The sequence below is a fragment of the Rhinopithecus roxellana genome, chromosome 17, assembly GCF_007565055.1.
Source record: "Rhinopithecus roxellana isolate Shanxi Qingling chromosome 17, ASM756505v1, whole genome shotgun sequence".
NCBI classification, from domain to species: Eukaryota; Metazoa; Chordata; class Mammalia; order Primates; family Cercopithecidae; genus Rhinopithecus; species Rhinopithecus roxellana.
This window is the reverse complement of record NC_044565.1, coordinates 16,075,672-16,364,029: the sequence shown is the minus strand read 5'-3', so window position 1 is coordinate 16,364,029 and position 288,358 is coordinate 16,075,672. Positions and strand designations below refer to the sequence as shown.

Below are 288,358 nucleotides of genomic sequence, written 5' to 3'. Positions count from 1 at the left end.
GCCTATTAGACATTCAATTGTAGATTTCAAATACGCAGCTATCTAAATTTGCTGGGTAAACTGGCCCTGATAATTAAAATTTTGCCATGATTAGTCAATATTTAAAATAATTAGCCTTAAAAGCAGGCTATGATATTTCAATCTGCTACAAACAACCAAATGGAAAGGGTAGGAGCAACTCTAATTATATTTAACAGAATTACATTGTATTTTCATAAATTGATTTTTAAAAATCTAATATTTTTCAGATGTATATGTATTCTTCTCATCACATTGCTATTATTAAATAGTAGAAAGTAATTACTATGTGTCAGGCAATGTTCTAAAATGTAAATGTATATATAATATTGTGTGCCTATATATGAATGTATATATTTTAAACCTATCTATATACAGATATGAAATATCACATATAAGTGCATATATACATGTTAGATATATATATTACATACACAATTCATAATGTTACATACATAAATATATATATATATATATTTTTTTTTTTTGAGACGGAGTCTTGCTCTGTCACCCAGGCTGGAGTACAGTGGCTGGATCTCCGCTCACTGCAAGCTCCGCCTCCCGGGTTTACGCCATTCTCCTGCCTCAGCCTCCCGAGTAGCTGGGACTACAGGCGCCCACCACCTCGCCCGGCTAGTTTTTTGTATTTTTTAGTAGAGACGGGGTTTCACCGGGTTAGCCAGGATGGTCTCGATCTCCCGACCTTGTGATCCGCCCGTCTCGGCCTCCCAAAGTGCTGGGATTACAGGCTTGAGCCACCGCGCCCGGCCCATAAATATATTTTTAAATAGCAAGTAATAATAGTAGCAAACACATGCCAGGCAATGATCTAAGATATATATAATGTTTATGTATATAATATTTTGTGCCTATATCTATATAGTGTTACTATTCAATTATTTACTATGTGCCAGAAAATGAAGATTTTATATATATAATGTAAATACATATATATCTACATACAAATGTACACATGTATGCATATATACATATATACATATATGTGTGTACACATGTATATATTTATATGTAGATATATATGTCTATGATATATAGACAAAATAATACATACATGCACACATACATAAACTTGTAAATCCTCATGCCAATATTACACCTTCCATTGTAGATGATAAATTTAAGCCAGAAAGAAGTAAATTAATTCACTCAAATTAACACAGCTATTAACTCTCCACATGGAATTTGAAGTCAGAGAGTTGAGCTGCAGAGAAGACATTCTTATTCACTATGCTGTACTGACTTACTAATACTAAATAAGAAAGGAAGCCATTGTATTGATGTCTATTTATGTGTTTAGTGAAATATTTAAAATCCTTAAAATATTAATCTAAAATTATTTTTATTAATCTAAATTCATATTTATTCACAAAGAAATAACCATATAGATACTGATGAGATTATTAATAGGCCATTTCATAAAAACAGTCTAGTAGATTTTTAATTTATAAAACTGAAAAATAATACGCACTTAACCTCATTAAAGTCATATATTTATGGAATAGGTTGTCACTATTATTTGGTACTGAGCAGTGACTATGTATGTAAGAAAATAAAACCATTTTACCAATATTCCTGTTACCTGTCTACTAAAAATTCCCATATTTTCTTTCCCCTCACTTCTTTCTTTGATCATGAATTCGTGCAGACTCATAGTGCCACCTCTCAGACTGTGGGTACAACTTCTAGTTCATTTCAGGGCTACCCTCTAGGACAGATGTGGTTTTTCCAAAAACCACACTTCACGGACAGAGCTGTGAGAATTTTCCTTTTAACTACTTTGAAAATAGCTTCTGAAAACCACCTTAAACCTCCAACTAATGAAAAGTTGATCTTTTCTATGAAAGTTGTAGGTGAGTGAATTAGAAAGGTCCTGACTGCAGTAACACGACATATTTTCTTGTTCCATGGGGTGACTGTTTTCTCCTCTTGCACTGAAATATGCCTGTCAAGGACAGCATCCATGTTCCATGCTTTTTTGTATCCTAGACATGATACTCAATGGATGAATATATAGATACTTGACATATGTTTGAACTTAATTCTACAAAGAACTGTTATATTCTTTCACTTATATTATTTTTCTTTTGCTTAGATTTGAAATCATAGGTTATTACCAGCTCCTTTCTATTGTCATAATCATGGTTACCTAAATAATTGTATCTATTATCATTTACAAATTACTTCCTGAACCAACTAGTGCTGAAGCTAAAAGTCACCTCAATGATGACTGCAAGCAAATTCATAAACAACTGAGATGATGCTTCAGTGGTTGTTTCTGCAATGAGGTTCTCAGAATCATATAAAAACCAAGCTGGTATTTTTTTAATTGAAACATTGTAATTGTGCATATTTATGGAATATACTTTGATGTTTTAATACATAATACATATATTGTATAATGATCAGAGTATTTTTCATACTCATCTCTTCATACATTTATCACTTTTTTCAATGAGAACATTCAAAAACCTCCGTTCTAGCTATTTTGTAATATATAAAACACCTTACCTTTAATTAGCATCATGCTTCTGTGCAACAGAACACCAGATTTATTGTTCCTATCTAATTGTAACTTTGTACCCACTGATCAACGTCACCCTATCCTCCTCTTTCCCTCTCCTCCCCACATTCCTGGACTCTTAATTTCTGGTAATCACTGTTCTTTCTATTCTCTGGATGTCAACTCCATTTTTTCAATTCCATACAAGTGAGATCACGAAGTATTTGTATTTCTGTGTCTGGCTTATTTCACTTAACATTATGTCCTTCAGGTCCATGCATGTTTTTGCAAATGAAAGGACTTCATCCATTTTATGGCTTAACAGCATTCCATTGTGTGTACTTACTATGTTTTCTTTATCCATTCATCTGTTGTTGGACACAAATTTATTCTACATCTTGGCTACTATAAATAATGCTGCAATAAACATGGGAGTGGAGACATTTTTGACATAATGATTTCATATTTTTAATATCTACTCAGCATTGGGATTGCAGATTCATATGGTATTTTATTTTTAATTTTTTGAGGAACTGCAGTTATTGTTTAAAACCAACATTTAAAATGAAACTATTACAAATAATCTTTCTAAGAAATCTGACAAATATTTTGGAAGGTAGTCAGAAAGTCCTTCCACCTGCAGGTAAGAAGAATTGTTCGAAAGGCATTAACACAATACATATGAGCAACCATTATTTCTCACATGGAACAGCACTATATGCAATCCAAACAATGATCAGGAGTTCTAGCCATAAAATCAAAACTGGTCTTTTAATTTAAAACTTCAGTTCTATTTTTCTAGAAATTCAGAAAAGATCATAGAGATTGGTAAGGCTGAATAGAAGGGCACATTTGTTAGGAAAAAAGTGACATATAGGCAAGTAAAAAAGTGAACAATGATGATCATAATGTAATTCTGCTTAACAAATAATTTGATGGTACCAACTGTATATAAAACAATGTGTTAAATGTTGCAAACAGAAAAATACATACAAATAACACCTGGTCTCAAAATACTACGGCCTACTAGCAGCATAAATATTAATATAACTAACTGTAGTACAGAGCAGAGTGCTAAATAGCCATAGCAGTGACTGACTTATAAATAATTCATAATACAACAACATTGATTCATCATTTAGGTAACATATTTAAGCAATAAATATATAATGGAAAAAAGATTCAAATAATTCTTGCTTAGCATCCTAATTCCCTTTGCCTCATAGACATAGAGAAGAATATGGGATTAATTCTGGGATTGAGAGAGTCAGGAGGGCTTCATTTTACAGAATTTATGCAAGAATTCCAATATTAGAGGACTTAAGCAAATTCTTATTTTTTCTAACATTTTATTATGAAAATATTGAAACATATGGAAAAGTTGAAATAATTGTACAGTGAGTACATGTCTACCCATACATCCATCTTGCTATCATCCATCTTATTCCTTGATACAGTCCAAAGTAAGTTGCAAATATAAGCAAACTTTGTCCCTATATATGTGGTTTGTATAATATTAAGTAGAGTTAAATATTTGCTTTTTTTTTTCTTTAGGTAACATTTGCCTACTGAATTAGTCTGTTCCTATGCTGCTAATAAAGACATACCTGAGACTGGGTAATTTATAAAAGAAAGAAAGTTAATGGACTCACACTTATAATTATAAAATTATAAATGAGACTTATTCACTACCAGAAGAACAGTATGGGGGAAATAGCCCCGATGATTCAATTATCTCCACCTGGTCCTGTCCTTGACACATGGGGATTATTACAATTCAAGGTGAGATTTGGGTGGGGACACAGCCAAACCATATCATTCCACTCCTGGCCCCTCCCAAATCTTGTGTCCTCACATTTCAAAACCAATCATGACCTTCCCAAAGTCTTAATTCATTTTAGCATTAACTCAAAAGTCCACAGTCCAAAGTCTCATTTGAGTCAAGGCAAATGAGCCTTTTTGCCTATGAGCCTGTAAAATAAGAAGCAAGTTAATTACTTCCTAGATACAATGGAGGTACAGGCATTGGGTAAATACACCCATTCTAAATGGGACAAATTGGTCAAAACAAAGGGTCTACAGGCTCCCTGCTAGTCCGAAATTCAACAAGGCTGCCAAATCTTAAAACTCCAAAACGATTTTCTTTGACTCCATGTCTCACATCCAGGTCTTGCTGATGCAAGAGGTGGGCCCCCATGGCCTTGGGCAGCTCTACCCCTGTGTCTTTGCAGGGTAGAGCTCCCCTCTCAGCTGCTTTCATGGGCTCATGTTGAGTGTCTGCAACTTTTCAAGGTGCCTGGTAAAAGTTGTCTGTGGATCTACCATTCTGGGATCTGGAGGATGGTAACCCTCTTCTCACAGCTCCACTAGGCAATGCCCCAGTGGGAACTCTGTGGGGGGGGGGGGGGCTGCGACCCCACATTTTGCTTCTGCACTGCCCTAGTAGATGTTCTCCATGAGGGCTCCACCCCTGTAACACACTTCTGCCTGGATATCCAGGTATTTCCTTTCATCCTCTGAAATCTAGGTGGAGGTTCCCAAACCTGAATTCTTGCGTTCTGCACACCTGCAGGACCAATGCCATGTGGAAGCTGCCAAGACTGGGGGCTCTGAGTCCTGCCAAGAAAACCATTTTTTTTCCTCCTAGGCTCAGGACCTGTAATGGGAAGGGCTGCTGTGAAGGTCTCTGACATGCCCTGGAGATATTTTCCCCATTGCCTTGGTGATTAGCATTTGGCTCTCCATTACTCAGGCAAATTTTTGCTGTGGGCATGAATTTCTCCCCAGAAAATGGGTTTTTCTTTTCTATTGCATCATTAGGCTGCAAATTTTTCAAACTTTTATGCCCTGCTTCCTCTTGCACGCTTTGCCACTTTCTTCTGCCAGATAACCTAAATCATCTCTCTCAAGTTCAGTGTTCCACATGTCTCTAGGGCAGGGGCAGACGCTGCCAGTCTCTTTGCATAACAAACCTTTCCTTCAGTTCCCAACAAGTTCCTCATCACCATCTAAGACCACCTCAGCCTATACTTTACTGTCCATATCTCTATCAGCATTTTGCTCAAAGCCATTCAGCAAATCTCTAGGAGGTTCCAAACTTTCTCATACTTTCCTATCTTATTCTGAGCCCTCCAAGTCTCTGGGAAGTTCCAAACTTTCCCATATTTTGCTATCTTCTTCTGAGCCCTCCAAACTGCTCCAACTTCTGCCTGTTGTTACCCAGGTCGAAAGTCACTTCCACATTTTCTGACATCTTTACAGCAGCACCTCACTACCAAATACCAACTGTATCAGTCTGTTCTCATGCTGCTAGTAAAGAATACCTGAGACTGGGTAATTTATAAAGGAAAGAGGTTTAATGTATTCACAGTTGCACATGGCTGGGGAGGCCTCACAATCATGGTGGAAGGAAAAGGAGAAGCAAAGTCATGTCTTACATGGTGGCAGGTAAGAGAAAATGTGCAAGAGAATTCTCTTCTATAAAACTATCAGATGTTCTGAGAATTATTCACTACCAGAAGAATAGTATGGGTGACATGGCCCCCATGATTCAATTATCTCCAGCTGGCCCTGCTCTTGACACATCAGCATTATAACAATTCAAGGTGAGATGTGTATGGCGACACAGCAAAACCATGTCACCTACAACGAAATTCACAAGTTTTAAGTATACCATTTGAGGAATTTTGACAAGCATACACAACAATGTAACAAAAACAACTGTAGAGATAGAGAATATTATCTTTATTCTAGAGTCTGAGATAGACCTTAAGTTCTTTCTCCATCAATCCTCTCATTCAACCTTCCATAGAAATCACTGTTCTGACCATTTTTATGATAGATTAATATAGCCTGTTCTAGAACTTAATGGACATGTAATCACATTGTTCGCAATATTTTGGGTCAGGCTACTTGCTTTCAACATAATGTTTTTAATATTTATCTTTTTATACTGATGGTTCATTCCTTTTTATATTGTGTAGTATTCCATTGTATAAATATTCCAGTATGTTTGTCCATTCTCCTGGGCTCTTTCCAGTTTTCAGCTCTGATAAATAAAACTTCTATGAACATTATTTCATATATCTTTTTGTAATCACATGACTACATATATATTTAGCAAGCACCTACAAGTAGATTGCCGAATCATAGGATATGGTAGATTTGATTTTATAAGAAACTGTCAGAACAGTTTTCTAAATGTACCATTTTACATTGCTACTAACAATGTATGAGGGTTTTGTTATACCATAGCCTACCAATATTTTGGTGTTGTCTGTGTTATTGTCTTTTCAATTCACCATTATGGTGGTGTGCAATGGTATCTCATTGTGACTTTAATTTACATTTCCTTGGTGACTAATGGTGTTGAGCACACTTTGATTGCATATTAATCACTTACATGTCTCCCTTCATAGAATATGCTTAATTCATACTATATTAACATAATATCTGATTAAACTTATTACCTGAAGAAATATATAAACCCTGTGAAAGCAGTCCTTATTTCAGAGTACTTGTCACTACTAAGCATTTCATGAAAACTTGTGGTATAAAAATTAAAAGGACTTTTTTTCACATTGAAAGTTCAAGTGGATAGTCATATTTTTATTTCATTACTTTTCTCAAAAACTAGAGATTCCCAAGTTACCTATTTTTGTAGGTTTAAATTCCTTCTCTGGATTGAAGGTGGCTGGAAAATTCATGGGTTGAGAGTTAGTCCTGGGTTTCAGCATCTCAATTCTGTTTTGGAGACTTACTATGTGAGGATAAGCAAGTCATTTACATTATATGAAGTTCCATTATTTTCTCCTTTGAAAAAAATTGAGAAATAATGCCTGTGTCTCAGAGTATATTTTAGGATTAAAATGCAAAATTTAAAAATGTTCTTTTATTGAAGTCTTAACACAATGGCTAGCACATTGCATTGAGCCAAAACATCTTGATCTTTATTTATCATATAATCAAATGTTACCTAAAAGTGTTGATATATTAGCCACTAGAATTTCCATCAAAATCTTAATAAAATTGCACAGATATTGTTTACAAAATGTACTATGTGTTCTACTGAAGTTCTCAAAACATGGATTATATCCATTACATCTGTCACCTTAAATCCAATGCTAAACACAGTGCCTGTGAAGAATAAGGAACAAATAAAAATTTATAGGCTGAAAAAGAAGAAAGCACAGGCTTTTCTTCCAAATTCCTAACCAATATCTCAGAATGTAGACCCACATTAATTTATGGTCAATCACTTCCTTTGGGGATATGCCTTTATCAAACAAGCATTTATTGAGTACCAACTGTCCCATGCACTATTCCAGCAACTTCAAAAAGATAGAATAGATCCTTACACTCATGAAGTTTACATTAATGGAGCCAGAAATACAATAAGCCCTTTAACAAATAAATTTGAAAAACAGTAACTGCAAGTGATGTAAAAGAAATAAAATAATAGAGCTCTGTTAAGGAGGAGTAATGTGTATTAACATTTCTTCTTTATGATTTGAAGAAAGTAAAAGTAAAAATCCCAATGCCTTGACACTTAAATATTAGAAAATGTATTTTAACCAAAAGAAATAAAGCAGGCATTCTGCAAGAGGCATTGCGAAGGCCTAGCTGATGGTTTGAAAGACCATCAGGGTCTACAAGATCACAGTCTCTTTTGTTTTTGTGGGGAAATTAGCATAGAACTGGCAGCTGGCACTCAGAATACAGTTTAAAAAGGGAAACCAAGGAAAAGTGTTCTGCTAATGAGATGAAATGTCGAAGTTTACTCCTTGAGCTAGAGTCTTTCTTAGTTTGTGATTATTCAGAACTTTTGCAGAATGAGAAGTTTGCCACTCAAAATGGCTTCTACTCACAGAATCTATATTCAGAATATAGATTACCATTGTTCCTTTAATCATTAGTGACCAAAGCTCTTGGCTGGATATCAGGCCAAAGGGAAAATCTAGCTTGCTTGCATCACTGAAATGCTGGTCATCATTTTTTTTTTTTTTTGTAAGAATCAGAGATATCAAGAAATTGTATTTATATAATGAGAGAGTAGTTAATGCAGTTACAAGTATACTGCAGTCTTGGCAGCATTTGATTTCTGGTGCTGAAATTCTCTGCTGTGTGATCATGAAGTAGTTACTTGTCTTATGTCAAATTTCCTAGGAAACAGATTCTCAGACAGTTTAACATGCATGAGGATTTTTGGATTGTGCTCTCAGGAACAACTTCTGTAAGACAGTGAGCAAACTGCATAGAATAGAAGGAGACGTTGAACTGGGAAGCCTCTGAAACAGAGGCTTTGGCCACTGATCCATAGGGAGCTCTGGAAGTGGGAGACCACTTTAGCAAATCTAAGAGCGGCACAGTTGACTGCATGGGTGGGACAATTGAAGATGTAGGTGCAGGCAATAGAACTTGGTCCAACACAACAGGCTTTGGATAATGACTATTTTATCACTGACACTGATTAGAATTGCTGGTGCATGAAGATAAAAGAAGAGCAAACTGACTTTCAGTAAGTTTTCATGTACCCCTTTACTGCCTATACCTGGGATGAACTATTTCCACTATGCTACTTTTGGTACACCATGGCATAGTTCCTAGATTCACTGGAGGTAGCTCAGCTACATATAACTAATCGTCATTGCAGTGATGATAAAACCGAGGTAAAAAGGAGTTAAATAACTTGCTTAGAATTCACACCTAGTAAATGGTAGTGCCTGGGTCTGAACACAGTTAACATGTATTTTCTGTGGCTCAAGCTATAATGTCTCATCTCTTACAGAGTTGTCATGAAGGTTAAAAGCAATGGCTACATGTAAAGCATCTGATAGTTTATAATAATGCTTCCTATATATTTTAGTATCAGGACTTCTTTCACTAGTAAAAATTCAGGGCACCATTGAAATTTTTTTTTTTTTTTTTTTTGAGACGGAGTCTCGCTCTGTCGCCCGGGCTGGAGTGCAGGGGCACTATCTCGGCTCATCGTAACCTCCACCTTCTGGGTTCAAGCAATTCTCTTGCCTCAGCCTCCCAAGTAGCTGGAATTACAGGCATGCACCACCATGTCCAGCTAATTTTTGTATTTTCAGTAGAGATGGGGTTTCACCAGGTTAGCCAGCTTGGTTTCGAACTGCTGACATCTAGTGATCCACCCGCCTCGACCTCCCAAAGTGCTGGGATTACAGGCGTGAGCCACCACACCCAGCCATCACTGAGCTTTTGTTTTCAATGTTTACTGTATTTGCAATTGAAATTGAAAGTTTGTGAATTAATTACAAATAACATTAATAAACTAATTACATGTTTTCATAGAATAAGTATATTTTCAAAACATAGCATTTTGTGGAAACAGTGGCATTGCTTTAAATTATTTCAAGTCTCAATATCTATATTGATAGACAAATTCTTTTTTCTGCTTCTGCACTCAATCTGCTATAATGTATTGTTTTGGTTGACGTAAATGAAGAAATACACATATATCTGTATGTGTATGTGCATATATACTCACACATGCACATATAGACATATTATAGACACTGTCATAAACGTTACTTTATATATACATACATATAACGACCTTTCCAAAAAATTACTTTGTGTATTCTATGATACACTATTGCTATTACCAAAAAGAGTGTGGAAATTTCCTGTTTGTCTTCTTGTTCACAAGGTCACATAGTAAAGTGAAAAGATACGTAAATTAGAATTCAAAAGACTTAATATTTTGGTGCAGCTTCACCATATACTTAGCTGTCTGTCCTTTTATAAATAATGTCATTTCTCTCACTCTTTGTTGACTGTTCTAAAATATTGGGATAATAACGTTTGGCTCAAAGCTCTTACAGAATTGTTGTGAGAATTAAACAGAAATATGTAAAAAGCTATTTAAAATGTTATAAATTATGTAAATGCAAGGTATTTTGACAATGCTATTATAATTATAGTTAGTATTAGAAATTAATTCTTCTAAAAATACTGCCATTATTAATAATATCATCCTGTTTGGAATTCCTAAAGACAAGGAATGTAGAGCAAGCTTTTCTACCGAGCATTTATATACACTGTCCTGCTGGCACCTCTGACACTACATGGCTAAAACTGAACTCAGCATTTTCCCTTCCGTATTTTTGCTTCCTTTGTATTTTTTAGGTTTATTATGTCTCATTTTCTCATCTTTCTAGTAACCAAGGCTAAATGACTTATTTTCATCTTTAAGTGAATCCTTTCACTCTTACCATCCATCCAATGGTTTGCCATTGTCTTAGAATCTCTACTCTTATTGTCTGATACAGTCACCTTTTCTTCATATTCTTAACTATAGGCCCTTAAATGAAGCCCTCAGCATCTCTTTTCTAAACCATTGGTAGTCTCCTAGATGGTCAATTCCCCTGCATACCGCCCAAGGTTATGTTTCTAAACAGAAAGAGGACTGGGTCACTCTTCTATTTGAAAAAAAAAAAAAAATGTTTTCCCACTGCCTAAAGAACATCTGAAGTCTTGCAGAAGAAACAATCCAATATCAAATAACTTCTACCTATCATTAAGTCCACATTTCCCAATATATACTGATCCATACCTAGTCCCAGTAGGCTATTTGGCATTCTTGAAATATACAATTGATTTGTAACACTTTTATCATTTACATTTTTATGCTTTAAATGTCCTTTAAAAAGTTTCCAAACCCATCTCCCAGTGATAAGATATTCAATTGTCAAGGTCATACTAATCTAAACTCAGTTCGAGCACCCATAATCTTTGATCCTTCAGGCAAAATTAATTGCCCCCTACTGTTCTTCCTAGAACAATTTATTTCCACCTTATTTTTCTATTTATAAATACTTTAGACAATCTACTAAATGCAAGCCGCATGTTATACTTCTTAAATGATCATATATGAAATCTAAGTTGAGTGCCTCACCAAGTAATACTATTTTGCTCTATCTTGTATATTGAATTTAGATTGTGGTAGCAAAGCTATGTGGTAGCAAAGGCTGAAGCTCAGCTATAGAATTTTTTTACTACTATACCTAGCATTATACTTTGCATAGATATCAATGATTCCAAACAAATATTGATTTTATTTGAATTTAGAAAGAGGCAGGGGTTGAGGAACTTCACAAAGCCACTGGGCCTTTGGTGTTTCCTTTTAGCAAGAAGAAAATTGTTGTGTAAATCTATATACCTCCTGACAAGGTTTTCTAACATTCTATTACAATTTCTTTTCCTTTCATTGAAAGAAGATTTAGTATACAATATTCTCTTCTATATTTTATTCTATGACAAATTAAAAAAATCACTGAAATGTGGTTATTCAAACAAGGCGATTTTACTTGAGTCATATTCTTCCTGTTTTCACTTCATTTACAACTAAAATTTCTAACCTAAGAAACATGCATACAGCTATATATTCAACAATTCATGAATGACAAGATTATGTGTATATATATAGTATCTATTATAATACCAAAATTATATATATAATATACATATATATATGTCTGAAATGTATGAGGTCATGGTTTTCACCATTGGGTATGCTATTTTAAGAATCCATTTCATATGACTCTATCTGAAGAAAGTGGTAAGTCAGTGACAGATTATGTTGTCTGAGATGTCTTATTTTTCTCACATAATTAAAAAACCCAGAGGTAGATAGGAACAGGTATGGTGATTTCATGATGCTATCAGGCATCAGGCAGTTTCTGCTCAGCCACTTGGTGTATGCTTATCACTTTCCAGTAAAAAGAGGACTATTCCACCTGCAGGTATCATGTCTATATGTGAACCACAAAAGTGAGGAAGAGAATAGATTAAAAGGCACATGCTGAGTCAGTCCCTTTTGAAGATCACTCAACAATGCCTTGTCTGAAAGGGACACATGGAAATACAATTTTTTGGTGGCAACACTGGTGATTTTTACCTTAAAAATCTTTCAGGTAGACAAGGCAAGCTAGAAAGTGATTAGCATGGATACTGTCAACCAAACCAAATCATTGCCAAAGGTAGTCAGAAAAACAATCTCTCAAAAAATCTATTTGTTCTAAGAAAATCACCTATGTTTTCATTTTTATGTAGTCTTTACAATAGTCAAATTCATAGAATCGAAAAGTAGAATGGTAGCTGCCGAAGGTTAGGGGGATAGGAAAATAGAAAGTTGTTTAATGAGATTAGAATTTCACTTTTGCTAGTTGAAAATAATTCCCAAGATTGATTGCACAAGATTGTAAATGTACTTAATACTACTGAACTGTACACTTAAAAATAGCTAAGATACTAAACTTTATGTTTGTATGTATTTTACCACAGTTAAAAAAACTGAATTTGTTCTATTTCTCAATGAAAATGACATTACCAAAAAAATCGGTTAATTGATACATTCACTTCTTTTATTAGACATAAAAATCCCTTTGGTTTCTGGAAAGAAAGATGCATATTTTAAAAAAATTAGTAGCTAAATTTTATGTTATATAATTAAGCCAAATTGATCACATGCCTTCAGATCTTTGCTATAATCTCAAACATGGTAATTACATTTTGGATTTATAGCTGTATTTATTTTTTTCTAAACACTTTTGGCTGAAAGAAATTTTATACTTGATTTGGAAGATATGCAACGTAAAGCCACATGTTTTCAACATAAGTGATTATGACTAGCTGTGGTTTATATTTTGATCCCAATGCTATTAGCAATCTACTAAAAGCAGTTTAATGTTATTAAAGTTATTAATCATTCAGCATTTTATGGGCATAAACTTAATTGCAGATTTTGTCATTACAAACCTCAGAAAAATAAGAAAAATTTTCTCCAAGACTCGAAGCACAAGAAGAGTTTCCTTAGAAGATACTAATGTGTTTTTTTCCAGCAAATACTGAAAATTACAAGTGAAAATCAGTATAGTGCAATGAAGACATACTACTTCTCTACGACAAAGAAAGATCAATTGGTTGATAGCTTAGCAAGCATTTATTGACCACCTGTTATTTACTCAGTTGTTTATTATGTGGATTAAAAAATGAATGAAATGCAATACTTACTCATGAAGTATATAGTCTTGTTTGAGAGACTCAACAAAATACAAACTAAGAAAGACCTTGACCATATTTATATTCAAATGCTAAATTTGAATCATAGCATTTTCCAAATGGAAAAGGGTAGAGAGATAAACTAATCTATTCCTACAAATTAACCTAAGTGGTTCATGCTGGCTCCTGTAGCAACCAACCACAAAATGCAGTGCCTGATAAAATACAAATGTATATGACTTATTACAAAGACTGATGTAGTTGGAGGGTGGGTAGTGGGATTTGTTCTATGAAGTTATACAGGGATCTAGATGCTCATTTATCCCTTAGGGCCACAGAGTATCTTATCAATGACTTTGCTTCTAGATGGTCAAACAATAAGTGCAGAGGATTAGGTCTGCCTGGAAAGGGTGTATATCACTGTACACCCAATGCATTGACTATTTGTGCAGTCCCATCTGTTTCCTTTGCCTAAAAATCTTTTGCATCCCCTTGTGGCCTAGTTAACTTCATCTCATTTTCAAGATCTCAGGTCAACCTTTCCTTACTCAGGAAACCCTACCCTCACAACTCTAAGTAGGACAAATATCTCTGTTTTAGACACTCATAACAAAGAATACACTTTTTTTGTAGCACTGTCCCATATATAATTTTAGAATTTATAGTTTGATTATCTGATTAATGCCTGTATCCCTTACCTTATTCTAAAATAATTTGAATAAGGATACGAATGTTTTAACATATTTTCTCCAGAGCCTAACACCACACCTGGTCCAGGTAAGGTATTTGATAAGTATTTGCTGAGTGAATATGGACATGCATGCATGAATACACATATGAAGTCAATTGCATTTGTGTACATGTTTATCAAAGAGTAAAACTAGAGTCCTGTAATACTCAGTTTCAGTTTAGTTCTCTTTCCATTTTTCCATATGCTTTTATTGGGTTCTGCTTATAGACTGAAATCTACCTTCATGGCCTTATGAACTTTAAGGGTGATGAGTCATTGAACCCATATAGATATTAATTTACATATTACATAGTTAAACTGTGTGACTGCATTGAGTGGATGGTTGGTTACATGTCTTGCAACTACCACTATTATAGAAGATAATTATATATATACATATATATATATGAATGATAGAAATGATTTAGTACCTTAAGTAATGATATTATGTTAAATCTATCTTTGGTCAGGGCTGAGCTATAGATGTTGAGTTAGGTAAAAAACAGTAAGTAATTGCATACATCAATTTATAAGAGCATGAATTTTTTGGAAGAACTGGGGAAAGAGATGGTAGCAAATGTTGAACAAAATCATTCTTGGGATCCGAACTTTTATGAGTTGTCTGGTGAATGAGAAAAAGTCTGAATGAGAAAAAAACAGATATTGATGAGGGCCTCGATTATCCTATGGAGTGCATTAATCACAAGAAAAGAGTCTAATCCAAAACAAGTCTCAATCAGCACAAGGCAAGAGAAAGTAGCAATGCTGGATATAGGTCACAACCACTACTTTTATTTCTAAGTTTTATTGAGGTATAACTGACACAGAATAAAACTTTAATTTTACAGTACAAAATTTGGTTAATTTTGAATTATATATATACCCATGAAATCATTACCAAATCAAAATAATAAACACACATATCACACTGCAAAACTTCCTTATGCCCCTTTGTTGTTTTTCCCTCTCATAAACCCAAGCAACCATAAGCAACAGGTAACCACGGTCTTCTATCACTATACATTGGTTTGCATTCCCTAGACTTTTATATAAGGAGAATCATATAGTCCACACTCTTTCTCTTTTTTTCTGGTGGGGAGGGAGGATATGGCTTAACTGACAATAATTGTTTTAAGATCCATCCATGATGTTGCATTAATTAATAACTTTTTCCTTTTTAGTTTTTGAATAGTATTTCATGGTATGAATATATCAAAATATGGGTATATATTTACTTGTTGTGGGACACTGGAGTTCACTGCTATTTTTTTTGCTATTAGAATAAAGCTGCTGTGGACATTAGTTTACAGATCTTTGTATCTTCGAGTAAAATGTCTGGATCATATAGTAAGTGGATATTTAAGTTTTAAGAAAAGCCCAAATTGATTTCCAAAGCACTCACACTATTTTGCATGTATGTGAGTTACATTCTTCTTAACACTGGGTATAGTCAGGCTTTAATTTTAGTCATTTTAGTAGATATGTAGTGGTATCTCATAGTTTTAATAGGCACTTCTCTAATGACTAATGATGTTAGCATCTTTGTCTATCAGTGTGCCTACTATACTCAGCAGTGCAACTTGTTTGATGAAATGTTTAAATCTTTTGCCCAATTTTAAAATATTTCTGTATTATTGAGTCTTGAGAGCATTTAAAATATGTTCTAGATACACAGTCTTTATGAGATACATGATTTGCAAATATTTTCTCTCAGTTTTTTTAAAAAAACTTTATTCTTTTAAGATCAGAAGTTTTTGATTTTGATGAAGTCCAGTCTATGAATTTTCTCTTTTGTGAACTGCACTTTTGGAATTTTATCTAATAAATCTTTGCCTAACATGAGGTCACAAAGGTTACCTCCATAAGTCTGACAGTTTTATAGTTTTAGATTTTAGATAGTTATATAGAGTTTTAGATTTTACATTAAGGTTTATGATCGATTTTGAGTTGATTTTTGTATATAATGAAAGTATGGATAACAATTCTAATGTTCATATGGATATACTGAAGACTTAGAATACCTAAACAACTTTGAGAAATTTTGAAATCGGGTACTGATGGTCCTCTAACTCTGTCCTTTTCCAAAGCTGTTTTACACAGTTTAGATCTTTTGCCTATCAATATGTATTTTAGAATCAGTATTCCATTTTCTACAAAAAAGAATGTTGGGATTTTACTTGACTATTTTATCCTCTTTGGTACTGTCTGCATTTTTAACAGTGTGTTTAGACCATTTATTTCTAATCTGATTATTAATATGGTTAGGTTGAAATGTACCATTTATTTGTTTTATATTAGCCCTATCTGTTTTTTGTTCTCTTGTTCATCTCTCTGCCTTATTTTCCTCAACTGAGTGTGTTTTACTTTTTAAATCTCCTTTGTTGGTTTATTTCTGTATCTGTGTGTTTTGTTATTTTATGGTGGCTTTAGGATTTATAATATAAATACTTATAATAGCCTACCTTCGAGTATTATTATACCATTCCACGTATTCTGTAAGAACCTTGCAACAGTATACATTCATTTCATACTACACTGTTAATCTTTTGCATATAAATTCAATTATTTTCAAACTATCTTTAAATAATAAGAAAAAGGGCTTAATTTCCATTTTCAGTGTTCTTCATATCTTGGTATAGATTCACATTTCCATCTTGTGTCATTCTTTTCTTCCTGAAGAGTTTCTTTTGACATTTCTGCAAGTGTGAGTCTGCTGGTGATAAATTTTTTTCAGACTTAAATGTCTTTAAAAGTCTTAATTTTATCTTCATTTTTGAAAGATCTTTTACTGGATATGTGTCTAGGTAGACACTTGCATTTTCTTTACTTTAAAAGTGTTGATCTATCTCTACCAGTTGCATTTTTTTTTTTAACAAATGTTATGATCCTGATCTTTGGTACTCTCTACACAACCTGACTCGTTTCTTGACTGCCTTTAAGATTTTCTCTTTATTGCTAGCTTTCAGAAATGTGGTTATGATGCATCTTGATACAGTTTTCTTTAAATATCTTGAGGCATCTCAGATTTATTATGTAATCTTGTTCATCACATTTGGAGACATTTAGCTATTATATCTTCAAATATTTTATCTCTCCCCTTACCTTCTAGAACACCAACTACATTTATATTAAGCTACCTGAATTTATTCTGCAGCTCACTTCTAAGTGAGAGACAAAGAATGAATTCTATATCCATTCTGGTAGAATAAAAAAGTAATCTCTGTATTTTTGGAGCTACGTGGAGTTTAAGTAGTAGCCAAAAGATACACAGTAATGGGCATCTTAATCATCGCAGGTGAGATACTCTGGGCTCCCAAGGATATTAAAGAAAAAAGAAATTTGGGAATGGGACTGAGAGCTCATTTTTTATCTTTTGGAAAGAGCTATTGAACTACTGAAATTCACATTTACAAATTAAACTGAGGTAGCTGGTACGAACAGAATGGCAATGCCTGGGATATAATGTGTTTTTACAATACAGCAGATAATTACAGCTATAAAGAATATCAAGTATTCTTCTCTAATTAAATATAATATTTAACAGTGCTAAATTCAGACAGTAGCATAGTCTCCCCTCAACTTTCCAGTATCTGTTGCATCGTTTAATATTGTATAATACTATAAATGTCTTACTAGTAGGGACCAGGTCTTCAATATCTATTGTGTGTGGCGGGGGAGGGGAGGTGGGTGTCTGTGTATGTTTGTGTGTGTGTAAGAATCTACACACAGTGAGTAGATGCCTAATTATAGTGCCTTTGGCTGCTTGACTAAACATAAATGTGCAAAAGTGAATTTATACAAAGAATTATAGTATTAAAACATAGCTCAAAAATAAGGCAGAATTCAAAATTATATACACAGTTTGAATTTAACTGTGAAAGAAAAGTATCCAAAATCCAATGCACAGAATAAAATAATAAAACAGTTTTACTTTTACGGAAGAGTTTATAGAGAAGGCAACATTCTTTTCCCCTTTACCAAAGGGTCTCTCAGCCCACTGGTTGTAACTGCAATTAGTCAATCATAGCTGCAGTTTCAAATCATGTATTTAACAATAATTAGATTTCTAAAAACCTTTAAAATTTTGAGCTTTTAAAATTCAAAATATTGTATGGCTAATAGCTCTTCTGAAGAAAGACTAGAGTATGATTTTTTTAAATCAAACTTTTAATATGAAAGTATACAGTTAGGACTGATAATGTTCATGATAAAACTGTTGCTTTTTACCAAATTGGAATTTCAAGAATGTCATAATGGTATACATTTTTGGATTAGAACATCTGGAAAGGCTTTCCCCCAACTTTGTTACGATTTGTAGTCAGATGCCTTCTTTTCACTAGCCTTAGGAAAGGGGATTGCTTACATCAACATGCTATGTAAGTAATATAGCACTCACATTACTGAGAACTAAACAACTCTATTTTTTGAGTCAGGAAAAATGTAATAAGATAAATTAAATGCTCTGATTTGTAGTAGGAAGGTAGAAAAAAACCCAAATATTCCCTAAATCTCAAAGTAAAGTGTAGGTTCACAAAATGTATTTTGAAAACAAGATATCTAAGGGGAATGAAATTATACAGCAAACATTTTTCCAACCAATTTTCCAACCTAACCTAATAACTCAGGGAGTCAGACATTAAACAAAAATGTTCTGTGAACAACAAATTATATTGAACTGATATGATTTCTTTTTATGTCAGAATGTTAATCTTTGTATTAAGGCAAAATCAAGCAATGCCATCTATCCTAATTTACATTAGATTTCCATGTTTTTTTCACATGACATGATAGTTTATGACTAGCTTGGAATATGTACTATCTTGAGATGAGTGAACACCTGACTAATGAAATATCAACATTAATCACCAGGGGCTATGTACAAGCTTAACTAGATAGAGGTTGAGCTGGGTTCTGTATGAATAGAATTGATGCAGCGCAACTTCTCATCCTCTCAGCCTTGCTCTAACATTCATACAGCAACCAATTCCATACAGACTTGGAAAGCTTTGTACAGCTGGAACCTGGAAGTTCATCAACCATATCCCTTCTCTACGTGCATCCCGCATTGCCTTTTCATGTCAATGATCACCTTGTTAGAACTTTCTCATGAGCAACCTGGAAGTGCAGAGTTAATGCCTGCAGAGCCAACCTTGGTCTATGGGGGTCAATAGTAAATGATTAAAGGCTGTGCCTTTTGTTCCTAGGCTGGACAAGTTTGAGCTACACCTCTTAATACTTTATTTGAAAAGTAGAATGTGAAACCAGTCATTATTGCAGTGAAAAAACTGATAATTTTCCACCATTTCTGCTTGTATTAGTCAGGGTTCTCCAGAGGGACAGTACCAATAGGATATGTGTATATATAAAAGGTAGTTTATTAGGGAGAATTAGCTCACATGATTACACAGTAAAGTCCCACAATAGGCTGTCTGCAAGCTCGGGAAGACAGAAGTCAATAGTGACTCAGTGCAAGTCTGAAAGCCTCAAAACCTGGGAAGCCAGCAGTGCAGCTCTCAGTCTGTGGCCAAAGGCCTGAGAGCCCGTGGGAGGCCACTGGTACTAGTCCCAGAGTTCAAAGACTGATGAACCTAGAGTCTGAGGCCCAAGGGCAGGAAAGGAGGAAGTAAGCATGGGTCATGGAAAGAAAGAGACTGCCAGAAGCCTCAGCAAGCAAACTTACCTCCTTCTTCTGTCTACTTTGTTCCAGCCACACTGGCAGCTGATTTGATCGCACCCACTCATATTGTGGGTGACTCTTCCTCTCCTAGTCCACTGACTGAAATGTCAATCTCTTCTGGCAACACCCTCACAGACAAACACAGAAACAATACTTCACCAGTCGTCTAGACATCGCTCAGTCAAGCTGATCTCTAATATTAACCATCGCAAGTTCATCCTTTGTCACCTCAGCACCCGTACACATCTCCTTAAATCATACTTAATCTCCAAATAAAAACAATAATAAAGTCACAATTTCACCTCACACAACACAAGTATCCTTCATGCAACCAAAAGTACAATAATCCCTAACCTAATAAATACTGTTACATAAAATTAATGCTCAAATGCTGCCATGAAGTCAGTAAATGTTATGTTACATGATAAAGGAATAATAAAGGAAATAAAACAGAGATATTTTCTTAGTACAGGTGTATATATGCACAAACATATACTTTAAAAAATGAAGAAATACTCATAACAATTGCAGTCCTTGTTTCTGTAACTGGTCCTGTGGTCATAGCTGATACTGATAACTACCTTTTTCTACTACCGATTCTGTATCTCCTTTGCTTTCAACAAGCACTTCAGTTGGTCATGGATTTTTATTTGATACAATTCCTGAAGGGTCTGGGCCATTTGTAGTCAGGGCAAGATAACACAAAGTAAGAGATCACCCATATCCAGATATACTCTTCTTTACTTCCCTTGTGGAGTAGTAGTCTGATTTCATCTTGATAGTTCAGATAAATCATTCCAGCCAACACTGTGACTCCCTTCTTAGCCTGTTGACATAGAGGCAGGAGGAGCCCAAAGTGGCCAAGTGGCAATCATAACTTCCAGTTCAATAGAATCATTATTGTGTCTCCTGGTGGCAGCATTCTTCCCTTTGGAACAAAGATCTCTAGGCCAGCAGAACAGAATGTCATGGGAGCAGGAACCAAAGTTTTGCTAGTAGGTCACTAGGGGTGATGATGAGTGGTGCCACTTCTACTTCCATCCCTTGATTCTTGGACTCATGAATATTGGCTATGGGAGAAACAGCACCATATATTGGCTGCTGATTCATAGCATATGGAGCCTTCTGGAGAACTTTGCCCCAGCCTGCAAAGTATTGTCACCTAGTTGGAATTGCAGCTGTAACTTCAAAAGGCCATTTCACCCTTCTATAAAGCCAACTGCTTTGTAATTTTTTGGCTGTGAGGTGAGTTTCTTGATCAGAAGTAATGCTATGTGGAATACTATGGGGGAAGACAAGGCATTTTTTGAGTCCATAGATGGTAGTCTTGGTAGAAGCATAGCATGCAGGAAAGGTTACTTACTCCAAATCTGGAGTAAGTAAGTATCTATTCCAGTAAGGCCAAACCACTACCCCTTCCGAGAAGGAGGTGGTCCAGTGTAATCAACCTGACACTAGGTAGCTGACTGATTAATCCAGAAATGATGTCATATTGAGAACTCAGTGTTGGTCTCTGCTGCTGGCAGATTGGACACTGAACCATAGCCATAATCAGGTCAGCCTTGGTGAATGGAAGTCCATGTTGCTGAGCCCATGCATAACCTTCATCCCTGCCACCATGTTTACTTTATTCATAAGCTCATTGGGTGATGACGGGATGGCTGGGGAAAGAGGCTGAATGGTATCCACAGGTCATCCTATACACTTATTAAAATCCTCCTCTGCTGAGGTCACTCTTTGGTGAGCATTCACGTGGGACACAAATATCTTCACATTTTTTGACAACTCAGAGATGTCACCATACTCTCTCATATATAATAATGAAGTTAGCTAGGTGGGAACAAATTTATTAGAGAAGGGTCTAGGCAGCTAATGAAAAAGTAGTGAACTTAATTAGGAAAAGTGATTTATAAACTATTCTGTTCCATCCTAAAATTATCTTTCTAAAATATCCATTTTTGAAACAATATTTGTCATTATAACGATTTTTATTATTTATAATCATCAATTTGTAGAATACTTAGTATAAATCTTTACTCTTAATTTTTATGGTCACTCTTATTATTCCAATTTTTCCGATGTAGAATATGAGGCTTAGAGAGGTTGAACAAATACTTTAAATAAATTGCTTAAGTTCACAAATTAATATGTAAATTTGAACCCAGATCTGACTGACATTAAATATTTTCCTCATATGCAAATCAGGATCTAATAAGGAAATCAATTGGTCAACAGGTGACCATAATACAGAAGGATATATAGCATGAGTGCGAGGCACGGGCAAAGCAGTAGCCCTAAGTAGTGGTGGCAAGGTGAGGGACTCCCAGGAGAGCACCTGAACCAGTTGTGGTGGTTTATGACCCCATCCTTGGATGCTCAACATTCTCTTGAGACAAGATATGAAAACAAGTATTTTCTCATTTTGGCTTTTTGGCTGAGTTCTTCAGAATCTTCCAAATATGCTCATCCAGTTCTGGCTCAGTGATGCCCACAGATTCCCTGGCTTGCCTTTTTGTCTGTTTTAGCACTTGGCCACTCCAAGCCCTCAGACAGACAGTCTATCACCAACACAGCAGGGAAACTCAGGCAGGTGAGTAATGGACACTGACGCTCTCCATTCACTGACAAGAGCTTATTTCCCTGTTTTCTGTGGTCAGGTAAATGGAAAAGTGGTGCTTTGTGTTCTACTCCTGTGAATGATTGGTGAATGGCCAAGATTTGCTTTGCTGAGCTGTTGGTCAGGCCCCATTGAACAGCTAGCTGGATTGAGAGGGAAGGCAGCATCTGTGGGAAAGAAACCCTGGGATCTTCTTTATGTCTCACATCTTTCTATCCAATTTCTCCAGATCATGAAACGGCCACTGTAAATGAATCAGACAGGAATGACTGTATTCTTTGCAATTCCAGCAGATAAACTTCTTGTTCCCCTCTGCACCCTGAGGCAGGTTAAGCATCCTGAAGTCTTAGCCCTGAGGCCCTGGCCATAGTGTCCTCTGCATCCTTATTACTTCACCTCCTCTTCACTGTTTTGCCTTTATCCAGGACTTTGACCCATGCTTCGGTACCTTCCTCCAAGCCCCACCTTCAGCATGGTGAGATCAGCCAAACAGCCATCCAGTATCCTAGGGATCAGAGACCAAGCAGGTCTAGGAAGTTCAGAATTCTTGCCATCATATGGGAATGAGTGAGTGTGGCATCACAGGTGAAGAGTCTATAATTTGTATAAGATGATCAAAGTGTTACAAGATGTCTACCTTTCCTAAAAATGAATGACTCACTGCTCTAGGCCCTCAGTCCCAATGACCTTCCTTTTCTTCAGTGACATTCACCTCTACTTGACCTTCATCATGGACTTTAGTGTCATCATCCCCATCTACCCCTGAAATGATCGTGTCTGAATTCCCCAAAGACAAACTTTAGTGCAAATTTCTTTCTTTTTTTTCTAAATGTTTTATTGTACCATAACATTTAACATGAGATCTATCCTCTAAATACATTTTTAAATGTACTATATTGTTAGCTGTAGGTACAGTGTTATACAGATCTCTAGAACTTAGTTTTCTTCCATATTTGAAACTTTATGCCCACTGATTAGCAATTTTCTACTTTCTCTTTCCCCACTGCCAGTCTCTGACAATCACCAGTCTACTTGCTGATTCTACGAGTTTGGCTATTTTAGAAATATCATATAAGTAAGTGGAATCCGGTAGTAGTTATCCTTTTGTGAGTGGTTTATTTTGCTTAGTATAATGTTCTCCAGGTTCATTCATGTTGTTGCATATTGCAGGATTTCCTTCTTTTCTAAGGCAGAATAATGTACCACTATATGTATATATCACATTTTCCTTAACCATTCATACATTGATGGACATTTATGTTGTTTTTACATCTGGGCTATTCTGAATAGTGCTTCATTGAATATAACAGTGCTAAACTCTTCAAGATCCTCATTTCAGTTCTTTTGATAAATACCCAGAAGTGAGAATCCTGGGTCTTATGCTAAAGGTCTGACTGACTTTAAATCCATGCTTCTTTCTCTGTAGAAAACAGAAATACTGAAAAGGAATCAGAGAAAATTGTATAAGAAATTTTCAGTCTTTTATTAAGAAGTACAAATGGCTTCTGTATTCCCAAGAGTGTGTGGATAAGGCTAAGTTGGGAAGAGTGGTTAATTTACAGAATTACAATGTATGGATTAATATATGGAATTATTATATGGAATATATCTTATTAATATACGGAATCTTATTAAATGTTGGACACTGTTCGGGGTAAGGCACATGGTTCAGTCATTCTACAAATACTTATTAAGCAGATAATATGACAGGTACATATTAATACTATGCCTGGCAGTTTCAGCAGCAAAACAAATGAAAAAGATCTTTGCTGTCACAGAGTTTTCATGGATGTATATATGGTAACAATAAGTAAGTCAATAGGAAACATTAGGTAATGATAAGTCCCATTAAGACTGTAAAACATGTTGATACGTAGAAAGTAACAAGGGGCACCTTAAACTGGGTGTTAAGGGAAAGTTTGTATTAAAAAGTGACATTTAAGGCTGGGCGCAGTGGCTCATGCCTGTAATCCCAGCACTTTGGGAGGCCGAGGCGGGTGGATCGCAAGGTCAGGAGATCAAGACCATCCTGACTAACACGATGAAACCCCATCTCTACTGAAAATACAAAAATTAGCCAGCCGTGGGGGTGGGGGCCTATAGTCCCAGCTACTTGGGAGGCTGAGGCAGGAGAATGGCATGAACCCGGGAGGCAGAGCTTGCAGTGAGCCAAGATGGCACCACTGCACTCCGGCCTGGGCGACAGAGCGAGACTCTCATCTCAAAAAAAAAAAAAAAGTGACATTTAAACTGAGATACAAATGACAGGAAGGAACTAGACTTTATGTAAATGCCAATAATAATAATAATAGTAGTAAGAACAATCATAAAAATAGTGACAGCTATCACTTATCAAATTGTTAATATGTGTTGGTTACTGTTCCAAGTATATTATACATAGTCATCAAATTACCCTCCCCCAAGCCCAGTAATCCTATGAAGTAGGAATTACTTACAGAAAAATTTAAAGCTTAAGTAGATTCAATAAACTGCCAAGTTATGGTAAAAAGTGAGTAGCTGAGGCAGGATACGAACACAGATTCCCTGCCTCAATAACACATGCTCTTGTCTACCACACACTTTTGCCTCTTAAGGCCAAAGGGAAGAGAACCCCAGTGCAGAATCCCTAAAGCAAGAATGTGAGTAGCGTGACCGAGGAAAAAAAAGGCAATTATGTGAATTACCATGAACAATTTGGCAGAGTGGTAATGGGATGAGGTGAAAGAAGTAGGCATGGATCTACCAATCATATAGGGCCTTATCAGCTAGGGTAAGGCATATGACTTTTATATTGAATGAGACCAAAGACATGGGGTGAGATGGGGTTGAACAGAATGGGGAAATGTTTTAGAACTTACGTTTATGTGTATTTTAGTGGAAAGTGAAAATGGGTTGAAAAACCTGAGGAATTACAATGCCTTTTAGTGTTTTGAAGAGACTGGCCACCTAATATCAACCAATCTTGGAAATAAAAGAGAAAAACAGACTCTCAATGGAATATGGAAAATGGAGATTCCTCTTTGTTTAGACCAGCATAAATCCCATGATTTACTTGACTTAATTAGAAATCATGGCAGAGTATATGCCATTTTAGTTCCCAGAACTATTTCAGAATCACAACCCTATTTCCATGAGTACATTCATAATTGACTCTAGAGAAAGCTGACTCTGGAGAAAGCTTCACCTATCTCTTGATCTTTTATCTCTTAACCCTTAACAACTCTCAAAATACTTAGGAGTCCCTAAAATGAGGAGGCTTTTTCTAACATTTACATAGTTACAGATTTTTTTTTTTTTTTTTTTTTTTTTTTTTTTACTACAACACATCTTTTCCAAATACCAACCCCTGAGGTCACTTTACCCAACATTTCCTATAGCTAATATTGATCTGTATTAATCCCTATGTATGAGCAAACTAGTTAATAATATATATTTTGTTGTTGTTGTTGTTTTGAGACAGGATTGCCCTTTGTTGAACAGGGTGCTTTTGAACTTCTAGGCTCAAGCAATCCTCATTCGTCAGCCTCCCAAGCAGCTGGGATTACAGGTGTGCACCACCATGTGCAGATCAATAGTAACCTCAGATTTTAAACTTTGTACTATGAGATGTGTTTTCTGATTACAACGTCTTATCCTAAAAAGGAAGTATAATAATAAGAATTCTCAGACTTTTGCAGAAATATGTTGAGGTTAACAACTGACCCTCAAACTGTCATACATTTTTCTTCCACAGCAAAATATTTTTGAAGTCCTATTTGGAACTTATATTTTATCACTGTCACCTTTAGCTTTCATATTCTCCTATGATTTTTTGACAATATGATAATATAAAATATACATACAAAATTCTTAAATCTCATGACAACAAGAGTTAATGTTGAACCCAGAAAATCTCCAGAAGAAATCACAGGTGTTGTGCAGCCCTGGGGTGCTACCAGGGAATCCAATTCATAGTATTTCCTGACAGATCATTGAAATCCAACAATAAATCTGTGCAAAGACTAAAACTAATTGAAGAAAACCTCAAAAAGTTCTTCTGATATTCTATAATGTACAGGCACATTACAAACATCCCTCTGTGTCTTTCGTAAGTTTTGTAAAGGTAAATGCATGGTTTAGAAGGATACTAGCTAAGAATTCGGACTGTGGGATTTTTATTATGAGACTTTGGACAGACAATTCTTCCCAGATTTCAACTTTTACTCATGTGTAAAATCAAAAGTATAATACATAAATGTTCAGCAAAGGTCAGTTTAATTGAAGTGTTTGAAATAACCTTAAAAATCGCTTTTAGATCAAAACATTTCTGTTTAAAAATCAGTAGTGATATTCTGGCGTGCCCAAAAGCTGGGATGCTTAACTTCTTGAATCATTCTGCTTGGCTGGAAATAGGTTGAGATGAATCTGATCTGTGTTTGGCTTAGTAAAACTCCATTTCACTTAGAATGTCTTTAAAATTAATACTCTAGATCCCTTTGCATACTTTAGAACTGAAGTTAATTGGAAAGAAAGGGATGGTGTCAGAAACTTCCTGAACTCCCTACTGACCTTTAAGGCTTGATAAGCATTAGGAGAGAAACACCCAGATTTCTTTGTATTAACATATGATCTGTGCACTGCCGTTTTCAGACAATAGGCTAATTTACATTCAGCTGAGCACTTCTAGATGCAATTGCCTCTAAGGGCTCAGTCAGTTGAAGCTGAAGTTAGCTGATGCAATCACAGGTGTGAAAATTAATAATTATAATAATAGTAAAACCAGCATGGGAGGAGCCTTTTATTAAATTCGGTGATAGCAGACCTCTTCTTGTCTATTAAAATCAAATATGACTCCAAAAGGAATGATTAATCAATGCTTACAATTTCATTAATGTTAACTGTTTATTTTTCCAGTGCCCGTGCAGATGTGCTAACGGATAATTGCTTTGTAGATTTCATTATGGAAGAGTTTATAAAACGTTGGATAATTTTGTGTAATTCTCACAACTGAGTTCCTCCCACCCAATGAGGTGACAAAGACTTTCACTGCCATAAGATAGATAGATATTAATTACTCCAGATGACACCTCTGTTATATTGATGCCCCTGGGTCTCACAAAAGAGCTGTCTAAAATATTTAGCAGACATTATCTGAAGAGTTTGTACTTTATAGTACCTGGACCAGTTGTACAGGGTATATAGGCTAAAAGTACACCTTGGAAACATACAAATTACAAGCCAAAAACCTATAACAAAGTTTTTTTTTTCTTGAAGTTTAACTCAGGTATATTATAGGCTACTATATTAAATCACCTTATAATAAATTTTTAAAATTATTTATCATAATATATAGGTGCACACAGTGCAATTTATTAGCACAGAAAAGGTTAGTCTATAGTATGTTTTCCTGAACACATAAATGACTATATTAATTAGAATATTGTGAGGCTATATAAAATGGTAGGCATAATCTCACAAAAGTAAGGAGAAAGTTCAGATACTATGTGGTATGCTTGTGACCAAATACATTCTATTTATCTTATCAAAACTGAGTTGTATTTTTCAGTTGTAGTATCTAAGGCTCAGATATAACATTAATAAAAATCATTCAGGATCTTTCCTAATAATTCAAAGTCCTAGGTCTAACTTCCTAAAACTCTGATTTGGGATCTTTGTGTTGTGACTCAGGAATATTTTTTAAAGATCACTAAGCTATTATATTGCAGGCAGCCTAGTAATACACACTTAATAAATACTGCTTAAAGATTTCAATAAAAATAATAGCTACTATGTATGAAGCCTATTCCAGGCACTGATTAAGGGCTTCATATATTATAATTTATGCTAATATCCAATTGCACAGTATTATATTCTCCTTTTTATCCAAGAAAACCAATGTTCAAACCTAACAAAGGACTAAACCTCCATGACTTCAATGTTGATTTTCTATTACCTAATTTAAACAAAAGTTGCCTTCATCAACATTTGTTATGCTATCCCAATCCATTATTACTGTACTACTTGAGTAATCTCTATCAAAATCGTATAGCATCATTTTACATTACATTTCACAAGTCATGACCCCTATAAATGACTAAAAATCCCTGCATCTTTTTTATGTGAAACAGTAACCCTTAAATTGAGTCTCGATGATTCACATGAAAATTAGACAGTAGTGCTTACTTACTTGTGATTTTTTATACTTATAATTATTCTTATAATTATTTTTAAATAATCATTTTCTCAAACTTGTGCAGAAACTCAGAATAGTGCTTAGTTTTACTAAACTGAAACCGTTTAGTCTTACCAACTTCTCCTTTGATTCAATTAATAAGTAGCAATTAGAAAACTGGAAAGAACGAATCAACCACAAGGGTAAAAACAGAAAAAATGGTTGAGAAACTATGATAAAAGTCTAATTTAGTAAATGTTAACTGTTGCCAAGTTGCAGAAATTTACTATTTTTCTATCAAATATAGTTCAGTTATTGAATACTGAAGAGGATTGGGAAGTAGAATCAGCACCAGCTTTTCTTGGGCAATTTAAATAAAGTCAGCCTGGAGGGAGGATAGAGTGAACACACATTTGATGTCTTGCATGCCCCATGCAGTTTTCCATGTTTGTTCTACCCTCTTGCCACTGAGCTAAGCTATGCTGTGAGATTTTGAGTCTGAAAATGATCTTGTGTGTTAAAGCAGAAGGCTAAATGGACTTGAACTGCAAGTTCTGCCCAAACTAGATGTCCTCTAGGTGTTCTCCAAATCAAAATTTTAGGATTCTAGGTAGAATCTATTGTGAATAATATATAACATAGACAGTTAATTGAGAAGTTATGGGGTGGCCTGACATTTTTCAGAAATGAATTGTTCAACTGGTCTAAATTAGCATCATCAAGACAGTATTATCAGTTGTGGGTACAGTGCCATTTTAGAATTGCATATTTTAGAGAAAAATTAATGTTAAATATAGATTTTTCAGGTAATATTAAAGATAAATATGTATAGTTTAGTGTCAAGTGAATTATGTTGAAAGGATTTATGAAACAAAGAGCTTTTAAAAGATACCAACATTAAAAAAAAAACAGAAGTACAAATATCTTTTTGGTTCATAGCTTTTCACTTAGGTCTCATTTATTTTATTTTCTCTGTTTACTCCATGAATATTTAGTGGGCATTTATTATATGCATTATACTGGGCACCAGAGGATTTAAACATAAAATGTTCAATTATACTAAAAAAGGCTATGCTAGAGGTACGCAGAAATTGCCAGTAGATTATATAGAGAAGTGATGTATAACTTAACCTAGTGAGATCACATAAGGCTTCCTGAAAAAGATAATGTGAATTTGTGAGGGAGAGCAGGAGTTAAGCAAAAGAAGACCAGAGAGAAGAAGGTGTTATATGCTAGAAACAATGTTTTTGAAGCCCTGAAGGAAAAAGAGGCTTCGAGTATTTGAGAATCTGAAAGCAATTAGCCATGGCCTGAGAATAATTGGCAAACAGATTGGTAAGGATGAGACTGGAGAATTAGGCAGGGGCTAGAAGATTAATAGCCTTGTAGACCACTCAGAAGACTAGCCATCTTCAACTACAAGTAATTCAGAGGGCATAACCTACAAAATGTGAAATTGATGCAGTACCCAGCACAAGGGACTAAACATTTAATTAAAGCTTTTTCATGCTAATGATTGTTCTGAATTAGCAATACTAAGCAATATTCACGAAGACTTCAAAGGAAGCCAGCTTCCCTAGCAGCATGTTTTGCCCTGTCTTTTTGTTCCATTTCTTTTTGCCCTAACCAAATCTAAGCTTCCTTGATTCTTCCATCCCTTTAAGTGACTTTAAAAATTCACTTTATAAATAATTGAGGAAAATGGACTGGAACAATTCTATCAACTATTGCTTAGTGAAATGTTCATTTACTTTACTAAAGGAAATGCTTAAAAAGGGAGATTTCAGTACTAAAATATATAGACATGAAACCTAGAAATATGCAGTTAATAAGCTGTGTTAGGAATATGCGTAACAGTAATAATTGAAAGGGTTCCTTAATTCAACATGCAGCTGGTCTTGAGGCTGAGCTAGTCAGTCACTTCTCACTGATGGAAATAGTCTGAGCCAGAATGAACAAGGTTTCCTGTACCTTAAAATGATGACATCACTATAACTTCTAATGAAATATTATTGTCATAAATTTTTTAAAATCTTCTTTTCTGCAAGTTATTGGTAAATGATTCTTTAAATGACTGTGGCCTTTATATGAAGCTGTATTTTTATAAGCAATGATGACTTTTGTGAGGCAATAAAATGTAGTAAGTGGGCTTGAGTTTACGATTTTTGTCTTAAAATTTTATATAATGCTGTTGGTTAATGTTTATTTTTCTTTCTAGATATATCTATGCCCATTAAATTACAAGTAATGTCTGTTCCCTCTGGTGTATTACTACTCCCATATGACCCTAGAATTTAAAGAGAAAAAATCTTCATGTATTGAAAAGATACTTACGTTTATTAAGCTGGAAGGTCCTATACTTTATTTTCCCCTTTTGCCTTCTCATCTTTCTTTCAAATTTGAAAAAGCATACTTTTCTCCTAAAACAACCTCTTCAGGAATGCCACAAATACTGGTCAAAGATTTGTATTTGCAAACTAAATTCAGCAAAGGTAATCCCCTGTTTCCCAAAGGGATGGAATCTCCTATCGTATTGAAATGTAGCGCATAAAGATCCTCCCTTCTGCTCTGATGACTGCATATACACAACAAAAGTCCAGTCTATACTATTGTTTTTTACTTATCTTTTAGTTTATTTATATTTATTTTATAGTTATAGAGTCATGTTGCTTCCCTGTAAGTTTGGTAAAAATTGCCCTCCAATGAAATTTGTAACACAGACATAAGGAAGTGTTTAATGTGAATATCCCTTGTCAGAAAAAGAGCCTCCCAAGACTCTACGTGCTTTGATCTTTGCTCATCAGGGTCTGTAGATGAGTGTTTCAGCTACCCTGACCTTTGCTGGGGAACTCAAACACTCTGCCCATCTTATTCCTGCCACCAGACCCTTTGACTTGCTTTTTCCTTCTCCCCACTTCTTCCCTGTTCAACATAGGCTCATCCTTCAGATTTTAGCTTAAATGCACTTGCTTAGTTTTCTCTGCTCCCTTGGATGAAATGTCCCCCTGTTTTACGTTCTTCTGGATTATCATACATTTCCTTTAAAGCATGTACCACAATTTATAATCATAAAGTTATATTCATTTTTCATTAATAGGAATAGTTTTAATTACAAGTGGCAGAAATCTAATTAAAATGAAATTATACAGCATGAGTATTGCACAATATCTATGCATATTCCAAAATCTAAATAGACAATATAGAAACCAGGTCACCTCCTGGGGCTTTGAGTTCTGGAAGCAAGGATAAACCTAGTAGAATTTCATTTCTCTCGTTACCATTTGTAGTTCATTTATGCCTGCCTCTGCTTGGCTTTATTTTCTCTTAATCAAATTAAATGAACTTTCTTTATCTGGTGAGCATCATGAGGGCTAGAAGATTCTATGTTCTTTCCCAGTCCACATAGAAAAGTTCAGAGGAAGGATTCTTTTTGGGCCAGTTAGAATCACATGCCAGACCTTGGACCAACCACTGAAGCTAGAGAAATGGAGTACTGTGCTATAACTGACTCAGTCAGAGACATGGCCACTCACCTAGGCGCCTGTTACCAGAAAAAGGTACATGTGTGTGACAAGGACACAACCTAGAGGTATGCTGTACAGACAAAATAATGGTTACCTTTGCGTAATTATTTGTCTAATAACCTCATCTGCTACTAGATAGTAAGTTTTACAACAAGCTTGAAACTACACAGAATGTGTCTATTTTCCTCTTTAGTTTTAACCTATCATACCACCTGAAGCATCAAAAAATTCAGTAATTGTTTACTGATTGAATGAATGGCTGCATACAAAGAAAACTGTTGTGGTGAGTAAGAGGAAAGGTTAAATGGGGAGGCAGTAAATCCTGTCAGATAGTGAAAATTTTCCTGTATAATGTTAAAAGGTAGCAAAAGGTAGGGATATAATATCAGCATTCTGTGTGTTTGTCCGTGTGCATGTGTGTGTGACTGTGTGTGTGTGTGTGTGTGCACACGTACATGTAGGGGCTCATTTTTGTGTTCACTTGCTTGAAAATGTGAAGTCTTACTTCAAGCAAACCAGGCAATGAGACTTACATAGGGAGAAGAGCATTAGGTGAACAGATGTTATACTTCCAATGAGCTTGTCCTGCTGAGATCAAATGAGTTCTATATCCCTGCATTAAACCCTATAAGCCTCGTTGAGGAGATTTTAAGATAATTCTAACCCTAAATATTCTCCATCTCTTTGGGGATGGCAACTTCACATTTCCCATTTAGAATAGCCACAGTCACTTCCCTCTTGCAGAAAATGACCTTCACTCTATGTTTGCACCAAGTGTGGGTAACACTGACCCAGCCAGTATAAGCACGGGAATCAAGATCCTCCTGAGGATTCTCGACTGCCTGCCAGCAAGTCATTATCTCTGGATTGGTTTTAAGGCATTCCTGGTAGTCTAAGTTTTGTGAAAGTTTTACTTCCCATACTACCATGCGAGGTTGTTCATGAGTCTTAAACACTTTTTAAGTTTAACCCTCAGGTCACTGTTGAATTTAACAATAGTATTCAAGATGCAACCAGGTAAAAAGAAAGGGCAAAGAGACAGCCAGGAAAGAAGAGATGGAGTCTGCCAAAAATAAGAGGAATAACTTGACACTTTGCATCTACAAAGAAAAAAAGGAAAGCAATAGAGGTGGAGGGCAGAGAAGAGGTGAGATGGAGCAATTAACGGTTATTGAGCACCTACCATCTTCCAGGGTCTGCTAGATATTTTACATATGGTGAATTCTCTAATTATCCTTTCAAACCAGTGAATCCCCTCTTATCTCAGAATGGCAGATAAGAAAATGGAATTTCAGAGATGCTAAATAAGTTGCCCTAGATCACACTGAGTCCCAATTTTTTTGTTTTGGTTGCTTCTTACAAAATAAAATGAAGAAAAAGTAGACATAAAGGGATAAAAGAAACTGAAGGATAGTTAAGAAGGCACCAAAGAGCTGTATAGACATAAATGTTTCCAAGTTAAACACATTTAATTTGGATTCTCTAGTTCCATCATGAAACACCCAAAAGTGCACAGTTTTGTGAAAGCAATTTAACTCAAAAGAGGCAATATATTAGAAAGGATTTGGTTACTTGAAATGGTTATTATATAAGAAAGCGCTTAACTCATCACTTATACTTGAGACATTTTTCTCCCTGGGGAAAAAAAAAATCTAAAAGATTAAATCATTCAAACAAAATAGAAGACTCTAAATTCATTCCCTTTGGGTGTCCCAGCAGCTCTTAGATCTCTAATAAAAGAGAATGTGCATGCACCTCTTAAGGTACTGCTAATCGCAAATATGGAATAAAAACTCATGAATGGAACAGGCCCAATCTGCAAAACAGAGTGATATTCCTGTTGATATAATAAGATGTTGTTATTCAGTGAATCTAGTCTCTATAGGGTCTGTTGTAATAAAATAGTCTAATATTACACAGAATAATTACTGGGCCAACATTTAATGCATGCTCCTTATCCACCCACAACTAGAGAGTTCTTCCACTGTTTTAAAATTAAATGTTCTCCAGCTCCCAGCATTAGCAACACAGAAGACGGGTGATTTCTGCATTTCCAACTGAGGTACTGGGTTCATCTCACTGGGGTGTGTCAGACAGCGGGTGCAGGACAGTAGGTGCAGCCCACCGAGCGAGAGCAGAAGCAGGGCAAGGCATCCCCTCACCCGGGAAGCACAAGGGGGAAGGGAATTCCCTTTCCTAGCCAAAGGGAACCTTGACACACAGCATCTGGAAATTCGGGTCACTCCCACCCTAATACTGCACTTTACCAAGGGTCTTAGCAAATGGCACACCAGGAGATTATATTCTGTGCCTGGCTGGGAGAGTCCCACGCCCACGGAGCCTCCCCCACTGCTAGCACAGCAGTCTGAGATCTAACTGCAGGCTGCAGTGAGGCTGGGGAAGGGGTGCCCACCATTGCTGAGGCTTGAGTAGGTTAACAAGGCAGCCTGGAAGCTCGAACTGGGTGGAGCCAACTGCAGCTCAAGGAGGCCTGCCTGCCTCTGTAGACTCCACCTCTGGGGACAGGGCATAGCCAAACAAAAGGCAGCAGAAACCTCTGCAGATTTAAATGTCCCTGTCCGACAGCTTGGAAGAGAGTAGTTTTTTTGGTACCAACCAAAAAAAGTCCAGGACCAGACGGATTCACAGCTGAATTCTACCAGAGGTGCAAGGAGGAGCTGGTATCATTCCTTCTGAAACTATTCCAATCAATAGAAAAAGACGGAATCCTCCCTAACTCATTTCATGAGGCCAACATTATCCTGATACCAAAGCCTGGCAAAGACACAACAAAAAAAGAGAATCTTAGACCAATATCCCTGATGAACATCGATGCAAAAATCCTCAATAAAATCCTGGCAAACCAAATCCAGCAGCACATCAAAAAGCTTATCCACCATGATCAAGTTGCTTCATCTCTGGGATGCAAGGCTGGTTCAATATATGCAAATCAATAAACGTAATCCAGCATATAAACAGAACCAAAGACAAAAACCACATGATTATCTCAATAGATGCAGAAAAGGCCTTTGACAAAATTCAACAGCCCTTCATGCTAAAAACTCTCAATAAATTTGGTATTGATGGAATGTATCTCAAAAGAATAAGAGCTATTTATGACAAACCCACAGCCAATATCATACTGAATCGGCAAAAACTGGAAGTATTCCCCTTAATAACTGGCCCAAGACAGGGATGACCTCTCTCACCTCTCCTATTCAACATAGTGTTGGAAGTTCTGGCCAGGGCAATCAGGCAAGAAAAAGAAATAAAGGGTATTCAATTAGGAAAAGAGGAAGTCTAATTGTCCCTGTTTATAGATGACACGATTGTATATTTAGAAAACCCCATTGTCTCAGCCCAAAATCTCCTTAAGCTGAGAAGCAACTTCAGCAAAGTCTCAGGATACAAAATAAATGTGCAAAAATCACAAGCATTCTTATACACAAGTAACAAACAAACAGAGAGCCAAATCATGAATGAACTCCCATTCACAATAGCTTCAAAGAGAATAAAATACCTAGGAATCCAACTTACAAGGGATGTAAGGACCTCTTCAAGGAGAACTACAAACCACTGCTCAAAGAAATAAAAGAGGACATAAGCAAATGGAAGAACATTCCATACTCATGGATAGGAAGAATCAATATCATGAAAATGGCCATACTGCCCAGGGTAATTTATAGATTCAATGTCATCCCCAAGTCAAGCTACCAATGACTTTCTTCACAGAATTGGAAAAAATTACTTTAACGTTCATATGGAACCAAAAAAGAGCCTGCATTGCCAAGACAATCCTAAGCCAAAAGAACAAAGCTGGAGGCATCACCTACCTGACTTCAAACTATACTACAAGGCTACAGTAACCAAAACAGCATGGTACTGGTACCAAAACAGAGATATAGACCAATGGAACAGAACAGAGGCCTCAGAAATAATACCACATGTCTACAACCATCTGATCTTTGACAAACCTGACAAAAACAAGGAATGGGGAAGGATTCCCTATTTAATAAATGGTGCTGGGAAAACTGGCTAGCTATAAGTAGAAAGCTGAAAGTGGATCCCTTCCTTACACTTTATACAAAAATTAATTCAAGATGGATTAGAGACTTAAATGTTAGACCTAATACCATAAAAACCCTACCATCAGAGTGAACAGGCAACCTACAGAATGGGAGAACATTTTTGCAATCTACTCATCTGACAAAGGGCTAATATCCAGAACCTACAAAGAACTCAAACAAATTTATAAGAAAAAATCAAACAACCCCATCAAAATGTGGGCAAAGGATATGAACAGACACTTCTCAAAAGAAGACATTTATGCAGCCAACAGACATTTGAAAAACTGCTCATCATCACTAGCCATCAGAGAAATGCAAATCAAAACCACAATGAGATACCATCTCACACCAGTTAGAATGGCGATCATTAAAAAGTCAGGAAACAACAGGTGCTAGAGAGGATGTGGAGAAATAGGAACACTTTTACACTGTTGGTGGGACTGTAAACTAGTTCAACCATTGTGGAAGACAGTGTGGCAATTCCTCAAGGATCTAGAACTAGCATTACCATTTGACCCAGCCATCCCATTACTGGGTATATACCCAAAGGATTAAAAATCATGCTGCTATAAAGACACATGCACACATATGTTTATTGCGGCACTATTCACAATACAAAGACTTGGAACCAACCCAAATGTCCATCAGTGACAGACTTGATTAAGAAAATGTGGCACATATACACCATGGAATACTATGCAGCCATACAAAAGGATGAGTTCGTGTCCTTTGTAGGGACATGGATGCAGCTGGAAACCATTGTTCTCAGCAAACTATTGCAAGAACAGAAAACCAAACACTGCATGTTCTCACTCATAGATGGGAATTGAATAATGAGAACACCTGGACACAGGGTGGGGAACATCACACACCGGGTCCTGTTGAGGGTTGTGGGGGGAAGGATAGCATTAGGAGATACACCTAATGTAAATAACGAGTTAATGGGTGCAGCACACCAACATGGCACATGTATACATATGCAACAAACCTGCATGTTGTGCACATGTACCCTAGAACATAAAGTCTAACAAAAAAAAAATTAAATGTTATCATTCTTTTATTCTAACCAGCGGTTCTTCGAGCCTTTTAATTTTATGATCCCTTTCAACCATCTCATTTAAATAGAGAATCATTCTTTTGTTTGCTTTCCTTTTGCCTCCGCGCATTCTTTATTACTTTAAAAATAAAGGTTTTTAAAGTTGCATGCTGGTTAAATGACAGATCCATACCTACTTTTAACTAGGTTAGAAAGTATATCCAGAGAATATTTGGCTCAGACTCAGTGTTCAAACCTTGTCTCCTGCCAGGAAACAGAGGCTACAGTTTTAGTTTCAGACATAGCTCTAAGTGTGGCAGATACTGCTATTTCCCTCCCCAACAGCTACTATCCTTCTTCCCTTACTAAAGCATTCCAGTTTTGTTCAAGAAGAGAATATCCTTAGCTCAAGTCATAAGAGATTATTAATATATCTTGATAATTAAAGTGAAAAAATACCTAAAATCCAACTTGTACAGGTAGCTGCAAATATAGGTTAATTGTGCTCCTTTGAATTGTGAATAGCACAGCTCACACACCACTGTACTCAATAGCCCTTTAGCCAGGACAAGGTTCTATGATTCTTGAAATATGAGGCTTTAACTTTGTCTTCTGAAGCGTTTGTTCTTTTATTCTTTTCCAATAGTTCCCATGGGTGATAGCCATCACTCAAACATCTGCCAAGCATGTTCTTATTCCTATTCCACAACAATATACTATGTAGAGTAAAGGAGAATTCATTGTCTTCTACTTTGGAAGAAAAGTAAGGTATTAAATGTATTGTGTTGTTCTTTAACCTTTGAAACAGTCTTTTTGTGTCATATTTCCTTTTAATGTTTTCTAACCTAAATCAGGTTGGTAGCACCACTGTGGCCTCTCTTCTCACTCCTTTATGGTGATTTTCTTTAGAGAAGATGCGGTATGAGTTATATGCACCCGAATAGGACTCTATCTCAATCAATCAAAGTATCACTGAAAGTTTACTATGTGCCATGGTTTTGGAAATGTAGAGCTTTTCTGTGCGAGACTGATCTTCTCAGGAGAAAGCACCAGTTTTCCAGCTCACATTAGAAACAACTGAGGTTGAGTGGCCCTTGGCCCAAAAGTCCAGCATTTCGAGAGATGCACTTCCCCCAAAAGCTTTTAGGTAACCGATTCTCTGATGCACTTATTTCTCTTGAGAAGAATTCATGCTATCACCACTAAAGAACTGAATAGACAGACTGGTGAAAATCACCCAAATTTGCAAAGGTTCAGTTTCCTCATCTGATATTGGGGCCTGCTCCCAGAGGCTGTACAGCAATTATATGTGAATGAATTTAGTAGAAAACTTTGAAACTATGAACTACCCAGAAGGTGCCAGGGGTGATTATTATATGAGTGCCACACTTATGTATAACTTTTGTGAGAGAGTTCCTAACAATCCACCGGACTAAGATAATTATAATTATAATAGCTTAGATTTGTTGAATCCTTAGTAGGTATCCAGCCCTTTTATTACTCTTACTGTTCCATTTTAGAGGTACAAAAACTAAGACTTAGGGAATTGAATAAATTGCTTAAGATTTTGTATCTGGAAAATAACGAAGCTGGAGTTTAAACCCAGAAGTTTATTCAAAAGCTGTATCTGATATAAGTACTTGCTCAGAAGTGCAGTTTGTCCATATATACTTGAAAATTTAAGTGTTTGTATATTTTCTTTGTATTTAATTCATCAAAACCTTATATTCAAAAAAGATGTGAAACACATACACACTAAGCTAGATGGTTGGGTGTGGTAGTTCATTCCTGTAACTCAGCACTTTGGGAGGCTGAGGTGGCCAGATCAGTTGAAGTCAGGAGTTCAAGACCAACCTGACCATCATGGTGAAACCCAACTCTCCTAAAAAGACAAAAATTAGGCAGGTGTGGTGGTGCACACCTGTAATCCCAGCTACTCAGGAGGCTGAGGCACAAGAATCACTTGATCTTGGGAGATGGAGGTTTCAATAAGCCGAGATGGTGCCACTGCACTCCAGCCTGGGAGACAGAGCAAGACTATGTCTCAAAACAAAAAGAGTTAGGTAACTTGTAGTAGTGTTTCCCTTGTGGAAACTAAAACATTCTTATTGGGATAAAATCAGTAGTGGAATTGCAGGTATTCTCCAGGGGTTAGACAGGCATTACAAAGCCATTGCAGCCTTGCTGGAGGCTTTTAAATGACCTTATACATGGTCACTAGTTACCTGAAAGGGAGTCCTCATATACAAACTGTTGTATCTTTCAAGGTTTTTTCTTTTACAGAGTCTAGGAAAAATAATTCTGTCAACATAAATTTAAGTTTGTTCTAGGAAACAAAAGGATAGATTGGTGAATTAGCAACTGTTAATTTTTATCTGAAAATAAAGGAACTTTATTAGATAATTATAAGATTTATATTTTTTCCTCTCTTGAATCTGTACAAATTGCATATCTGACAATTCTTTCATCTTTTGAAGAAGAATATGTGTTAATTTTCAGTTAAAATGGTAAAATGATAGTAAAGATGTGCTAAGTCTTCTACCAGAGGTTAAAAGATACTCTAGATCAGGGGTTAGCAAATTAGAATCCATGGCAAAATCCTGCCCACTGCCTGATATTATTAAAAAAAAAGTTCCACTGGAACTCAACCATACACATTTGTTTTCATATTGCCTATGGTGCTTTCCTGTAACAACCTGAATTGAGTAGTTGCCACAGAGATGTTATGGTCCATACATTTGAAAATATTTGCTATCTGCCTGCCACTGCCTTTGATAAAATGAGAATTGTATCAGTATTACAGGTGTGACAGAAAAACACAAGAGAAGGAAGTTTGAGGGTAATTTTGAGAGAAAGGTTAGCCAAGAGGGTCAACAATGGAAGCCTGGGTGGGGCAAACCAGAAAGGCAGTGGGGATGTCGTTGACACAGTCAGGAGTGGGCTAAGAAAAGAGTGTGGTTGCTAGTGGAGTGCAGTGAGCAATGGGGTGTGTTCCTGGAGCAGGAACCAGAGGAGGATAATTACAGAGTAGAGTATGGTCAGGGAGCAGGGTGCAGTCAGGAGAGGGCTGTAGTCAGGGACAAGGGGGATAGTCAGGGATCAAAGAGCCATCAGGGAACTGGAACTGGTTGCACTCAGGAAGCTGGGTGTAGACAGAGGAAAGGAACAATGTATAGTTAGGAAGTAGAATGTGATCAGGGTGCAGTGCCATCAGGGAGGCAGTTTTACTCCAGAAGCGGAAAGCAGCCAGGTTATGACTGTAGTCATGGAGTGGAGTGCAGTCAGGGAGCAGGGTGCAGGAGTCATCAGGGGGCATCCTGTGGCTGCAGAGTATAGTCGGCCAGCAGGGATTGAGTGTCCTCAGACAAGAGGGTTTTGCCAGGGAGCAGGGTGTAGTCTGGGCAGAGAATGTAGTCCTGGCGCCAGTTGCAGTCAGGCAGTCAGAAAGCTATCACAGCCTCGGAGAGCCCAGAAAGCTGGTGTTGGTGAGATTGAGGCAGCAACTTTTGAGTTGTTGTTGTTTTTGTTTGATTGTTTTAGAGACAGGGTATCACTCTGTCAGCCAGGCTGAAGTACAGAGGCATGATCTTGGCTCACTGGAGCCTTGAACTCCTGGGCTAAAGAGATCTTCCCACCTCACAAGTAGCTGGGACTACAGGCAGGTGCCACCACTCCCGGGTACTTTTTTTTTTTTGTAGAGACAGGGTCTGTCTGTTTTGCCCAGTCTGGTCTGGAACTCCTGGGCTCAAGCTGTCTTCCTGCCTCCATCTCTCAAAGTGCTGGGATTACAGGCATGAGCCACACACCCAGCCTGAGTTTTAATTCTAGGTCAGAGTCTGTTTATCCACCGATTCTCTCACCTTAGCCCTATACAGAAAGTACCTATTTTGAGCCAGGCATTCTGCTAAGTGTTCTTCCACCTGCTGGCTGTGCAATTGTGTTGACCAATAACAAGTGTTATTATGGCCTAAAGGAAATCAGAGCTAGAAAGGTGGAAACTGGTTTCTGAATGATGTCAAGGCACTGGGATCATGTGAAAGCCTGAGTCCATGTGGCTGTGTTCTGTGTGTATGCAGACAATAATGAGAATAATTATAAAACTCCATACACCTGTGCCTGCCAGCCTTCATCACTGTGCACAATGTTAGTTCAAACTCATTGTGTATCAAGAAAAGAATAGAGTTTTATGTAATGAAATATAATGACTTATTCAAAATGATTTGTCAGCTTCAGAGAATAGCAATAATGTTGTACTATAAATTAAAACTTGAGTGGTTGGAGGATTTTTTCCTCCTTACCGCCAGCTGTTAGTACAGTTTGACAATATACCTAATCAAAATCACATAGCTTAATTGCCTTTGATGCATTCATAATTATATTTACCAGGACTTTAATATGCAACCCAGAACACACACATGCACCTTGATACATAACACACAGAATCCTCCCACATTTGAGGAACTGAAAAATAATTTAGAGAGGTGGTTATTAGAAGGGAAGTGCTGCAGTGAGTTTTCCAAAAATCATTTTCATGTTACATTTTTTAATTTTTAATGTGCATTTTTAAATTTTTCCAATATATTGTATACTTAGTAATAAATAGTTCATCTAAAACATGCTAAGTAAATTCAGCTACTAGGAAACAGTTATTGCCTCATAAAGTGAAAACTGAATGAAGCTGTCAAATGGAAGAACAATTAAATTACTTGACTAGGGCGTTAGAAACAATAGCATTTTTTAGGAAACCATGGACTTACCAGAGATTATGATTTTGAGGTAAGAATTCATGAATGCACCTACCTCCTATACATGATCCAAATGCAAAAATTTTTTTGAACAGACTGAGAAAAGAAGAGAGGTTCAACCTGTTCTGGTCAATGACGGAGATCTGAGTTTGCTTTTGGAGCAGCTTTATTTTTGTTAGTCTAGAAATATTACCCAGAATCTGTAATACTGAGGTGAGTAGCAAAGAAATCTTTCAGGAAGCACCTCATCCATTTTCCTGGCCTGTTACTTAGTTCACCAATATAATAAATATAGTGGCTTCCTTTAGAGAGATCACTGCTCTGTAGGTTTGTTTACCAAGCTATATTTTTACCTGTATATTTCTTACAGCTTTCAAAGGGTATTTTAAGTCATTCAATGCCTTGTTCTCCTTACAAACCTACTTATTCTACCCAAACTAGTGTGGGCACTAACCCATACATACTTAATAATCTCACCTCTAGCAGTTTCTCTTTGCTAGAAAAGTTTCACTCATTACAATTACACTTACTCCTGAGGACTCAGCTAAAAACAGGCTTGTTCTCTAAAACCTTCCTGAATACTCCAGCCTAAAATGAGCTTTCCTATGAGCATTTGTTTTACATCTTGTGTGCACCTTTGATGCAAATGGCTTCTCTAAGCTAGCCACGTTTAAGAACAGCATACTTCAATTCTGCAGCATGCAGACATGTTTATTAACAGATTTGGTCATTCATTCTACACATTTATAAACTGTGATCTTTGTGAACAAAAAAATGGTATTAAGCAAATGGTCTCCAGGAATTTCCCCTCTTGAGATATAGGTGGCTGGGTTGCACAACTGAAGCAGGAGAGAAAGGGTTGAGCAAGAGGTTAGTCAGAATAACAGATCTAGATTCATTGTCATTCTGAGAGGTTGAGAGTCAAGTCAACTCCAGCAGTAATAGCCTGGAACTCGATAAGCCTTCCACCAGTTCCCATCTGCATGAACGGGCCTCTTTTTCACTGACTTACCTCCCCAAGGTTGTTATGATAAAGCAGGGATTTTTTTTCTCTCATTGTCTTCTTCTCTCATTAGACTCAGTATGAACAAAATGAACTTTTACTGGTTCAATTTATTTCTCTTGTTCAGGGAAATCAAGTATCATCAAACGTGAAAAATCAAAACATTATTCCTTCTGGGTCATATTCCTTAGAGCAGAATTATCTCTAATTTGTCTATATTTTAAACAAAATCTTGTTACCAAGCCCTGGCATAGTCTGTACGACTTCTCTTTTTAAGGGACTAATAGAAAATAAGGTTATGTAGGAAACACTAACACATTGATTCCTCTCTCTTTCTTTTTCTGACAGAGTAAAAAGGTCATAATAGAACGTAAATGTCCTATGGAGTAACTCATTTGCCATTAAGTATTACTGAATTGTATTGACAGTTTGCACCTTCAGAGAACTTATACTTCTTAGACACAGGGACTCAAATATTACTTTAGCGTTTGTATCTGATTTTTCCTCAGCACCTTCTAGCATCAAGCACATCACTTCACTCATGTCCTTTTTTATCTAAACAACAATCATCATGGGCTTCTTATAGACCTGGAACTGGTATATAAGTTCCAGGTATGTAAGAAGGTGCTGGAGACACAGAGATGCATAGTATCAGGCATTTGCAGTGAAGGAACTCACCTTCAAGTTATGGAGACAAATGCACATAAATGGTTACAACTCACTGGAGCAAATGCTAGAAGAAAAGTATGTTTCAGGTGCTGTGTGAATACTAAGAAAGGAGTGACTAACTTCCCTATTCAAAGAAGATCAGTCATTTATTATAGCAGAAACCAGATGAGAGCAAATGAGTGAGAAAGCAGATCATAAAGAATCCTTTAATCATAATAAGAAATTTATCATGGTTATATATGATGGAGAACTAGGGGGTGGAATTTTCAATAGGCATTAGAAAGCTAAATATGTGTACCCATCTAAGCACTCAGTGGATGTTTTCTGATAATGATTGATCAAAATGAGTGAAGTCAATTCAAAGAAGCTACACAGGAGAACTTTTAGTGTGAAGGAATTGTTCTATCTGATTCTGGAGTGATAAATGTGTGACTGGAACACACAGAACGATACACCAAAAACAGTAAACTTTATACAAACTAAAATAAAAGAAAAAGAAGAATGACCTAAGTAATGCAGAAAAAGATGTTCTGACTGGAAAGTATAAAACAACAGACAAAAAGAATTGTATACAAACACTCTAGTTGGCAAAATTGTTTCTCTCAGGAATACAGGTTAACATTTCTGGAACCACTGTTCATGTACACTGAGGATGAAGAAATAAGTAAATGCATGGCAGGTGGTGGGTGGAAGCCAGGTTTCTCACTGTTGGAGAGGAAAGTTATAAACAAGTAAGGCTAGAATAAACTCTGTGCAATGGAATTAGTAAGAGACATCAGTGTGATATTATGTTTAACTTAATATGTATAAAGAGTGATACAGAAAAAATTGTAGATATGTGTAGACACAGGGGTTATGATTCATAAATATATTGCCTATTTTGTATGCTGAGAGTGCTTAGAAGTAATGAAACCCTAGGAGCAATGAGCATATTGTTTTGTTTGGTTGAGACCATGGCTAGAGTCACCCCAAAAGTAGTGGCAGGGAAGCTCCCACAAAGGACTGCCCCACACCATCCCAAGATGAGGCCAGCTGGAATTCCAAACAAACAAACAAAAAAACTAAATGCTAGGGTAAGCAGTCCAAAGCATGGCCTCAGGGAACTTCCATATACTGGGCTATAGAATCCTTGAGAGAGACCGTGAGAAATATGTTCTCTTAGGCATGGCCGTCAGGAGAGGGTTGGGTTGTAAAGTTTATATTAGGGTTTAAAGAATCTAACTAAGATCTGGGCTAGTTTCTACTTGTTTGATCTTCTAGTGTTTCAGGCATCAAACTAAACAACTTTACCAGAACCTTAGAATATTTCCTGTTATTTTCCAGGCCCAGACTTGGGTCCAAGTCTGCTGGGGAAAACATACAACTGAATCAGTTACAGATAATTCAAGGCACTCTATGTTTCTAGGTCAGGACAAAGAAAGAAATTGAGGGCAACTGAGGGACCCTGAAATCCATATGTCTGACCAGTTCTTACAATCTTACATGCCATATTTTCTGTGATGATCTGAGTCAGTAGGAAAGGGCAGGATTGCCTGCAATATATTTTATTTTAACTTTATGAAGCACTTCTAACAAAACTCACATCAACAGTAACTATAGGTGTATATCATAAAACCTATTATCACAATTTTTAACAAACTTACTAGCAGAGTTTCCCAACAAGAACCCCATTTCAAAAAACATGATTTTATTATAGACCACCAAGAGTCATTCCCCCATGTGGTCAATTAACTGTAATTGTTTTTGTAAATGAAACAGGGATTGAGTAACTTCAGCTTTTTGGTCTGTAATATACAACAATCAGTTTACACAAAGAAACAGAAGGCTCTCCTTTGCACAGCTATCACCACGGCTAAAGCCACTTGGCTCTGTAGAACCATTTTCCTAATGGTGGCTGTTTCAATACTGAAGGCCTCCAAACCATGCTCAATGTCCACCATCCAGGCCACCATGGGGAAAATCAGGGCTAGAAGTTAGTACTACAGAACCACTGAGTGTCATTCTGGGTGATCCCGTATATTCCTAGCCTAAAAGACCAGTCTGTGGCGAACCAATCCTTGTCCTTAAGTATAATAGTGTGCTGGAATCAGGCAGTTGGAAGGAACCTTAGGTACCTGATATTGTTTACCTGAATGTCTTTAGAGTGGTTATATTTTTTTCAAAGAGATATCCACAACGCAGGAGAGCATCCGTGCCACAGCAATGGGCCACACAAAGCCCCTCCCCTCCAACATTGGCTGCCAGAACATGGCACTTGAAGAGGCAGTTCTTGCTTTAGCAGTTGCTTTCCTGAAGAACATTTTCATGGGTAAACTTACGATGGGTCCAGCGTTGCACAATGTCACATCCCAGTCACCCAAGTTTGCATGCGTGATGTCAGCAGTACTCACCTCCATATGTTGTTTAGTTATGGAAGTATGCAAAGAGATTGTCTTCTCTCTGTAGCTCAGTCCACCATGAGTACCATGGAGTACCTGCAAGGCTACTCAGGGGCGTAAGATGCCATGAGAAGCAGCTCGATGGGCCTTTCAAAGAGACTTTGTGGACAGGCTAGGAAGACATTCTCTATGGACAGGCAAGTGCTAGTGGGGATGATACAATAGCAAAGGAGAAAGCAGCTCGAACTAACAGCAGATAGACAAAAATTATTAGGAACACATAAAATGGCCTCTGGCCCCTCTTATAGTATTAGATCACCCCTGCCAAAATAGTCTCAGTCACCATCAGAATCTTCCTAGGAGGGCGATACCAGACCTTTTATCTCAGCATGGGAGAAGTTGTGGACTACGCAGTTATAGGGCTGAGTGAAATCCACTGCATTAGGGGCACTGCTTGACCACTGTCAATATCTCCTCGGGCCCTTTATTGAAAAGGAAAGTAAGGGCTCAGGCTTAAGGCAGTGGCAGCCTCCTGTCTTAGGGAAAGAAGGACACCAATCCAGCTCAAGAGCACTCTTCCTTCCAGATCCCATCTCCCATCTCCTATCTCAGGGATTCCTGTCCACACATTGTGGGACAAGGTGAGTGCAAAATTAGGGTGTTCCATGTGGAAATGAACTCTGGGCTTAAGGTAGTGTCTGATTTCCTCCATACCCAGATGGCTTTTGTTGGTTTCTTTTTATCTACCAGATGATCATAAGGCATTTTTGTTCCCATAATGGGGCCTCATTAAAAGCACATATAGCTTCTATTAAAACTATAGCCCAATTTCTCTATGAGGGAAGTTCTATCAAGAGTTTAATTTGTTCCTTTAAAGGTCATTTTTCCTCATCATAACTCCCACTCTCTGTGGGTTGCAGGGCAGATAAAATTGTCAGATGATGCCCTCTTATTGTGCCCAATTTGGGATTAGGAAGCTTGTGAAATATGTTTCTTGATGATTTGGGCAATAGTTCTTGGGATACCATATATTGGCTACAAGTGTTGCAGACCTCGTATAGTCAGGATCTGATTTATTTTATATTTTATTTTTGACAGGGAAAAGCTTGGGAGAAGCTATTCATACTTATGATATGCATGTGAATGAATATCAGTATTTCTTACTCTTTAGAGAGTGGGCCAGAAAAATTCATTTTCCACATGTCAATCACTCTTTCTCCTCTCTTTATATTTGCAGTAATTCCTGGTACTTGCCAAGGACAGGCCTAGCAATAGATGGGGCAATTTTGTATTGCTTCCTCTGTTTCTTGTTTGGACACTGATGAGCCAGCTTGCAGGGACCAGATTTCAAGTGATATGCAGCTTCCTATGACCTTCCTTCTAATGTACCCTGTGTGTTAGCTGCATCATCTTTTTCAGAGATGAGTACTGACCAGGCTATGGCCAGGATATCTGCTTTTATATTTCTACTAGGGGATGTTTGTTGGTGAGCTGCTATGTGGAAGACTGTTACATCAGCCTTTGATTTTTGTAATTGGTCCCAAAATCTGTCTATAGCTCTGACTCCCATAGCAATCTCCCATTTATAAATCATTGATCATTTCCCTTTTAATTATTGACAGCGTCACCCCTCTGATGACCATGAAGGAATCAGTACACAAAGTTGCTAGGTGTAGCTCCTTCATAATTACTAAACAGGCAGCTCATATCATCAGCCCATTGGCTGTTAGACCCCATTCCTGATTTCACCCATATGGTATCTGTAGTCAACTGAATAGCCACAACAATCCATTTCGGTGGTTGGCTTACACTGGAGCCATCTGTACACCATGCATCCTCTGGTATGCTACCATCTCATTTTATTCAATAGGGTTTCTCTGAGGCAGTGTCAGGATGGATTTTAAATCTATGGTACAGTTGACCTTTAAACAATGTGGGTTTGAACTGCACAAGTCAACGTATATGTGGATTCTTTTCAATAAAAATTTGAAAAGTTGCACTGAGTGCCTGCCTCCCTTTCTACCTCCTCCACTTCTTCCTCCTCTGTCACCCCTGAGACAGTAAGACCAATCCCTCCTCTCCCTTTTCCTCCTTAGTTTACCAATGTGAAGATGACAAGAAAGAAGACATTCATGATGATCTACTTTCACTTAACAAATAGTAAATATATTTTTGCTTCCTTATAATTTTTAAATAATATTTTATTTTCTCTAACTCACTTTGTTGTGAGAATATAGTATACAATACAAATAACATACAAAGTATGTGTTAATCGACTGTTTATGTTATAAATAAGACTTCTAGTCAACAGTAAGCTATTAGTAATTAAGTTTTTGGGGAATGAAGTTATAAATCAATTTTTGACAGTAAGGGGGTGAGAGGGGCAGCATCTCTAACCCCTGTTTTGTTCAAGGGTCAACTGTATATTGCACAGGTCCCAAAGGGGTCTATAGTTTTATCAACAGAGGACTGGATATTAGGTACCTTCTCTGTTGGAAATATGTATGCCACTTAGCCAAAGTATTATTTTGTGTTACTGCTGATGTGGATTTGGCCAACAGGCTATCAATCTGACGCTTAATAGGGTAAGCCATTTGTACTTCCACCAGCGTATCTCCTGCTAGAGGCTTGGTTTGCAAGAGGGCCTGCTAAACTGCAAGGAAATGTTTATCTAACACAGTATAGCATTGCTCAACACCCTTGCACAATTGTAACTAGAATCCAATGGGTATTCATTGTTTATCCTCCCTTTGCCAGGGGGCCCAGTCCATTCCTTCCTCAGTCACATAAACATCCAATTTAAATGATATCCTGGGGATGAAATAGTTTGTAGGGCTTGTGCTTGTGTCACTAAGGCTTTCTCACCTTTTGTGCCTCCTTATTTATCAGGCAGTATAATGGCCTGAGACATTAGGCCAAGTATAGAATTAAAGTCTTCCAAAAACCTAGCATACCTATAAAAACTTGTATTTTAAAATGTTCAAGGCCATAGGTATGTCTGTACTTGGTTGATCATGGCTGAGACAAAACCCAGGTCTTACTCTATTGACCACACCCAGGAATTTCATGGTGCCTTTGGTCCCTAGATATTCTGTGGGTTGCTGGCTCATCCTCTGGATTGTGGTTGCTCTAGGACTTTCTAGGTAGCCCTCTGCAAAAGACTTAAATCCATGAAGTTTAGCAGAATATCACGCACATAATGCTTCCAGTGAATGCTGGACTTGTCACCCATAATGGCAAGGTCTCTTGCCCCTAAACCACAGCAAATCATGGTGCTAGGTAAGTGTCCCTGTGGAGCACCTGAGCACCTGCGAGGGCCATTGTTGGCCCTCCCGGGTAAAGGCAATCAGGTCCTGGGACACTGGTCTAAGAGCATGCTAAATAAAGTATTTGCTAAATCCAAGACAGTATCTTATGCACTAAACACTAGTCAGTGTGACTAAAAACTAGTCAGACTTTCCAGGCTTTGAGCCACATTTGGGAGAGTAGTATGCATGGCTGGAGTCACCTTATTTAGTTCTCAGTAATCAACTGTCATTCTTCAGATGCTTTCAGGTTTTCACATGGGCCATATCTGGCTGTTGAATGGGCTCTGTGCAAGAGGCACAAGTCTCACCCTCTCTAGTTTCTGAATAATAGCTATTATATCTTAGTTCCCTTGTGGGACATGATATTGTGAAGGCCCCACAAAAAGACCTAAGATGGGGAGCAGTGTCCTTCCAACGTGGTGGAACAGCCTTTAGGATCTCGTTGTGAATTCCAGCTGTGAAAGGGCATAATCAGGTCCCTGGAAAGCAAGGACACAGAAGGTCACCCTCACTGCCAGCTCACAACACAAAGCCTGCACCTCTTTGATTGTCTTCCAAGATTCAGGATACCCAGGCCTATCTCCCTCTGATGGCCAGCCTTCCCTATAGGCTAGTATGGTCCGGTCCATCAAGGGATGATTCTCTGCAATAGCAGGGAGACCATGTGGCTGTTGCCTGATGGAGGGATGTGCTGTACCATTGCTAATCTTTTTTCCTCATTTCCAGATAGAACCACCCCATCAGCACTACCATACCATAATTTCACAGCCAAGCAGCTAAGGACTGCTTTTGGGTTCTACTGAAAAGAGGACAGACAGATCAATCAACTTCACTGGAGGACATGTGCACAAGAAATAAGTTTGATTGGCAGGTGGTGGGGGTCTTTGCATGCCTGCCTAGTGGCTTTGTTTCAATTCAGTCTGAGGGATCAAGCACTCACATGTGCCCCTTAGTCCTTTTTTCTGAATCCATGATTTCTATCCAGTTCTCAGATTCACCTTCACTTTCTAATGGATTTTATTTTTTATTATTCCAGCAAGGACTCTGGACAACGGCACGAACGCACACATTTCTCATCGCGAGAAGTTAAGCATAGTAGCATGCCAGTGTGTGTAGCCAAGCCTTCCCTTCTTCCATTTTACCCTCCATGTCTATAAACAACAGAGTGTAATGCATGTCCCTTTCTGGTTATAATTCCTCCTCTAACATGCACACCTTGATTTTGGCCACCAGCTGAGCCTGAATAGTCCAGATGGACTGCCTACAGCAGAGGCCACACTATCCCTGCTGCTAAGAGCCAGGCTTCCTTGTTGACCATGTATAATTTCAAACCCTCCATTAGGCTACTCAAACCTGTTGGAGCTTTTGGAGCAACTCCCAGTGCAGCCCAGTATCCAGCAGGTGGGAAAGAGGGTCCCACATACACCTTTGCCACTATGCCAGGATCTTTCTGGTTTATTCCTCTTTTCTCCATCCCATTTCTTTGGAATCCTGTATACTACTTTAATTGTTCTGTCCAGCAGACTTATGGCAGGAGTCACCCCAAAAGTGGTGACAGGGGAGCTCCTGCAAGAGATTGCCTCAAACCATCCCAAGATGAGGCCAGTTGGAATCCCAAACAAAGAAGCACTAAACACCAGGGTAAGCAGTCCACAGCATTTATTAGGGGAACTTGTACATATAGGGCTGCAGTGTCCTTGAGATGGACAGTGAGAAAGCAGACGTTCGGCCCAGGTATGTACATGAGGAAAGAGTAAGATGTGGGAGTTAATAAAATGGCTTAAAGAATTTGACTCAGGCCTGGGATCAGTTTCTAGGAACATGTTTGACCTTTCAATATTTCAGGCAACAACTTAAACAATTTTATCATTACCTCAGAATGTTCCTTGGTGCCTTCCAGGCCCCAACTTGGGTCCAGGCCTGCTGGAGAAAAATATATAAATGGCCAGGTCACAGAGAGCTCAAGGCACCAGTCAGGACAAAGAAAGGCAGTGTATGTGGGGGAGGGTGGGGAGGTAACTGAGGGACCCTGTATGTACCCAGCACCCAGATCTTGGTTTCCGAATATCATTCTCTAATAAACTTAACCAGGTGTCTTAGAGAAATGGCTGAATATAGGATGAGGGCGGGGAAAATGAAACATGAGTCTGGAACATCTTAGCATTTTGGAAAGAAAGGAAATATTCAACAACCAAAGGGATGGGTGGTGTCAAAGGGACACAGGAATCAACTTGAGAAAGCTATCATTAGTCAAAGCTGGAATGCAATGAAATTAATGATAGAGTATTATTATAAACCAAAGTAGAAAATAAATACTTAAGAGTCCATACTGATATAAATATTGAGTAAATTTTAAAACAGCAGAAATAAACAAAAGAAACTTGACAATATATTGTCAAGGTGTGAAGGGATATATTTTGTATTTGTCTTCTCTCTGTCCCAATGATATCTTTTGAGGACTTAAAAATCAATACAAACTTTGAGAAGTCAGTTAATATCTCAACACCATATTACAAAGTATACTTCACCACTTAACTCAATCATTTCTTATTCATACTGCACTTTTTGCCTATAATGTTTTTGCTAATCCCTTATTCACTCATACTTAATCCATTTGTCATGGCTGATTCAAGTGTCATTTTTGTTCTCAAATCTCATGAAAGGTCAGTGTGGTGCAAAAGAAAAAAAAGCACTTAATAAATTTTGCTGATTTGAGTTGTTCAAGCTCTGACCATATTTTCTTTTTTATTATAACTAATAGAACTAAACAATTTAGCACATGTATATTTTAATTTTGTTAATTTCATCTCCCCAGCTAAACTGTGAAGTCTGTGAGAGTAGGGGATTTGTTGTATATTGATTTTGTACATCCAGTAATACCTAAAACAGTGCATAAACTATATATTCAAAAATGTTTTTGACTATTGGATTAAGACTTACTATCTCCAGGAAAGAAAACAATGAAGACAAAAACAACAAAGCTTCCTCTGCCACCATTTTAATCCTTTCCCATTCAGAAAGTGCCAATGCAGAAACTGCTAAGTGCAGTAAGAGAGGAAGAAAGGAAAATAACACTATACATTTTCACCATTATGTTGGGAAAACAAAACCTAGCATTAAATTTTTTCTATGTCAGAAAATATTAGAGCAAATATTTGGTGGGCTCTATGGTTACACAGATGATCTGAATTGTAATTAAGCAGTGCCAACAGTATATGGTCTTTTCTATGGATGTTTCTTTCCTGGCAAACCGATGGATGGCAGCATTCTGTGGCCCTCTCAGTCACTGCTTTTGAAAGGTAAAAGTTACTTTTTACTGCTGTTTAGTTGGCAGGCACTTCAGAAACTATCTTTTACTTTTCAATGGATGACAATCCTAGAATAATGCAAGCAGATAAAGCATGTCCTCTGGGGGACATTTTTTTTTTTTTTAAGTAATGGCCCTGAAAACGTACACTTCTTGTGGGTTCTTTTTTAGCCATCAAAAACATATTTCTGATAAACAAACAGAAACTACATAACTCTCCTAGATTTGTTTATCTTTTATCATTTTTCTTAGAACACAGGGATGTTGGTGAAACTGAATATAAGCAGGTGTGGGAAGGAGGTCGCTTGATTATAAACACACATTACATACTAAAGAAGAATGAAGCTTTACTTCTGATGCTACTTCAATAAATAAATAGCCTGGATGCAGTGGCCAATACCTCCAATATTAGCACTCTGGGAGGTCAAGGCAGGAGGCTCACTTGAGGCCAATAGTTTGAAACCAGGGTGATCAACATAGTGAGATCCCATCCCCACAAAAAGAAAAGAAAACATAAGTATCTAAATAAAGTAGAAAATAAAGCATACCAGGAATGATAATAGAACCACATCAGCCTGACACAAACTTTGTGGAGTTACAAAGTGCTGTGAATCTACACTATAGCTTACATGAGTCTGAGTCCAACACAGAAAAGAAAATCACTATAAGTATTTGAAACAAGAGGAAATTCATGCAGGTAATTAATTGCACACATGGCAGAAAAGAGAAAAAGCCAACCAGGAGATGGTGAGCCAACTCAGAAATAAGCAAAACAAGATATGACCATTCTTGTGGCTATTGAGACATAGCGAGAAAGAAGGTGTTAACAGATCTCAGATGCCAGGGTGATGGGAGAAAAGTATCATCATAGTGAGAACCACTGAAGGATATTTTACTCCATATTCTCAGGCCCTCTTTTCCCCTCTCTCTTCAATCTCCTGTCAGTATGTCCTAGTAGCAAGCCTACCTCAGAGCCAGTGGGCAAAAAGAAGCCTCAGAAATGTAGCTGAAGAGTCAGCCCCTGCAGCACAGAACAGAGCAGGAAAAGTGTGGAGAATGGATCTGAAATCCAATGAACGACCTAACAGAACCCCTCTTTCTTAACATACTTTATGTAAGATGTGGGCAGGAATCCAGGTTTCCCTGTCAAGGGAGAAGATCCTACTGAGAATAGATGATCCATTTTCAGGCATATTATAGAGGCATTTTATACTTGCAGCTATGAGGGTGAAAAATCTAAAGGTAATATATCTTTGAACACTAAAAATCATGAAACAGAACATATCAGATAAAATGATGAGGAGAAAATTCAAATATATTAATTTTATATCAAGTAACAGGTCATTTCTTGAGAACCTGTTATGTGGTTTTATATTATCTGTCTTGAGGCATTCCAAACAAGTACAACTAGGGATGACACCTGTTCTCAAAAAGCCTGAAGACTGGTTGTGGGGGTTAACACTAAAACATGAGACAGTTAAGAAAAAAACAGTGCAAAATTGTAGAAAATGACATGTTAAATTTCAGGATGCAAGCATAAAGTATATTAGATTTTCTTAACTTAGCCAGTCACTCCAAAATATTTAGGCCTTTAAGCATGCTTCCAAACAGGGTGCAACCTAAATTAGTGACCAAGAAAAAGGGCTTGGTGCATGCTGTCTGAGTTCAAATACTGACTCCCCGAATAACTTGTCCTGAAATTTTGAAAAAAAAATTATGTGAACTTCCTGTGCCTCTGTTTTCCCTTTTATAAAATGGGAGTACAATAATAGTTACTATCTCAGAGCATGGTCACAAAGAGAAAATTAGTTAACGTCTGAAGAGTACTTAGGTCAACTTCTGCCACAGGGCAAGTGCTCAACGATATTAGCCATTTCTCATGAAATGTTTGCAGCATTTCAGTATAAAGGCAATGATATTTTGAGTTTAGTAGGGAGTAGTACTCAGGAAAAAACTATTTACTTGGCTATTTTTCCATGTTGTTGAATTTTATTTTTAACTGACCTTGGCTTTCAATGGATAGGAATATGCACGTTTATGTACACATATAAACACACAAATGCATGTCCACACACATGTACATATACATATCCACATATGTGACCTCTGAGCCTGTAAGCAACAGAGAATATGTATGCTTGCCTGGTATTACTGCTGCCCAACTCCCTAGCTGCACTTGATACCCTTCTTTTCTTATTGAAAGAGGGGGGGGGAAATGTCAATAAATTATTCATTACATCAATCTGATGATTGCTCAGCAAATAAGAAGGGCAATGGGACACTCTAAAAGAAAAAATATTAAAACAATAAAATTTGTTACACATAACCTATTCACACTTTATTTTCCCAAGTAATATTTTTTGACAAATTTATCTCTCTTGGCCAGTTTGGCATTTATAATATTAATCTACAAAGGAGTGCATTTTCTACAGTATTTTTGCCTAAGCATCATATTGATTTTTACAGTGGAAGTAGTGTTCCCAGATACTAGCTGCTCTAATTGTTGACATTTAAGACATTTAAGCACATTGACTCAAAAGTGATTTGAGAGAGATATATATATGTGTGTGTGTGTGTGTGTGTGTGTGTGTGTGTGTGTGTGTGTGTATACCCACACACAGAACATTGAAATAGTATTCTAGCTTTTAGGGGGAATCAAAGGAGGTTTGCTTAATTTAAAAAAATATTGCTCAAAAAAGAGTCTTTGACAATAACTTGGATACTACAAGTGCAACTTTTTTCAACTAATTCACATACTGCTCATTTTCTGTATGATATAAATTGTCAAGGTAGGGTGACATGGAGTTAAAGAGTTATTAATTCATGAGGGTATGAACACTATTTCCATGCATGTTTATGTGATTATTTCTTGCCATTATAAAGGAAAGAGACCACAGCCTTTGTCTCAAGCATCCTAAAGCCGTGGTAAACACAACTGCTAATAGCATTGCAACATGCCACATAATTACACATAGAGACTGCCTTCTAAAAGCATTCTATTAAAGAAAGTGTTGTGTGGTACCGCAATGAGAATCACTAACTACAGGCCTTAAATGAAGTCTTTTGACTATTTGCCTTCTGAGAAATTTCACTAATATCCTACTGTTTTTCAAGCAATTAAAATGCAAATAAACACTTAAGGGCACTAGATTGGGAGCCCAGATTTGAAAAAAAAATCACTGTATATTCACTAAAGCTACTTAGTTTCTCTTAATTGAAAGCTTCCTTGTACATGCACCTTCTGATTAATACTATTCACTTCAGACAGTCTTCTCATTGGCAGATAGAACTTTTGTTTCAGTACTTTTCTTGCTAAAATCCGAATCTTCCCTCTATTCTGGTCGATGAGAAGTGTTCATCAAAAAAAAAAAAAAAAAAAAAAAAAGTAGAAATAAACTATGCTATACACAAACATCTTCACGGAGGTGGACATTTACAATCCTAATATTAGGTTTAAGTATCTCTCCTGTATGCACTAAAGAAAGAGGTGTTGATGTTTGCTTACAGATAAAGAAATAACAGCAAGTTACTGTGGCATTGTTTTCATCAGCTAACTCTTCACCCGTGAATAAATGTATGATGAAGTACATTAATTTGTGAAAAAGGACTTCTTAAGAAAGAGATACCCAGATGGTGCTATGGTAATCTAAATGCTCCTAATGGAATTATGCAATGCTTCTACAATTAGTGTCAAGGTATTTCATCTCGTCTTGTCTGCAGATAGGCTGGTATTATCTCAGACTATAATTATAAAAGTTACATAATTGATCAAAGAATTGATAAAGATAAAATTCCTATCATAACTCTCAAAACTGGTAAAAGAGAAACTTGGATTTCATGATTATCATTAAATGATATTGCAGGTCAAGTACAATTAACTAAACTAGTTTCATTTCATCTTTACCTTTCCATTCAGTCATACACACAACAGACATACATACTATCAAACAGGATGTTTCGTATTGAAATGCTCTCCCTATTTTTCTCATTCTCTTCTCCATAGAATTTTTTTCTTTTTTTTTTTTTTTTTTTTGAGACGGAGTCTCGCTCTGTTGCCCAGGCTGGAGTGCAGTGGCACGATCTCGGCTCACTGCAAGCTCCGCCTCCTAGGTTCATGCCATTCTCCTGCCTCAGCCTCCTGAGTAGCTGAGACTACAGGTGCCTGCCACCACGCCTGGCTATTTTTTTTTTTTTTTTGTATTTTTAGTAGAGACGGGGTTTCACCATATTAGCCAGGATGGTCTCGATCTCCTGACCTCGTGATCCACCCACGTCAGCCTCCCAAAGTGCTGGGGTTACAGGTGTGAGACACTGCGCCCGGCCAGAAATCTCTTTCTAACACCTCTATCATTCACCAATTAGAAGTAAACATGTGATTATGAGATTTATCAATAAATTGAGAGGTCAGAAGTGGTAAATCAAGACTTGTCTTAGGCAAATTTTCATGATACTTGAAAAGAGCCATTGGATCTGAAATTAGTTCCTCTATATTTGAATCAGCAAAGGAGACAAGTTTGATAGAGCTTAGCTAGCGTTATGGATATGCTGGGGAAGGAGAAATAATAGGGAAAGAGTTCACCTTTTGTTCAAATCAATGATTGGCTTTGTTTATACATAAGCCGTAATTAGATATTCATGGCTATGAAGGGATTAGAATATGTCACTCCAAAATATGCCATTTTAGTATAAAGATTATTTTGAGTTGAAGGCAATTGAGAATCAACAGGTCCAGGAAGAGTTCTCTGCCTTTCCCTTAACTGCCTAAAAGCAGAACATAAATTTCCATTTGTAAAGGTGTCCCCTGTATATGGAAGAGGAGGGCACTCTTGTTGTAGCAAGACGAGCCAAAGATGAAACCCCTCAGACACTTAGTTGTAGAAGGAAGGGCTTTATTCAGCCAGCAGCATTGGCAGACTCATGTCTCCAAAAACCAAGCTCCCCGAGTGAGCAATTCCTGTCCCTTTTAAGGGCTTACAACTCTAAGGGGTCCACGTGAAAGGGTCGTGAGCAAGCAGGGAGTACGTGACTGGGGGCTGCATGCACCAGTAATCAGAACTGAACAGAAGAGGACAGGGATTTTCACAATGCTTTACATACAATGTCTGGAATCTATAGATAACATAACCGGTTAGGTCAGGGGCTTATCTTTAACCAGGCCCAGTGTGTGGTGCCGGGCTGTCTGCCTATGGATTTTATTTCTCCCTATAAGATAGGTTTTACTTCTTCTATCTGTGGAGGCAGAAATTGGGCATAAGACAATACGAAGGGTGGTCTCCTCCCTTATTCTTACTAGAAATGGAACAAACACAGATTAGCTTCCATAAATATATTTACTATCCTTATCTTCCATTACTTCTCCCATACATTTCCTAGTCACTTTCCATGATTCATCATCACTTGAAGCCTAAATCTCCTTTCCTTTGACAAAATGGTGTAAGAGCCCCTGAGTCAAACCACCTGTGAGTCACTTCTTTTCTGTCATCTTCTGTGCATGTAAAATATTAATACGAATTATATGTCTTTGTCTCTTGTTAATCTGTCCCTGGTCAGTACAGATCTCCACGTAAAAAACCCAAGAGTAGTATCTTCAAATTCACCACTCATAATTCACTGCCTCCAATCCACTGCTCCACTCAACACAGCCAATTTAATCACTGATTTCCTGCCATTCATTGCCTGCTGGTTGGATAGCATGTACATTCTAATTCCTCTAGTTTTTTACCCATGCTTTTTCCTTTGTCTGGCATGCCCTCAATCTGAATCTTTCAAATGTTAATTTAAGTCCAGGAGATTTTCCCTACCTCCTCCATATAGAATGACTCAGTTCTCTGAATATCAAGAAGAGTTTTGGTCACTTTCACTCTTTTACACAAGGCATGTGTTCCCTTGTAGTAGTATTTTTTCACATATGCCTCCTCATTGTATATTCCTGGAAACCAACAACTTTGCTTTACAGTTCTGTATGCCCAGTGATTGTAGAGAATCAAAAGCTCAGATGGTATTCAGTAAAAATTAAGTAAGAGTAAATACTAGTTATTTGCCACATGAGGCCCATTAGGTTAAAAACTGAATGGCCGTGACTTCGAAAAGTTGTTACTCAGATACTTTTTGAAAAGACAGAGATTTTAGCATTATGATAGGTCTAAAATGTTACACTGATAGAGTAGAATATAGCATATTAGCTAAACTGATGGATGATGTGGGATTAGTTCATAGGATATAATTATGTGCCTGAGTCCTTTAGCCATCTGTTGATAGAATTATAATGTATAAGAAGTTTGTAATATGGGAATCAACACCATGAAGTGCTCTGATGGATGCTTTTCATTCATTTATTCATTTGTTTATTCATTTGAAAAATAAGCATTTATTGGGCGCTATACCTGGGTCTGGGAGTATAAGGATATAATAGAGTCTACCCCCTGCCCCTTTCTTTTCAAAAATGGGATTTTGCTAGTTGCCCAGGATAGAGTACAGTGGATCTTCACAGGTACAGTCAGAGCACTGCAGCCTCAAACTCCTAGCCTCAAGCAATCCTCCCACCTGAGTTTCCTGAGTACTTGGAACTACAGGCATTCACCACCATGCCGAGCTCTGAGCTCTAGGTCCTGACTTTGAGGAACGCAGAGTCTGAGTTAGTCTGGAGTCATGATAAACTTTTATTTTTTGTGCATCAGTGCAAATATACTTAGAAATGATGTTGAGGTGGAGCTGCAGGGAGATTATAAATTTAAATAAAAAAGTAAGAGAAAACCCATTTGATTGGGACAAGGATTATGAAAATGCCATCAGCAAATCCCAGAGAAAATCCTTCTCCAAAACAAATGATTATAATGATTGCACAAGTTGGTACCAAAAGGAAAATCATTTACTTATTCAGGCTTATCGAATGCCTGTAAAGAAAGGCACTGTATCAGCTAATAGGTGGGAATGCATCAGGTTTCTGTCTGGATGGAATTAATATCCTAGTGGTAAATACATAAATAAATATACTATTATTTCATAACATTTATGAAAAGTGTTATGCAATAAATGCATTGGTTATTATGAATTCATATAAAATGAGAGTGTTTGTTGGCTAGAGAGTTGTGCTTAAATTAAGGCCTGAAAGAAAAGAGTAAGGGTATGTGAAAGTTTGAAGATGACAAAAGCATTCCAACCCAAAGGAAGAGTATGTGCCTGAGGAAGGAAGGAAATTGGCCTGTTCTACGTTAACTGGATTCTGTCACTTGTGCCAGTTACATTTTCATTCTAGAGATCACCAGATGGGTAAGAAGTTTGCTGAAGCAAATCACTATGAGGTTTCTGTCTCAGGAGGCAATTCCAGAGAATAACGTTTTTGAAATGAATAAAAATAAAAGTTGAACATAGGCATTTGCTTTATTGCCTTAATTCACAACCTGGCTGAGTCACACTTGCTTTGGGAACCATAATTTTGAATTTCTGGATTTGAATGAATTTTAAAAATTCTCTTCACAAATGGAAGGTGGGAAAAAGAAATGTGATAGATGTAAAAGCTAGACACACAAATAGCTGCTCAAGAGGGAGTATGACTTAGTGTCACTGAGGGAACTAAACTCAATTCTCAGAATCATGTTTAAAATATCAGCTGTGACACAATGTTAGGCTAACCTAGAAGAAAAAGTACTGGGTTCTTCCGCTGTCTGGAGCATATATTGGCCCAAAGCATCCCTTTTTGCCACAATTCTTTTTAAGACTTCATTCTTAGAGGCAGGGAAAAAAACTAACTATAATTAGAAAACTGGAATAAATTTTAAAAACATATAAAGTAATTATACTCCATTTATAAAAAGAACCTGTAAATTTAGACTAGCCTATGTGAAAAGCAAAATCATGGAGAGAAATCTTTCATAATGACATCTGATTTCACCTGATGTTCATTCAAGTAATAAATCAAATTAGATTCATTTGAACAACAGTTTAGCTTATAATATTAACATAATATTATTAATCATAATATTAACAGCCTGTAACAATTGTCTAAATATTTTTTTGGGGCCACATCTAATTAATATAATCACTACTAATACTATTAACATGTTTTAGGTTTTATTTGTATTCCATTAAAATATTTCATAATAAAATTATAAATAGAATATGGTCTTATCAAATTATTACAGCCTCCATTTCTCTGTAGTCATATAAAAATTACATTTATTTTTTCAAATTTAAAATATATAGTTACTTTTGAACTCATTTTGCTCAAATTCTGCAATACAGTGGTTTTATAACATTTGAAATATTTACACAGTTAAAAATCTATAGATGACATCAAGCTTTAATCAGAACATTGGGCTAAACATAGAATATCTTTATAGTCATTAAATAATAAACAATAAGTATTTTTATTATTAAAAAATTTTATACATTATTCAAAATTTAAATTTCAAACAGTAAAATTGTTTTAAACATTATTTTATAAATCGAAATAGCAAAATGCCTCATTCATCTATTCTTTTGACAAACGTCTATGAAGTACATACTCTGGATGTTGGGAATATAGACACGTAGTGATGTATTTCATGTCACCAAAGTTTTTAGATTTCGTAAGGAGACAAGCAGGTCTACTTGAGAATGCATAGATTATTGCCATGGTGACCTAATACAAAATCTATTGGAAGAGGTAAATGCACTCTACAATTCCCTGGCACTCAGGGAAGGCTTTCTAAAGGTGGAAGAAGTGTTTTAACATTAAATTGAAGATGAGAATTAGCAAAAGTTTACCAAGTGGATTAAGAAAGAAAGGCTACACCATGCAGAGGGACTGGACTCTGAAAAATCAAGGAGGTTTGAGAGAACTCCATGTAAACTCAAGAGGCTCAATGTGTTGGAATGTGTAGGGGCTTTGAAGACATAAGGCGGGAAAGTTGGTACAGAAAAAAAGACAGGAATATACAGACTGAAGTTCATACCATGCGCTTTGAGTTCCTCCAGAAATAGTTATTAAACAAAAGATGGAAGTGCAGTTAGTTTATTTTATAGGTAACCCAGAAAATACTTTCCAGAGAGTGAGGAAGGAAAGCAGACAATGAGGTGTGTATTATCAACCATGTTAATATTTGATCCCCTTAATCCTACTGAGGATTAAGGAAACTCAGTAGCCAGTGTAAAATACACGCCTGAGAAAGGAAACATTTAAACAGGAAAATAGGGATGCAGTATTGTTTGTACACCAACTTCCTTTGTTCATTGGTTGAGAGACAGTGTTAATTCACTGGTATTTCCAACCTACCTCACAGGGAGCAAAGCAGTCTCTAAGGGATAAATAAAGCTTTCAGGCAAAGAAATGTAAGCACTGGGAATTCAAAGTTCATCCATGTTCGCTAAATCATTAAGGTCAAGGTGTATGGCACCAACAGCTTCATGCAATTACACTTATATTTCAGTTTGTAGATCACACGGTGCTTATGAAAGGCATCATGCAGAAGAGGTTTACAGAAGCTTGCAGAAGTCCAACAGCCTGAGTCTGAGTCCTGACTCTCTCATTCATTCATCTGTTCATTCTGTGTGATATTGAGAAAGTTGCTTCACTTCTGTATGCCTTTACTTTAGTCATCTGGAAAATGCAGATAACTATGTCATGGGGCTGAGGTTAACATAAATTGAATAAATTCACAAAGAACAGTGAGAATAGTGCAGCATATAGTAAATGCTCAGGAAATGAGAATTACTACTAATCAAGAGATTTTTAGCATAAGGAGCCATAGTCATATTTTATGTTCAAAGGATCATACTAAGGTTACAGTGTAGAAAATGGTGATGCTAGAGGGCAGAATTTAGGCAATTCCATTGTGAGGGAGAGAAAAGAATAAACTAACAGACTGTTTTAAGAAAGCCATTTGATTGGTTAGAGTGGGGGTTTTTGGCAAGAGATTGGAGGTAACAGGTTTGGAGGAAGGAACAGATTTGGAGGAAGCTGATGAGTACATGTATAAACAAAGTTGATTCTGCCACTTCACAAAAATATCATAAAACATCTGTCAATATAGAAATCAAAGATACGTTAATATTTTAGGACATATGGATATTCTTCAAAACATTTTATGAGCAATGATACTCAAAGAGGAAAAAAAAAAAAAAAAAAAAAAAAAAAAAAAAAAAAAAAACTCTGTTTCCTCACTGAGGACCCAGGAAATAAGCCCTTATTTCAAGTTATGGCATAAAAAGGCACATTACTTGAAAAAAACAGTGGTGTAAAATATGTAATAGCTAAAGGTATTACATGCCTTATAATATATATATTTCAAATATATTATTTCTGTAAAATTCTGAACTATCTTCTGACAATATGCAGAAATCATTTCCAGTCTGTATTATATACAAATCTCTCAAATTCTTTATTTTCCCTCTCAATTTTACTCAATATTAATCTTTCTTCCTCCCTCCCTCCCTCCTTCCCTCCCTCTCTCCCTCTCTTGTTTCTTCCTCCCTCCCTCCCTCCCTTCCTTCCTTTTCTTTTGCTTGCTTAAATTTGTAGCTAATGAACTCGAGAACATCAGATATATACAAATTACAAAGTTGGAATGCCATTTACATTTCTGAAAATCTCTTTAGATGTGGGGTAAAGTTATGACAGTGTAGTTTTTTTTTTTCTTTTCACTGTATTTCTTGGTTATGTTTTGTTTAATGTTATATATTCGGTGAAGGAGACACCAGAATAAAGAAAGAGCATGGTAGTAGAAAGTTAGCCCTTTGTTATTTTGTTAACAAGAGTATTCTTTTACTTAAAACAAGGGAGCTAAGCTGGATAATCTCCTTCATTTGCAAAAAAAGTTAAGGAATCTAAAGGATCTAATGAAAAAGGAAGAGATAAACTGGATTTAAACTTTGGCTCCACTTTTTTTACTCTCTATTCTTTTTTTGTTGAGACGAAGTCTCGCTCTGTCGCTGTGGCTTGATCTCGGCTCACTGCAAACTCCACCTCCTGGATTCATGCCATTCTCCTGCCTCAGCCTCCCAAGTAGCTGTGACTACAGGCGCCCACCACCACCCTGAGCTAATTTTTTTGTATTTTTAGTAGAGACGGGTTTTCACCGTGTTAGCTGGGATGGTCTCGATCTCCTGACCTCATGATTTGCCCACCTCAGCCTCCCAAAGTGTTGGGATTACAGGTGTGAGCCACCACGCCCTGTCTATTATCCTTAAATAGTTTTTTTTATTTGAATGTTCCTTGATACATTTGAATGTCCTTGAATGTTCAATGATACATTTAAGGTGAACTAGGATTTAAACAAAAGCAACTTGTGGAAACAATGAATCAAAGGTGTGTCTTGTAAACAATGTCTTGTAATGATTCACAAGACATAGTCAAGTTTTATATCACAGTCAAAATCATTATGCTTATAGAATGAGTGCTAAAATCTGTTGTTTTCTTTGGCATTAATTTATCCATTGAAAACAAAAGTACTATTTGCCCTGTAAATAATACTGACGCAGGGAAGACTGAATACCCTACTTAATATTTTTATGATATTGATCTTTCTCACAGTCCTTGGAAGATGAACTTGAGGTTGGGAGGATTGAAAATAGGAAGAAACTTAATATTTTAAAACATGCAAATACGTTTCAGTTTAATGTAGTTAAGTTATCCCTGTTGAACTTTTGATGAATTGAACAACATATGTAGGAAGGTTTGGTATAGAATATGTAATTTTCTTTCATATTTAATGCATTCTGTCAATGAAGAAAAATGACCGAGACAAATCTCAATCATTTTAGGAGGGTTATTTGCCAATATTAAGGACACGTGCGGGTGAGACAGCCTCAGGAAGTCCTGAGGACATGGGCCAAAGGTGGTTGGAGCACAGCTTGGTTTTATAGATTTTAGGGAGACTTGAGACATCAATCAAAATATGTGAGATGTACAATGTTTCTATCTATCTGGAAAGGCGGGACAATTTGAAGCAGGGAGAGGGCTTCCAGGTTATAGGTAGGTAAGGGAAAATCGGTTGCATTCTTTTGAATTTCTGATTAGCTTTTTCCAAAGGAAGCAATCAATTAGATATTCATATATCTCACTGAGCAAAGGCATGACTGAGCTCTGTCTGTACTTTGTCCATATGGAAATTCCTTGTGGTATGCAGCTTTATTATCTTAGTTACTATCTTTGTTTGAAATACAATGGGAGGCAGGTTTGCCCTAAGCAGTGCCCAGCTTGACTTTTCCCTTTGGTTTAGTGATTTTGGGGTCCCAACATTTATTTCGCTTTCTCATTTCTACCCTTTCCTATGAACACATTTCACCCAGTCATGCTTTTCTACACCATGAAATTTACCAAGTACATAGGAAACTTCTACACCTAATGTGAGGCATTCTTTCATTAATTTGCATATATCCAGCTGTACCTACTTTGCCAAGATAATAATTTATATCAATATATTATCAAGAAAATAAAGTAGCATATATAAAGTCCTGGCATGCTATTGCATTTTCATACATATCTATATTCTAAAGCAATAGTTTTCAAATTTTCAATCGTATATAAGCCACAATATAGAAAATATAATAAATATTTTTATTACAAATATCTATAAGCTCAAATTATTCTAAAATCAGTCATTAAAAAGTATCAAAGCAACTTAAAGACTGAAATTCTTTATTGTGGTGTTTATGGTTCACACTCTTGCTTCAGCCTCAATATCCTTTTACTTTCTTTCTTTATTCTTTGGTTGTCAAATACAGCAAAAATGTTGGTTCATGAGGTGAAGTTGTTACAAATACAAAGTGTTTTTTTTCTTTAGACAAAGTCTTGCTCTTGCCCCCCAGGCTGGAGTGTGATGGCACAATCTTGGCTCACTGCACCTCTGCCTCCTGGGTTCAAGGGATTCTCCTGCCTCAGCCCCCTCTCTGAGTAGCTGTGATTACAGGTGTGCACCACCACATCTGGCTAATTTTTGTATATTTAATAGAGACGGGGTTTCACCATATTGCCCAGGTTGGTCTTGAACTCCTGACCTCAGGTGATCCTCCTGCCTCGGCCTTCCAAAGAGCTGGGATTACAGGTGTGAGCCACCATGCCTGGCTACAAATATAAACTTAAAATAAATTTGTGATCTTACAATCTCAAGAACTCTCTTCTGATAGCAGAGAAAAAAATTAATCCAGTTATCCAAATGAATGCATTAATGGCCTTCAATGTGCTCATTTGTGTTATACAATCCTTGTGGGAATGTATGTTTTATAAAAGTGTGTACCAGCCAGGCACGGTGGCTCACACCTGTAATACCAAGTTTTTGGGAAGCTGAGGCGGGCAGATCACCTGAGGTCAGGAGTTCGAGACCAGCCTGGCCAACATAGCAAAACTCTGTCTCGATTAAAAATACAAAAACTAGCTGGGATTGGTGGCGGGTGCCTGCAGTCCCATCTACTCCAGAGGCTGAGGCAGAATTGCTTGAACCCAGGAGGCGGTGGCTGCAGTGAGCCGAGGTCATGCCACTACATTCCAACCTGGGTGACAATGGCAAAACTCCATCCCATACACACACACACACACACACACACACACACACACACACACACACACACAGTGTGTATCCTTTTTTACAGGTTTTCATTACAGTTTTTTAGTATGCATTTAAATCTTAAGAAATTTGGAATAAAATATCTGGGAAATCCCTGAAACATTTGCAAGAGCCCTTATTTACATTTTCTCTTATATTCCATAACAGAATGTAGAAATGAATAGTCTGATTAGAATAATTTTAATAAAAATTAAAAGCTCTATCCAGAAAACTTTTAGCTCTCCACCTAACACCAAATCTGCATTTATAGCATCATGCACCTTGTTGTTTACCTCCAAATTTTATCTGACAGTGGTCTTTCTCATTCTCAGGCTAATCCTTTCACCTCTGATCTGTCCCACCCCATTTTCTTTCCCATAAGACCACCATGGTAATTTTTCCTTCATTCCCTTGATTCTTCAACTCTCTCTATTTACTTGTTTGTTCTCAGTTAACAAATAACTTCACGGTTGTGTTATCGGAAAGGGGTCCCGATCTAGACTCCAAGAGAGGGTTCTTGGATCTCACACAAGGAAGAATTCAGGGTGAGTCCACAGAGTAAAGTGAAAAAAAGTTTATTAAGAAAGTACAGGAATAAAAGAATGACTACTCCATAGAGCAGCCCCAAGGGTTTCTGGTTGCCCACTTTGATGGCTATTTCTTCATTATATGCTAAACAAGGGGAGGATTATTCATACCTCTCCCTTTCAGACCATATAGGGCAACTTCCTGACATTCACACCTCTCCCTTTTAGACTATATAGGGCAACTTCCTGGCTTTTGTAAACTGTCATGGCACTGATGGGAGTGTAGCAATGAGGAAGACCAGAGGTTACTCTTGGCGGCATCTTGGTTTTGGTGGGTTTTAGCTGGCTTCTTTATTGTAACCTGTTTTATCTTCAAGGTCTTTATGACCTGTATCTTATGCTGACCTCCTACCTCATTCTATGACTTAGAATGCCTAACCATCTGATAATGCAGCCCAGTAGGTTTCAGTCTTATTTTACCTAGCTCCTATTAAAGATGGAGTTGCTGTGGTTCACATGCCTCTGACAGTTACCCTCGTAAAAGAATGACAGATGGCTCATGCCTGTAATCCCAGCACTTTGGGAGGCTGAGACGGGCGGATCACAAGGTCAGGATATCGAGACTATCCTGGCTAACACGGTGAAATCCCATCTCCACTAAAAATACAAAAACATTAGCTGAGCGTGGTGGCAGGTACCTATAATCCCAGCTACTAGGGAGGCTGAGGCAGGAGAATGGCGTGAACCCAGGAAGCGGAGCTTGCAGTGAGCCGAGATCACGCCACTGCACTCCAGCCTGGGCGACAGAGCAAGACTCCATCTCAAAAAAAAAAAAAAAAAAAAAAAAAAAAAGAATGACAGAAACCCTTTTATAACTCCTTATACTCACCTAATTACTGTGTTGTGGCTTTGCTTCTTGTTACATCTAAATGCTTGAAAGTGTATTCTACATTGAGCTTTACAATTTGTTCTTGTATTTACTGCTCAAATCATAGCTGTAGAGTTTCTGTGCATATTACTGTATAGAAAATCTCTTCTCAATAAAACCATCAGTAAAATTCTAAGTTAGTTTTCTAGTAGATTCTTCAGTTTGATTGATTTCTTTTCAAACCCTCAAACTTGATTGCACTCATTAACTTATTTCTACTTTGGATATCTGTAGACCCATTAGTTTGTGAATCTCTGACCTTTCTACCAGCTTTCACTGATACCTTCAAATGTTGTTCATTTCCCCTTTCAGAAATAAGTTCTTCAGAGATTTATCCCCTGGCTTCTTTGCTTATTCTCATATGTTTCCTGGAAGATATCTTCTATAGTCACAGTTTCAAAACCTCCCTACAAACAACACCCCTATCCTTATCTCAAGACTTGATCTTTTTTTTTTCTGCACTAAGACAAGTGTCATGGAACACATTTCCTGGCATTTTTCACCAGAACTATACAATTAAAATGTCTAGCATGTGCTTTATTAATGTCCCTACTGACTCTGTCTCTTGTGTTTTCCCCATTTGGTTATTTGTACCCACAGCTTTCTAGTTGCCCAGATCAGAAACCTGAGCATTATCTCCTCAACTTCTCCTTTCTCCTCAGTTTCCACATCCAACCAGTTCTCAATTCTACTGATTCTACACCAAAAAGTTTCCGTAATTAACCTTCTCTATTATTTTTCCACTACTATGGTTTTAGTTCTTGCCTGTTTAGACCACTGCAATAGACTCCTGGACGGTTTCCGTACCTCCAATTTCTGCACACTTTTCACTCTTCACACCAGTACTAGAGTTATCTTTAAAAACTTCCTGTCCCTTTCTGTCTGAATAGAAAAACATTTTTTGGCCTGCTAGACTATAGAATGAAATACAAACTTTTAGCACAGCATTTAAAACACATTATCATCCAGTTCCAAGTTACTTATTTGCTACAGGGTGTACTGACTTGCTATGGACCCTATGGAACAGTCAGATAAAGTCACCATGATTCATGAAAAAATGAACAAATGCTGGAGATGTGTTGTATAGCATGGTGAATATGTGTCATAATAACGTATTGCATACTTGACAATTGCTAACAGAGTAGATCTTAAATGTTGTCACCCACACACACAAAAAAAGGAGTGTGAAAGGAAAATAAATTTTGGGGCCCCCAAATTACTAAAAACTAAGATATGCTTTCTTAAAGCCTTGGGAACTGAGGCTAGACATCTTAAACTTCAGAAGAAAATAATAGCAACCTATTTACATACCTAAGCTATATAAAGCCACTTTTATACCTGCCTACTGATGTATGGACTTCCAAGTAATGTGGCCTGTATCAATTTTCCAGAGTTGTTCCATTTGTTATTTTTCTCCCTTCTTCCTCCTATTTTCTCTCCATAGGATATAAGACTTCATAACCTGCTAAAAACGAGCCTTCCTAATAACTTGGGACTTACCCGTCTAGGAATAAACCATCCTAGCCATGAAAAATCAGACGAAACCTGAGACTAAAGACTCATTTTCTTCTGAAATGCTTTTTCCAAAAGATTTTTAAAAAAGAAAAGCTGGGGGCGGGGGGTGGAATGTGAAAGGAATACAAATCTTAGGGTCCCAGGCCGGGTGCGGTGGCTCTGGCCTGTAATCCCAGCACTTTGGGAGGCCGAGGCAGGCGGATCACGAGGTCAGGAGATCGAGACCATCCTGGCTAACACGGTGAAATCCCGTCTCTACTAAAAATACAAATAAATTAGTTGGGCATGGTGGCGGGTGCTCGTAGTCCCAGCTACTCGGGAGGCTGAGGCAGGAGAATGGCGAGAACCTGGGAGGTCGAGCTTTCAGTGAGCTGAGATTGCGCCACTGCACTCCAGCCTGGGCGACAGAGCAAGGCTCCGTCTCAAAAAATAAATAAAAAATCAATCAATCAACCAATCAATCAATCAATCAATCAATCTTGAGGACCCCAAACCACTAAGCTAAATGGGAAAGTCAAGCTGGGAGCTGCTTAGGGCAAACCTGCCTCCCATTCTATTCAAAGCCACCCCTGTGCTCACTGAGATAAATGCATGCCTGATTGCCTCCTTTGGAGATGCTAATCAGAAACTCAAAATAATGCAACAACTTGTCTCTTATCTACTTAAGACCTGGAAAGCTCCATCCCACTTCGAGTTGTCCTGCCTTTCTGGACTGAACCAGTGTTCATCTTACATATGCTGATTGATGTCTCATTTCTGCCTAAAATGTATAAAACCAAACTGTGCTCTGATCACCTTGAGCACATGCCATCAGGACCTCCTGAGGCTGTGTCACAGGCGTGCATCCTCAACCTTGGCAAAATAAACTTTCTAAATTAACTGACACCTGTCTCAGATATTCGGGGTTCACATGAGCAACAGATATGTGAACTGCCTTCGTTGTCATGATCGTTTCAAAATACCATGTGTACAGTGTAAACACATACAATATTTATTTTTCAATTATGCCCCCCAAAAGCTGGAGGAAAATGATGAAATAAAAATATCACTTTCAGAGATATTTAAATGTGAAAATTAAAATCATTTAAATATGTTATTGTCTTTCCTCAATTGAGCCAACTAATTTCCTTATCTCATTATAGCCATATTCTTCACCCTCTACTTGGTTGGTATTCGCTCTTATTTAGTCTGAGAATACCCTTTAATTCTCAAGACCCAGTTCCAGTGACATTTCCATTTTGAAGATTTGACTCTCCTTTTCCAACAGTTACACTCTTTGTAAATATGTCCTGGAAAGCTTGACTGCAACAACATTCACACTTCTTCTGGTTTATATATTCTGCCCTCTGATTATTAGATAGTTATCATCCAATTAGATTGGTATTATCATGTAGTTATATTTTTATCTAATTTGGTAATTTAAATTATATAATTGGATATATACTCTATTAATCACTAATTCAATTAAGTTTAAATAATTGATTCTCTTATTTATTAAACAAATACCTATTTAGCTCTATATTAGCTCTCTGCTAGACACATAATTAGTACAAATCTAGAATTATTTGGTTGACTTAATGTTAGCTAGCACACTTTTTGTTAGTACTACAGATAGAACAACCATAATATTGATTATACAAATCCAGATAGTTTAGAGTATAAAAGAAGGTCCTATTTTTTAAGCATGCCATTTACATTCATAATTAGTAAACCAGGATATAAGGCCTCTGTCTTAGCTGTTTTTTCCAGAAAAAAGCTTTAGGCAAAGGTGACATGCTTTTACTTAGTAGATTATCCCAGGGAGTAAGAATGAGAAGTGGGCTAAAGGAAGGGAAGGGCAAAAGAGACAACTAGAATGTACATTATCTAACTGGTTACTCAGAATTAAGTATGCCAGACTGCTCAGTTCCGTGTGACTGTCTTCTAAAGGAGTGAATTTCTGGAACTTCAAATCTCCAAATCAATAGAGAAGCATCTGTACAGAGATGAAAAAAGGTAAAGCAGGCATTATGCAAGACAATGTCAGGTTGTCCTGTGTAGAGTTACTAAGTCTTCTTGGTATTGGTTACCAAGTAATTGAGGCTGAAACAAGTTTCCGAGATCCCTAGGGATAAATGAGACTAGAAGGATGTGATCTATACATAAGAAGCATCTGCGACAGTAAACATAACTAAAAAGAGCAAAATGAGCAAGATGATCCTTGAGTCTCAGATATGTTTAACTGTCTCCAGTATGATCTTGCTCAAATTTCTGAAACATCAATGTATAATGAAAACTCAAGTAATACCTGCATGTTTCTATGATTGACATAATTGACTGTTATGACTATCCTTTACACATATCAAAACAGTACACATAGTTGCATTAAAATATATATATATCAGTGGAAAAATAATTGTTTTAAACTCTCTGTTTTTCACAATAGCTATAACCTATCAAAGATAGAAAAAAATTCCTAAAAACAAATTTTCTAAAAACATTAAATGCGAATTATTTAGCAGTCAATTTTATAATGGAGATTAAAATTAAATCAATATAACTACTGTGTTGCTCAAAATATGTGGATATCTGAAAAAATTAGTATCTATTGACCTCTTTTATACCCACAACTAAACCAATCGGCAGTGGGAATAAGCACCATCATAATTTGTGAGCCACAACCCAATATTAAAGCTGCAGTATTTTGGCTTAAGTTGAAAATTTGGATTGTTAGGGACAACCAAAGCCCCTTTTTAAGAAGCTGTGATGATATTGTTGAATACTGTATAGATCAACAACACTGATTTCTACTAAAAAGTTTCACATTCTAGGTAAAGTTGATTAAAATGAAAACAATTGGGTACAGTGGCTCACACCTGTAATCCCAGTGCTTTGGGAGGCCAAGGCAGGATGAGTGTTTGAAGCCAGGAGTTCGAGACCAGCCTAGGCAAACCAGTGAGACTCCATCTCTACGAAAAAAAAATAAATAAATAAAACAATTGTCAGGCATGCTGGTGCATGCCTGTCATCCCAGCTTCATGAGTGGCTGAGGCGGAAGATCATTTGAGTTCAGGAGTTTGAGGCTGCAGTGAGCTATGATCACACCACAGCACTCCAGCCTGAGTGAAAGAGTGAGATCCTATCTCTAAAAAATAAAAATAAAATGAAATGAAACAGCTTGCTACTTTGTTGCTGTTGTTAAAAAATGCATAACTGCTTTAATGACTCAATTTATTTTGATAGAGGGAACACTAGTATTTTATTGAAAATAATAAGCTTATCAAGTAAGAAGTGACAGATATTTACCAACATTAGTAACGCAAAATCTGCCAATATTTGTTTTAGCTCAGTTATTAACTAGTTGTGCAAACTTAAGTGAGTCTTTTATTTTTTCTGAGCTTCAGACTCCCTGTTCATCAAATGGAAATCGTAAACATTTTTATAAACACTTACATATTTAATTTTTTCTATAACTCTATTGCTTTCTAAATATAAGATACTCCATTTGAAAAACAACATTGTGTTATATAGAAATATAATTGTCCAATTCAATGATATACAGTGTCTGTCTTGTTTTCTGCCAGGCATTTAATCAATTTATTTTTGTAGAGGTGTGAAGCTGAAGTGAGTGCAAATAACATCCCATGCAGAAGAACTTCTACAAGAAGAACTCCAAAGATTCACTAGGCACAATCAATTTTCGAATCAATTAAACTCGAGGTATTGTAAGCTTTACCACATTTAATATATTTAATCATCAGTTTAATTCCAGGATATATGGCATAGTTTTAAATATAGTTATCATTCTAACATGGAAAGTACTAAATTGTCAATTATATCCAAGTTAACTTTGATCTCTAGGCCATACATATTGTTTTCTCTGAAAACAAGATGTGACTCATAATTTGAAAACATTTGACAACAATTTTCATTAGCATTTTTTTCCTCATGTGTGAATGTCTCTAATATCAGCATTTATCTCATAATTAATGGTTCTTAAATTCAGTGAAATATGGGTACATATCATTTGAAATAGGCTTTTGACACCATTTTTACCACCAATAACTTTTTTTTGTAAAATATAATAATGTTTGTTCTTCTTTCATACTTTAAAAGATTTTGCTCACCAAATACATTAAATTTATGTAGTAATAATTAACATGTTTTCCTTTAAGATAATAAAAAGATTGTAAGCCAATCAAATTTTTGGATTAGTGTAAGATAGCCAGTGTTGCTACACTAAGTTGTACAATTTCTGCCGTTTTGGCACTTTGCTTTGTTGTAGATAAATATATGATTTATATTCAGCTTCTCAAAATACTGAAAATAGCTCAAAGGCTGTCATTACTATTTCATGGACCCCTAGGAGACCAAAGGCACCATGTTGGGAATCACTGTACTAGAAAAATATACATTTCTGAATCATAATAAGCTCTTGTGTGGTTTCACAAGTTAAATTCTGTGCAGGCCTGTGACACAGAACGTCTTTATTTTCATTTAAGTTGCATTGTTATACTAATAAGGAAATGTGAATACTCTGCAAATCATTTATATTTAGAATGCATTTTATACCGTGTAGAATGTGTAGGAGTATAAAATTCTAAGAACTCAAAGAACTTCAATAGAAATGGTTAAATTATATTGCAAAGATTAGATTGACGCTACATAATATTGTATCATATGCTTATTTTAAAAGCTCATATTTGAAGTTTGTATTGCTCACGAGATAATAGTAAGTGAAAAAAGCCAACTAGCAACTATATACAGTACATAACTTTTTTGTTTTAAAGAAATATTTAATATATATGGATGTGTGTACATGCATATGATTATGTATACATATATACATATAAATAAGTAATTACTGGAAGAAAATATAACAAAATCGCAATAGTAAGTGGTGGATTTACACACAAATGTTTAGTTTTTCTTTATTCTTAATATTTACATGATTATAGACAGGAAGCATATTTACTTTTATATTTCGAATATAATAAGCATTATTAAAAGAATAAACTACAGGGAAAAAAAGTGTTCACTCTGACATCCCATCAGGAAGTGCTCACAACTTCCCCCCTGTCAAATGATATAACATACTTCCTTAAGGCAGAACTTACTTTTCTTCCTAAATGGCAAGTTCTTTTTCATGGGCAGAAGGGTTTATAATATGGCTTGAAAGACATATTTTCTGGTTTCTATTAATGACGTCAAACTAATTTAGACAGGAAGCATAGTTGATGATGTGAAATAGGATTTAACAGAAACATAAGTTCCTTGAGCTAATAAAATACAGTTAATCCATCTCTATATATCTATGTTTGGTGCATGTTATGTGTATTTAATACTAATTCTTCACAAGTACTTGAAAAAATTTTGGTGGTTATGATATGCCATTTCAGATTTATGAACTTTATCTTCTATTTTTTACATTTTAATTTTATGAAATACATTATATTTTTTATGAGGGTTTATAAACAATTTTACAACCTTTAAAAAATAAAACTACAAGCTGGAATTAATACCTAGGTGATGGAATGATCTGTGCAGCAAACCACCATGGCACATGTTTACCTATGTAGCAAACCTGCACATCCTGCACATGTATCCCTGAACTTTAAAAAAGTAGAAATCAAAAATAAAAATAAAAATAAGAGAAGTTAACTATCTTGATTACATCCACATAACCTAATTCTTCATAGACTATCATATAACTTATAAACTCATTTCCTCAATAACTTTATGAAATGACTATATATAGTCTCTCTAGGTAATTTAAGATATGATATACCTGAAATTTGGTATGAAGTGTTGGTTAAGCACATGTGCCCTGGGGTTAGATTGGCTATGTTTGAATCCTGGATTCCACTCATTAGCTAGGTAGCATCCACTTAACCTCTCCGTACTTGTTTCTTCATTTATAAAGGAGATGTCATAGAATTTACTATGTAAGTTTTTATGCAAGTTAGTTGTTAATAAAGCATTTAAAATGATGAGTAATACATAGTATCAATTAAACAATGTTCACTTGATTTATAACAAAGGTGCCAGGGATGTTTAATACAGAGAATATGGCCTTTTCTACAAAAGGTGCTGTAGCAACTGGATATCAATGGGGAAAAACAATCTTGATCCTCTATCTCATACCATAACAAAAAGGAAATTTGAGATGGGTTATATATTTAAATATAAAACATAAAACTATGTAGCTTCTAGAAGAGAATAAAGGAAAAAATTGTTATGATCTTGCTGTAGATATAAATCTCTTAAACCAGATATAGTAGGTAAACCATGAAGAAAAACATTGATAAGATTTAACTGAAATTTATAACTCCTGGTCATCAAAAATACACACCACTAAGAAAATAAATTAGCATACAACAGATGGAATAAGATACTGATGTGTTAAGACAAATGATGACAAACAAGGGATTCATGTCCGGAATATATGAATTGGTAAGAAAAATAATACAGTATAATTCAATAAATGGACAAAACACTTAAGTACTTCACAAGAGACATCAGCAAAGTGGGCAATAAGCACTTTGAAAAAAAAAATTCAAGATAAATCCAACCTTTACTCATCAGAAAACACAAAATAAAGGTACAATGAGATTCCACTACAAGTCCACCCGTATGGCTAAAATTAGAAAGACCAAAAATACTAAATGTTGGTGAGGCTATGGAGCAACTAATATTTTCCTATATTCCAGTATGGAATGTGCGGTAGCCAGCTGAATGTGTCTCATAAACTTCTAACTACAGGTATCTTCATTAATAAGAGGGCCTCAGCAAGCTCTGCTCTGAAATCCTTTGCTGCATTTTTGCTGAAACTATGCTTCTCAAGGGCTGCTTCCAGCCAATGACTCAGCGTGGCTACGGTCTAAGGCAGGCCTATTCTTGGGGAACCAAGGACTCCTCCGATGGCCACCTTGGGCTGGAGGACTCCCTGATAGCCCTGCCAAAACATCTAGACTGCACGGTAGTCAAGGATTCCACCATCCAATGTCCCTTCTCCCTATCAATACTTCAGTAGGCATTCAGGATTATACAGTCCCTCACCAGCTCTCTCAGCCTTCCCCAGTTTCTCCCCACAAGTGCTTTCCCTAATAAAATTTTTGTATATTACTTCCATTTTAATGTCTGCCTCTTAGAGGATCCAAAAGAAATGACTGTATATTTTCTTCAAAACAATAAGGAGTTTATAATAGTTATATTGATATAACTCCAAAGTGGAAGCAATTCATTTGTTCTTTGTCAGGAGAATGAATAAATTGTGATAAATTTATAAAATGAAATACAATGTGACAACAACAAATAAAGTTCCGGTGCACTCAACAACATACCTGAGTCTCAAAGATATATTGCTGAAAGAAATAAACTAGACACAAAAGAATATGTAGTGTGTGATTCTATTTATATGAAGTTCAATAACAGACAAAACTAACATACAATGGCAAATTCATAAATGTTCTTTATCTGGTTGGTGGTTACACAGGTATATGCCTATAAAAATTATGTCAAAATTGTGTAAAAATTATTGAACCAAATATTCAAGATTATGTCACTGCGTTTACTTTCAGTCTTTATCTTTCAACTAAAACATCAACATTAAAATAGTAATACACTTATTATTATATAATCTAGTTTTCCTGTTAACTCTGTTTCTATAAGTTGTTTGCCACTATAACAATTTTATTTTCTGAATTGTTATTCATCTCTTAAAATTCTCCTTCTTTATGTCCATTGAAACACACATGAAAAGGAAAGGAATGAATTTATGAAATACAGGTAAAGAAACTGCCCTGGGAAAAAGGTTTTGTGTAAGGAGTTTCTCCAGAGCCATTATGCCAAGCAGGAAAGCCCACAATTTGTTCTAGCAGGCAACTCCAGTAGAGAATATTTTTGGCACAGCACTCATCTCTAGCTACAGGGAATTGCACCTCATTCAAGTATGAAGCTTCTGTATGACGTACAATGACAGTCATTGAAGTAGTAGTGGAAATGCCATTCTGTCTTTCAGCTGCTATAATTGGGTAGCTGTATTTTGCGGGAGAAAATGTATTTAACTTCCTTCCTTATGGCTACTGTCATTTTTTTTTCTTAAAAGCTAGAGATGTTTCTGTGCTTGAAATGATTCTAGGATTTTTATTTTTTAACTAGACATAGGGATTAAGTTTCTTTATTTCTTTCTGTAGCACTGCTGCTGAAGAGAGGTTCTTAATTTTAGGTAAGAATTTTATACAATATTTATACATGCCTTATTAGTGTGAGCAATTTTTCTACTTAATACTGGTAAAATGTCAGGAGTGACAGTAAAAAAATCATTTCTATGAGTACACCTTCAGAGAAAAGATCATTGTGGTTATTAAATAAACTTGCCATAAAGAGGTCTTTTTTATTTGGATATTGAATTTAAAATCTTGCAAGGCTTATGAATTGTTCTTATGAATTGTTTATAATTTATTAGTTTTCTTTGAAAAATATGGAACTTGCAACGAGTATGCAAAGACTCGATTTTCATCATACCTCTGCCTCAACATATTAAGTACATTTTAACAATTTCTATAAATGAAGCAATAATGCCTAGGAGAATATGGGCTACCTACTCATGCCAAGTATGATGCATTCCTCAGAGTCATAAGAAAGAGAAAGTTGGGATTGTAGGAAGCCTTAAGGCACTGGTTCTAAAAATCTTGACCTTTTTCTTAATCACTTGAGTTTATCACCTTAAAATTCAAGTTTCTGCTCTCCCCTTCTCACTACCACCCCCCACCCCAGCGCGAATAAAACTTATGGGCATAAAGCCTGGAAATCCGCATTTTGAACTTGCTACCCAGGTGATTCTTAATTCCAGTTTTTTGGGTGTTTTACCTTTTATAACCAATGATGAGTGTGATGGTTACTGTCATAAAACTAATGGTCACTATGCCTACTAAAATCTTTCACCCTATCCCCACAAAATAAACTAGCACCCAAAAGGCAGAGAAAGCAAACAATGAAGACACAAAGTCTCGTATAATGTTTGTTATTCAGAATGCATTTTAAATAAACCCTGCCTATTTGTTAGCATTGTGTCACTCTAGTAAGCAGCTAGATTTTGTACTCGGACAAGAACTTTGCTCTACTTCTATCATTTGTTGATATCCATGAAGGGCTCAGAGATATTACAGAATTAGAAGTTAATTTTTGCATGTCTTTTGTATCTTATAATGAAAAACAGTGATTTTTAAATTTTTAAATTTTTAAAATTATATAAATGAACAAACCACCATACAATTTCTTGTTCCTTTATTATTTATCTAAATATGTTAACAAATGCAAAGGATTTTTTTAGAATGTCTTCCTTGATCAGTCTTTTTTTAAAAGGACCAGTGAAAATACGAGAGTCTGAAACTTTTAGCTTTTTTTTTTCCTGTAGACATAATTCAGTTTCATGCCGGAATCTGGAAATTCTTAACAAACTGAGGACACATTTTAAAATCCAACATGAATGTGATAAATTAAGGCAAACATTTCATTGTGGAATGATATTTCCTTTAGAGTTTGAGGAGGGTACAAGTGAAGCTGTTAAATTTTACCAATTTAAGATGTGCGAGACTTGTCTGTTATAAAGATGCCAGTTCACCTTTCACAGGCGATTGGGGAGACAGCCAGTTTCCTTTTACTTCCTGAATGAGGGACAGCATAAGCTGGAGAAGGGATTCAAAATTCAGTGTCCTCACCCTTTTTAGGTGCTGACTTGATTATATAATCTGAGCCATATTGTTTTTTATACTTTGACTAACTCAATGATAAAATGGAAATAATACAGCTGGCTTACCTTCTAACATTAAAATAGAAACTGCAGCTCTGATATGAACAAAAACATCAAGACAGGGTAAACAGCCAGATCTGTTTGTTTAATATTGCCAACATAATGAATCCTTAGTATTTTATTATTGTAATTATTATTAAAAGACACATTAAGGAAAAAATACTCTTGTCTCTCTTCTCTTCCTACTGTCCATGCAGAGGTAATAAATAACATCCTGGCTTCATCCACAGAAAATATTATATGGTTTTCCTATGAATTTTTATGGAGGGTTCAATTTTTATAAGACAAATTAATAAAACATGAAAAAAACCTTTATACTTTTTTAAAGGGTGCTTTGTGAGGTGGAGTAAAGATTATGTTTCTGAGGAAGTCCACACCAGGGTATTGATATGAGAAGCCATGAGCTCATGGATATGAAAGTACTTGACATTTATACAAATATTGGCTCTAAAATATGATTATATAATATCATATATTTTATGTGTATACACTCCTACATACAGTACATTATATTAAATATATTCATTTACAGAGTATTGCATATATACAAAATTATAAGGCTAAATCTCTCTATCTACCCATAGATATAAGACAAACACTCCCTTCTTTGGGAATAAAGAAGTCTTGGAAAAGTCTGCCACTAGCTCTGGAATCACTCCTACGCCTCTAACTTTTATCATCTATGTCCAGGCTGCCTCAGATCTAGGATAACTCAGTGAAATTTACAAACAGTTCATAGTCTCAATTGTACTGCAATTATACTTCAAGTTGTGTAAAAATCGGACTTTTCCGTAGAAAACCAACTACATGAAGAAAACCCTGACCAGCCCTGTGTTTCTCCCTTCTCGACATCCCTATTTTTCAGAACTGTAAGAATCTGTTTTGACTTCCAGCTCCCTCAGGTAGATAAACCATCTACCTGGGAATCAAATAGGCATTCTTAACCATTTCTCAATTTAGACATTCAGCTGTTAATGCTGTCTTAATTTACCTTCTCTTCTGACTTAAGGCCTGAAGGAAACGTAGAAACAACCTCATGAAATACGCACAGTGCAACCCAAATAGAATTTTTGTGGCTAAATGATATTTCATACTATTTGCAAGGCTGGTAATTTTAGAGTATATGCTGGAGGTCAACAAGCTCTTTTAAAGGAAAGGAATAATTGTTCCTATACCATTGATTACAGAGATCTGTTCAAAGGGAAAATAAAGCATTTCTAGTTGATTTGTCAGACATGAAAACAATTTTGGTTTCAGAGCTAAAAATATCATTTCGGCATCAGATTGACTAAGCCTGAGTCCTGGTTCTATCATTGACAGTTGAGTGGGCCCTGGGTAAGTGACGCAGCCAGCCCCTTGAAATGTCAGCAGCATCCTCTGTAAAAAGGGAATAATCCATTCAAAACTTACTCAACCAATATGTACTCTGCTGAAGATCTGCCAAGCACATGGTGATAGTATCTACTTCATAATATTGCTGCAAGGACTCTAAGAGATGACTGAAAGTGAGTTTTTAGAAAATAGGGTTTGTTACCTAAAAAGGAACTCAATAGATGGTCACTAAAGATACTCTATTGACTACTCTCTTCATTTTAGGTAACTTTCCTTTCTTTCTTTCTTTTTTTTTTTTTGGTGGAATCACAATCATTAAATACAAAGTTTCATACAGCCAATTCCCTAATAGTTAAAAGTAAGTAGACTGGTTGGAGTGAATAATTAAGGAAAAACCTGTCTATGGCTATCCGTGATGGAGGTAATGGTATGTTCTGTCACTATGTTGCAGGTTAGGTTGTCTTGTTATGTAGGCATCTTTCAGTCTCACCAAATGTAAAACCCATGTTATTTCAGAATGGAGTCAAGCAAACTGCATATTTTGCTTTTTCTTTTGGTTCTTTAGTTGGCTTTGTTTTGAGAGCTTTCTTGTTTCTACTCCCTTTTTTGGGAATAAAAATCTTTTTTCAATTCACATTTTTTAAAAGTTTCCTCTAAAAGACTAAGTTTACTTTCCAACAGCATGATATTACAAAAATAGTAAATTTAACATGTATTTTATAAATTTATAAAAATATGGCATGCATCCTAATGTAAATCTATGCAAAAAAATCTTTAAAAAATCTAGCATCCAGCCTTAAACAAATTTGTTCAAAAGTAACTAAAATATAGCTAGCAACATTAGTAAAATTATCCTCTTGATTTCCATACTAAAGGGGAATCACAATGTAAAAATCTGGTCCAAATGAAGATTTATTTTTTAATGTTGCCTGAAATGAGGTTTATGGGCTCAACAAAGTTCTAGGGTTCTGAAAACATTTCAGAGAATAAAGGACCCCTTAGCAGTGTACAGCAGTGAAGGACAAAAACAATCTGAATCTGCTTACATCAAACAATACGGAACAATCTCTAAATTCTTTTACTTTGAGATTTCATTAGTCAAGTTACATTCTGATTTTTATAGTTAGAAATAAAGAGCAGGTTTTCAACAGCTACAGACAAACGTGACACAGAAGCAGAGGTAAACACATACATATACAAACTATTTTTCTCACCAGATTGTAAATTTTTCTCTATATATTCTGTATATTATGACCCTCCACAGCTCCAGGACAAACATAGGTCCTCCAAAATAATAATAATAAAAAAATTAGAGGTGACCAAGGGAACAGAACCCTTCATTCTTATTCATCTGCTAAAAAATTTACAGGCATCAAATTATCCACATATTTTTAGAAGCATAAGAAAATCAATTGGAAACTATTGGATACATGGATAAGCAAACATTTTAAAATAATTTATTGAGGTAAAATTTATATAACATAAAATTAACCACTTTAAAGTGAATGATTCAAGTGCATTTAGTATACTTACAATGCTGTGAAATCCAGCTATTATATAACATTTCCATCTCTCTAAAATAAAACTCCTTACCCATTAAGCAATTTCTCCTCATTCATGCCTTCCCCTCCTGACAAGCACCCCACCCCTCTGACAAGCACCAGTCTGCATTCTGTCCCTACAGAGTTTTTTATTTAGATATTTTATATAAACGAAATAATATGTCATATATTGTACCCGACTTCTTAGCATAAGGTTTTGGAGGTTCATTCATTTGTCACATATGTTAGTATTTTATTTCTAAATTATTATTTATTTATTCATTCATCCATTGATGGATATTTGAATTGTTCTTATCTTTTAGCTTTTGTGAATACTGCTACCTTGAACCTATGTATACATATTCTTGTTTGGGTACTTGATTTTAATTCTTTTCAGCATCTAATTAAAGTAGAATTGTGGTGGCTTATGGTAATTCTATGTTTAAATCTTTGGGGAGCTGCCAAATTGTTTCCCACAGTGGCTGTAATATATAAAGACTTCAATTTTTCCACATCCTCAACAGCTGTCATCATTTTCCTTTTTTTAAAAAAAATATTATACCCATCCTACTGAGTGTGAAGTGGTATTTCACTATGGTTTTGATTTGCATTTTCACAATGCTTAATAATGTTTAGCATCTTTCATGATTTCCTTGGTCATTTGTCCATCTTTTCTAGAGAAATAGCTATTTAAGGTTTTCTTCTTTTTAAAATGAGGTGGTTGGTCCTTTTGACTTAGAGTTGTAAGAATTTTTTTAATATATTCTGGATAATAGGCCCTTATGATATATATGATTCAAAACATTTTCTTTCATTCTCTAGATTTTCTTTTCATGTTCCTGATAACATCCTTTGATGCATAAGAGTTTTTCATTTTGATGAAGCCCTATCTAACATTTTTTTTCTTTTGTTGTTCATACTTTTCGTTTCACATCTAAGAATCCATCACCAGATTGAAGGTCATGAAAAATAATATTTTTTCTAATAGTTTCAGAATTTTAACACTTATATTTAGGTCATTAATCCATTTTGAGTTAATTTTTGCATATGGCATGAGGTAGGGGTTTTATTTCATTCCTTTGCATGTTAATATCCAGCTGTTTTTGTACCATTTGTTGAAGACACTGCTCTGTCCTTCATTGCATGGTGTTAACACTCTCACAAAAAAATTAATTAGGCATAAATATATGGGTTTATTTCTAGACTTTCAATTCTAATCCATTGGTCTATATGTCTGTCTTCATGCTAGTATCACAATATTTTGATTACAGTAGGTTTTTAGTAAGTTTTGAAATCAGGAAGTGTAATTCTTTTAACATTTTTATTTTCAAGATTGTTTTCACTATTCATGGTCTCTTGCAACTCCAGATGAATTTAAGAATTGACTTTTCCATCTGTGCAAAACAGTCTTGGAATTTTGGTAGGCTTGCATTAAATTTATAGTTTGCTTTGGGTAATATTGGCATTTTAGAAATACTAAGTCTTCTAATCCACGGATATGGGATGTCTTATAAATTTACTTATTCATTCATTCATTCAGTCAGTCAGTCATTCACTCATTCATTCACTCATTAATTCGAGACAGGGTCTCACTCTGTTGTCCAAACTGGAGTACAGTAGCATAATCTCAGCTCACTGCAATCTCTGCCTCTTCAGCTCAACGGATCCTCCCATCTCAATCCCTGCATGTAGCACAGGCTCATGCTACCACACCTGGCTAATTTTTGTAAGTTTTTGTAGAAATGAGGTTTTCCCATGTTGCTCAGGCTGGTCTTGAACTCCTGAGCTCAAGGGATCCACTTGCCTCCACCTCCCAAACTGCTGGGATTACAGCTGTGAGCCTCCATATCCAGCCACTTATTTAGATCTTCTTTAATTTCTTTCAGCAATGTTTTATAGTTTTCAGTGTACAAGTCTTTCATCTTCTCAGTTAAATATTTTGCCAGGTGTTTGGTTCTTTTGGATGCTAGTATTTTTTTTTAATTGGAAGTTATTATAGGTAGAATTATTAATTTCTTTTTAAAATTGTTCACTGCTGGTGTACAGTAAAACAACTGACTTTTGAGTATCAATCTTGTACCCTGCAACTTTGCTGAATTCATTTATTAGCTCTAGGAGCTCTTTTGAATTGGAGGGGGTGGGACTTTCCACCTATGGGATTGTGTCATCTACAATAGGGATAGTTGTACTTCTTCCTTTCTGACTTGGATACCATTTATCCATCCATCCATCCATCTATCTATCTATCTATCTATCTATCTATCTATCTATCTATCTATCTATCTATCCATCCATCAAATGTATGTATGTATGTATGTATGTATGTATGTATGTATGTATCCAGCTATCTATCTATCTATCTATCTATCTATCTATCTATCTATCTATCTATCTATCTATCTCATTGTGTCTAATTTCTCTGGCTAGAACTTCCAGCAATGTTGAATAGCAGTGGTGAAGGCAGGCATCCTGTTTTTGTCCATTATCATAAGAGAAATGCTTTCCGTCATTCATTATTGAGTATGATGTTAGTTGTGAATTATTCCTAAATGTCCTTTTTTTGTTGAGAAAGTTGTCTTGTGCTCCTACTTTTTCTGGTACTTTTATTAAAAAGATTGCTGATTTAATCAAGTGCTTTTTATCTGCTCACTTAGGATGATCATGGGTTTTCTCTTTTTGTCCTATTAATGTGATATATAACATTGATGGATTTTCTTATGTTGAGCTACTCTTGTATTCCTTGGATAAATCTCACTTGGTCATGGCTGTTTAATCTTTTCATTGTGCTGTTGTATTCAGTTTTCTAGTATTTTGTTGAATATTTTTGTGTCTGTATTTATAAGAGATATTGGTCTGTAATAATCTTTTCTTATGATGTTTTTATCTGGCTTGGTAACAGGATACTACTGATCTCATTAAATGAGTTAGAAAGTATTCTCTTTCATGTTTGTTATTGTTATTTGTTATTTGTTTTGTTTTAAAGAGTTAAGAAGGATTGGTGTTAATTCTTCTTTAAATGTTTGGAAAAATTCACCATTGAAGCCATCTTGTCCTGGCCTTTTTTTTTTTGGGTTTTTTTTTTTTTTTTTTTTTAAATTACTGATTTAGTTTCTACTCAGCATAGGTTTGTTCAGATTTTCTATTTCTTCTTGAGTCAATTTTTGTAATTTGTGTGTTTCTGGGAATTTGTCTCTTTCATTGAAATGATTGTTCATGACATTTCTTATAATCCTTTTTACTTCCGTAAGGTCAACAGCAATGTCTCACTTTAATTTCTGATTTTAGTTATTTGCATTTTCTCTCTTTGTTCGTTGTAGTCTAGATACAGATTTGTCAATTTTGTTGATTTTTTTCAAAGAAACAACTTCTGTTTTCATTCTATTATTTTTTACTACTCTATTTTATTTACCTCTATTTGAATCTTTATTTCATTTCTTCTGCTAGCTTTGAGCTTAGTTTGCTTTTCTTTTTCTAGGTCTTTAAAGTATAAAGTTATAGATTTAAGAGTTATCTTCTTTTTTAACATAAAGTTTTACTGCTATAAATTTTCTTCTGAGCACTGACTTTGCTGCATCCTATGTGTTTTGTAACATTGTGCTCTTATTTTCATTCCTAAGTATTTTCCAATTGTTCCTGTGATTTATTCTGACTCATTGACCATTTAAGAGTGTGTTGTTTAAATTTTACATTCATGTATTTTTAAATTTTTCTTGTTACTGATTTTTAGCTTTGTTCTATTGTTGTTAGAGAAAAAGTTTTGTATAATTACAATCTTTTTAAATTTATCCAGATTTATTTTGTGGCTTAACGTATGGTTTATTGTGCAGAATATTTCATATGCATTTGAAAAGAATGTGCATTCTGTGGTTTTGGGTGAAGTTCTCTATATATGTCTGTTTAGGTATAGCTGGATTAAGGTGTTGTTCAAATTCTCTATTTCCTTATTTATCTTTTATCTAGATCTTCTATCTATTATTGAAAGTGAGCAATTGAAGTCTCCAACCCTTATTGTCGAATTATATCTTCCTTCAAACATGTCAATATTTACTTCATATGTTATACGAGCTCTGTTCTTGAATGTGTGTGCTTATTATTGTTATTATCTTCTTGATGAATTTATTCTTTTATCAATATTTACTGCCTTTCTCTGTAAGAGATTTTCACTTGAAGTCTATTTCTCTGATGTTAGTTTAACTATCCAGTTTTCATTTTGTATGCTGTTTGCGTAGAATATATTTTCCAATATCTCCTTTTATAATTCCAAATACAGAGTGTTAAATGTAATCAAACTTTTCATGTATTTATGCATTCATTAATTTTTTTCATTCAACACTAGTTGATTACCTACTATCAATAAATTGTAGATACTGCCCTCAAGTAACCTTCATTTTATTCTGATATTTCATTGACACAAAAATTATGTTTTCAGTGTGGACTCTCAAATTAAAAAAGAACATTTTTATTCAAATGTTTTAATCAACTTAATTAAAATACATTTACAGCATACTGCACTCATCTTAAGTGCATTGTTTGAAAATATTTAAAATGTATACATTCATGCAAACTTACTACAATCAAGATACAGAGAAACTTCTATGCTTTTAAAATGTCCTCACAATCCCCTCAACCCTAGACCCAAACAACAATTTCTCTGCTTTTTCTCACTAGGCATTACATTATCTTTCTACAATTTCATAAAATGCCGTACCTATTCTTTTATATCTATGTTCTTTTGCTTATCAAAATGTATTTGGAATTCAACATACAGTGTATGTCTACAGCTCATTCCTTTAAATTACTATGCAGTTTTCCACTATATGAATATATAATTTATTTATTCATTCATCTTCTTATTAACACTTAGGTTTTCTCCAGTTTAGGATTATATGAATAAAGGTACAACGTATATTTGCATATATTATTTTTGTGAATAAACATTTTTATTTATCTTGAGTAAATGCCTAGAAATGCAATTATGACTCATATGCTATGTGTATGTTTAACCATTTAAGAAGCTCCATCAGTTTTCTGAAGGGATTGTACCAATTGGCACTCCCACCAGCAGTGCATGAGCATTCCAGTTGCACCACATCCTCTTCAACACTTGGTATTGTAGCCATTATCATGAAAGTACTCTGGTATCTCATTTTGTTTAAACTGTCATTTCCTTGATGATTAACGATGTTAATCATATTTCCATCTGCTTACTGGTCATACATGTTTCTTCTTTTAGGAACAATCTATTCAAGCCTTTTTGCTCATGTTTTAATTGGGTTATTTGTTTTCTTATCATTAAGTTGTAAACATGTTCAATATATTCTAAGTAGAAGTCCTTGTAGGATAAATACATTATCAATAGTTTCTGCCTATGGCTAATAGTTTTGATTTTTTAATGTTGTCTTCCAAAGAGCAGAGTATTTTTATTTTAAAAAAGTTCAATTTATAAATTTTCTTATATGTTTTGTGTGTCACTTCCTGAAAAATATTTGTTAGACAAAGGATGGAAAGATTTTCTCCTTTGTTTTCTTCTAGAAGGTTTATATTTTAGCTTTTCAATTTAAGTATATGATACTTGTCAAATAACATTAACTTATTTTAAGAAAAGAAGCTTTTCTATAATTCAAGAAGCTTGAGAATGTCATTGCCTCTTTGCTAGAGAATATAGCAATGCCACTGGGAAAAACATAACACATTTTTTAGACAAGTCCATTGAAAGGAATGTGTCATGGCTTTGTGAATTTAAATCAGATACTATGTTTACTATAAAATGTATAACAGCCTCAGTTTTTAAGATTTAAATCTTGATAATGTTAAACAGATGCCACCTAAGCAGTACTACATTTATTTTTATGAACTTTTCTTTACTTCAAATGTGTCATTCTCAGCTCTCAACTCTACTGCTGTGATTCAACAGTGGGTACGTCAGGTAGGGAGGTAAAACCAGTACAATCTTAACACAGGGAATAGAGTAATATTTAGCAAAATTACCCATGCATTTGCCTTGAACCTGAAACACAACTTCTAGGATTACACCCTAAAGATGAGTTGGCAAAAGTACAAAAAAGATCTCTGCAGAGGACCATTTATTCCAGCACTATTGTAATAGCAAGACTGGAAGTAACCCAAATATCATCATTTAAAGATTTGTTAAATAAACTATGGTTTATACGCATGTAGAGTACTATGCAGCTGTTAAAGAAGTGGGAAATACATTTACATATCGTTAATGGTCTCCAAAACATATTGTTAAGTGAAAAACAAAACTATCATGGAGAAAAGTGTGTACGTGTCTTTAGTTAAAATAAGTGAACAACATATCAATACAAATTATATTTAATGAAGATATATAGTGATATACTTTTGGAAATGAAGAATAACCCAAAATATAAAAAAATAAAATAAAAGTTACATTAGCTGGAGGAAGAGGTTGGAGGAATCAGGAATAGAAACCAGACTTTACAGAAAACAGTTTCTTGTATGTATTTTATTTAGAACTGTATAAATATTTCACATAATTAGAAGAAAAAATGAAATGTAAAAGCAGCTTCTAAGAAACAAAGGCAAAATGAAGAGAAAATAATGAATCTAGCAATGTATCAATATAATGAAAAATTATTATAAATGACCATTAAAGGTAGTCATATAACTTTATATTCCCAGTGTTTTGCATAAAACAAAAAACTCTAAAAAATAAATCTCAAAGTATTTTTAGTAACCATATTTTAGTAGTAATAGAAGTATTGCTCTAAAGCCATAATACATAAGGTATAATTAAAACCTTCTAATAATAGTTTTAATATTTTAATTTGAAATATCAGTGTAAACTCAAGGTGGCATATTTTCTGTTTAAAAAAAATGCCAGTCTGTCTAATAAATCCACATAGATTCTGATCAACATAGTACCAACAGTCCCTGTCCCTAGTCCCTAGAACTAGATTGTAAGCTTTCAGTAACATTTCCCAATAAAAGGAAGCAGGGCTTCTGGGAGAAATGGGTGACTCCAGGCCTGGGACAGGGAATGTACAAATGAGCCTGGAAGATTTAGTTACACCAAAAAGCAATAAAATTATCAAATACTATTAAAGTTAGAACAAAATAACTCAGGAGGCCATTTGAAGAGACCCCTACTGCATGAAAGCAAGACACTGAATAATATTTTAATAATGAAACAAATGTATTGAAATACAGTAAACCTCTTAAGATCCATCATCTCAGAATAATACAAAACCCCCAGTGATCACTGTATACATCACCTATTACAAATAATCCATGAAAACCATTTCAAAACACAGTGACTTAAGCAAAAATCATTAATTTTTGCTCATGTGTCTGGGTTTTCTAGAGGTAAGCAAACTAGATTGGGCTTGCCTGTGCTTAACTCTAATCAGCAAATGAGATTCAGACCACATTTTTGTTATCCTCCTTTGACAAACAGCATATTGATGGGACATGCTTTTCTTCGTGGTAAAGACAGAAGTACAGGTGTGCATGTACAAGTACAAAGCTCAACCACACAAGCAAATTTCAAGCCCCTTATTATTCCATTAATCTAACATCCTGTTAAACAAAGTAAGTCTCAAGACTGAGCCCAAAGTCTACAAAGGTAAGAAAGTCTCAAGACGGAGCCCAAAGGTAAGAATGCTCTGCTTCTACTAAAATGAACTACAAATTAACATTGTAAAGGATAGAGACACAGGTAGGATGAAGAATTGCAGGCAATGATGCAATCTCGCATAGTCAACTATGGAACCTTTTCTAGAAAGCCAGCTGATATTCTGAAAACTCAATAAATAAAAAGATATTTAAAAAAATATTTATCGTGTCTCTCCAATAAAAACTATATATCAGAATAAGGAATTGATGGGGAATGTATGTATTTAACTAATAAATGAAGAAAGAGTGACAGAATTAAAGTCACCATTCTAGAATGTTCCAGAATTAGAATATCAGTATTCACCACCTAGAATGATATATTAGTCCATTATATCACTGTTTAATAAAACATAAGTGAAACAGTGAAAAACTTGTGGAACAAGAATGCCAACAAAATAACACCAGGGTTGTTAGGAAACAATTGAGAACCAACCTAAAAATAACCTAAATAACCAAAGATGAGAATATTTGAGTATCAATAAGCATAACAAAAACAATGAATCAAAGTCAATTACAATATTTAAATACATGATTCAGAGACATATTGAACACAAAATTCAAACAAGAAAAAATAAAACATTGATGATATTTGGATAATGAAAAGAACCCAACTCATTATTTCATATAAAGGAAAATAAAGAAAAACAGTCAAGGCATTTGCCCAGTTCTCCCTCTATGAGCTGTAACTCAAGGGAACCAAATAGTTGATAAGTTAAACTTTCTCTTTATGCAAACATTTCAGTGAATACACTAAGAAGGATTAAAAGCATTAGAACATCACTATTTTACAAACTCTAGTCCAGTAATAGGCAATGATCATCAATTGCTAACATAACCAAAAGAAAGATAAGTGGATATTATATGTCTCTGTAGCAAAATGAAAAGTGCTACCTATAAGGCAATATTCTCAAAACATCCTGAATTCAATCTAATCAAGATCGCATATCCAATTTATATGACATGGAGGGAAGACAGAAACATGTTATACTCCCTCTTGGGATGCAATTTGCCAAACTCGGAGTTTGGGAAACTACAAACACAGAAACTGCTCAGAACAAATAAGATACATTGTATATGAATTAGTAATCCTTGAAGTTGGGTGATAGAACATGGAGATTTTCTATTCTAGTTAAAAGTGTTAAAAAGTGAACAAGTCAGGTTCACCGAATTTTGAAAACATATTTTGAAAGTGTAGTTTAAACAGAAATAACAAGTCTTATTTTGGGGGTAGATAGTCCAAGTTATTTTTTAAGCTGCCTGGCTAGAGATTCAGAGTGACAGTTGCTAGTGTACATTTCTGAGTCCCTGAGCTTCCCTCTCAATAATATTCAGAGTGTCATCAAATATCCACGAAATTCAGAAATTAATGACAAAATAGAATGTGTGCTAGTTCCTAAGATTCAGAAGTTAATGTCTCATGCTTAGCAGTAACTAAAATTCCTGAAATAGAAGAATGAATACTTTTTTTCACAAGATCACCCATGTGGCCCTATTCTTAAGTTAGGCTAACTGTATTATCTACATGTCTGATGATCAAATATCTTATTTATAAATGACTTATGATAGTGTGTCCTCATGAACAATTATATATTTTTCTTAAGAAGAAACTCTTACTGATGAGAGATAGTCAAGGGGTTGCTATCAGTACGTAAATTAAGGAATTGAAGTGGGGAAATGGTGACTACTTTTTGCTGTCATTTACATTTCCTCAGTATTCATGAAGGACTGACATTAATTAACATCATTATTTTGGGCCACAAGGCTCTTGTAGGCCAGAGCTAGCCTCTTATTGCTTTTATGTTCTTAAGCCTCTTCAAGGGAGTAATCTGGTAAGAGTTTTAGTGCAAAGATAATGTGGCTGCAAATAAAAATGTGCAAAGGTTTCTATTAAAAAGTATTTTATACAATTCAAAAAGTTAAAATAGAAGATTTTGAATATTCCCAATATTAAAAAATGGTAAATGTTTGAGATAAAGAACACCCTAATTACCCTCATTTGATCATTAGACATGTGAGGTTTGGGCATTAGTATGTTAAATGTGTTGAATTATATGTTAGGTAGATTAGTAAAACAGAAATCATCCATTTGGAAGAGACAGAGATTGCAAGCATGGTCAAAGTTTAGAAAAATCATTAGGGAGATGGACGGATGAATACATAGAGACAGACAGACAGAGATGGGGGGTAACGAGAGATGACATAGAGCATATAAATAAATACATGATGGATGACAGTGTGCTTATAAAACCTGTATTGAAGAAGATCGGCAAAATTTAAATACTGTTAGATTTAGGAAGAAAATAAGTAAGTAACTGATGCTAATACTCTAAGAATTAATAGCATGTCCTTCCTGTATCTTCTGTTAGGTTCATTCCCAGGAAAAGAGTGAGCCAGATAGATTATTGTTTTGGCTCTATGTGACAGCTCTCATGCTGATATGGTATACTATGGCTGTAAAGGTACAATATAAGCCACAAATTTAGAAAAAGCATCAGAGAAAAACTCAAATTATAATTTTTACACAGTAATGACTCTTGTTATCAATCATGCTTGTTCTATTATGTTGCTATTTATGAAACAGATAAGAGCAGTTATATATTCCTCTGTATTTGGAGGTCAAGTGGGAAATGGACAGAGATCCTTGGGAGACTGAATTATCTCACCAAATTATTAAACTGAAAGCATATGGACTATATATATACATCAAACACAAACAGAAGGATTAACCTCCAATGGTACTCAAGGTTTATCAGAGTTTCATAGGGATACTGGTTAAAAACACAGATTCTCAGGCTCTATCTACCTTTAGAAAATTCCAAACCAATAGGTACTGGAATAAGCTCAGTAATCATATTTCTGTGAACACCCTAGGTGATTTCAACATATATAGTTCCTGTAAGATGATTATTATAAACACTGAGAAGCTGATACAATATGAAAAGAGGTAGAAATTTTAAAACCTACATTTACCCATTATGAAACTTTAAGAAAATGTTAGCACTCTCATTATAATAATTTGTAGGTATATTTAGGAGCATATACATCTATATTATATAATTTCAAGCAATATATTCTTAAATCAATTAATAATTTTTAAAAATGGCCAAATAGGTAAAATAGTAAATTTCCTACAAGGTAACTAGAAATAAAATACAGATAAATTAAGTGGAGTATTTACCAATTATTATCATTTTCAATTTCCAAACTGCACAATTTAAAGCCACATAGCTGTGAAAGTCCCATGGAAACCTAGAGTCATTAAAAATGCCAAAGCTTTTTTATTGTTTACTTTTGGAAGAGTTTTGAATGCAAAGATGTACAGTCTCTGGCAATTTTTTTTTTTTTTTTTTTTTTTTTTATCTTTTATGAAATAGTTACCTTTAAGAACACTGTCCTCTGTCAGGAGAGATACAAGCAACTGTGAACAGCTGTTAGAGTCTAGCCAACTGTTTCTTTAAGCATGATTCCAGGACAACCTGCAACAGAATAAATTTGCATTTATAATAAAATACAGATTCAGAGATCCTCCCTTACAGATATTAAATAAGAATATGGTGGGTGTGGGTGGTTGTGTGTGGGTGATGGAAAGGATTATGGATATCCATAAGTAATAATTTCTAGTTTTAGAGTTTATGATCTACTACACATTGTCAAATCCTCTTCTTGAGATAACAGAGAAGTGAAAAAATGAGTATCTGGTTTGAACTTTCACTGTATAACCTGAAATGTTTACTTTTTGCTATAGTGACAAAGAAAAGCCTTTAATGCAGAGCCAGGACTAGCGGAAGATGGGTAAGACACTTACCTTGAGTACAAAAATTGGGGGGGGTTGGCCAGGTATGGTGACTCATAACTGTAATCCTAGCACGTTGGGAGGCCCAGGTGGGAACATCACTTGAGCCTGGGCAACACAGTGAGATCCCATTTCTACAGATAGTTTTTGAAAAATAAAAATTAGCTGAACCTAGTGGCATGAATCTGTAGTCCTAGCTACACAAGAGGCCAGGGCAAGAGGATTGTTTGAACCCAGGAAGTCGAAGCTGCAGTGAGCCATGATCATACCACTGTACTCTAGCCTGTGTGATAAAGTGAGAACCTGTCATTAAAATAAAAAATAAATAATAAGAATGATGATTTAAAAAGTGAAATATAAAGTAGTGGCAGGATAAAATGCTCTGTCAAATCATATTAAAGTCTGAAGTAGGCCGGGCGCGGTGGCTCAAGCCTGTAATCCCAGCACTTTGGGAGGCCGAGACGGGCGGATCACGAGGTCAGGAGATCGAGACCATCCTGGCTAACACGGTGAAACCCCGTCTCTACTAAAAATACAAAAACTAGCCGGGCGAGGTGGCGGGTGCCTGTAGTCCCAGCTACTAGGGAGGCTGAGGCAGGAGAATGGCGTAAACCCGGAAGGCGGAGCTTGCAGTGAGCTGAGATCTGGCCACTGCACTCCAGTCCGGGCGACAGAGCGAGACTCTGCCTCAAAAAAAAAAAAAAAAAAAAAAAAGTCTGAAGTAAATTAACTAATAAGTAACACTGGACTTTAAACAAATAAGTTATATTGTTTTTATTGAAAATGTTATTTTTTCATTCATCATGAATATTTTTGCAAACATTTTATCTTTTCCTAGATTACAATATTGTTTAATTCTTGAGTAACCCCTTAATTTTTACAACAAAGGTATATGCCTCCTCAGCCTCACCCTAGTTCTAGCCCGCCACCTATGAACTGTGCAGTAAAGAATAGCTACAGTTGTTTAAAATCATGGTTAACATCCAAGCATGATAAGTTGTGGCCCTTCAATAGCATCTCCTGGATAAATATGTTTCTACCTAAACTATGCTCCAAATGTTTAATCAAATTTTTTATGTAAAGCAGCCAATGGAACTTTTGTTTCCCTAGTCTGAGATTGAAGTGGGAGTGCCCTTAAGTATACTTGGTACTTAGTTTGGTTAATAATATTTTTTCAATTTAACCAATGAATGTAATAAGAAATAAAGAAGGTGAGGAAGAGTGTGTAGAAAGAAAAAAATCATAATAAACTGTATCTAGGTTTTAATGTTAAGTAAAACATCGACTTTATAAAATAATAGTTCTCATCAACAAATAACAATGTCTTCAAAGGTTCTATTTTATTGTTACTATTATACGTTGAATGGGAGAATTTTTCTGAAGAAAATGCTTTTGAAGTCCTATAACCAAGAAGAAACTAAAGCCATACTTGACTGCCTACAAAGCAATTTTTGTGATATATACTCACAGAAGCAGATTTTGTCATACTGTTTATTTCAGTATTATCTTTTTGTGTGTTTTTTTTTTTTTTTCTTTTTTAGACAAGATCTCACTCTGTCACCCAGGCTGGAGTGGAGTGGTATGATCTCAGATCACTGCAACCTCTGCCTTCCAGGCTCAAGCAATCTGCCCCCTCAGTCTCCCAAGTAGCTGGGACTACAAGCTTGTGCCACCATAGCCAGCTAATAATTGTATTCTTAGTAGATACAGGGTTTTACCATGTTGCCTAGCCTGGTCTTGAACTCCTGGGCTCAAGTGATCTGCTTACTTTGGCCTCCCAAAGTGCTGGGATTACAGACATGAGCCACTGCACCCAGACACGATTGTCTTTATTAGATGAAAACAGCTTGCTTAAAATCTCCGTATGGCGGGGCTCTTTTGAAAATTGTTTGTTTAAATATGGCGTAGACTTGCAGAATAAAAAATGTGGAGAAAGCTGAAACATACACTCAAAGTTAACCTTTGGAGAGCAGTTAAAGGAGAGAGTGTTTGGTTAAAGGGACTTATGACAAAGCTGCATGATAGTGACAATTTCTTAAAAACGTACAAAGGAAAAACAGCAAGAGTAGGTGCGTAGACATTGTACGAGGTCATCATTAACCTGATGCCAAACCGGAGAAAGATAAAACAAAGAGAGAACTACTTGCCAATATCTCTGATAAACATAGATGCAAAAATTCTCAACAATATACTAGCCAACTGAGTGCAGCAACACATTAAAAAGATCATTTACTATTATCAAGTGAGATCAAGGATGGTTTAACACATGCAGATCAATAAGTGTAATATACAACATTACACAAAGAAAAAAAAAACATATGATCCTTTCAATAGATATAGAAATAGCATGTGTTGCAATTCAACACCTGGTCATAATAAAAATGCTCAACACATTAGGTAGAGAAGATATGTACATCAGCACAATAAAAGCCATATCTGATAAACATATTGCTAACATCCTACTGAATGGATAAAATCTGAAAGCTGTTTCTCTAAGATCAAGGAAAACAAAATGATACTCACTTTAACCACTTCTATTCAACATGGAATTGAAGTCCTAGCCAGAACAATTAGGCTAGAGACAGAAATAAAAGACATCCAAACTGGAAAGGAGGGAGTCAAATTGTCCCTGTTTGCAGATGACATAATCATATATAAAAGATCCTACAGACTCCACCAAAAAATTGTTATAACTAAAAAACAAATTTATTACACTTGCAGGATACAAAATCAACATCTGCAAATCAGTAGCATTTTTACATGGCAACAGTGAACTACCCGAACAATAAATCAAAAAGTTATAAAAAATAACATACTTGGGAATAAACTTAATCAGGAAGGTGAAAGATTTACCTCTACACATAAAACTTTGATGAAAGAAATGGAGGAGATCATGAACAAATGGAAAAATGTCTCATGTTCATGGATTGGAAGAATTAACATTGTTAAAATGGCCAACTTACCCAAAGTGTTCTACAGACCTAATGCAATCTCTATCAAAATATCAATGACATTCTTCACATAAATAGAAAAAACAATTGTAACATTCATATGGAACCACAAAATACCCAGAACAGCCAAATGAGTCCTGAGCACAAAGAACAAAGCTAGGGGCATCACATTATCTGACTCAAAAATATGCTACAAAGCTATAGTAACCAAAACAACATGGTGCTGGAACAGAAACACATACATAGATTAATGAAACAGAATAGAGTGTCCAGAAATAAATTCAAACAAGTACAGTCAATTGATTTTCAACAAAGGTGCCAAGAACACATGTTGGGGGAAAGATAGTCTCTTAAATAAACGGTGCTGGGAGAACTGCATATCCACATGCAGAAGAATAAGACTAAGCCCATACTTCTCTTCATATAGAAAAATTGACTCAAAATAGATTAAAGACAAGACTTAAGTGTAAAACCCATAACAATTAAACTACTAAAAGAAAACACAGGAAAAATTCTTCACATTGGGCTAGGCAAGAATTTTTAAAATAAGACCCCAAAAGCGCAGAGTACAAAGCAAATAAATAAATGAAATTGCATCAAACTAAAAGCTTTTTGCACAGCAAAGGAAACAATTAATAAAATGAAAAGAAAGTCTACAGCAGAAGTGTCCAAGCTTTTGTCTTCCCTGAGCTACGTTGGAAGAATTGTCCTGGGCCACACATAAAATATACTAACACTAATGAGAGCTAATGAGCTTAAAAAAATCTCTTTGCATAAATCTTACAATGTTTTAAGAAAGTTTACAAATTTGTGTTGGGCTGCATTCAAAGGTGTCCTGGGCCACATGCAGCCTGTGGGCTGCGAGTTGGACAAGCTTGGTCTATAGAATAGGAGAAATTAACTACAAATTATATATCTGCCAAGGGCTTGATATCCAGAATATATAAGTAAGTTAAACATCTCCTCAAAATAAAAAAAAATAAACAGGCCGGGCGCGGTGGCTCAAGCCTTTTAATCCCAGCACTTTGGGAGGCCGAGACGGGCGGATCACGAGGTCAGGAGAGCGAGACCATCGTGGCTAACACAGTGAAACCCCGTCTCTACTAAAAAATACAAAAAACTAGCCGGGCGAGGTGGCGGGCGCCTGTAGTCCCAGCTACTTGGGAGGCTGAGGCAGGAGAATGGCGTGAACCTGGGAGGCGGAGCTTGCAGTGAGCCGAGATCACGCCACTGCACTCCAGCCTGGGCGACAGAGCGAGACTCTGTCTCAACAAAAAAAAAAAGAAAAAAATAAAAATAAACAAATAAAAAGACATAAACCTGATTTAAAACTGGGCAAAAAACCTGAATAGACATTTCTCAAAAGGACATATAGAAATGGCCAAAAGGTATGCTTTAAAATGCTCAATTTACCTTATCAACAGGGAAGTGTAAACCAAAACCACAATGAGATACCACCTCATTCCTGTTGGAATAGTTATTATCAAAAAGACAAAAGAAAACAAGTGTTGGCAAGGATGTGAAGAAAACGAAACACACATTGCTTTGGGGATTGTAAACTAGTAAAGCAATGGTAGAAAAAAAGTATGGCCATTTCTCAAAAAACTAAAAATGATGCTACCATATAATCCAGCAATCTAACTATAGGGCATAGGTCCAGAGGAAATGAAATCAGTATGTCAAAGAAACATATGCACTCTCATGTTTATTATAGCACTATTTGCAATAGCCAAAAATGAAATTAACCTAAAAGTGTTCAACAACAAATAAATGGATAAAGAACACATGGTATGTATATACAATGGAATACTATGCAGTTACAAAAAATTATGAAATTCTGTCATTTGCAACAACATGGATGAACCCAGAGGACACCATGTTAAGTGAAATAAGCCAGAGTCAGAAAGACAAATATTGCATGATCTCACATATATTTGGATTTGGAACTATTTTTACAAAGTTCAATACTGGCCAGTCATGGTGACTCACACCTATAATCCCGGTATTTTGGGAGGCTGAGGCAGGCGGATCATTTCAGAACAGGAGTTTGAAACCAGCCTAGCCAATATGGCAAAACCCCATCTCCACTAAAAATACAAGAAATTAGCTGGGCGTGGTGTCGCACGCCTGTAATCCCAGCCACTCAGGTGGCTGAGGCATGAGAATCACTTGAACCTATGAGGCTGAGGTTGCAGTGAGATGGTGCCACTGCACTCTAGCCTGTGCAACAGACCAAAACTGTCTCAATTTTAAAAAAGTCAATATTATAGAAGCACTGAGTAGAATAACACTTATTAAAGACTGGGGAGGGGAAGAAGGAGAAGAGAATGGGGACAGGTTGATCAACGGGCACCAAGTGACTATTAAACAGGATGAATAAATTCTGGTGTTCTATTATACAGTAAAGTGACATTGGTTAAGGGTAAAATATTTTATATTACAAAGTGGCTAGAAGAGAAGTTTTCAAAGGTTCTTACCATGAAGTGATGATAAATTCATGAGGTGATAGATATACTCACTATCCCGATGGGATCATTACACAACATAGATATGAATCAAAATATCAAATTATACCCCATAAATATGTACAATGTGTCAATTTAAATAAATAAATACTCCAAAAAATTGATCAAAGTATCAGGAGAGAAAGATAGGCATTTGAAATGTCCCCATGTGATAAAAGTATGCAATCAAAATTGAGATGCCATGATGAGTGTTACACTGGCTAACTCATCTTTATTTCTGGGTATACTTGTGAATGGTCTTGTTGCTTATGTGGCCTAGGTTAATAAACTGATAATTTTGGGTAAGTGAGAGAATAGTCTTTAAATATACATAATAATATAATATGCAAAAAGATACTTTTGATTATTTTAAGGAATAACACCTCATCAGTCTTTTTCTTGAGGGCTCAATCAATATTAATTCACATCCCCAATTAAGTGCAGCTTATATATATTCTTATAAGATGGTTAGTGACAAAAATAAATCATAATAGATTTATTTTTTCTAGAGATTTACACTTACAAACATATCTGAAATGCTTGTTGACAAATAAACATGGCTATAATCACTTTGAAACTATCTCAATGCTAAAACCATGTTTTACAATGACTGACAATTGAGTAAAATTAACCATGTTCCTAATGAAAAGGCTCCTCCTAGTTTATCTTTAGCTTAATAATTTAAATAACAAAAAAATGAGTGGGTGAGTATAATTACCAATGAAGATGTTCATCATCACATTGATAGAGATTACCTCTAGAAATCTGATCTGAGTGCTTTTAATATCTTGTAAAATACGTGTTGTTTGATTTTTCTATTATCAGATTATTTTGACTTTCAAAACATATAAAATACTATAATAGTTGTTAATATCAAAAATATTAATATCTTAATGCCAGCAGAAAGATTTTTGGGTTGAAACCTAAGGGAAAATGTTTTGCTTTATAAGGATTACAATGCCCTGGATTGCATTAATTTTATATAATAAAGGATCTCCCCTTTTCAGAAACGTTAAAAATTAAAATGGACACTTCTATATTAAGTATTTATGGTATTGTCCTACGCAGTGCTGGAAAAATGCACAGAACGTCTACTGTAGGTAATTTCAATCTTCATAATTCTATTATTTCAAATGATTTCTCAAAAAGTAAAAGTATTACAGAAAGTTCTCAGTAGTTTTACTGGTTCCATTATGAATTTCTATGACATATAAAACATTAGAAACACTAAACAAACTCATCCTAATTTCTAAAAGTAGACATATTATATCAACAAACACAGTTCATTTCAGCAAAAGAAATAACAAAGTTCTAGAAATCCCGTATTATTTGAGGATATGAGATTCTTACTTTTGCCTCATGTCTTTTCAGTAATTTAGTAAGAAAAAATGGACTCTGATTTATGTACTATTTTTACTCACATTTGGTCAAACCCTTAATAAGTATTAGTCTACATTTTAAGCATTATCTAGAAATTCTGCTTTTTGTACATTCGTTAAACAACTATTGAGTGCATACTTACCACGTGGTTGGCACAGTGTGAGATTCTGATGAAACAGGCAAACAAGCTACACATAGTGACTTTTCTCAAGAAGCAAACAGTTTTTCCCCAGTTGCCTTAAAAGAAACCACCAGCAACTAGAACATTTCACAATATCGTGTCCACAACTCTGAACATGATTATTCTAGAATCCATCTATCCTGGAGATAGTATTTACAGAAGAATTTCAGTTTTTATGGTGAGAATCCCCTGGATTACTCTGGGGAGTAAAGTAATGGAAAATAGGAAAAGGCATGCTCACTCTTACTCAACTGATGATGAATGGTTTTAAAACAAAAGCCAGTGCTTACAAATACGATAGTGTCATAATCTAACTCTGCTTTTATGTTGAAGTCAAATGTATTCACAGTTTATAGTTTAGAGGAAATAGTTCTATGTACCTTAACCTAGGTACACATTAATAATTTACATATTGGGCAGCAACGCTTGATTTGCACATTTTAAAAATGATTGAAAATTTACAAAAGAAAAAGAACAACTGTTTGCACATGGATTAATTTGCTGTTAGAAGAAGAAAATCTGCACAAAGCTACCTAAGACGTGAGGAAAACATTCTAACTTCTGTTAGAATAAAAGGCCTTTATAGGTCGTGCTCTTTATTTAGTAGTTACAGAAGGTAGAATATAGAGCAAGGCCTTCAAAGGCCTTAATGTCTTCCAAAAGTCATTTACAAATCCATTCCCTGACATGTCATGAACTTTTTTTAATAGTATAAAGAACAGATACGATTTGAATCTCTATTTCGAGTGAAGACAGAATGGCTTATGTAGACCAATTCCCTGATCAAGAACAACTAGAATAATCCTGAGAAAAAAAAAAAAAAAAAAAAAAAAAAAAAAAAAAAAAAAAAAAAAAAAAAAACTTTACCAGCCCCTAATCTTAAATAATCTTAAAATCTTAGAAAAATCTTAAAATATTTTACAGTTTAGTTGCTCAGAGAGCAACTATGATAACCAAGAGGCAAAGAAGATATCTACAATACATTGTGATTAGCCTAAAAGCCTGCTATGCTGTTATGCTCATGACATTTACCTTAGGTTAAAGGTCAAGAACTCAAAACAAAAAGGTGGCATTCAATAAATGATTACCAGGTATTTGACACATAAAACCAAATGACTGAGAAAAGAAAAGTTTTAAAAAAGGAGGCAAAAATAAAATAAGTGATTCAGACCTTGCAGTTATCAGATATAAAATACCAAATAATTATAATTAATATGTTAAAAAATAGACAATATAAGGAAAAATATTATCAAATAACTAGACTGGAATCATTAAAACTAATCAAATAGAAATCCTGTAACTGGAAAAACACAACTATTAGTTTAAACAACTTAACAACTTGACTAGGTTAGAATCAATGGAAAAAAAAATTAGTAGCCTAGATAAAGGGTCAACAGAAAATATCAAGACTGAAGCAAAAAAAAAAAAAAAAAAAAAAACAAAACAAAAGAAAGAAAATAAGAAGAAAAAGCATGTGTACTTGAGACATATAGAATGTGGTGAAGTTATCCAGCATATGTGCAACTGTAGTCCAAACAAAAAGAGGAGAGAACTAGTTGGGATTAAGCAATATACAACTAGATACTGGCTATAAATTTTCCAAAACCAAAGAAAATTATCAGCTTAAATTTTCAGAAAGACTATAAGCAGGAAAAACCCAAAGAAAACCATCACCTAAATGCTCCTAGCAAAAATGCCTAAAATTACGGTCTAAAAAACCACCATGGGGTTGGGAGAGGAGGGCCTGGGAAAAGGCCTTGAAAACACACATTACTTTAAAGGAGCAATGATGAAACTGCAGAGCTGACATTTCAACATAATAAGTGGAAGCCAGAAAATATTTGGATATTTTTTAAATGCTGAAAGAAATAATGTCCAAACTAGAATATTCTACACAGTAAAATTCTCTTTTCAAAATGAATGCCAAAATAAGTGTGTTGTAAAATACACTCCACAGGTACACAAACTAAATGAAACAGTAAGGGAATTTTTCATACAGAAGAAAAATAAGTTCAAAGAAAGCAAGTAAGTAAAAGAAGGAATGCAGAGAAAAGGAAAAGATAGATATATAAATAATTATAAATAAATATTGACCTATGAAATAATAATTGTAATGTGCTATGAATTATAACGCAGAAAGATAATAAAAACAACAATAGCACAAAAATCAGAAAAGGGCAAAAGAATTTAAAAAATTTAAAGATTCTGGCATTGTCCTGGAAATATTAATTTATGTTTGACTCTGATAAATCAATCACTCATGCTATACTATTAGGAAACCACTAAACACTCCTACAGGAGAAAATATTAAGTAACACAAATCATTGACGAATTAAATGTAATACAAGAAAGGAAATGACAAGAACATAAATAGTAAGACGCTAGATACATACTGAAATGTTTCAGTAGTGACTTTAAATGTAAATAGACAAAGAACTCCAAGTAAAAGACAAAGATTTTCATATGGAATTTAAAAAGTCAACCAAATGCAATTTATAAAAGAAGTATAATAAATTAAAACATACAGAAAGATGAAGGCAAAACATAAAAAAGATATACCTTATGGAAACTAACCAAAATAAATCTGGGTTACCAATACTAATATCTGATAAAATGAACTTTAAGGCAAGCAATATCACTACAGATGAAAAGGGATACAACAGAATGTTTAAAACATTCATCTACCAGGAAGATATAATAATCAAGTATTTCATTAAACAAATTACACAAATATATAAAGAAAAAATATACATGAAGGATATTTATTTATAACAAAATGCATAAAGAAAGTTTTACAGAACATAAAGCATTTAGAATATATAAAGTATATGGTAAATACACCTGATCTGGCAGACATAAAACATTTGCTCCTTAAAATGTAAAGTGTAACATCTAAAAAAATTAACAAATACAAGGCCTTAAGTAAGTTTTAACTTTCAAAGGGTTGATATCACAAGGAATATGAATTATGCATGGGTAGTATGATGGAAAAAAATCACTCATTATTTGAAAGTTAGTTCATATATCTACAGATCACAAAAGATTCCTACTTAAGTGTCAGTATCAACGGATGAAAAATAAATCACATCTAGCAATGAAAAATAATTTACCTAAATAATAATGAAATAATAGATAGCTGAACTGTTGGGGTACAGCTAAAGTCATACTAAGAAGGAAATGTACAATCTTTGATGAAGAGATTAGAAAAGAAGAAAGTGTATACCCAGTAGTGGGATGGCTGGGTCATATGGTACATCTAGTTCTCGATCCTTGAGGAATCGCCATACTGTTTTCCATAATGGTTGAACTAGTTTACAATCCCACCAACAGTGTAAAACTGTTCCTATTTCTCCACATCCTCTCCAACACCTGTTGTTTCCTGATTTTTTAATGATTGCCATTCTAACTGGTGTGAGATGGTATCTCATTGTGGTTTTGATTTGCATTTCTCTGATGGCGAGTGATGATGAGCATTTTTTCATGTGTCTGTTGGCTGTATGTCTTCTTTTGAGAAATGTCTGTTCATATCCTTTGCCCACTTTTTGATGGGGTTGTTTGTTTTTTTCTTGTAAATTTGTTTGAGTTCTTTGTAGATTCTGGATATTAGCCCTTTGTCAGATGAGTAGGTTGCAAAAATTTCTCCCATTCTGTAGGTTGCCTGTTCACTCTGATGGTAGTTTCTTTTGCTGTGCAGAAGCTCTTTAGTTTAATTAGATCCTATTTGTCAATATTGGCTTTTGTTGCCATTGCTTTTGGTGTTTTAGACATGAAGTCCTTGCCCATGCCTATGGCCTGAATGGTACTACCTAGGTTTTCTTCTAGGGTTTTTATGGTATTAGGTCTAACATTTAAGTCTCTAATCCATCTTGAATTAATTTTCATATAAGGAGTAAGGAAAGGATCCAGTTTCAGCTTTCTACTTATGGCTAGCCAATTTTCCCAGCATCATTTGTTAAATAAGGAATCCTTTCCCCATTTCTTGTTTCTCTCAGGTTTGTCAAAGATCAGATGGCTGTAGTTGTGTGGTATTATTTCTGAGGACTCTGTTCTGTTCCATTGGTCTATATCTCTGTTTTGGTACCAGTACCATGCTGTTTTGGTTACTGTAGCCTTGTAGTATCGTTTGAAGTCAGGTAGCGTGATGCCTCCAGCTTTGTTCTTTTGACTTAGGATTGTCTTGGCAATGCGGGCTCTTTTTTGGTTCCATATGAACTGTAAAGCAGTTTTTTCCAATTCTGTGAAGAAACTCATTGGTAGCTTGATGGGGATGGCATTGAATCTATAAATAACCTTGGGGAGTATGGCCATTTTCACGATATTGATTCTTCCTATCCATGAGCATGGTATGTTCTTCCATTTGTTTGAGTCCTCTTTTATTTCACTGAGCAGTGGTTTGTAGTTCTCCTTGAAGAGGTCCTTGACATTCCTTGTAAGTTGGATTCCTAGGTATTTTATTCTCTTTGAAGCAATTGTGAATGGAAGTTCATTCATGGTTTGGCTCTCTGTTTGTCTGTTACTGGTGTATAAGAATGCTTGTGATTTTTGCACATTAATTTTGTATCCGGAGACTTTGCTGAAGTTGCTTATCAGCTTAAGGAGATTTTGGGCTGAGACGATGGGGTTTTCTAAATATACAATCATGTCATCTGCAAACAGGGACAATTTGATTTCTTCTTTTCCTAACTGAATACCCTTTATTTCTTTCTCTTGCCTGATTGCCCTAGCCAGAACTTCCAACACTATGTTGAATAGGAGCGGTGAGAGAGGGCATCCCTGTCTTGTGCCAGTTTTCAAAGGGAATTTTTCCAGTTTTTGCCCATTCAGTATGATATTGGCTGTGGGTTTGTCATAAATAGCTCTTATTATTTTGAGGTACGTTCCATCAATACCGAATTTATTGAGCGTTTTTAGCATGAAGCGCTGTTGAATTTTGTCAAAGGCCTTTTCTGCATCTATTGAGATAATCATGTGGTTCTTGTCTTTGGTTCTGTTTATATGCTGGATTACATTTATTGATTTGCGAATGTTGAACCAGCCTTGCATCCCAGGGATGAAGCCCACTTGATCATGGTGGATAAGCTTTTTGATGTGCTGCTGAATCCGGTTTGCCAGTATTTTATTGAGGATTTTTGCATCAATGTTCATCAGGGATATTGGTCTAAAATTCTCTTTTTTTGTTGTGTCTCTGCCAGGCTTTGGTATCAGGATGATGTTGGCCTCATAAAATGAGTTAGGGAGGATTCCCTCTTTTTCTATTGATGGGAATATTTTCAGAAGGAATGGTACCAGCTCCTCCTTGTACCTCTGGTAGAATTCAGCTGTGAATCCATGTGGTCCTGGACTTTTTTTGGTTGGTAGGCTATTAATTATTGCCTCAATTTCAGAGCCTGCTATTGGTCTATTCAGGGATTCAACTTCTTCCTGGTTTAGTCTTGGAAGAGTGTAAGTGTCCAGGAAATTATCCATTTCTTCTAGATTTTCTAGTTGATTTGCGTAGAGGTGTTTATAGTATTCTCTGATGGTAGTTGTATTTCTGTGGGGTCGTATCCCCTTTATCATTTTTTATTGTGTCTATTTGATTCTTCTCTCTTTTCTTCTTTATTAGTCTTGCTAGCGGTCTGTCAATTTTGTTGATCTTTTCAAAAAACCAACTCCTGGATTCATTGATTTTTTGGAGGATTTTTTGTGTCTCTATCTCCTTCAGTTCTGCTCTGATCTTAGTTATTTCTTGCCTTCTGCTAGCTTTTGAATGTGTTTGCTCTTGCCTCTCTAGTTCTTTTAATTGTGATGTTAGAGTGTCAATTTTAGATCTTTCCAGCTTTCTCTTGTGGGAATTTAGTGCTATAAATTTCCCTCTACACACTGCTTTAAATGTGTCCCAGAGATTCTGGTATGTTGTATCTTTGTTCTCATTGGTTTCAAAGAACATCTTTATTTCTGCCTTCATTTCGTTATGTACTCAGCAGTCATTCAGGAGCAGGTTGTTCAGTTTCCATGTAGTTGAGCAGTTTTGATTGAGTTTCTTAGTCCTGAGTTCTAGTTTGATTGCACTGTGGTCTGAGAGAAAGTTTCTTATAATTTCTGTTCTTTTACATTTGCTGAGGAGTGCTTTACTTCCAATTATGTGGTCAATTTTGGAATAAGTGCAGTGTGGTGCTGAGAAGAATGTATATTCTGTTGATTTGGGGTGGAGAGTTCTATAGATGTCTATTAGGTCCGCTTGGTGCAGAGATGAGTTCAATTCCTGGATATCCTTGTTAACTTTCTGTCTCGTTGATCTGTCTAATGTTGACAGTGGAGTGTTGAAGTCTCCCATTATTATTGTATGGGAGTCTAAGTCTCTTTGTAAGTCTCTAAGGACTTGCTTTATGAATCTGGGTGCTCCTGTATTGGGTGCATATATATTTAGGATAGTTAGCTCTTCCTGTTGAATTGATCCCTTTACCATTATGTAATGACCTTCTTTGTCTCTTTTGATCTTTGATGGTTTAAAGTCTGCTTTATCAGAGACTAGGATTGCAACCCCTGCTTTTCTTTGTTCTCCATTTGCTTGGTAGATCTTCCTCCATCCCTTTATTTTGAGCCTATGTATGTCTCTGCATGTGAGATGGGTCTCCTGAATACAGCAGACTGATGGGTCTTGACTCTTTATCCAGTTTGCCAGTCTGTGTCTTTTAATTGGAGAATTTAGTCCATTTACATTTAAGGTTAATGGATTATAAATCATGCTGCTATAAAGACACATGCACACGTATGTTTATTGCGGCACTATTCACAATAGCAAAGACTTGGAATCAACCCAAATGTCCATCAGTGACAGACTGGATTAAGAAAATGTGGCACATATACACCATGGAATACTATGCAGCCATAAAAAAGGATGAGTTTGCATCCTTTGTAGGGACATGGATGCAGCTGGAAACCATCATTCTTAGCAAACTATCACAAGAACAGAAAACCAAACACCGCATGTTCTCACTCATAGGTGGGAACTGAACAATGAGATCACTTGGACTCGGGAAGGGGAACATCACACACTGGGGCCTATCATGGGGCGGGGGGGGGGGGGGGAGGGATTGCATTGGGAGTTATACCTGATATAAATGACGAATTGATGGGTGCTGACGAGTTGATGGGTGAAGCACACCAACATGGCACAAGTATACATATGTAACAAACCTGCACGTTATCCACATGTACCCTAGAACTTAAAGTATAAAAAAAAAAAAAGAAGAAAGTGAAAATTAAAGTTCTAACTATATGCCTCAAGAACTGAGTAAGAAATTAGAAGAATATATTAAACCCAAAGGAAACAGAAGAAAAATAACTAAAGTAGCTGAAATCAATTATATAGAAACAAAAATACAGTAAAAAGTAAACAATCATTGATTCCTAGGAAACATAATTAAAATTAATAACTCCCTAGTAAGATTTATAAAGGTAAAAAGAGAGAATAAAAAAATTACTTAATACCAGGAGAAATGGAGCATCTCTAGAAATCCTCTATGAATAGAGAAAAATAAAATCTTAGCTTAGGTGATCTCGCTAGTGCATATTCTACTAAGAATTTGATGAGAAAAACAATAACACTATTATGTAAACTCTTCGAGAGAATAGAAAAGAAATTCACAATACTTTCCATCCTGTTTTACAAGGATAGTGTAAACTTGCTCCCAAATTGTAGGCTACTCTCTTTCTGGATTTAGGCAGAAATCGTATATACAATATTACCAAAGAAAATTTATAAAAGAGTAATATATGATGAACAAGAAAGCCATACGCCAGGAATTTAAGAATGGTTAACATTTCAAAAATAACTAGTATAATTCATCACATTAACAAAAGAAGACAAATTATATGATTATTTCAATAAACGTTGGAATAGTATTTGATGGATTTCACCAATATTAGCAGATTGGAATTAGAAAGGAATTTACTTAATCTAATAAAATATATATATATATATAAACTATAATAAGCATGCATAATGCTGAATTATTAAAAGCTACAAAGTATGATTCATTATAAAAGCTCATTGAGACAAAAAGATAAATAATGATATAAAATAGATATAAAATATAAAATCTATCAACTAGATTTTGATAAAGTTGGCACTGTAGAATAATGAATACATTATAGCCTTTTCAATATATAATTCTGGATTAATTGGATATTCCTATGGGTAAAAACATAATTCCTGAGGGAATATTAATCTAAGTGAGAAGGATTAAAATTAAAAAGTTTTTGCAATGTAATTTTATATATCAAGATAGGAAGATTTTCTTAGGACACGTGCAACAATAAGTACAAAGGAAAATATTAATAAATTGAATTACATTAACATTTAAATTTTCTGTTTATCAAAAAAATGAAGAAAGAACACAGGTTAATTACAGAGTAGGGGAAAATATTTTAATACATATAACTGCAAGAGCAATCATACCTGGAAAATGTAAACAGTCCCTACAAGTGATTTTAAAAGACAGGTAATCAACTTATTTAAAAATGGGCAAAAGACTTGAATAGGCCCCCTTTTAAAAGAGGATATCCCAATGGCCTATAAATATATGAATAGGTACCTAACATAATCAGTCATCTGGAAATTAAAAAATAAAATGTTAATGAGAAACCAGTCAAATCAACTAGAATATCTAAAATTAAAATGATTGATAAATTTTTGTTGGCCAGAAAGAGAGAAACTCTCACACACTGTTTTTCAGTGTACCAATAATGACAACTTTGGAAATCTGTTTGTCAACAACTACTAAAATTAACCCATGACCCAGCAATTCCACTCCTAGGCATGAACCCAGAGGAATTGTGCATATATTTGCAATAAATAACATGTACAATATTTATAAGACATTATTTGTAATAGTTCAATACTGAAAACAATGCAAATGTTTATCAACAATTGACTAGATAAATAAATATTGGTAAATTTATACAACTGAATTCAACATTGACAAAGAACAAAATCACTGCTGCATGCAACATGGATGGATTTCACAAACATAAAGTTGAACAAAAGAAGGCAGACACAGAGCAGAAGAACATACTGAATTATGCCACTTATATAGATGGCAAAAATAGGCAAAATTAGTTTTGGGAGTTTGAAATCACATTATTAATTAAATTTATGGAGGAGAGAATAGGAAATGACTAGAAGGAATAGGAATTTAATATTCTAATATTTTATCTTGGCAAAAGTCACCTCTTGAAATTCATCAAGATCAAGACTTACATTTTCTGTCTTGTATTATGTCATTTTATAATAAATAAGTTTATTTAAACATACTGCCAGTATTAAATCACTAGAAATCCAGAATATTCCTTTTTCTTATCCTAACATCCTGTTTGGAAAGCAAGTTCACTTTGCACTGGTTACCAACTTGTCTGAATTTGATGAGACCAAGCACACTCATAAGCAACAAGTTACATGGTGGAGATTTATTATTTACAAATTGGAAGCAAGGTACAACAGATGCCTGGGATCCATTGGAAACATGTCCCCCAACGCCCAAGAAAACTGCCTAGAATGGATGGAGCCTTGGCTATGAGTGGCCCACTTGCCCCACAGCTGACAGACCTTAAAAGGCAGTCTGCCCTGGGTTATACATCTAAAGGACCATGAAACTCACTGGGCAAAGATCTGAAGGACATCCCACTTCCAGGAGAGAGAGGAACAAAGCCTGGGTTGTCCCAGGCAGTTAATCCGTAACTGAAGATGTTATATTTCCTAGGAGAAACAGGAGCAAGGTCTGGGCTATTTCGTGCATTCCTCTCTATCTCAAGACATTGCATTCTCAGCAAATTGTCATTAATCTTGATAACTAGAAGCAAAAAAGCAGGGGAAACTGAGTCCATTAAAAGCTTCCTGGAGAATTGTCCTGCACTATCCAAGATTTATTTCAACCTAAAATGTATTGAGATGTAACCATTTAGGGTGACATATTCTTGCTCTCTCTATTGTGATTTCTCTTCTTATATTCAATTTCTCAAAAAGTAGACTGTAGAATAATGTCTTCACATTTATAGTTTTCTCCATTTGAAAAGTACCATAATAGAATGGTATAGTGAAAAAGAATATGGACTTTAGTTTCAGAAAGATTTGGTCCTCATTCTATCAGGAGCGGTCTACAAGTTTGAAGGCAAGATGGTTAGCATCTCCAAGCCACAGCTTGTTGAAAGACAAAGAGAATGAAAGTGAGAGCAAGTGTGTGTGTGTGTGTGTGTGTGCGCAACAGAGAGAGAAATAGAGAGAGAGAGAAAGACAGAGAGAGAGAGAGAATGTTTATTTTTCAAGGTTGTAATGGATAAAGTAATATACATGTAAAATCATCTGCCAAATGGCCTCTTATAATAGTATTACTCATAAGTGTATTTTTTCATCCTCTCTATCACACATCCCGTACTAATTTCCCAGGTTTATCATAAACGATTACAAATTGGGTGGTTTAAAATATAACTGGGTGGTTTTTATAACAATAAAACATTTATTCTCTAAGAATTCTGGAGGCTAGAAGGCTAAAATCAAGGTGTTGGCCAGGTTGGTTCTCTCCTAAGGAAAAATCTGTTCCATGCCTCTCTTTGAGCAATCTGCTGGTTGCCGGCATTACCTGGTATTTCTTGGCTTGTAGTTTTATCACTGCAATTTGTCTTTGTCTTCATGATTCTCTATCTTGTATCTCTTCTGTGTTTTCAAATGTGTCTCTCCTTTTAAAGATGCCTGTCACTGGATTTAGGGCCCACCCTAATCCAGTATGACCTTATCTTAATTTGACTACATCTGGAAAGACCCTATTTTCAAATGGTCACATTCACAGATAAGGTTAAGACTTCAACATATCTTTTAGGGGGACAATTCAACTCGAAACATATACCACGTAGGTACCACTATAGGAGAAGCTAAGAGAAGCTTTGTATGGTGCCATACAAAGCAAGTAACAAAGCTGCAGCTAGAAACATATATAACTCAGAATTCAGTGCTTCTTGTAACATACCAAACTACTTAAAATAATTATTTTCATGTTCTAAAGGTAAACTTTTAATAGCAACTGTACTGTTTTATCTATCCTATGTGCTTGGCTGAATTTAGAACATGTAAATAAATCTTTTGAAATGTTTACTAGAGAGAATAACCACCCATGATTATGAGTTTGCACATGTATGTGTATACAAAACTGAGAAGGGAACAAACTGGTAGCCTGTGTGCCATTTCCAACCACCAACCAGCAGAGAAGTCTACTTTGTCCTGCACAGTACTGTAGTGGTAGTGGTGATTATTTTTTAATGAGCCAAGATTTTTTTTTTTTTTTTTTTTTTGACACGGAGTCTCGCTCTGTCGCCCGGGCTGGAGTGCAGTGGCCGGATCTCAGCTCACTGCAAGCTCCGCCTGCTGGGTTTACACCATTCTCCTGCCTCAGCCTCCCGAGTAGCTGGGACTACAGGTGCTCACCACCTCGCCTGGCTAGTTTTTTTTTGTATTGTTTTAGTAGAGATGGGGTTTCACCGTGTTAGCCAGGATGGTCTCGATCTCCTGACCTCGTGATCCACCTGTCTCGGCCTCCCAAAGTGCTGGGATTACAGGCTTGAGCCACCGCGCCCGGCCAAGCCAAGATTTTTAAAATCAGAAGATTTTACATAAAATTTCAGATTTCCAGCTACTCTTGTAAAATCATAGGATCTGGCAACACCAGACTCATATAGCCACAAGCTGTTGGGGCTGTGGAGTGAATGCCATTTTTAGAGAAGTATGAACATTTTAGGTGTCCACACTGTCCGCCAATCCTCATTTTTTTCCCAGTTTGCCTACCTCACTCATGTATGTCAAACACCAGACACTCTTAATCACTTCGGTCTGCTCTCCTTGTTCTAGAGAAAATTAAAGTGCCTATACTGTACTATAACTTCATTCAATAGGATGTGTACATCAAGCATATACTTAAGGGTGTATTTTATTCCTATTTCACTGATCTTCTTTCCTCAGCAAGAGAAAAACTTTCATCAAATAAAACTCTTCCCTATTCTGCTTCATGAGTCTCTTCAAAAACCTAAGATCTTTATTTACATAAAAAGTGGGTACTATTGCTTTAATTTCTGAAGTTACAATAAAATATCTACAACTTTCTGTATTCTTAAGATATCTAGCTCTGTGTGTGTTTATAGTATTAAAAGAAAAAAAAAGCAGGAAAAATGGATGAGAAAGGCAAACATAAAAATGAGAAGAAAACCCTTAAAAAAATGAGGTTTAAAGCTATATTAAATAGGAGGAGGGCAGTAGTTGGAAAACTGATAAGAATTGAGTATTTTTAAAAATCCATAAGCCCAACATAAAATCAAATAGGATGTGTTTTAAAAGCTAACCACAAAATGTTTCCAAATGCCATCACAGAAAATTGATTCCACAGACTTCTAGGGGGCAGAAATAGGCTAAAAAGAAGCAAAGATATAATAAGACTCTGAATTTCACTGACATCCATAACTTATCACAAATCCCTTGCTCTTTTCTTAAAAGTCACAGTAAGGAATATTAAAGAGGACTGTCTAAGTTAAACAAATTAACTAGTTGCAGGCACCCAATAAAAATAAATTTGAAGCCACATTGTGATGAATGAGATAATTCCTTTTCTGGAGCCTAGCAGTTGAGAATGGCAGGCTCGAGTGTAGAGCTGGTTATGGGGAAGGGCCTTAAAGAAAGTTCTGTTCATAGGAAGAGAAATAAGTCGTTAGAGGGTATAATAATGACAGGCTGAAGTGAGCAACTAAATCACTGAGAAAGGAAAAACAAACCCTCTGGCAGGGACTTTTTACAGACCTCATCTAGTGACAGCCATTCTTCCTCAGAAAGACTTTTCCTCACTGTGGGAGAAGGAAGGGGGGAAGTAAACAAGGAGGAACACACCCAGGTGTAAGCGCTGCCCTAGATTTAAAAATACTGTCCATCAAACGCACTGCAGGGTTTCCACACCGAAGCCTTTCTAGCAGGTGCATCGTTCGAAACTTAACTACTGTTTTCAAGGACCTATCTATGTGCTTAATAATTATCATTACATTAATGATTTGCAGCCATTTTAAATCACATTCTACCTTCTGATTACAGAAAAATTACATACTCATAGAAAAGTAGCCTAATTTTACTATGCTTAAGATTTTTTCAAGTAGTAAGAAAGTATTTAACTTACTGAGTTTGCTTATTTCTCCTGAAAGTTACTTAGTAAGCTTAATAGGAAATTATGTGTCTTTTTGTATATGTAAATCCTAGTCTGTTTATTCCATTTTATAGCTGAGTCTCAAACCCTAGACTTGATTACATTTCCTTGCATTTTTAAATTCCTCTAGCTGTAAAATAAATTTTATATGGCAGCATGTTCAATATGTATTCATAAACTTTTGTAACTAGAAAACTCTAATTGGTTCATATAAAAGAAACTAGAGACATTTAACTGCAAACAAAAAATAGGGTTTTATTTATTATTAAAATAAAGTCATGAGCTAAACAATAGAATTCCAATTGTGCAGCACTGATAATGTAATTGGTTAAAGAAACTCAATAGCAATCTGAAATTTAGTTGAATTAGCATGTAATATTTTCCTGATACTGTGATTATTTTAGTAAGAGAAAGTGGCTTCATTTTGATCATCTATAGGACAGTAAATAGAAAATCCCCTCAGAGTGATAAATCTTACTGTTCTTTTGAGTTGTTTCTCATCTTAAGTGAAAATGCATTTAATGTATATCAACTGATATTTTTCCTCATTGTTACCATGTTTTTCTTCTTCTACCCCTTACATCAGTAAAGATAAAGCACCATTCAAAACTGATACCAATATTGGAATTGATAGGTATCTCAAAGCTTCCATTTACCTTAATGTTAATTGACAAAGTAGGTGTTTACACCAATTTCCTAATGTTAAAGCACAGGGTCTGACTGCAGCAATAAGCACAGTGTGTCTCTGTTGCATTAGTTTCTCAGTCAAAAAAAATCTTACCACTTAGTTTCATTCATTTATAGTGTCGTGTTAGTCTCCATGTTAGAATTCTCATTAATATTAATAACTTAAGCTTTTGGTGAGCATGCATTTCCATTGTCATTGTTGTAAAATGTTTACCAGTTTATAGCATGAGATATTATTTATATTTCCATATTTGGGTTGCCACAGATTCTCCCAATCAGACATAATCACAAACAAGCAACTTGATTTCACAGTTATCTCATTTGTTTTGAGTGGTAGCTAGGGACAGGAGTTGAAATCCTTAACATATTTCTGTAGCCTAAAATTAGTAGATTCCCTAAGGTGATTTAGGAGAAATTAATCCTACTCACCACCTTCTAGAAAAATACTAGATTGTTCTTGCAAATGTTAGATTGCTTCAAATTCACATCTACAGGAATTACCTCACATCTTGCCCACAAACAAAAAAAAAGGTAGTAACATTGAAGATACATCACCTATTATATGTAACAAAGTACATGAATATCATATATTTCATACAGTATTAGTCATTAAGGAATGTTATGGCAAAATTCTGGAGTTGACGGTTTAGTTTCCTAGACTCCTCTTGATGAAAGTCTTAGAAAGGAAAAGGAACGAACAATTGCAGGCATCTGCATTCTGCCAAGCACTGTACTAGGTATATCTGATGATCTGTTTTAAGTCAGGGTAGCAAAGTGGTTAAGACTACAGAATTGAGTTTGGATTTTTCCTCACACTGTTGCTTACTAGACTGACTATCTGGGCTAATCTCTCTATGTTTCACTTTTTCTCATTGGTAAAATGAGTGAAATCCTAGAACCTACCTCTTAGAGTTGCTGTGAGGATAGAATAAGTTAATGTAAGTAAAGCACTTAGAGTACTGTTTGGCCAGGAGTAGGCAGAAAATTAACATTCAATGTTGACATTATCTTCACCAAGTCTTATAAATGGAGATGTCCTTATCTTTAGTTTACTGATGAAAAAACTGGCACTTAGAGACTTGAAGTAATTTATGGAGAAACAACAGAAAAACTCATACTTTAAATTAACAGCTTTTTTTTTTTTTTTTTTTTTTTTGAGACTGAGTCTCGCTCTGTCACCCAGGCTGGAGTGCTGGGGCCGGATCTCAGCTCACTGCAAGCTCCGCCTCCCGGGTTTACACCATTCTCCTGCCTCTGCCTCCCGGGTAGCTGGGACTACAGGCGCCGCCACCTCGCCCGGCTAGTTTTTTGTAGTTTTTAGTAGAGACCCGGGTTTCACCGTGTTAGCCAGGATGGTCTCGATCTCCTGACCTTGTGATCCGCCCGTCTCGGCCTCCCAAAGTGCTGGGATTACAGGCTTGAGCCACCGCGCCCGGCCTAAATTAACAGCTTTTATCATTAAATTATGTTGATATTTCCATTCTAAGCTACATACTGATAGTTTTCTCTCTGCATATTTACCGAAAAAAACAAAGATCCTGTGGCTGTCCACTTCTTTGGACTACATATGGTAAGTACCTTAAACCTCACTGCAAAGGGGATTACTCCAATACATAATTTATTCCTTCCATTTATATAGTTGGTGTGTGTGTGTGTGTGTGTGTGTGTCATCGAGGGAGTGGTGAAGAGATGTGGGAACACTGGACTTTTTAATCTTAAAATTTACACATGTAGCATAAGAATGTTAACTTTTTTTTTTTTTTAATCAAAACGCCACAGAAGACATCTCAAGGAAAATGGAAACACTGTGTAGCCCAACTGAAGATAAAACAAAATTTCACAAAGACCAAACAAAATAAAGTAGGAAATTGTTCAGATCATATGCACTGGTGATAAATAATGAGTTTTTACGAACCCAGGTAAAAGGCAGTGCTTTGACTCTTAAGAGTGCCTCCAGCACTACCATAATGTTCACACCAGATCTTAAGAGCATCATGGAACCAAGTTAGACTTGATTTTTGAAAGTGGGCTGTCCATTTCACTTACTTTTGCAATAAGCTTTAGCTCTATACTAAACATATGGGGGTGTACCTTCTGTGCTATTTGTTCTATAACCTAATGATAGGAAAAATTGAAAAAGGCCCTGAATTAACTAGAGTATTTTTTGTTTAAGGTTCACTGAATGACTGAATAATTTAGATAAGTCATTTTCTGAGCCTTAGTTTTATATTATTTAAAATTAAATTTTTGTTTTAAAAATCATGTTAACAGCTATTATTTCATGACATTCCCAAAGCAATCTTATGGAATAAGCTGACAATGACTAATACCTCCATCTTATAGTCAAAGAATACGGGTTTCAGAGAAATTCTTTCCATTGAGTCAAACAGAGCACAGAGTGGGTTGTAGTTGATAAATACAGCCAATATTTCACTCAGTCCACAATTCCAAATATTTTATTTATTCATTTCATCTTCACAACATCAAACACATGAGCTATTATTATATGCATTTTACAGATGACGTGGCTGAGGCAGCATAAGGTTAAGTATCTTGCTGAGGTTACAACTAATAAATGGCAGAGACTGAATTGAAGCTCAGATATCTATTTCCCAAACATGTAACCACTTGACAAAACTGCCTCTCTAAGGGCAATAAAAATATTAAAACCTGTAATACCTGCCTTATTTAGACCCTTTTACCAAAGTAGTGAAAGCATAAATCAGCTTATCAAAGGAATGAGTTCTAGTTTTTTGGAAGAACATACATATTGTAATTGGAATGTATATTATTTTAGTGTTCCCAAATTTATCTAGTTCTTAAATTCTTGCCCTATAGGGCCTGGAGGCCAAAAATAGTCTTGCCTTATAGTATTTGAGGTTCGGACTATTAGGTTTGTGGCACTGCAATAAAATTGTTTCTGCTCCAAAACTAACCCAGGCTAGGAATATACAGGAATAGGAATTTAAATGCCCATAGGGTGCAAACCATAATTTAAAGCCGCAGACACCGGACTCCTCTACCACCTAATCTGTAAGCTCCCTTATTTAACCCTTTTCTCACCAAATCCAGCAATGCCTATTGGGCATGCCCAGTTGTATGGTTAGAGCCTCACACGGAGTTTTACTTTCTCCAGGTTTTACCAGCTGCAAAAGGGAGGAGGAGACAGAGGAAAGAGTTAAACAGGTAGAAAACTTGGTTCAAGATAGAGCAAGGAAGGCTGGAGAATGACGAGAGGCTACAGTAAAAAGCACTTTGTCAGACACAGTTCATCTTCGTCTGCAAGTTCGCATCTTACCCTGGTGGGTTCCTTTTGCATCTTTTTGGCACAGCCTAGGCAAGTCACGAAGATTTGTTGTGATTACTCAAGGCAGAGCCACAGTAAGGGGTGGGGCAAGGGACATCGGATCTAGGAGAATGCCAGTGCCTGTGTGAGTCCTGCTTGCCCCTGCATTCCTCGAAAAGCTGCAGCTTCTTTTCAAGGGTTCCAAGCAGGAGACCAAGGTACACAAGTAAAGCCAGAGCTCATCATAATCACCGACTCCTTGGCCCCTTCTCTTTGACTGCTGGGCTCTTTCCTGGCACCCTCTCAGGTATCCCCGCCCAATCACTACTAAACCCCGGAGAAGTGGAATCTCCATACAGCTTTCCATGGGTCTAGCAGGGGCCTGGGCATGCTCAGTAGGCTACGTGGTTCTCTGGTTCGTGTTTGTTCGTTCTCGTTCTCTCGTTTTCTCTCTCTCTCTCTCTCTCTCTGTCCCTCTCCCTCCCTCCCTCTCTCTCTCTCTCTCTTTTCTTTCTTTCTGATGGGGGAGGGTGGGTGGTGACAAGTTAGAAACGCCTGCGGCAGGTCCCCGCCCCCAGGATCAGGCTCCCCCTGCAAGGGGACGATGCAAAGGTAAAAGCACCTTGCTCCGCAGCATCCAGACCTGGAGGGGCTGCGACCACGGGCCGAGCCCACCCATTCCCCAGCCGAAGGACAGGCCCGGCGCTCTCCATGGTACTGCGGAGAGCTCAGCTCCGCCCTTCTCTTTCAGAAGGACAGCACCCGGCGTCACGTAACCCAGCCTTCTCAGGCTCCACCACCGCCTTTTCCTTCCCAGCTCTTTCCCTCTCCTCCCCCTCCTCCTCCTTCTCCTCCTCCTCCTCCTGCTCCCCTCCGTTGCCTGTTCTCCCCTCCCGCACTCCTGGAGATAGACGCTCAAGCCTGACGCCTCTGAAAAGGCAGCAGCAGCAGTCGCCTTATCCATAGACCTCAGGAAATTCGCTTTGACCGATGCATGCTTCAGGCTCTGGCTCAAGCTAAGGGGAATAACCGGGCAGGTAAAGAACCTCAATTTGGGTTGGGGGGAGGGGATGGGGCGAGGCAAGCTGAAGAAGGATATCTTTCCCCATTGTAACTGAGCCAGGATCTGCCACAAATACACAGGGAAAGATGGGTGGTGGGAGGGTGGAGGAGTGTAGATCTTGGTTGTTTTGCATGAAGCCTTTTAAATAGATGGCAGGAAGAAGAGATGGTGGAACTGGGGTAGTAACTTAAAGGCTGAATGCAGTGATTTATTAGCAAAAGAAAGAAAATAACAGACAGGCTAGATATCGAAGCAACAAAATCTCTCTCTATATATTTCTTTTCCTACTTCATCAGCCCCACACTATGCCTATCCTTAATCTGTGCAGTAGACTCCGAGCTCCAAGAAACTGCACTGGTATTAGAGATGGAGCTTAGAGACTGGGCGGGAAAGCCAGAGAGAATTTTGGGTGTGCATTGGTATTGAGGGACTTTGCAAATAAGCAAAGCACTTCAAAAATTTCTCTGAGATTTCATGTTCTTTATGAGGATATATGTATCGAAGGGTGCATGGACAGGTATAGGGGTGTGTGTGTGTGTGTATGTGTGTGTGATATCAGAAACATTAAAATATGCAACTGCAGCCGATGAGTGTACTGTATTGATCCTCCTAGTGACTTGGGATGAATTTGATTCTAGAAATGAAAGAAAGGATTAATGATGCTGTTAGTCTGCTTTTGAATTAGAGCGCTTCTTCTTTTGGCTGCAGTAAGGTTGTTTTTCAGATCCCTTTATTTCATCCTCTAATTCGTGAACTCGCCAGGTCTTTCCGGCACCTAGAGAGAATCTTCTTTTCTCCATATAAATACAGATACTCACTCACATACAATGAGCTTCCTCCAAGAACTAGGAAAACCAGTTAACCTCCCTGTGGTAGGAATGTATATATATCTATATGTACATATATATTTCTCTAGGGTTTTTCTCTCTTTCACCATCCCTTAAAATTGTCAAGGTGTGCATTTGTGGAGGAGGGCAGAAGGGACAGGAGAAAAAAGGTTATGTGATCAATGTAACATTAATACAATAATTGGCTCCAACAGAGTTACACACACAAGCAAAAAAAAGGTTTTCTAACACATGAGCTTGAGAGTGTGTTCAAAGCACTACTCTTGATCATGACATTCCAGATTTATTTTGCAAATGACTGAAAATTTAGCAGATTCCTGAGTCCACTTAAAATACGAAAGTATACTGAATACTATGCTATTTCAGATGACCTGACGAGCCCCTTTCTTTGGGTTTGATACAGGAGAAGACAAGATATGACTGGTGATTGCTGATGGTGTGGAATGTATCAGCCATAATAAATAAGCAACTGAGATTTTTATTTCCTTTTGCTAGTGGGCAGTGTGTATGCGCGCACACTCGCACAATGTGTGTGTGTGTGTGTGTTGAAAGAGAGAACCAGTCATCAATTTCATCTGGGAGGAACTTGAAGTGGGATCCCCTAGCTTGGTGGCTCTCAGCTGACACCTGTAGGGATTGCTCTGTACTGAAGAGAAATGCTCTCAGCTCCCTCCATGGAGAATCAGCAGCACAATGCGGTGCCATAAATTACTGCTAGTTTCAGCTTGTAGGGGTGTTAATTGATAGTCAGCTTCCACGTCCAGACAATAAATTTGGGGTGTGTATTTGTGTGTGTGTGTGCATGTGTGTATGATGTGTGTATATTGTAGTGTGTGTGTGTTTGCAAGCGGGGGGGTTGTAAGAAATAGAAAAATAATGCACTTCCTTGACATGAACAGATTATACATTTGTAATTTTTTTTCAAAAGGTAAGAATAATTTTTTGGTTAAAAAATGACTTAGAAAAAAACAGTGTTTATGATTTCTGTACTATTTCAAGAACCTCTCAGATGAAAGTTGAATAAAGAGAAGTGATTTAATAGTATAGTGAGTGATTCAAAGGTATGGTTTTAAATTCTAGCATCCTGGAGCCATTGCAGCTGAGATGACATACATGCCAACTGCTGTTCTGATCACACAAATTGTGAGGGCTGACAGCCAGATACAGACTTCACGAGGAGTTAGATCTACACTATTAGGCAAAATATTAAGTACTTTATGCACCTTTAGATAAGTTAATATTAGGGCAATTGAGACAATGCCAAAAACATAAACCTGGCTCCAATTAGTGGTTTTCTTTTACAACAGATTATTCCTTTAATATAAAGGAGAACTATATTGTGTGAAATTTTGCAAGAGATTACCAAGAAACCATCAATATTCCTTCTAAGAAAAATAAAATGGCAGGAATGCTATACAAGTCTAAGCTGGCAGCTTCCTGCCAACAGTTTAATCTAATTTGCCAATTGTAAAATCTATTAACTGAGATTTGAATAGGCTGTATTTTTACTGTCTACAGAACAAGCACACAACATAGGTAGAAATCCTTAAAAACATTTTTTTCTCTACTCACATATTTTAAAAATTAGACTATCTTACAAAAAGAAAAGGATAACAGTAATCAAATTTCTCTTTAAAACTTCGGGTTACCAACTAACAGTTATAATGGGTGTCATGGCTGACTGTCAAATTGTGATATTAACTATTAGAAAATATTAGGACTTACTTGTAGTGAGGATTAAAAAAAAGCTCCATACAAGAAAGTTAACTCTTTGGCATACTAATAGGACCAGGTCTACACCTGTGTTATGAGCTGAATAAGGATTTATATAATACTATATTGACTTTAGACCTTAATTTTGACTTTAATTCTCTGCAGATATCTGGGTCCTTAAAAAAGACAAGATACAAGCAAAGTGCATCACCAACACACAACCAATTGATGTGCTGTCATCTTAGTTTGGCCCTGCAGAGGCGGAGAGAAAAGAAGAGGAGCTGTTGCGATTTCCACATCTAACAGCTTCTGGCTATTTCGCAATTGCTGGGTTTGAGTCCTACTGTTGCTGTGGCTGAAAAGAAAAGTAAAATCTAACTTGTGAGACCATGCACAAGGAAGTAGGCTTGGCTGCAGCGGTGCTGAAGCCCATGCTATGACAAAAGAAGCTGGCCTTTGAAGCTATCCTCGGATTAGGAAGTGGTGCCCAAAGAGGCAAGTATCCCTTTCTCCGTTCTGCTTTAAGACACCACATCTGAAGGAGACACACTTGAGGCACTCACAAGCATCCAAGGATACTGGCTCACTGCTGGTTTCCTGCACTTTCTAGAGAAAAGTGTTTGCTTTCTATTGACTCTCACTGCTTCCTTTTGGCCTGGTACCACTGGTGGAACCTGGCAGATAATGGGATTTGAGGAGTTAAGTATCTGTTGACACCACAGATGCTCTTAAATTAGTTAATCAGACTCAAATGGGTCAGTGCTTTCCCTTGATCTTTTGTTGAAGCTTTTTCCAGAACGTTGCCTCCAAAGTGCATCCTCCCTTTGGTCTGGAAGTTCTGTGGCTACCCTGTACCACTGGGGTCAACGTTTTCCAGTTGGAAGAGGACTACAGGGAGAGAGGGAGGGGTTATTGGAAGAAGAAGAAGAAAAAAAGAACTAAATAAAGGCGGACACATCCGTCCCACTCCCGCCTTTCCCCTTACCTTTCTGTGTCTCGGGACCCTTATTTCTTCGTCACGGTGTCCAGGACCATTTTGACCCTGTCGGCCCCGGCACCCCCCCGCCGCACCCCAGCCCCGAGCATGGGGACGGCGCTGCTTCAGCGCGGGGGCTGCTTTCTTCTGTGCCTCTCGCTGCTGCTCCTGGGCTGCTGGGCGGAGCTGGGCAGCGGGCTGGAGTTTCCGGGCGCCGAGGGCCAATGGACGCGCTTCCCCAAGTGGAACGCCTGCTGCGAGAGCGAGATGAGCTTCCAGCTCAAGACGCGTAGCGCCCGCGGCCTCGTGCTCTATTTCGACGACGAGGGCTTCTGCGACTTCCTAGAGCTGATCCTGACGCGCGGCGGCCGCCTGCAGCTCAGCTTCTCCATCTTCTGCGCTGAGCCTGCAACGCTCCTGGCCGACACGCCGGTTAACGACGGCGCCTGGCACAGCGTCCGCATCCGCCGCCAGTTCCGCAACACCACGCTCTTCATCGACCAGGTGGAGGCCAAGTGGGTGGAGGTCAAGTCCAAGCGCAGGGACATGACGGTGTTCAGCGGCCTTTTCGTCGGGGGGCTGCCGCCGGAACTGCGCGCCGCTGCACTCAAGCTCACCCTGGCCTCCGTGAGGGAGCGGGAGCCCTTCAAGGGGTGGATTCGTGACGTGAGGGTCAACTCCTCACAGGTCCTGCCGGTGGACAGCGGCGAGGTGAAGCTGGATGACGAGCCGCCCAACAGCGGCGGGGGAAGCCCATGCGAGGCGGGCGAGGAGGGCGAGGGCGGGGTGTGCCTCAACGGAGGCGTGTGCTCCGTGGTGGACGACCAGGCCGTGTGCGACTGCTCGCGAACCGGCTTCCGCGGCAAGGACTGCAGCCAAGGTAAGGCCCGACGCCCGACCCGGGGGGGCCGGGGCCTGGGCATGGCGCGGGGAGGAAGGGGGCCGGGCTGGTGCATGGGGTCTTCCTAATCTGGCCAAACGTGTGGCAGTGCGCTTCGAGGGAAAAGCCTTGTTTCTGGGGGCCTCTCTACCTTACCCCCCTCCACAGCTTCTCCCTTGACATCCTCGTAAGGATTGGGCAGCCCCCACTTCCAAGTTTTCGTTCCTCCTGGAGTCTTTTCTACCAACACTACTCCCTTCCAAGTGTCAAATACAGTGGCCTCTTCTCATTCCTCGGGTTCTTTGGCAGGTTGGGCCCTATATTTATTGGATCGCGACCCACCTATATGACCGCTGTACTTGTCTTTACCACTTCTACAGCTGTAACACACAGACTTTGCCCTTAAGATGCAAACAAGCATCTAGAAGATTGGGCATCCGTTTGATGAGAAGTAAAGCACAGGAGTCGTTTGCCACGGCCGTGGTTGAGAATCCCCACGTGGGTGTGATCACTCGTGGTAAAGGAGGAGACAGACAGGGTTCACAGGCAGTGCTATGCCTTTTGCAGATAGAGCGGTAAAAACCTGCTTTTGGTGGTGGAAAAAGGGGAAGAGAGGATGTGAAGAGTTTCTTCATTAGCAGGAGGCTTTTTGGAATAATACTGGTTTCCACGGTTATATCCAAGTCCAACATTTGTCAAATTTAAGTAAAATTTTGTCATTTCTGTGGTTTCTTGAAGTGTGAGACAGGTCAGCTGACGTTTAAATATGTTAGAGATTAAATAACATTTCTTAGTTAACAAATGCCTTATAAAGAGAAATAGAGTGGTAGAGAAATTTAGATGTTGCTGAATTGGGAAGCTGCTGCAGACTAATAAACAGGGATGCGTGTAAGGGATTGCAAGAGATTTTCTAAGGATATTCGGCTAATGACATTTATCTGGGTAGTGGAGGCCAAGTTGTAATTTCTGTGGTTCTTGGGGCTTAAAATAGTGTGGCATTAAACAACAAAAATCATACCTAAGTTCTGTTTTCTCCCCTTTAGAAATAAAATTCAGTCTTCAGTGTGTTTTGTCGGTGTTGTTACATGACAATGACCAAGGAAAATATTGTTGTATAAATACAGCAAAGCCTCTGAGCAGAAAGTGAGTGAGTGATGTGAAAAAGATGAATCAGTGGCTAAGCAGGAGATGTCAGGATTTAAAGTAGATAGCTTAAGGGTCAAAGCAAGGCAATCAACATATGGATAAGTGGCATTTGTGGCTGAAATGGGTGAAAAAAAGGTGAATTATTAAATCTGATTTTGAAAGCTATAGGGACAAAAGCTCTATGTGTGGCTGCGTTTTATTGTATAATGTCTTTGTTTTTTGCTGACACTGCTAAGGGGAACTAGCCTTTGTAAATCTTATTAGAGTTGACAGTTCTCTCTCACTTGACTTTAAGAGAAATAAAGACTTGATAAGATTAGTAATTGTTTAAATAGCAAGGAGAGTTAGTTAGGAAGAAAAAAATACTGGTCTTTAGGAGACTTCTGTAGCCTTCACAGGATTAGGAGGAGGGGAAGAAGGAAAAGGCTATTTTATTGCGCTCTGTCTTCATGTGGGTTTTTGTTTCTCATTGTATTTTAGCTTAGGTAATTATAGAAAACTGTATTCCATGGCCTATACAGCACTTCAGCTTTAACAGTACATTTCTATGGTTATAAGAGCAGGCTTTACAGTTATGTTTTACAAAATAAAAAAGATCATTTTTTCCTTCTAGCAAATCTAATTGTGAATCATGAATAAGATACTGGGTAGATATGATAATTTCCATACTATTATTTGGAGTTACATACTTTTGCACTGATTAATAAAAACAAATTTAAAAATGAACATTATTTTATGGGAAAATTGCCCTAAGTATCCTAATGCCACTTTAAAATACAAATAAGGCAATTTAATGAAGGACACATGAAATGTAGCTTCCTTCCTTAAATTAGGAAACAAATATGACACAATGACAGCTTGTACTGTGTGGGAAGGTGTTTTAAATGAAAATTTTTATTTTTCTGTGCATTTTTAATGTAGGGATTCAGAGATCATGCATAATCAGGAACAGTTAAGAGTGGAAAAAGTAATTTGTTAAAGAGAAGCAGAATTTGATATATCTGAAATGCATTTTATTTTGCAAACGGATAGCTCTTTCTATAAGATAAAGAACTTGGAATTACCAAGATGCATAATTGAACATAGGATAATTCAACTCAGAATAGCAAATCCGTTACGATTCTTCTGAAGCATTGAGTCATTTTGAAAATTTGAACTGAAAACGGAGTGCAAAAGATCACCACTAAACGTAGAAGGAAAACAAAAGGTTGGATTATTTTGAGTAGCACAGAATTGGGAGATGGAGTGATAAAGGCAGAGTCAGTCTTCCTAGAAGGATTGGCTCCATTTTGCTTATTTTCCCTATTTCATGTGTGTCAAGTGACTTGAATAATTAATTGAGAAGGGATGCCTCTCCCAACACAGATCATGTGTTAATGGCGAGTGATAGATGATTTCTGTTCAGATGAAATATGAACAAAGCTCTGCCTGTAGCCAGTATTTACACTGTTTGTCATGTTCTCATAAAAACTAATTTTAAAACAAATAAGTTCACATTCATTAAGAGAAAATTTAGGGAAAAAAACAGACAAGTAAATATTAAACATAAACTCAGCTTATCTCTGGTCCCAACTATAATTCTTTTAAAACTTGAACACCATTTAACTGCCTTCATATTTAAAATACAATAAGAACTACTAACAATTAATACTATTATAAGATAGTAAAAATATTCTCTGCCCCCCAACCTCCAGCCAAGAGTGCCTTGAAACAACTTATGCACCTGTGAATTTCCAGAATATTTTTATTATATGAGCTCAATTTCATCCTGGCTTTGTGTTCGAGCCTAGCAAGTTTTATTTATTTATGTATTGATAGAGAATCCAGTAAAGGTTATGTGTCATGACCAGGTTAGTGGCAGAACCTGGGTAAGAGCATAAACACTTTTATTTGTTCCCAAGCCCTTTTTCATCATGTCTGGCAAATAAGATTTCCAGTTCATTCGGGTTGAGATTATTTTTCAGGTTCAGGTGTTATTCAAGGGGGAAAAAAAAAATATCAAAATGGCTGATAGAACAAAACTAATTTATGCATCACTTATGTTCTTTGACCCTGAGCGTCAGCCTCAGAACTCAACTAAGCAAAAATGTCACCTTTCCTGAATAATGAATGCTTCTAGGGTACATAGCTTTTTCATATTCATTTCATCTAAGTGCCTGGACCATTTATGATCTCATCTAAATGACCTTGAACATTATTTCTACTTAAGAGCACTCATAGATCCCTAGCAACTTGAAAGAATTAGTGAATTTCATAGCTATCCAGTTTAAAAACAAGAATAACAAGGACAATCAATAAGAAATTAAGTTATATTTCTCATGATTTCCAGATCCCCAGGTCTCGTGCATTTTAGAGTCATGTGTATTAAAATCCCACATTGGACTGTTTCACTTTTTTGCATGTTCTCTATTTAAATGGCCATAGACACATATGGCTTCTGCTTATTGTTTAATATTACTGAACATGTCAGTATGATAGATGTGACTTAAGAAAGCTCCTGCTTTCCATTACTTTCCTAATGTGACCGGATAGGCAACCACCTTTACTCATTCATTCATTTGTTTATTCATTCATTTGTTTATAAATTTCTTTATTCAACAAGTACTGATTAAGTGTTTTGTGTACCAGAGTACTAGGCTTATGCAATAAAATGGTAGCGCAGAAATAATTATTACTTTCATAGGCCTCATATTCTAGTGAGAAGGCATAGTGACTTTAAAAAAAAATGAAGCTTAAAATTGTGGTATGTGTTTTGAAGGATGGGTGCATGGTACTGTGAAAACTTAAAATAGTGTGAGCTGACCTAATAAAAAGTGATTATTAAACTGAAATCTGAAAACGTAAGAAAGAATTAACCAAATTAAGGCAGAGGAAAAGTATTAATCAGGTAAAGCCCAGAGGAACAGAATTATGATGCAGGAGATGGCACAACATGTTCAAGCCACTGAGAGAATGCTTTAAGCATGTAGCTCTAACTCCATACTTGAGAGGAGTGGGGTCAGGCAGTGCACAGCCTTCTGGACCATGTCAAGTATTTTCGTCTTTACTGTAAAAGTGATAAAATAGTAATGGAAAGAATGTAATGTGAAGAAGAATGTAATAGTAATGGAAGTAATGGAAGAAGAATGTAATAGTAATGGAAAGAATGTAATGGTAGGGAGGAAGATGGCATTATCACGTTTATATTTCCAAAATGCCACTCTGGCTACAATGTAGAGAACAGATTGAAAGGGGGCCAGGGAAAAAGAGAAAACATTATTTTTTGTTTGTCAGTCAACATCATTTGTTAAGCACCCACAGTAAGCTGTAGATTAAACTAGGGGAAAAAATACAGTTCTTTCTTGAAGGAAGTTAAAGTCATCATGGGTTTGGTTAGGTATAGAAATAAGTGTAAGGCTGTTGATTGTTCAGAACACTTTGGTTCTTCCTGTGAAAAGCATTACCTGAACCCTTTATGTGGGTTGTAATGTGGTTTCCTGTAGATAAACCCATTGAATCTGTGGGTCTTTGGAACCCGATGGCAGTGCCACACTTTATAGTATGCCCCCAAGTACTTTGCTCAACATGTTTTAGTGACAAAATGTATTTGTTGTTTGAATCAACATTGTAACTACTACAATAAAGGACAATATTTTGTAGCTGCTTGTAATCTTTGTAAGATTGTTTTCATTTAAATAGTTATTATATAAGTAGATACTGGACAAAAATGATTCAGAGATTTTGCCACAGTTTTGTTTGAAGTCTGCCATTGTAGGAAAAGGTGGTGTGTTGAGAAAGCTCTGAGTCACAGAAACTCATCAGTAGTTTCTAGAGGAAACATTCTGAGAAACTCTTAAAGTATGACAGTGAAAGGCATCTGTTTATTAAAAAGTTTATTTTGACTATGAGGTAATAATCAAAACTGAGTTACTATTCTAAAATGCCACAAATAAAGTCAAATGTATTATTTTGAGATTTTGTTTTCCTATTCTGAGATGCAGTTGTAGTGTAGAGGTTAAATTATACAGACTCTTGGGCAAGACTGCCTGGTTTCAAGTGGCATACTCAAACTTTCTATTCCTCAATTGTGTTATCTGTGAAATTGGGATGAGAATACTACTTCTTAGTACTCTTAAGAAAATGAAGCAGGTGACTTCATGTGAATCTCTTAGATCAGTGCCTGGCCCTTAGTAAGCATTTTGTAAGTGTCCATGTGTTATTTTTGTTACTATTACCTCACCCACTATTTCCACCGACACCATTTTCTTTAGGGGTAATTTCAAGCAAAATTTAAATATATAGAACTTCTTTTTACTCCTCTAAAATGAATTTTAGTATAATAATAATCCATTACCTGCCCAAAGTTTCAGTTTGTGAAGACAATGAGCCTCTGTTTCTGTTGTATGCAGCTGTGTTCTAATGTTACCCATGTCTAGGTGTTATTCAAAATATATTAAAAAAACACATTCTGAGAATTTTGTAATTTAGCAAGCAATCAGCACAAAAGTATATGTAGAAACTATACTTTCACTTTCCACATAAACTAGTACCTGTATTCCATCCCAATTTTACATTTAAGCAGTGATTTTTACTATATTAATAGCTTATTGAAGATACCATTTACTTTTATGTTTATACTGTTGTTATCTATCAAATAGGAAAAGTTTTAATAACTTTAGTTTAAAGAAAGGTTTATTCAATTTATAACTTGTCTTTGAGACTCTCTTATACATTAAAGTTATTTACACATATGCTGCAGATAAGATAGGTAACATATTTGGCTTTAAAATTTCAAGCAAGCTGTTCTTTTAGTTATGATATGCAGATTATATTTTTTCATCATAAAATTATGTATATATATGTATACATGTCACTGATACCATGTTCAATTTTGGATATCATTAAATTAAATGTGAATTAAATTGATTATTAAAGGTATAGTTATCCTGATGGACTATTGAAAGAACTGGCACTGTATAATATTTCTGTCATTCTTAGCTGCATTGTGAGAATCAGGACTCAGACACATTAGTACCTGAAAATAGTCATTGACACATTCTATACTCCTTCCTCAGCTACACTGGTTGCAGAGTTAACTCCTGTAAATATGTACTAAAAATTAGGTCTTACAGTAGATATTTAGGTTTTGTTTTATTAGGGGATTAATAAACCTACTATTACAAGTTGCTGTGCAAACTATGCTTTCACAAAGTATATAAACATATTTGATGTAATTCAGAATAAATTGGTTTTACATTTTTTAAAGTTTTTGGTTTATTATAAAACAGTATGCAAATCTTAAACTTTTTTGTTGTATACTTCTCTATAATTTTGTGGCCCAGTCCTTTTCTATTATTCATAAGTATAGGAATAGGTAATTTTGCATGGTCTTTGCTGCATATATGTCTTAAAATGTTCTAATTAGCTTTGGAAAACAAAATTTTGGCCAGTTGCTTTAGATTAGAGCATCTTCAGAAAATTGCAAGGCTTTTGGTTTTCTCTCCTGAGCATGGATTCCATGTAGTTCTACTTGAATATTGGGATGGGTACCATGCACTCTCAGATTCCATTCTTGCCACGTGATTATTTATATTTTTGTGTGTAAACAGAACATGGTTTGGAATCTGAAGAACTAAATTCCAGGTGGGACTTTACATCTTAATAGATGTTAAAAGTAATATAACAACATCAATGTTCTGTTTTATTTTCTAAGGTTGCAAATTGGGAAACCACCTAATCAGACTACTAATATACTATAAAGTAATGCCAGCCTACTTCACAGATTGTTTGCAAGTAGATAATATATATAAACTCTATCGAAGCTTAAAAATTTGAAGGAGATATTAAATGGCAGCAGATAGATTGCTGTAGGATGTTGTGAATGCTAATAGTGTTATAAAAATGTGTATCATGTTTCTTTAAATCTACTTGGGTTCATTTTAAATGTATTTTAGACCATTTATGCCCAAAAGTATGCATCAGATTTGGTAGAGTTCTCTTATTATTATGCTTTAAAATATGGATATTATGACAAGCCATGTAAAGAGGACATTGTTTCCCTTATTCCTCTTGGGTAAAATTTAAACAAATAAAATAAGTGCTTTAAGGCAGCAATTATATGAGTGCTTACTATGTAATTCTGTTTATATGAAATTTAAAACAGATACAACTAATCCGTGATGCTAGAGGTCAGAATAAAGGTACCTTTTAGTGGTCTTGACTAGAAGAAGACAAAACAATGGAGCATTGGGCATGATATGGGTGGTGGTTACCTGGATATGTACATTTATAAAGATTCACTGAACTATATATGTAAAATGTATATGCTTTACTGTATGTAAACTCTCCCTCAACTTTAAAAAAATCTTTCAAATTGAAAAAGAAATGCTGTTCAGTGAATACCAATGCACTGAATATATATAAAAGCTAATTTACAAAGTAATCCTTAATGGAAATCTATATTGAAACATGTTGAGCATAAAAGTCAAACATTTGTAACATATATCCAAAGACTATTCCAGAGAGCAAGCCTATTTATAAATAATTTTAAAAGTAAGCAGAGAAAATACTCTGTTTTAAACACTGTATACAATGTTTGAATTTGAATCATTTTCCACTTTCATGTTCTTTATAATGTTTAGAAGTAAAACATGGGTTCTTATTTTACACTTGCGTCCATGGAGGACAAATCCTACCAACATAATCAGGCAACGTAAGTTGTCCAGTTAGAACAACTCACCTGCTGGAATTGTTAACTAATTGAATGATGAGTATTTTGTAAGAGCTCAGTAAATACTTGAATGAGTAAATGGATATTGGAAAAGGCATTACCAGTTAGTTCAACCACAACTCTCAAAGTACTTTCTAAATCTGCAAATATACATGATTTCCCCAAAAACAGTATACATTAAGTTATTTCAGAAAATGGACTAGATGCCTCTCCTTAAAGGTAAGGTCATAAGCACCTCTTGAATTTGAGAATAATTTAAAATCATTCTGTTAAGAGTCATGGTAGTTGTTATTAAAATTACCATTTAGGGTTTTTTGAGTGAAAGGCATTATGCAGTGTGCTTTGTCTATCTTATCTTACATAGTCTTACCATAGTCCTACTTGATAATTTTACAAAATTTCTATTTTATCAGTGAGAAAACTGTGAGTTAGAAGAGATCACTTGCTAAAAATTCAGTAGCTACTAAATGGCAGAGCTGGGATTTGAGTCCAAGTATGCCCAATACCTTAGCAGATAGCCCTGTCCATTATATGACACAGCTTGTATATTTTGCTTATCAAATGGATGCTGGGTGTTTGTTCACTAGTTTTCAGGTTGGTACTATTTTAAATGGGCTGATTTATAATAAAGCATTCAGATTTTAGGGTTGTGACAGACCTTTAAATTTAGTGCTGCTTCCTAATGTCATGGTGATAAAGAAAATGAAATAGCTTGTCAGAATTCATCACTCTTTGTTTTCATAACGCTTTTTTATTTGCTTCCTTTGTTGACCTTCTTTTCATACTCTATAGGTTGATTCTACTCTATCATAACCAGCAGTAAAGCCCCAAAATATTGCATCTAAATAATATTACAACTATTTTTTGTCCTTTTGGTGAAAAAAATTTATTATTTTGCAAAACAAGCAACACAAAATTTTCATCTCTTTCAGAGTTTGGATGATAAAATTATTGAAAATATCAACATCCGTGGTGGGTCAGCACGAATATAAAGACCCAGCTCAGTCACACAAAGAGATAGTGAGAGTTGCTGAGTTAGAATATAGTTCTGCTAAAAATCTAGATGATGGTACAGTGGACACTTAATTGAAATGTCATAATGAGAAGATAGTGCCTCTTTTTGGCTAAGCGAGTTTGGCTTCCCAACACATTACCTGAAATTGAACTTAGGAGTGGTTCTTAGAAAGATGAATGCTCTGTGCTGTTTCAGGTATATATGAGAAACTATTATTGGAAAGAAGTGGGAGGAAAATAAGTCTGACCTGGCAAGCCGAAGTGCTGACCTATCCTCTTGTCTAGTTACTTGCGCTCAAAACTATCTGGGCTGTAATTAGAAATGCACTGACACCACACTGCAGGAGCAACTGCTACTTCAAATAGTACTTTCTTAGGTTGGTTCCCAGGAGGGATCTGGCAGTCCAAAAGTTAAAAGAGGAGCTGCCAAGACGAACAGTTGCTTCACTAATATCCTGACATCAGAAGGGCTTTCTTCATTTAATTGTAGACATAATGAATTCTGTGTGGATTCTAATCCATGATGGAAACAGAACTGATGAGAGCTTAGGAGTTACTGTTGTTTGGGACCTCACAACACCTGGCCCGTGTATGGAAACAGCTAGGCTTAAGTGTGACTCAGACTTTGCCAGATTCAGCAGAATCTACAGCCCCATACAGCAGACAGAAGGAAATTAAAGACTCATGTTTTTCTTCTAAGTAATGATGTTCCTCTATAATTAAGCATGCCTGGACTCTCCTTAGGGAAATAACTGGCATGGCAGCATATGACTATAGTTGTTGTATGGAAGAAACCACTGTACAGCTTAAGATCTTTAACTTTAGTGAAAAACGGATTTATTTTCCAGCAAATAATTAATTTTTTAAAAAAATTTTACGTGATGCTACAAATATTAAATATTTAATTTACTGAATTGAAAGCATTATACATATAGGAAGTTACTTAATGTATTTCACTACTCAAAAGCACAATAAAATGTGTAAGAGTATACATTTATGAATGTCTATTTTAAAAGTTGGGCCGACTTTATATGAAAGAAGGTAATCACAGTGATTTGGGAGTCCAAGGAGGGTCACTTGAGTCCAGGAGTACTAGACCAGCTGGGACAACAAAGCGAGACCTCATCTCTATTAAAAAAAAAAAAAAAAAGCCAGATATGATGGCCACACCTATAGTCCCAGCTACTCAGGAGGCTGAGGTGTGAAGATTGCTTGATCCCAGGAGTTCTAGGAGGCAGTGGGCTATGATTGTACCACTGCACTCCAGCCTGGGCAACCAAGCAGGAACCTATTTCTTAAAAAAAAAAAAAAAAGAATCCCAGAAACTTCTTTTATCAGAAAAGTTAGGGAACTGATACACATATTTGCATTTGATATTTATTTATTATACTTTGTTCTGGGATACATGTGCAGAGCGTGCAGGTTTGTTACATAGATATACATGTGCCATGGTGGTTTGCTGCACCCATCAACCCGTCATCTACATTAGGTATTTCTCCTAATACCATCCCTCCCTAGACCCCCACTCCCAGAGAGACCCCGGTGTATGCTGTTCCCCTCCCTGTGTCTATGTGTTCTTATTGTTAAACTCCCACTTATTAGTGAGAACATGCGGTGTTTGGTTTTCTGTTCCTGTGTTATTTTGCTGAGTATGATGGTTTCCAGCTTCATCCATGTCCCTGCAGAGGACATGAACTCATCCTTTTTTATGGCTGCATAGTATTTCATAGTATATATGTGCCACATTTTCTTTATTCAGTCTATCATTGATGGACATTTGGGTTGGTTTCAAGTCTTTGCTATTGTGAATAGTGCTGCAGTAAACATACGTGTGCATGTGTCTTTTTTTTTTTTTTTTTTTTTTTTGTTGAGACAGAGTCTCGCTCTGTCGCCCAGGCTGGAGTGCAGTGGCTGGATCTCAGCTCACTGCAAGGTGCATGTATCTTTATAGTAGAATGATTTATAGTCCTTTGGGTATATACCCAGTAATGGGATTGGGGGGTCAAATGATATTTCTGGTTCTAGATCCTTGAGAAATCACCACACTGTCTTTCACAATGACTGAACTAATTTATACTTCCACCAAAGGTGTAAAAGTGTTTCTTTTTCTCCACATCCTCTCCAGCATCTGTTGTTTCCTGACTTTTTAATGATCGCCATTCTAACTGGTGTGAGATGGTGTCTCATTGTGGTTTTGATTTGCATTTCTCCCATTATCAGTGGTGATGAGATTTTTTTCACATATTTGTTAGCCGCATATATGTCTTCTTTTGAAAAGTGTCTGTTCATATCCTTCACCTACTTTTTGATGGGGTTGTTTGTTTTGTTCTTGTAAGTTTGTTTAAGTTCCTTATAGTTTCTGGATATTAGCCCTTTGTCAGATGGGTAGATTGCAAAAAATTTCTCCCATTCTGTAGGTTGTCTGTTCACTGTGATGATAGTTTCTTTTGCTGTGCAGAAGCTGTTTAGTTTAAGTAGACCCCGTATGTCAATTTTGGCTTTTGTTCCCATTGCTTTTGGTGTTTTAGTCATGAAATCTTTGCCCATGCCTGTGTCCTGAGTGATATTGTCTAGGTTTTCTTCAAGGATCTTTATGGTTTATTAAATAGGGAACCCTTTCCCCATTGCTTGTTTTTGTTGGGTTTGTCAAAGATCAGATTGTTGTAGATGTGTGACGTTATTTCTGAGGTCTCGGTTCTGTTCCATTGGTCTATATATATATCTGTTTTGGTACCAGTACCATCCTGTTTTGTTTACTGGCTTTGTAGTATAGTTTGAAGTCAGGTAGCATGATATCTCCAGCTTTGTTCTTTTTGCTTACGATTGTCTTGGCTGTACGGGCTCTTTTGTAGTTTCATATGAAATTTAAAGTAGTTTTTCTTAAATGGTAACATAAGTTTCAAAACATGCTCCATTTTTCAGCAAATATCATTACATATATTTTGTAATATGTTAGACATTGATTTTCTTTTCCTCTATCCTCTTCAACCTTTATTTAAATTAAAAATGGTTGGATTAAAATATGTCTTTCTTCTATCACAATGTATTTTTTCTTCAGTGACAATTCTTCAAATGACATTTAAAGAATTTTTTCACTTGAAGTTTATCGATTGTTATTGTATGACTCTATATATTGATTTCCTTCACAAAAGTACAGACATATGTAGAGCTTCAGGAATTAGAATAAATCTTCTGGGAATGGTGCTCCTCTTCAGCTGTTAGCTGGGAGCTGTTCATGTTCCCAGAGGTTGTTGGCAATAAAGAAGAATGATGGGCACCTTCCTTCTCCTCCACCCAAGACATTATCCATCCTGGACACAATTCTTATTTGTATCCTAAACAGAGACAATAACAATTTGGATTGGAGCCAAATACACAATTCTGAGTGTCTTCTACCCACAGGAGGTGGAGGATGGAAAGATGCTCAAGCCTCAGGGAAGCTGGGAAGCTTGAGCTGTTTGATAGTTTAGAAAATGAGACAGAAGACCAGAAGAGAGGAACAGGAGCTAGGAGAAAAGACTGATGAGACAGAAAAAGAGTATTTGTGATTAAGGTAAATTGAGAAAGAGAGACAGAGAGGGACAGATGGACAGAGAGAAGAATTAATAGAATTTGAAACAATGAGGACATTGAGAACTTTAAAAAAATCACACATCTGGTTAGTGAAAGGCAGAGTAGGAACATACATTGCTTGACTTCTAGCCCTGGGCTTAAGCCAAAAAGGGAAATAAGAAGAAAAAGACAAGAATAAATACATAAACATCTACAATAAACCTACAGAAAGTGTAATCATTCTTTGTCTCTACATCTGATTTCTGGCAGTGTATCATTGGAATTTTTCCTGCCATCTAACAACATCAACAACAGCAAAATCTTAAGTGGCTCTCACAGTGTGTCAGGCACTATTTTCAGCTCTTTGCACATATTAATTCATTTGGTCTACTCTACAACCCTATAAAGTAGGTGACGTTTTTCTCATTTGATAGGTGAAAAAATTAAGGCCCAGAAAGATTTTTAAAATTTTCTCCAATTCACACACTAGAAATTTACAAACCTGATATTTGAATCATAGCTGCATAACTCCTGAGGCCAGACCCTTCACTTGTAATTCCTTCTTTTTTATTTATAAAATAATAACTAACTCTATATCCTCCACACCCTTTCACATAGGATCTGTGTTTCAAAGTAATCTGTATTAGCTAATGCAATGTCATTTTTTTTTCTCTTTTTTTCAAAATTCCGTTTAACTGTTTGGTAACTTCTCCTGAGCAGAAAATTTCCTCCTTAAGTTTAATGAAAATCCTTTCTCTGCTGACATAAACTGCTCTATGTCTTCAGTAGAAATAAAATCCATGTGGTTAGTATTGTCTTCAATTATTTTTATCTGCCTAAGAGAAAGAGTGCTGTCTTCACTGAGCTAAAAATGTTCCAATCCTCTTTCTTTGCAACTGGTCTGACATTCAGCCTCCTTCCTCAAATAGCCCCTCTACTCTGTTTATTTTACCCACTGTCACTTCAGCTGGCTAATGCTCTTCCAAAGGCTAGTTCCAAAAAGGTATTACAGTCATCCTGGTCTGTTCATCCCGGCAGCAGCATCACTGCACTTTCAGTGACCCCCTCACCTTCCCTGTTGCCTTTGTCTGACTTGCTAATTTCCATCATACCTTGGAAAGTGCATGTACAAGAACTTCATAAAATTCTTGGTAGGTTTTTGTTGTTATCTAGTGGCTTAAAAAATGTCTCTCACTAGTGTCTGTAGATTAGGCAGTCCAGAATTGTGTAAAGGGAAAAATCTTGATAGCATTGCATTTGTAAGCGGGAAAAGTAGGCCAAAAAAATATGAGCTGACAAACAGAAAAAAGAATTTGGAGTAAGGAAAACTGGCAGTGGTAGTCTGGTCCACAGAGGACTAAACAATGGAAATGGATTTGAACAAGATTGTGTTGATTTAGGCTAAAGGAAAGAGAAAACATCATTCACTTGTAATTCTAGTATAAATGTGAGAACAGGTCGGCAGAAGTAGTGGGTGAATCTGTATCACTAGAGATCCTTAGTAGCTTAAATAGACAACTGCTAGTTTCAAATTGCTTAAGGTTCCTCTTTTTCTGGTCAGCGGCCTGGACTAAGTAACATTTGAATTATATTTTCAGTTCTGTAGTTATGTAAATAATTAGACTTTTCTGAAAGCCTTTTAACATGCAAATCTCTGAAGTCCTGAGTTGGAAACAGCCCCAAACAAATACGCTGCCCTCCCCCTACAAAACCTAATTTCTGCCAAAAACAAAAACAAAAAAAAAAACACAACTCTATTTCAAGAGTGTCTGAAGTTATAATTCACATACATTTGCATAAAATATGTCACCAACTGTTACAGAACACTTGGCCCATGAATTACTTCCCCCAGTGCCTTAACTTGCTGTTGTTGCACATTGGTGTCCCTGGAACACACTCTGGGCAGGCTCTCTACCCACATGCTTATGTTTGCCCTGAGCCAGCTGCCCTTGTCCTCTTTACACAGTGGGTTGCCCCGGTTTCACGTTTCCTTGAACGTGGTTGAGCTGGTTGAGCTCGAGTTACAGCTGCTGCCTATATTGCAGACTCACCTTGCACTTCCTCTTGTTTGCTTTGCCATCTCCAGGGTATCCTCTCAATACCGACTCTGCCTCCACCAGGTGTGATGTTCTTGTCCTGCTGCATAACTACAGCACATTTTAATGGTGTCTCTTACATCTCAATCCCTTTATATCCTGTGTAATTGTTCTTCCTCTGTGAAATATAGCTTTGGGTGAAAGGGTATTTGGTAGTACTGGAATGAATTGTTCCTGGAGGAGGATGAGATTAGAGGGCAGAAAAATAGTTTTGGGTTAAAAACAAAACAAAGAAAACAAAAACCAGAGAAAAAAATTAAAGTACTCACAAAATGAAAAACACTTATTTCTGGGTATTCTGCCATGTTTTTGGTTTCCCAGGAAAACCAGTTATACAAACCAGAAATCTAGCCTCATCTTTGACCTCTCTGTTTTTTTCTCCATTCATAATTCCTAAACCACATATTAAGAAGCCATCACACAGGAAGAGGTGAGATATTAGCTCTTAGACAGTGTTCACCTCTGTGCTCTCAAGCCCTTGAGGACTAAACGTTTGACAGCACAAATAAAGGACTTGAAATCTAAATACAAGTCTAAACAATTCAGGCATCCAAATATGAATAAAACTCACAATTATAGTATATGAAGATCTATAACACATGTGTGCTACTCATGATATTGTTAATGATATCCTCAGTTGCAGCAAAAATTAGCAGATTTACTTTTTGAAAATGCAAGTCCAATGGTATACCTAAAAGAGTGAAAAATGTTTGGCTCCTTTTACAAATTATAGTTAATGGATTGCTTCACACTCTTAATTAAGTCACCGTCATTTCAAATTACTCTAATCACTGGATTCTTCCATATCAAAATAAAACAGTTTGCAGTAAGCCATTAGAGGGTTATAGAGACTAGGTTTAAAAAAAACAAACAAACAAACAAAAAACTTTAGATTAACAAATACTGAGTTTGTTTCAGCATAAAATGTGAACATGAGGAAAGTGACGAAACCTGAAAGTTTACTTTTTGGTGCAACAATGTTTTGGTCAACTGCAGGTCTAAAAGTTGGAAAGCGTCACATTTTAGTGGGGTGGGCTGGTAGACAACATGCATGATTTCATTACAATGCAGTAGATGCTACCACAGAGGTGAATATCCAGTGCGACTAGTTGTAGAAAGATGAAAGGATTAATCACATGCTTTCTGTGACCAAGTTCTCTTGATTCTATTGATATGATGCTATTTTAGGCGCACATACTCCCTCATCAGGATTGCTGCTATAATCTACTTACCACTTTCCCAATCTCAGGCATTGCTCCTCTTGTCCGCATTCAAAGCCATTTCCCTCTACTACTGGAGTGATCCTTTATAAATAGTATTACTCCTTTGGATAAAAGATAAAACAAAAATTCTCAAGAATGGCAGGCAAGCGCTTGTATATAAATTGGTCTCTTTATCCAGACTCATTTCTTACCATTTTCTTTCAATAGAAACTTTGTGATCTAAGCAAGTCATTATATTCTGGATAATAATTGTGTTCACATGTCTTGGGGTTCTTTCTAGTGTTACTCTCTCTGGACCTAGTGCCTTCCATTCAATCAATTTCACCCATCATTTAAGACCCATCTGTAAGGTCTCTTTCTCTGTGAAATCATCCCTGCTACCCTCTTCCTGCTCACCCCTAGTTCTCCAGCAGGACCAATGCTGGCTTTGTGTAGACCCTTATTCTTATGCTGAACACATTTTATTATAGTAATTTATCATCCCATCTGATTTATTCACTTGATTCTAAGTCCCCAGGGGAGCATTTACACCTTTTATATACAGAAGAACTACCAGAGTCTGGCCCATGGTAGGAGCTTAATAAATGTTACTGGATCTCACTGCAAGATACTAAGAAGAGGATATTGTTGGTAATGGTCAAACCAAACAAATAGGCAAATTCTTAAAAGAGAATATCAAATAGCCAGTAAATATATAAAAAGAAGCTTGACCTCAGAAAGTAAAGACATGTGAATTAAAATGCAGTATGTTATTTCTTGTTTAGCTGGTTGAAAACATTAAAAAGCACCATCAAGCTGGGCAGGCTGGCTCATTCCTGTAATCTCAGCACTTTGGGAGGCTGAAGTGAGAGAATTGTTTGAGACCACGAGTTTGAGACCAGCCCAGGCAAAAAGTGAGATAGAAAAAATTTTTTAAAGCTTAGCCAGATGTGGTGGCATACATGTATAGTTCTAGCTATTTGTGAGACTGAGGTAGATTGCTTGAGGCTGGGAGTTGGAGGTTCAGTGAACTATGATTGTGCCACTGCCCTCCAGCCTGGGTAGCAAAGCAAGACCAAATAATAATAATAATAATAATAATAATAATAATAATAATGCACAAAAAAGACCATAATATCCAGTTTTGTCTGAAAGATGTGGCAACATATAACACTCTTATGCTCTTGCGCATCTTTGGATGGAGTGTGTATTATTACAGTTCTTTTGAGAGGCAATTTAACAGTAACTATGAAAATGTAAATGTGTATGTCCTTTAACCCAGTTTCATATCTAGGAACTTTTGTTTTAAACAGAAATACCTAAATGAGCCTCACAAATATATTAGCACTGTTACTCATTGCGTATTGTCTGTAATAGTGAAAACAAGTAAATTGAATCAATCCAAATGTTAATTAACATGGATTTGATCTACATAAATTATGGTAGAGCTATGTACAGTGACTCACACTATAACATGAGTGAGGTATGCTTTTGTAAACTGGTATGAAAATTTGTTAAAAATACGTTTAGGAAATATAAATAAATGTCAATACCTGCACCTATATGCAAAATAGAATTGTTTATATATTTATGTATAAAAGGGCACATAACCTGGAAAGACCAGGTGTTTCACTGTTTTCAGTGAAGAGGGTAAAGAAAAAAATCTAAATTGTTGCAGGATAAATATTTATAAGTGCGAGAACAGATTATCAAAGGAAGTTGGTGACTCTCCATCTTGAGGGATTACCTATGAGATTTTTGAAATGTCAAACCAATAGTCCATTTCAGAAGATGAGACCCACTGTATAACTTTCCAAGGATTTATATTATCCTAGGTTGAACATTCTGTCTTAAACATAGTATAATGTTCGTATTGTCAGAACAGAATACCACACTAACCTTGCAGAATATATTCTGAACACACGTTGTAAAAGAGAGAATCATAGGATTTAAAGCTTATATAATTCTAAGGATTATTATTATTTTTTTACTTGGACACGTTTATCAGATTGAATAATTCTCCTGGTAATGAAGTAATGAATGAAGGGGTCCAGCAAGATGCAAGGTCCAGAACCAGGTGTAATGTTTCTCCTCAGCAGAGTGATTTGTGTTACTGTTTTATTTACACTTTTTCCTGTTGTTATCCATCTCTGTTACCATAGAAGAGATATGGCTGAATAGGCCAGTGTTGTGTCTCAAATTGATTTCATAGTAAGGTATATTATCATTCTTTCAATGGCTCCTTTCGCTAATGAAAATCCTAGAAACATCTGAGAAGTTCCAAATGACTGACAACTTTCCTGCTTTACTTCATACACATGTATGTTATCAATAATTACTTAGTAGACTCTTTAATTTGTCTAAATTTGTGCAGGCATAATGGAACCTGACAATGCAATTTTCCATTGCAAATGGATGACTAAGCTGAGCAATTTGCCTCCTTCCCATTCCTTTTGTCCCAATATATTATGCTACACTAGGATGCCTACACTTTGAAAATAGCCCATCTATATTCATTCATCAATGCATATAAATTGATTTACATGCTCATTTTGCAGTTTCCAAATATGCGTTTGTTGCATAAAATTTTTCATATCTAACCCCAAATGCTTATTTTACCCCTTCTTCAAAAACATAGCTGGTGTGAACCAACTGCACATAAAATCCAGGTGCTTCACAACTGAATTTCTATAGAAAAATGCAAAAAGCATGGAGATGAAAGGCTTAAATCTTGCCATGGGTCGTAACTCCCAGCTCAGATCTTCCCCTTCTGGATCAGCTCTTTGAAATTAATCAGGGCAATATTGGAGTTAAGAGTTTATTCAGACTATCCATGTTAGATGCCAACTCATGATTTATGTGGAAACTAAAGATATTTAGTAGAATAGTACATTGCTGGGTTCTAATTTTTGCCTTTCCACCAAATAGCTATGCTTTGGTTTCATTGACTCTACAACTCAGATTTTGGTTTCATTTACTGTATGTCTCAGATTTTTCCAGTTGAAGAAAAAATTGCCTAAAACTAAAACAAAAATGTGATTTGTCCTAGTGAATAACCTTAATATTATCATAAAATTAAAAGCAGTCTATAAACAAATAGAAGTATATAAGTTTTATGAAAACATTCCAACAAAATGTTTGTGGCTATATAATTTATAAATTATAAATTTGTATTTGTATATATTTTCAAAGAGTTAAAATGTTTTAAGTTAGGAAATTATTATATTGATGCTTTTAGTATCTTTGAGTATATTTTATACACAATTAAAATTATATATTATAATAAAAATTAATGAATACATTTCAAGATGCCCTGTATAGATAGTAATGGGCAAGAGGGGAAAGGAATTTATATATACTGATTGTATGCCATGCACTGCAGTGATAAACTTCTTTATAACCAAATTTAATTATTTTCATTTTGTATTTAGGAAAACTAGTTCCTGGAAGTTTCTAAATAGCAAGGAAAAAATTTGAACCCAGGCTTTATTTGTCTCTACACGTCATACTTTCCCATCTGCCTTCACCATCCCCTCTCGCAGCTTCAGAATAGCTCAGGCAGGCAGGTTCTATGGAGTCATATATACAAAGGATCAAAAGTAAACCCCCTCTTTTTAGATAGTATAATAGCATTTGAGCTACTCTCTGACTATCATCTTTGTTTGATTTGAGCACTGCTTGGTTTTAATTGATTTGACTTTTGTATTTTTCTTTATAACTGATCTCTTTTATTATGTGTGAATGTATTTCCCAACCGCATGATACATTGCCAGCAACAACCAAAGAGCAACCTCTAGATACAGTTTCCAGATATTTTGTAGGAAGACTGTAGGCAAATCTCAGCATACAAAACAGGTTTATTGTTTTCTACTATTTCTTTATTTTATTATTTGTGTGCTTCTGGTTTATTTTCCTTCTACTCTGTGCAAGATTAATTTTTCTTTCCACTGTTATTTCCTTTCTTAGGATTATTATCACTTTATGACTTTTTCATCATATTTTGGCTTATTTTTGATAATAAAATATTCAAACAGTATACCTAAGATGAAGACTTTTGAAATGAAGGGAATATTCCTGATAATTCTTTGCTGTTGTCTACGGACTGTTACTCTATGTATTTGTCCACATTTTAGCTAAATATCTTTGGTGATAATATTTTATCTCAGGATTTACTCACTTTAAGAAATAAACATTCATGTAAAAGTACATCCCATAAAAATGTTTATTTAACCAGTCTGAGTCTTTTGTCCTTTATCAGAAATTATCCAATCAATGATTTCTCAAATCTGCTTCATTTAAAACTAGAAAAATAATATATAAAACACACACATACAAAAGGTGAAAGTACATTTTGATGTGTATAATGGTTATATACTTATTATGTGCAATTTTCGTAAACCCCTAACACTTCCAGGTAACTTACGTTAACATTGTTTTCATAAGTAACTCATAAGGAAAGTATGTAAATAGTTTGCATATTGTATCACTAAAATGCTGTAAGTAATTCAGAAATTGTCATAAGGCACACATATTTTTAACCCTCTTAGATTTCAGGAGTTCCAAATAAGTATTGTATCACTTTTTCTTTGGACAATAATTTTTTTGAATACCTTTTCTGTATTTCAGAAATATTTCAGAAAATGCTTATTAATCTTCTGATAATTATCTGAAAAATATGTCCAATTGCATATTGAAACAAAGTAATCTGTTACAAAATGGAATTTTGAAATAAAAAGAGACGGAGAGTTATAGCTCGTTATAGTATCTGAAGTTGTAATTGATGCACTAGAGAAAAATGTTTAAGATTTATGAATGTTAAGTAATATGTAGAGTCATTGAGCTTAGGCACTAGGGTTATGTTTGTCATCAGATAGACACGTCACTGCTCTATTGATGTTCATAGTTTATTGACATTTAGAAGGTCAGCCACAATACAGAGTAATCAACAGTAATGACAGGGCACAAGCAACTCAGATTTGGGAGGTAGAGGAGGCTTCCTAGAGGATAAGACAGCTAAGGTGAAACTTGAATATGAATAGTAGTTAGAACTAAGGGAGAATAGGGAGAAGAGGGTAGAGCATGCAAAAAGGCACTTACTCATTTGAAGAACTAAGAATAGCTTAGAATTTGTAGTGCACAGAGGCAAGATGGTGACAAGTGGTTAAATGCAGGCTGGAAACTAAGCTTTGTAAACCCTGTAACTATATTAAGGGGCAAGGAACTTACCTTTTGAGTATGTGGTGTAGTTAGAAAAATAGAGAGTAACACAAGATTATTATAAGACTATAGTTGCTAAAATGGTAGGTCTTAGATGGAAAGAAAATCGGAAATAAATAGCTGTGGACCCACATAAGACAACGACAAAGGCTCTTATAAGAAATGTCAATGACTGGCAATAGATTTATACGTGTTTTGAAGATTGCTAGCTTCTATCATACTGAGAAATCCAAGAAAAAATGTAGATTTGTCTCTTTTTACAGCTTTTGACCTAAAGTCTGTTTTGTCTGGTATAAGTATGACTGCCCCTGCTTGCTTTTGGTTTTTATTTGCCTGAAATATCTTTTGTCTTCTCTTCACTTTCAGGCTATGTGCGTATTTACAGATAAGATGAGTTTCTTGTAGGCAGCATATATTTGGGTCTTTTTTGTTTTAATCCACTCAGCCAGTCTGTATCTTTTCAAGGGGGAATTACATCCATTTAGATTTAAGGTTACTACTGAAAGGTGGAGATTTATTCCTGTCATTTTACTGAATGTTTTATGGTTATTTTGTATTTCCTTTGTTCTTTACTTCCTCTCTTATGATTTATTTTTGCAGTTGGGAGATTCTCTATAGTGATAAGATTTTATTCATTTTTCTTTCTCCTTTGTGTATCGACTCTACCAGTGAGTTTTATAGTTCTGCATGTTTTCATGTTGGTAGTTACTGTCTTTTCACTTCCATATGTGAGACTTTCTTAAACATTTCTCGCAAGCCATTCTTGTGGTAATGAATCCCCTTATTTCTTGCTTGTCTGTTAAATATTTTATTTATTTATTTATTTATTTTCATTTTTGAAGGATAGCTTTTCTGTGTGTAATACTGAATGTTCCCAGCACAAAGAAATGATAAGGTTTGAACTGATGGATATGCTGATTACATTGAGCTCATCATTGTACATAATACATATCTAAACATCAGTATATAGCTCATAAGTATTTACAATTATTATATGTCAATTCAAAAATTAGATTAAAAATGTGTAGATATTTTTCTTGGGAAGTAAGAGTAGGCATAGAACTGAGTAATCAGGGTAAAGGCAAACTAATTGTCAACTTGGAATAAAGAAGATGAGGAATAAAAGAGGGAGCGGTACCAGAGAAACATCCAGAGAAAGATGTAGGTTATAGATCCAGTTAAAAGAGTAATCAGAGGAAATCAAGAGTTGTAGAAACAAAAAAATCACAATAAATATTTGACTACTTTTAAAAATAACTAGATACAGGTATGTAACTATATGTAGTAGATAAGTATGTAGATATAGGCATGCATATTTTAGTGACTTTCCAGTATGTTCCATCTTACAGGGTAGGGTTCATTCATTAAGTTTTACTATAGTCTAAAATTAATATTTCTTAGGACTTTTTTCGTTGCTTTGATCTATTTCAGGGCTTACTGAGCACACTTTTCTTTCTATTTCAAACTTACCAGTAATCTTAGTACAAGGAAATGCTCCTCTAGATGGAGAAGTGGTCTCCCAGTAATGGACATTCACCTCCTTGAAAAATAATACATTTGCATAACATTTATAGGTGATGGGGATATACCAGAGTCATACCCCCAAGTCCCTTTTGAGCAAATGTTTGTTTGTTTGTTTATTTATTTATTTTTGAGATGGAGTCTCACCATGTCACCCAGGCTGGACTGCAGTGGCACGATCTCAGCTCACTGCATCCTCTGCCTCCTGGGTTCAAGTGATTCTCCTGTCTCAGCCTCCCACAAATGTTTATTTATAAAACTGTGTACTTTATAGTAACTTTCATAAAGCCTAGTTTTCTAAAATGTCATAACTTTTAAATTGTTCAAATTTTTCTGTGTAATAAAATTTCAACTAGGTTGATGACTTATCCAAACAAAATGCTGTCGAAAGGGAGAAATAAGGGAATGAGAAATAACCAAAAACAGAAATGGCACTTAGTGAAAGCAAATACTTTATGTATTGGCTGCTATAACTATTTTAGGCTCTGCATATTTTATTTTCTCACCCAGAATCTGTTTATCCAGGTTGCCCTTTGTCATGAATTTAAAATTTTATTCATGGCAAGTGTGTGAGCAGTAGTTTGCCTAGTGTCTGTCCAGCATCTGTGAAAGGGTTGACTAGTCCCCAAACTTGGAGTTGTTACTTCAACTCTGGAAACCTGGATATATGGCTCAGTGTCTTGGAAGTTTTTTTTTTTTTTTTTTTTTTTTAAACCACCACCACATAAACAAACAACAACAACAAACAGCAAGTGAGGATACATCCAGTATAAAGAGTAAAGGCATTCTGGGAGGAAAGGGATTGCTAACATTGGTTTTCTGCAGGTCTAGGAAAAGAAAGCCTTAATGTGCTAAAAAGATGGCAGTTGAAATGGGAAGTAAAAAAGAATAAATATCAGCAATGGCAACTTTATTCACAAGCTGAAATTTCAGAGTAGTGGTGATTCATTTATGTAGCTTACTTCTTGTTTGGTAACAGTTTAAAATGCAATTAGTCAACTTTTCCTTCCTCCCCCTCTCCTTTGCTTCCTTCTTTGTCCTTCCCTGTGATAGAAATATGTTACTATTTTGTCTACAAGCAGGACATATTGTCACATGTGGCAGGAGTCAGAGGCAAATAAGCTATATATATGCAGTGCATCTAGTTTATCTGATTATCTTTTGCTCAGTCTGCCTTTTTTAAGTTAGAATTTCTTTCATGTCTTACATAGTTACTCCAAATTCTGTGTGGAAGTAGACTACAACTAAATAAATCAAATTTTAAGATAGGGTATTTTGATGATTAAATGTGATATTATTTTTTGGAAAGGAGTTTTCAATAAAAGGTTTAATAGTCACCATAATTTATCTCTAGTCATTTCTTCTCATCCTGAAATATTTAGTAATCAGAATCATATGTGAAAATGACACGAAACAATGCTCTCAATGTTGTATATGCCTTATGTTCATTTATAATATGCTACAGGTTAAATAAGTGAATGTATTTCAGTTGGAAATCTCACATTACTTTAGTGGTGCCCTAACTGGTCCACTGGTTGATACCAATAATTTTACTTTGATAAATCGTTATTATTTAGGATTCCGTAGTTCCTCCAAGACTCTCCATGCTTACTTATTTTTGCTACCTTGTGAGGGCTGCATAGAAGATGCTCAAATGAGTAGCGTTTTAGGATACTCCTGCATAGTAATAAGTAAAGTATTTCCTCCTATTTCTCCTCCTTTTTCTTCTGAAGATCATTAAATTCAGCAGTTCTTTCAGTTGGAAGAGTCTGTCTATAAATGCTTGAACATAGAATTAATTTGTCATAAGCTCAGGAAGAATTTATGAAGAAATGAAATTATCTTTGAAAATGTTTAAATTACTTAATCCATAGAATTTTAGAGGTAGAAGAAATGTTGAAGAGTATCTACTACAGTCACTCCTTATTAGAAATGAACAGAGGAAGAAAAAATTTGAAAAAGTCACCCTATTAGTTTCATAGCCAGAAAAAGAACAGCCACCATACAATTTCCATCATTCTATTTTTAAGTAGTAAAGAAAATAACACTTCAAAAATTGTATTCTGTCATCTTACATGTATGATGTAATATTTCTGATGATGTGTTTCCTTTTGTTTTCTTTCGGTTACATTTATAGATAATTTTTTCCCTTGCCTGTCCTGACTGGGGAACTTCCTTCCTAGGTACACAGAAGAGACTTTAAGACTCATAACTAAGCTCTTTATATGCACTGGAAAATAAATGTATGTTTCTTATGGAAAGTCATTTTAACAAATTCATTATTATATGAATCTCTTTGTGTTTTGGAACACAGAAGCAATGGTACACTATAGCGAATAAATCAAAACTCTCACAATATGGAATAAGATTCTATTTTCTAGGAAAGCATGTCATTTGATGAAGAGAGCACTTTCCTAGAAACAACATTTTATTAGTACTTCTCATTGTGTCATAAAGTAGTTTTCAGTGTATTGTGTCAGACAGCACTTAGAAAATATCTTTATAGGAGAGGAAAAATATATTTTCCTCACCCATTCTGGGTTCATGGTTTAAGTTCCTATAACAAAAAAGCTGATAAACAAGAGAAAAGCATACAAAGGTATTTCATATAAGTTTTACCTGACATGGAGACTTTTGTAACAAGTGAAGACCCGAAAAAATAGTTAAACCTGTGTGTTTTGTGCTAGATTTGATGAAGAGTGGACAGTTGTTCAAAAGTATGAACAGACAGGTTTGGTATGATTTAATTGTAATAAATTAGGGAAACTTATCAAGGTGTTTGTTTAGATTCTTCCCTGTGACCCTTCTTCAGAGGTAAGGATATTCCTTTCCTCCCAGTATAGGCAGGGTATCTTTCACCTGAGCATCTCATGATCTGCTTCAGGAGAAGGTCAGAAAATCTTTCCTGTGTTTTATGACATGCTTCAGGAGTGAAAGGCACAAGAGGGTGAGAGTGACCTTCCTGCTTCTACAGTTTTCAGCATGCCAAACTGTCATATTTTGGAGATATTATATCCTCAACCCCTTCATCAAATCTAAAATTTTATTTTTCCTACCAAGAATGCAATGAGACAGTTGCTGATATTTTTTTAAAAAGTGTGAATGGTGGGAATTTTATTTTTTATAATGTTTACTGTGCCTACATTTTAATAAAATGAAGTTCAGATGCTCTGAGAGTATTATTTTAAAAGATGGAAAATGTATGCTTAATTGATCTCCCTTTAGGGGAGCTCAGTAAAACTGGTGTAGGAGATCAAAGCCTAAGTGATTCATTCATTATAATTTTAATAAATGTGTGGATCTGTTTTTTTTTTTTACTTTAAGTACAGTATAGTGCAATAATGAAATTAACTTTGCAGATAAAAGACTTGCAGATGCACTTTTATCAAATTGCTGTTTTGGAAAGGCACCAACAAAATGATGTTCTGAGTATGATTTTTTTTGCTCTGGCTTGCATTTGAACTCTTGCTCATTAAAGTTCTAGAAGTACAATTGCCTTTTCTAGGAAAATGACTTGTCCTCCCCCCACAAGCCCCTCCAATGAATCTACCATTGTACATATGTGGTTGGAACCATATGGAGGCAGTAAACTTGATTTGAGCTTTACTCTGTTTACTACACAAAGCATTCATTCAGCCCTGAAGATATGCTAAAACAAAACGCAAAATCTATTCATTCACCAAATAGAGAAGGCATTCTAATTCTCTTTAGCCTTCACCACACTTTCCTATGTTTTTTTGTTGGAAGTTCTTACATCCTTACAAGTCTCAACTCCAGGGCTTTATGCCCTACTTTCAAATTATAATTTGTTCCTGGTCTCACAAGGGTCAGAAACCAGGCATGTGTCTGACATGGAAGCGAAAAGTGGAGGAGTAGTTAAGTAGTGTTCACTCTATATTTTCTGTGTCATTTCTCATATTTTATAAATGATCTTTGTGTATAGGTTTTAATTTTTATTGAAAATTAACAAAGCAGATTATTAATTATAAAAAATTTACAGAATTAAGGTACATTGTTTCCCAAAATATTTCATTTGTAATAATAAAATTAAAGAAGTTGAGAAATTAAAAAAAAATCAAAACATCTGTCTCTGTTATTTCTACTTCTTCACTTTTTAAATCCTCCACTAGTCATCTAGTCCTCAATCATGACCCTGGTTTCCTAAATTATTTTATCTCTTTCCAAAAATTATTTCATTATTTTTACCTTTGTTTGGTAATAGTAATAATATTAGCAATTTTATATAAGAATCAAGTGAAATAATTCATTATTTCAAAAAATGTGTTCTTGGATTTTGCTACATGGTTAGTACTGTTATAGCTGCTGAGGATAGAGCCTTGTAAAGTAGAAGCCCTGCTTTTGTGGTATGTTCAGGTGGGAAGGCAGATAATAAAGAAATCTATAGGGGTATTATGTATAATATAATTGATGTTCAGAAAATGGCAAGCTCTATAAAGAAAATTTAAGCAAGATAAGGACATGCAGAATGGGTAAGGGCCGTTACTATTTCAGTGAGGGTGAACACATGCAGTCTTCTGAGAAGCTGACATTTGAGCAAACACAACAAAGAAACTTGCAGTTCTGAGCAAGAATACTCCTTGTGAGTGAAATAGACCTGAAGTGGAGGTGTGCTTGTAAACTCCAGTGGGAGCCTGGAGTAGTTGAACACACTGAGCAAAGCAGAGATTGAGAGATAGGTGGGCATGGTAATTCAGTCATCATAGAGAGAATAGCTTACAGATGCACAAGAGAGGCAGTAGAGGAACCTTTGTATGACCAGATGTGATGATGGGCTAGGGTGGCAGTGGAGGAAATGGGAACACTGATTAATGTTAGCATATACTTTGGATGCAAAGCTGACAGGATTTAATGATGGTTTTACTGTAGAGTGGAAATGGAAGAAAAGGGTCAGAGATGACTCCAAAATGTTTGACCTGTGTGACTGGGTGGCTGTAGAGGTTATTCCCTGAAAAGAGGAACTATGGAGGAGCACCTGAAATTGTGCTTGTCACATAGAAGATGTGCAAGAAGTGTTGCTCCTTTTCCCTTTTACTCCTCCCTAGTCTTTCAGCCCCATATAGACACCTTCATTCCTGATTATTTGCCTTTCTAAACTAAGCTGGGAGAAGGGAATGGCCGTACCTGTTAAGCATACTGTGGAATGTCCACCTTGTGCAGTACCTAACAGGAACTTAGGAAATATTTATTGAATAAATAAATGGATAAGTGAGAGTCACTACAGTGGGCCAAAAAACGATAAAATAACATGGATTAATGAATTATCTAGCTAAAGTGGTATCTGTCTTTCTTCGTCAACTATTGGGTACCATGTTAACGAATTGCATAGATGATTAATACTAGTTATGGATAGGCATGCTGAAGAAATGCTTAATCTTCTTCAGGTAAAAGCACTTGGAAGTATACTATGTTATAAAAACTAAGCCAGTCTTTAACAAGATATGAAGTATCTTGGTTTTAGTTTTAATTTTACACAAAGACCTTGCTATAATTGGCAGTTCAAACACATTTTTGTATCCACTTGTTGAATACTTAATGTATTTCAACAACTGTGTCTAACATTGGGCTAACTGAATCTCATTCATCCATTTCTATATTAATTTTTAAAATTGTTTATCAAGTTTATACTGTACTATATGTGCAAAACAAGAATTTGAAAGGATTCACATTATTGTGGTGGGTGTATGTACTGTACCAAAATTTATAAAATACTTTGAAATATCAATAATTTACTGACAAGAGATTAAAATGTTTCTGTCATCAATACCATTTTACTGTAGATTTATATTTTTATCCTAACATTAATAGTTTTTTTTAATGGAACACTTACATATGTGTCATATTCTAGACACTCTACATGCATACCTTCATGAAATCATATGCTTAATAGGATTTCTGTATGTTGTGTCCAGCCAGAGTTCCTTTTTGAAAACCTAATAGAATCAGAAAAGATAAGGGATGAGTGTGATCCGTTATCTTTGAAATATTAAAACGATATGATTTGCAAATATACAAATGCAAATCATTTTGGCACTTCCATTAATGTAAAAGGCAGTTTGAATGTGAAAGACTTTCCTTGGGTGCTACACAAGAAATGGCTTCTGTATTTCAATATCCTATATGCAGTGATATTCTGCTTAGTATAGAAGGTTTTAATTGTGGACACAGTTGCAAAATATGTGATATTACTATATTCTGTATGCGTGTGTTTTGGTGAGTAATTTTTTTTAACATACCAGTATTGTCTCTGATAAACGTATTGAAGTTTTGGATTTGTATAGCTGAGTTAAAATGTCAGTACTGTATTGTAGTTAGTGACTGGGATTGGAAGATATGAAGTAACACAAAACTTGTCAGAAAACCTGGAAAGACTCTGGTGTAAACAGCCATTGGTATGTCGTCACCTGGCTACTGTTGACGTTGACCCTATTTCTATTTCCCAGACTAAATTTGGCTTCTCTGGAGAGTACATTTCCTCTGGTCCTCTCTTTTTATTTCTTCTTATCTAAAAATTCAGAACTCATCATGGCACTTCAGAATATAAATACCTACCAGTGTGTAATCAATCCACATTATATTTAAGGAAGTGTGTTTATTATGTGTTGGCCTTCAGAAGCATTGCTCAAATTTTTCCAAATTAAATTGTCTAAATGAAAATGTGGCTGATGTGATGGCTCACTCTTATAATCCCAGCATTTTGGGAAGTGGAGGCAGGAGGATTGCTAAAGGCCCAGAGTTCCAGACCAGCTGGGCAACATAGCAAAAACCATCTCCAGAGAATTTTGTTTTTTAAATTACCTGGGTGTAGTAGTGTGCACCTGTAGTCATAGCTAATCAGGAAACTGAGGCAGGAGGATGGCTTGAGCCCAGGAATATGAGATTATCATGCTCTATGATCATGCCACTGTGCTCCAGCATGGGGGACAGAGTGAGAGCCTGTCTATAAAATAAATAAAAATAAAATAAAATAAAATGTTTTCCCTTCAAATATTTAAAACTTGGAGCTATTTCCTTTGGAAAATTTTGGTCAAAATTTTTAAAAAACCTGCATATTTAAAGAAATTGTGTTTAATTTCTATGCAGAGTATCTTTTTTTGTTTGTTTGTTTTCAAATATGGTCTTCCTCTGTTGCCCAGACTGGAGTGTAATGACAGCTGGGACTACAGGTGCATACCACCACACTTGGCTAATTTTTCTATTTTTTCTGGAGATGGGGTTTTGCTGTGTTGCCCAGGCTGGTCTCAAACTCCTGGGCTCAAGTGGAGCAATGCTTCTGAAAGCCAACACATAACAAACACACTTCTTTAAATATAATGTGGATTGATTACACACTGGTAGCCCCCAGCTCAGCCTCCCAAAGTGCTGGGATTACAGGCATGAGCCACTGTGCCTGGACCCAAACTTAATCATCAATTCCAGTGCCTCCTTGCAGTTTTTTGATCTCCAGGATCCATTGAAAAAAAAAAGGAAAAATTGTCATTGACTCATTTTTCTCCTTACGTGAAACCTATGGCATCAAATAATAACAAAGAGGGATTCCACCACTGTGTGAGCCCACTTGTGTGGGCTGTGGAATGATTACTTCCCCCTCACGAGTTTGATGAAACCTAGGCCTTGTGAAGAATCCTAATATAAAGGGAACTGGTGAAAGATGGTTTTTAACTTTCCATCTTCTGTAATAGTAGAAGATGATATAGAAGGAGGTTAGAGTGGCTGTTGATTGAGTCCTAGCTCAGCCAATTTTCTAGTTTTCTGCATTTGAATAAGTCTAACCTACTTATCTCCCCCATTTATGTAATAAGGAGGTTGCCCTGGAGGAAGTCTAAGCTTTTCTTCTTGTAACTGTAGAATCCTGAAGCTATTGACTTGGTGAAGGGCAGAAGCCAGGTACATGCAGATCTGGGATGTCAACTCAAGATTTCTGGGTTTCATTCCAGGGCTCCTTTCTATTATCACTGCTGTCTTTGACACTAATTAAATATGTGAGAAATAAATATGTAGTTCTATGGAAATATAAATACATACATATAAAAGTTAAACTGGTTTAAACTGGCCTTGTGCTTACTCTAAATGATAAAGCTTATTTGACAAGGGAAGTTAAACCCATCGTTTCTTACCTTACCCCAGCACCAGTTTCTATCTGAGCTATTCCTGGAAGCAGATATGAGATGATAATCTCATTCAAGTGAATATACTTTAAGCACAATACATACATGCTTGTGGCATTGTGCCTTAACAATATGGATTAAAATAATTACCACCTCCCTTCTCACTTCCCAAACCCAGCAAACTGCCCATTTAACATCTTTTGAGAGATTCTGAGATTGATTTATTTACTGTCTTAATTTTAGTCATGGAAGCTCAGTATTTTCCAGCACATCTCCTCGCAGAACATGTTCACTATTCATTATCACAGTCATATATATTCCACACAGGCAAGACTTTTCCCCTCTATAGTATCCTCATATACCAACATTTGGACTTTGAAAATGGTAACCTATATAAATACTTAGCCACTAAAATCATCTGAACTTTTTACAAAGCTAAAAGTTGTTACCTTTAAGATCCCTCCCTGCCCTGAGAGAGTACACCAGAAAGACAGCTGGAGATTAAAGCATGCAGGGATTTAAAGCAGTGGAGGCCTTTGCTTAGTGACACAAGAATTATTGCTGTGAATCTCTGAGCTGCCTTGTTCCATATGAAGCCAAGACTTGTCTGCAGTTGCATTTATCTTTGAAAGATAAACTACTAGATGGAATACTATTTTATTTAAAGTTCATTGATACCTTCCAAGATTGTCCCATCTTCAAATACAGTACCCTGAGGTCTAGGACTCTCGAAGCAATTTTTTTGTTTGTTTGTTTTGACAGAGTGTTGCTCTGTCTCCCAGACTGGAATACAGTGGCACACTCTTGGCTCACTGCAACCTCTGCCTCCCAGGTTCGTGCAATTTTCCTGCCTCAGGCTCCACAGTAGTTGGGACTACAGGTGTGCACCACCACACCTAGATAATTTTTTGTATTTGTAGTGGAGATGTATTTGTATTGTTTTGTCCTGTTGGGCAGGCTGGTCTCAAACTCCTGAACTGGGTGATCTGCCCACCTCAGCCTCACAAAGTGCTGGGTTTACAGGCATGAGCCACCGCATTTGACCCTCTGAGCTCCTGTCTCTTCTTTGCCACTAATTTGTGGTTTGACCTTGGGTCGTCCGAACTACTCTCTGTGTCTCAGTGTCCTCATCTGGAGAACTATAAGGTGTAACTTAATGACCTCTAATATCCTTTTCAGCTTGGCAGTTCATTATTTCTCAGTTTAGGCCCCTTCTCAACCCCTAAAGCAATGCAGTTCTCTCTCAAATTAATAATAAGCAACATATTGGTTGATAATTTAGGCCTCAGTGTAAATACATTAATATGTATTTCTTTTCTAAAATGATCTTTTATATTCAGTGTTATTACCCTACATTTCTCTTACACTGAGAACAGACACTTTAAGCTTCAGTGATTTTAATATTTAAAACTGAAAATCATGTTGAGAATGAATTTTGAAGAAAATAATTTTTTAAAAAAAACAGTGTAATTGCATCACAGTTTGTGTTTACTAAGTAAGGTTCAGGTTATTTTGTATCCTGTGCCTACTGTACCTTTCAGGAAGTTAATTTTGCAGTTGTTGTTCCTATATATAATTTAAAATCGTATTTTGAATTTATGCTTTTTAAAAGCTCAGATATGTGTATTACATGTGTAATTTATATTATCTAGAACTTTAGTAATTATCTGTTAATATTTATAGAACATTTTCTGGATGCATTACACAGAACTAATGCATTCTTTGCTAGTGAACTGAATTTAAATTAGAAATTCTCCTTATAGAAGAGGAAGTTTAAAAATCAATTCTCTGAATATGATGAGGTTTTCTGTAGGCTAGATATAAGCCTAGATTCTTGGCATACATATTCTGTTCTGCCTCTCTGGTTATGTTGTTCTCTTGTGAAAAGAAAAGTCTTGATAATATAGGGAATTCTGCAAACCCGAATGCTTTTGACTAGGTGATTAAGTATAATTGGAAAACTTGAGGATAAGTTATCTCCCTATTTAAGTCTATATTTTTTCTTTTAATAAGTGTATTCCTTGAAAAATGCAAGGTGAAATATAATGGAAATTTAGCCTTGATGGAGGTTATTAAATTTAGAGAGAGAGAGAGAGAGAGAGAGAGTGAGTGTGTGTGTGTGTGTGATTGTTTATTAATGAAACTTAGTACTTAATTGTACAGACTCTTAAGACCAGACCACCTGGGATCAACTCTACAAGAGTGATTGGATTATTTAAATTCTCTAAGGCTCAGTATTCGCTCCCTATCTTGAAAGAATGTGGTGAATGATAAATATGGAAGATTTAGAACCATGTCTGACACAGAGAACATGGTAAACAAAATCTAAAATCTTAGGTTTTTTTGGTGTGTATTTTGGGAATGGAAGCGAGTGTTCTGGAAAGATGAATTAGAATAGTTAATACAGGAAAATAGAAAGTAGTTGAAGGTTAAAATACATGCCGGTTAAAGAACATACATTTGCAAAGTGCTCGGGGTTCCCCTTTTTAGCACAGTCATCAGCCTTTCCTCTTACCAAGGAATAGTTTGGATAAAGAACAGAGAAAGGATGTTCCCCATATAATTTTTGTAGTGAAGAATCCTTTGTAAATAGTGTGTGGAGAAGCTTTCTGTGGATAGCAAGATGGTCTGCTATATGGATTATATTTATTATATGGAATCTAAAATTTTACTAGAATTCCACTTACAAGGCATTTTACCAGAAACGAAAAATATTTTAGCATGAGCTGTTGATGTCCTGGCAACTTTTAAAGTGGGGCTGACAAAGAATTTGGATGATATTCTGAGAATTAAAAAGAAACATAGCAAGTTGGAGAATTATACCCTAATTAATTGAATAAAGGTAGATTGCAGCCAAGTTTCAGGCAGTGACTAAAGAAGGGAAAGGGTGAATGGCTGAGTTAATAGAAACATAAAATAAAATTATCTAAGAATCAAAGGGAACCTAGAACAGAAGATAAATTAAAAAGTACTATAATTTTCAGTTCATGAAAATTCTTTGGGGCAGTATGGCGCACTGAGACGAGCCCTAGGTTAACTATATAAATGTGCATACAGTATAAATTACTTCAGCTTCCATTCTCATTTAGTAAAATGAAAGACTTAGATTATCCTGTATTAATGGTATCTTCCAATATAAATATTCAGTGATTGCTTTCTCTCATAGACAATATATAATTGTTTTCTCCTATAACAATCATGTACCTTTCTCTCATGTAATAGAACTTATTCCTAATACATGTATGCGTCAAATAATTCCCTGTTGATATCTTTTTTTATTCTACTCTTTGTATGTCCTTGTATTTAAATTTCTTGCATATGTTATTTCACAAGTCACTGGAGATGGCTTAGTTCATCTCTTTTGGTGATTAAAAAAATTTAGTCATTCTGCAAATTTATGCACTTGGTAAAATCTGCTTTATATTGCTGTACCTATAGACTTGTCAGTAACTTCCAAAGATATAATTGCATTGAACATCGTATGTTTTATTGACCCATCAGTCTCTACCAAAACCGCATCCTTTTTATTATTGTCTGCATAACCTATTCTCTCCCCATGTATCACTAAAGAAACATGAATCGTTTCCAGGCCATGTGAAAAAAAGAGTGACAGTGAGAAAACAAACGGAGTTGCTCCTAGATGAGTACACCAAACACAAAAGGAATTCGAGAGGCAAAGTATATTGAATTTCTTTCTCATTAAACCAGCTTCCTGATTTTCATTATACCTTCTTAATCCTCAAGAGGCCCTCCCTGGTTTCTTTCAGGTCCTGCCAACAGCTTATTCTCATAATAGGTAGTGTTCTGTCTACAAAGAACTGTGCTTTTTATAAGCACTAAACCTATTTTGGAGCCCTCAAATTCACTGATCTAGCAGCTGATAATTTCTATTATATGCCTACTGTGTGCTAATGATGAAGGTGTTAGCCTTTCAAATTTCTGTCTTGCTTAATTAAATAAAAGGTTTGAGGGTAGAATATTTACATTCAGATATTTTCTGCTGTTTGCTACCTGTATGACCTTGGACAAGGTTATTTAACTTCTATAATCCTCAGTTTGTCTTCTATAAAATGTGGCTAATACTCGTATTTTACTAGTTAAAGAAATAAAAGAGACCACATGCAAATTTTGCACTAAATAAACTCATATTATTGCTAGTTGTGTTAGCTAGTTAGAACTGACTAGCTTTTGGAGGAGACCTTTATGAATAGAAGACCGCCAGGTTTCTTCTTCTCTCTCTCTTTCTGTCTCAACTTATTTCGTGGCAGATTGGATGGTAACTGGGTGGCTTCTGAAGTTTTATCTTATCCCCTCTCGGATTGAGTCTTAGGCTTTTAGACCCAAAGATTCACATGTACACATTCTTGATCCAGACCTTTCTTTTAGAGCTCTGTGATAAACATAGATAAAATGCTTAGAAAATAATGGTGGAAATTCCAGAGCAGTTGCCACATGGGGAAGCATTTCTAATGGAATCCTTTATTGAAACTGAAGTTATGAGAATGGAGTTAACAATAAAAAGCTTGTATTGCATCGTTGCCTTTTAATAGCTTGTATTGTAAAAGCTGTTTTTTATCTCAGAAGAATGTGATCCTTGAATCACATTCCCAAGATATTAGATAATCTGTTTTCTGGAAATTTAGTACATGATGTCAAACGGTTTTCTGGTTCTATTTTCCACATTTTTATCCTTCAAGTGCAAAGACCTCATTGACAAGTGCAAAGTATGCGTACAATGAGGATAGATGGGTGAATGACAACTATAGAGACTAGTCAAAGCACTAGTATAGGAGTGAAAATATTTGGAAAGGCAACCTGAGCTGTTGAGCGTTTATTCAGAAGCTATTGCAGTAGGACTCTAGTTGAGTAGATTATCAGGATTATATATTAGAAAGCTGGCTTGCTTCTTGTTAAAAACCAGCTCTCCATCATCACAAGCATCCGTTTTGATGAGGTACTACCGCAGCTAGACCTTTCTTTTCCACCTTAGGTATAATTTATTTAGGAGGTCACCTTTGCAGAAAAATGGGGGGAGGGAAGACCACAAAGAATATCACATCCACCTTATTTTTTAAAAATGTGGATATTTTCGGTGTGTCTTATTTGATTATAACATTCAGTAGATGTGTGAGCTAAGAAATGCTTTCTCCATTTCAAAACAGACAAATGAAACACAAAAAAGCTTAACAGCTTATTCAGTACTACAAGTTACCTGCCATTTTTTTGAGGGGAAAAGCTAAGTCTGTCTCATTTGCTACTATATTCCTAGTTCCTAGCATGGCACACAGAGCAGATGCTGAAGGAGTTATTTGCTGTATGAATGAATGAATGAATACATTAAAGAAAGAGTAAATAAACAAATGAATAGTGTCAGATCCAGAACATAGACCCAAGTCTATTGGATGCCTCCAAAGTGCTTGTTTTCCTTTTATTCTTTGCTCTGTCTGTTGTTACTTATCCCACAGAGGAAGGCTAAGATTTGAGAAATGGTGAGGTCTCCACCTGGGGAAGCTTTTTTAGTACAGCACTATGATACTATGACACTTCAGCACCTTGGCCACCATGTGAGCCATGAATCTGGGAAACAGCTGGTGGGAGAAAGGGAAACTCAGCAAGACATTGTCTTGTTGAGTTGGGAGAGCAAAAATCACACTCCTGTTTAATAGGACTCAAGGATGAATATAGGCCCAAATCCAAACTGGAAAAGTTTTAAGAATGGAGAGAAGAGAGAAGAGAAACTAAAGTTTATGTCTACACCTGATGACAGAACCAAAAACTGTGTCACTAAGGTCCTACTCTGTACTCTTCAGAGCAACACATTTATGGGTTTCTTCCCTAGAGAATAAGATATGTGGCAAAGAAATTTAAAAGAGCATTTGAACTGTTAACTATGCATAGTCTTCTTTTTTGGAAAGTGTATCAGAAAAGTGTAATGAGCTAAAAGCTTTGAAATCCATATGACCATAATTTTTCATTGACATTTATAAAGGTAAAAATAATGTGAAGTAGTAATTTAAATAAGTTTTTACCTTCTTAAAATAATTTTTTAGCATTGTACTTCAAAGGTGCGTTTGAGAAATAAAAGGAAATCTCAAGAGGTAGAAGAAAATATTTGAAGATTTATATTGAATAATACATTTGTATCCTAAATGCATAAACACCCTTACAACTCAATAATAAGAAGATAAAGAACACAATGTAAAAATGATCAAAATATTTTAGCAGACAGTTCCCTACAGAAGGTATTTGGAAGGCAAAAGATGCTCAACATCATTAGTCATTAGTAAACATAAATTAAAGTCAATGAGCTACCACAACACCTTTTTTAGAATGCCTAATTTTTTTAAAAAAATGACAATATCAAGTACTGGCAAATATGTAGAGCAAGCAACTAAAACTCTCATGCATCGCTGTTGGGAATGAGAAATGATAAAGTTGTTTTGGGAAAACCATTTGACAGTTTCTGATAAAGTCTAACATTCTACCAAGCAATGCTACTCCTACGTATTAGCAAAGACATGTGGAAACATAAGTCCCCTTCTCTGCATTCACACCAGAAATCAAAACCTGTACTTAATGTTTAGAGTGTTTTTATTTACAATTGCTATATTTTAGAAACCACCCAAATTCCCATCAGTTGCCTAATGGATAGATGGACTGGGGTATATCCATGCAATTTATGTATTCAACAGTAAAAACAAAATACGAATACAGGCAACAACATGGATGAATCTCACATGCTTTTCGCTAAGGGAAAGAAGCCAACTCAGAAGTCTACATGCTATATCATTCTATTATTATGATATTCTGGAAAACACAAAACTATAGGGACAGAAAACAATTGCTGGTTGCTAAATACCTGGGGTGTTAGGGTAAGGGTGAGCAGAGTTGGAAATTATTTTTACCTTGATTGTATTGGTGGTTACCTGACTATGTTTGTCAGGATTCATATAACTACCCACTTATAAGGGTAATTTTTTGCTCTATGTAAATTATATCTCATAAATAACTTTAGCAATTGTATTCTCAAATATTGAATGTAGTCATAGTAATGAGATGAACACATGTATTTCATTCTTATGTAAGAACAAAATCTGCTTATTTTACTGTCAGTAAATTCTTGGAGACATTAAAACAAAACCTTCATAAATTTCAAAATATTCTGCTACTACATTGTTTATTTCTCACTGATTATCCCTCCAATTGGGATAAATTGGCCAATTTGTAGTATCTAAAAATAGTGAATCAAAGAAAAAGAAGAATGTCTCTCAGGACCCAAGTTCCTGGATTTTAAAAAAAAAAGAAAAATAGGGGAAAATATGGGGGGAAAGGTGGGAAAGGCAGAAAATAAATAAATTGAAGGACAAGGAGGACAGAAGGTGTCATAAAGCAGAGGTAAAGGCAGGAGTCCCTGATCTCACTTGATCCCCCAACACCATAGTAGAGTAGATACTGTTGTTACTCCTATTTTGCAGAAAGGAAAACTGAAGTTTTAGGCAGGGTGCATAATTTAGGCACCCTCATACAGCTAATAAACTGGGGAAAAACTGTTTGAAGCTTAGGTACAGCAGCTGCTAATGCCTGTGTTCTTTGCATGGAGCATTAGGGTAAAATACTCTGCTATGTCAACGAGTTATCACAGTTGTTTTATCTCAGTTGTTTTATCTCAGTTATCTTAAAGAATTATATCTCAGTACAAGGCATGGTTGCATTGATTTAGATACCATAAGGGTAATAAGGGTAATAAGAATTTAAACAGGAGAGGGGATTTAGAGCTGTTAACCTCTTCCTTGTTTGGTCTAGGGCTAGTCCACCTTGACAGTAATTTCCAGATGGATCATCTCCTTGGTGAGAACCTTTTGACAGCGATCTCGTTTGATTTTCCAAACAAAATTGGCATTCTTATTTGTCCAAACAAAACTGTCTAGTTTGTCATAGTAGTAAAAGCCATGAAGCCATACTGTTCACTTAATCACAAGTCCCTTTTTGGGGAAAAAATAAATGTAAATGGTTTGCATCAAAAGTCTGTATTATTTCAAGGTGAGTACTTTACCAGATGAGTTAATAAATGGTGACTAAGACCATAAAAAGAGAGTGATCTGGTTTATGCAACAGGAATAGTCACTGATTTTGCAGGCTAAACTGCAAGGAGCACAAACAATACTTATGTGGTAAATTAGGCCTGACTTATTTTTGTCAGCTGAATATTGGAGTTATCACGGACCCTTATGGAAGAATCTGTATCTTATTAAAGCACTGTTGCATCAGAACTATCCCAGTTCCCTGAATAGACCTGAGTAGCGTGTGAACATTTCAGTAGCCGCTATCTGGATTTAGACTTATGGATTTTCTGAATTGAATAGAATGTAGTGAACTTGGCCTGAAAAATTAATCCATTTTTATTTTTTCCCAAAGATACTTGCTGAGGATCATTGGAATAACGTCCAAAAAAGTAATTCTGTGTTTTGTAGTGTTCCTTCTCTGCAGCTGCCACCAACTGGACAGGGACCAACTGGGGTTAATGGTCTCTGGTGTGAATAGCTCTACTTAGCTATCCATTAATCTCCAAAGGAATGTCCAGATTCCAAGTTATTATTGATTCATAGATAAACTCTTTCAACCTAACAGGCAGTATATGTTCCAAAATAACACAGAACATATGCATCCTTTATGAGAAGCTGCCTTAAGTGTATTCATACAAAGTGAATGTAGAGTGGGAGGGTATTATACTTCAGTGATCATGAAGACCTGATTTGAGGCCTTTTTCTTGGTAAGATTCTTACTTCCTAAATAAACTTTAGATATTCACAGATGTAATAACCCATTTATTATTTTGTTCTAAGTTTGTAACAGGATCTTCTGGGAGCATTAATTGTTCAAAATATGTCACCACAAATTCCAATTCTAGAATGTGGGAAAAAGAGCATACATTTCCCAAGTCATATGTTAACCTGACCTGACTCCATGTAATAGCAGAGTGAATATTTCGAAGAAGAAAACGAGAACCATGACTTCAACATCATCCAGATTTGTGGGGTGCAATCTTTATTTTATTGTTAATACTTTTAAATTTTATATTGAATTATTGTACTAACTTAAATAGAAAATCTTTAAAATTGGATAGTAACTTGTTTATTTACTAATAGTCAACATATGAAGAACTATTAAAACCTCATATTAAGACAAATACAGTGAATGTTAAGAGTGACAGTAAAAAAAAGACAATTTTTATTTTTTAAAAGTTTTCTTCTCTTGTTTAATCTCTGTGACTGAATGCTTTAGTTGTAGAAGTCACATAAGTGCATTTTTATTGTAAAAGATTAATAGCATATAGAAATGTATTGTGAAATGGAAAAGAGCCTTCCATTCCTACTGCTTTCTCATTATCCTCTACAAAGTAAAGCACTATTAAGATTTCAGGGTGCTTTTTTTCAATTTTACTTTCTGTACATTTGTGCATATATACATATATCTAGGTCAATTGCATTTGTTTTAAACAAATAGAATTATATAATAAGCATTTTTTTCTGTGGGTTGCTTTTTTCCATTTTTATGTTTCGGAAATCATAGCACTATCTCGATTTTTTGGGAAAAAATCTGAATATTGGCAATTATATTTATAAAAAGGCTTATATGCTAGTAAGAAGTTTAAAAAAAGACCTAGATATTCTTACAGATATGTAGTTTGCATAAGAGCAGAATGGATATATGAGTGGAAGGAGAAATGGAAAATATAAATGAAAAACTATTCTTAAAATTTATTATTTTTATCACTATGTTAATGTTTAGTATTCACAATGTAACAACACATTAAATATTCATTATTCTCAGAAAATATCTGCACCATATTTTCTAGCATTGAACATGATGTATTTACTGATTACTTGTTGGTAAATATTTAGGTTGTTTCAGTGTTTTTACTGTAAAAAATAATGTTGCAGTGGACATTCTGTATATGTTTGTCCATATTTAACTCACACATGGATACATTTATTCATCTGTGAATATTTTTTATTTATAATAATGAAATTCCCAAGAGTAAACTACTGCCAATTTACTTTAGAAGAGACTCTCCTAATTTACATTTGCATTACCAGTATATAAAGCGTCTGTTTTAATTCTCCTCACCACGACTTAATATTATCATGTTTTGCTTGCCCCAATCTCATGGAGAGGGAAGTATGTTGCTGTTTTAATTTCCATTATGGAAATTAAAGTTAACTCTATATTAAGTTAGCTCTATATTAACTCTATTAATATAGAGTTACTGGGGAGCTGGGAAGTCATTAAATATATTTATTGGTCACTTTTGCTCTTTTTCTCTGTATTTTCTCTCTAGTGTTTTTCTGTTTATATCCTTGCTCATTTTTTCTTTGAGAGTTTTATAATCTTTTTATATGATCTAGCTATTGACATTTTGTAAGTCATATATGGGACAAATATGTTTATCAGCCATTATATAGACTGTTTAAACATTTTTGTCTTTCCTCTTGAAGTTTTGTTTTCATTTCATTTTTTAAATATGGATAAATATATCAATCTTTTCCTTTATGTCTGTGGACTGTATTTCTTGCTTGGCACAGCCTCCAATATCTCAAATCTCCTATATTTTCAATTAGCATTTTTGATTTGTTTATCTTTTTATTTGACTGTTTCTCATTCTCCATTATCTTCTTCCTTGGATCAGTTTTTCCTTATTATTTTAGTACATTTCAGTTAATTGTTTCAGAGTGGTTTCATTGATATTAATATTTCTGAATTATTGTAGATCTTAAAACATTGTATTTTTCATTCTGCTTGATGTTGGATTGCTTGAGTAAAACTTTCTAGATTCAAAATTATCTGCTTGAAGCCATCTCTCCATACTCTTCTGTTAGCCCATCTTGAGGATAAGCCTGATGCCGGTATGGTTTTTCTTCTAATATAGGTAATTTTTAATCCCCTCTCTCAATAAGTTTTTTGGATTTTCATCAGAAAGTTTCAAAATTGTTTCACTTTTTGAAGTATTTTGTTAATTCTTCCAACTGTTCTAAAATTTTACTGAGCTATCTAAATCTGAGCCCTAAGTTATCAGCATTTGATAAATCTCTAAACGAAATATGTGCCATCAGTTTGGAGAATTTTATTTTGTCTTATTTATTTTGTTATTCATTTACTTTGTCTGCTCTACCTGAAAATTCAATTGAATGAATTTGACAATTTCCTGAACTGACCTCCACGTTTCTTAAATTTTTCTCCATTCACACTTTTTATCTCCTCAGTCTTTTATTGCTTCCAGTGAGTAATTCTCAGCTTTATCTTCCAGTTTACTCATTTGAGTTATAACTCTATCTAGTCTATTAATATAGTGTTTTCATTTAAAAAGTCATTAAATTATTTTCCAATATCTCCAGTTTTTTTTTTTTTTTCTTTTCAATGAGAGGACGTCGTATTTGATTTCTTTAAATTTATACTTATGATTATTTTCTATATTTATTTTTAAATCTTCTGCTTCTTTTTTTTTTTTTTTTTTTGAGACGGAGTCTTGCTCTGTCGCCCAGGCTGGAGTGCAGTGGCCGGATCTCAGCTCACTGCAAGCTCCACCTCCCGGGTTTACGTCAGTTTCCTGCCTCAGCCTCCCGAGTAGCTGGGACTTCAGGCGCCCGCCACCTCTCCCGGCTAGTTTTTTTGTATTTTTTTTAGTAGAGACGGGGTTTCACCGTGTTAGCCAGGATGGTCTCGATCTCCTGACCTCGTGATCCACCCGTCTCAGCCTCCCAAAGTGCTGGGATTACAGGCTTGAGCCACCGCGCCCGGCCATCTTCTGCTTTTTCCAGTGTAAATTCTTCTTTTAGTTGAAATTGGCGTAGCTCTTCTAAAGTGGTGATCCTTTTAAATGCACAGTAATCATTAGTTTTTTGCTTAACCTTGTTTGAGAATACCTATCATGGATGTTGATGATATTTATTATTATACTACCAAACCTACAGCATTTTTGTCCCTGTGAATTTTAGTCTGTGGTAATCTGTGGATTTACTTCACACAGTTTTTTTTTTCTGTATGTTTTTAAGAATGCCCTCAAAATTTGTCATTTGTTTTCTAGCACTCTTCTGGATCTTTTAAAAGTGTATTTTCTGTCCTTTCATGGAATTCGAGCAGAAAGGAAAACTGACAAATGTTGAATCTGCAATTTTGGTCCAATCTCCCAGTAACTATTTGGTGAAATTTAACTCACAGTGTTATGTAACTGAAAGAGTTCTAGATCTGTAAAGTATTTGCAGATACAATTTTTTTTTAAAGATCTAAATAAAATTTGGGGTAAATACAGACTAATTACTCTTTAAGTGGTTTCTCTGTTCACATTCCCTTTGTCACTGAGTTGATTAAAGAAGCCTCTTTCCGCATAACTACATTTTGGCTACAAAAGGGCACAACTCTGGTGCCTTTATCCATATTAAAGATACAGGCCAATATACTTTTCACTTTTATTTATTTATTTTTAATTTTTCATTTATTTATTTTTGAGACAGAGTCTCGCTGTCTCCCAGGCTGGAGTGCAGTGGCGCGATTTCGGCTCACTGCAAGCTACGCCTCCCGGATTTACGCCATTCTCCTGCCTCAGCCTCCAGAGTAGCTGGGACTACAGGCGCCCGCCACCTCGCCCGGCTAATTTTTTTGTATTTTTGGTAGAGACGGGGTTTCACCGTGTTAGCCAGGATAGTCTTGATCTCCTGACCTCGTGATCCACCCACCTCGGCCTCCCAAAGTGCTGGGATTACGGGCGTGAGCCACTGCGCCCGTCCACTTTTCACTTTTAATATAGACTGTTTGGTTCAGATTTGGTGAAAAGGAAAACACATTTTAAGTATTTTGGAAATATTAATCCCTTTCTATCCCAGTTATAGCCTTCAGCCTATCTGACTCAGGAAGAAAAGTCAAAATTGTTTCTTTGTATAGTTCCCTTCTCTGAAAATCTAATACTCTGTATATAGTAAGCACATATATTAGGCAAAGGGTATGTACTGTAAAATGGAGACTGGCAAACTTTTTCAGCAGTGGGTCACATAAATATTTTAGGCTTTGCTGACCTCACACACTCTTTGTTATATCTTCTTCTTTTTGTTTTATTTATTAAAAAGAAAAACCTTTTTTTTTTTTTATTCTTAGCTAGAGAGTCATACAAAACAGGACTGGGCGGGCTAATATAGAGGATACTCTTCTGTGTTTCCAGCAAGCTTCTCTGCATTAGGGATCTTACCAGATTTCTCTATTAGTCAACCAACCTTGATAGTAGGACCTTTGGATGTGGTAAAGACTAAGACAATTATTCAATAAAACTTTACCTAAGCATGAGCAATAACAGTGATATATTTTTCTGTATACTTATCATTGAATTCAAACATTGTATGTTTTTCAAATGTCTTAAGAAAGTTATATTATAAAACCTTTATTTATTTCCGCCTGTCAGCAGTCTGTACATACTAATTATCTTTGCCCATTTTATAATATAAATTATTTATTATTAATTCTAGTTTTTAAAATAAATATTCTGATTTTCTTTATAGTTTTATTTTCATTCCTAATCTTCAGAGTTGTCATTTTGGAAATAATTTCTTTAAAAAATGCTTTGAGGTTGAACATGGTAGCTCATGGCTGTAATCCCAGCAATTTGGGAGGCTGAGGTGGGTGGATCACCTGAGTCAGGAGTTTGAGATCAGCCTGGCCAACATGGTGAAACCCCATCTGTACTGAAAAAAAAAAAAAAAAAATTAGCCAGGTGTGTCGGTGAGCGCCTGTACTCCCAGCTACTTGGGAGGCTGAGAAGGGAGGATTGCTTGAACCCAGGAGGTGGAGGTTGCAGGGAGTCAAGGTCGTGCTACTGCACTCCAGCCTGGGCAACCGAGTAAGACTCCGTCTCAAAAAAATAGATTAATTAAAAAATAAAAATAAAAAATGCTTCGAATGTTTGTTCTAGCTCTTTGCCAATAAATATTTGTTAGTAACTAATGTCTATCCACTGTACTATGTACAGAGTTTTGTATAGAAGAGATATATTCATTGCCTTTAATATACTTCCTAGTAAGTATCTTGAAGAAGGTGAAAGTCACTATAAAATTTGTTTACATGGACAAGATCCATCCTGGCACATTAGGGGATGTAATGCATTTCATTAACATGAACAGTTTTTTTATTTTATATTTTTCTTTTTTTACATTTGCTTTTTACAAAAATTTTCACTATTATATCTATATAAGAAAAGATCCCTAATATATGTATGAGGGCAAATAAATGTGAAGCCTTTCCCTGGAAGGGTGTGTTTGCAAATAGTTACTGATGATTTGTTAATTGTCCTGTTTGAAGAGATCCCTCATAGGGGAAAAAATTAGGAATAGCGATGTTGTTTTATAGTAAGAAAAGACTAAGGCAGGTACCACTGGTTGGGGACTTAATGTAACTACTTTTTAACAAGTACCTAAAGAAAATGTTGATTTTGGTGTCCCTTGAAATAGGGATGAAACAGTCTCTCTTTCAGCCTGGAGCTGGAAAAGTATCTCGTAGTGGCCGTAGAAAAAGAAATAAATTGATTTGTCTATCGAGGAAAAAGTGATAAGGATTCCTCATACCCCTAAAGGCAAAGAGTATCTTTCCATCCTCTCTGATTTGGGAGGTAAACTTAGAGATATACAATTAAGAGCATTTAATTAGATTTAATTAAATGGCAAAAAGTGGAAGCCAAAATATTTGTACTATATCTAGACTAATAATCAGTAAATGTTCTGTGATTTGGAAATGTGAACTTCTAATGTAACAAATTTAGAGTAAATTTTGATTGGTAAAGATGGCTTTAGTAATTTGGTGAATTAATATAAATATATAAGGAAAACTCCTTGACCAACAGATTTTTAAGTAGAAATAATGAATAAATGAATAAATAAATGAATAAATTGGGAAGGGTACAAGTGGTTCATGACTCTCAGGCAGCTTCAGGAATTTGTCAGGTGTGTGAACTATTTAAAAACAGTTATTAGATGGAATGGAAAGGAAATAATACATTTATGAGTTTGGATCATTTTATTAAGTTTATGGTTTAAAATTAGATAATATCAGTGCACATTAAAATGGTCAAATAGACATGAAAACTACTGAGGCATTGTTTTTATATTTTTATATTTTCAACATCTTTGTAGTCAACAGCAAGCTTTGTAAGGTGAAATATGAAAGGAAAAACTTAGGTGCTCTGCCAAATGGTGCCTTAATGATAACTTTGGGTTAAAATGCTTCTAGTTGTATCTGAAAGATGAAGTTCATGTAAACTTTAATCATTGTTCATTACTCCCTATCGATGAAAAACCATCTATATGTAATATGCTCTGTTAGTGTTAATGGTATTACAGGGCTTTTTTGATGTCTGGTTAGCATCATCCCTTAGACAGGCCATATTCAGAGCAGATATTCAGTGGACATTCTGTTGTGAAGTCGAAATTAACTATTGATGAAGTTAAAAAACAAACTAGTGTCAATGCCTGACTTGATTCTTTAAGACAGGCTTTTCATTAATAAAACTAAGAATAAAAGAATTGCCTAAAATAATTTATATCAGGTGCTAAATAGTGTTGATTTGTTCTTCAGAAAGTCTTACAATGGAATCACTATAAAGTAATGTTTTTAGCTAATCATTGTTAGGAAACATACCCGAACTGTCAAGGTGGAAATTGGCAGGCTAAATTTTAAGATAAATCTGTAAGCTTTTTCTCCATAGCTAAGTTTGTTATTTCAAGTTTTATATAGCTTATTCTTTCATCTGTGATGAAATTGGAGTTGACTCTATAAACTATTAAGATAAATGACGGAAGCTCAGATGCTCTTTGGGATATCAGGATAAAAATAGTCTTCATGAATTATTTTCAGAGCTCCTCTTTCCCTCTCTTTTTTAAGATATCTGGATTTATTCCTATTAATACCATTGAACCATTGTTAAAAATTTTTGATCAATTTTCTGTGTAGATTACACAAGCACGCACACACACACACACATTCTTTATTCAAACAATTATTAGGCTCTGTGCTTACAAAAGTGCCTGTCACTGGGAGAAAATCCATACTCAGCTGCGGAATCCCTTTGTTGGTGGTTATCATTTCATTTTCTAATTTCTGAGCCAAAAGCTGTCAAAAATATTGTAATGGAAAGGATTTTCTTTTAGCAGACTGTTCTTTTGGTTAAAAACTTTCGAATAAACAGCTCATTATTAATAGATGTATGACAAAAGTAGAAACCATAATAGAAAAAAAAATAACAGGTAATAAAAATGGCTGAAGAGACAATCTTGCACAATGAATAAGTTGGGTGTGTTTCTGTGTTTAGTTTCATTCTTTTTTTTTTTTTTTTTTTTTGAGGTAGAGTTTTGATATGTCACCCAGGCTGAAGTGCAGTGGTGCGATGATCTTGGCTTACTACAACCTCTGCCTTCTGGGTCAAGTGACTCTCCTGCCTCAGCCTCCTGAGTAGTCGGGATTACAGGTGCCTGCCACCACACCTGGCTAATTTTTGTTATTTTTTTGTAGAAAAGGAGTTTCACCATGTTGGCCAGGCTGGTCTCAAACTCTTGGCCTCAAGTGATCCACCCACCTCAGCCTCCCTAAGTACTGAGATTATGATTGTGAGCCACTGCACCCATACAGGTATGTTTCTTATAATATTGGGAACGAAGCATTTTATTTCAGAATCAATTTTTATCTTTCTGGTATTTCCTGCCTCTAAAGAAGGACTTGGACCTTACATTATAGGTGATCACAGAAGAGATATCTGTAATTACTTTTTAAAATGTAATGTGGTGCTGCATACATGTATTTTAATGCCACAGTAGGTCTCTGTGTCTAGAAGAACTAGCAAGTGTTTAGGGCAATTTGTTAATCTGCACAGCAGGGTATACTGAGATTTATTATAAAGATTATTTTACCATAGATAATCTTTCTGGAAGCAAACCTAGGGAACAAATGTGAAGAAAATATGGCCTCAGTTAAATACATTTATAACAGAAGGCAGGAAAACTCTCTGGAATGGTAGGTTTAATAAATATCACTTTATCATATAGCAACTTTAGTTTTCAATAGTGTTGTGGCATTTTAACAAATTACATTAGCATCTATGGATATTTTTGATTGAAGAGATAAAATGCATTATTGTGTGCATGTATTTACTCACCTTTTCTAAATTTGCTTCATAATAGAAATTAGCTTAATTAAATGATTAACATCTTACAATGATGGTTATTACCTTTATAAACTATCACTACTATTCCTAATTAATTAATATTTGTCACTTAACAGATGAAAAGCAGAGAAAAAAAGTTCTACAGATTATATTAGTTGGTTATTTTATTTTCTAATTTCTAAATCAAAAGCTTTGAAAATATCGTAATGCAATGGCTTTTCTTTTAGCAGGCTGTTCTTTTGGTTAAAAACTTCTGAATGAACAGCTCATTATTAATATATATGACAAAAGTAGAAACCATTAATATATTAATTACTGCAAAAGTAATTGCGGTTTTTGGCATTACTTTCTTCAGGCACATGTAGTGGGGTGGACCATGTAGTCCCAGCAACTCAAGAGGTTGAGGCAGAGAATTGCTTGAACCCAGGAGGTGGAGGTTGCAGTGAGCCAAGAAAAAGCAGAACTTAGACAGCAACATTTCAAAATTTTAAAGGGACATCTCCTGATGTAAAGAAATTTAGCTCTAGTAAAACCATTCCAACCATAGCAAAACTAAGAGAATAATATGCAAATCTAGGTTAAACAAGGTTTGTGGTTTATTTATATTGTTGACTACCTCCTATTTTTCCTGCTAGTCGTAGCAATTTCATCATATTATTTATAGAAAACAAATGGGATATTACTCCAAATAGTTGGCTTCTAATCATGGGACAACTTTTGTTAACATTAGAACAAACAGATGTTTGAAACCATTATGTGTGCTTCAGCTCTCTTTCAGGAAAATAAGATATTAAAAGTTGACAGTGAAGAAACTTAGGGAAATAAAAATGAACATATTGAATGCTGTTTGTTGTTTACTGAGTAGCCTCTGATGTTATACGTAGAATCCTTTTCTTCTGAGAAGGTGCAGTGTGTTCAGTGAGAATCCATGGGGTTTTACAGGTTGACCAAGGTTCATTGCCAGATTTAACTGAGACAAGAGAAAGCCCTGCATGATCTGGTACATGATTTTGTGCATAGTAGGCATATCCTTTTTAAAAATTCAGGTGAACTTTTATAAATTCTGTCAGTCTATGAAATAATTTATAATTGAAAATATTAATTATATCCTCCATTGTTATGATAAGGGAATCAAAATTAAAATAATTATTACTCTTATATTTGCACATCTGACTTCTTGTCCTGGTTTCAGGTTCTGAATAACTGACTAGTATCCCAAGATGGAAATACCTGAAAACTGGCAAGTTTCCAAGGTATTTGTTAAACAAGGAGGAAACTGTGCTGAGAATAGGGGTGGAATTGCTGTCATACTGTCCATGGGTGAGGAAGTTCTCCCTTCCAGCTGATGTAAATATTGCATCTATTTATCTCAACTGGAGAATGAGCTGTGTAGTCTTCTCATATCAGAGAGGAAATCGCTTACTTTTTGTAATTAAATTACATATGATGACCATAAAAGTTATGTGTTTTAGCTATATCAAGGTTTTAAATATTCTCAGTTGTGAGTAACTTAATGTCAGACATAAATACTCATTAACTGCTTGTTAAATCAAATTTAGAAAATCCTAGAGGAGAGTTGGGACATACGAGTTATGCTGAAATTATTTTTCCTTTGTAATTCTGTGTAGTTTATGCAAGAAAAATGAATGGAAAATTACAGCATCCTATAAAGTTTATATTTAGAAACAATTATTTTTTTTCTTTATCAGAACATTTGTTGAGTACATTATCTCACACAGAGTGTTACTTATAGTCCCACAAGTTCACACATATTAAGGAAGCATCCAAGGATGAAAGTCATTTAACCATTATGCATGTTTTCTTGTTATCATAATTCATGGGGAAAAGCCCAAAGAAATATGAAGTGATTTGACTCAAAATCTGAATATCAAATAGACATGCTCCTTTAAGTGATATTTTAAAAACCCACATTTGTTACTTTGTTCATCCATCCAATCCTTAGTGCAACAATTTTTTATTGATACCCTGCATTAGCCAAGCATTGTATGCAAAACACTAAGAAAGTTGCACACATAGTAATCAGATATTTATTCCAACTTTTTTTTTACAGTATCAGAAGTTGCAAGGAAAGGGATTAGATGTCTGGTAAGAGATTTTTAACTGAATTATGGTGTGGTCATTGAAAATATATTGTGCAGCCGTTAACAATATTGATGCAGATTATGCAAATACATATTGTTGACCTGAAAATATATTTGTTGTTATTATGAATTGAATAGAGCATACTATGGAAAAGTATAATTCCATTTAAAAACAAATCTATAATATATATATATTATATATATATATATATGTATAATATCCATATTCAGGGTATGGTCTCTAGAAGAATATGTACCAAAGTTTTAATAGCATTTTCCTCTGGGCAGTGGACTTACAGGTAATGTCATTTTCTTATCTGTTTCTTTTTCCTATTTTGTTTACAATATATCTTTTGGAACAGTTAAAGAATACTTAAAATGTATAGATTACTGTAGTACCAGAAGGGCAATATTTTGGCCACTGATGGCCAACTTTTTTTTTCTTTTTTTTTTTTTTTTTTTTTTGAGACGGAGTCTCGCTCTGTCGCTCAGGCTGGAGTGCAGTGGAGCAATCTCGGCTCACTGTAAGCTCCGCCTCCCGGGTTTACACCATTCTCCTGCCTCAGCCTCCCGAGTAGCTGGGACTACAGGCGCCCGCCATCTCGCCCGACTAGTTTTTTGTATTTTTTAGTAGAGACGGGGTTTCACCGTGTAGGCCAGGATGGTCTCGATCTCCTGACCTCGTGATCTACCCGTCTCGGCCTCCCAAAGTGCTGGGATTACAGGGTTGAGCCACCGCGCCCGGCCAGATGGCCAACTTTTAGTTGAGAAAATAGCCTGGTAACTTTAGTAAAGCCATCACCATGCTGCAATAGTCAGAATAATCCTAAGAGGAAAAGGTGTATAGCTGTTCCTTTCTTAGATGTTTTACTTCTTGTTTCAGATTGCTATCACATTAACCCTTTAAAAAAAATAGATGCAATGCCCTATTTTTAGTGATTTTTAACATTTTTTGAAAGAGGCAGTATGTGCTTTGCATGCTTATTTATGGTATGACTTTTTTTTTTTTTTTAAAGAAAACATTTATGAAGTGATGTGAGTTAAGGAAGCATTATAAATGCATACTGCTTTTGGTTTTCAGAAAGATAAGAGGATTGAAGTGACTTAGATTCCATAGTATGACTTAGATTCTAGAAAATAGGTCAAAAGAGGGTAGGAGTGTGTTCAATGTGGTGAACCCACTTATATTACTTTCAACTATGTAACGTTTTTGTTAAATAGAGAAATTATTCTGCAATAACTGTTTCTCTTATTTCATTTAAACTTGTAGTGTTTCCTGAATAAGAGTTTAAATAATTTTATACTTCTTCTTACTGAGGCATATGTGGTCTTGGTATATGTAGTTGTGTTTTTTAAAAACCAACTTAAATGATTCATTAAAAAGTATATATAATGCAAAAATTCTACCAGTCATATATAAAATTATGTATATAATATGTATCATGTATGAAATATGCTCATATTGAAATGTGACTGAATAAAAATGAGATTTTCTTTCCCTATGAAATATTGAGCAAAATTATTATCTCTGATCCCCAAATATGATTATAATTGCATTTGTAAAATAAATCAAAATTATATAATAAATGTGCTCTAAATTTTCTCTTTCCTTTTCTTTTTATATGTGGTATTTTAAATGGTAATGAACTATCGTATAATAATTAGCAGACCAAGAGGTATTGAGCTTCACAAATTACTATGTATGTCATTTTAACTAAAGATTTTTCTCCCCCTCTATAATTCTATTATGCTGTTTGGTTAATTAAGAAGTGCTAATTCTGAGAACATTAAGCTATGCCTTGAAAATTTCAAATGATCTGTTGAACAATAAAATTTAGCATAAAAAGGCATGTTTGACCTTTGATTAGCGTTGTTTTCAATTTCTGAAGGAGGTAATGGAATCATGAATTCTTTTGGCTATAACTTAATATGAATCCCAGGCATGCATAACAAAGTCTGCTTGCTGAGGACATTTGGAATGTTATTTAATTGATTACTTTTTTTGGTATGCTGAATTTTCATCTTACTGAAATGTATGCAAGGTTACATTTCCCGAGTACTTCCTTCTTCTGTTTGTGATATGCTCAATTTTCGTCTCACTGAAATGTACACATGGCTACAGTTGCCGAGTACTTCTGTCTTCTAACATTACAGAGATGGTGTATTCAGTTTTCCTTTGCAAGTATAGACATTAACTACTTGGTCCCCTAATATTAAATTTACATTAAATAGCATGGAAATTATCTACATTTCATGCGTTCAAGTTGTGTGCCTTTTCAAATAAAAAAGGGATAACATTTGGGGTGGTGGAAGGATAACATTCTCCTCAAAACGTAAGTGAAGAAAAACTGTTCATGACACAGCAATTAAAGAAGATATAAGGAAACTGTCAAGATAACACAGCATTAATTTGTCAATCATTTTCAAGGGAAAAAAATTTCAAGTAAATGGCTTCCAAAAATATATTAAAAATTAGAATTCTTTTAGAGTTTTAGGAAATACAAGAAATAATCCCCACTTAGTTGCAGAGGCAGAATTGTTCCTTTGTGCACCTGTTGAGTTTCTAAGAAAGAAAAAATAATAACATAAAATAATTGATTGCAAAGTAAGTTAATAGAGTGTCTTAAAGGGAATGGAGAGGGCTTTGAAAGCAGTACAAGTCCTCATCAGAAAATAGGGACTGTACAGGGCACACAGGCATTATTGGGAGCAGCCCCAAAGGACAGACATACGTAGTTCTCTAGTCACAGGGACACTGGGACAAAATTTAAAATATATATATAAACAGAATTGTGCCACAGTGTCCCTAAGCCATTGCTTAATAAGGCTGGCCTTCTCCTTGCCTTCCTAACAGTGAGCAATCTTAGAGAAGAGAGCATGATTTCTTCTTCCCCTAACATTGATGTATGTCCCTCGACAGCCCTTGAGTTAGCCCTTCCCATGTAATCTGCACACTAGTACCAAAGGTATGAGGTACTTTGATTGACTGGTATGAAACCTCAGGCCTGTGAAAGGTTAGGACCACATAATTTGCATTCCCATATGAATTCAGGGAATCCTGAAGGGTCAATTCCAAAAAAGAAAGGACACAGGGGAAGCAAAGAAATTGCAGATGTCCACAAAGTTAGATAGGACTCATGTTAGCAGAAAATAGGGTTAAATATATTTCAAGAGTAGAATATAAAATGAGACTCAAAGACAGAGGTGACCATGACATAGTTAGGGGACTTAGAGTTTCCTAGTAAAGAGCAGAGAATAGTAGGAAATAATAGAATCACAGCTAATTTGTTGGAAGACATTTGGTGCTAGTTTGCATTTTGCCTTGCAGGGAATAGAAAAGTATGGAAAGAGATTTGTATGTGTGTATGTATGCAGTGATTCCATTTAAGTCACTGTTTTTCAAATGGAAGCTTCCTTTAGATTAGCAGTTCTCAAATTTTTTGGACTCTTGATCCCTTTAAGTTCTTAAATATTATTGAAAAAACCTAAGAGTATTTATATTGTTGTGTTTATTAATATTTACTGTATTAGAAATTAAAGTTGAGAAAATTATTAAAGAAAAGAATATATAAGAATACTTTCCATTATCTCTCAGAGTGATGACACCATCAATTCATGTAGCTTCTGGAAAACACTACGCTCGTGAGATGTTGAGAGTGAATGAGACAAATGACATGTTAGCAGTTTTATGAAAAGAACCTTGTAGATTCCCTGGAAGAGTCTTGGGTGTTCCAAGGTGCCCTGGAACCACATTTTGGGAAGCTCTATTTTAGAGGATCATAAAATTAAATCAGTGGCTCATGGTTGGCATTTATGGAGTGGAATGAAATGAAATGAAATACACCGGAAGGGAATGAAAAATACAAGTACATTTTATATAGACAGGGAACAAATTTTACATGAAATTTAAGTATGAGTTGTGGGAGTGTGTGTGTGTGTGTGAGCACGTATATTTTGTCACAATGCAAATTATTATCCTCATTAGGCACTATAGTTTTTAAGAGCTTGAAATTTACATTCTCAAATTGCAATTATGCTAGATTTATTTCATATTGGTATGAAGTTTAGATTTTAAATGGAAAAAAAACAGATAGGGATAAAAGTTACCCAGGAATTACATAGAGGGCTTGAGTAAGATAATGCCACAAATATAAAGAGCCTACTTGTTCAAAAAAAGAAATCTTGGGTATCTATGATGAGACTAAAAGTCTGAATGCTTAGAATGAAGAAAAAGCTCCACTACCAGACAAGATGGTCAGCAATTTTAGGTCAGCCTTTCGTCAAGTATATCTGTCTCGTATTCTGATAAATATGTTATTCTTTGCAGTTACTTTAGCACAAATCATGACCTCTTTTCTTCATATCCTGCTGTGTAAGCTTGAAAAGTCACAGTCCCCAGGTACTGGTTTCTTTCTGCCTTTCAGGCCTAAAGATATGTTGGGTGTTTGTCCTATAGATATAAGTGAATTGTGGCCAAAATGAGAATAACATGGAATAGAAGCTCATTTATGATCCCTGGTCTGGCATTTTGTACAAAAAGTCTTTATTAATAATCACCATAACTTTTTACTGAAATAGTAAAACTGTTCACATGATGAGAAAAAAAATGGCAGTTTGAATAATTTAGTGAATTTTAGTTACGGAGCTTTGAACGATTCTTCCCCATGGATCTCTGTTTGGGAAACTTGGATCACTTAGAGCAGAATGCACTTCTTAGGCTGCTCTGTAATGTGTAAATAATTTCATGATTGGTAGTATTTTATTTTTACCTCAGATGTATTATGAGTGCAAGGACTGCATATTTTATTCTTTCTGTACTCTCACATTACATGTCATAGTTTTTAGTATGCAGGGCTCAATAATGTTAATTGATTTGGTCACTACAAAAGCCAGAAATCTCCTATAACCATGATGTTTATTCTTTAAATCCACCAATAATGACTCAGATAAATAAAAAATATGAAGCTACAATTATAAAAATTAACATGTGGTACAGATTTGGTTTAACACAAATTTTCTGCCTGCTAGGAATGAATAAATACAATTTTCTTATATTGCCCCTAGGATGTTTGATAATATTTAAAGCCTGTAAATCAGCAAAGCACCATTGTTTATATTTGTCGCTTGAGTGTCAATTCTATACTTAACGTCATTTTTGTTGCATTAGCACAACTTAAAGTGATATTGGAGGAGGTAATGATTCTGTTCCACTCTGGGTTAGTGTCACTTCATACAGAATATTACATTCTGCTTGTTCTTAGTACTCTTTTGTGACATATAATTAATGAATGAAGAAAGACGAAATGTTGGATTTAAAGAATGACTCCTGATCAAACAATAACTCTTTTTAAGAGCTAGAAGGTCTGTGTACTTAGTAGGCATTCTTTTCCTGTTGCACATATAGAGGATTAATCTGAGATATCTTTAAGACAAATGAGAATCATATATAGATACCGTAATTAGAAAATCATTAGCCCTTGAATGACTGTCTTACCTAGTAAGAATTGTGCAGGAGTAGTTCATGTATATCTCTGCACCTCTCTGAACATTTGCTCTGGCCAGTGTTTGCCACTGCCTTTGAGAGAGTCAGTCTGATTAGTTTACCTAATAATGGTTCTGTATGTGGGACAGATGATTGCATCCCTGGCCACTTTAAAGTTGCAAGTCAGCCTCTAGATGCAATGCATTTGGATTAAGTCATTGCTCCTGGTATAATATATTCTATAGCTAACTCTGTGCAAAGGATCTCTGAATAGGAGATCATAGTTAGTTGTTTTTTTTTTTTTAATTGAAAAAGGAAATCAGACACAGAAGACACCATGACAAAGATACCCAATACAGATTGTCATGTGGAAATAGTCCTAGATCCAAAGGACAGGGCCACTGAGTTAATTTGCACAGTTTGTGCCCTGCACAAGGGCATTTAGCTAAAAAGGCAGATGACAGTGGATTTTCTGCTAGTGATCAGTTTATCAAGTCTTGCCTGTAAGTCAGGGGTTCCCAACCCCCAGGGAACCAGGTATTTACAGCTGCTCCCCATTGCTCACATTACTGCCTGAACTCCACCTCCTGTGAGATCAGTGGCACCCTTAGATTCTCGTAAGAGCGCAAACCCTATGATGAGCTGTGCATGTGAGGGATCTACAATGTGATCTTCTTATGAGAATCTGATACCTGATGATTTGTCACTGTCTCCCATCACCCCTAGATAAGACCATCTAGTTGCATGAAAACAAGCTAAGGTCTCCCACTGATTCTATATTATGGTGAGTTAGATGTATAATTATTTCATTCGATATTGCAACATAATAATAATAGAAATAAAGTACACAATATATGGAATGTGTTTGAATGATCCTGAAACTACCCCTATCCCCAGTCTATGGATTTTCTTCCACAAAACCAGTCCCTGGTGCCAAAAAGGTTTGGGATCGCTACTCTAAGTCTCTGTGTCTCTATGTGGAGGTGTCTCATATTCCAGTTCCCACAAAAGTGGCATATAGATTGGTGGCAGCCCTGGGTAAAAGTAGATCAAAGCCACAATGAAGCATGTTTCAGGCAAACATAAAGCAATAATATTAACATGTATTTATTCATGGCCTCTTTATTATTTAGCAACATGAGTATTGAGAATCTTTTTAAGTAGGAACCTTTCCAAATGGGAATATAGAAATGTACACACATTTAGCCATCAATTTTAGGTTTTTCATAATATACTTGTTAGGAATTCCTAATAAGAATTCTTTGTTTCACAGCAAAGAATTATTTTTTGTGAATAAAATAAATTATCAGAGACTTAGCTGGTTACAATTAATAATGATATTTTGAGTCTCCATTATATCTCTTCTTCCCTGTTACTGAAATTCTCTGTGAAGGAAGTGGTGAATACTAAGATTCTCTTTGGGAAAATAAAATGCATGTAGTTTCCACCAAAGGATCCATTCTAGCAAACTCATAGGGTAAGCAATGGGCAGGGACACTGCTATTTCAAGGTAAAGAAGAGAGGAATAATTGTCCTGTAAGTGAGTAAATCTGTGTTTATGTTATGTTGAGAAATAATTTTTAATGAGGAAAATTTTTAAACACTGTGTAATGTTTACAGAACACAAAGAGGACTCCAGGACTATTTTCAAAAGTGTGTGTGTGTGTGTGTGTGTGTGTGTGTGTTGTGTGTTGGAGAGAATTAAGGGCAACAAGTGGGATCAGAAAGGTGTAAATGTCATAAACAGAATGTGAAGGTCTGTAAAAATATAAAGAGGAAGAAATGGAGTGTTTTTCAAGGAAAACTTAATTATTTCCTAAAATTATTTATTTATTTTATTTTATTTTATTTTATTTTATTTTATTTTATTTTATTTTATTTTGAGTTGGAGTCTTGCTCTTGTCACCCAGGATGGAGTGCAGTGGCACAATCTTGGCTCATTGCAGATGAGTTCCTGGGTTCAGATTCTCGTGCCTCAACCTCCCGAGTAGCTGGGATTACAGGCACCTACTACCACGCCAGGCTAATTTTTGTATTTTTAGTAGAAAGAGCGTTTCGCCATGTTGACCAGGCTGATCTCAAACTCTTGACCTCGTGATCCACCCGCCTCAGCCTCCCAAAGTGCTGGGATTACAGGTGTGAGCCACCATGCCCGGCCTATTATTTTTTTAAACCCAGAAATTGGAATCATCGAATTTCCATCACTTGACAATGACAAGCATTATATTTGTTACTCATTCTGCAGATATTTATTAGCTGTTTACTATGCACTAATTTGGGGGGTGAATATTGAAATAGAAAACAATTGGTCCTATTTTGAGGAAATTTCTTTCAAGCAATAGAAAATTATATTTTCAAAGATGTTAGGCCAATAAAGAAATTTGTAGACAGACCCTTTTAAGTCAACACAAATCTTGATTAGGGCAACAAAAGTTGCCACAATAAAGTCAGCTTTTCTTGCAGGATAAAGAAAAAAATCCTAAAAAATATTGTGATTTTCAAATATTTTTGCTTGTGTTAGAAAGAAAATATAAGAGATATAAAAGAAAAGTTTAGAAGAATTTCCAGAAGAAATTTCTGGAAACAAAGGTAATGGATAATGTGGTCAAATTGTTCTTTTTAGACTCGTGGAAAGATTTAGATCATTAAAAGAGCTCTATTGTATCTAGTAGCAAAAAATGCAAAGATTAAAAGTGTATTATTCAATAATAGGGCCCCACAACATGTTTTAAATATAAACCCTCAGTTTAACTTTCTAAAAATCTGTAACAGTAGTGAACTTTAAAGATTTCATTATTTGCTTTCCTTCAGCTGATCTTATTTTTTTTTTCTCAAAAATATGATTAACATTCACAGTTGGAATCAATAATAATTTTTTGTAAGGTCCTTTGAGTGTTTGGTTATCCTGGGGTTTCTATCTTATGGTTCACCTTAAGATAAATTAATTCTTCTTTATTATTGGTGTTAATATGTTTTGCTGTACTTGGAACTCCAAAGTCTGTAGTAATCTATTTGAAATGTGGGGTGCCAGATGCTTTGATTTTAGTGAAGTATGTCCTGATAATACAAAACATACGGTTGCGGGCTTTTGGTACTGTTGGGGTTCAGAAAACAATATCACCAAATAAAGGCCTCAGCAGCAGCCGCAGGAGCTAAAGTTTTTCTCTGACCTTCTCCTGCCCTCTTTTCTCTCAGTTCCATTCTCCTTAAGGCTAGTCATAGAAACTATAATCCCTCTTCCCCAAAGCAGGTCACAGAAACCAGAATCCTTTTTCTCCAAAGCCAGCCATAAAAACCTACAAATATTACTCTTTCTTTCCACCTTTCTTTATAAAAACTGGCCCATAAATAAATTACTTGATATACATTGTTTGACTGTAAGTACTAAAACTCTCATTCCAGAAGGGGTCATGTCCTATACCCAGAAGGAAGGAATGCAGGCTTAGAGAGGCCAAGAGTCTAGACAGATAGACCTTCCTGGGTTTCGCCACTCAGTCTATCAGCATTAGTTCTTACCCTTTTTTATGCACTGCTGTACATAGTTCGTTGAACATAAGCGTAAAAATGGACAATTTCCCCTTTATCTTTGGGTCTTCATTCTGAAGGCTCACGTATATACATATTAAATAAATGTGTATATCTTTTCTCCAATTAATCAACTTTGCAATTTGATTTTTTTCAGCAAACCTTCTGAGATTCTCCTTGGCCTCTACAGTATTTTGCCCTAAAACCAAAGCTTCGATCTAGATATAGTCATAGAATTAATAGATTAAAGAGTTGCCTCAATTGTCCAAAATTTAGATATATGTACAGATTTTAAAACTCTTTTTATCTCCCAGACATTTCCTAACATTTAAGAAACAACTGCTTAAATAGTAAATAGTTTTGAGAGATCCAAATAGTATCCTACTTCCTGATTAATGCTTTCTATTTGCAGTACAAATCTTTCCTGAAAGATATTAATACCTGATAAGAGCCACTGATAAATTACCATCATAAAATAATAGTGTGGGTAAATTCATCAAGAGAGTTTATAATCATTTATTAATAGTTTACTATGTGTAATGACGTTTGAGATACAAAGATGAGAAAATTAAGCAATATTTTTTGAGTGCCTGCTTTGTGCCAGGCAGTGTTCTAGACTGGAAATGAAGAAGCAAAACAAAAGTAAGATATCTTACCTTACAAGTCTCATATTATTGAGGAAAAAAATCAGTGAATTAATATATTAATTAACGATTAGTGCTCTGCAGAAAATGAAAACAGTGTAAAAAGCATGTCTGACTTTCAGTTGGGTCATCCGGCAGGGTATCTTTGAGGACAAGAGAATTGAAAGGCAGGAAGGGGGATAGCTATGTGGAGTTCAGGGAGAACACTTCACTGGCCAATTTGTTAAGTACAAGGGCACTAAATTGTGAAGAGGATTGGAGTGTTCCCGGGACTTACCTGGAGCAGAAGGTGAGGGTGGAAAAGAAGATGAAGTTTAAGTAGAAGTAGACAGGCCAGGCTAAAGTGTTCAGACATTTTTCTAAACCAGATGAAAATTTATCCGCAAGCTCTACGCAGAAGAGTGATATGAGTCAACATAGAACAAAGAAGTGACCAGTGGAATTGACAAAATGGAGATTACTGTTGTCTTTAAACAGAAGGATTAGTGACATAATAGCGACAAAACTCAACTTTATGCATTGATAGGAGACTAGGAAAGAGGAAATTGAGAAAATATCGATTATCATCAATAGGCATATTAGTAAAGAATTGTTGCAAACATTATATAAAACTTTGAGATGTGGATCATATTTTCTTGTTTGGATCATGTACAGAAATGAAAAGAATAGGCACAGACGCCTTTGTGCAGGAGAGAGTCAAAGAGAATGGGTAGGAACAAACTTTCTGAAAAGTTTTGCAATCATTCTTTCCAGAATCACCTGTCTACCTATCAGAAAGATTTATTATTAACAGTACTAGTCTTATTTTATTTTTATTGTAAATTTCTAATATAATTCTTTCATTAGCATTATCCCATATCCTAAAATAAAAAGTTAGCCCCAAGAGAGATTCTTAACTGTTTTATTGAGAAGTATAATCATTATCCATGAGCTCTATGCTATGCCAAAATTGCCATGCTGAGTTTATTTTTATATATTTTCCATTTCATAATTTTAGCCTACTGTGAAATAAGCAAGCTGAAAAACTAACAGAAATAACATAGACTCATCAAATTTCTAGAAATTTGCACCTTAGAAATGGTGCAAGTTACCTCCTCTGGCCGAAGTGCAAAATGCCCAGAGGGAAAAGCAACTTACTTATTCAACATTAACCCAGTTAATTGCAAAACTGGAGGAAGAATTCTCCATTTACAGCCTTTTGCCCTCTCTTCCCATTTAGTACTTAGTTTAGGGTAAATAATTTCTTTGCTGAAAAACATAACATCTCTACAAATGCACATGCCCTGTTCCATATTTTGGGCTCTTAATGATTAATGATATTCTTCCAGTTTTCCAGTAATCAGTGCCCATATTTCCTTAAAAGACTTAGTTAATACTAAAGTTTTAAATAAGAAATATTACATTGGGAATTTACCCAGTAAATCAGGTATGGATTTAATTTAGGTGGCTTTGTGTGATCATAGAATTCAGATGAGATGATGGAATTAACTAAATTTGTTATGAAGAAAAATGTTAGAGGAAACATATACAGTTTGAAATCACTTTAAATGAGTCTGTCTTAGATAAGTGTAGTTATAAAATACTAAAAGAATTCATGTAAATCTATATTGTCTTTTAAGTTCAAATGTAAGTGCTTTATATCTCCCTTCAGTTGTCAGAAATTTAGTTTGTGTATCTGAAGTAGCATTAACAAAAGGCCACAGCCTAATGTGGAATTAAAATGGAAGATATAATGGAGGAGAAATTTAAAAAATACACGTGGAAAGAAATGTGTTTACTTAAAACGATTTTTATTATTTAAAATGATAAATTGCAGAATGACATTTTAACACCTTATTTCCTAGTTATTGACAGTTTGATCTTATTTAGAGCTAAGGATAGTAAAAGATTATTTGCCAAAGCAAAGCCTGCAATTTGAATCTATTCAAGAGAATTGTACCTGATAGCGAGTTATATGATTCCGGAAGGAGAGCTGTCTTGTTAAATCAAAATATCTTGTTTTTCACTCTTTAAACAACAAAAAAGTTTGATTTATTAATGCAGATAGCTGTTATAGCACATTTTTCCAGGAAATTAGATTTCCCTTATCCATTAATTTGCATTACCACCCATTCATTTCTCCCCACTGGCAGCCAATCTACCCATACAACATTTTCCTCACATTTTCTATTAACTGATGTTTAGCAAATCCCACTCTCAATTTTATGAAATGGCAGGCACTAAATTTTTGGCAATCACATTAAAATGGAATTTCTAATTGGGAGAAGTAACATAATAGGTAGTGTAGAATGCCTTTCTAATGTAATGCCCATTAAAGCATCTAACCTGAAGAGAGTTGAAGATTGTGCTCTTTTCCAGAGATGTAACCTTTTCCTCATCATACCTAATAAATGCCCGGGGGAAAAAAATAATAAGGCCCTCCGTTATTGTCAGTGGAAGACTAAAGTAGCAGGCTAGATCTACAGGCTACAGGAATGCTATTAATTTTAGATGTTATTCGAGTTTTCTTTTCTTTTTTTTTTTTTTAACTCTTTTGGGATTGGGGGAAAAGCTGATGTGACGCCATGATTTAATTGACTTATGGGCAGCTCTGTTAAGAATTTCCATCCAGCACCTGACGTTTTATAACAGCTGAAGATCTACAGACATGTCATTATCTTCCATGTAAGATATTAAGTGCTTTAGAGATAAATGAACTTGGAAAATTGTCTTACTTTTCAAAAAAATATTGGCTATGAAGTGTTCAAAATAACTAGGTTAATTAAATAACATTTTTAAAATAGGTGAACTTTATTTTTTATTGCTATTAGTAAAGTAATATGAAAAGCTGATAATGCTGTACACACTTTTTATTTTTACTAGTAAAGTGCAACTTTAAGGAATTGGAAGACAAAAATCTATGGTGAGAGAAGGCAACATAACGTGAAAAAGTAATAGTAAGCTATTTACTGGTCTCATATAAAAAGTTTAATATAAATACATAAAACTAAAATCTTGTATGTTTATGTAAAAAGCCTAAAAATAATGAACACGAGGGTCAGTTTTAACTAGAAAATCGCTTTCTTAAAATTTTAAGTGTTTCCTTTAAAATAGTATAATGTTTTCTTTATTTCTTTTGATTATTAATGCAGTCATTTACATTTAAAAGTTGTTAGGATCTGCTACTTTCTTGCCAGCATTAAAAACCATGAGTTTTACCTAGCCAAATATAAGCATGGCATCAAAATATCCATAAAATATTTTACTTCTATGAAATTATAGAAAAAACTCTAAAACCATTCAAGTAAAAGTAAATGTAAGCTGGGCCATTAGATAATTATTCTAAGTTACATGCTAAGTGTTTTAAGTTTTAATAATGTAAGTTAATTAAAAAATCAGTTTGAAAATTATTATTTTAAAAAAATCAAATGGTTATTTTGCAAAATGTTCTAAAAAATTATTTTTTTCTCCATGCCTGAAAGGAGAGATACAAATGTTTGGCCAACAGAATACTCTCTACTTTATGACAATGTATTACTTTTCTAAATATTAATGAGCTAATTAATACTGCCCATTCATAGAGAATTGTAATGTCTCTCAGTGAGATAAAAACATTAGTGTCCAAGAGCTTGAAATCTCCTTAAGATAAAAATAGCTGCAATCAAATAGTTACCTATTGCATCTGTAAATACATATGATACAATATATCATATATCTATATACGTATGTATGTATGTATATATATAATCAATTGTGGTGTTTTGTTAGAAGTTCCATAGTATTTGAGGGAAGAATAGAATGGCTGTGACACTCATGTTTCTTCTCTCTCCTCACTGATACTGAAATAGATCCTTATCTCAGTTGTTTAATGAGAAGTGCACCTAATGTGTCCTTGGCTCTTAAAATTTAAAACTGGAAATTATATGTTTATTATTTCATTTTTATCTTTAAATCAAGTTAAATAGGCTCAACAAAAATTCCAGAGCCTACTTTCCATATTTCACTCCCCTGACTTAAAAAGAATATTGAGCACTCAGACAAGCATCAATGGGAATTGTTTTCTTAAATGATTTAATAGAAGTTGGAATCAGACTACATTTAATACCTATTTAACAATGTTTTTATGTGGGGGTGTGTCTCAAGGTAAAATTCCACCTGAAATAAAGCATTTATGAATATCTGCCACATGATAATCTCTATAGAAAATTGTGTCTAAATGAAAAATGTGAAATGAATTATACTGAAGCGTATTTCTCAGAAGAAACTTATAGTGCTTTCTTTTACAAAATGCAAAATCCTTTTGGGGACAAAGTGGTCACAATTATTTTAAACATTTGAATATCTGTCGGTTAGGTTTTCATAATAGGACACATTTGAGGGAAAGCAATAGTTACATCTTTTAAATGAAAAACCAGACACATTTTTGTGTTCAGCATCTTCAAGGAATAGAAGGTACAGAATGCAGATTTCCTGTGCTACAGTACATGAACAAAACTAACACAAAGTAACACTGGGGGCTAAATTATTGATTTAGTGGTCACCTGACACATAGGAATTCATTTTGAAAACGGTCATAGTTTTCCCATTGCCAAGAATAAAATACCACTTGACTCTTACTCTAAACATGGGACTTAGAATGGCAGGAAGTTTGAGATGATTACCAACATAAAGGTTTTTCCTTTGCATAGTCTAAACCTTCTATTCACTAGACAATTTCAAATGTATCAGTAGTTGAGATGGCAAAGATTTTATAATCATTGTTGAAATAACATAGACTAAATAGCATAACTGGATCTTAATACCTTCATTTCCTATTCTTCTGCATAGTAGGCAAAAAATTAAATGCTGATTAACATGTTGCTCTATTTTTTATAAAAAGAAGGAAAATGACGTATGTTTGTATTATTTGAGCTCAGATTAAACTGGACTGATGCCTAGTACAAGGATACCATAATTCATTAAACAAATATTTACTGAGTTGGCTATTTTCAGGATATTGTGTATGCTAAATTGGAAGAAGCACTTTCTAACTTATTTAATAAATGGAAGAAAGGTACTTATTCAAACACAACCTTCCTTAGGAAGATACATATTCTTCATGAACAGAATAGAGGAATCTGCTTAAAGCTAACAGTACTGTCAGTTAGTCACTATGCTACTTTATATATTCAAGGGAAAAATCACCGTATCTTGCTTAAACATGTATGTCAATGCTGGTGTCTTCCTCATTCAGGTAGACTGGCAACATCTCCATGAATAATGACTGCTGAAAAATTTTCTGTCACTTGTGTGTAAACACATAGTTCAAACCTACATACTTGCACGATAAATTCATCAATTAGGGAACATTAAAGCATTTGGAGGAAAGATAGTAAGGAGGAAATACGTTGGCATATACAAAGATACATTAAAGAAACTGTATAGTTTCCCTCATTTTCCACTTGACCTGTATAGTCAGGGAATGAAAGGAAGAAAGTGAAGGGGAGAAAGAAGGAAGGAAATAAGGAAGGAAAAGGGAAGGAGAGAAGGCGGGCAGCCGTCCCGCTTTAGAAAGGCCATGTCTGAGTCAGTGTTTTTTTTTTGTTGTTGTTGTTTGTTTGTTTGTTTTAACATCAGAACAATCTTAATAGGCAGCAGCATCCTGGCAAGTGTTGTGGTGAAGTAAAAATGGACAGATTAATGAGGCAATTCCTAGTCAGATTAAAGAACAAAAAGGGAAATTCTTCACTTGCAACATATGCTGTTCTCAATTTTGTGTACAATTAAGACAACACTTGTATACTCTTAATGTGAAGGAAATAGTTTCTTTTCCTAGGGAAAAATCTGTTGTAAAGTAACTATTCCTATAACCTACTTCAGAGAGACATTCCCTAATCCCTAGACAACAGGACTAAAACATTTTTGTACAATTCTGATGATCTTGGTTGTATTTTTCTGAATGCTTTCTTTAACGCTAAGGATATGGAACATGTTCAGTACTTGCTGGTTGACTGATAATGAATGAAATCTTAGGAAGCCTTCACCTGTATTCTGCAAAATTGAGATCAATTGGGAGCAAAAACTTAATCGGATGCAGAACTGGTCAACTTGATTTCTTGATGAAGCTTAATTTGTTTTTATAATCAACATTCATGAAAACTCAAAAAACTAAAGGCAATTTATAGCAAAATCGTAACTTCAGAGGCAAAACTAATAGTTAGGTCACCATCAACATAAGAAAGCTGACATAAGACAGTGAGATCCCATAAGCTTGTAGACTGGGTCTCAGGGCCTTGAACACAGTTATTTGGGAAATCAAACAAACAAACCAAGCACTTGGCTCTGTGAATATAGAGAGACGGCCATTAATGTAGAAGCTGTAATGTGTGAAAGCCAGGTTTAAATTTACATGGAGCATTCTATAAGAAGATACCCATCTGATGTTTTAGAGGACTCGCATAGCGCTTGCCTAGCAACTACTAAAAAAGAAAAAAGAGGCCTCAAGGGATACTCAGGAAGATAATCAGAATTTTAATTGGAAAGTAGATAGGAAAAACAGTGACGGAATTACAAACTGAAGGGAGAGGTGCCTTTTGTTAATATTAACTATAGGAACATCTCAGTTGTGGAACAGACAGAGATGCAGAATACATTGGCATGCCATTTGTTATTTATGTAAGTGTGGGAAACTCTCAATATAAATGAAGGTGATAATCTGTTAATTTGGAAAATAGTCAGCAGCAGTCTCAGAATCATTTATAGGTGAAACAGTTATTTTAAGGTAAAATGCCAGTTTATTCTGCAAATGCTTGAGATTTCTTACATTGCCTTTAGTTTTTTATTTAATTTTTTCTTCTTCCTTTTTTTTTTAACTAGAAGGTCTAGTCCAGAAATTAATAGCTAATGGAAAAGCGTCTACATTTTCTAATGTAACAGATGGTGTACTAACCCATTTTGTGGAGAATATGTTTGTATGTGTCTATATACAATGACAATATTCTTATGAGGAAAGGAATTAACAAAATCCCTCTTTGTTGACCCTGATTCAACATCACAAATGCTGTGTCTGGATTGCCATTTGGGGTCATTTTGGGCCGCAAGTAGAGAGTACTCTCGAAGGGACCAAAATCATTGGTTAAAATATCTGATCTGATTGATGATACTACAACGATTTTTCTCCAAATAGCTTAGCTTAGTTCAAATGAATCATATTGTAGTCTTTCTTTTTCAATTTAACTTTCTAGATTTAAGTATTCCCCATTACTCTGTCTATAAAAGTCTGGGTTTTTTCTTAGCATCTCGTTGGGTTTTTTGTAGTTGTTGTTGTGGAAGACAATAAACCATATGATTAGATCAACATCTATAGCCTTGGTCAGTATAGTGCAGTTATTTAAGGCAAATGATAGATCCATCTCATATGTCTCATATATAACCCTTTTTTTTCTAGTGGTTACAGTGTGTTTATTTCTTACAGTGTGATCTAAGAATCAGAAACATCAGCATCACCTGAGAGCTTGCTAGAAATGCAGAATCTTAGGCCCATACCTAATGAAGAATAATCTACATTTTAACAGGATTTCCCAGTAATTTAAATACATGTTTTCATGTACTTTTTTGTAAATGGGCCTCTATCGTATATGCTTGAGTCAATTCACAGGATTATTGAGAGAAACAAATATCATAGTGGATGGGAATAAATAATTATTTCTCTGTCAATGGACATATAATCTTTAAAGTCTTATCTCCATATCAGCATATTTGTAAATAGAGAGTAGGCAAAAAAGTCACATGTTCATTTGTCCCAAATGTTACCTAATTTTTACAAAAACTTACATTTATATACTACTCACCCGAAAATGGTGTCAATGAGACCAAGGTAAGGATTAACGGAGACAGTTGCTTAAACTATGTTAGCTATATATCATATTTTGACAGCAAAGTTACAAGTTAATTTGTGAGAACTCAGTAGAGAATAGTAATTTTCTTGGAAATATATAATTTTGATTTTGTTTTATATTTGCTTTTTTTTGTTTTTATTGTTTTGGTTAAACATTTACATCTTGTCTGCTAAAATACAGGGAATTACATTTGTGAGAAAAAGAATCTGGTTTGTATTTCTACAACATGTTTAAGCATAAAGTATTCACATTTTGAAAAGTATTCCTTACGAAGTTATTTACAAATATACTTGTTGGTATTTCCAAAAAAAAATTGGCCATGTATTTAAATAAATAATAGTGTCAGAAATATGGAGGTTGGGTATCATATGAATTCACTCCTACAGTCTTGAATTTACAAAACTGTGACTGGATTACAGGGGAAGCAAACAAATAAGAAGGAACTCTATATTTTGAATCAATATGAAGTGTTTTGGAAATAAGTTTGTATAATTCTTTTCTTTTTTCTTTTTTTTTTTTTTTTGAGACGGAGTCTGGCTCTGTCGCCCAGGCTGGAGTGCAGTGGCCGGACTTGCAAGCTCCGCCTCCCGGGTTTACGCCATTCTCCTGCCTCAGCCTCCCGAGTAGCTGGGACTACAGGTGCCCGCCAACTTGCCCGGCTAGTTTTTTGTATTTTTTAGTAGAGAGGGGGCTTCACCGTGTTAGCCAGGATGGTCTCGATCTCCTGACCTCGTGATCCGCCCGTCTCGGCCTCCCAAAGTGCTGGGATTACAGGGTTGAGCCACTGCGCCCGGCCTGTATAATTCTTAATTATTATAGACATGATACTTTAAAAAACAACTTTAATATTTATTGCTTTTTAAGCATATTTTTATTTTTCATTTTATTGGGTACACAGTAGGTGTATATATTTATAGGTACATGAGCTATTTTTACATAGGCACCCAATGTTTAATACTCACATCAGGGTAAATAGGGTATCCATCACCTCAAGCATTTATCATTGTGTTACAAACAATCCAATTATACTATTTTAGATATTTTAAATATATGATTAAATTATTATTGACTATAGTCAACCTATTATCATTAGATTTAAACACAAATGTTTATTTTCTTTTTTAAACAAACTGGCAAATCAAATTTACTTTCAGTTATCAAACTACAGTGTAAGACTGTAGCAATATAATTGTCATAACCATATATTCCATTCAGTTCTGTTTATTCATTTGAACTGCTGTATGTGGTGTACATATTTGTGACCAACCTGATTTTAATAGTTTGTTTCTCTTCAGGGCAAGCCAATATGCATTATGTTAGGAAAGAACTCTTATTCTTTAGTCTGCATGCAACTTCAGAATTTCCAGAATAAAAATGAAATAATACATTTATTTCAGTGATAGCAGAGTTACAAGCAGAACAAAGTTTATTGGGTTTCTGAGACTGACTAAACTGGAACATTCCAAATATAATCATGAAAACAATCGTCTATCAGTTTAAGAGGTAAAAATGTTAGCCCTGATTTTTTAAGCACATGATGCAAGAAGTGAAGCCTAGTTATAAATCTCTCTCTGCTAGACAGTAAAAGGTATACTTCCTTAAAAACTGTCTTCAGCATATACTAGGTAGAAGAGCCCTTGCAGTTCCCTGATATAGGCCCAGGCAGAGTGTAAATAATATTCTGAGCACTCATTTCTGGCAGAGAGCTTCCCCAAGTTCACGCCTGAGAAGCTAAAAGTAAATCCTTAGAGGAAACAAGGTCTGGAAATTCATAGATTTGTGTGGTCCTTCCATGGGTGTCATATATACTTCCTCCATGTGGGAATGATCATATGTCTCTCCTGTTGTGGACCAACTTCACCAGCTTGGGGTTTATCACAATATTTATTTTCTGTAATAATTCTTTTTTAAGGCTGCATTATTTAGGTCAAAACAGACCTTGGTAAGTTTCAGATCGTTTAAATGTGGAGTACATTTATCCTAAGAAAAGATGACTACTTTAGAAAAGTTACATTGCTAGATAGGAAAGGAAGGAAAGGAGGGAAGGAGGGAGGAAGGGAGGTAGGGAAGGATGAGGAGAGAAAGAAAGCTGGGAAAACGTCGTTAAGTCCTTTGAAGAGCTTCTGTCTCCATGTGATACAGAAAAGTAATGCCTTTTGGAGGCAGATCTCATGTTCTCTTTCTCACTCACCTTTTTATGGAGATAAATACCTGAGGCTTAATGTTTATTTTTTCATCTGTTAGAAAAGAGGAGTCCCGGGACATTTCTTACAACTTAAGAGAAAGCAACATGACATGAAAAAAAAAAAATTCTTTTGAGAACAGAGGAGGAGTCAAAGTATTACTTTGTTTTTGTTTTATTGATTTCATCATTGGAGAATTTTTGTGTATAAGAAAATGGTTATAGAAGCAGTCCAGGACTAAAAGTAATTTTTTGAAATTTCATATAAATAACTTTGAGATTTTGGATGTCATTTAACTTCTCTACATCTCAGGTTTTCATTTGTTAAAACAGCATATATTTACATGAGCTATAAAAAATGTTATTTCTGATTTTGATTTCTGTGTTTCTTGAAACAGATCTGCCATAGATGTGTGTGCATATGTGTGTATGTGTGCATAACATGTAACTTGGTATATCATTGGCATGCCATAAAATTAAGGTGTACAGTTCAGTGGATTTTAGCATATTACCAAGATTGTGCAACTGTCACTGCTGTCTAATTCCAGAATATTTTCATTATCCAAAAAGAAACCCACAACCCATTTATAGTCCTTCCAATTCTTCACTGTCCCCAGTTCTTGGCATATTCATCTACTTATAGCTCTATAGACCTACCTATTCAGGACATTTCATGCAAATGAAATCATACAACATGTGGCCTTTTGTGACTCTCTTCTTTTACTTAGCATAATGTCTTAATATTGTAATATGTATTAGTACTTCATTTCTTTTTATGGCTGAATAATATTTGACTGTGTGAATATAGCTTATTTTATCCATTCATTTATCAGTTGATGGATATTTGGGTTGTTTCCATATTTTGCCAGTCAATGAATAACACTGTGAGCATTTATAAACAAGTTTTTGTATAAACATATATTTTCCGTTCTCTTGAGTATGTATCTAACAGTGGAATTACTAGGTCATGTGGTAACTGTATATTTAACATTTTAAGAACCTGCCAGACTGCTTTCCAAAGTGGTTACACCATTTACATTCTTACCAGCAATGTATGATAAGAAAAATCGGCAATTTTTCCACATTTTCACCAACACTTGTTATTGTCTGTTTTAAAAATTATACTGATATCAAAGTTAGACAAAATAACTTAAAAAACTATAGATTATCTCTCATGAATGTAGATGCAAAAATTCTGAATAAAAATTTAGCAAAGACGATACAACCAAATCTAAAAACGATACCATATCATAATTAAGTAGAATTTAGAATGCAATGTTAGTTTAATGTTTGGAAACAAATCACAGTAATGGCAAACTAGAAATAGAAGGACACTTCCTCAACTTAATAAAGAAAATTTATGAAATTCACACAGCTGCTGAGATCACACAGCTGCTGAATGATTGCTGACTGCATTCCCATTAAATCAGAAACAAGACAAGGATGCTCACTCTTGCTGTTTACATTCAACATGGTCTTGAAGGTTCTAGCCAGGGCACTTAGGTAAGGAAAAGAAACTAAGAGGTATCCAGATTGGAAAAGAAGAAATAAAACTACCTCTACTTACAAATGGCATTATCTTGCCTATAGAAAATTCTAAGGAAAGTGGAACTGAGTAGTTCAGCATGGTTGCAAAATACAAGATCAATACACAAACATCAGTTGACTTTCTATAAAAATATCAATAAATACTCCATAAGTGAATTTTAAAAAAACAAGCCTATTACAAAAGCACTCACCAGTAGTAGTTTAGTAAAGACATGTTCCTAGGTTAAATAAGAAGAATGCAAATTACTAATTTGTAAATAGCACATATTTTAAATTTTGAGAGCTGAAATGAAGGCTTACAGATCCTATTTTACAAAAACTGGTGTTGTTTGAGGGTGTCTGGTGCTTATATTTGTATCTAAAATTCTACTGTGTACACAGAAAGCTTATTAATGTTGAACTCCAAAGCAAGGAGTTTTATTTTGCAACTGTCTTCTCTGTTGAACATAGGAATCTCCTGTTCCCTTGACCACACTTTTTGAATAAAATCTTCTCAAATATTCTAGGAAAACTGTCCCATTTCCAGGACTGATGCTTTCAGAAACAAGGCAAAACAAAACTTTGGCTCAGAAAGACACTGAGAATTGTGCAAGACAAGTAAACCGAGGATTCTGATCCGTAGCATTTTCTTAAAGATGTGCTGCAACTTACTTCCTCAGACAATAGAGAGGGGTGGAATGATTCCATTACCAAAAAACTAACTCTTGAATGATCCCTTGTTTTATGTTTTCATTTCTAAAATATTCTCCACTGTTCTCAGTGGATACTATAAATCATTTATAAGCCACCAAGACTTCGGGGCCAGAATGATAGTTTAACTTAAGAATTGTTCTAAATGTCATTTGAAATTTATTATAGTTTCATTTAATGTGGGGAAGAATCAGAAAAAAAAATTTTTTCAAGAAATCAAACATGGCAAAAGTAATTAAGAATAAATCACTTTTTCTCTTTTGGATTAAAGAAGGAATAAGAATCCTTTAGTCTTTAGTATTTAAAACTTTGGCCTAAATTACTTCACAAATTTTGTACATTTGATAAAGCTGCAGAATCATTTATTGATTGCTAATATTATGCCAGAGATATCACAAATATATTTATTAAAGGATTTGTCAGCTTACTGGCTTTATTGACATTCTGTGCTGGGTAAATTTTTGTTGTAGGGCCATTCTGTGCATTGCAGGATATTTGGCTGCATCCTTGGCCTCTACTCAGTAAATGCTGGTAACATCCACTTCCAGTTATGATAGCCAAAAATGCCTTATGGGGCATAATGGCCCCTGGTTCAGAACTTTATAACCTCATAAAAACTTTATGTAAGTTGTTATGATTCCCCTTTTATATGCTGACAATGAAGCTGAAAGAGATTAAATAACTTGTTCAAGGACACATAGCTAATAAGCGCCAGCACCAAAATTTGAAACCAGGTTTATCTTGATGTCTGCATGCATCATCTTGACCAACAAGTTCTTTCACTGAATTTTTATTTTTGATCATGGAATAGGGGTTTACACAAGGGCACAAATCTTAAGAAAAGAGTATTGCACAAAGAAGCCTTGGTAGTCACTACAGTGACATTCCGAGCATAAAGAACATTTTAGCTAACTTATTCTAACCCCACATACTCCCAATTCCATCTTTCATGGCATCCTTATTGGTTCATATTAATGGATACTATTGTGTGTGATAAAAGTGTCAGCTCTGGATTCAAACTCCCCTGCTCTTTCATTCTGAGGAAAAGACCTGATTTTCCCATCCTTGAGCTTCCATGTATGTAAACTGGGGCTGCTATTACCTCCTCATTGACTTTGTTAGGATGAATGCCATCTGTAAGGCATTTAGGCCAGTAAATAAAATATTGATTGAGCTCTGTAAATGTTAAATCTTGCTGTTTATTTTTTAAAATTTTTAATTATTATTATTATTGTTATTGTTATTATTATTATTTTATGTTTTTTGAGATAGTCTCACTCTGTCACCCAGGCTGGAGTAAAGTGGAATGATTTCAGCTCACTGCAACCTCCGCTTCCTGGATTCAAGTGATTCTTCTGCCTCAGCCTCCTGAGTAGCTGGCACTATAGGCATGCACCACCACACCCAGCTAATTTTTGTATTTTTAGTAGAGATGGGGTTTTGCTATGTTGGCCAGGCTGGTTTCAAACTCTGGGGCTCAAGCGGTTCGCCCGCCTTGGCCTCCCAAAGTGTTGGGATTACAGGCATGAGCCACTACACCCAGCTAAATCTTACTTTTAAAATGTATTTGTTTTAAGCCCATCACTTTAACGAGTAAGTTGCTAGTATTATATATAGTGATTTCCCCCCTTACAGGTGAGGAATATGTTCCAAGGCCCCCCAATGGATGCTTGAAATTGCAGATAGCACTAAAACCTGTATACTATGTTATTCCCTGTCCATACACATTTATAATGAAATTTCATTTATAAAATAGGCACAGGAAGAGGTTAACAGCAATAACTTACAAAATAGACCAATTATAACAATATACTTCAATAAAAATTATGTGAATGTGATCTCTGTCCCTCAAAATATGTTACTGTTGTGTACCTCTGGTAACAGCTACTTTGGAAAGTGAAACTGTGGATAAGGGAGACAACTGTATTAGCCTTGCTTCCCTGGAATAACTAATTGGACGTTTAAAAAATAATAATACGTCAGGAGGATCTGAGTTTGTAGGGTAGAGCCAGGCACTGGTTTTCCGATGCTGTTTTCTCACAAACATGTTTCATGTGTTTTGCTAACCTAGCTCCTGCTGGGCAGACTCTGGGAAAATGGACTGTCCTCCCCAATCTGTAGCTACGGAACTTGTTGGAGAGGCTACATAATTTATTCATTTATTAATTCAATCATTCCCCCCTCAATAATTATCGAACACTTTCTATTTGACAGTTTCTGTGCTAAGTTATGATTGAGAATGAAGTGTTACATTTTCTCTAAATATGTTCTTGGGAAATGTAAAAAAGAGAGGTAGTTTCTCTGTATCCATCCAAGAGAATTGCTTTCCATCTCAACTTGCTGTTGCCTAGCTGTCTGGCATAAACGAGTTGCCTGACCTCTCTGTGCTGTCTACTCATATATAAAAACGGCACTGTTCTGCTGTTGACAGTTATACTTATTTATGATCGTTTGCCATAGCTTAAGGGAACATTTTGAAGCTTTCATATGTGGTTTACTAATAAAATTTACTTTTAAGCTGCCATATTTTCAATGTCACTTTTTAAAAAGCCTGCTTTAGAATTTTCCTCTTAAAGTAGGAGCAGTGATGGCTAAATAGATCATTGCATTAAATGCTGTGTAACCACCATTTATAGAATTTAACTTACTCCTCTGTAATTACTCTTTGAACTCCACTGAAGAGCTGTGACTATACACTGCTGGTGGCAGTCAGGTCGAGCTTTCCCTCTCCTGTTTTTTATTTACTAACAGTTTTGTGAACTATGGTTTTCATCCTGTTCACAGCATCTCTGGTACATAATTATTTGCAGCCTCCACTTTATATGTTTTATTGTATAAATAGTGACCAGTGTCAGCTGTGAATTAAAATGTTACTTCCCTAACTAGACAATTATGTTAGAGTTTGTGTATGTGTGTGTGTGTCTGTATGTGTGTGTGTGTGAGAGAGAGAGAGAGAGAGAGAGAAGTAGAAATGAAGAAAATACACCCTGTACCTGCTTCTTTCCCTTTTCTCACCTTCCCCGCTGTCTTTCCTCACCTGTTGTACCCCATGTGTAAGTGCCAGTTGAGTTGGTCTTCATGGCTAAATCTGTTTTATCTCCTATAGCAAAAATGCTATACACCAATCTCTCCAGGTCCTGGAACCATCCTGCATCCTGACCCAGTTGGTGATACCATCGAGTCTCTCATTTTGCCATTCCAGTTCTGACAGTGAATTCTGGTTTTAGTAATAAGGACTTTTGTGAAGAAGCTCCTGTTGAGTACCTAATTCATAGAAACTCCGTCTCTGCCTTGATTCACAGTTTATAAGGAACTGAAAGTAAGCTTTGTATGCCAGGCCTTCTGACCAAACCTCTTTTGTCCAAGGTTATTCCTCCAGCTTCCCTGCCTGCTTCTCTTCTTTCTTTGAACTCTGCCTACTGTGTACTAGCATACTGCCTGGACTACCTGTCTACCCATTCAGGTTTCTTTCCTAGCTCTGCTGGAACTTTCTCAACTACTTATTCCCCTCAAGTGAGTCTGTCTATGCCCTAATTCCTGCATGTCCCTGTTCTGCCCCATAAATGGCTGAACATGCTCTGGGTTGGACTCTGTGTGAGTAGGATTTGCATCGTTGAAGTATACTTTGTAAGCTCTGCAATGAACTGAATGTCGACAGCAATATGTAGAGAGCTTGGGAACTGAAGTATATACAAGGTGGTCCACATAATGCCATCCTTTCTAACGAACTGACTGAGTAGCTTTAAAATTATTTTGTTAAAGTTGAAATTGAGCAGTAGTGTAATACTGTACTGTTTGACTTTCATTTGAAGAAACAAAACATCCTGAGAGAAACAAGATATAATGAAAATAAGGAGTGAGATTTGATATATATAATTCCTGTATGTGGTATGTATTATTTCTACTCAGGGAGAGGAAGTAGTGATTAACTTCATTAAAATGTATACTCTGGGGCTTTTAGTACCATTAAAAAAGGTATGTGCTTTTATGTACATTTGTTTAGGAGGGTGGGGGCTAAGGAGTTCCTACCTGGAATGCTTAGAAAGTATTGAATCAGCCATTAAAAGTTTTTTATTAGTCTATATATTTTGTCCCTTTAATTTTAATCTATCTGCAATATACCATGTAGTGACAATTGGTGTTACTCATATTTGTCAGTTGAGAACAGGCATGCTAGCTCACGCCTCTAATCCCAACACTTCGGGAGACCAAGGCGGGTGGATCACCTGGGGTCAGGAGTTCAAGACCAGTCTGGCCAACATGGTGAAACTTCGTCCCAACTAAAAATACAAAAATTAGCCAGGCATTGTGGCGGGTGCCTATAATCCCAGCTATTGGGAGGCAGGAGAATCGTTTGAACCTGGGAGGCAGAGGCGGACATTGCAGAGCCGAGATTATGCCATGGCACTCCAGCCAGTGTGACAAAGCAAGACTTCATCTCAAAAAAAAAAAAAAAAAAGAAAAAAAATCAGTTGAACGTAGAAATGCTATAATACTCCTTTTTCTTGTTATAGCTTTTTTCTTCAGTTTCAATTTTTAGGGAGTTCACATGATGTATGATGTGTTTGATATGTCCTGATGGCACAATATGCTTATACCATTTGTTGCCAGTTATGAAAGCACAACTCTTAAAACAGTGAACAGAAAATTAACTATACTTACTGACTAACTACTATATTCCAGACAATTTGCTATGGGCTTCTGAAGCATTATGTTGTAACGACCTCATTAGGTTGTCATTGTTCTCTGTTAGAAAAGTGTGACTCAGAGACATTGAGGTGTTTGCCTAAGGTTACAATAATAAATGGCTAAATCAGAATTTTAACTTTGTTCGGTGGATCTGCTGTTCATAATGGGTCTACACTAATCCTATTCTGCAATTCCATCAGGAAGTGGAAATAAGTTATTAAGGGAGAGTCAGAGTCTACTTCTTAAATCTCTCATTCAATCTCCGATTCACCTGCCCTTTCTTGCCAGTATGACAGTGTTCCTCTCTCTTAATATTTTCTCCTCCGTATGTATTGATCATTATGGATTACCTCCTGTGTAGACCACTTTACTGGGCACACGGTGGAGCACAAAGAAGCATAAGACACGGTTCACTTCTTCTAGCTGCTTAAGTTCTGGTTGATGGGTCAAAACTTTTCAACTTAATTAATTAAAATGGCAATGTATGTAAAATAGGAGGGTGGGGTTGAAGCTCACTGGAATCTGGCATAGATGAGGAAAGGGAGAATATGATTCAGAGTAGAAAAAATAGGAGCTAGACTGAAGAAGTGATTTGCTGCCAAATTGCACGGCCTGGTGTGTTGCTGATCTATTTGTCCCACTGCAGACATTTTGAAACATGCTTCGTCATGCTCATCAGAGGCATTTTGCTCTTCTAGTTCATTTTTAGTTATTTTCTACCTTCCACTTTGAAAATAAGAACTCCATGGCAGCATAGATCATGTCAGACTTGTTTACCTCTGTATCTCCAACACCTACAGCTGTGCCTACCATGTAGCAAGTTATTAATAAAAACTCATTGAAATAATTGGGCATGACAAACAAAAACATTCTTCATTCTGTTTTGCAATTATTAAAACACCTTATATTAAACGATTTTACATTGTAGAATTCTCTTTTCTTGAAACTGTCTGGTCCAATTCTATAAATAATATTTATTAAGTTTATAATTGTGTTGTATTTGTTTGTGTGAGAAAGGATAGAATTTTTGACAGGATCTCAGAATCAGTATATTCTTTTCATAAAATACATTTATTCATGTACCATTTTTCTACTCTAAAAATGAAATTCTTAGATAATTCAGTTAAATGAGATAGATAACATAATTATATAATATATATTATTTTAAAATCACTATAATTCCATGTTAATATAAAGGAAAAATATGAGGAAAATATTTTTATAAAATTCTATGTATCTCAATATGCAAATGTTCAGGCATGAGGGTAATAGAAGACACAATGAGGTAGGCAGCTGCTTTTACCTAAATGTAGAAGCATGAATATGAAGCTACATTTGCACGCTAATGGAGGTGTGTTACATCTGTGACTCATACTATGAGAGGTGTTACAGTTGGTGACAATTTTTTTTTTAAATAGCGAACAATTATTGGTAAATTTCCAAACCAAATATATTTCAAACTCCTCCAGGTTTGCATAGTAGTTGTATTCTGAAAAAAAATTAGTGAACTATATAAAGATGTGCCAAAAATACTTGCTGTTCATTTACTTAAAGCTAGGTTCTGAGCTCAGATAATTCTACACAAGTTATTCATGTAGTTGGCTATCTGGTGGGACATATGAAACCTCGATGGACCATACTGTACCTTCCTTTGCATTATGGGACATTTAGCACCCCAACCCCTACCCGCTAAAGGTCAGCACATTCTCCAATCCTGTGAAACCCATATATGCATATGCAGTCGCAGATTTACATGATTTGTGCCTTGGAGATGGTACTGTCCCCTTTGAGAAATAAATCAGAAGCTAAGCAAAATGTATTACTCTTCTGCCATTATTTAAGGTACAGTTTTTTCTCTCACAATCATACCTACTACCACTGACACTGGATGCCTTCAGCCAGTCTCTTCTCATCCCATCCCCTTTTGTCCCTCATGTTGCCCCCGAGGCACATCTCCAAGGAATTATCCTGAGCTGTAACCTGTTCTTTCCAATACATTGTCTGCAACTGCTGTCTTTGAGCAATCGAATACAGTCTAATACATTAATTCCCAATATATTACTACTGACATACAGGGATCTCACATTCTTTGACTGAGGTCAGAACCGAGGCCTTGATTAAATTTCAGGCCAATGCTATTTTCCATGAAAGAAACGTTTTGTTATATTAGCTTTCCAAAAACAGCCATGACATAATTTCGCTAACCACCTATTACAGACTAGAACTCTCAGGTTTTCTTCTGAGACTCTGTTTTCTTTTCTGTAAAATGGAAATGATAATTAGAAGTAAAGTTATTGTTTCTGTGGTTAATAAACAAGATATCTTTGTATGAAGTTATTAGTATGGACCGTAGAGCTTAGGCTTACTTTTGATGTGACTGCTTTTTATTACCAAAATGCTGTTAAATGTTGTTACTGAAATAATGTTACAAAAATTGTTGCTTTTCAGCTTAGAATTGGGGGTGAATTTGGGTGGGGCACAATAGTAGCATTTAGTGCCAGGGATGCTACCTAATATCCTAAAATGCACAGAATAGTCCCTTCCAAGAAAGACTTGTGCAATACAAAATGTTAATAGCAACAAAGGTGAGAAACCATGATACATGCACGCCCCTTTAGTCTTCAATTAATTGTTAGTATGTGATTTTCAAACTTTGCCTTCTTTTTCTCTTTAACAGAAGAAATTCAGACACTTAACTGAGTTAATGTGCTTTTCCAATGAAAGTCAGCCTAAATTGTCAAATGTATATTCTGATAAATTGATTTTGAAAAAGAAGTAGGTATATAATTTGACACGTATGTTTTTATCTTTTCTATTTTGTTGCTATTTCCAAGGTCCACACGTTTCCATTTTCCCTCTTGTATAGCTTTCCTACTTGAACTATTTATGCAGCTAATACCTTCACACATGTTTTAAAAGATTTATAGACCCCCAAAAAAGGAAATAATGCAGTCACTTTCGCAGATTTCTTTGGAAAAAAAGAAACAAGTGTTAAAGCTTTGAGAACATTTATGTGTTGCTCTAAACATCAGATCAGAAGATAGTTCCAGTGTTGTTATTCTGCTTAGCGAATAGCTAGCACTTGCACACATATCCTTATTTTAATTAATCTTCTCCTACCTATACAGTTATGTAAGTTAGCATGATACCCAGAGGATGGTACAAACTCTAGTCAAATTGTAGTTTTCCTGTAATCTTCCTTGTACATACACACTTTCAAGAGAAATAGGTGAGACATATAATACCAAGAAAAGGCTGTGTGTGGCTCTGGAACCACTCATCTGTGGGAATATCCAACCCATGAAATACAAAGGTAGCAAATACTAGTGTATGTCAAGTTCTGGCTGTGCCAGTAAAAGCTCTCTGGGAAAGTTTTCATTTTGACCTCCTAGTTTTTCCAAGATGTCAGAAGATACTTTCCTTATACAAACAATAAAAAGCTCCTAGGAGAATGAAGGCATGAGTAGAAATGAAACCACACCATGTATCATGCTCAGAAATGTGTTACCATGGGAAAACTTTGCAGGATGTCTGGATTTCACTAGGAAAAATGAGAGCTGAGAATGATTTTTTCATTCTGGAGACAAAGCAGAATTACCGTATCAGAATTGTGGTCTTCTGTGTCCCTTATATTCCTCATTTTGATTTTATTAACTTTATTAATAATATTTTTAAAGAGTGTGTTTCAGTATGAGTATGTGTAGACTGTTGACTGTTCAGCCAAGTCTATTTCTTGATGACATTTTCTGACTCTTGGAAACATCAGAATTGATATGAAAGGTAAGTGACTAAATTAGACACATTTAAAACCAACAACACTTTCATCCTGTTTGTTTAACTAAATCCCTATTTCAACTCAGTATTGTATGCTTGAATATAGTGAATGTTTTCCCTTTCTGTTGAGCCTCAAGTGTTATTATGGAGATAAGAATATGTAATAAAATTATATATATATATATAATTTAAGTGAATTGTACAAAATAGTGATAAAGGTATTTTCAGGTTCCTCTCACTCAACTCGTAATAGGACAGTCCTAAGGACAGTCGGCTTATTAACAAATGCTGGACTAATTAATTATGTGTATATATATTTTCTTGGGTTTATAAAACAAATCTAGCAGTTTTCTGCTGTCTAGTTGTCAGCTTTTGTAGTAAGCTTTTTTTTTTTTTTTTTTTTTTTTTTTTTTTTTGGTGTATTCCACCCGATCCAAAATTGATGGATAAGCCATATTGAATTCATGGAAACACCAATTCAGGAAACTCACAATATTCTGGAAACTCTCCAAGGGAAAGTGTGTCTGTTTCATTGTCCCTACTTGTAAATAACCTACTAGTTCTCACAAAAAATTAGACTTCCAAATAAGCTCTATGCAGTGTGGTATATTGAAGGACAAATAAAAAGTAACAGGACTCAATTAGTGACGGCCTGAAAGAGAGATTTGCCTATGATGTGGCTACTCTGAGGTTCCAAAGTGATTAATTCTTACTATTATTTTAGAAGCCTACTCTAAGATTAAATGGGACAGTATGTATTAGCTGCTCCCTCAATCATCAGAATTCTAATACTAGCGAGTTCTAAAGCAATGAAATGAACTCCAAGAAATTCAGATCAACCAGTGAACCTCAAAGGAGCAAACGAATTTTGCAAATATTAACCTTCCCAGAGTACTGATATTTTTAAAAGCATTCTATTGTACTTTCCTTGCACAGTATATTTTAAGTGTGTTTTTTATTGCTTATTTTGTTATCTGGCTATTTTGCTTATAAAAGGTATTCAGGGATTAGCAATGATTCACGCATATAAATACTTAGAATAATATCTGATATTGTTTGTGAAATTTTGGATCTATCTAAATTGCCACATTAGAGTTTATTAGCCATAATATATAATGGATGTATGATGATTAAAAAGTTGTCAATATTCAAATGTTAATAATTATGTTCATTGAGAGTGAAGGAAACAAAAATTACCTCAAGAAATCTTTTCAAGTGCATTTAGAGACGAATGGCTTTTATTTTTTATTGAAGAAATGTGGTGTCTGTGCCATATGCATGATAAGGATGTCCTAGGAAGTGTGTTCTGAAGTATATTTTAAAATAAAATAAATAACTTGCCAGAATTATGTGGAAAGGATTTTTTAATGTATTTTGAGATGAGCAAATGTTTCATAAGTGGCAATGGAATATGGTAGGAAACATATTATATGTCTGAATAAATGAAACCAATACTTTGTGGCTTATACAGACTTATCAAATTGATACTCAGCGTGATGAGAAAACAAGTTTTTCCCTTTTCACTAATGTGAAAAAATTGGCAAGTGTACTGTTAAGTGGATAATATACATGTCTATTTCACTGGAAATGGGGGAATCCCTTCATAGGTTTCATATGATTGGTTTTATTTGGGTATTTACCTTTGCCTAAGTATTCAAGGCAGGATTGCCCTATTCTTCTGCAAGGGAATATTATGATATTAATTTCAATTGATGGATTCTAAGATCCAAAAGTCACAAGAAGCATATTCACTGGTCAGAATATAAGCACTATAATTAAATTTTGTGTATCTAGTGTCTGTGTATCATGATTGGATATATTATCTTGTCTAGAATAAAATTTCTTAGTTCTCCATTGCTATGCATGGGAAAAGAATGGTTATGATATTGCAATGAATAACTGTAATAACATATTATCATTTTGTTTCAGTTCTTTTGAATTACTGGTTATTTAGACTAAGAATATATTTTAAAATTGTTCTACATAAATTATTTTAAAATAATAGTTTGTGTATATTTGGACTACAGTAGTTGACAAATGTCTGATTCATTTCTTCATTTATTCATTCACCAAACATTTATTGAATGCCTAGTACATGTCAGGGATTATGCTAGACTGCTAAATGCTAGAAAAAGGGTATCGTGTTGATTTTGATGTGAGTTGATTTTCGTTAATTTACATGTTTAGCTCCAAAGGCAGATTCAACTTCTATATAAAAATACATGACTAGAAAAAAATGTTTGTCTTTGTCGTGTAAGAAATTTCTGGTTGCAAATGAAAGAAACATTTGGAGTTCAGATAAATCATTACTCAGATAATCCCTGCCCAGTAAGAATAAGACTGCCTTTCTTGATTAAATAGTTTGTGAAAAAACCACCAGAAGAAGCCCCGATAATCAGAAAGCCACATTATAGGAAAATCATGAACGATGCAGTTCTTTTTCAACCTTATTTCCTGATGGACAGTTTAAGCAATATTCAGCAAAAGCAAGAATTGTTTGGATTTAATGGCTTTCAGTGCCTTCAGCACAAAGTTATTAACTCACTGTGTCTTGATAGTGCGCCAGTAGATACCTGTCTGTGATTTTTTAAAGTTTAAATCAGAAATATTTCATGTTTGGAATATATCTTGCATTTTCTTTTTTAAAGTATATTGAGGTGAGTGTAATTTTCATACTGCTTTAAATAATTTTATAAATTTGGTTGGGTTCCATAAAATGGTTTATAAGTAAAAGTTCCATTATAAAGACAGATGAAAGAAATGTAAGTAAATACCTAAATGAGTGTTTTTGCTTTTATGGGGTTAAAAATGTAAGTTTAGTAAGGCAGTTTTCCCACACCTAGGGTGAAAGATGTAATTGTTCAGAATAATCAGTATGAAAGCTTTCCACAAAGTTTGTTTTGAGGAGCTCTGTTAATTGGCTTCACCCACAAAATAAAGAATCTCAATAGATACACATCTGGGAAATTTGACAAAGGTACACAGTTTATGCAGGACATCTTAGCATCTTAAGTTTATAATCATTCACTGTGAGCCTCTGAGATAGGTATAAGTGTTCCACACTTATTTGTCAAGAACTTCTTGACAAATAGCTCTTCACTACAAATGTTCATAATGTAATTACACTCATGTTTGTAGTGTCATATGCAGCATTTCCAAACTTACTGGTGAAGGACTTCTTGATGAACTTCTCTCATGACTAGTGTACCTTGGGTCTGACTTTAGAAATTGCTTCCTTAACATGGCAGCCCCATGGGATCCTAAGTCTACCAGGTGTTTCTTAAATTCTGGCATTACTGGATCAGCTCTGAGTATGTTTTACATACTTTGTATCCTCTGTGGTCTTTCCAGAGTAAATATTACCTCTAGGTGCCTTAAAACATAGAGCTGAAAAGATGATCAATTAATAATAATAATAATAATAATATAAGTAAATATATATATATATATATATCTTTTTTTCCTGAAGTACTTTCATATTTCGGAATCGCTTGTTTCTTACAATAAAGTCATGTGGTAAATTCAGTCTGTCGTGGTTTATCTAAATGTTATGTGAGGAGGCAGAGTTACTTACCTTCAGAAACTTGTCAGGTTTTCACATAAGGTTTATATTTCAGTGCCCATATCTAATCTATAAATATTGATTTCCTAAGACTATACAGTATACTCTATTACCTAAGAATTGGAATCTAGGTCAGGGATGAGCAAACTATGGCTGAGGGTTAAACAAACTATGGTGTATAGGCCAAATCTGGCTCACTGCCTATTTGATAAAGTTTTATTGCAACATAGCCATGTGTGTATGTGTGTGTGTGTGTGTGTGTATATATATATATATATATGGCTATATATTTATATATTTATTATTTTTTGAGACAGTGTCTCACTCTGTCACCCAGCTGGAAGTCAGTGGCATGATCTCAGCTCATTGCAACCTCCGCTGCCTGGGCTCAAGCAATCTGCCTGCCTCAGCCTCCCCAGTAGCTTGGATCACAGATGTGCACCAACACACCAGCTAATTTTTGTGGTTTTTGTAGAGATGTGGTTTTACCATATCGCCCAGGGTGGTCTAGAACTTGGGACTCAAGTAGTCCTCGTGCCTTTGCCTCCCAAATTGCTGGAATTACAGGCATGAGCCAATGAGCTCAGCCTATATGTTTGTTGATGTATTATTTGTAACTGCTTTCCCATTGCAATAACAGAGTTGAGCAGTTGGAACAGAGACTTTAAGGTTGGGAAACTACAAAATATTTAGTATCTGGCCCTCCGTAGAAAAGTTTGCCAACCCCTCATCTAGATCATGCTCTGAAGTAGAGGCTGTTTATAGATGTTAGAATGCTGTTTACATCAGTCTGAGTTTATAGTATGTAATGATTAGCAGAAAACACTGAAGTAATTCCCAGAAAAAGAAACCTGCATTTGTACCATCAGTGTAAATGACACTCATCTGTTAATTTACATGCATTCCTATGCATTAATTACAGATTTTAGCACACACAGTGCTAGCTGAGTCTGCATCCTTCAAGCACAGGGTTAATTATTGCTGCTAGAGGCTTTAATCAAGTCCTTCTTATAGAAAACAAACAAATGATTAGCCTTTGCAGTACAGGCATAAACAGAAATTTGACTCATGAATTTCCTAATTATACTGCACCATTTTGGAAATCAATTGGCATTCAGATTCTTGCTGTTACTCAGTATACAATTTCATTTTGCCAGACAGAAGTATAGGATAAGAAAATTGTTGGTAAATATGTTAAGATTTAAAAGTTTGGGCCGGGCACGGTGGCTCAAGCCTGTAATCTCAGCACTTTGGGAGGCCGAGACGGGTGGATCATGAGGTCAGGAGATCGAGACCATCCTGGCTAACACGGTGAAACCCCGTCTCTATTAAAAAAATACTAAAAAACTAGCCGGGCGAGGTGGCGGGCGCCTGTAGTCCCAGCTACTCGGGAGGCTGAGGCAGGAGAATGGCGTAAACCCGGGAGGCGGAGCTTGCAGTGAGCTGAGATCCGGCCACTGCACTCCAGCCTGGGAGACACAGCGAGACTCTGTCTAAAAAAAAAAAAAGTTTGGTTGCATTTCAATATTTTTATCCTATTTTCTTATACAAAAATGAATAAATGGAAGTAGGAAAGTATTTGGGTGTCTATTATTCATTAGCTACATGTTACATAATATATGTTATTATTAATTTGTCCTTAAAATCATCCTATGAAGTAGATTCTGTTATCTCCATTTGAAAGATGAGTTAGCTGAGGCTCACAATGTGAAAAGACCTTTCCATTGTCACATTAGAGAGTAGTTTGTGTTGGAGACCTCGAGTTTCCTGGCTTAGCTGTGAATTTCTTCACCAGGAAAGTTATACCCATTCTTTATAATTTGTGTAACCAGTGCCTAAAATGGATCAGCCCTTCTCAGCTTTTTTTCCCAGATTTGCTTTTATTTTTGCACAACAATTGGCAAACTAAATACGTATTCCTGCTTTTATAGTACCAGATTATCCTGCTTACTGTTTTAGCCAAGTGAAAAAACAATTCTAAAATAAGATCTACAAGTTCCTTTTTAATTCTGTCTAAACAAAAACAACCAAGCCCTGCATATTTTGAGTGCTGAAGCCAATTTTGATTTTATCAGAGATGCAAGATGGTTTTTCGTTTCTCCATTCCAATTCCTTCCATCATGTGTCAGAAATCATATGACAGGGTCTTCCAAAAATAATATTTGCTTCTTAAGTAAATGTTGGAAGGAGTTGCTTAGGATGAGGAAATATACTTATAGTAAATTATTTTCTCTCTCTTCTATTTTCTAAGATGTCTGACTGTCTCTGCAACATGTATTATTTTCTGAAAGTTTTTTCACAATACATTTTTCTTTACCTTTGTGTGGAAGACTGATCTGGGCTAGGTGATCATAAGCCTTCTTTTATTTTTACCAAAGCTGCACAGAAGTCCTCACAAACAGGAATTCTTGTTGGGATGATTGCTTCTCATCAAGATTTTTACAAGGCCTGTGGGATGTTTAACCAGGGCACAGTTCTAGATGTGAACAGTTACGTATAGAGAATTAGTCTTGCTTAGGGTGATAATTCATTCCTAAGTTTCATAGAACATTTCCATCATTATAGAAGGTGCTATTAGATAGCACTGGTCTAAAAAGAGGAATAGAAATGTTCTTAGAAAGTATGTCTTGTTGCCAGTGACATTTATTAGCAGCTTAACCACTCTGGACCATAGCTTTCTCTTTTATAAAATGAAAATATGATTATATTAGGTTGGTGCAAAAGTAATTGCAGTTTTTGCCAGTAAAAGTAATTGCAAAAACTGCCGTTACTTTTGTACCAACCTAATATGTGATGTCCACATATTAGTTTATTTTCACACTGCTATAAGGAGCTACTTGAGACTTGGTAATTTGTAAAGAAAAGAGGTTTAATTTACTCACAGTTCCTCATGACTAGGAGGCCTCAGGAAACTTTCAGTCATGGCAGAAGGTGCAGGGGAAGCAGGGCATGCCTTACATGATGGCAGAAGAGAGAAAGAGCACAGAGGAGAAGAGCCACACACTTACCAAACAACCAGACCTCTTGACAATTCTGTTGCCAGAAGAGCAAGGGGGTACTCTGCTCCATGATTCAGTCACCACCCACAGGCCACTCCCCCAACTCCAAACACATGGGAATTACAATTTGTGTTATGATTTGGGTGGGGGCACAGAGCCAAACCGTATTATTCCACCCCTGGCCCCTACCAATTCTCATGTCTCTTTCACATTTCAAAACCAATCGTGCCTTCCCAAGAGTCACTCACAGCCTTAACTCATTTCAGCATTAACTCAAAAGTCCAAGTCCAAAGTCTCATCTGAGACAAGGCAGGTTTCTTCCTCCTGTGAGCCTATAAAATGAAAAACATGTTAGTTACTTTCAAGATAAAATGGAATTTTAGGCATTGGGTAAATGTTCCCTGTCCAAATGGGAGAAGTTGGCGAAAACAAAGGGGCTACAGACCCCATGAAAATCTAAAACCAAATAGGGCAGTTGTTAAATCTTAAGGCTCCAAAATAATTTCCCCTGGCTTCCTGTCTCATATCCAAGACATGAAGATGCAAGAGGTGTGCTCCCAAGGCCTTGGGCAGCTCTACTCCCATGGCTCTGTGGGCTATGGACCCTATAGCTGCTTTCACGGGCTGGTGTTAAGTGCCTGCAGTCTTTCCAGGTTCATGGAGCAAGCTGTTGGTGGATCTACCATTGTGGGGTCTGGAGGACAGTGGCTGTCTTCTCACAGCTCCACTAGGCAGTCCCTCAGTGGCAACTGTGTGGGGGCTCCATCCCCATATTTTCCCTCTGTATTTCCCTAGTAGAGGTTCTCCATGTGGGCTCTGTTCCTGTAGTATATTTCTTCCTAGACATCCAGGTGTTTCCATACATCTTCTGAAATCTCTAGGCAGTGGTTCCGAAGCTCAACTGTTGTCTTCTGTGCACCTGCAGGCCCAACATCATATCGAAGCTGCCAAGGCTTGGGGCCTGCATCCTCTGAAGCCATGGCCTGAGCTGTGTCTTGGCCCCTTTTAGCCATGACTAGAACTGGAGTGACTACGATGCAGGGTGCCATATCTCAAGGCTGTACAGAGAAGCTGGGCAATGTGACTATCCCACGCAACCATTTTTTCCCTCCTAGGCCTTCAGGCCTCTGATGGGAGGGGCTACCCAAAGGTATATTAAGTGTCCTGAAGGTATTTTCCTTATAGTCTTGGCTATTAACATTTGACATCTCTTTAGTTATGTGAATTTCTGCAGCTAGCTTTAATTTCTCCCCAGAAAATGAGTTTTTGTCTTCTGCCACATAGTCCAGTTGCAAATTTTCAAAACGTTTATGCTCTGCTTTCCTTTTAAACATAAGTTCCAATATCAGATAATCTCTTTGTGACTGTACGAAAGCATGTGACTGTACACTTTCGGAAAAAGCCAAGTCACATATTGAATGCTTTGTTGCTTAGAAATTTCTTCTGCTAGACACCTTAAGTCATCTCTCTCAAGTTCAAAGTTCTGCAGATCTCTAGGGCAGGAGAAAAATGCCACTAGTGTCCTTTGCTAAAGTATAGCAAGAGTGACCTTTACTCCAGTTCCCAAGAAGTTCCTCATCTCCATCTGAGATCACCTCAGCCTGGACTTCACTGTTAATATCACTATCAGTATTTTGGTCAGAACCATTCAACAAGACTCTAAGAAGTTCCAAACTTTCCCATATCTTCCTGTCTGCTTCTGAGCCTTCCAAACTATTCCAACTTCTGCTGGTTACCCAGTTCCAAAGTTGTTTCCACATTTTCAGGTATCTTTATGGCAGTACCCCACTCCTGGTACCAATTTTCTGTATTAGTATGTTTCACAGTGCTATAAAGAACTACCTAATACTGGGTAATTCATAAAGAGTTTAAATTGACTCACAGTTCACCATGGTTTAAGCAAGAAGCTTAAAATCATGGTGGAAAGTGAGGGGAAAGCAAGGCACATCTTACATGATGGCAGAAGAAAGAGAGAGCAGGAAGGGGAAGAGCCATACACTTATCAAACAACCAGATCCCATAAAAATTCTACCATGAGAATGGCAAGGGGGATGTTTTCCCCTGTGATTCAGTCACCTCCCATCTGGCCAACCTCCCAATATGTTAGGATTACATTGCAGATGAGATTTGGGTGGAGACACAGAGCCAAACCACAGCAATCCATCTTTAGCTCAGGCAGGCAAAAGTTAAGTTTGTCGATTTTCTTTTTTGTAATTTGCAAATTTTGATATATGTGGTTTCAGATGCCCTTTTGGGGACAGGGGCTATGGGTTATTTGGCTACTTTTCATTATTTTTTCCCTCGTATTTTAATACAGGAGTCTATTAGAAAAAAAGAAAAAAAAAAACAACTTAGAATTCCAGTTTCTCATCTAAAATTAATGTGAAAAAAACACAAACTTTAGCCAAGTTGCACTTACTATCCTTAAGTAAGGAGTATGCAACTTTGGTCTTGTTATCTCAAGTCTGCTTCTTAAGTAGTTTAATTATTGACACCATTTTCTTTTGAAGTTGTATTCAAACTTGTGACCAGAGATCACAAGGTTATATTGTGTCATACAGTGTGGCCTTTGGTTTTCTTTTCTTTTCTTTTTTCTTTCTTTTTTTTAGATGGAGTCTTGCTCTGTTGCCAGGTTGGAGTACAGTAGCACGATATTGGTTCACTGCAACCTCCACCTCCTGGGTTCAAGCAGTTCTCCTGCCTAAGCCTCCTGTGTAACTGGGACTACAGGCATGCACCACCATGCCCACCTAATTTTTGTATTTTTAGTAGAGATGGGGTTTCACCATGTTGGCCAGGATGGTCTTGATCTCTTGACCTTGTGATCCGCCACCTTGGCCTCCCAAAGTGCTGGGATTACAGACAAGCCACCACGCCTGGCCTGATTTTCTTCTCTGTTAAATAAGATAATATTCATTTATATTTTGAAACTCTAAGTTCTAAATCTACGAAATCGCACTTTAAGTTCATGGATTGAAAAACATGAACATAGCCAGAATTTAGCCAGAATTTCAGGAGCCATAAATAGAATTAAATAATAAATAGGAAATCATTCTATTTTGTAGGTCTGTTCTATTTAAAGTGAGGACTAGTATTATAATACCTTCATAAGAAAGTCAATTAAAAATTTAATTGATGGCTATATAATTCTAAATGCAATGGGTGGTTCTTAAAAATTTAATTGACAACTATATAATTCTAAATGCAATGGGTGGTTCAGTGGTTTCTGCATGTCCCAGTTAACTACTGTATGAATGAATTTTCTAATTAATGTACATCCCCATTGGAATCAGAACATGTATGTCATGTTTACCAGATTAGTATCACTGAAAACAGTATTTAAAATTGTATGTTTCTGTTGTGCATAATTGATGTGGTTATTTTGAATTGCTTTAATTAGAGGGAGCATTATTTTAGTTTAGTATTTATATGTTAGGTACCATGGTGACTAGTTTAAGTGAAACCTAAGATTAATTATTTGGACCAAAACCCTAAGAATGCCATCTTAAATACCTTGCTTATTCTTGAAGTTTATCAAGGCAAATTGTTAGAGAAAAGAAAACTTGTTTGAGATTATCTTAAAATGTCACTAATTTAATTGTGTTCAATATTTGCATCCCATCCAATAAAAATACATTTAAGTTTGACACATTATAAACAATAAGTCATAAGGTTATTAAAATTCTGAAAAATAAATTTGATTTTTAGATTATAAACAAAATTATTTAATTTACGAAAAATGTTTTCATTGTTAACTTACTACATATATCATGAAACAATAGCTTGCATTCAGGAAACAATGCTAGTCTTCCAAAAAATATGATTTCTAAAAGATGCTTTGTAAGTCATTATTTTAATGGGGCTACCTACATTTAATTTTTTTTTTTTTTTTTTTTTAATGGAGTCTCGCTCTGTCGCCCAGGCTGGAGTGCAGTGCCTCGATCTCAGCTCACTGCAAGCTCCGCCTCCCGGGTTCATGCTATTCTCCTGCCTCAGCCTGCCGAGTAGCTGGGACTACATACAGGTGCCCACCACCACACCCAGCTAATTTTTTGTATTTTTAGTAAAGACAGGATTTCACTGTGTTAACCAGGATCATCTCGATCTCCTGACCTCGTGATCTGCCCGCCTTGGCCTCCCAAAGTGCTGGGATTACAGGCATGAGCCACAGTGCCTGGCCCCTACGTTTAATTTTTTAAAAAAATTACAATTATTTACTTCTTATAAATATACTGCTAAGCCTGTAGGGTACCTGTGACTAATTAAAAGTTTGCTAAACCCCCCTAATATAGAGAAATGAACACAGAGTTTGGAGTCAGGCCTGATTTTACCATTTGGTCATTCATTCTTCATTGAATTCCTCATGTTTACTGACTATTTGCTATGTGTCAGGCATTTTGCTCAAAATGAAATTTTAAGTTTCTTGAGATCCCCTCAGCCATGCACAGCTGTGAATTGATTTAAACTCTTTATGAATCACCCGGTCTTGGGTAGTTCTTTATAGCAGTGTGAAACAGACTAATACAGAAAATTGATACCAGGAGTGGGGTACTGCTATAAAGATACCCAAAAATGTGGAAGCAACTTTGGAACTGGTTAACGGGCAGAAGTTGGAATAGTTTGGAGGACTCAGAAGCATACAGGAAGATACGGAAAAGTTTGGAACTGCCTAGAATGGTTCTGACCAAAATACTGATAGTGATATTGACAATGAAGTCAGAAATGGCATAACAGCGTTTTAGTCAATAATGGACTCCATATATGATGGTGGTTCCACAAGATTTTAATGGACCTGAAAAATGCCTAGTGACATAATAGCCATCAAACACACATACCTTAAATTTTATTTTTTTTTAAATTTAGTGTAGCTTAAATGTACTATGTTTATAAAGTTTACTGTAGTGTATAGTAATGTCCTAGGCTTTCACATTTACTCACTACTTACTGTCTGACTTGCCCAGAGCAACTTTCAGTCCTGCAAACTCCATTCATGGTAAATGCCCTACGCAGGTATACCATTAAAAAAAATGTCATATTTGTACTGTACCTTTCCTATGTTTAAATACACAAACACTTACCTTCTATGACAGTTGCCTACAGCATTCATTACAATAACATACTACATGGTTTGATAGCCTGGAAGCAATAAGCTATACCATATAGGCTAGGTGTGTAGTAGGCCATACCATCCAGGTTTGTTCAAGTACCCCCTATTATGCTTGCACAAGGACGAAATCACCTAACAATGCATTTCCTGCAATGTATCCCCATTCCTGAGGCATGCATGACTTTATTAGCACCACATTAGATCTTTAATAGTTAATTTTCTCTCGTGTAATCAGTGGCCATGTTTGTATAATAATTGAATGAGATTGCACAAGTGGAAATGTTTTTTGAGTTTAAGAATACAGTTGTATTCTGTATCATCATCATCATCATCATCATCATCTACTTCATAAACAGCAATCCATGGAGAAAGTTTGGAAATGCATAACTAATAAATCTAGGACTACGTGAGATTTGGATGGCAACTAATACTAAACTCCTTCGGTTTATTTTGCCCTAAATGACATGTCCAGTTGATAGAGTTCCTTACTTCTGGTGTGAGAATACAACTTAAGAAAACTCAGTAAATCCTGCCCACTAAATGAAACATATTCATTCCTATCCTGTTGATAGTTTCGTAGAAGCCAAGCAGGAAGTTGAGGTAGGAAACTGATTATTCTTTATAACACATATTTATTAAGCAAATTCTACATGTATGTACCATGCTAGAAACTGAACAAAAGAAGGGGAATGGAAAAGGCATTGCTCTTAAGCAGCCTGTGATTTGTATAAGGAAGTGTTAATTATAATAATATAATGGCTAACATCATTAAATACTTATTATCCATGCATAAGATGCTTTATAATCTGTCATTATTGAATAAGGGGTCTTACATTCTTTTGCTGTGAGCCAAACTCTGTGGAGCAAGTTAAACATTTAGTATTGAGAAACATTTTTAAATAGTAGAAAAAGTATATTAGATGTATCTGATTTGTGGTAACAGACCCTAGAAATCTCGTAACTACAGGCACCTTGCTATCTACAATTTCTTCTTCAAGATGAGTAGATAAAACATTGAAGTATTGGTAAGGAATGCCTAGATTCTCCAAGGATTTATAGTTTCTTAGTGTATGTTTGTCCCTGACAATTTATTCATTTTTAAAAAATTATCATGCTACTAATATTTTCATACATGTTTACAAACTTTCAAGTGATTGATTTACTTGTCATAATCCATTATTAGCCCTATTTAAAATCATCAACTCTATTTTCTCAATCTCAATCCAGAGTAGTTTTCATATTGCTCTGAGGCATATTAATTAAAAAAAAAAAAAGATGACACTGTCTATTCAGTATTTCAGAAAGCAGTGACTTTCCTACTCTTTTTCTGTTGTGCTTACCCGGTGTGTTAAGTATTATTTTCAAAATTACCCATTTTGAGCATAATTTTCTTTAGATAGCTACGAGATATACATTGCCTAAGCTACTAGGTACTGCCACAAGCTACATTTACTAGCAGATGTTAGCCATTTCACATACTTACTGTACATACTGCACAGCTAGCTTTTTCTCAGTTATTGTAATACTGTCAGAAATATATTAAGGTTTTGTGTCACATTTATTATTTTATGTAAAAGTGTGTTTTCTCTAGTAGTGCAAGATCTAAAATAGTACTGAGTCAGGATGCTGACTCTGGCTTTCCAACATATATTTTCTTCATTATAAATATGGATAAGTATCTCATTATGTTGTATAATCTCTTTCAAGTTTTTCTAATACCAGGATTGGGCTAAAATGTCAGATGACCTCAGTATCATTTGGAAATCATCTTTCCTTCTCAATACTTACTTTACTTACCAGACAACAGCTCATATGCTTGGGACATATGGATTAAATGTTGTTCATTAGGAAATCGAGGTATAAATGCGTTGCCTTATTTCAGTCACTGTGTATCAGTGGAGATTTGATGTCACTAATCTATCATAAAAAGGGCACTTTTCTATAACCATTCAAGATACTTAATCTTTGGAGCAGGCTAGCATTCTTTAAATACTGAAAATAGACTTGGCAAATACTTTAAATACTAAAATAGACTTGGCAAAGTCTATTATAAATTTTTATTATACATCTTACTCATTCTTCACGTGACAGTTTTTAGTTCATCATTTCATCTCATAATTTTGCCACTTTTTTTTTTGTTTGTTTTTGCTTTTCCACCATTCTGTATTCAGGGTTACTTTTTTGTTTTTGAGACAGTCTTGTCCTGTCACCTAGGCTGGAGTACAGTGGTGTGATCTCTGCTCACTGCAACCTACGCCTCCCAGGTTCAAGTGATTATCCTGCCTCAGCCTCCTGAGTAGCTGGGATTTCAGGTGCCTACCACCATACCCAGCTGATTTTTGTATTTTTAAGAAAGATGCAATTTCACCGTATTAGACAGGCTGGTCTCGAACTCCTGACCTCAAGTGATCTGCCTGCCTTGGCCTCTCAAAGTGCTGGAATTACAGGTGTGAGCCACTGCTCTCAGTCTCAGGATTATTTTTCTATTCTCCCTACTCAGTTTTTATTTGCCTTCTCGATGGTTCATTTGTTTCTATGTATTAGTTCCTTAATAGGATCTTGGACTTTTCTATAGTTAACTAGAGGTGTGAACTGCTCCATTTATCCAATTTCCTTGTCTCTGCTGTATTTAAGTCTTATAGAAATGTTGATTATTTTATTTGCTCATTTGATTTATTTTTCTATGGTGTAATATTCAAAAAGATGCTCATGTTATAGGAAGGAAAGTCTTTGACTTATAAGAGAATACATTATATAAGATAGTAGGATGAAAGGCACTTTTTAAATTAATTTTAAAACTATTCTGTTAAAAGCTTATCAAACTCTTTGGTTAAAAAATGTTCATAGACTTAAAGACAATAATGATAAAAAAACAATAATGATAAATGATCTAATTGGGCATACTAGGAGAATGGGGGGCTTAAGAGTAAGATGATATTATATTGCTAGCTTAGTTTACTTAAAAATCAAAATATGTTCAGCATTTTCTTATCTGTGAGGTCTAAAGGAAAATACTTATGATGAAAAGAGTTAATAATTGTCCAGAGTTTGAATTATTCAAACACATTTTTAAATGAATACAGTAAAATTTTTATCATGGTTATTTCCTAATTGTTGTTATTATTTTAAAGTTAAATGGAAACATTGCAAAGTTCTCCATATTGCACAAATGTAATAACACTGCTCTAAATAGGTAACATCATACATTTTAATTATTTCCTTTTTTGAATAAAGAACAAAGCATATATACATTATGTGAATAACTTGATATTAAAATACATTGTCAGAGAAGCTGTAGTTAGTACCGCTCATTAGAACTTATCATGATTACTCAAAGCTTCACAATTTGTGCTGTCCAGCCTGGTAGCCAATGGCTACATGTGACTATTGAGCATGTGGAATGTGGCTAAGGAACTGAAATTTTGATTTTACTTAGAAATATGCCATATGTCTCTGTGGTTACATATTCGACCATGCATTTAGAAAATACTCTTTTTTTCTAATATGTACGAACAAATAAAATTGAAATAACACATACAAAGAGGAAAAGAGAAGTCTGTAATTTATTTAATGCCTATTATCAGTAAAGTAACATGTTTATAGGAAAAGTAGTAATGTTAGTAGTTGTGTTATTATTGATGATCTTATCAAAGTATTTATTATAAATGTTTTTCTTCTATTCATGTTAACACTTGTAGAAAAAATATTTTTAATGAGAAAAATATCACAGTTTGAATTTGTTTATGAAATGGAATACCAATTGGGTGTGTATATGTGTACACATATGTGTTAGAGACATACACACATGGTGGTACTGATGCTTAGGGGGGAGCTTTTGAAGTAATGATATCATTGTATTGTCACACATTTTAAAGCAACATATAATGAGGTGTGGCTTGATGAGATTATTTTTAAAATTAAATTTTCTTGAAATTGTTTTGGTAGAAATGCAGACTTACTGGTAGTCATAGAAAGCAGTTTAAACAAATTTCAAGAAGTAATTAGGTATACCATCTTCTTATACATTTTTAAAAAGTAAAATGAACTGCTCTGAATTATGGAATTAAAATTTTAAGATGTTGTATTAGGTTACAAAGGGAAATTTCTCTATTTCAGCATGTTTTCTTAAGTAGTCAATGGCCATTTCAGGAAAACATTAAAAAGGAGTCATTAGGGTACCTAGAAATTTTTGTGTTGATTTGATTTTATGGATTAGTAAATCAACAGATATAGGATGGATTAATCAAGCTCATGGCTCTCTCTTCCACGTGAACAGTATTCATATGGGCTTAGTTTAGCCACTGGACATTAACTCAAATAACTACGTATATAATATTTTCAAAAGTATAGACTTGGTTGTATCTATGAACAAACTAATTTCCTATTACTCTGTAACATAAAATACTTTTTTTCCCAAAGAACTGCAATTTGTGTAATATTTAATTTTTCTTCCTGCAAAAGAATTAAATTTGCTACTCAGTTCCCAGAAGATTTACTACACAGCAAGTATGTAAGGGGAATGAAAGTAATATTTTTTACCAAATTTGCATTTTATAACTCAAATTAAAGAGCAAACATATTTTATGTGGCAATTTCATAATATGTTGTCTCACCTACCAAAATATTTGGCTTTGAACAAAAGTTTCATTTTGTTTCAGATATTTAAAAAGGAAGGCACAATTTATGTGATGGGAATGAAATGAGTGCTTTTCTTTACATTTTAAAAGCAACAAGAAATTTATGGAATAATTCTTTATTTGATTTCTAGTGGTTAGAATGCTCATGGGTAAACACGTTTATAAACCTGGGCCTAATTTTGCTATTAAAGTAGGACAAAAGGTTTTCTAAATGTGTGTCTGTGTTTTTTTTTTTTTTTTTCTGAGGAAACAATTTATTCTAACAATCTAAAGAAAAGGACTGGGAGAGTTTTTTTTTTTTTTCTTTAATAAAATAAATTAAGCAGTATTAAAGTTTCTTAGACTTTATAGAATCAACAAATAAATGCAATTAAGAAAATGCTATTTTCCATGAGGTTTTTCTGCCTTCTTGCAACAGGATCTATGAAATCATTCAGTCTTCTCACAGTCTTCTTACTCCTTTATTCTGTTGCTGTTAAGAAAAAAAAAGTGTTATAAGTAGTTATATTTTGTGTGTTTTTCTAGCACATTATTTTTTAAAATTATTTCAATAGATTTTTGGGAACAGGTGGTGTTTGGTTGCATGGATAAGTTCTTTAGCGGTGATTTCTGAGATTGGTGCACCCATTCACCCGAGCAGTGTACACTGTACCCATTGTGTATTCTTGTATCCCTTACTCTTCTCCTGGCCTTCCCTCTGAGTCCCCAGAGTCTATTATGTTTGCCTTTGTGCCCTCATAGCTTAGTTCCCACTTGTAAGTGGGAATATACAATATTAACATTGAATGTAAATGGCCTAAATACGCCACTTAAAAGATACAGAATGGCAAAATGGATAAAAATCCACCAACCAAGTATTTGGTGTCTTCAAGAGATTGACCTAACACATAAGGACTCACATAAACTTAACGTAAAGAGGTGGAAAAAGATATTCCATGCAAATAGAAACCAAAAGTGAGCAGGAAGGATGATTATCCTTCCTCAGCTTCCTGAGTAGCTGGGATTACAGGCATGTGCCACCATGCCCAGCTAATTTTTGTATTTATAGTACAGATGGGGTTTCACCATGTTAGCCAGGCTGGTCTCAAACTCCTGACCCCAAGTGATCCACTTGCCTTGGCCTCCCAAAGTACTGGGATTACAGGTGTGAGCCACCATGCGAAGCCTGATTATAAGTAATATTTTATGGCCAGGCACCTGGCCAACGTGGTGAAACCCTGTCTCTACTAAAAAAATGCAAAAATTAGCAGGGAATGGTGGTGGGTGCCTATAATCCCAGCTATTTGGGAGGCTGAGGCAGAAGAATTGCTTGAATCCAGGAGATGGAGGTTGCAGTGAGCCAACACGGTGACACTGCACTCCAGCCTGGGTAACAGAGTGAGACTTCATCTCAAAAAAAAAAAAAAAAAAGTACTATTTTAATCAACCCCGAGAGCTTCCTAGAAAATTTCAATGTATGATCTAATTTATTTAACTAAAAATAGCCTATTCCTTTTAAAATAATTTTCAGTGATTTTCATAAAACTTTGAAATTAATTTAGTCATAAATTGAAACATGTAAATACAGTGAATTTTTAACACCATATCAAATGAAAAACTAAGAGCTCTGAAGAAATGAAAAATCAAATCCTTTTAATATGCTGTGCACTTTTCCTTCCAAGGAATAGCTTCCTTCCAAGCTGTTTGTTACATATCTGAGGGTCCTATTGAAGATAACAATATAAAATATTTTTATTTTTATATAAAATTTCATTTTTTCTTTAATATAAAAAGTATATAATTGTCATGTCAGTCATATCATCTAAATAATTTTATTTTCTACACGTTGCATGTAAATGTAATTTTTAAGCACTAAACTTAAGACTCCTTTTCACAGTGTGGTTTAATCATATTTTTAATTTCATCACAAAGTATTTTTGCCTTTTCTTAGATAAATTAAATAGATTTATTCTGAACATGTCTAAGAACCCAAGTATAGAAGAATAAAGTAAGAGTATTTTAATATTTAGTTGAAAAACTTCTGTAGTAAGATGAAAAAAGTTGTGAAAAAAATTTGTATACCAGTAGATGTTTGTCACCTCTTTCAAATGAAGATCATTAGTCTCATTAGTGGGAATTCACCTACTTTTCATCTTAATGATGGCAAACCTAGAACACATTGCAGAATATTCTCTGATGGTAATACACAGGCCAAAGAATGTCTACTGTCCATCTGTTCACAAAGAAGTCCAACCCACATAATCACTAGAAGGGTTAGTAAGTTGGGCAAGTAGGTAGGGTGTATTTAAGTTCACTCTCTTAACCTCAGTCTAAGAGCTTTCTTGCTCTGCTTCCTAATGATGACATCAAACTCTTAGAAAGGAAAGCACTGCTCACCTGAGCCACCTTTCTTAGGAGAGTTGTATAGCAGTGATTAAGCTTGGTCTGGAGGGTATGTGATAAGCACTCTGCTCAGATCTGTCAGTTCCATATCAGGAAGCATTCATTTGTCAGCAATAAAAAATAAAAATAGGTGGTGTGAGCACACATACTGTAGACTGTGCTTGTCACCATGTTTACAGTCACTGTTAAATTCAGTGTTCCTTCCTAAGTCCAACTACTGAAATGAATGTTGAAATGTTAACTCTCAAGATTTAGACTTGGGCAAGAACTGAGGTTATCAAAGCAAAACAAATTTTAAAATCCTTGTAGTAGTTCCTCATGAAAATTTGAAATCACATTCATTATAGCTTATGTGAGTCATTTGATTTATATTATAATATGTTGACTAACAAATATTAAATTAGGTTTATCAAATAGCTTAATCACTATAAATTGTGATAACTGTAGGCTTTCTTGCTTTCCTTCCTTCTTCCCCCTTTCTCTTTTTCTCTTTACTTCTTTCTTTTAATTTTCATTAAAAAGAGCATTTTGAATTAAATACCACAAATGTCTTTGTAGCAAAATATTTTTGGGGGAAATTGCTTTAAGTGTTTGTAGTGTGATGCCAGGAACATCTGTGTTGCTGTATCCGGTTTAGATATACTTTTTTTATTCCTGAGCAGTGAAGAAGGAAAAAAACTGGCTGTTGTAGTTGACTACATATGTTCCCTAGGACAAGGACTCCAAGCAGGCTGGGTGGGAGTGTCCTGGAATATTATTTAGGTGGGATTGAAAAAGGAGGTGATGTCCTCTGTTAGAAAGCATGTTTGAAATTAGCCCAATTCCTGTCCAGGGCCATTTATTTCCTTCCCTAAGTCTCCATAATGGACCTTTATGCTTCATTTTCTCTTTGAACGTCCTCTTGGTTCTGGCCCGCATTTCTCTTCCTTCAGCTGACTGCTGCTTTAATCCACAGTCTCAGTGATTTCCTCCATTTCCCAGTGCTTGAAGCATTCCCAGACTATTGAGATTTTCTAAAGGCTTTCACTGCTAATACCAAAAGAAAAAAAAAAAAAAAAAAAAAAAACAAAGCTCCATCCTGTGCCACCATGGGAACTAAACTCTGCTGTACTGGCATTTGATCTCCAAAATGAGGAGTACAGGCTTGAGAAGTAATGTGATGGGCTAGAGAGACGTGGATAGAAGTTAGCAAGCTCCCTGTATGGAAGAAGGAAATAGAATTTTATTCTTCATCTGTCTTTCAACTGCCTGTTACCACCACCAGTTTTGCTGTAATATACCCTACCTTGGAGTGCTTGTATCTGGGGCAGAAGCTACTCACAGTACTGGCAGTTTTGATGGAGGAGAGAGGGAATCAAAGAAAATGAGGGGAGACAGTCACAGTCAGCTGGCAGGGAAGGAAGAAATTCAAAAATCAAAGAAGTAAAGGAATGCCCAAGTGGTATCAGGAAGCTTCTTTTGGACCATTTTTTAATGTAAGCTGTAGTATTAAATGGACCACTGGCTGTACATTTAGAGAAAGACTACATATTGCCAAACTTAAACACTGATTATACAGAAAGGAGATTTTTGTGATATTTTATTCCAAATTTTAATTTTTTACTGGTCATGATTTTCTGTATATTGAAACAAGCACTTTTGTTTTCGTATTCATTTCTTTTCCTAGAACCATATACTTAAGAGTATGTGCAAAGAACACTGGAATGATAAACTAAGGTTACTGTCCTTGCATTCTTATAAGCTGGGGGCCAAAGATAAAAATTTTGTGGAGATGCTCTTTTACAGTGATTTAAAAACTGGCTGCTGCTTCCCTTCTTGTCAGCACACAGCCATTATTCATAGCATGATTGATATTCTGTTGCCTAATGCCCATCTTTGTGAGAGAAGCTCATCTTATCTGAAAGAAAAATAAAATGTAAAATATGTTTTTCACAGCTTTATATTCATTATTTTTCCAATCAAAAGAAAACAAGAGTGTGATCTTTATAGGTGGCATGGTCATCGTAGTAAAGTTGATGATTAAGAGACGCACTTCATTTACTCAGCAAGGATTAGGTCAGCAGAATTAAGAAGCCAGGGTTTTCTGGAAACCAAGAGATTTTCCCTAACTTGACAGTGTCCACAGGTAAGGCCGGATGGACTGCTTTCTACCTTACACTAAACCAAAATATGCTGCTTTACCTGTACACCGTGGCATGCCAAAATTCAGCACCTGTCTTTGTTGCTGCTCAAAAGCAAAGTAGCATTTGTTTGTGTAAGAATTCACAAAGATAAAGAAAAAGTTGTTATGAGGAGATAAACCATTCTTTTTTTGACTCGACATTTATTGTTTAGTACAGAAATAAAATGGAAAGGAAGGAGAAGAGAAAAAAATACCTGGAGAATGGTTGTAAATGCTGGAGCTACCACCAGTTATCATCATGTCCAAATTCTGAAATAATGTAGGGATTTTCTTTAGGTTAACAAGTTTTAAATTATGTAAAGTTAGTAAATGGATACCAGAATAGAATAGAATGGAATAGGAAAGAGGATTTTTATTCTGAGATTGAATCTGAAAATATATGGAAACTCAAGGAAAGTCTGTTCCAAGCCAGTTGTCTTCATCATCATCATCATCTTTTTTTTTTTAAATAGTGGTTAATATATCACCCATTTATTCTAGTACTTTGATTTATTTTTATTTTTATTTTTGTAAATCTAAATCTTCTGAGACGACCTCTTTTCTGGACTTAGTCGAGTCAGAATTTGTTTACACATTAAGCATGACTTGGGTTGTATTCAGGAATTCCCATTATTAAGCTTGTTCTCATTATGAATAAGAATTCAGAAAAAAATGCTGGATGCTAGAGTAGGATTCATGGCAAAACCTAGGCTTGTACCTATGATCATGAAAGGAGAACTCGCTGTCAGGACTGAATCAGTGACCTTGAACTCCTTTTATAATATCCTGACTTAGTACATTCCCAAAGTTGTTGTCAAGCCTGGGCCTGTTTCATTTTGTTGGTTTGTTTTTCTTTCCTTTTTTAAATTACAGTTTTAGGCCACACTTTACCAAAATTTCTACCGAGGCACTGCTACTCACAACCATATTTACCTGTCTTTTGTTTACAGAAATTGAATTATGCTGTAGCAGTTGACAAACTGTCTTGGCACATGACTCTCCTCTAAATTCCCTGATTTTATTATTTTGCAATACATATTAAATAATCGTGTTAAGAAATAAGCATCTTAAACGGAAAATACAGTTTCAAAGGGCAGTTAATATACAGGTAAAGTATATATTAAACATTATAATAATTTGTATATTTGTATTATGTCCAATGTAATGCAGTGAAACAAAACTTTAATATTTGTATTTGTGTAACATCAAGTCACCACTGAAAAGTAACAAATTCAGCCTAATTCCTTATTTAATAAATTGGAAGTCAAAAAACAAACATAAACAAACTAGACATCAAGATCACAAACCAAATATTTGAAACTTTTTTTGTTGTTTCTTTAAAAATAAACTCTGGAAAACCAAGTATTGTGTAAAGATGTTATTACCCACATTTGGCCACTAGCTATTTTCTAATACATGCTAACACCACATCAGTAAATATGCCTGTGTGGATACTTCAGTTTTCAGCTGAAATATTTGAAACAAAATTGTTGATTTTTAATTCACTAGTAACTTTATCCAATTAAAAAGGTTTTAGTTGAACCTAATAAAATGGTACATTCTTAGTTGTTTTTGCTTTCAAGTTTCTATATTTGCATGTTGCCATGTTTATAAACACTTTTGATCAGATGATAGCTTTATTAAGTACAGTTAATTAAACAAAAAATAAGGATGAAACTAAAATGTCAATATGGGCAGAGGTTACTATTAGAATATTTTTAATAAGTACTGAACCTTGCCCTTGCCCTAGTATCCTAAGACAGCTTTCCCTTCCATTTCTTGCCTGGATTCCAGGCCCCGCGTCTCAAATAGAACTTGAATTTTCCAGTAGGTGCTAATAATGCTTTAAAGCCTCATATACTTATATTGATAATCTTAGAAAATACAAATCTGCTTGGATATATGTGTTTATATATACACACATAGGTACACACGTGGAAACATGACAACATATATAAAAATATGTAGGTATTTTATAGATATATAGAAATATAAGAGAAATTGGGGTAAATATTTTCATTGTCTCAAACAAATTCATACTCACATCCTAAACAGAAGTACAAAGTTTTTAAATCATGACAAACCAATTTGCCTAATGGACAGTTCCCAGTGGACCTCTCTTCCAATGATCACTTTTTCTAACTAACATTTTTAAAAGTTAGCATTTTTATAAATTACAATAAACTATTCTCATTTGCAATAAAATATTAATATGATATAAATTAACCAAATAAATTACAGATTTTAGTTACATAAAGCTATGTTGTTCTTATTTAAGGAAAGCAATTGAGGTATTAGAAATACTAAAAGGCAGTAATGGCATATGGATAATATATTTGGTAGAACTGGAATATCTTTAAGTCAAATTTCATAGCTTTTTCCAATAGCCTTCTTAAAATCTAAGTCCAAATTAGTATATGAAAATGAAACCTTTTAGAATTGTTAGAAAGAAAACCAAACAGCTTTTAAAAATAATTGCCTAGAAAGACCACACCAGCAACATGTAATAACAGTAATGTTTTCTTTATACTGGGCAGTTGAAAAATTTTTTTAAAGCTCTTTGCAGAGGACATGGCAGTATTATGAAAGTTTGTCTCACTTCCTATCAATGCTGCCAATGGGAGGGAATCTGCTCCCCTGTGATTTTGTTTTCCTCCTTGAATGATAGTGATGGAGCACTTGCATGATGTGTTTGGTGCCTTGCATGAGGAAGACATGCAAAGGCAAGGTCCAGTCTGCATGCTGCTTAATGAATGTTTTTCCTTTTCTCTCCCTCCTTGTCATGTGCTTTCAGAAGACAACAATGTGGAAGGTGGGTGCTTTCTACCTTATTTTTCCAACTCTTATTTGTCCTTTATTTCTCAGTGCTAATAGAGTACATCTTGAAGTTAGACGGTAAGTTGAACTTCTTTCTGAACATTTGTTGGTTTCTGGATTGTGTATCACTTTTCATACAGAACATATACATTCTCAACCCTGCCATCCCAAGTATATGAAACTTTTTCAAGCTTAACTCCAACCCTTGATAGATCTCCGCATCCCGTATGAACCTTAGAATAGTTATTGCAGTGTTCTGTATGAGAAAAATGATACAATGCTGCTTTTTTTACTTTAAAAGACAAAATATTTCTTTGTAGTTTCATAAGACAGTGCATGATCCTTTTTCCATTTTTTTATCAAAATGATTTATTCTATTCTGTTGGAAAAATTTAACATTATGTCAGTTCAAGCCCACTGGTTTGTTTCAAATGATTGGATATATAAAAAGAATGCAATAAAGTACTGAGTATAAGTAAGAGACATAAATTTAGGTTAAAAAATAAGCCATTGTTCAGTGGAAATGAAAGCATACAGCACTTCAATATGATTACTGGTAAGTATATTTGTAATATGTTTTGCCTGCTAAATATTTTATTCAAGATTTTATAAAAAAGTTATCACAGAATTTTGAAGAAGTTATATAGCTTATATATTTTCCTGTAGAATTCAGCAAATTAAAACATATTTCAGCATTCTTGTTTTTTAAGAACTTAAATGCATTAGTCAGTGTGCTACAAGCAAATCTTCAAAGGGTTAACATGCAAAAAGAACTAGGCATAACAAAAGAATGGTGAAAGGGAAGGTTTTATCAACTTACATATGTTCTATCAACTTATATATTCACAGCATTAATAGTTCTTGCATAAACAATTTACTAATGTTTATATATGAAAAGACAGCATTTAGTATATTTTATTTTGCTACCATAGTTTGAAATATAGTTATTCTCTAAATGTACATTTCTATAGAATGAAGGATTTCTTAGAAAAAGACTCCCTATCCCAGGTTACAGACAAATAGCCATTAAGGTTACCAAGACTTCATGTATCTAAAAAGAACACTTGATGGTAATTCAAACTTGACCAGTAGCAGGGATAAACATTTTATTTGTCATTCTTACATGGATAATATTATAATTGCTTAGCTGCTGAACATTTCTATTTCGTTATTTGAATAAAATAGATTAAAACTTCAAAAGGAATAATAAATGACTATTTTCCAAGTGTTGTATCCATATATGGCTTCTGTTTTCCTATACTATAATTTTAATTGCATGTGATTATATACTTGATAAAAATGATATATTACCCTGCAGGCTTAATATCTTTTAAAATCAGTCTCATTTATATTGTGCATGTCAACTGAGTTCAAATGTTATTTTTTAAAAGTATCTTTTCCACTTATTTTGCATTTCCTTAACCATCCTGTGAAATGCTTTCCTTTTCTCTTAAAATCCTGTTGCATTTCAAGAGGCTTTAAAATCAGCTTAATTAGCATGAATGCTTCTCTCTTTTCACACACACTCATCTCATGTAAAGTTTTGATAAAATTTTTAGAATATAGGGCCCATAAGCTATTGTAATAAAGTCTATTCAATAATAATTTTAATATTTCTATCTATAATATAACTTTTACAGTATAGGTAGGAAGTCTAGCAGGAAGAATGTGAATTCGTTGGGGATTAGTGAGTTTCCATCCTTACTGATGTGGCATCAAAACCGTTAGAAGTACCTAATATATTTCCTAAAAGGTAGATCTTTAAGACAATTTCCTCATTTAGTCCATAAAAACTTATGTTATTTGGAAAAAATCTATAGTAGTTTTAAAAGTGAAATTAAATGAAAAATTATATAACCTGGACAAATAAGCCACTATTTATCAGCATATAAAACACCGTGAATTATCAATAGATCATAAGCTGTTGAATCTGCCTATGTGAGCTTTTTGTTAAAATCACTCAGAAAATACAGAGAGGCTACAATTCAGAGGCATCAAGCTACTATGTTTAATAACTTTCATATTGTGATTAGATGATTATTTGTAATTATATCTAGCCTACAAAGATGTTTGAATACCCCTAAAATTTTAAGAAAACAACACAGATAATTTAAATACTGATGAAACCAATGTGTAATGTTATATAGCTCAAATAAAGTTTCTGAAATAGCACTGGGAATTGAAAATACAAGTTTATTAAAATTGATATATGTATATTTCTCTAACAATTTCCCATATTCTAGACATATACATGGATAGAGAAATAGCTTTATTTCTGAATTTAAGATAAAAAGGTAGGAATTATGCCTTTCAGTAAAAAGTAACTTCTTGAATAGCAAAAGAATATTTGAAAGCATATTAGTAGTAGTCTTTAGAAGAAGAGTGCTCTCTTCAAGTTTGAAGTGAATTGTCAAGCAGAAAATAATAAATAAATTAAATAAAGGGATTTCAATGTCCCTTTAAAAATTCCTTGATGAAATTACATCTGTAATATATATCTTTACACTTAGAGTTCAGCACTGAAGAAATGTTTAGGTGAAATCTGAAATAATTTTGTTCTCTGAGAAAATTGCTTTAGCGTATTTACAGCTGACGCATTGTTTCTTAAAACCCTTTCCTGTAGTAAATTCTAACTTTACAACTGCATGTCTAATGATCATTTTGTATTTGCACAAGCCTAGTCAGTCGCTACATGTATCAGACAAAAAGACATTTCTGCATTATCATTTCAGTGTGACAACAATTTTTTTTCTTCATTTAATTATAAAACTGCTCATTTTTTGATGAGGGGAAAAAGATCAGACCCAGCCCATGTTTCAGGTATTCCATTGGGTTTTAATAAGTGTAATTTCATCATTGAAGAATTACAAGCCCTGTGGGGGCAATATTCAAAACAGTCTCATCAAAGGGCACAGAGGGCAGATGTAATATTGAGGGGATTGGTTGGATTTTAAGTCATGCTCTTGTGCTCTTGCTTGTTCCAACTGATGCATGGAAGAAATACACCATGCAGCATATGCCAGTGTTTAAAATGCAGTTCTAGAACACTTTGCCCCAAAGCGTTCCAACCAGGGGTTGAAAGAATGCTTTTTGATTTGCCTCTGTGATACAGACATGTCTCATAGGAAACGAGATGTCTGTCACTGAACATTTTTGTCACCGTGACAACACTGCCTTCCCATGCTCCCTTGTTTATTGCTGACTGTGCTCTTGTTTCCCTTCAAGGTCTGGCGCACCTGATGATGGGCGACCAAGGTATGGGCTCTGTTCCTTTTCCACTCTGCTTTCAGTGTTTTCTTGTTCTGTAGCTGCTTTAAAACCATCACTGCAAAGGATGGGCAAATGCTTGCGAATTATGTGGCTGCAAATGAAATACATATCTTTCGTTTACATTTTTTCATGTGTTTTTCTTCCCTTTCTTTGTTGGTTTGATTTTGATTTGTTCATGTGACTTTTTTATATTCCTTCATTTCTTGCATTATAATATCTGCAAATAAATGAGACATAAGAAATTGTGATTGAAATTTTCTGTATATTTATCAGCATATGCAGTAAATGGTGGTTATGGTAAAGGATAACCGGGAACCATCAGAAATTGCTGTCTGAAAAAAGATCCTCAGTTTAAACCACTGTATCCAAAAAATCAGTCCATTTTTCATCCATGCATGACAGTTTGGGGACATGCAGACATCTTTGGCTTCTGGTTTCTAAAATGCTGAGTATAGTGTTCCACAGAATCAATACTTTCCGTAGATTTATTGTGTGTCTCTCTTTTGTGTGATCTTTTAAAAATTGAGCATGGACTTTTCAATTTTTTGCATGTACTTGACTTCAAAACAGGCAGAATTCCCAGTGTGTCCTGATTGCATCTCCATTTGTCTTCAAAACCTTGTTTATACTTTCTTGTCTCGTTTAATTTTCAGAGAGTAGTGACTTTACATATGTTCATAATTCTTATTGTTGTTTTTCTCCTCTTTATCCTCTTTGTCTGGAAACCCTTTCTTCATGGACCCATTTCATCAAATCCATAGGTAAAAGTAAAGGTATTACATTATTTTATTTCTTCTTAATATCATCTGTATGAATTACAGTGTGTCTGAGTTATGTAAATGAATTTAGACCTTTTGGCATTGGTAATGGGCACTGGGAGGTAGGTATATGTGTTAATAAATATTTTATAAATTTACAGTAAGAAAAACTCATCAATATGCTTCTGTTTTTGCCCTCACCCCCCTTTTTTTTTTTCTCTTTAGAGTGATCTTTTTCATATGAGGTGCTTACACAGTTAGTATATTTAGAAATTAGCTGCAGGCTTTGGTGTCAGTTTTTGCAGTATCATTTAATGGTAGTTAAATAAGTCTAGGAACTGTAAATATATCATCTTCAAATATTCAGCTCTGGAGCACACCTGCCCCAGCCATTCTGTATTGAGACATAAGTCTAAGCATATGCACCACTGAAATGGTACTGCTGTGCGCGCATCACCTTGTTGTCTGCTAGATTCCATTTATGCACATGAACACTGTAGTAACCTAAAAAGGCAGTATTAAGAAAGAGACAAAAGAGGAGCAAGACATTTCTCTTTATGCATACTAACTTTGTTTTAAGGACATTATCAACTAGCTATGCATACCCGCATTGCTTGGTAAGTCAGGCATGTGTACTCTTTGCTGGTCTTGGTACAAAATCCAGAAGCATGTGTAATTTGCCATTTAAAACCATCCTCATTGTGTTTAATGTTGTCACTAAAAGGAAGAAAGTGGTATGCAGCTGTGGTGAACATATAGAACAGTCTTTAAATCAACCATTTTTAACTGTGTATTAGTGAATATTTCTATTTAGTTTCTATTTTTTAATTATTATTAATGGTTTAAATGCAGGAATATCTTTATTCTTTCTTATGTTCTCAATGTTAATCTGGTGAATTGGGACCACAGTTCACAGTTCTACACCCTTATGTTTGTGTCATCTAGCAGCAAAACTTTTCTGCTTGAAAAAGCACCTGAACATGAGCCAAGCAATATGTAAGAAATGATATCAGTTTTAAATGTATAAAATAGAGCTTTAGAAACAAATGCTGTTTGAATACTTTGATCCAACAACATAGGTTATCACAGTTTTTGTTTTGGTCAGCTATTTTCAATAATATAATTTAATCTCATATTAAGCCTCTAGCAACTATGCAAATGATAGTATGTATCAATTATTTTAGAAGTTTTGTGTAACATTTTGAGGGCTTTCTAAACGTTTTTACTTGAGGCCAAAATCTCATCCACTGCCTTCTCTTAAGTGGGCATTTCTCATCATGTTCTTTATTATGTGGACTTAGGATGGCATAGAGGGAAGAACATATTTTATCTTACTGACTGAGTAAAGTATATGTGTATGTGTTTGTATATATACATACGTGTATTTGTATGGATGTATGTATAAATACACAATTTGTAAGTATATACACTCCTATGTTTGCTATTTTGTGAAAAGTAACTCTTAAAATAATTTTTAAATTATACAACAATTTTCTACATATGGAGTAGTTCATGTTTATACTCAACTGCTATTTGTTTTGGTGTACTTAATGTTAAGTGTCACTTAACTTTATTCAGTTTTTCTATGTCAATCTTAAATGTTTTCTGTTGGCATGTGTGTCAAACATTATATTTTAACTTCACCAGTTTTCCTCAGATTGTGTTCCTCAATCAGCACAAAGACACAGAGGACAGGAACTTGATTTTTTCATTGCATTCTTCTTCTGTTATTGGGATGAGTATGCTTTTTGCTGTTAAATGGAGGAAGAAGATTTTAAGATGGACTTGAGTATTTTGCAAATCAGAATGGTACCCATTACATATTGTTTAATTAGATGTAGAGAAATGAGAAAGGTGATTGTAAATCTTCTCTAATTGCAGATTAATTCCACAAATCTATATTCTAGAGCAAAAATACAATCATGACTATGACATGGCATCCACATTCAAAGAGTGTTCATGTAACAAGGAAATGAAAACATGTGGGCAAGTTAGAATGAATGACAGAATGGAAGTGCTATGATAGTGGTACAAAGTGAAGTAGGAATTCAGAAAAAGGCAAACATAACATCAATCCAAGTCTCTCTTATGTGAATATCCCCACCTTGTGCCATCTATTGGAGGGATTAAAAAAATCTAGAAAAAATAATTTAGAAACTTTACACTGTAGCTTCCTATATGGAATTAAATCCTAGTTGTGCATAAAATCAGGGTTAAATCTGGCCAGTTTAAATAACTGATTTACAGTGTAAACTTATGTTTCCTAAATTTTTACATCTTGATATAATCATGGAGCAATTTTCTCAATTTTCCCACTTTTCTCTTGTGTGAGTAGTGAATTCAGGGGATCTGGAATGAAGTTTTGTGGATTAATGTCTTTCTTTTTGAAAAAAAGCCTAGAAAAAATTCAAGAACATCTTCATTATTTTGATTTCTTCTGTATGAATTCTTAAATATTTTCTAACGTTTTAAATGTCCCGTGATTAATATATTTCATTAAAAAATGAGTAACACATGTAAAAAGAACATTCCTTTTGATAACCTTCTTCATCCTACTCTCAAGTCCTTTCTCTCGAGGTAAGCACTGGTCTTACTTTGTGATGTGTCCTTACAGCGTTGGTGTTGATCCTTCTGTGCTCCATAACAACTCAGGGTTTGGAAACTGCAAAACCCCTTATCACGTGTACATGACAAAAATGGCGAAGTCAGCTGGAGACATGGTAGAGACCACTCTGCTATGGGCTTGCAGAATCACAATGAATGAAACACAAGTTTTCTCATTCTTCTCATAGGCCACAGTGCCTCCTATTTTTAATTAGTCATCCTGTTTCAGACTTTAGAGTCAATCTGTTACTTGTTTTTTTTTTTTTTTTTTTTTTTTTTTTTTTACATTCCCTAAACAAAGATGTGTCACCTTTAACTGGATATGGTTAAGAATAAACTTTGATTGAATGAATTATAGTTTTCTTTGGGGCAGCTGAAGATCCGTTATTCAAAGCCAACCTTACTTTTGCTAGTTGTGGGTAGATGGATTCAAATAGTCTTCATGAAATTTGGATCACATTTTTTTTTTTGGCTTGGAATTTGTCAGTGATGTTGTTAGGATCATTGATATGCTAATTTTATTCTCCTTTCTATTTAGAATTTAGGTTTATCTGTTTGCCTTGAATGAAGTATGTCTTTTCTCTTTTGTTTATTCTTGTTTCTTTTACTATGTATGTGTATCTGGTCACTTCGTTCCAATAATTGCTTTGATTATTTATTTATGTTTTACTTTGATGGCTTGTCAGGAATGAATATTTAAATTACAAAAAAGTCAGAATATATTATACATGAAAGTCCAGCCATAACAGTTGGTTAATAGCTCAGGAGTACAAGTTAATAATTATCAGCTAATGTTGGCACTTTGATTGGAGGCTTGTACTTTTCCTTCATAAGTCATCATAATTGTAATTACATATTTGTATTTGTGATTATACTTAATGTTAACTTTTCCTGGTAGAGTGTAAGCTCTGTGAGGGCAGAAACCTTGTCTTTCTCTTTGACCGTTGTATTTCCAGAACATTTTTCTTATTGTATCTTGAATTTGCAATTTCATGACTGAAGCATATTTGTTAGGGGGCGACAGTTTCAGTTGTCCATTTTAAAAAGTCAAATGAACATTTATTGTTTAATTATCCAGGCTTTTCATGTTACTAGAAAAGCAAAATATTACAAGTAGAACTGAAAAGAATATAGTTACACATTCTGAAAGTACATAAGCCTTATTCTCTTTATGAAGAGTAGATCTTAAATTAGTGTAATTTATAAAAATAATGATAGACTTTTCTCAAAGCTGATTGTTAAAGCTGATTGTAATAGTTAAGACCTGGATACAACTCTTCTACCTTAACTAATTGATGAATAATATCTAATATTATCATGTACTTTAAATTTTTATCTATACTGTCATACCACAATTAATATTTTGTTAAACTTACTCTTAAAATAGATTTGATATTATTAATACTTAGAAAAGAATAAAGCATTTGGTGTTTTTTAAATACATTTTCTTTTGTCTTCGTCTTAGTCCATTTGGGCTGCTATATAAAAATACTATAAACTGGGTAGCTTGTAAGTAACAGAAACTTATTTCTCAAACGTCTTTAGGCTGAGAATTCCGAGACCAAGGGCTGGCACATTCAATGTCCAGTGAGATTTTGCTTCCTGGTTCATAGATCACTACCTTCTTTTTGTGTCCTCAGGGGGCAAGAGAGCTCTCTGGTATGTCTTTTATAAGGACAGTAATCCTATCAATAAAGGCTCTGCCCTCATGACCTAATCAAGTCTGAAAAGCCCCCTCTCCTAATCTATCATTTTGTGGGTTAGGATTTCAATTTATCAATTTTGGAAAGGCACAACATTCATATCACACAGTTTCCATGACTTTTTCTTTTTTTTTTTTTTTTTTTTTTTTTTTTTCCGTTTTCAAGTCCTGTGTTGCTATATAGCAAATTTGTCTGTGAAGTGCCCAACTTCCAATTATTAAAATCCTAATGCATATTTTTTTATACTTTTAAAATATATTTTGCTGTGATTTCTGATAGAGACCTAATTTGGTTATTAAAATATGTATCTTCTGTATAAATTCTTAAATTGTATTTCCTCATTTAGCGTCATAATAATAAGTAATCTGTTTGTTCAGAAAAGTTTGTGGATGTTGGCAGAACCTTACTGTTGAAATGCCTGTGTTTGGTGCATATACAAACTAAGAAGTCAGAATTTTTTTTTTTTTTTAATCTACTGTGTTACCTCTACTCTTGCAGTACTCTTGCAGTCCCCTTAATTCACAACCACAGACTGCGGGAAGACCAGAATTTCACCTTATAAAATCAGACATTAAATATCTACTTTTATCTGTATTATATACATGGAAGGCTATGTGACTATTTAGAATTCAATGTTTATTTAGCAGTTCATCTTTAGCTTACATGTTCATTAGCTCTGAGTAGAACCAAGAAAAACTAATTGAAGAGTATATACTTATGTATTATCTCTTGCTGTGATTTAACCAATCTTGTATATGTATTACTAATAAAAGTCCCAGCTCGATTGTATTTTTGTAATCCTGGTTCTGTGAAGCAAAATTTTCTGTGTCATTATACATTATTTAAACAATGATAACATTGAAAAACTGATCATCTAAACAAGACTTTTACTACACTTGTTGCAGACTAACTTGTCCTCAGAGAATAGCACAGAGAGGACTCTCCATAGTCTAACAGTTTAAAAAATTAGGTGGTATGAATAGAAACTTAGATGCGTTTCACTGAAATATGTTGCAAATAGCAAAACTTTCAAATTATGACATAATGGAGTTTAACTGATTATTTCTTCTCCAAAATAATGACTTTATGTTATTTATCCATTTGCAAATGTATTTGTGTTAATCTAGATTTTAACAACCATCAACACTTTTAGGCTGATAGGAGGCTGTTTCCTAAGTTTTGTTGACCAGTGGTTATAAAACAATGTAATTTTCCATAGTGTTTAGCTCTTAACTAGAGAAATTTGAATCTTTAATTAGAATCATAACATTTTGGGGCAGAGAAGAATATTAGAGATCATCTAAAAATCTAATAATATAATATTGTCACTCTTTGTATTATAAGGCATGAAAGATGATGCTGCTTATTATGATAGGCAAAACCTTCTAACAACTTTCAACCAAAATAACTATCATAATGTAGAATAGCCAACTTTAAGGAGACTTCAAAGATTTTTCTCCAATTAAACACTAATAATCATGAAACAGAGTTTCATCTTCTTATTCTTACAAAATAAATTTAGTGGTAGTATAAAGGAAACCATTCACAGACTTTTATCTAGGATGCTGGTGTCTCTCATATTCAAGATTTTCATTTGAGGGAGTAAAACTCCAGCTTATGACTGATGAGTAGTAATCCTGAAGTCATAAGAGCTGGTTTCATATCCCAGATTTGTTACTTACTGACCTTGAGTAAATAATTTAGCCTCACATATCAAAACCTTATGATCTGTAATATGGATTAATAAAAATATTCAATTACTGAGGGTAATATTACATGACAAGTTGCAAAAGTACATAGAAGAGGCTTTTTATTAATGGTGACAATAAGAAAAAGATACCATGTGAATTTGGATTAAATGAATATTAAAATGATCTGTAATCTGTCAAAGGTTTAGCAGAAACAGTATCAATATCTTAATATTAATATCTTCTTTCCATCATATTAATACCCTATTATTTATGATTCTGGCCTTGTCTGTGGTTGAAACTAACTGGACACCAATGTCCTGATGATCTGTACTACAGAAAACATTTGTACAAAAAGGTATTAAGGAATGATTATCCTCAATCAAAATTATTTAGATATCTGTGTTACTCTTTACACTTTAACATTTATTTTACATACAATAATGAGGCTGAAATAGACTTGCTTCCACTTTGAGCAACCCTAGGAAGTCATCAGGTAAAATACTGGTTTTCAGATGCAAATTTATTGGCTGAAGGAGGCAGGGAGGTAGACATTTTTTCATGAACTGGAGGTACCAGTGAGAGGAAACTTTTTTTGTAAATTAATGTTTTGCCCCACTCATGACTTCATAGAGTGATATATATAGTTGAGACTGCTGACACTTGGTTATCTTAATACCACATTTTCAAGGAAAAGCTAAGTAGATATTTTCTGAGGTTTCTATTTTGGAAAAATAACATATAATTTTCTTGAAATACTTAAATAATTGGCTAATATTCTCACATACTTCAAGATTTTGCTAAAAATGTTAAGGACTAAAACTGACCACCCTGCTTAATACTGCCATTTGGCCCTCTCCTGAACTTCCATGTCATGATCTAGTTTCTACTTCCATAGAAATTACTATCTTTTAACTTACTTTAAAAAAATTCTCATTTATTTTGTTTATATGTCTTCTTTTCACCAGAGGAAGGAATCTGGTGAAGGCAGAGATCTCTACCCTGATGTGTCTCAAGAGTCCCTAGAACAGTGACTGACACTCATACTCAATACTCAATAAATTCTTGTTTAATGATCAACTGATTGATTGGCTAAACAAGTTTGTCAAGTTTCCTTTGAGTTTTAATTTGAATATTTTTTTCTGCTTTGTCATAGTACACTAATTTTTAAATTGCTTTTTCATTTTTGCTCCAAGGTAAATCTTCCTATGAAGGATAAACAAAGTCAATGAAAACAAAAAAATTTTCTTATTGTATTGTGGGTCAAGCAGCCTCAGATTTGACACTTTTTATCTTTCTCATTCCCTGTCCAGTGCAAGAGGCCTTATGAAATTTTTGGAAAGGATTTAAAAACCACTTTCACAGCCACTGATGGTCAAAGGTTTCCTTTCACATTTTTCTAATTATCTCAGTCTTAAAGGAATATTACTTTAACAATGGGACAGTAATTAATCTTTGCATGTCTCTGTGTCTATACAAGTAACAGGAAGAGGATCCTGGAAGTTTGGCTTCTGAATAACATGATTTATTGTGACATTTTCAGGAAGGATCGTTTGGCAATTTGTGATGGAAAGTTTCAAAAAATGAAGTAGATCTTATATTTTATGGTCATGTAGCTTACCTTTCACTAACATAAATATAAATTGATTTGTTCTTCTCAGATCATCAAGTAGGCGTAAACACTCAAAAGGCCTTTTGATTTTTTTTTTTTTTTTTCTCAGCACACAAATACATTATTGTATGTCCAAGTAGATGACTTACCAATGAGTCCAGGTCCACAGCCAGCTGTCCTAAGCCATAGAACCTGTGCTGAAGAACTATAGTGGTAGGAAATCTTCGAATTAAAAAGCAGCAACAGTACTACAGTGTCTGAGGCCATATTTTGCTTAAAATGTATGTCCTATTACTTGTCATTTTGAAAAGAGAGAAAGTGAGAGCTAAAGGGTTTCATTCAATCTTAGTCATTATTACTGTAATCACCAAGGAGATTCTGCTTTATGTGGGACTGTTACATGTGGTGTAAAGGCACAACTTTTCAGAATGGATGTTTTCACGGTTTGTATTAAGAAGTATAGCCACATGGATAATAATAGCTACCATTTTCAGGATATGTTCTTTTGCATTCATATTATGCCTCCTTATATAAGTGCCTATTGCACAAACTGCCATTCTCCCTTTCTATTTGGCTTGTCTGCCATGTGCCTACGACCCCATGATAGTCCATTCAGAATAGGAGCAGCTGAAGTACTCTCCATTAATTATTCGTGTTTACTTTCAAACAGGTAAAATTCAGGGATATTCACAGAACTATGAACTGAGACTAATATTTTCTTTCATGTTAAAAAATACTATTTTATTGCATAACCCAGGTATAGACTATACAATTAGACTACTGAGACAAGGAATAAGATAATTCAGAAAATTAAAACAACGTATGCTTTATAAGGAATTTCAAAGCAGTATTTTATTCTTTGGCTTGAGTCACCTGGAAAACTGACCCAGTTTTCCCTTTCACTTTTCGGACTTGGCATTTTGAAGTCTGTAGACATTTGGAGGAAATTAAATTACTCCATTTAAGAAAACAATCAAATTTAGATTGGGCTAAACTGCTGCTAGAGGGATGGAAATCCCTAAATTGTCCAATTGTGATTCCAGTTCACTGGGAAACCCTAGTTTACAAGCTAACCATAGGGTTTCATAGATTGCTAGTAGCAAAATCTACCAGAAATCTTCCTCTAAACTCAGTGAACAGATGATGTTTGATGCTATACTGACCTAAAAGAATGATGTGATGATGGCCTTCAACAACTGTCTTTCGGGTGTTTATTGTTTAAATAAAACAATACCATCTCTGGCAAACAATCAGCAGAAATGCATTTTGAATTGTTTTCTCAGCAGTGTGGTTGGATTTGCACTGACCCATCGGTACTGTCGGTGACCAGTGCCATTCTTTTCCAGTGGACTGGCTGAAGTTAATAGTCTTAAAGAGCAGTTCGATTTGCACTGACCAATGAGGTGGAAGAAGAGAGAAGCTGATTGATCCCAAAGAAAGCCAACACCTAGACTGATAAATGTGAGGACTCTTTGGTTTGGCATTCATCCTCATTATTTATAGAACTAATACCAGTTATTAGGGTAGGTCCCAGTCCCTCCCTCCCTCCCTCCCTCCCTCCCTCCCTCCCTCCCTCCTTCCTTCCTTCCTTCCTTCCTTCCTTCCTTCCTTCCTTCCTTCCTTCCTTTTCTTTCGTTTAACTACCTTAAGCATGTAATTCCCTGAATAGAGGAAAAGCCTTATATAGAGGAGAATCACTCTTTAATCAGATCTGTTCAAGTAGCTCACTTCCCTGTCAGAACATCTGAACAGTTGCTCAAACATCGCTGCAAACCTTGAGGTCATTACTGTTGTTCTGACCTGGTAGTTCTCAGAGGGACGGCCCAGAGCAGTTACTTACATTTCACTCACATTAAAATATACTTGTCTAGGCCGGGTGCGCTGGCTCACACCTGTAATCCCAGCACTTTGGGAGGCCGAGGTGGGCAGATCACGAGGTCAGGAGATCGAGACCATCCTGGCTAACAAGGTGAAACCCCGTCTCTACTAAAAATACAAAAATTAGCCAGTCGTGGTGGTGGGCACCTGTAGTCCCAGCTACTTGGGAAGCTGAGGCAGGAGAATGGCGTGAACCTGGGAAGTGGAGCTTGCACTGAGCCGAGATTGTGCCGCTGCACTCCAGCCTGGGCAAAAGAGCAAGACTCCGTCTCAAAAATAAAAAAAAATAAAAAATACAACATACTTATCTAGTGTCTCATGTCATCAATTCCCTGTGTAAGAACAGATAAATCAGTTAAAATTATGTGGCACTTTCAGATACTATCATCTTGATTTTTTGCAACAGGACAGGACCACTGAGAGATTTATCTTTGGCAAGGGGATAATTTTTGGTGCCACCTTAAATCGCATGTAATATGTAACCCTCTATCTACTTAGGGAAGTATAGATACATTTTCTACAATACAGATTTTTCAAGGAACTTGACAGAGGATTTTATTCACTAGGTTAAGGCAGACTGGCATCCTGTACTTTAAAAGATAACATTCTTTCCCCCAGAAGATCTAATGCCCAATCACTTTGTGACTAGTGAACTCATTAAATTGGCCTTTGCCCTCCAAAAGCTGAGGACTTAATCTCCATGGTGATGAGGATTTTGTTTTTCCTTGCAGTGACATGTACAACTTGATAACTCACCTCATATTGCTTCTGCATTGAAAGACTTTTTTTGATAATAAAAATAATTATTAACTTGCTTTAAAAGAAGTTGGTCCATGATGAAAGGACTGAGAAAAAAAGGTAGTTATTCAATTAGATTTACCCTTCATCCCTGAAACTAAATTATTAGTTTTCACATTAGTAAAGATGTCAGTGAGCCCTTTCAAATCTTGTTGTAAAGGTCATTAAAATTTTCATTGTGTAGAGTTCAGACCATGTGTTTTACAAAAAGACAAAACAAAAATCAAGTTGAATATGTGACAACTTTTAAACTTTTTATGTAATGCCCATCTGTGGACACTTTGTAATATGTTTTAGGATCATTCTCAATAATGTACAATGGAGAAAGGATCCAGACAAAGAAAAAGCTAAACAGCAAATGCTGAGCTCACATTTAAAATCTACCACAAATATATCTTGATGCAATGGAAAAGGATGATGATAATGACCCTTTTTTTTTCTGGAAATTGTGGAGAAAGAAGCATTAAATGAAACAGGAATATGTTGTATCTACAAAATTCAGGCTTTATTGGGGGTAGAAATTTGGTCCATGGAGTCTACTTACAAATAATAGACAATATTCTTATTAGACATTCAGAAATGACAGACTCAGGTATAGAAATTATATGGAAATGTATGATAAGATTTTTAAAAAATATATAAAAGGAAGTGGTTGAAAGATTAGTGTGAGTACAAGAAAAAGCAGGGAGAGAGTGATGAGGATGATAAGGCCAAGCTCCTATGGGGACAAAAAAACGAGATGCTGATGTTGTCGCTGTAAGAGCAAGGGGTTACTCATTTCTCCAAGTGGAAATAGATGTGAAAGAGTAATGACAGCAGGCTGAGAGGGCAACTTTAGGGTCTAGGGAAGCTCTATTCATAGATGGTTACATATTGCATGTGATTTGAGGGGGAACCAAAAGTTATCCCCTTGTCGAAGATAAATCTCTCAATGGTCCCATCTCTTGCAATAAATCAAGATGATAGTATATGAAAGTACCACATAATTTTAACTAATGTATCTGTTCTTAAGCAGGGATTTGATGATAGGGGACACCAGAGAATTATTTTTTAATGTCAGTGGAACATGTCAGATGGCATTGTCCAGCCCTTGATTTAGCCCCAATGAGATCTATGCAGAATTGGAAGCCCTTAGCACATTTGGCATGGCTGATACCTGGAGTTATAGAGGAAGCAGAATCCAGTGATAGACTGAATCTTATTTTTTGGTCAAAAATTAGCTGTTAGCAGTATATATTCCCTCATTGTGCACACTGGCACTCCTACCCTAAAGTAGGAAAAGTGTATTATTATTTTTTTAGGAGCACCGTTATACCTAGTATTTACCTTTATTATAAAATTATTTAGCTGGATTGCGTTTATTATTGGTCAGTCACTGTGCTTAGAATGTGAGACCCTTGAAGGCAGGGGCTTTGATATTTTCAGTTTTGAATTGAGGATAGAGCTTGGTACATGAGAGATACTGAGGAAATCTTGTTGCAAAAGCATAGCCAAGGATCATGGAGACTGGAGTTAAGTGGACCCACATTTAGACCCTAGATTCATGATGTATCAGCTGTGTAGCTTTGGGAAACTTATTTGGCCTCTCTGAAACTCATTTGTAAAATGCAGATAATGAAATCTAAAAATCTCTTTTAGCTATGCAGATTAAGTATATGAATATCAGTAAAGTGCATAATGTATTTCTAGTGAGTAGTGAATGCACAATAGTAGAACATGGCAGAGTATTGGTATTTACTGATGAGTCAAATAAAATTAATTTTCAAAGGAAATAACTTTTTAAATCACAAACTACAAGGAGGAAAGATCAAAAAAGTCAAAGACATTTACCCTTTGTATACATATTTTTAAAGCTCATTAAATCCCAAATGTTGAGTAAGGAAGTAAAATGGGAGGGAACAGAAAGAGAATTGGAAAATATTTTTGTGATACTTTTCTTTTGTTTCATTTTATGGTGATTTTCATTATTCTTAATTCAAGAAAAAACATATACCTGAGGATAGCCTGAGAATGCTGAGGAGGAAATAATTTTGTCATAATTTTTGCCTCTAAGTAACAAAGGTGAGATGTTTTCTTTAGTTTGTTTTTAAATGTCCTTGATTAGGGTATTAAGATCCTGCTTACAATGAACTAGTTTTAGCATAAGTCAGATAAAGCCTTTTGTTCTACACTGCTGAGTAAGAAAAAGCTTAGCTTGCTTTTGACTTGTTTTGCCTAATTGCTTTTCTCCATTAGAAGAGAATATACCGTGGAAAAAATACAGAATCCATTCCTATCCTTCAGTTCCCTTCTTGGATGTATTTTGGAGAGTTTGAAATTATATGAGAGTTATGAGAGAATGAGATAACTATTCAAGAGAAAATTGAGTTTGTTGGGATGTTGGGGAAGGGGAGATTCCTCACATGATTTGGTAGGTCTGTTAACACTTTAGGACTCAGATATAACACTTAAGTGAATAGTAATTTACTAGGAGCCGGGAAGTAGATGGTAATGTGTTCTAAACCAGTATAATTGTGAAGTCTACCACAATCAGAAAATCACAGAAATTGCTTTAGAATGGAAAAGAACTTAATTAACAAATAATGGAATCACAAATTTGACAAAAACTTTAGAAGTGTCCTAGTCCAAATGCCTATTCAAACAAACTCCTCTGCTAGTTAAGTAATGGGTGATGATTTAAACTCTGTTTATGCTTTCAGAAGAGTCTACTTGTTACCTTGTTACCTCATAAAGTAATAATGTTTTAAGGAGAGGTTTAATTATTACCAAGTTTTTCTTTATTTTAATCAAAATCTGCCTACTGAAACTATTGCCAATTAGCCATCTGCACATTGTTTTGCTAATTCTTAAGATATTTATTGAATTTCTCCAGTGTGCTGTTCTCTATGTTTCCAATTTCTCTGGAGTTAAAAAGATTATGTCTAAGTTCTCATTCACTTAAAAAACTACTTTCTATGAATAAATTTCTCCACTCTATCTTTATTTTTTGTTGCTATAAGAAAATACAATAAATATGTAATTTATAAAGAAACTAAGTTTATTTCTTATAGTTCTGCAGGCTGGAAAGTCCAAGAGCATGGCACTAGCAACCAGTGAGGGCCTTCTTGCTTCATTGTAACATGTGGAGGGCATCACATGGTGAGAGGGTCAGAGAGTCCCTGCCAGCTCAGATCTCTCTTCCTCTTCTTAAAGCCACCTGTCCCATCATGGGGTCTCCACACTGATGACCTTATCTAATCCTGTTTACCTCCTAAAGGAACCACTTCCAGCCAACGTATTAATTTGAGGATTAAATTTTCAACACACAAAATTTGGGGAACACATTCAAACCATAGCAACCTCTATACCCAAATTCAGATTTTTCTCTTCCATATTTTATTTCTTTGGTCTCTCAAACCATCTTTCACAGTGTTGAAGACCTTTCCATCTCTTTGCTGACTGTCTCCTTCTCCTAATCTTGGCATGCTCTAGTTGTCAGGATACTTCTGAAAGCCAAGTCCAAAATTAATTACACTATCCCTGGGTATCTGAGCAAGGCATAGTAAAATGGTAGCAGTTCTCTAGTTCTGGAAATAATACTTCCGTTAATGCCACCTAAAATCAAAGGTAGGGTTTGTGGTGTGTGTGTGTGTGTGTGTGTGTGTGTGTGTGTGTGTGTGTATGTATTTTGGTCAATGTTACTGTTTTATCAATTTATACTGAACTTTTAGTCAGTTGAAACCTCTAAGTTTTTCCACATGAACTGCTCGTAAGTCAGCCTTTCTGTACCCTACTCAAGAGTTGATGTTGTCAGCCCACTTTAAAACATGAAATATTACTATTCAATTCTACCTTCAGTCATTAAAAATAATAAATTATCTACTAAGGATCATATGCAAGATTCTATGAATACAAACATAGAAAAGGCTAGTATCTATTCTAGAAGGATTTATAGCTCAGTAGGTGAATACATGTTTACATGGAAGTCTCATCAATAGTTAAAAGTCCTGTAATATAAGTTATTTACAAAAACCAACATTCTTCATTAGCTGAGTCTTGATGAGTGATGACTGTTGGTTAGAGTGACATTGTTTGTAGTGTATTAGTTTTCTATTGATGCCATAACAAATTACTACAGATGTAATAGCTTAAACAACATAAATGTATTGTATCACTCTTTTGTAGGTCAGAAGTCTGGCATGGATCTCACTGGGGTAAATTTGATTTGTCATCAATGCTGCATTTCTGTTAGAAGCACTAGGAAAGAATCTGCTTTATTCCTTTTCCACCTTTTTTGAGGCTGCCTACATTCCTTAGCTGGTGACCCCTTTGTTTCGTCTTCAAAGCCAGTAACCCATCTCTCAGACCATTCTTCTGTAGTCATGTTTTCCTCTGACTCCTCTTCTGCTGTTTTCTTCCACTTGTAAGGGAGCTTGTGACAACATTGGGTCCAGGGTTCTTACCCTATCTTTAGGTCAACTGATTAGCAAACTTAATTAACATCTTCAACATTAATTGCCTTTGCCATCTCTAAGGGCAAAAAGAAAAAGGACATCTTTTTCTCACCCTTCATAAAGGTCACAGCCAACACTCCTGTAATGAAGGACAGATTAACAAGAGAAAAACGTAACAAACTTAGTTAATCAAAGTTTCATGTAACACAGGCACCGTCAGAGTTGAAGACCCAAATACCCAGGGAAAACTGTGTACGTTTTATGCTGAGTTTCAGTGAAGAATGAACCGCCATGTACAAATGTGATTGGACAAAAGAGTATAATCTAATGGTAATAGACTGAAGGGGGAAACCCAGAAAGGCCTGTTTGTTTGTTTGTTTGTTTGTTTCCAGATTCTTCTGTGTGTAGCATTTTTCCAGAGTATAGGGCAATGAGAGTCTTCAAGGGAAAAGGGAGAGAGTGACCTTTATAAATTTTATGGCTTACTTTAGGGGAGAAGACTTTTAGTTTCTAGACAGACCTTGGGGAAATGCAATTCTGGTTGCTGTGACTTGCTTCTGGGGAGAAAGAGGGGTGTGAGAGAGGAGGGCAGGAAAAGGTCAGAGACCTTGTTTCTGAGGCTTTTCCAGTCTCCTTCAGTTCAAAGTACTCAGCGTGCCAGGGTGCCATACTTTGGGGTGTTATGTTCTGAGCCCCAACACATGTAATCCAACCTATTCACAGGTTCTGGAGATTAAGATGTAGACATCACTGGGTTGCCATTATATTTGCCTAGCACAGGTAGACACATTTCAGGCAGAAGCATAATGTAAGTAGGTAAGAGAAATGCGGGTTGCAATTAATTGAGTAAGAATGCAACAAGGGAACTTCCCTAAAGGATGAAACTGGAGAAACAGGTAAAGGTCAAAATGATGGAAAGACTTAAGGAACAAGATCAGATTGATTGTTTTGAAAGATTATTCTTGCAAGAGAACAGATTTAAGAAATACAGAACCAAAGATAAGAAAAGAGCATAGTAACAATTATTTAGTCAAGAAAGATACCAGAAGCTTATACTATTTTCTTAGCACCAGAGATTAAAAAGAAGGAATAGATTCGATATGTGCTAAGGAGTTAGGGTCTATGGGGCTTGTTGATTGATTAGTTACAAAGATGTGGGCATGACTGGAGTCAAGACTGATTCCCAGATTTTCATGATAAGAGTCTAGGTGAATAGTGATGTAATTTACAATATGGATTACTGAAGAGAAAGTAGAGATGGGGAGTCAAAGGACGAGAAATGCTTCTGATTTCCATTGTAGTACATGGATTTAACTAAGCTATATTGAATCTTTGTATGTAATTCTATTCCTGTGTTATCTACAAATATGGTATTAATCTACTTGGTATTTTTAATGGAAAAAAAGTGTGGTAGAGAATAGAGTCCTCAGAGTGCGAGTAGGGATTGCCCTTAGTGCCCCTAGTGTAACCACCACTGTTACATCAATCTGAATCCACTATACAACACCATTCAACCAGCTTTGACCCTGCACTATTAGCCAGATCATATTTCTCCACATATTCTACAATTTGCCTTAGTAAACTTAGTCTAGTAACTTGGTTAAATGTTTAATAGACTGTCTAAATCATGAAGCAATATTGGGAAAGTTATTTGTATTCAATAGTGTTAAATATTTAAGTAATTAATTCACTTTATCCTCCATTTTAGTAAATACATTAATCCAGGGAACTATATGTAAATTCTGTTCAAAGCCCTTTGTGGAACATAAGTGCATGTGTCATGTTTATAAATACGTAAAATATAAAATATAGTGACCATATAGGAGAACAAGAGATAAATTCTTACTGGAAAAAAAAGTGCGTGGGTAAGTGGTAGTTGACAGGGAAGAGATCAAAAATGAGGATAGATTCAGTGGGAAAGCTGACACTTGAAAGAAAGAATAGTGTCATTAGAAATATTGGAACAGCTTCATGCAAAGCATGATTATGGTGAGGGTTGTTGTGTGGCTGCAACACAGATATGGCTGCAAGGGAGGTTTAGAATGAAAGAATTGGTAGCTTTCTGGTTCATAGATGTAGTTATTTTTAATTGAATTTGAAAGTCATTGGGCAGCACATAGCCTATCCAAATTTTCACTAGGCTCTCTTACTCCCTACTGTGTGCCCTAACCAGATTAACACATTTATATTTCTTACCAGGTTCCTTAAATAGCTGCATTTATAACCCTGGATTTGTAAACTTATTTTGCAATCAACACACAGTGTGTGTCAGAGGGTTGGGGGTGGATGGTGCCATTATCAGAGTCCCACTTTAGAAAGACATCTTAATGGCAGAGTGAATTTCAAATTACAGTGTTAAGGAAAGGTGGGATCATTAGAGTAAGGTGAATAAGCTAAGAGGTTGTTAAAAAAGTTAAGAGAAAAGTGGGCTGAACTGTGATGATAATATGAGGAAAAGAAGGGAAGGACCAAACATGAGAAACTAGATTTACAATTTCATTAGGACATGGCCTGGGTCTTGTTCTTTCAGTGGGACAAGACACAAAGTAGATAATAATAAAAAATGAATGAATGAAGACATTGGAGTAGTTGAATTGGATGTGAGAAGTGAAAGGAAAGAACTGAAGGTGACTTGAAGAGCCTGGATATAAGTACCCAGAAGGATCATGCTTCTGAAAGTGCCTGCGGGAGAATAACATTCATCTTAGATCAAGTTCTAAGAAGACATCCAGGGAGACACATTCAGCAGCGATGAAAATACGAATATGTTTCTCAGGATAGAGATTATAATGAAAAGGTTATATGGCCATTTTTAAGTAAGTTTATTTCAACTCAGCAAAAATATATGTATCAAGATAAAATACAGATTAGTAATCTTTTTTAAAAGAAATGTCTGATTGTTTAAGGCAGACACATTGTTTTATGGATGAAGAAACTGAAAAAAAAAAGTGTTTTGCCTAAAGTTAATCAACCAGTAAATGGAAGAGTTAGCTCTAGCACAGAAAAGGATGTTCCTTGTATTGCATCAATACTTTACTGCACTACCTCTGACATCCCCCCGCAAGTTTCCACACTGACCCATTCCCTACTTAGAAGAAAACCTTTTTACTATTGTTTATGTTCCCAAATATGAACTTGGATCCATTTGTAAAATTCACTTATGGACTATTTAATACTTAGGGATTTCAAGATACCTTTTTCTAAATTTCAAGACATAGTAGAAAGAGAGGGGGGCTGCAATCTGCCTAGAGCAAAAGCTACCAGCCTGATTTTATTAATTTCTGGTATTGTGGCCTGTGCACTCTTAACTTGTCTCATATATTTCAGTCAAATTGCTGTTATGGAACGAACTGGATTCTTCAGCTCTAAATTTCACAGAACTATGTAAGTCTAATGGATTTCAGGTCATGCCTTATTGAGCCTAAGGGTTCTGGGGAGGGACCTGAGGACCACTGCTGGGGTTTAAGAGTGCAGAAAGAGCAGGACTTTGGAGCCCCTGCCCTGATTTCAACAGAGACATAGCCTTTTCTCTACGCTGGGCTTTCTCCCATGATTGTCTGTAAAGGAAGGGTCTCTTATTTTAAAATATTTGATAACTACTGCTAGAGGTTATTAATCTCAGGGCTACAGTCAGTATTTCACATCCTACTGTCTTGTATTTGTGGATTATATGAAAACTCTCCAAATCCCATTGTTTCAAATGAGTAAATCACACAAGTTCAATTTTATCCTAAAAGTACCTTCAAGCCATTCAGTTCTGAGCCGAGCAACATCTCTCTCTGGCTTTTGCCAACACAGCTCCCTTTGCCTAAGGACGTATTGAGAGGAAATAATTTCAAGTTTTTACAATTAAAGGAGAGGCTTTCCATTAAGAGAAGATACAAGCAGATCTTGAGACATGCTTTTAAGAGGCAAGAAAATGTTTTCTGTGTCTTTTTCCAGTTCTATTTGTTTCTATTGCTATTTGTAAGCCACATTTTATCCTGTGTTGTAATTTACGGAATGTTTATGCAAAAGGCCCATAAGGTATGTTGTGGGGGTGGGGCATGATATTGTGTACACTGAGAGCACAGGTCACTACAAAAACAAAACAAAACAAAACAAAAACTCCCCCAGAATACTTATATAATAATTATTCAGTTAAAGATGAATTTAGAAATAGTTACCTCCAAGACCATCAACATAATAGAAGCAGTTATTATGCAAAACTTTATTAGAACCATGTTAATGTCTTCCTATAGTTAGATTGAACTCAATTTCAGTATGGTTTAGACTGAAGAAAAGTCATTTTGGTCAACAAGACTAAAGAGAGAGTTAAAATTTAGTTTGGCGTGGTCTGGTAGTGAATACCTAGAAAGCAGAGAACATGAAGAGATTTAAAAGGGTCCTCAAATGAATTCCAACATGTTATTTATTTTAGTTTATCTTTTTAAAAAAGTTCTAGCCCTGTCTAAATAAACACAGCTTTATTCTTCCTATTAACATTGTTACCTCTGAAAAATAATATATTGGTACCGGTTGGGAATATATGCCCGATATCATCTTGAATAAAGTGATATTATTGTAATTTTCTGCTTCTTTCAGCAGCTTCATCTTTTATTCATAAATACTTGTTTTTGATTTGTAAAAGTTTTCTAATTGTAATTCCTCTTCCCTTCCTTATCGTTTTCTAATTGTACCAATAGTAGTAGTTCTGATTTAGGTAAACTTATAGAATAATACATTAAATTAATATATTAATTCATTTTCAACTTTAAAAAGCATTTTCTTTCTCTTTTTTTTTTTTTTTTTTTTTGAGACGGAGTCTCGCTTGGTGGCCCAGCCTGGAGTGCAGTGGCTGGATCTCAGCTCATTGCAAGCTCTGCCTCCTGGGTTTACGCCATTCTCCTGCCTCAGCCTCCCAAGTCGCTGGGACTACAGGCGCCCGCTATCTTGCCCGGCTAGTTTTTTTTTTTATTTTTTAGTAGAGACGGGTTAGCTAGGATGGTCTCGATCTCCTGACCTCCCATCTCAGCCTCCCAAAGTGCTAGGATTAAAGGCTTGAGGCACCGCGCCCAGCCTGCATTTTTTTAATCTGTTATCTCATAATTACTATCTGAGATAAAGGGACAATGACATTTGACTTCCTTTTTGTAGATGAGAAAAAATAACCAAGGTAAAAACTTTCCCACATTACACAGTAAGGAAATAGCAGGTCAGAACCTGATGGTGAAAGCTAAAGCTCCCCACTAAGATCAAACTACACCATGCATGGGTTTTTACCAGGGTGCTGTCATATACTCTCAGCACTCCAAAGTTACATGGTATCTTAGAAGATCAGGAGATGTACTATTTCACAATACATCCAGTGCTGTCTCACAAATTGAATTAGAAAGCAATATTAACTGATATTAAGTTGTTTCACTGGTGGTGTTTTCCAAGATAAACTAAAGTGATTTCTAGTTTAGAGTCATGAAGATCCTTCATTTAGAATTTTTTCATGTAAATCTAGTACATTAATATTTATGACCTCTTTTTTTTTTTCAGTTCCCGAGAAATACTGTTTTTATTCTTATTTTATACTAAACTCAGAATGTGATTCAACATTTGCTTTATTTTTTTTTTTTCTAAGTTTTATCTGTTTTTACTTCAGTGATTCTTTCTAAGCAAAATGAATAAATGTTTTGGTATAATGAATATTTCTGAGAATAAATGCATTTTCTTTGTCTTGCCCTGGTTAGAGAATATTTTTAGATGCTGATGAGTGAATTAATGGTATTTCAGACCCCTCATGATCTAATAAAGCCATCCTTTTCATTGGCCAATTGAGGTTAGGCTTTTCTAAAGGAAAAAAAGAGTACATTATTACACTCACTTTCTTAATCTAATGGCTCTAACATTGCTTTGGAGAACTTCACGACTTTCCAACCATTTTGTAGTTTAGTATGGAAGCAGGTAGCGTTCTGTTCATTAATATGGGAAGGACAGCATATGGGAGTAACTCGTTAGTGTCTCCATCTTCCATTTGCCACGCATGTTGCAATGATAAATGAAAATATTTTTAAACATTTTGAAAGCTTGAAAATCTATTTAGTGAATACAAACTAGCAAATTATTGCTATAATTCACATTTACTAAAGAACTTGCAGACTATTGGCAGTTTCTTTGCATTGCTATTTAGTCTGTTTTTGATTACCTACTCGTCAAATCACATTTTTTTCTTAGTGTCACATGATATTGAACTGTTGTTGAACTTTCCTTTTAAGATTGTAAGATTTATTTGAGATCCTTTAATGAAGATCTTGCTTACATATAATTTTGTACCAGAACCCCAGGTAAGGAAATTTGAAAGCATAATTAATGTTTTCTCATCTTTATTTTCTTTCTTTTTTGGAGGGGGACGGAGTCTCGCTCTGTTGCCCAGGATGGAGTGCAGTGGTGCAATCTCGAATCACTGAAAGTTCTGCTTCCTGGGTTGACGTCATTCTCCTGCCTCAGCCTCCTGAGTAGCTGGGACTACAAGCGCCCCCCACCATGCCTGGCTAATTTTTTTTTGTATTTTTAGTAGAGACTGGGTTTCACCGTGTTAGCCAGGATGGTCTCGATCTCCTGACCTCGTGATCCACCTGCCTCGGCCACCCAAAGTGCTGGGATTACAGGTGTGAGCCATCGTGCCTGGCCTCATCTTTATTCTCTTTATTGGATATTAATTCATTCTGTTTACTCAGTTAAAATTTATTGAATCTCTTCTTGTGGGCTCAGGGGAACAGGGAAATGAACAGACCACAATCATGGATCGTTGTACTCACATTTTAATGGTATGAAACAAGCATTAACAAAAACAACAACAAAAGCCAAATAAATAGTGTGTCAGATAGTGATACCTTCTGTAGAGGAAAAAAATAAGCAAAAAAAAAACAAAAAAAAAAAAAACAAAAGAAACAAACAAAAAAAAGACACAGCAAATGGGACACAGGAGTGCACCGATGAGAAAAAGAGGTGTAATTTTTACATGAAATTGTCAGCTAAGGCCTTCACTGGCAGCATGACATTTGAGAAGAGAATTGAAGAGGTGATTCAATATGAGTTCATTTCTCTTGAATCTTAGGAGAACTGTCTCTTCCTTTCTACCTCCATTGAGCTCAGTCTAATCTAGGTATCACTCATCACTTCGTTCTTGCATTACATCATTCCTGCCAGCTGCTTTAGCTGGTTTCTCTTCGTTAGGTTTCACCCTCTCTGACTTGTAACATCACGGAATGCCCTTGCTCAGAAATGTGCATATGTTCCCTTATTACCTGTCCTATCGATTACAGATTCCTCCACATTATTTTCATACTATTTAAGAGCCCCTATTATATATTTAATAACTTTACTTGTAATCCTCACTCTGACAAATAAGTCTGTTCATGCTATCTTGAGTAAGCCATACTCGTTTCCAATTCTATTTTCTTACTGCCCACCTTCCACCTGAAATCCCTTCCGTTTTCTAAATATTTTACCCAAGTGATATGGTTTGTTTAATTGATACTGACAAATATAGTTATAATACAAAGTAAAACTGACTTAGACTTAATAACCTCAACTGGAGGCTGATCCCAAGTACATACTTAGGGTTTTAGGACTACTGTCCTTAAAGGGTGAACTCCTAGATACTTACCCTTCCATTGGAAAGTTGAAGTGTAATGTGATATGGGATATGGTGAGGTTTGGAGATTTAAAGGATTGGCACTTAAATTTAAAGGATTATGCACTTAAAAATCCTACATTGTCCAACATGTTGTGGACACTAGGCCTTTAGCCTGATCCCTGTCACAAAGGGGAAACTGACATTCAGCAAGGTTTAATTTCTTGTGAGTAGCCTTGGAGAGTTACTATTTCTTTTATTTGTATTGCTCAGCCTTCTCTTGATAATATTCATGTTACTCTAGATTGATTAATTATCTGATTATTTTATGGTTAGGTGCTTAATTTACACACAAAAAATGCCTTTTGGTATCTTTCATGTCTTGTCTCTTCAGTTATTACATGTTTTAAAAGACATCTGTATGCCTGATATCAGTACCTCTTCTGTATCTCCCATGACATCTAATAAACTACTATAATTCCTATTCAAAAATCCTTACAAATTACTTTGATGTGGAAGGTTTCAACAAGCTGATGTTTATGCTTCTTAAACTGCAGTTCATGTATTTGACATAATTCTGCCAGATATCAAAGGTTCTATCACATGACCAACATGGGGTTACATCAAGGAAAAATAATGTAACGAGAACCTATAGATGGTTTGTATAGTCTCTTGTCACATTTCCCTGCTTGTCTTTCTACAGATTTTCTTTGATACATCCTGCAAAATATTAGAAGAAAACAAATTATCTCTTCAAGGAGGGCTTTGACACAATCTATCCCCTTTCTTTAATTTTTTAAAAATATTTTCTCTCTGGTAATCTTGTTATTTCACAGGGTGACCCTTATGCAGTAATACAAACTTGGGGGAAGCAAGGCCCACATCTACTAATCCTTGTCTGAAAAGAAGAAAATAATAAGGCCTCTAATGTGGCAGAGGATGTCCTAAAATATAATAAACACAGTGTAGTGGGAAGACCCTCCTTTTAAGACACATCTCACCTTATGCTAGTTGTCGTTGTCAAAGCATTTAATGTTTCAAACCTTCTGCGACTAGTTTTATCTGATACATTTTCAACTGTACTGCATTGGAAATTGGAGTGATGTGCACTTCAGAAATTACAGTGGAATCCAGCTAATTCAAATTATTATGTGGCGATTTGCTGCAGATGCTTAAATTTTGTGAGCTTAAAAATATGTGAAAATCAGGATTAAAAGTCAACCTATTGCTTCAGATATGATTCATTTATTTTAGCGACTGTAGTTTAATTTTAATTATTTATGTCTCTGTTGAATAGTTCTTTGGCAAAATGCTCCATGGAAAATACATCATCTTCTTTTTCAAGCTGTGTCTGCATTCAGAAGTCTTAACTCTCTGTTTGACAGGTATTTCTTTGAGTCATCTATATTAGGAAATAATTTTTAATCTTTCTACAAGAATCCTGAATTTGCTTTCCAAAATAGGTACTACATTCAAAATCTAGTATGACTTCTTAGGCATTTAATATTCTGAACGGAAAGCTTTCATAGAAATCTTTTCTTCTGGTAAAAAAAAAAAAAAACTAAATAATTTACTCTTTTAATTATATTTCACTGTTAATGACATCCATCAACACTTATTTAAATGTATTTCCAAAGCATTCATTTCTGGAGAATAAATTATAAATGTGCTTTTTTATATTAAGCAATTAATTTCATAGGAAAATCAAATTTTTGAAATGTGGGAATTTAGATTGTAGAACAATTAAATGATAACCTCATAGAATATTATATCAAAGTTGAATCCTAAGAAGAGCACAAGCACAATATCCCCTTTCATTTTCTACCTCCCTACACATACGTGCATCTCTTTAATTTGTCATTTCATAAAAATGGGTTGTAATTATTGGCAACCAATAGTAGGATAACTTTGAATATAAAATTATTTGGAAAGTGTGTCCTTTTTAAGATTAGACATGTTAGACATACCACTTCCCCTCTTATACATCTTTGGAAAAGGGCTACAGATAGAAACCAGAATGCCCCATATTTAAAATATAAAACTGCAATTAAAATTTTTGATAGTTACATTGAAAGCAGTAAGAAAGTGTTGGAAATCTCTGAAAGGGCCAGTCCTAAGAGGGAATGAACTGTAAAAAAAAATAAATAAATAAAATAATAGGCAATTTTTGAGTGAAAGTGTGAAGATGAAAGTATCCTTCATATAGAAACAAAGAAATGGTGACATAAAGTTAGTCGGGCATTGACTGAATAGGGCCACAGCTAATGACAACTTAATAGGAGAAATTTATCTTCAAGCTTAGCAAAATTTCTAGACCTAATGCAATTCAAGAAATATCTGGAAATTATTGTGTGACCTGGCATATCTAAACTAAACTTGTCCTGTAATTTTCTAGTTCAAACTATAGTGGAAGATACACTGTAGTGATTATTCAGTCTATTCTGATCAATTATTACAATTATGTTTTGTTTTTGCCACCATCAATTTTTTTTTTTATTATACTTTAAGTTCTAGGGTACATGTGCATAACGTGCAGGTTTGTTACATATGTATACTTGTGCTGCACCCATCAACTCGTCAGCACCCATCAACTCTTCATTTACATCAGGTATAACTCCCAATGCTATCCCTCCCCTCTTCCCCCTCCCCATGATAGGCCCCTGTGTGTGATGATCCCCTTTTGAGTCCAAGTGATCTCATTGTTCAGTTCCCACCTATGAGTGAGAACATGCAGTATTTGGTTTTCTGTTCTTGCAATAGTTTGCTGAGAATGATGGTTTCCAGCTGCATCCATGTCCCTACAAAGGACACAAACTCATCCTTTTTTATGGCTGCATAGTATTCCATGGTGTATATGTGCCACATTTTCTTAATCCAGTCTGTCACTGATGGACATTTGGGTTGATTCCAAGTCTTTGCTATTGTGAACAGTGCCGCAATGAACATACGTGTGCATGTGTCTTTGTAGCAGCATGATTTATAATCCTTTGGGTATATACCCAGTAATGGGTTGGCTGGGTCATATGGTACTTCTAGTTCTAGATCCTTGAGGAATCGCCATACTGTTTTCCATAATGTTTGAACCGGTTTACAATCCCACTAACAGTGTAAAAGTGTTCCTGTTTTCTCCACATCCTCTCCAGCACCTGTTGTTATGGAGGAACACAGTAAATAGAACCCATTTAAAGTGGACACTTTGATGAATTTTGACAATTGTTTACACTTGTGAAACAATGCTACAGCTAAGATACAGAACATTTCCAAAGATTATGAAGATTTTTTGTACTCCTTTGTAAAGTCCATTCTCACACCTTCCCTTGGTTCTGGGCAACCACTGACCTTCCTTTTGTCACCATAGATTAGTCTTCATTTTGTATAAATGGAATCACCGATTATGTGTTCTTGTGTGTGGCTTCTTCATTTCTACACAGTGATTGTAAGAGTCATCCAAATGTGGCTGGGTGCGGTGGCTCACGACTTTAATCCCAGAACTTTGGGAGGCTGAGGTGGGCGGATCACGAGGTCAGGAGATCAAGACCATCCTGGCTAACACAGTGAAAACCTGTCTCCACTCAAAATGCAAAAAAAAATTAGCCGGGCGTGGTGGTGGGCGCCTGTAGTCCCAGCTACTTGGGAGGCTGAGGCAGGAGAATATCGTGAACCCGGGAGGCAGAGCTTGCAGTGAGCCGAGATCGCACCACTGCACTCCAACCTGGGCGACTGAGCGAGACTCTGTCTCAAAAAAAAAAAAAAAAAAAAAGGAAGAGTCATCCAAATGTGTTTGTGCAGATCCGATACTTCATTCCTTTTTACTGATAGGAAGGAAGTATTAAATTATGTTTTTATATGTATGTTTTATTTCTTCACTTATTAATATCAAGGACTACATTTTAAATTCTGTGTATCCCCTCAGCACCTAAAATAATCCCTTGCACATAGTAGAGGTTTTCTGGTTAATTGATTCATCATTCTGAGCATAGATGTTGGAGATAAGTTTTAGAATGGTCCTATTATCAGTGATACTCATTTTTTTGAGAAAGATTTTGTGTTGGAAGTAGCAAGTTCAGAGAAAACAATTTATTGAAAAGTTTCTCTATGCCAGTCACAGTACGACATTTGGCATTATCTCATTTATCCTCATAACCAGTCCTATGTGATACTCATACTGCAATTATGTTTATTTGTTAGATGAAGCACAGAGATGAAGCAACTTGATACTGAAGCTGATAAACAGTAGAACTGCTTAATACCAAAGGAGTTGCCGTTAGCCATGATACCTCATTTCACCTGTAACTTAGAATGAAAGTCCATATAGTAGCTAACATGCACAGTGTTAGTATTTTCTAGGAGAATTTTCAGACCTTTTACTGTCTCCTTCCCTCACACTGACCTCTTGCAGTTTTGCTCAGGACACTTGCTGCCATCTCAGGGCATCTCTTGCTGAAAGAGGCTGTAGTGCCTTTTCAGATGCTTAAATCCCTTAGGTCTTTCAAAACATTGTCCAAATTGGACCTCACTGAGTCTATCTCTTCTCAATCTTTTTTTTTTTTTTTTTTTTTTTTTTTTTGAGGCAGAATGTTGCTCTGTCGCCCAGGCTGGAGTACAGTGGCACAATCCTAACTCACTGCAACCTCCACCTCCCGGGCTCAAGGGCTCAAGTGATTCTGCTGCCCTTGGCCTCCTGAGTAGCTGGGACTATGGGTGTGCCCCACCACAGCCAGCTGTTTTTGTATTTTTAGTAGAGATGGTGTTTCACCACGTTGGCTAGGTTGATCTTGAACTGCTGATTTTAAGTAATCCATGTGCCTCAGCCTCCCAAAGTGCTGGGATTACAGGTGTGAGCCACTGCACCTGGCCAATTCTGACCCTGTCTGTTAGATACTTCAACCTTCCGCCACTTGTCTCCCACCCTCCCAATCCCTTTTACTTGCTTGTTTTTTAGAAAACTGTAGCACACACCATTTTCTAATATATATATGAATTACTTAAAGTTTAATGATTGTTTCCTTGTCTGTCTCTGCAGAGTATAAGCCCCATAAGGGCAGGAATCTTTGTCAGTGCGGTTTTCTGATTTATCCCAAATGCCTGGGACAGTGTCTTACACATAGTAGGTTCCCAATAAATGTGTATATTACGCTATGAGCTGGGATATTTTTGGCTGTCTTCCCATAATATCTGAGCTTTTATTTTTTCTTGGAAGATGTATCATTAAGTGATACTTGGGTATTTTAGAGACCAGATAAAATAATAGAAACATTGATATCCAATTCTCTAACAGTAGTCAGTAAACAGTAAGAAATAATTTTCTACATTAATCCCCTCTACTATCTTGTGCCTGTCTTATATGAATTTTAATGGTTCGTATTATCAGGGCTTTTCTAGATTGCTTCTTAGAGATGGAAGAGGGCGGAGAGAATTTTGAGATAATTTGCTCCAAAATTTGAAATTTAGGAGCTTTGGAGGGTTGTGGAGCAAATATATTTCACATGAGTTTTATTTCAATGCCCTTAGATAAAATTTCTTGCTTAGGCCAGGCACGGTGGCTTACACCTGTAATCCCAGCATTTTGGGAGGCTGATGAGGGTGGATAACTTGAGATCAAGAGTTTGGGACCAGTCTGGTCAGCATGGTGAAACCCCGTCTCTATTAAAAATGCAAAATTAGCCAGGCATGGTGGCTCACTCCTGTAATCCCAGCTACTTGGGAGGCTGAGGCAGGACAATTACTTGGACCCGGGAGGCAAAGGTTGCAGTGAGCCAAGATTGTGCCATTTCACTCTAACCTGGACAACAAAAGCAAAGTTCCATCTCAAAAAAAAAAAAAAAAAAAGTCTTGGTCAAAGCAGTCTTTTGTCTTAATTTATACTGACCCACTCATTTCAGTGCCTGACCCTTGAATATAGTTAACTAGACCACCTCTAATACAACCTCTTTATGTTACGGAAGATAAAACACGCTCAAGTGGTAAAGCAACTTATTCATAATGAAGTGACTAGTTACTACCATTTTTGCTGTAAGGGAAAAATATCCAATATTGTAGAGGCATTTACTTGTCAATTAGAGTAAGGATTAATTTGAAGATGTTATGTCTGCTTTTTAAATCACCTTTTTATTGAATTCCTTACTTAACACTCATAAAATGGCTCATCGTTTGTGGTCATTTAGGCCCAAATAGGGTGTGTTCTCTTTTAGGATCATAAATTACTCTTACAGTGTTTGAGATGTACTGAAGGTTCTGAGGCTTCTGTTAAACTTGGTGGAAGGAATAGCAAATGAATAATTTGCCATTTATTCTTCTGGAAATTCATTTGTAGTGGGAACCCAACTCAAAGTCAAAATACCTTATTTATTGGCTTTTCATGGTTGTTTCTTGAAAAGCAGTAGTAATTGCATTTGATGTAAGTATGAGATATGGAATAACATGGAGGAGTAATATTATTTTATATTTCTAGGAATAACATAATCTTGGCAGAAGGCCAGGAAATTTTTGTTGCCTAGTCAAACGAATATTAGATTACATCGTGGTATAATTTATCTTTTTAAACAGAACTCCCATTGCAAAATTTTCTTTTAATTAATTTAAAAATGTAGAAACAACATTCCTCAAATGATATCCTCTGCCAGTAGATTCAGTAATATAATATATTCTTTTTGATGGTCTTATTTTTTAGTTCTGAGATTATTTACATGTAAGATATATAACCACATGGCTCACCGTTATATTAGCAGTAATTTTTATATTAATCTCATGGACTGAGGTGGTAAATATCTTCCATGTTCAGTGGGCCTTAGACACTATAAAGAAAATTGATACAGTAAAGTGCTGCCCATATAATTTCAACTATTTCTATGTGTATAGAATATATTAAGTGTTCTGCATTTATGAAAAACATGGGGAAAATAAGTTTCAAATGAATAATCAGGACAAATCTTGAATTGTTCTTGCAATTGACTTTAATTATTTTTGCTGTAAGTGAAGAACAATTAATTAACAGTTTCCTCAATTTTATTTATTTTATCCTGAGAATGAGTCAAGTTTTTGATTGTTGGAAAAATCCTGAAGGATAACTATAGTACTATAAATAGAAAGTCTCATTAATAAACTAAAATACTTTTGTTTATCAAAAATCACTTTATAATTGTGAATGTATATGCTGACCTTACATTACTGTAATTATAATACATCCCTACATAATCAGAGAAGTTCTCAATTCAATACAAATAAATATCACATAGTAAAGATTTGTCCTGCACCAACACTTGATTTACATGACATGGGGACATCTCAAATATCAGGATAGCTTCTAATAAGAATCTTTTGGTCCTTTAATAAACAATTTAGATACGACAACCAAACCAAATCCTATATTAAACTCTGTAGGAAAATGCTTTATTGAGGCTGCCTTGTATATTGACGTTCTCATTAAAAAATCTTCACAAATGTCAAATGTTTCATTATATGAAAGCCCCCTTTAACGTTTAAGTGGGATATATTTAACTACAAAATACTTGTCTGTCTTTTTGTGGCATTAGTCATATACTATTAGTAAGTGAAAAGAGTTTTAATAATGTATTACCTACCCTACAAAAATAGATATTTACATGTACATCTATAAACACTTGTGAGAGCTGGGTGCTCCAGGGGACAAATGCTCAGATGCACTTACATTACAAAAAATTGTTGGGAGGTAGCAATTATGAGTGATAAAAGAGGAAAGAACCCAGATAGAAAGGGGTGACAGGCCTCAAGCCACAGTACAGATCTGAAAGACTCTCAGCCACCTCTCTGGAAAGCTCTGGAGTGAAGACTGCCCATCAGAGGAGTTCTTGATTGGGTCAAAATGGCCAGGTCACGATCTTCCTGCCTTCCCTTGACCATGCCATGCTTAGTCATTGGCTAGGGGCAAACCCAGAGAGCATGGCCTCAGCAGATCCTGCAAGTATTATTTGTTGGGAGTTGTCAACTAACTGCACTCCTTAAAGATGAATAGTAAGTTGTTGAAATAAACATTGAGTGACATATGGCAGCTGGCATGTGTTCATGGCTGCTCCAATATATAATATGTGTTTACATGCGTATGTTATGAATAAATATATGTATGTACACAATACACCATGTATGTTTAAAGTAAAGAATGTTTATGTGATGGGCAGTGGTATCTCAGACTCAATAGAACTTAAAATATTTGCAGGTTTTTATCAGTGGTTTAAGAATTCCATGTCAAGGTAGTTCCAAAGGATTGGACAATTCCAACTATCAAGCTAGAGCTGCATGTGTATTTCAGACTATTTGGTGACTCTTTCTCTAGTTAACTCTGAGTATTATTGCTTCTGTAAGATGACCAATTAAATACTACACCAGTGCATATTATTTTTTGAATGGAAAAACATATTATATTGGAAGGGCCTAATGAATTGTGCTACATAATATAAAGAACTTAATAATAACTCAGCCTTAGGAGATATTGATCTCTCAATTTCCAATAGCTGAGTATTAACAGTTTGATAAAAGAACCATCACAACTTCCATCTACAATATTCTCAGTATTTTATTTCCACTCTCAAAACTTCATTTAATGAAGCAGACTTAATAAATGTCATGTTCTCTGTCATGACATTTTCACCTATTGTTTTTTCCTGCATATTCTTCCCTCAGTTATTGGCAATGCACGTTTTCCTGCTTCATTGTAATCCCTGTTCAGATGTCGCCTTCTCAAAGAAGTCTGTCTCCATCTGATTTGAAATAAAGGCTTCAGAAGCTATCCTCTTCCCTTTCTTTCTCTAAAATAATAGTTTTTCATATGTGGCAGTATATTATACAGCTATATGTTTGTGTATCCTGATAATACTGAATACCTTAAGTATAAGGATTTTTGTCTATTCTCTATGTGGCTCTACCCCCAGAACCTACAACAGTGCATAGCATATGTAGTAGGCACTCAAAAAAGTATCAGTTCAATGAATTAATTAATGGATGGGTGATAAATGAAGACATAAACGAATATGTTGAGAAGTCTTTGCCCACTACTTGTGCTTCAAAAATATAATTGTGTCTGTGTAAAAACAAGACTTTACCCCAATCCAGCCTTATGGTACATTCCCATTCGAAGAGAAACTGTATCATCATCTGAGGAAAAGGAAGTTTTGTCTGCTAATTTACTTTGTATATGAAGATATATTAGCAAGAAAGGATGTTTCTCTAGCCTTGGCATGTGATTTTATTAAAACAGTAATCTGTTTTAATCAGTCATTTCTTCAAGTAATGATTAATTTTTATAGAAATCTACCTCTTGAGCAATCTTTCAAACAGTATAATCCTCAGCAAGGAGTCCTCAGTTAATGAGAGTTTCACATGGTTTTATATCAGATTATATAATAAAATACTTGTATGTATTTAAGTATAAACAGAACAATTCCATTTATGTCTACTATAAAGTGAAAAAGGACAGAAAGTTATGGCCTTTGCAGCTGACCTGGAGTCCTGTGCTTTATGGTCAGTCTGGTAATTATGAAGCATTCCATCAATAAGTCTAAAATGAGTATTGATTTCAACTTGCCACTTTTCTATTTCTTCTGCATCTGCAGCAGAAATCTTGGAGATATTCTTTTCTCCATGTCATCATATCATGGTTCACTTGGCCTACCTCTTCATTTACTACTGAAAGACAGAAGTATAGATCTTTCAATAAATCACTAGTATTTTCTCTAAATGATAGATAGTTACTGACAGACTGTTTGCCTGGCTGAAATTTTGACTTTGAGGAGGCTGTAGGAACTCCTTTGGCCAGAAGTGAAAATCTAAGCATATAAGGAGTAAAATATTGACCATGTATAAACATGTGCTTTGTTTTCACTAAACAGGGATTAAAATAGGTTAAGTTTTACATTATTTGGTTAAGGCATTAAATATCTACTTATTTTATTATTTATGTTGAATAAAATTTAAGAATAATGATATTACTGAAAATAAACCTAATTGTTAGAAGTTTTTGTTTTGTGCATAATACAATAAAACAAATATCATTGTTTCACTAAAGTAGTTATCTCAGTTCAGAATGAAGTAATTATGAGCTGGTAAGGTGATACTTAAATGAATTTTTCAGTGTAGGATTCTGTTCATGTTTTTTGTTTTAATTGTTCAATATAAATGAAAATAAAGGCCGGGCGCGGTGGCTCAAGCTTGTAATCCCAGCACTTTGGGAGGTCGAGACGGGCGGATCATGAGGTCAGGAGATCGAGACCATCCTGGCTAACACAGTGAAACCCCATCTCTACTAAAAAATACAAAAAAATTAGCTGGGCAAGGTGGCGGGCGCCTGTAGTCCCAGCTACTCGGGAGGCTGAGGCAGGAGAATGGCGTGAACCTGGGAGGCGGAGCTTGCAGTGAGCCCAGATCGTGCCACTGCACTCCAGCCTGGGTGACAGACCGAGACTCCATCTCAAAATAAATAAATAAATAAATGAATAAATAAATAAATAAATAAAGTAAAATAAAATTTTCCCTGAAGATACTATTTTGGGAAGAACAAAAAGTTCTACTACAATAATCACATTCATATTTATGTAGACTGACAAATATCAGATATATTTGATCTGAACTTTGAAATATGGGTGTGTATTAAATACCCTTGAAGAGTAGCTAAGGATAATTATGTTCTGACAAAACTAATGATTCACATAAAAGAAAAAAAGTCTAAGTAAAACTTTGAAATACATTTTCGCTCTTTAAATGTCCTCCATTAAATAAAATAAGTCAGTTTCAATCTTTTAATTACATTTTACTCTTTTATTATGTGATATAGGTAACAGATGTATATGCCACATTTATTGAGTGGTTGATCATTGTTAATGTCTTCTCTAAGTTTTGTGAAGCAGAGTGATCCAAAATATATTTTAAGGTTAGAGTTTCACTCCCTTCACCACCTTTTACAATGAATTCTAATTAATGACACTGCTGAATGACACATCTGTTTTGCTAACCAAAGCAGATAGTAAAAGGAATTTTGGAAGTAGAGGAGGCATGATATTAAAGATAAAGAAGCATTATACAAGTTCAGAACTCTGCCCAGTGCACATTTGTGTGTTTGAGCTAAAACTAAGCCTCTATATTAAAGGAAAACCTGAAGCTCATGTTATGGAATGAGCACATAGAAAGTAGGAAGTTACTAACATGCAGCATTATTAACAATATTTTAAATACTTATAAATTAGATTTATTTTAAAGATATGTTTAGAAAAAATTAGCATTTTTATTAGTTACTGAAAAGCAACTGAAAGGAAATACTTAAATGTTTAAGAAGGAATAACCTGGTGTGATATTCTAAATGCTATCTTTTAATAAAAGTGGTTATATATTGTATGCAGTTATGTTTATGAATGCTTTATAAAATTTGTTTTATAGCATTAGTATTTACACTTTCTAAAGTTTACTAAAAGTATAATATTCCAACATAAATTAATCGTGTAACCAAAGTCTTATTCTATATTTAAATGAAAAGCTATTACCAATAAGAAGAATTTTAGCTCTACTATATAAATTAGCTTGGAGTTAATCACAAGTTACATTTGATTGTAAATCTTATGTTTTTTTCTGAAAATAATGTACAAGTTATACCACAACCTCTTCTTATGTTGAATTTGAGGTTAAACAGGTAGAATCGGAAAGAAAGCTGCCATCAGACATGGTTTTCCTTTGTTTAGGTGGGAAACAAATTACTTTTACTTGCATGAACTTAAGGAATGTTTATTGAGCTTTTGCTCTGTGTACAAATCATTGACAAGTAGAGTGGGAGACATCGAAGAAACCAAAACGTGGTTACTATCTTTAAGCAACTCAGCATATTAATATGCAAGAGTACACAAATAACTCAGGAGCAAAGTATTTTGAAGAGCTCAGAGAACACTTCCAGTCTGATGGAAAGTCAAAAAGAAAGAGGGCACATTTGATGTAAGCCAATTTCAAGTCTTGGTGGGATTTTAAATACATGAAAACCAGTTAAGAAGACTCAATACTTTATGAAGCTAAAATTCTTTACCAATCTCCATGTTTCAAGACCTTTTTTGCTGAAAGACTGAGAAATGATCAAGTTGTGATTAAACATGATGACAATATGCTGTGTGTGTTAAGGTTAGATTTTACTTTTTAGGCTATGGTAGTTGGATCTGTAAAGTAGAATACCAATTAAATGTATTACAATCTGATATTGCCAAACAACAAGGATATTTTTCATGCTGTGGCAATCATAAGAACATAATAAAACAGGAAAGCAAAATCTTTCAACAGGTAGTTATCCATCAGGTTCAAGGAAGCCATTTCTTAATCAGAGATAGAATGTAGGTAGTGATTTGTGCTAATTATCATATGAAAATCAAACAACAGTTAAGCCACAGAATTCAAACTGAGTACCTGCATATTCTGATTTTGTATGATTATTGAAAGTACATTGTCAGGGCAATTAGAAATTATCACTGTCAAAACGTATTTTGGCATAAAATGCAAGCAACCTTATACTTTTTTCTGAAGCTAATGGTGTATTATAGTTATTGCACTTCATGATTTTCTGCAGAGAGGAATGAAGAGAGTAAGTCAGAAAGTGAGAGAGAGAGGGAGGAAAAGCTAACAGAGGGAGCAAGAAAGGAAAGGAGAAAAAATATCTAGACTGTTTTAACTCTCCAGGTTACTTGGCTAATTTTATGGTCCTCCTTCCTACTTTTACTTCTTTCAGTTCCACGTTAGCCCTGAGCTGTTCTTTCTCTTTAGTACTGGCTGTGGCATAAGACCCTTACAAAAATGGAATCAACTGGGAGTCAGCTACCTCCAATCAAATCTCATGTACTTTCTTTCCCTCCAATCTGTGTAATTGTTTGATCTTGACCAGTCCCTTCTTTCTTTTATAATTTCCAAAGGTTTTTGTGTTGTGTTTTTGGTTTGTTTGTTGTCTTAATGTTTGGGGTTAGTGTTGATATACTTTTTCTTGGGGTTAGTGTTGATATAATTTTTCTTGAAGCTCTGTACTTCATTCTCCCAGTTTTTAAGAATTTTCTGTCATTTCTTCCCATCACCTGTGACACTGTACTGATCTTGAAGGATTAAGAATACAGATATCATTGTTTTTTAGTGTAGAGATGGTGACCAATAGAAAATAGACCGTGTAAATAAAAATAAAAATACCACTGATTATACATTATCCAGCCTTTTCTACCTTTTTTTTTTTTTTTTTTTTTTTTTTTTTTTACTTAAAAGGTACCTTATTGTTTTTATTTTCCAGAAAGCAAAGATGAAAAAAATAACTATTTTGGTATGAGTCTTGGTGCCAACAACTTTGGAATTCAGTAAAAAAATTTGAGGTTAAATAAAAAGCATGATTACTTAGAGAGCACCTTGCGTCTGTTGCTGAACACGCTCATATTGGTGACTAAGTTTCATCTTTTCCCCAAACATCAACATGAATTTAATGAGTGAAACACAATAGAAAAATTAAATAAATGATAGTTATTTGCCATTATGAAAAATGTGTTCTAAATTGCAAGCTCAAAGATGTGATATCCCTTAACACAATTCAGCCTCATAATTTTAACTCATAGAAATTAAAAGAGTAAATAAAAGACTAAATAAACTCATAGATATTAAAGACTAAAGACTTTAATGATCCATTAAAATGGTTGGAGCCATTTTCTCAAAGCTTCTTGCCTTTCCAGCTTCTATCCCACTCTGAGAAATGTGCCAGGAGTTTTTCATCTTTTTAGAGCAGGAAATTATTTCTGAAGATCTTTGCCATTCTAAATATTTACAAATATGACCAGCTTTCTCGATAAATCAGTTTTAAATAGCAAGTATGTATCTAAAACTGGTATTCCTTTTGCAAATATTTAGCTGCTTAATTTGTATGTAGAGTTTGGCAATCCAGGAAAGTAAAAGTAGACTTAACTCCTCTAATGGATCAAGTAGAAGAGATGGAAAATATTCTTTTACAACATCAGAACTTTATTTAGAAATAGAGAACAGTCTAACATAATTGTAGTTGGTCAAATCCACTTTGGATACTGAAAACATAAAGTGAATAAAATAAAGCTAGTAACATTCATTCTTAATTTTATTGCCTTTTCAAGACAATGTATTATTAAAAGTGATGAATAACACAACTATACGTTAAATACCCCATTTTCTATTGCAGTTCTCATCCAAATTTAATATATTCTAAAAATTCTTTGAAATTTAACTGACTAGTTCTTTTTCTTAAGGAAGAATATGTGAATACACAAGGCCAGTGATGTGCTTATAAGAGAAACATATTTATGAATTCATGATTGAGATAATAACCCTAATTTATGTCTTTGAATATTCTAGACTTTAGGCTCTCCAGAGTATAATATAGCTATTATTAGACACAAAAAGAACAAAATTAAAAACTGTATCCTCAAAGGACAGTTAAAATTTGCCAGGCAGTATATGAGCAAATAATCTGATGGCTGTTCAGTCAGCTTACTATTTCTCAGATGGACATATTGTCTGTTTCACACAAACACTCCCACCCAGCCACATGAATGATTATTGATAGAACACAGACTTTAGTAATACAATTTGTTTCTAAGCAGCAACTAACTTCCTTTTGGCCTTCAAAGTCATACTTATAATTCTATTTTGTTTGTAATCTTCTACCTCTCAAATCTTATGAGATTGTCTGATTTATTCCTTGCATAGAAATTTTGTGTGTCCTAATGCAAATTACCTTTTTTAAAGTTAGAAATATTTATTTGAATAGAAACTACAGTATTACATAAAACAAACAAAAAAGCCAAAATTGGGATCACATATTTTTCTACTGCTTTGTTCAATCCATCATTTTATTGCATTCCAGAAAGAACAATCTAGATAAAAATTTGACAATATATGTTGAAAAATATTAAGTAAATTTCTATCTTTATTTGTCTACCACCTCTTTTCCTTTCATTCTTCTCATTTCTATGGGCCTTCATTGTTATTTTTAGTACATGTTATCGAGCTAGTTGTAAAAGTGTTTGGGTAAACACCTTTGTGTTTGGTTTCACATTAATTAAGTCAGCAGTGTATGTTATACTCGCCAGTAGACTACTTAAAAAGAAGCACAAAAATAGATTCACTAGTCTATGCAATGGTCAAATAAAAATATCTGTATTAGTTAAACCAAAAAACCAAAAGCTCATACAAACCAAATTACAGAGTTCTTTATACTTAGTCTGTGGGGTGAGTTCCCTTAGATGTTTTATTTTGTGTTCTCCCCCACGGAGAGTTATTTGAGGAGAGACAGTTATCTATAATGCACTTCTAACTCAAATCCCTTTGGACTAAACTAAATGGTATAGACGTGTGTGTGTGTGTGTGTGTGTGTGTGTGTGTTTATAGAAATATTTACAATTTAGACATTCTGAGCAAAAAGACACCTATCAACTTATCCAAGAGTTCTTACTGTAGATTATTTTCTAATATCATCAGGCATATTTAGATGGAATAAATTATCTTTCACATTGTGTCTACCATGGAAATTTTTAATGATGCTCTCTGCTGGCTTTAGTAGATATGTATGACTTCACATCTCCTGGGACAACTTCATGTTTACATTTTCATTCAATTGTGTCGGAGTTTTGTGTGCTTTGAGATCAAGAAAATTTCATTTTGAAAGTTGTCATTAAGGGGGTATCATAGCACTTTGATGAGATTTTCTTATTCAGGGATAAAAATAGTAGTTGGAAATGAACGTGCAAATAAATATATTTTTATTTATGTTTAAAAGAGCAATATTGGTATCACTTGTGGGGTTTTTTTTGGTAGTTTATGGTTAGCAAGTTTAACTATTTAAACATGTTTTATTTTCAATTTAAACGGATTTCATTTTAATTTTAAACATGTTTCTAAGATATAACTTTTTTGACTGATAAATAATGAACCATTGTGAATAGTTCATAATATCTATGTATTAAGATCTCACAGCAGACCAGAAAAGATGGTACATACTGTCACATTCAGGATCATAGATATTCTAAAACCGTTGCATAAAGATGAGCCCTTTTGTGCTACCTTGCAAGGTTGCTATAGTTACAGAATGTGACTTTATGGGAATTTCACTTTTCTTAGTAATATTAGATACTTAACCAAAAGTCTCATTTTGTATTGTTCATAAGTCTCTTCTTTGAAAATAACCTCCTTTGTAAGATATTCTGTATTATTTTCACAGTCCTTCTTTTTCTTCCACAAATAAGTTATTTGCAAAGAACAAACATTTTAGCGTATGTTTTGCTTCCAAACACTGAACATAGGACAGAATTTTCGCTCCCTCCCCCTTCAATTGCTGTTTTTGTGTTTATAGAAAAAAAAAACTTTGATTTTTTTTTTTTTAAAAAACAGTATGTTCCCAGCTGGTAAAATCCATTAAACAATATTATTAAAACCCATGGGTTTCTATGTTACTGCAACTTAATTTAAAGCAGAGTTGCATGTACCTGTGAGCAGTAAGTTTCAAACTATCATAGAGTTTCAAGTTTCCATAGAGTTTCAAGTGTAGATATTACTACACTTTCATGGAAAGATGGTTTTGGAAAACATGGTTCGTATTCATCTCCTATGAAGCTACAGTGATGGATACTGGGGTCACAAAACATGAATACATGATCTCTAGTAAGATATTTAGTCTAGTTTCCACTCTTCATATAGATCTTCAAAACTAAATTTATGTTTAGTAGAAGTTGATGTTGGAGTTGCTTTGCTCACAAACATTTTGAGTCACAGAAATACATTATTTGAAAGCTCATTTCTCAAGTTCATTTTAAGTCTTCGTTTAGGTACTGTTAATATGTGTAGACGTAAGAAAATTTGAATTGCTAAAAAACTAAATTGACTTAAGATAAATAGAATACATTTAATACAGCTTTGATTGAAACATGGTTGAGAAAATAACATTTACCAAACAATATGTCCATTTATATCTAATGATAAGATAGGAGTCTGAGTGATTTTTCCTGTAAATTTTTTTAAAAAACTTTTTGACTTCTAATTTGTTGTCTGCTGCTGCAACTAGTTCAAAAGGTAAGCTGCTTTCTTCATAAGTTTTGAAGTAACATGTTTTTGTGCTTTATATTTACCTTTTTAACTTTTTAAATGAAGCGTACTAAGAATACAGAGAAATACATTTTCCCAAACTCAATGCATACATATGTTTAGGAAGAAGCAGAATATTTCTAGCACCCAGAAGCATACCAACTTGGTGCTCTCTTCGTGGCTGTTACACTTTGCACCCCTGAAAGAAATCAAAATTCTGATTTTAACTAAGTACATTAGTTTGCCTGATTCTGTGTTTTGTAAAAATGGAATCATCACAGTATGTAGGCTTCTGTGTTCGGAGACTTGAATATTATGTTCTAAATTGTCGTTGTCATTGCCATTGTGGTATAGTATTCTATTGTTTACCTAAATCACAATTAATTTATTCTGCTACTAACAGTGAGTAATCATACTTGCAAATACAAAACATGTTTATTTGTTTTTACACATAAAATACTTTATATAAATCCTATAGTGTCCTAAGAAACAAGTTTTAGGGGCAAAATGCATCCTTGAATTGACAATTTCTATACTTGATTATGTGTAGTATTAGTGTTGCTGAGCAATTCAAATTTTACACTATTTTAATATTATCCAATAACATTCACAGATATTTTCCAGTGTTTGAATATTTGCTGTAGGGTACAGGTGTGTGCAAATACTTAAAATGCAAAAAAAAAAAAAAAAAAAAAAAAAAAAAGATGTAAATGTTGTGAACTACTTTGAAATGAAATCTGAAAATGATTAAAAACTTCAGTTAACAAAAGCAATGTCAATTTCATTGTCAAAACCAAAGTCTGGATAAACCTAGAAACTATTATGTTCAAAGAGAAAATTAGCTTATATGAATACACCTTAATGCCTAACATGAAGAACATTTCGGATTTACTCTTAATTATTCAACTAATGTCAATGTAAAATGAAAAGAAAATTGTAAATAGAAAATGTGTCAAAAAACAAAGGTCAAGACTTTCAGAGCAGTTAGTTTATGTGCTTCAAAATTTCGTTTTAAGAATAATAGCATTTAAATATTAAATAGCTGTAGTATTATATTACAATTTAAAAAATAATTTTTATGGATGTTTATTTTGTGTTAACATTCCCTTCTGTGACAGTTGTCTATTACCAAATATGTATGTGAAGTAAGCATATTTTGATGTTATAAAAATATATATGTAATATTTTCACAATATGTTTTAATAATAAAAACCACATATTTATATATTTTTATAGAAAAACCTCTGACACTTTTGTATATATAAGTCTGTTACAGAAAAATGATAACACAATTTATGATTATAACTAAATCATTGTTATCTAAAAACAAAATATTATTAGAGGTACATAATAATTTATGGTTGAAGGAATTTCTAAGAAGTGCTGTGAATTTCAATTTCTTGTTTCCAGATCCCCAAAATTATTATTTCTGAGGAACTGAGAACACTACTCACGGTGACAATAAAAATACTGTGGGCACCTGTGGGTTCGTCTTTAACTTGGGGTTCAATTTTTCTGTGAGATCCAGTGCTTATAAAAGTTTTTATGGTTTGCTGGTTCTGTCTGGGGAACATGGGGAGAAAACTGCACTGAAGCCCAATAAACATGGTTTAAATTCTAGCTCAGCCATATACCAGCTGTGTCACCTGGGCTGTTACACAAATTCTTTGAAACTTATTTTCTTTAAATAAAATACTGAAAGCATTATTTTAAACAAGAGATAATGCATGGAAAATACCTGACAAATAGTAGGCATTTCATAAATGAAGTTATTATATACTTTTTGAATTTAACCAGAGGAAGTTTGAAAAACAAAGGTAATGATGGTTTTAAATGTGGTTTGTCCATGTCTGATGTTAGTGATAAAATACTACCATATTTTACTTAAAGTAAATGTGTAACTGAAAATCTACTTAAATGTTAGGAGGTTGATTTTGAAATGTTAGGCAATGTAACCTAATGTAGTCTTTAGAAATTCATAAATTCTACTTTAAGTTTTTAAGTCATTTTTCATGAAAATAGTGTTTTGTTTTGAATAATATGTCTTTTAGTGGATGTTTTATTGAAAAGTTGTACATTATTCAGGAATTTACTGCAGCATTTGAATAATTTTATATTAAAAGGCATTATCCTCTAATGTAAATTTTATGTATTCTTAATTATATACAATTTCAGAGATATTATTATTTGGTTAACATTTAAATCTATTGATAAGCACATAGATTTAAATCTCCTAACTCAAATCAGGGTCCAGCCCTCGATTCCACTCTTCCAGCCTTGTTTGATCTTGTCCAGACCTCACTTTCCATAAATCAGAAGTCCTGATGGGTAGGAAAGAAAACCCCACATATCCTTTCTTACAGAATTAGTCACTAGTAATTTTTGCAAATGTCATTTTTATCAGCAGCATGACAACAAAGCCTCTTAATATTTAATTAGTTATACTGCATAGTAAAAGTAGAAATTGTCAACCAAAATCACGTGCTAAATCACAGAAAATTTATAGCCAAATAGCATTTACCTTGCCAGAAACATGGTTCAATGCTATTTTTCATTTCTTTAGGAAAGCTGGAACAAGGGAGAAATATGTATATATTGCAACAGAATACATTAGCATCAAATACTCTTTGCTTTCTAAGGACAGAAAGGGAATAGATTGCTAAAGAAAACAGGAAGATGAAACTTACAGGAAATATTTAAGATGAGATCACATATCGGTCTGATATTTTAATGTAGTATGCTTTTAAGCAGAGAGGAGGACTCATATTGCAAATCTTTTAGGAAAATATGTTCCCTTTGCTTTGTCTCAAAGAAATTTGGGTAAGTTCATCTGAATAAAGTTTCAAAGTTGATTTAATAAATTCATATGATTGATAATATGATGCTACTTAGTAATCTATAATTAGCTGCCAAATCTGGTCTACACCTCTTGACTTCTTTATGTCCTGACACCATTTAGACACCTAGACTCTACTCATGTCTTCTCTAGTCATAATCTTTCCCCAGGGCTTATTACAAGCATTGCTTAAAGCTTGTTACCTGAGGCAGCGAACCTGTGGATGGTTCCATTTGGTACAGACCCATGCTGATGTTTGTTGTGAGTTATCAACTTGCTTTAGTGATTTGCACCATTATTTTCAGTGTATTTCTATAGAACTAGGTTCCATAATTGGTGTTCACAATCAAACTCCGTTTCTTTATGTCTAGGAAGGAAATTCTGTTATTCTTAAAGCAAGACAAAATGCAGGATACCTGATTCTTCTGTTAACCTCGTGCAAGTTCTTGGCCATTTGGAGTCAACATTTATTTAGAATATGAATAACCTCAGAAATGATAATGACAATTAAACAATTTCATGTCATTTAAAAATGACTCATTTACTCCTAAAACAAAGATGAGTATCATAGACGTTGTTCTATCTATGCGAGACACAGTGGTTAATAGAGCTTATATTCTAATGCTTATAAATTGTGAAGATTGACATGTAATATGTAGTCACTACTATGACTCTTCTCCAAAATACCTTTATTTTCTGAGGTTTGATTAACTTGATAAACAAGAAATGTAATATTGTCTTGGCCTTCCAGAATACATATACTCCTGATTTCAGTTGGTTAGAACAGAAATCAAAAGAGATAACCTGATTTTGGGTGAGTGGAGCTACATTTCTCAGGTGTCAACATATAAAGCTTTAAATACTTTTATAAAGCATTCTAATTCTGATGTTTTTTCTCTTGTGGATAACTTAAAAGGGAAAAAACACAGCTTCTTTGCTTATTGAATATGATGTATCTCCAAAGCAAATGTTTCTGCAATTCCCATTATCTGACTGCAGAAATGCAGCAGAGAGCCATTTGTCTGTGCCATTGTCCTGCACAACCCTGGAATTCATTTCCATTGCTAGTATAGAGTACTGGGAGAAGAGGCATCGTTAATTCAATGTTGAAAAATGTATGTTTATTTCTTCCATAGCTCAATTTGTGTGGACTACTGGATGGCAGGACTTGGAGCCTGCCACAAATACATTTCAACCATGGGCATTCCTCAGCACCTCCTTTTAATGCTACTTTCTGTAGCATTATGACCATAACACAACATGACAAGATTCTTTTCCGATAGCAGATACTTGGATCCACAGTTACCTATAGGCATATTCAGGCACTTCAGAATAGCAAGAAAAACAATGGTGGAAAGAGAGAATTCTAATTATTTATTCATCTCTTCACAGACTAGACCACAGGCAAAACTGAGAAAGAGGAACTTGGCAAATAGGTCCCACCTGCTGCCCCAACACCTCAACTCCTATCCTTCCCTATTCTTTTCCTTTAGCTCTTAATGTGCTACTTATTACATCATCATAACTGCTCATAGATTATTAAATGAAGGGATTCGACTTTTTAACACATACGTTTAAAGCATTATGGAAGAAAAATAAAAACATTTATTTGGGAGAAAATTTTATTTGTTCAGAACTCCTGAAATTATACTGTCTTGACTAATGTCTAGCAATATACACTAACTTAAAAGAGAAAAATAATTAGAAATAACTGCAAATAAGCTAGTAAACTCTCCTGGCTTTCTTATAAACAGATACTTTCAGGCATAGTTGTCAGGCTTCTCCAGAAAAACAGGTGTGTGTGTGTGTGTGTGTGTGTGTGTGTGTGTGTGTATTCTGACAGATAGATATAGGTATAGGTATATTTATCCTTGCGGGGAGGTGGGGATATATATATATATATATATATATATATATATATAGAGAGAGAGAGAGAGAGAGAGAGAGAGAGAGAGAGAGAGAGAGCGAGAGAGCGCTTGATTTTAAGAAATTGGCTCATGTAGTGCCTGGCAAGTCAAAAATGTGTTGGGCAGATGGCAGACTGGAGATTCAGGTAAGGGTTAATGTTTCTGTCTTTACTCAGAAAGCTGGAAACTTGGGCAGAATTTCTATATTGCAGTCTAGAGGCAGAATCCCTTTTTCTTTGAGAAACCTGTCTTCGATCTCAAGGTTTTCAACTTACTGAATAAGGTACACCCACACTATGTAGGGTCATCTGCTCTACTTAAAGTCAACTGACTTAAATGTCATTCACATCTACAGGGTACCTTTACAACATCTAGACCAGTGTTTGACCAAACAACTGGTAATCATAACCAAGTTGGCACATAAAACAAAAATTACCCATCATGGTGCTCTAAAAAACAAAAACAAATCTTTACTTCTCCCACCTTTTGTTAAAATGTTGTATTAATAGCACTGTTAAAATACTTATTTGTACATGAGAATCTTTGGGGAAGCAAAAACCTACCTGGTAGAGTATCTTTGAGGAAGGACAAAACTCTACCAGGCAGAGGTGATTCTAAATAGTTTTATTTTTAGATTATAAGCTTTCTCCCCAAATACATCTGATGAAAGGTTCTATGGAACAATCTCGTCAGCCATACTATTTATTGTATTCTGTGGTTGGCATAAGGGAAGCATAGAACTGAATGAGCAATTTCTTCTTCATCGTCCTTAATTAAATCCTTATAGCTCAGTCACTTTTAAAGAGGTGATAGTCTTTCTGATGTCCAGGGTTCTGGAATTCCAGAGTTTGTAAAAAGCCAGCACAGGATGCCCAGATGGTTTTGTGGTTTCTTCTGAAGAAAAAACAAAAACAAAATAGAAACTGGAGGCTACTTCAGATGTTGCAGAGCTGTAGGGTTTAGGTGGAGGAGGAAGGGCTTCTGGTGTCAGGCTCAGCAATTGATCAAAGGAACTGTCTGACAAAATACCAAAGCCAGTAAACCTTCCAAAACTTCTAAAGCTACTTCACAGGGCCTTCTACTCACAGGGAAAATTTAAAATGGCACTCAGCCTCAGGAGGATTCCTGTAGGGTCCTGGAACTGATGAAAACTTTGAAGCAAGTAAAAGTGGGCTCTGGTAATGTAGAACTTAGTATGCATTAGTTTTTCCTATTTTAAATTCTTATTTTCAGTAACTTTATAATTCTCCTTGTTTTCAGGCATTTATTGAACTGTTTTGCCCAGATTTCTTTAAAAGCAGTGTCTGTTACTTTTCACAGCCACTTGCCTCCTACCTTAAAACGCAGAATCCAGAGGAACAAGCTGGCAAACCTGGAAAACAAAGAACTTGCAGTCCTTTTGGAATCTAACATTAGAGGTGGATGAGTGGCAGCTGGTTGGACGTGAAATCTTGGAAGTAAAATATGTTGATCGCAATCAGTTAACATTTATGGAATGCCTATATGGCTCCATCTCAGAAGAGTTGATGCCAAGGAAAAGAATTCTCTAATGTTTTTGGTTTTTTGTACTCTTCCCACAGAGCATGGCTTTGCTATGCTCCTCTGGCTCCTTGCTAACCCTGAAACAAGGTACACTCGTGGTTTTATGAGTAGAATATTATTGTGAAGCAGTTCACCAGTATGTATTAACTAACTCTTCACATGCATATTACCATTCAAATGCTATTAATGTAGTATAGTCAAGAGATTATATTGCTTGTTTTCAAGAAACCTTCAGATTTAGCAGGAGACAAAATTTGAATTTAGAAAACAACAAAAGACCAATAAAAATATATAATTGAGTGTTCAATTGTCAATGACTAAAAGCATAAAGATCTCAAAGAAAGAAGGAATCATTTTAGTGCAATGATCCAGAAAAGATGTGATTGGACTTGATCTGAGTGTGGAAAAAGTTCAGTGTTTCAGCAGGCAGAGAAAAAGGTTCAGCAGCTAAAGTAGAATTATCTAGTCCCTGCAACTACTTTCCTTACCATCTTTTCTACCTTAGAATTAACTTGCCTGTGTAGCATGGAGACCAGAATGGAAAAGTAGTTTGCAATGTTCACTATCTTTGTTTAACTTTTTAAGAGTAATCAACAGAAAAAACTGTGTGGGTAGATATGTATGTATGTATGTATGTGTGTATATATATGTGTGTGTGTGTGTGTGTGTGTGTGTGTGTGTGTGTGTTGAGGGGTTGTGTGTATTAAGTAGGAGGTTACATCAAGCACATCATTAACATTGAATTAGGACACCATCCTTTAGATGAGTTACTGAAGTTTTAATAGAAAGAAAGAGACAGTAAAACATTAAAATGAAATTTAAATAGTTCAATGAAAATTAAGTGTAACAATTTCCAATGTGGATATGTGGAGGAAGAAAATAAGAAGTAACTTAACTCTGTCAAAATATTAGAAGATTTTAACAGAAACAAACAGATTTCCTTTGGCCAGTAAAATAATCACATTTTTTTGTGTTTTAAATTGGTCTCACATATGTACCCCCTAACCCATTCATAACACCAATATTTTGGGATAGATGGGAATAATTATCTTCTTATAAGAACATCAAGAAGCAATGTGTGTCTTCTACCATGTTACTGCTTAAAAATAAAGAGCCAAACGGTAGGCAAATGAGATTTCTGGCAATTTTGGAATGTATGTTAGTTGCTGTGATAAACTGACATATTTTATCTCATTAGAATTATAGATTTTTACTATAGTGAGATGTGAAAAAATGACTTTGAAAGAAATGGAGAACTCATGAGCAAATACTGATATTTTATTTTGCATTATAATGTGCATGTAATCCATGTACCAAGAAGGTGAATATGCTTATTTTACATCAGGCACTGGGCTTGACTCACCTTTGTTTTCCTCGTGTGTAGTGTAGTGGGAAATATAGAGTAAATATCAAAAAAGAATTTATTGGACTTAATTATATTTTAGTTGTAAAGAAGTTGTGCTTTTAAATATTTCACATAGTCCCCAGCGTCAGACCACAGTATTTTTTGTGACTTCCTGAGTGGAATTTTTCATTATGATAATGATGTCACAGGGTTTTGGAAATGTTCTCAGAAACCAAACAAAAAATAATCCCTTGCCATATTTTCAGTTAGGTAGAAAAAAATCTTATTTTCAGTTTCTTCTCTAAGATGTATTTTATATTCATCAAGAGGAAGATGTACTTCTGTGTTTCAACAGTTTGAATTTTGAGATCTTTACTGGGGATCATGCCTGCCCATCTAATAGCTACAATCCAGGAGGGACTGGAAAAAGAGTAGTTAGCCTTGCTAGGTATGCTCTGCTCCTGCGCACAACATGACAGAATCGCTATCAGGAGTCAGGCTTATGTCAGTCAATCTAATAAACAACACGGAATTACAGGGTCTCTTCCACTTTCAAGGCTGTCTGCTTACAACTTGAGTCCTCTGGTTGCAGTATCTATTGCTACATTCTGTAGGGTGAGAGAATGTGCTTGCTTTTTAAATTTGGGCTGACAGTGCAATGTGCTATAAGCCTGAGATGAGATCAGAATTGATTGAGGTAGAAAATTAACTGGGGTGTTATTTGCTTCTGCCACCCATTAGCTTAGTTTGACCATCTGCCAACACAAAATCATAATTCCTGGGGCTTTTTATGCCTGGATATCAAGCTCTTGGTTCTGTTGGTCCCTACTTACCTCTAACAAAATCCCATGGGGAGAATGTAATTGGGAAAAGAAATAAAATCTCAATTGAGGAGCTTAGCTTTTAAGGCCTAATGTAATTGGTTAGGCATGAGGTAGAAATCTTATCTTGTTTCCCAAGAGCAAGCTTGAAAAGCATAAAAAGAAAAGCATTGGAGAAAAACTGCTGGATTTTAGGATAAAGATTTGAATATATAGTAATAATAATAAGTGATTGCTAAAATGTATTGAGGAACTAATATATGTTACTCATGTTTCATCTTTAGATGGATTGTCTCATGATTAGAGAGTGTATATTAGTAGAATATTAGTATCTCCATATTTGGTATACTAGGATTTTGTGACAAAATAGGTTTTATTTGTTTGTTTTTATTTATATTTAAGATATACAACATTGTGTTTTGATATATGTACATGTAGTAAAGAAGTTATATGGTCAACATATTAGTTTTGATTCAAATTGTAATATAGTGATGTCAAGAAAATATACTCCTCTTAAAAAACTAAGTTGTAAATATGTTCTCTTAAAACAACAAAAGAAACAAACTGAAAGTTTGTCTTGGGGAAGAGTCTGATATTACTAGAGAATTTTCTCTTTAAAACAAAATAGAACAGAACAAAAACATGCTGGGAGCAGAATGCTCTAGTATAAAATATTTCATACTCACTAATACATAACACCATTTTTTGTATGGGCAACTGATGGGGCTTTTTTACATGTTTTGTAATTGTGGTTCTACCAGTTTTAGCATCTAAATCCACCTATTTAATAATTTTATTATAGTAATGCTTATTTGTAAGATACATTTGACAGGACATCTTCTCCTTACATACAAATTCCCACTTCTCAACATAGTATATAAAAATATGAAGGACTGTCAGACTACTTAATGAACCAAAGAAAAGCAAAATGGTAGCAATGAGTATTAATGGTAGGCCTGGGAGGGCCCCACAGGAAATGAAATGAGATTCAACTTTTTTCTGTTAGTTGTGTTAAAGATTATTTTTCTTTGACTAAGAATTCTTCTGTTGGAAGTAAAAGTAAGACCATACCTTGCTAGAAAAAAAATGAAAGGAAATAAAATGTTTTATTACTTTTATTTCTACTATTTCATTTGGAGATGAACATACACTTTTTAGAATAAAAGTATACCACATTTATCAAAAATTATTCTCAAAATGTGATGCTAACAGTAAAACGATTTCAAAGTTAATGTAGAAGAAAAGAATCCTAAAGTCTCCCCTTTCTCCTTGTGTGACCAATAGCCCTGTTGGTGCCTTAGGTTTTTCATCTATAAATAAAGAGATGGAAAAATGCCCATTTTAAAACAGTGTGGTTGTCAGAATTAAATCTAAAGTTTATCAAGTACCTGACAAGGAATTGGTAGTATGATATATGTGTTTGTTGATATTTAGTTTACACTATCTGAGATACGGTGCTAGGGAAAAAAAAAAAGATAATAATAACTGGAATTAACTATTTCTTATAAGAAAAGTGGATAAGTGAAAATCCTAAATCAAGATGGCATCTGAACTAAGACAAGAGAGTCATTCTGTGCAAAACACTTCATGACTCAAGAGGAAACAGACTTTGTTGATGACTTTGGTTTGATTTATTTTTAACTAATTTAACAAATACTTTTTAAGCATGTGCAATGTGCCAGAATACTATGTTGTGTCCTAGAAAACCATATGAGGCAAATTGGTTGCCCGTGGGCAGCATTATTATAAATTGAATTAAGGTATTTAAAAACATTTAGGCCAGAAACCAATGGGGTGGGCTGGAGTTAAGACTTAGTACCATAATTAATAGCTATTTATTTCATTCACTGGATTCTGAGCCACTCCTTCCCTGGAGGCACTTGCCAGGTCAGCATTGTTTTTTGCAGAGCATCATAAATCTCCAATGACCATCTCTTGGCCATAAATACAGAAAATATACTTGTGAGGTTATTTTCCATGTACAATATGGAATTTCTGAAATAATAATGATCTAACAGGTGCAGTCTGGGTGTTTTGAAAAATTAATCTTTTGCAGTTTATCAAGCAATTTGTATCTTATGCCAAAAATATTTTAGAATGTCAATATTGCTGAACATTTTTTCAAGTTCTCTAAAGTGGAGCTCATGGTTAATTCAGAACATAAACCACCCCACTCAAAATGAAAAATAACTCAGAACCTAAGTAACTCTGCTGCTCCCAAACTGCCAGAATTAACAAAACTGGAAATGAGCTCAATTATAATCAGCTTGAACGCTTAGTCTTTTAAATTAATCCATAGAAATACTATTATTATATTGATTCATTAAAAAATGTCATAAACATGAAATTCTTTAGAAATAACTATACATTGCATTAGCAATTATCCCAAAGCACATGAATTCTATTCTGTAGCAGGAATTTTGGATATCAAGATTTGTTTGTTTCGATATTACAGGGGTATTGGTTTTATTTAACAACTGTTTATATAGTGTTATTGTGTGCCAGTCACCATGCTTACTGCTTTAAAAATGTTATCTCATTTGATCCTAATAATAGCCTCAAGGGCTAGATACTATGGTTATCTTCATTATAAAGAAACTGAGGCACAGATCGGTTAATGTGCTCAAGGCCCAATAGCTATTGAATGGTGGAACTAGAATTCTAAGTCAGTAATTTGGTTCCAGTGTCTGTGATCTAACTTTTAGACATCATACTGGGGAGTGGGAAATTATATTTTTCTTTTTAGAGATGGGGTCTTGCTTTGTCACCTAGATTGGAATATAGTGGTACAAACATAGCTCACTGCAACCTCTACTCCTGGACTCAAATGATCTTCCAGCTTCAATCTCAAGTTTTTATTGTTGGCCTTATAAACCTTGCACTGCATGTAGCTAGGACTACAGGAATGCACCACCACACACAGCTAGTTAATTTTTTATTTATTTATTTTTTTTATTTTGTAGAGACAGGGTCTTGTTTTGTTGCCCAGACTGCTCTTAAACTTCTGGCCGCAAGTGATCCTTGCTCCTTTGCTTCCCAAAGTGCTGGGATTACAGGAGTGAGCCACTGCATCAGGCCTGAGAGTTTCAGGTGTAACACCAGTCAGAGTGATATTTTATTTTATTTTATTTTACTTTTTTTAATTTTCTTGAGCCCTGACCTAAAGGAAAGACCTGACTATTTAGCATAAAATGGTAGCCTCATCAACCTCTGCTTTATCTCCTATGCCCAAACATTACTCTGTTGTTCTACTGTGAGTTTTCTACCACTTCCAAGGTATGCCTTAGACCCTAAATACCCACTATCACTACTCTCTCCCCATTAATCACCCCCATCAGCTAGCTCCTACAAGTGCTCCACATTCTTCAACCCTCAACTCAACAACATATATCTTCACTCCACCAGACTGATGAATGGGCCCTTGTGTAGGCGTGGGTTATACTGTGTACAATCACCATTATTACACATTACATTTTAGTTCATCTTTTGGTCTCACGTCTCTCTCTCCCACAAAATGGTAAGTTCCTTGAAGATAGTGGCTGTGAAATGACTCACATTGTAAAGAAGAAATACGAAAAATACATAAAACAGTAACCAATTTATGTCACATGCATGTACACACATAAAGGAGAAAAATGGAGGAAAATATGTGAAAGAGTTAAAGGTAGTTGTCTCTGAGTAGTGGGGTTTTTTATGAGAATTTTTTTTCTTACGCTTTAATTTCAAATTCTCTACAGTGAAAATGAAGTAGTTTTATAACATTAAAATACATAAGCATATCCTAGACCTGTTAGAAATGAAAATGGAGTTCTTCACTGAACAAGAACGTTATATAACAAGGGCTTTAAAAATACTCTACATTTTAGTATGTGGAATATAGTGTTTAATATATTTAGACCAATGGATGAATAAAGAAATTGAATGTGACATCTCTGCTTAAACTAAGTGAATTATTCTAAACTTGGAAATCCTTCTATACTATTAATCCTGAAAATGTTGAAGCTCCCTAATATGCTTTTAGGGACCCCTCTGCATGTTTTGAGTTTCCTCTTTCTCCCAAGACTCTCCATCAAAAAAGAGTCAATTTAAATACATTTGAAATTAGAAGCAATATAACAGCAGAGATGTCCTTAAACATATCTAGATCTAACAATGTGGCCTGTGCCTATATATTTCTCTTAAATTGAATGAATAATTATGTCATTTACTTAGCATAATTTATTGTACACATTTATAAAGTCCTGCTTGAAGGGAGATCATAATATTTTAGAACTCTCTACATTTGTTCACCTTATAAGCCTGAGTTAGATCCTGCTTATCTGAATAAATTGAAAGAAAGCCATATTAAAAATGATAAATCATATAATTGTCAGCTAATTAGTGGAGAATATAGTGCTTTTTTAGAAAAAAACTTTTTTGCTTTGTAAAATGTCACACAGGAATTGGACATTTTAAATAATAAATTGATAAATTATAAAGATAATAGAGAATAGGAGAACATTCCTGCTTAGGATTAAAGTTAGCATAAACTGAAAATAAACTGAGCAAAAACTTGAGATAAATTCTGTAGATCTCTTATTTTATATTGTTTCAGAACAATTCAAAAATGCTAGATCTGATTTAATAGACTTTTCTGATTAACAAGGATTTATCCTATATGGTACTGATAAATGCAACTTTCAAATAATTTTAATTTTTCAATAAAGCATGATTAACACTTTTACAATGCGCATATGTTCAGAATGTACTTTAAATTCCCACAGCAACTCAAAAACTGTCATTAACTTATTCAGTGAAATATATTGAGATTTTATTTATAGCAGTGTAGTAACTTCTGAGGATGATGTGCAGAAGTCCAAGACATAGGTCCTACCCACAGAGAGCTTGGGATATTGATGATAAATTATATATGCTAAATAGAGATTGCATATGGTGTTTTGCAAACGACATCCTGCAAAAGGGATGTGATGAGTGAAAAATGAAAGGGTGGTGAGAAACTTCTTTTTGGAAGTACAGGAAAGGGGAAAATGTTTCCAAGAATCCAGGCAGCATTTAGATCATTGGAGGCAAAGGAAGAAGATAATAGGGCAACACATGGGTTACATGCTCAAAAGTGTAGTGATAGGAAAGTAATTCCTGAAGACAGAGTCAAGAAAAACTTAACCTGGAAGATTTATGCAAAAGAATAGTAAGTTGCAAATGCAGAGCTGTAATTAGGACTACATAGGAAGCCATTGTGAATGTCTGGGTACAAAATAAGACCTAACTGCCATGTGTGTTGGTGCATGCCTTTAGTCCCAGCTACACATAAGGCTGAGGTGGGGGATCCCTTGAGCTTATGAGTTATTAGAGATCAGCCTGGACAACATAAAGAGCACCCACCTCTTAAAAGAAGACTCAATGATTGACTAAATTTTACTCAATGTGTAAACTATGGTAGAAATTTTAAGCTTGGGTAAGTGAAGTTTAAAAGATTAAAACTATGGTCATTTGGGTTTATAATAAATGAATAATAATTATACTAGGAAATTTGATAATTTAGGAATTTGGAGAATAATGACTATATTCATTATTTTTGTATTATTTGTCTCCAAATTTCACATATTTGATATGCCAACACAGATTTATCTGAGTATAAAATGTTATTTACCTATTGGCAAAATTATTATAATTCTGGAGAATCCAATTACAGTATTATTAAGTACCTAGAATGTAGAAATGACAGTTTCTAATAAGTTGTTTTAAAAGCCAAAAAGCGTTTAAGTGTCTTACTAACTTTTGCATTCCCCAAACTTATCATGGTATTTAGCCCTGAGCAGATGCTCACCAACTGTTTATTCAATAAATGAATGATGTATTTAATGAGTTGAGCCTTTCCACTTTAATGCCTTAAATTGTCAATTAACTAGAAAGTTCAAATCAACTTACTTATGTTAATAACAGGGCTAAGAATGTGTTGGGTTTTGGTGGACACAAGGATGTAATGTGTTGTACTTAATGTAATTCAAAATCTAGTGACATAACTACCTTTTAATTAGACAAATTAAATAAAGTTAATTTTCATTAATATAGAACCTCTAGGCTATGTGTCATCAGTAGCTCTATATGTAATTACCTTACTAATTAAACCTCTAAAACTGGTCACAGCTTCATATCAGTGTTCTTTAAAATTTGATTTAACTTGTATCTTCAGCTTAATTCTTCTATGTTTTTTTCCATTCTCTCTCCTCAGAGTGATTAAAACATTAATAGTCATCTTTTTTTTGGACTTACTTTTAAATCAGGATACCTTAACTGTGTCATTTTCTTCCAAATTGTTTCTAAGGAAAAAATTTGAGAATTACAGTAGTAGCAGAAATAATAATAATAATTCTGTCTTTGTGAAGATACTGCTTGTTAATTCCTCATTATTTTATTACATAAATAGTAATTCAGCCTTTTAACTTTGAAAAAGAGAATTACAATGAATTGGTTTGTTTTTCCAGAAGAAAGAACCAATGCCATCTAAATTCTTTCAGACTGTTATTAATTGCTTCATTTTTGAACAAAGAATTATTTCCTTATAAAGAGAGATCACGTGTCAGCAAGAAAAACATATTATCACATGAATTTTAAAAAGGGAGAAAATACAATGCCATTGTGTCTGAAGGCCTAAAGAGCCTTGGACTATGAACATGAAGGCATTTCTATATTGAAGAATATCAACTCTTGTTATTTATTTGTGTTACATTATTTTGCCTTAAAATTAGCTTAAAATGTCCAAGTTGGCATTTAGGAACTAATTTTTCAAGATGATATGCTTTTATATTTCTTAATTCTGTTTCTTTTCTGACTGTACATTGAATTTTAAGGTAATCTTACAATTTATACTTTGAATTTAAGTGTATACAGAGAGATGGGGAAAGAGGTAAACCAGTGTTTCCTCAAATGACCATTAGGAAAAGAGAACTATTGCCAACATGGAAATAAAATGCTGTCAATGAGTCTATCCGAAATTTTGATCTCAATTTGTAATACCAAGTTTTAAAAAGCACAAATATCAATTATCTACAATAGTTTTAATTATTTAACAATAAATAATGATAATATTCCTATGTATAGAACTAATTTCTGTAATTCTGTTTCTGTAATTCTTTTTTTGAAGTTAAATTTTTTTATTTGTATCAATTTAAGGAACACAAGTGCAGTTTTGGTATAGTGACTGCTACAGGGATATATTGCATAGTGGTGGAGTCTGGGCTTTTAGTATAACTATCACGTGAATAATGTACACTGTACCCGTTAAGTAAGTTCTCATTCCTCACCCCCTTCCGCCCGCTACCCTCCCACCCTTCCCAGTCACCAATGTCTATTATTCTACACTTTATGTCCATGTGCACATATTATTTACCTTTCACTTATAGATGAGAACATGAAGTATTTGACTTTCTGTTTCTGAATTGTTTCACATAAAGACCCCCAGTTCCAACCATGTTGCTGCAAAATATATGATTTCATTCTTTTTATGGCTGCATAGTATTCCTGTGTGTGTGTGAATGCATATATATATATAAATTATATTTTGTTTATCCATTCATCCAATGATGGACACTTAGGTTGATTAATTCTTTTTAGGCCTGAACAATAACTGTACATTTTCTGTGTTTTGGGGAAAATGCAATTAAATTACCTTATTAAAATAAATAGTAATGAGTCCACTTAATTATATTTCTTCTACAGTTCAGATCATTATACATTCTAGTGAAAGAATCTCTTCAAAAAGTGCATCTTGTTATACAGTGAAAAAAAATTTTTTCCTGGAGATTTAGGAAATGAATGTATCCCCTGCAAAATTAATTGCTGTCAAAAATACTTCAGAAAATTATTCTTTTTAACTTTACCTAATTCTTTTGAATCTTGCCCAAGAGTAATAACTCTCATGTCTGTTGGAGTGGTTAGATTTAAAAATGTAGCCAAAGTGCTTTTTAAAATACCCTGGAGACATTTGACTTGTAAAATTCACAGGTTCTGCCATACTTATGTATTAGCTTTATGTTTCAATTACCTGATAGATAATTGTCATTAAAATAATCATGTAAAGGCATATCTCTCCAATGGAGCAGAAAAAAATGTTTTAAAGTCATTCTGGTCGATTTAACTTGGAGGCTTGAGAATACTTTTAAGCAAATCTAGCTAAATAAATGTGCACCCTGGGGAGCAGAATGGCTTTTTGTTTTTAATCCATTAAAAGTCCTTTAATTTCTTCACAGTTTTCCGTCTGTCCCCTCTCAACCATTTTCCTTTAGTGAACTAACATTTATACAGTGTCATGAGAGGGTAAAAATCCCCCACTGATTTCAATGAGGCATCTAAGCAGGTAGTTTAAATAGAGTCCCATGAACTCCCAACCACAGGTCTTAATCAGGGGCCATGAGTATCTAGGACTCAGTGCTTTTGCCCTGTCATTACATAGGAGATGGGAAGAGGTCTCTTAGACAGAAGTGTTTAAAGAAGAGTATATTCTGTATCTGTTGGGGATTTTATGCATCCAGTGAAGAAACAAAAGAAAAAAGCTCATGAGATGTCCTAAGAAAGTTAAACATGCCTCTGAAACTCAATGCTCATGGTGAACTTCCTTAGAAAACTATAAAAGTAAATTTTAGCCCTGAAATGAAAAATTGAGAAGGTAGTTTATTTCAGTTATTCTTAAAAGGGTATTGGGAGCAAATAGCTTAAGAGAGTGTTATGGAAACAGACCCTGTTCTCTACTACATTGTCAGTTAATAGTGATTGTGCTAAAAGAGCAGGTTCCCTGTGCTCATCTCATCAGATCTCAAGAAGCCAAGTTTACTAAATTATAACCAGTTTTTTTTTTTTTTTTTTTTTTTTTCCTTAAGGAGAGTGTGTTTGTAGCTGGTTGGAATTCTCCAGAGTAGCATGAATTGGCCTCGTTCTCTGAGTTCCATAAACTCTAATACTAACACAGTTTTTCTGTTTTTCTTCTTATAATATCATTCCATTGTTTACCAGTGTTATCTCTATCCCAGTACAGACCAGCACTGGCATTGTGTTTGCCCTTAAAGAGGCATGTAAATTGTAACTATATAACTCATTCTGTTTTGTGAAGTAAGAGGAGGGTACATAGATCTAATATTTTAACATCTACTTTCATGACAGCCATGGATACTGCAAGGAAGTCACCTTTAACTTAAAACTATTCACCTTGTGTCAGAGTGGATTGCCTTTGGTCTTCTTAGAAAATTTTAGCTCAATTGCCCAGTTATCACAAGAAAATAATTTTGGCATTGGATAATAACATTTAATTAATCAATTTAACTGCAAAAAGCTATCGTTAGAAAGTACACAATTCATAATAATTTATTCAAGTTTATGTCATTTTGAGAATGGAAAAAAGAAAAGCTAAGGATACATTTTATTTCACATTAACTGAAACTCTAATATAGATATAAATCATCCCTAATGCTGCCATTAGCCACAGTTTCAATGTGGTGGAAT

At 35.2% G+C, this 288,358-nt stretch overlaps 1 protein-coding gene across 4 annotated transcripts; it reads left to right on the top strand.

Annotated features, from left to right (window-relative positions):
- The first annotated feature begins 118,061 nt into the window (after positions 1–118,061).
- LOC115894351 (neurexin-1-like) lies at positions 118,062–236,116 on the top strand. 4 transcript variants are annotated; one of them, XM_030921745.1, is made up of 6 exons: positions 118,062–118,618; positions 121,371–123,061; positions 226,973–226,987; positions 230,218–230,247; positions 231,024–231,035; positions 232,902–236,116. In XM_030921745.1, exons 2-6 carry the CDS (start codon positions 122,290–122,292, stop codon positions 232,904–232,906), a joined length of 834 nt encoding a protein of 277 aa, XP_030777605.1. In that variant the 5' UTR covers positions 118,062–118,618; positions 121,371–122,289; the 3' UTR covers positions 232,907–236,116. The 4 variants fall into 4 exon arrangements, with proteins under 4 accessions (XP_030777605.1, XP_030777602.1, XP_030777603.1 ...); XM_030921742.1 differs by having other exon boundaries at positions 226,970–226,987; positions 233,635–236,116; XM_030921744.1 differs by having other exon boundaries at positions 118,463–118,618; positions 226,970–226,987.
- The last annotated feature ends 52,242 nt before the right edge of the window (positions 236,117–288,358 follow it).

What these genes read in the sequence shown, in the direction of transcription:
- LOC115894351 (XM_030921742.1), top strand. Translation starts at nt 122,290, where the DNA reads ATGGGGACGGCGCTGCTTCAGCGCGGGGGCTGCTTTCTTCTGTGCCTC.